Source organism: Bos grunniens, chromosome 1 (genome assembly GCF_055505025.1).
Source record: "Bos grunniens cultivar Pamir isolate PY7600 chromosome 1, Bosgru_T2T1.0, whole genome shotgun sequence".
Classification (NCBI taxonomy): Eukaryota; Metazoa; Chordata; class Mammalia; order Artiodactyla; family Bovidae; genus Bos; species Bos grunniens.
In genome coordinates this window covers 57214771-57490793 of record NC_141165.1, presented here as the reverse complement: position 1 = coordinate 57490793, position 276023 = coordinate 57214771, and the positions used below count along the sequence as shown (strand labels likewise).

General features: G+C 37.9%; 1 protein-coding gene across 12 annotated transcripts; it reads left to right on the top strand.

The window, feature by feature from the left end:
• The first annotated feature begins 33340 nt into the window (after positions 1 to 33340).
• On the top strand, positions 33341 to 158779 carry ZBBX (zinc finger B-box domain containing). Of its 12 annotated transcripts, none has more exons than XM_086317983.1 (21): positions 33341 to 33740; positions 35829 to 35934; positions 43134 to 43218; positions 48120 to 48233; positions 49665 to 49755; positions 56956 to 57004; positions 57885 to 57994; positions 65725 to 65820; positions 91553 to 91711; positions 97841 to 98015; positions 113241 to 113361; positions 119885 to 119994; positions 120346 to 120446; positions 123105 to 123184; positions 125438 to 125577; positions 134077 to 134384; positions 138194 to 138347; positions 139086 to 139202; positions 146553 to 146810; positions 156600 to 156738; positions 158501 to 158779. In XM_086317983.1, the coding sequence occupies exons 2-21, from the start codon at positions 35886 to 35888 to the stop codon at positions 158625 to 158627; spliced, it is 2583 nt and encodes an 860-aa protein (XP_086174109.1). In that variant the 5' UTR covers positions 33341 to 33740; positions 35829 to 35885; the 3' UTR covers positions 158628 to 158779. The 12 variants fall into 12 exon arrangements, with proteins under 12 accessions (XP_086174109.1, XP_086174104.1, XP_086174167.1 ...); XM_086317978.1 differs by having other exon boundaries at positions 123102 to 123184; XM_086317990.1 differs by having other exon boundaries at positions 33358 to 33740; positions 43105 to 43218.
• Positions 158780 to 276023: the final 117244 nt, after the last annotated feature.

Genomic DNA, 276023 nt, shown 5'->3' with positions numbered 1-276023 from the left:
AAATTAGCAGAAGGAAATAAATCAGAAAGATCAGAGCAGAAATAAATGAAAAAGAAATGAAAGAAATAGTAGTAAAGATTAATAAAACTAAAAGCTGATTCTTTGAGAAGATAAACAAAATTGACAAACCTTTAGCCAGACTCAAGAAAAAAAGAGAGAAGAATCAAATCAGCAAAATTAGAAATGAAAAAGGAGAGGTTACAATAGACGATGCAGAAATACAAAGGTGTATGAGACTAATATGAACAACTATATGGCAACAAAATGGATAACCTGGAAGAAATGAACAGATTCTTAGAAAAGTTCAATCTTCCAAGACTGAACCAGGAAGAAATAGAAATTATGAACAACCCAATTACAAGCACTGAAAATAAAGCTGTGATAAAAAATCTCCCAAAAAACAAAAGCCCAGGACCAGATGGCTTCACAGGAGAATTCTATGAAACATTTAGAGAAGAGCAAAGGCCTATCCTTCTGAAACTCTTCCAAAAAATTTCAGAGGGAGAAGAACTTCCAAACTCATTCTACAAGGCCACCATCACCCTAATACCAAAACCAGACAAAGACAACACAAAAAAAGAAAATTACAGGCCAATATCACTGATAAACATAGATACAAAAATCCTCAACAAAATTTTAGCAGACAGAATTCAACAACACCTCAAAAAGCTCATACACCATGATCAAGTTGGATTTATTCCAGGGATGCCAGGATTCTTTTATATATGCAAATCAATCAATGTGATACACCATATTAACAAATTGAAAGATAAAAAAACATATGATAATCTCAATAGATGCAGATAAAGTCTTTGACAGAATTAAGTATCCATTTATGATTAAAACTCTTCAAAAAATGGGCATTGAATGAACCCACCTCAACATAGTAAAGGCTGTATATGATAAGCCTACAGCAAACATTATTCTCAGTGGTGAAAAACTGAAAGCATCCCCCCTAAGATCAGGAACAATACAAGGGTGTCCACTTTCACCACTATTATTTAACATAGTTTTGGAAGTCCTAGCTACAGCAATCAGAGAAGAAAAAGAAATAAAAGGAATCCAGATCAGAAAAGAAGACGTAAAGCTCTCACTGTTTGCAGATGACATGACACTGTACATAGAAAACCTTAAAGATGGTATCAGAAAATTACTAGAGCTAATCAGTGAATTTAGCAAAGTTGCAGGATACGAAATCAATACACAGAAATCACTTGCATTTCTATATACTAACAATGAATAATCAGAAAGAAAAATTAAGGAATCAATCTCATTCACCATTGCAACAAAAAGAATTAAATATTTAGGAATAAACTTACTTAAGGAGACAAAAGAACTGTACACAGAAAATTATAAGACACTGATGAAAGAAGTCAAAGATGACATAAACAGATGGAGAAATATTCCATGTTCTTGGGTAGGAAGAATCAATATTGTGAAAATGACTATACTACAAAACACAATATACAGATTCAATGAGATCCCTATCAAATTACCAATGGTAATTTTCACAGAACTAGAAAAAAAAAATTAAAAATTCATACGGAATACAAAAGACCCTGAATAGCCAAAGCAGTTTTGAGAAAGAAGAATGGAGCTGGAGGAATCAACTTTCAAGACTTCAGATCATCCTACAAAGCTACAGTCATCAAGACAGTATGGTACTGGCACAAAAACAGAAATATAGACCAATGGTACAAGACAGAAAGCCCAAAAATAAACCTATGGACCTATGGGTGTCTTATTTTTGACAAAGGAGGCAAGAATATACAATGGGGCAAAGACAGCCTCCTCAATAAATGGTTCTGGGAAAACTGGACAGCTACATGTAAAAGAATGAAATTAGAACACTTTGTAACACCATGCACAAAGATAAACCCAAAATGGATTAAAGACCTAAACATAAGACCAGAAATTATAAAACTCTTAAAGGCAAACATAGGCAGACACTCAATGACATAAATCAAAGCAAGATCCTCTATGACCCACCTCCTAGAGTAATGGAAATAAAAACAAAATTAAACAAGTGGGGTCTGATTAAACTTAAATGCTTTTGCACAGCAAAGGAAACTATAAGCAAGGTAAAAGATAACCCTCAGAATAGGAGAAAATAATAGCAAATGAAACAACTGGCAAAGGATTAATTTCTAAAATATACAAGCAGCTCATACAACTCAATACCAGAAAAACAAACAACCCAATCAAAAAGTGGGAAAAAGACATAAACAGACATTTCTCCAAAGACATGTAGAGGGCTAACAAACACATGAAAAGATGCTCAACATCTCTCATTGTTAGAGAAATGCAAATCAAAACTACAATGAGATATTACCTCACCCCAGTCATAATGGCCCTTATCAAAAAGTCCACAAACAATAAACACTGGAGAGGGTATGGAGAAAAGGGAACACTCTTACACTGTTGGTGGGAATGTAAATTGATATAGCCACTATGGAAGACAGTATGGAGATTCCTTAACAAAGTAGGAATAAAAGCATCATATGACTCGCAATCCCACTCCTAGGCATATACCCCGAGGAAACCAAAATTGAAAAAGACACATGTACCCCATTATTCACTGTAGCACTATTTACAACAGCTAGAACATGGAGTCAACCTAGATGTCCATCAACAGATGAATGGATAAAGAAGTTGTGGTACATGTACACAATGAAATATTACTCAGCCATAAAAAGGAATGCATTTGAGTCAGTTCTAAGGGGGTGGATGAACCTAGAGACTATGAAGTAAGTCAGAAAGAGAAAGAGAAAATATTGCATACTAATGCATATATATGGAATCTGGAAAAATGGTATTGAAGAATTTATTTGCAGGGCAGCAATGGAGAAACATAAATAATAGAGAATAGACTTATGGACATGGGGAAGGGGGAGGAGAGGGTGAGGTGGAGAGAGTAACATGGAAACTTATATTACCATATGTAAGATAGCTAGTCAATGGGAATTTTCTGTATGTCTCAGAAAACCCAAACAGGGGCTCTGTATCAACCTAGAGGGGTGGGATAGGAAGGGAGATGGGAGGGAGGTTAAAAAAGGAGGGGATATATGTATACCTATGGCTGATTTATGTTGAGGTTTGACAGAAAACAACAAAATTCTGTAAATCAATTATCCTTCAATTAAAAAATAAATTAAAAAAAGCAAAATACATGGGTGTGTATTTCTTCCCCTGAGGAAATATAAAATCATTAAAATTGTTTTGTAGAGAACACACATTAAGAGAAAAGCAAGACTAATCTTTGTCTACTCAGTGTTTGCAGAGTTCTTTACAGAGTAAATTAGAAATTCAAGTAATATTTAGTCAAGGCTCTTTGGCTACAGAAACTCACCATATTGAAACAGGAAAGAGGATTTAGGAATATTTTGATTACCAAGGGAGAAACTGTAACCAACTCACAGGAACGATGAGAACCCAGACGTAACCAACGTCTTGTTCAGAGTGTTATTAAATTATCATCCTTCTTTTTGAAACACCAGTTTCTCATCTTTGCTTTTCTTTGGGATCCTGATAAATTCATTTGTCTCTGTAAGTCAGCTTTTTTGCTGCTTCATGCATACAGTTAAGTATATAGTAAGTTCCCACATAAGTTTCCATATTCACAAGCCAACCTACCAGCAGAGGCTGGTTAGCATCATTAAATTTCAGTTCCAGATTATTTCAGTTTGCAATAATCTGATTAGCCCTATTTGGGTTTTGTGTTCAGTCCTGATTAAGATAGTTATTGTCTACAGATATTTAGGGGCTAACATTCCTGAAGGAATGTAAATTAGGTCTCAGAGAAGAGACTTGAGAGCTGGACAAACACTGCCTTTCACTCTAAGTAAGAGAGATGTAATTATATTCTACAGATTTCTACTTATAACTAAGTAACTTAATTACCCTCCTCAGAGTCTCAGCCAATCATGAAACCAACTGCATAATCACTGCAGCTTTAGTAACTAGCATAATCACTTTTTTTTTCTTTAAACATCATTGTAGGTAACTGTTTTGGTGTAAGGTCCCTGGACAGTTCTCTTTATGAAGCTTGGGGCTCCCTAAGCAATTGCTATGTTATAATGAACTTTCCCTCTTTGGGCACCAGACTCTCACCTAAACTAATCAAAATCTATGTATAAATGGGGGCTGATGCAACCTGAGAAAATAACTGTGGATATCTTTAAGTCTGAAATGGACTCCTGCAGTTGACTTTAAGCATTGGGATCCATGTTTAAAGTATTCTGTTCAGAATGTTCTTTGCCAGAATGCCTCATCACTGCTGGTGATGTTAGAACTACACCCAATTGCAGTCATAAAACGGAAGGGCTAAACGCCACTCCTCCCGTACAGCCTGACTCAATGGGACATGCACCATTTGATCCGACACACAACTGTGGACTTCTTCTAGAATAGCCAGAAAAGCTATTAGGAATGCTGTCCATTCCCTTTCAATCCTGCCTAGAGTATGCTGAGAAAATTTAACTTCCATCTCTCTTTCTTGACTACGCACTTTTATTCCTCTAGTTAAAGGGAGCAATTGGGAGTGGTATTCAAGGTTGCCTGTCTTATCAGTACGGTCTTATAAGTCTCTATGTGAGTACCCACTGAATTAAAGGGGAAAAAAAAATTCTATAGCTCTACACTTGGGACTAGAAAGTCATATCTTAATTAGACTAATTTAGTACTGAGGGCAATATGACATATGCTGCAGTGATAGTTCTTTTTATAAACAATTCTTTTAAAATTCTCATTTCCAAAAAAAAAAATAAATAAAATAAAATTCTCATTTCCAATGCATATCATAGGTATGCCCAAAATTATTTCTTCCTAGTTTTTCACCAGTCTTGGGGATCTGATTTGGTGTGATCAATCCCCATGCCAATGTATAATGTAACTCAAATTGACATGCTTAAGAGGGTCCTTTCCCATATGTTAAGATCAAGTGGTTGTATCAGGAAAGAGGACCAGAACCCAACTTACAAATCTCCTGGTTGCTTACTGCTGCCCTAGATTGGGTATCACAATTAGATCCAGGCAAGAGAGTTACTGTCCCATGATATAAACCTACTCTGACCAAGGAGTTAAAAGTCTGCAAAACTAAAGGAATGAATCCATCCAGAGCTTGGAATCCTCTCATTTAGATCTTTTAGACCATGTTTTAGATACTCAAAATCCTAGAATTCACTTCCCAAACAGTCCCAAGCCTTCTTTCCAGGCTGGTGTCGGGCACTGCCGAGAATCTGTTCTCTCTAGGAATGGTTGCACAGCTAGAGAGACCATCTTGAGACCCAGGAAAGAGCCAAAAGACTGGTGTTCACAGGGTGGCAGATGGAGATTGGCTTTACAGGGTGGGATGGGTATGCAACCAGACTCCCCACAGAGTGAGGCAGAGGCAGGGTAGAAAGAAGAGAGTGTGTTACTTCCCTGGGGATGAGGGTCTGGCTCTCTTCTTACCACCATGTTTTGCTAAAGGAACCCAATTAATTCAAAAATTCAAATCTCCTTCCAGGTTACTATTAAAGTTTGTTTATTAAGCTAAGAGAATAGATTTACTTCCCTTAAAATTTTGGCTGGATTTACAACTTTTAAATACTTAGACATATTTGTATGTGGGTCTCCATTTGACTCTTCACAGGGACCTGAAAATATTAGCAGTCAGCATGCTCAGATTCTTAAGAGCTTCCAGACCAAGAAAATGCAAATGCTTTGTTAATATTTAAGCATTTCTATTTTGCCCTAACTGGATAGTATCCTTCTTACAGGCTGAGCTGGACAGAAAGAGACAAAAATGAAATCCTCTATGATAGGGCAGCTTCAACTGGACTCAGATCAGGTAACTTGTTTACATCTCTACCCACCCCATAGCTGTGTATCAGCCCTTTAAATTCAATCTTCAAAAGCAGAAGAAGGTGAACCTAAACTCAGATGATAAGAGTGTCTGCCTACAATGCGGGAGACCCGGGTTCGATCCCTGGGTTGGGAAGATCCCCTGGAGAAGGAAATGGCAACCCACTCCAGTACTCTTGCCTTGAAAATCCCATGGACGGAGGAGCCATGAAAGGATGCTACAGTCCCTGGGGTCGCAAAGAATCGGACATGACTGAGCCACTTCACTTTCAAAGAAGGTTGAAAGAGAAAGGGATCAGTATAAGATTCAGAGAACAGCAGACTAAAACCATTCTGTATCTTGAAATATATTTTCTCTATATACACCTCTCTCTGATTTCTTTGTGAAAAGGCACTGAAATTTGCCATCAAGGTATTATTTGTCTCTCTTGGGCATATATTAAGTCAAGAAATTGCAGGTTGAGTATATTCTTCTATGACTGATTTTGCTCTTATGATCAAGCCCAGAATAAAAATCACTTTCAAAAGTTGTGATTTGGCAACCAAATCACTTGGCAGACCAAACATACAACTGAAGCTAAGATCATTGTGTAGAGCAGACTAAGAAATGCTCTCATGTGGTATCCTTTAGAGAATAATGCTGAAATGAGGTCCATATCTGCTCAGGTGTGCCCTAACTCATTCAAACACAGCCTTCCATGAGGGACCAGAGAAAGCCAGGATTGCTTTAATACAGCATCCAAACAGCAGCATGAACGCTAAAGATTCAAATTTCCTATTATATTTTATCTGGTAAATTTCACAGTATTTATTTTCAGTTTTTTTTTCACAATTTAATTTCACAGTATTTTTTATTAAGCCTATAGGTATCTCGCCATTCATGTTATTTTATGACACCTAATATTAAAGCTTTAAGCCAACTTTTTCAGTCTCCACTTTCACTCTCATCAAGAGGCTTTTGAGTTCCTCTTCACTTTCTGCCATAAGGGTGGTGTCATCTGCATATCTGAGGTTATTGATATTTCTCCTGGCAATCTTGATTCCAGCTTGTGCTTCTTCCAGCCCAGCGTTTCTCATGATGCACTCTGCATATAAGTTAAATAAGCAGGATGACAATATACAGCCTTGACGTGCTCCTTTTCCTATTTGGAACCAGTCTGTTGTTCCATGTCCAGTTCTAACTGTTGCTTCCTGACCTGCATATAGGTTTCTCAAGAGGCAGGTCCGGTGGTCTGGTATTCCCATCTCTTTCAGAATTTCCCACAGTTTATTGTGATCCACACAGTCAAAGGCTTTGGCATCGCTTCATGGGAAATAGATGGAGAAACAGTGGAAACAGTGTCAGACTTTATTTTTTGGGGCTCCAAAATCACTGCAGATGGTGACTGCAGCCATGAAATTAAAACATGCTTACTCCTTGGAAGGAAAGTTATGACCAACCTAGATAGCATATTCAAAAGCAGAGATATTACTTTGCCAACAAAGGTCCGTCTAGTCAAGGCTATGGTTTTTCCTGTGGTCATGTATGGATGTGAGAGTTGGACTGTGAAGAAGGCTGAACACCGAAGAATTGATGCTTTTGAACTGTGGTGTTGGAGAAGACTCCTGAGAGTCCCTTGGACAGCAAGGAGATCCAACCAGTTCATTCTGAAGGAGATCAGCCCTGGGATTTCTTTGGAAGGAATGATGCTAAAGCTGAAACTCCAGTACTTTGGCCACCTCATGCGAAGAGTTGACTCATTGGAAAAGACTCTGATGCTGGGAGGGACTGGGGGCAGGAGGAGAAGGGGACGACAGAGGATGAGATGGCTGGATGGCATCACTGACTCGATGGATGTGAGTCTGAGTGAACTCCGGGAGTTGGTGATGGACAGGGAGGCCTGGCGTGCTGCGATTCATGGGGTCTCAAAGAGTCAGACACGACTGAGTGACTGAACTGAACTGAACTGAATACTAAAGCACAGTTCAGAGGCCAATAAAGTTAGCAATGTCAATATTACTCACTGATGATCTCCTGATGAACTGCCACATTCTCTGGCAGGTCAAAATGTGGATATATTAGCCATATGGTTTGTTTTCCGGCTTGATAGTATATACATCAATGCAGCAATATTAGTGCTCATAAAGCCTAACCTTTGCAGGGCTCACTCTGTGTGTAAGTAGGTTAGATGGCTGCAAACCTTTCCTATTCCTAATATTGTAAAACACCAACTCCGAACGTGCCATTGCACTGAAACCAGTGCTAAATGTTAGAACTAGATAGACATGGTTTTTCCCTTTGAATCATTAGTGCTAGGAGAGTAGCAGATGTGTCTGACTTGCTACGGTGTGGGAAATTCTTATAACAGAGCTGCTCCTTGTCATTAAGTAACTAGGTCTCTGGACCACCTGTGTTAAAAATGCAAATGCAAATGAAACTCACTGGTCTATTAACATCTGTATTAGTTAAGTAAAGGCTTAATAGCTATAAAATATAGTAGGTACCAAATACAAGGACTTTAAAAGATCTGCCATTTCCTAGGAAAAGTCTTCATCTCCACAATACAAGCTGAATTGCAGACAAGTGCGTATTCTGGCTGGGGGCAAGCGAAAAGAGCAGATGTCTAGGGCAGGCAATTTTCCTTTAAACTAATGAGGTAGAAATTGCACTTATCACTTCCATGCATATTCCATTGATGCTAAGTAAGTCACATCCCAGCTGCAAAGGAGTCTGTTAAAGCAGTGGTCTAGCTAGGTAACCACATACTCAGTTTGAACCCTGTTACTGTGGAACTGACTTTTTGTGGCCCCATGGACTGTAGCCCAACAGGCTCCTCTGTCCTTGGGATTTTGCAGGCAAGAATACTTGAGTGGGTTGCCATGCCCTCCTCCAGGGTATCTTTCCAACGCAGGGATTGAACCCGTGTCTCTTGTGTCTCCTGTACTGGCAGGTGGACTCTTTACCAGAAAAGGAGAGTAGATTTTGATAGAGCAGCAGCAGTATCCACCACAGAATCATTCGGAACATTTTTGGTATAGTTAATTCAATAAAGCAGCTATTGCTTTAGTGAAATCTTGAAAGTATAGGACATACAGCCAGAATATTCGTAATGGGAAGACAGTGAATAAGCCCTCCGCAGGCTAGTTGGGCCTGATTGTGAGTTGGGTATGAGGAGGCAATTGCAGTTGCCTGAAATAAGTTTAGGGGAGAATATAGTAGCAAAGATAAATTTGGAGGCACTAGGAGGAATCACCTTGGGGCACAGTGGAGATGTTACACTGAGCTGGTAGGACAAGGTCAGGATCTTTCCAGAGCTGTCTGAAAGCATATCAGTAGTTATAACACATGGATAGGGACTTCCTGGTTGTCCAGTAGCTAAGACTCCCTGCTCCCAATGAAGGAGGCCCAGGTTCAAGCCCGGGTGAAGAAACTAGATCCGGCATGCCACAACTAAGAGCTGGTGCAGTTGAATAAATGAATATTTTTAAAAAGCATGGATACAAATAATAAAAAGCTTGTATATTATTTTCACAAACCTTATTGAACCCGTATTTGCCTCAATGATTGGAAAAGTTATATAGGTACAGACATCACCTTTGGGCATTCCTTCTATATGAAAATATTTTAGCATTAATTTGAAGATGCTCTGGAAAAGGAAATGGCTACTCACTCCAATATGCTTGCCTGGAGAATTCCATGGACAGAGGAGCCTGGCAGGCTACAGTCCATGGTTTGCAGAGAGTAGGACATGACTGAGCGACTATCACTTCCACTTTCCTTAGAAAAATTCATTTTAAAATAATGCATTACACTTGGAGAGATGTAATATTCTTTCTTTCTGGTATCATTATTTGGATTTTGTTAGAGAAATTAAAAAAATAGAGGGTAGTGTATTTACACTTACGCATTTGAAGTTTTTGAAATGCTGGATGCTGCTGGGATTCTGTGGTTATGTGATGATCTGGCGCCACCCAGCAGACCAATTGAACATTGATTCAGTGGACACTTAGGGCAGAGTGGAGTGAGCAGGCAGAAGGCACTCCTAGTGGTGGACAGGGTGGTAGAGCTTCGAGCTTCGAAAGCAACAGCCTGTCGGTCCTTCCTGTTCTCGTTCCTGTCAGTGGGCAGAGAGGCCATTCAGGAATTACTAGGAGAAAAGTGATTACTTGAGTTAGATTATTATTTTTCAAATACTAAGTCCTACCCACAAAATTAAAACTTTTCCAACTTGCGTAATTCCTTACCTTCTTTGCAGAAATAATGTTAGTGTTTAGGTCTTGGTTGCCACTCCTCAAAGTCCTTTCTTCTCTCTTCTTCCTTCTTGGAGATCAAAGTAGAAAAACTGAGAGAGCTCCCTGATTTGCAGTGAAATCTGAAGTGTAAGACCTTTCCTAGATATATCCTTGGTGCTCACATCGAGGGTTATTTTAAGGAGAAACATCATATGAAGGGGTTTATAATTTAGATTTCTCCTAATGTTTACATCTTTTCTACATACCCTTTCAATCTCATGAGCTCCCTGGAAAGTGTTTCCATTGTATGAAGATGTGTTAAACTTGTTCACTGTTGGGAAGAATGTAAGTTGACTTTTGCCCAAATTGCCTTTGAATGTTTATTGATATTCTTCCTATAAATGTACGCTTTTCCTCAACACTTCACACAGAAGAGCTGCTTATTAAAGCCTATTATCAAGGGCTAATTATATCTGAAGATGTCACTTAGGTTGAAAATCAACATAACATAAAGGGAGATATGATAATCTCTTTTCCAGTTGGGAAGACTCTATTGGTTGCTTAAGTGGGAGAAAGTGACTACTACATCTTTCTCATCATACACTTTTTAATTGTTGGTGACAATGACTCACTCAAATGTCTTCTTCAATTACTAATTTCAAGTCAGGAGTTCCCATTCTGTTTAAAAGTCAAGCTCCCAGAAAGAACAGATACTAACTCTTTCTTCACCTTCATCTTTCATTCAGTCTGCCATTCAGTGCCATGAGGTTTCCATCTCACCACTTCATGAAAGTATTCTATTAGAGTTCAGGAGTGATCTTCTATTCCCCAAATGATTGAATGTGCTTTAGTTTTCATTCTCTTGCAACATTTAGTTCCCTTGGACACTATCCTCATCTCAAATTAATCTCTCTCCTTGTTTTTTTTTTTTTTGTGACAAACTTTTTCTGGTCATCATTTCATTCTTTCCTTTTTTTTTTTTTTCTTTTTTTTGCCTTTTTAAAAGAAATCAACAGGAACATAGAATGCCAAAGAGATTGTGTCAAGTGGATTCCTAATTAGTGTATTATTGTTGTTGTTGTTGTTATTTTGGTCACACCATGCAGCAAGTGGGGCATGGGAGCTTAGTTCCCTGACTAGGGATTGAGCCCAGGCCCCTTGCAATGGAAATGCAGAGTCTTAACTATTGGAACACCATGTAAGTCCTTCTTTCTTTCCTTCTTAGTCTCCATCTGAGGGTCATTATCCTTTCTACCTTTTTTTAATGACAGAAATGAAGAGTTCTGCCACTTCTTTTTCTCATTGAGCTTTTTTGACAATTCCAATGAATTCAAGCGCTGCAACTGTCTCTAACTGGACCTCTTCCCTGTTCTCCAAACACATAATTGGAACTCTGTAAATGACAATTATTGTCATTTATAGTATTAACAAAATATTTGTGAAGAAGTATTCACAAGATGCTTACTAGATGAATGACTAATGAATGAGTGAATGAATGAACAATAGCTGTAGTGCTTCAGTTAAATTTTCAACAGCTTTAGCTTTAACTTGGATTATCTCTATAAATTACCTTTTCTTGTATCTGAGATTTGTTCATTCTCATCAGTTTAACAATGGCTCTTAATACAAGGTTTTGAATGTAGCCACACTGACCTATGACAATACCCTGAATATTTAAGAACAATATGTTTCTGGTGTCTCACATGTCCTCAGTTTTTGCTAAAAGGTTGTAAATATCAGATATCTAAAACTAAACTTTAATGTACTATCATAATTATTTAGATAAAAAGAGAAGGATTTACAGTAAATACCAACCAACAGCAATTATAAACATTCATTAAGTTTTTATATAATTGATCTAGACATATTGCATAATAAATTCACTAGATATAGAAAATATTTCTTAGCTAATACAACATACATAGCGCTATTTATGGCCTGTAATTTTCAATTTTGTAAAAATCCAGACAATATTTTTCTGTAGAACTGGGGATTTTTATTTTCCACAGTAAAAGCATGTTATTGACTATGTTATCGAGTCCTTCAGAGAATCTTATCCTTTTTATGTTTGTCTTAGACTGACAATAGTCTATCTGACATTTCGAGATAAAATCAGTTTGCATTTCACAGTTATAGTCAAGTTATCCCTTTTTGCTATGATAAAATATTGAAAAGGAAAAAAAAAGCAAAACAAAACCTCTTAAGGCATCCTGACACATCTACACATTTCTGAAACATAAGCAAAATGAAGAATTTGAGAGCCTACAAATCAATTTTCTGTTGTAGAGATTATCTGTTATCTTGCTTGATTGAACAGCTCTATGGCTGAACAAGAATTAGATCTCATTCATTTTTTTTCATCTTCTTAGAGCACATTCATGCAACAAGGTGCCAGGATGAAATGGGCCCACTCACAATCATGTGGATTTTTCTCTTATACAACAGGACACCACTGTTGTAGGAAGGGGGACCTCTTCCAGGGCCCGAAACTGGGCTCTTGTCTAACACTCAGAAATGAACTGTCCGAGGAGACACAAGTGCTGACAAAGCAAGAGATTTTATTGGGAAAGGGCACCTGGGTGGAGAGCAGTAGGGAAAGGGAACCCAGGAGAACAGCTCTGCCAAGTGGCTCCAAGTCTCAGGTTTTATGGTGATGGGATTAGTTTCTGGGTTGTCTCTGGCCAATCATAATGTCTCAGAGTCCTTCCTGGTGGCGCATGCATCACTCAGCCAAGATGCTATTGAGAGGGATTCTGGGAGGTGGATGGACACATGGTATCTCCTTTTGACCTTTCCCAAATTCTTCTGGTTAGTGGTGGCTTATTAGTTCCGTATTCCTAATCAGGACCTCCCGTGGTAAAACAATTCATGTGAATGGTTACTAGAGAGCCTGGCCAGTGGCGGTGGTTTCAGTCAGTGTGCTTCCTCTAACACCACCAGTCCAAATGTGCTTTGTTTCTTTTCTCCCTAACCTTGTTGCTAGATTGTCCTCATCTGAAATTTGCAATTTGCTGAGTTTAAATTCATTCTCATTTTACATGCAAACACAACCTTCTTTTTTTGCCACTGAGTTTCAGTTTAGTATTTAGAAAACCATATAAGATTTTTCCTCCCAAATGCTGCTGATTCAGCAGGGCATTTTTCCTTTTGAAAGGCAAAACCATTTCAAGTGAAAGTTCTCCTAAAGATGATTTGTTTTTTCTTAGCCTTATAAGTTTTGTCATGGTCTGCATTTCTCTTGGCATAAAAGGCTCCCTTCTGCCTTTCCCCTTTATTTATTGTCTGCTGTACTAACAATAGTTTTCTTGGAAGCAGAGAAATTTCTTACCTTCTGACTTCTTGCTGGTCAACACAACTCTTTACTTTGACATGTTACATTGGGAATGAAATATTAATATATGAGACTAGGTACTGTTTCAAGGAAGACAAAGTAAGGAAATAACACGTATCTAATAATTTTCTCTTGACCTGGAAAAGGAAAACTCTGTGTGTGTGTGTATGATGTGTGTGTGTGTGTCTGTGTGCATGTGTGTATGTTAGAATGGGAAAGGGAGTAGTTTAACATGTCCATGAGTCATCCATACAGCATACTAGAGGTGACTGGTGTATCTTTGCAGACCTAGGGCAGAGCTCTTCCTCAGTCAAATGAAACTTGGCAATTCAATTGGTGGCTTGAAGGGAAAAAAATGAAAAATGCCAAGAAATTGAAATGAGGGAAGACAAGTGAGATGTAGAGGAAGTTCATGGAAAGGGGCCAGATTTCTACCAGCAAGAATCTCTGTGCTTAAAAAATATCTCATCAATTTTGCAGGCAAGTAGCTGAGTTCCTCATGTTTATAAATGAGATACTCAAGGATTTAATGATTTCAAAAAAAAAAAAAAGGTAAGCAGTGTTATGTTTACCATATGAGACTAGAGCACATAGCCTTCCTTCCGGTCTTTCCTCTTCAGTAACAACAACCAAATCTGACACTGTGATATTTTATTTAAGTCTTGCAAAAAGCAGAGACAATTGGTGATAGTTGAAATTCTCTGAGGTCATTTTGCTATATTTCAGTCTTCTTTACCCTTTGCTCTTTGAAAAAAAAACGACAAAAAAGATTGCTAATGTTATTTTTCCAATTAAAGTGTTCATTTGCAAAATCCTAAAGACTTTAGTGTATCATCATCATTGTGTTCATTTTGAAAGGACTTTGCCATTTGCACACTCTCAATCATAAATCATAAATATTTATAACATGTCCAGGCATTCATAACTAGTTTCAACAAGATGTGCGTGCGTGCATGCTAAGTCGCTTCAATCCTGTCTGAATCTTTGTAACCCTATGGACTGTAACCCACCAGGCTCCTCCGTCAATGGGATTCTCCAGGCAAGAATACTGGAGTGGGTTGCTGTCCTCCAGGGGATCTTCCTGACTCAGGATAGAACCCATGCCTTTTATGTCTTTTGCATCAGCAAGTAGGTTCTTTATCACTAGAGCCACCTGAGAAGCCCCTTCAACAAGACAAAGCAAAACAAAATAAGTTGCTAATTCTTAAAATAGGTCAAATCTGTGCATAAAATATAACAAGAATCTCTAGGTTTGTGAATCTCAATTTTGCCTACTTATTTGAAATTGTGTATGGGTCCATTTGGATATCAGTTTGACATATAAATAAATAAACACACATGCATATGAATGTGTATACACATATATAAGATATTTCTTTGCTATACAAATAAAATACATTTCAAATGTGATCGAATTAAGATTTTTATGGAACATTTTTTTGTAAGTCATGAAGTCATGTCTGACTTTTTGTGACGCCACAGACTTTAGCCCACCAGGCTCCACTGTCCATGGGATTTCTCAGGCAAAAGTACTGGAGCGGGTAGCCATTTTCCTTCTCCAGGGTATTATCCTGGCCCAGGGATAGAATCCTCATCTCTTGCATTGGCAGGCGGATTCTTACAACTGAGCCACCAAGGAAGCCCATGGAATTTCCTAATAGCATATCTTTTCAAATGTTGGTGAATGGTCAATCTGCATCAGAATTATCTAGTTAAGGGCTTCTTAAGCTGTGTGCCATGGGATCTTTTTCCCCTTAATCTGTAGAGGACTGACATTTTTGTTCTATGATCTGCACAATGAAACAAGTCCACTAACCATGGAGATTAGGTGTTGCAGCAGTGTCAAATGGTTCAGAAAACTTCTAGTCCTGTTCTCTCATTACCTTCTTTCTCCCAGGACTGAACAAATAGTTTTTCTAGTTCATACTGGTTCTTTGAGTCACACTGAATAAACAGGCTTGTGAAGGTCCTAATTAGTGAGGACTTCATGGGATGGGCTTAAAGGATTGACATTGTTAACAAGTCCCCAGGTGATACAAACGCGCTCTAAAATTTAAGTATTATTGCCTTCAGATAAATCTAAGTATTGTCATTGCTTTTAATCACAAACCCAGGGAACCTAATAGCAATTATAGTACTTCATAGAGCAAAAGAATTTGTATGTAGTAGGGAATTTGCTCCACAACCAAGCACATGTTCTCTCAACCACAGTCGTATTAGCTCTCTGATAGTCAGTGTCCAAGCACTGCACTTATCTTGTATCATCTGAAGACCCCCATTTTTTCTATTAGACACATTTGGTCTTCTTTTTTTTTTCACTTTCTTGGATTTCAAAGTATTGCATCAGATGATTCATCTCTCCATCTGCATTTCTTTTACTTATTTTTCCATGCTAACTACGTACATTATTCTGGCTCTAAGTTTGCCTGGTGGCTCAGTGGTAAAGAATTCACCTGTCAATGCAGGAGACATGGGTTCAGTTCTTAGGTCAGGAAGATCCCCTGGAGAAGGAAATGGCAACCTACTCTAGTATTCTTGCCTGGAGAATTCCATGGACTGAGGAGCCTGGTGGCCTATATAGTCCATGGGGTCGCAAAAAAATCAGCCATGACTTTCAACCTTATCTCTGTTGTATATTTTGACACATACTTTCTCCCTCAGTGATTTTATCCATCGTGGTGACTTCCTTCTATCCCCTCTATATGAACAATCCTAGTTTCTCCAATTATAATTCTGTGTGTGTTCTTTCCATTACTCCAGTATAAGATTATCATTCTTCAAGCTCTTTTTTCTTTCTCATTTGTCCACATTACTTTGAACAAAGATGTCCAGCACATAGCATCAGTGTGTGTCATTAAAACACTCACCGAATATAGTGCCTGCTACTGTTTTATGTATACGACCTTGTCTTCCTGACTCTGTTGACTGAAAGACCAATAATAGAATATATTACACTTTGAAATGGTAAAGGATGTTGTCTCAGTGATACTTAACATTGTCTAGGAGTTTGGAAAAAAGTCACTTTGAAACAGTTTCCCAGGGTTCTTTGTTTTCTGATCATAACAATGAACAATATCCTTGTATTTATTACAGAATATAGATCCTGCAGTCTATAGGTCTTCAGGAGATTCTGATTCAGTAGATCTGATGTGGGACCAGGAAACTTTAACAAACACCCCAGGAAACACACATGTAAGGTGTCTTTCATTCAAATGGTCTATAATTCTACTGTAGACACCTGGACCATAAGGAATATATCTTTAATGGCTGTATCAGAGTTAACATTTTACTGAGAATAGAAAGGATATTCAGTATTGATTTAATTATTCATTGGTGAGCATTTTGACAGATTCCCGGCCTTCAATTCATATGCATAGCTTACATGCCATAGGTTACACAGTTTATGCCAGTGTTCTTTTAGATGTATTGCCAAAAAAAATTATTGTGATTTTCAAAACATTTCACAGTTTACAAAGTATTTTTATTATTTGCTCTGTTGAGAACTTCATCCCAACCAGATGAAGTTGTTAAAGCACTATTACTGATATTTTACAAATGTGAGACTTAAGGATGTCAAGAACCGGCCCCTTTTACACTCAGCTACTATATCCAAAATCCAAATTTGAATTCAGATCTTAGGATTCTTTACTCTATGATCTGTGGTGCCAGGCTGCTAACACTAGTAATCCTGTCTATACTTACTGTACACCCAGCAAAAGAAAATTCACAGCCTTATTCCTGCATAAAAAGACCAGTATTACGGGTGAAACAAGCTAGGACCAAAATCGATAACAATTACATACAAAATGTGAGAACAAAAGAAGAATATTCAAGAACATTTTTTTTCCTAAGAAAGAATTTTAGCAATTTCTAATTAACCAAAGAAAATACCTATCCAGAATAATCTGCAAATTCCTGTATCTCATCATTTTCCCACTATAGTCTTAGCCTTCATTCTTCTAAATGGCAAGGGAAGGTTGGGGAAGTGAACCCTAGGGAGTAAGTGAGAAAATCTTAGGTCTTCTTTCAGAGGGTGAATCAATTGGAATTGAAAGGATAATTGAATCAGAAGCTAGTTTTAATACCTCTTTATTTCCTCCTGTGGCTCAAGACTGAAACTAACTGACGGCCGGGTCCCCATCTTCTTTGACCTTCCCTCAGGGCGATGCTTTCACATGTGGTCCCTGGACCATTGCAGGTACTTGTAAAATTCTTGAGGTCCACCTCTTATCCATTAAATCAGAATTTCCAGGACTGGGTCCTTGATATTTATGCACACTTGAGTCTGAAATTCTGCCACAGAGAGATTAACCTGCTTTTGTATGCAGGTACAAAACTTTTTGACAGCTAGTTCCCCAGGGAGGAATCAAACTTGTGGCAACTTTTTGTAGCACGTATTAGAATGGATGAACATTAATGAAGCCTTGTTTGTTTAATGCACGTAGCGTTTTGTCTCAGAGGAGTTGAAATATCAGACGTTTACCTGGCTTTTTTGATGGCAGAAAAAACGAGTTTGAGAGGTAAAAAGACAGAGCAGCATTTTTTCCTTCACTAAGCCAACTGTTATTTTCTATTTAATCTCATTAATCTGCCTATTTCTTGGAAAATAAGCAACTATATTCTTTGACAGGATTATTAAATTTGAAATTGTATGCTACTTGTATTAGATACAATCAGAAAAGAGAATAGTGCATAAACAAATACTTCCCAAACAATTTCCAGTAGGAATAAAATATTTTTGTCTTCAAATAGTAAATATTGCTTAGTCACAAGCTATATAAAAGTGGAGAAAATGTAAAAAAGATAAAATTGAGAAATATTTTAAAATGTTAAGCTATGGTACAACTCCACCCAATGGATTTCTGTTGAATTTCACTTGGGCCGAGAAATACAATATATATTACATGCCATTTGAATTTATATTTGATCACAAATATTTGATCATAATTATGTGAAAATTAAATGATTAATGATATGGATAGAGAAAGGGCTGGAAAAAATACATCCAGATATAAATAGCTTTTGATAAGTGTGGAAAATTTGGAGTGAATATATTTTCTATTTAAAAATAATGTTTCTACACTTTTCACCTATCTGCTTATATCTATGTATCTATATGTAAACCTAATGGCGAAAAATGTTGATAACATTAAGTGGAAGAAAGAAACATTTTACAAAGTGCTAACGGGCAGGTTTTAGGACCCATCATCCACATGATAAAAAGGTTATACTGTTTAGATCTTACATCATGTTTTTAATTGGTTGTGACTTGTAATTTAATAGTTCAATAAAAACAGAAGTGAGATAATTGCATTTTACTTCCACCTTTTCCATTAATTTGGTTTGCTCTTATAGGCCAATAATTTAATATCTCTACTTCAGTTTCCTCTTCAGTGAAATGAGGACAACCACATTAGATTTTCTTTTTTTTAACTTTAGCATGAAGAATTAATTGAGGCAATGGCTGGAGAGAATTGAAAGTGTATGAAGAAAATATTCATTAATATTCTGCAAGGTAGTATCATTACTTTATTTCTTAAACCATTATGGAAATACTGTCAATCTGATATTCTTGAAAACTAAACCGAAATAAATAATGCTAAAAAAACCCAAGGTTGTGATAAAATCAATAAAAATGAATAAAATGAGTGACAATGGAGATTTGTTTAACTGAGCACAAGAAAGAATTGGATAAATTAACTGCATGAATCAGTTAAGACTTAAGCTGCTAAAAATAAACTCAAATGTAGTGGCTTAAATAAGAAAGAAGGTAAATAATTCTTCCTTTTATGTAAGAGTCTGTTTGGAGATGAGTATTTAGATTGGCGACTCACTCACATTCCATTGGTAAGAATTTAGTCATACAGCCATACCTAGCTTTTAGAGAGGCTGGGAAATGTAATTCCTAAGTAGTTTACTGTATTACCAGGGAAAAAAGGGTAAAATAATTTTTTGTTTTGCTTTAAGTTAACATGCATTCTGCTAATGATGATTATATTTAGCTTAGGCTCTGAAAGCAGTTTGTGAAATCGCTGCATCACCAGATAGAAACCACATCTTATACTTACTCTCTAGGGTATCTCATCTCATCCCTTGCTTTAAATTCCATCCATATGTTGATGATTCCCAAAATTTATATTTCCAGCTTTGATTATTGCTGAAAATATACTAGAGTGTTACAGGGAATAGCTTACTCATCCATCCACTTGAATGTCAAATCAGATAATGGCACCAATATCCATCCAAAATCTAGAAGCCAGATTAGATTTTTCCCCATTTACATGAAGACAATCTCTGAGTTTCCACCCTCACTTTCTTCTATTTGTAATAAAACCCTGGGTTTTAGATGGACACCTGGTCTCCCAGCTACCGACTATATTTCCAGCTTCCCTTGCAGCCAGGTGTGGTCACATGACCAAGCGCTGTTTAAAGGGATATAGACGGAAGCCAAGCAATTTCCAGGTCATGTCCATAAAACAAGTGGTGGTAAACTGAGTTGTCATACTTGTACATAAATATTTATAGAAACTTTATTGTAAGAGATAAAAATCTAGATACAATCAAATGTTCATTAAAAGGTGAGTGTATAAAAAATTGTGGTATATCTATCAAGCGAAATGATTCTCAGCAACAAAAGGGAACAAACTGCTAATAAACACATCAACACACAAAAGTGTCGAAAACATGCTGAGTGGAAGAAGTTTAACACAAAAACGTGCAAACTTTATACCTTTAGTAAATTCAAGAATAGAAAAAATTATTCCACAATGGAAGACAGCAGATCAGTGGCTGTTTGAAAGTATTAACTGCAGAGGCAAACAGGAGCTTTGGGAAAATGATATATATTTTCTGTATAATGATTTTAGTGGTAGTTATGTCAATACATTTATCAAAACTCATGTATTTTTGATGTAAACTTAAAATATGTGTATTTTATTGTACTGTGTGTGTGTGTGTGTGTGCACGCATGTGCTCAGTTGCTTAGTCATGTCTGGTTCTTTGCAACCCTATAGACTGTAGCCCACCAGGGTTCTCTGTCCATGGAATTTTTCAGGCAAGAATACCGGAGTGGGTTACCGTTTCCTATTCTAGGGGATCTTCTTGACCCAGGGATTGAACCCACTTTTCTGGTGTCTCCTATATTGGCAGGCAGATAGATCCTTTACCACTGGGAAGACCACTATGTATATATATATGCTGTTAAGTCGCTTCAGTTGTGTCCGACTCTGTACAACCCCATAGACAGCAGCCCACCAGGCCCCGCCGTCCCTGGGATTCTCCAGGCAAGAACACTGGAGTGGGTTGCCATTTTGTCCTCCAATGCATGAAAGTAAAAAGTCAAAGTGAAGTCGCTCAGTTGTGTCCGACTCTTAGCTACCCTATGGACTGCAGCCTACGAGGCTCCTCCGTCCGTGGGATTTTCCAGGCAAGAGTACTGGAGTGGGTTGCCATTGCCTTCTCTGATATATATATACCAAAGGTATATGTATATATATATATATATATATATATATATATATAGTGGTAGCTCAACTGGTAAAGAATCCGTCTGCAATGCAGGAAACCCTGGTTCATTTCTTGAGTTGGGAAGATTCACTGGAGAACAGATAGACTACCCACTCTAGTATTCCTGGGCTTCCCTGGTGGCTCAAATGGTAAAGAATCCACCTGCAATGTGGGAGACCTGGCTTTGATCCCTGGGTTGGGAATACCCTGGAGGAGGGTATGGCAACTCGTTCCAGTATTTTTGCCTGCAGAATCCCCATGGACAGAGGAGCCTGGTGGGCTACAGTGTATGGGGTCACAAAGAATTGGACATGACTGGGCAACTAAGCCAGATATATATGTGTGTGTGTATATATATATATATATATATATATAGACACAGCACTATATGTGTATATACATGTATATATATTGATAAATTTGGGTGAAAGAAAAATGACCTTGTTTAGAGACCAAATGGTAACAATTAAAAATCAATCATGTTGAAAAGAAGTACTTCACAGAACTAGAAAAACAAATGGCTATTAAAAAATGTTTAAACTTATTATGAAGTAAATGAAAATTTAAGATTTGCAAATTTATGCTTTTATCATATCAACTGCTACAAAAACAAACAGAAGATTCTGATATCTGGTCTGATGAGCTTCTTTTGGCAAGAAGTTTGGAAGTCACCATTCAATCCTAACAACAAGTAAAAAGCTGAGAAAGTGAAAAATCAACAGTGCTTCTTAGATCCATAAGAGAAATGAGGTCACAGGGCAAGCCACTGCCCCCCAGATTACAGAGACCTATCAGCAAATACAGAGAATCACAACTTTCTGGACCAGAAACATCCTGGGGAACCAGTGCCAGGGTCAGGAAATCAGAACCGTGATTGAAGAATTGCAAGAGGTGCAGTGTAGACAACTCAGAAAAGTAAAAACTCCAGAGGGACCCAGTCATTGGAGGGACCCCACACTTTTGTGTGTTTTAACTTCTGAAATGTTACCAGGTTCTCATAGTGAATATTGGAGGAAAACCCCTCATGCTTTTGGCAAGGGGAGGGGAAAAGTTATGTTAAAATATAGCAGAGCTTTCAGTTCTTCTTCAGAAGATCTACCCTTAGGAACAATTATTTAATCAGAGTCTAACCTGCTGGGATTTTTGCAGAGTCTAACTGACCTGGGGGAAGGGCAATACTCAGCTCCAGATGACTGGTCATTCTGACCCAGCTGAAGGGGAGGTAGAGCAACTGAGAAGCGTATGGGAAGTTAACAGTCCAGAGTGTTAAAGTATGCGAGGCAAAACTGGAAAAACTGAAAGCAGATATATATATAAGTTGATTATTATGGTTGGAGGCTTCAACACTCCTCTATCTGAAATGGACAAGTTCAAGAGGCAAAAAAATCAGTAAGGACAGACTGAATTCATCAACATCATCAGTCAGCTGGATATAAAGGACATCAGTAGACTGCTTCATACAACAAGGGCAGAATACACATTCTTCTAAAGCACACACGGATTTTCACCAAGATAGACCACATTCTAGGCCATAAAATACACATTAATACATTTAAAATAATAGAAATCATACAGTGTCTGCTCTCAAACCATAAAGAAGCTAAATTAGAAATCGATAATGGGATGATTGCTGGAAAATCTTCAAATACTTGAATTAACACACTCTAAATAATACATAGGTCAAAGAAGGAATATAAGCAAAATGAAAACATATATTTTGAACCAAATGAAAAATTAGACATAATTTATCAATAATTGTGGGATGCAGTGAATGCAGTGTTTAGGAGGGAAATTTCCAGCATTCAATGTATACATTGGAAGAATGTAATACTTCTATGATCTAAAATCAATTATCTAAGTTTCTACCTTAGGAATCTAAAGAAAAAAATAAGGCAAAATTAAATCCAAAGTAAGCAGAAGAAAAGAAATGATAAGAATTAAAACAGAAATCAATAAAATTGAAAATGGGAAATCAACAGAGAAACTAAGTGGAACAAATAGCTGGTTCTTTGAAATGATCAATAAAATCAACGTCTCTGTCTAGTCTACCTAAGGAAAAATGAGAGAACATCTCTATGTCCACAGATTTGATAACCTAGAGGAAATGGACCAGTTTCTTGAAAGACAAAATTTGCCAACACACACATAGTAGACTATCTGAATAGGCCTATACCTGTTAAACAAAGAGCCAATAATTAATAAACTTTCAAAACTGAAAGCAACAAGTTTCACTGGTGAGTTCCACCATACATTTAAGGAAGAAATTATACCGGTCTTGTACAATTTCTTTCAGAAGAGCAGCAGAGGCACTACTCTAATTCATTTTATGAGGCTAACATTACTCTAATAAAAAACCAGAAAAGGACAATTTAGGAAAAGAAAACTATCAACTAATATCTCATGATATAAATGTAAAAATTCCATCTTTGGATCCATAAATATTGGAGATCATCCTTTTTCCTCAACCTCTAATTAATTCCAAGTCCACTAATGGATTTGTCATATGGATATTTGATCCTTATTTTCATTTTAATTCTGCTATCTTGTCCTAGGCCAGTAATATCTGCCCGAACCAGGGTCTCCTGCATTGCAGGACGATTCTTTACCAACTGAGCTATCAGCAAAGCCCGACTATGGCTACTGCCTCTTAATTAGTCTCTCCTTTGCCAGACTTGTATGACCGTCATTTCTTTTATCCCATTCCTACTTCTCCTAAGTTCCTTTCAAGTTTCAATAAGGCTGTCATTTTCAGATTCTCGAAACTTACCATGGGCTTCCCTGATGGCTCATTGGGTAAAGAATTCACCCTTCAAGGCAGGAGACTCAGGAGATGTGGGCTCAATCCCTGGGTCAGGAAGATCCCCTGGATGAGGAAATGGCAACCCACTCCAGTATTCTTGCATGAAAAATCCCATGGACAGAGGAGCCTTGCAGGCTGTAGTCCAAAGAGTTGCAAAGAGTCAAACACAACTGGACAGCAGAACAGCAAACGTAGCACACTCTAACTCATCATGGGGAAGTTTGCATGTTGTTTTTTTTCCTACCCACAACATGCCCTAATTTCGTGCACTCCCTTGATCAAACCTGGAGTTCCTACTCAACATCTGGGTCAAACCAAAATCATTTAGGCTAAGAAATCTTTCTTGAACTTTCAACTGTTGGGTTAATTTCCTTCCTCTGTGCTTCTAGAGTATTATGTTCTCACACAGTTTTAGTAGTTAATATTCTGAGTTTCTTGTCTGTATCTCCTGTCTTTTCTGCAATGGCAGAACACAATTTATCCTGCTCATCCTTGTAGCCATTATTTATCCAAGTAACTGGGACAAAATACGTTCTCAAGAAGTATTTGGTTGATGTCTACACCTTCATGAAAGCTAGCTACATTATATACATATGGTTTTTTGAATCAGTGCAAAGATGGATAATACATAGGTCATGTTAACTCACAGTGGGCATAAGAATGGTAAGTCTAGTTTGTTCTACAGTGGAGAGAGTTGGGACAACTCCTTCAGGATGTTTTGGGAGCAACTTCTGCAAAAGGTAAGGCTGTTATAAAATGTTTCACAAAATCCAATGAAAAATCTGCCCTTGGGGATCAGAGCTATAGAATAAAGTTGATGAAAGAAAATTACTGTTAGACATCTCATGTCAAACAAACCTAATAACTCTTGTTTTGTGCCTCCCAGCTTGAGCGCATAAGAGAAAAAATGCAAATTTTCCAAATGAAGTAGAACTAACAGTGCATAAATCTCAAGAAGACAGTAGGATACACTTATTAAAACTTGGCAAGGATCAAAATGAATGTCGTTTTCTCAGAAATGCTAGCTTTTTTTCTTTTTAAGATTAGCTTTTTCCTAAAGCTACATCAATTATAAATAACTGTCTGCTACAAAACTAGCACTGCTAAACTTAAAGAAAATAAACTAAGAAATTAAACTGATTAAAAAATAAAAGGTTTTTATCCTTTTTTGATAGAATGGCTTCAAAATATGCCAAATGACCTTCCTAACTTTGTATATGTAGGAATATTAATTTAAAATTAAGAGAGACATGGATTAATGTTCAAGCATTGTTTAAAATAATTCCCTGGGAATCTAACTTTGGACTTACCTTATAAAAGAAGTAGGGGCTTCCCTGGTGGCTCATGTGGTAAAGAATCTGCCTGCAATGTAGGACACCGTGGGTCAATCCTTGGGTTGGAAAGATCTCTTGGAGAAGGGAATGGCTACGCATTCCAGTATTCTTGCCTGGAGAATTCCACGGACAGAGAAGACTGGTGGGCTCCAGTCCACAGCATCACAAAGAGTCAGACACAATTGAGTGCCTGGTAACTTTAGTCCTACAATTCTAACAGTCATTTTCGTCAAGAATTTTTTTTTTTTCTGCACAACTGAAACTAAGCTATGCCAGTTTAACTAATAAAGGGGAATTTAAGATTATTAGAGTGTATCATGGAACCCAAAGGCTAGAATGTAGCTAGTTCTCAGGAAAGGGAACACTTCTATAAAATTCCCTGCTTTCTTTCTTTTTAAAATTACTTTTGTTTTTTTCCATTTTTTTTTTCTTTCTGTTGTCCACATGGCAGAATATTGCTAACCCAAGAATCACTCTCTCAGTCTCAAATCTACATTCTCACAAGAAAGAATCTTGTTTGAATTTATTTATATATTTACGGACTCAGTCCACTAGATAATTACCAGCGTGGCCTGGATTGTGCAGAAAAACTCAAAAGCTCACAAATTGTTGCCAGGCAAAGGGAGGGAAATGAGGGGCAAATTATTGGTATCAGTCAGTCAGTCTTTCCCATTCTGTTGTTTTCCTCTATTTCTTTGCCTTGATCACTGAGGAAGGCTTTCTTATCTCTCCTTGTTATTCTTTGGAACTCTCCATTCAGATGCTTATATCTTTCCTTTTCTCCTTTGCTTTTTGCCTCTCTTCTTATACTTTATTGTTATTGTTTTTCAGTTGCTAAGTTGTGTCTGACTTTTTGTGACCCCATGGACTGCAGCACGCCGGGCTTCCCTGTCCTTCCCTATTTCCTGGAATATGATCAAACTCATGAAAGAGTGGTGATGCCAGCCAACCATCTCATGCTTTGTCTTCCCCTTCTCCTCTTGTCCTCAGTCTTTCCCAGTATCATGGTTGTTTCCAATGATTTGGCTTTTCACATCAGGTGGCCAAACTGTGGGAGCTTCAGCTTTGCCATCAGTCCTTCCAATGCATATTCAGGGTTGATTTCCTTTAGGATTAACTGGCTTTTCTCCTTGCAGTTCAAAGGACTCTCAAGCGTCTTCCATAACACCAAAGTTCAAAAGCATCAATTCTTTGGCACTCAGTCTTCTTTATGATCCAACTCTTACATCCATACACTACTACTGGAAAAACAACAGCTTTGACTAATACTGATGTTTGTTGGCAGCAAAGAGATATCTCTGTTTTTCAATATAGTATCTAGGTTTGCCATAGCTTTTCTTCCAAGGAGCGAGCATCAATCTTTAGATGGAACCAAAAAATACTAACTTCATATTAAATTGGAAGGTGCAGAAAAAACAAAATAAAATAATTTTTTGTTCAAATGGAGTTTTTTTCCTAGAAACCTCATCACCTGAATTCTCTCTTTGCCTACTCTGAACTTGTTTACCTAAGCTGAGTGTAGGTGTATTTATATTGGCAACACGTTTCAGGGACCAATGGCAATTCTTTTTTTACCACTTATTTTAGTGCGTGCTTCTCAATGGTAAATATATGAATGACACTGAGGATAACTGAGAATCACATTAATACATTCATGCATCGTGTCATGTTCATTTGTGAGGACCTTGCAATGAACACTGCAAGATAAAAAGGCCAAGTATTGGTTTCATATCCATCTATTTTAGGTATGTTGGATGAATATCTCTATCAAATCCAGCTCCTCCATAGTTTTTTGAAGGCTCCTGGGACGTTTTCAACTCCTCCTTTAGCTGTGGCTACTCTCTATATGTTGATGGCATGATCAGACACTCTAATATACACGATCCATCACTTTCCCTACAACTCGACTTAATTTTACTTTTGAGATAACAATCGGAAACAATAAAAATATTTCCGATCGCAAACTCAAAATTAAAAACTTGAAAAGTGAACTCATTTCTGTGCCATCTCTGTGGTCCTCATTCTGTAAACTGTTCCCTATTTGACATCCACATTTCTTCAGTCTTCAGATCCTGCTGGAATTTATGAAATCCCCTTGAATCTCTTTCCTTTGGCCTGTGCCCTCTGCATCGATTTATTCCAGACTCATCATTTCTATCTTAGACTAATATAACCATACTTTAAATATGTCTTTTTGTCTCCATTTTATCCTTTGGCTCTATTTGCATCTTAGCATGCTGAGATGATTATTTTCTGTTAAAAAAAAAAAAAATTTGTAGTTTCCACTGTGAACAGTGTAATGTCTGAGGTGTTTTTAAATTTGACTCTAGCACAGCTTTTTATCTTATCTCCCTGCCATGTATATTATGTCTGGACCAACCAGAACTTCTGGCTATGCCACACATGTCTCTCTCCCATACTTTGTGAATATAGTACTTGCTACATTACATATTAATTATTTGTGATCTCTTACTTTCCTCAATAGACAATGGGTTCCTCAAAGGCAGAGATACAGCCTTTGTTCCTTTTTGTATCCACTTTTAGGCAGTGTCCACAATAGAGCAGGTGTTGAATAAATGCTGGTTGAAAACGACATGCCCATTGAAAAAGCTTATATATTTATTTTTCAACTGGGAAAGGACTACACATTGAAGGAAGCAGGAATTTATCATATGCCCTACACTTGTGAAACATCAGTAATCATTGCCTGTGTTATGGAAATTTATTTGCTGAAGAATTCTATGTCATGGGTGACCACCGGAAATTACAATGCTGAGAAAAATTACAAAAAGGACAATGTCACACCTTAACTATAAGTTTCTTCTCTTTCCTTTTTAAGTTTAGTCCGTAAGATATATCTAAATACATTTATATCATACTAATTTATGTTTTTAAAAAATCTTTTTGTAATTTTATGTTGCCTCTAAAGCTTGGCTATCCTTGACAATTTGAAAAATCCCATACATATGTAATAGGATGTTATATCCACTGTCTGCCTAGGCATGAGAAAAGTAGATGTTCCATTTCAAAGTAAAGCTAAATTTCAGGACTTGTAAAAAGGAGATGATAGAAAATCTGTTTTATAATCCTGATTTGATTATCCACTTCTGCCTGTAATAAACTTTGGGGAACCAAGAGTGGAGTGGATATTGAAAGAGGACTTTTGATAAGTTTCTGCTCTGTCATGTGTCCCATCTCCCTTCAGAAGAGGAAAGCTTGGTATCCACTATCAAAATATAATTTCAGAAATTAAGAACATGATGGTCTATAAATATATTAATAGAATTTACATGTTTATTTAATTCATAAAGGAAGGAACCACCAGGATGGTTAAATTGGTTCAAAAACCTAATGCAAATGATGTAAAAATTGTAGATGGAAAAAAAACCTACCAGTTAATATATTACTTCACAGAATCAGAGCTTTATGACTAGTAAACGATAATCACACAAAGGAACATTTTCCTAGAGGATAAGATAACCTTTGAGTGGGCTTTTGGAGTGTATCTGAAATGACATGTAGTTATTCCTTTAAATGATTTCCAAGCTTCAGACAGTGTCTATTAACTGTCCCTGACCATCATTTCAAGCCTGGTAAGATGTACATCAGTGGGTCCGTGCAGTTGGGGACACAGTGGGCTGGTTTTGTATTCCATCTGAGGAGTCAAAAGTACAATTGCTAGGCCAGCAGGTTGCTGGTGTTTGAGGCAAAGAGAGATGACCATGCTGGCTGTCCTGCATTCCCACAGTGTGGAAGGGAAAGTATGAAAGAGCATTTTCTGTAGGTCGGACATGGAACATGCAAAAATGTAAGAGAAAGTAGGTCATTTAAAATTCTCTCCAGGAGAACCACTGAGACCCTGCAGAGAGAAACAAAAAATGATTAGTTGATGCTTAGGGGTTCAGTAAGCAAAGGTCTAAGAATGCATGGTGTGCATCCAGAGCAAGGCAGGTAAGAGGTCCTCAGTGGATGTGGGGGGGCTGTGGATGTGGTCTCTGGGGAATGATATACTTTCAACACCTGTGAGGCTCACACCAGGCAAGGCAGGACATTTTTGTTTTAACCCTCACCCTTTCCTGTGATCCTAATGTAGGCAATCAGTCAGACTAAAACATGAATGGATGATGCAGAATGGAAACCCAAGCTTTTCTTAAAGGTTCTGCGACTCCAGGCTTTCCTGCATTCAGGAGGTCCAACCACTGTGAAAAGAAAAGCCTTAGTGCTAAGTCACATGTGGAGTTTTGACAATTATGTGCGGTTGAACCTTTTTATTACTCACCTAAGAGCTTCCTCAGCGATCAATGCAAAGAAATAGAGGAAAACAACAGATTGGGAAAGACTACAGATCTCCTCAAGAAAATTAGAGATACCAAGGGAACATTTCATGCAAAGATGGGCTCGATAAAGGATAGAAATGGTATGGACCTAACAGAAGCAGAAGATATTAAGAAGAGGTAGCAAGAATACACAGAAGAACTGTGCAAAAAAGATCTTCATGACCAAGATAATCAGGATGGTGTGATCACTCACCTAGAGCCAGACATCCTGGAATGTGAAGTCAAGTGGGCCTTAGAAAGCATCACTACGAACAAAGCTAGTGGAAGTGATAGAATTTCAGTTGAGCTATTTCAAATCCTGAAAGATGATGCTGTGAAAGTGCTGCACTCAATATGCCAGCAAATTTGGAAAACTCAGCAGTGGCCACAGGACTGGAAAAGGTCAGTTTTCATTCCAGTCCCAAAGAAAGGCAATGCCAAAGAATGCTCAAACTACACACAATTGCACTCATCTCACACACTGGTAAAGTAATGCTCAAAATTCTCCAAGCCAGACTTCAGCAATACATGAACCGCGAACTTCCAGATGTTCAAGCTGGTTTTAGAAAACGCAAAGGAACCAGAGATCAAACATCCTCTGGATCATGGAAAAAGCAAGAGAGTTCCAGAAAAACATCTATTTTTGCTTTGTTAATTATGCCAAAGCCTTTGACTATGTGGATCCCAATAAACTGTGGAAAATTCTGAAGCAGATGGGAATACCAGGCCACCTGACCTGCCTCTTGAGAAACCTATATGCAGGTCAGGAAGCAACAGTTAGAACTGGACATGGAACAACAGACTGGTTCCAAATAGGAAAAGGAGTACGTCAAGGCTGTATATTGTCATCCTGCTTATTTAACTTGTATGCAGAGTACATCATGAGAAACTCTTGGCTGGAAGAAGCACAAGCTGGAATCAAGACTGCCGGGAGAAATATCAATAACCTCAGATATGCAGATGGCACCACCCTTATGGCAGAAAATGAAGAGGAACTCAAAAGCCTCTTGATGAAAGTGAAAGTGGAGAGTGAAAAAGTTGGCTTAAAGCTCAACATTCAGAAAACAAAGATCATGGCATCTGGTCCCATCACTCCATGGGAAATAGATGGGGAAACAGTGGAAACAGTGTCAGACTATTTTTGGGTGCTCCAAAATCACTGCAGATGGTGATTGCAGCCATGACATTAAAAGACGCTTACTCCTTGGAAGAAAAGTTATGACCAACCTAGACAGCATATTGAAAAGCAGAGACATTACTTTGCTAACAAAGGTCTGTCTAGTTAAGGCTATGGTTTTTCCAGTGATCATGTATGGATGTGAGAGTTGGACTGTGAAGAAAGCTGAACACTGAAGAATTGATGCTTTTGAACTGAGGTGTTGGAGAAGACTCTTGAGTGTCCCTTGGACTGCAAGGAGATCCAACCAGTCCATCCTAAAGGAGATCAGCCCTGGGATTTCTTTGGAAGGAATGATGTTAAAGCTGAAACTCCAGTACTTTGGCCACCTCATGCGAAGTGTTGATTCATTGGAAAAGATTCCGATGCTGGGAGGATTGGGGGCAGGAGGAGAAGGGGACGACAGAGGATGAGATGGCTGGATGGCATCACCGACTCGATGGACGTGAGTTTGAGTGAACTCTGGGAGTTGGTGATGGACAGGGAGCCTGGCGTGCTGCGATTCATGGGGTCGCAAAGAGTCGGACACGACTGAGCGACTGAATTGAACTGAAGAGCTTTTATTACCTGTGAGGGACTAGGAAGTCCTGAGAACCACCACAGCTTTCCTCCAGATAGTGCCAACCAAGTGCAAAATAAGGTTACTTGGTGAGTTGGGCTTGCTTAACGAAAGTTATGTGTTTGTGTGGTTTGTGTGTGTGTGTGTGTGTGTGTGAGAGAGAGAGAGAGAGAGAATGAATGTGTCTTTTTGAGCATGACCTTGCAGTTAGTTTTTGAAATCAGTTAAGTCTGTGCTCTCAATTTCTTCACAGTTAATTTTTATCTTTTTAAATTGACTATCTCCAGTTCAGAAAACTTGCATTCAGATCTTGTCTTCAGATTAGCACAATAAAGCATGGATTTGCCAAAATCCTCAGGAATACCATTCCCTCCATTGATATAGACGTGGCAACCTATTTGCAGAATAGTGTGTCAGTGTTGCCGGTATGTCAGTTAAATGTACTCTGCTTCAGCAGAAAGGATATTCTCTCTCTAGAGGTGTTACTCCTTTTACATGTTCAGTTTGTCACGAATCATGTTTTGAAAGACAAGCACATCCTTTTTTTCACTTTACTATGTAACTTGGCATGGGATTGTTTTTTGGCTCTGTTTTGTTTTGCATAAGTGTGCATGAACTAAGATCTTTTCCTAAATATAAGTACGATAATGTCCATCTAAAGTTTTTGAAAAGTGCCAGGATAATTTATACAATATTTTTATGAGTTTAATTTTCTATTGCTCCAGTCAATATGTTGCAAAAACTCATTTTTGAAGTAAAATCAGTGCTGTACAGAAGTGATTAGCATTTTTACACAACAGACTGCTCTAGATTGAGTTGGAATTGAAGTTTGTTTACTGCCCCCTCTGTCTGGAATGCTTCTTGCCTTGGCTGCCGCATGTCTTCCTCTATTATTCAGAGACTTCTCTGATAATCTAATCTAATTTGAACTCTTATTTCCTATTTTTTGATCATTATTCTTAAAAGCCCCTGACCACTAATTATATGTTTATTTATTGTCAAATAAAGTATACATTTGACAACAGGAGGGGCTATGTTTTCTTCACAGCAGTATTTTCAAAACATGGAACAATGTTTTCAGGACCTGGAACTCAAGAAATATTTGTTGAATAAATAAATGGATGAATGGATGAATGAATGAAGAGAAGAATGCTGGAAATAACTTCCTGGCAGTTCAAAGAGCACAGCTGCCTGAAAAATACAGTCCTGCACAAGAAACTTCTAGTAGTATTACACATTCACTTGAAATTTGTCATTGCACTAGATTTAAAGGAAGGACTTGGTGAATTTATACCATGAGCACTAAGATAACCACCATAGCTGCAAAATCACCACTATTTTTCAGCCATTTAGTATCTACTGTGGTTTAGTGCTAAAAACTTAACATACATTGTTTCATTCAATCTTTCATGTTACATGATATGTGGGCTAAACCAATAATTACCTTATGTAACCAGTTAAACTGGGCCTTACAACTCACTCAAGGTCCCACAGCAGGTGAGTTATGGCAGGACCAGGACTCAAACTCAGCTCTGCCCTTATTTCTAAGCCCAGTCATAGCCGCATGGCTATCATTGTCCTTTCTCATCTATGCTGGTTATAATCTTATACAGTTGAATCTACCAGGTGAAAACATTTGATGTGTTCTTAAATAGGTATTGACAGGCACATTAATGTGGAAAGCAGTGGTGCAAGAGTTAGTATCTCAGCTATTGCTTAGCAGTTGAGATTATTAGTCCAGTAATAAGATTCAGTGTGGAGTCTTAGCTTAGACATTTTTTAGACTGACTGCAGAACAAACCCCTAATGGTTCAGACAAAAGAGTCTGCCTGCAATGCAGGAGACCTGAGTTCAATCCCTGGGTTGGGAAGATCCCTGGAGGAGGGCATGGCAACTCACTCCAGTATTCTTGTCAGGAGAATCCCCATAGACAGAGGAGCCTGGGGAGTTAAATCGTCCATGGGGTCGCAAAGAGTCGGACATGACTGAGACTAAGCTCAGCTCAGCAGAACAAACCAGATATCCTACTTGCAGCGTAAGTAAAAACAGAGATTAAAAACTACAGCCTATTTAGGAATCCAAAAATAAGTTCACTACAGGTGACTCTCTGGAAGGGAAAAGTTGAGAAGTGTGAGTAGATTGTGAGAGAAACGTCTCTCTCAACTCTTACACCCCCGCCCCCCATGTGTCGTATATTTGATATAAGGAAAAGAGCGTTTTAGGCTTGTCAAAGACTTAGATTCTAGTTCTGACTGCCTATTGTGACCTTTGGTAAGCCACTGAACAGTATGTATGTGAGAGTTCTGAACTGCTTGGGTTAATTCTTCGTGGGTCTGCCATTTGCTAGCTCTGTAATTTTGTGTTGCTATTCAAACTTTCTAGAATATAGCAGGGGCTCAGTAAGTGTTAGCCAACTGTTACCCACTCGGGCACAAAGCTTCCAGCACCCGCCCTTTCCCTTTTCTCTTTCTCTTCCGCTCTCTCCTTCTTCCTCCCATTCTAAAGGGCTCCCTTACTCCCTCTGCGGGCCGACCGCCACAGTACCAAGCCTTCTGGTTGCTATGGGTACCGAGGTAACGCGGTAACCAAGGAGACCAAGGCGGAAGCTCTGGGCTGCTGGCTGCGGCTTGCTAGAGTGACGCCGACGTCTAGGGGCTCCAGGTGGGTCGGCTGGTTGCGGTGGCGGCGGGCGGTGGGCTTCGCAGTCGGCTTAGCGGGCAGCGCGCTGGGTGTGGGTGGTGCAGGAGCGGGTGGGACAGCAGGAAAGGAGACTGGACTCCGGGGGAAGCTGGGGGTGCAGGTCCAGCAGGTGTTAGTTGAACACCTGCCGTGTGTCTTACACTGGGCCAGGCACGCGGGCTGCAGGAAGTGGCTTGACTTCCGGAGTTGAGCGTCTTTTCTCCAAACAAAAGACTTTACAGGCAATGATGCTATTGGATTCATGAACGAGGGTGAACCCCAGATAGTGAAACGTGGGGCTTCTTCACATCACTTGTACCCTTTCTATAACGCAGACTTTTGGAAAGAAGTCTTTGAATCTTGAAAAATTTGGTGCCCTGACAAATCATTTTCACGCCCCTTTTGTAACCTTCCTTCTTCCCAGGCAGCCACATGCAGGCACTTCATTCTTAGAAGTCAACTCTTCCCAAGTAAAGATCTTGGTGAGGGGTGCCAGATTCCTGAGAAATCTGAAGCTGTGGAAGTTTTTTCTTCCTCGTCAGCGTTAGAGGAGCTCAGATAAATATTTCACTTACGTGTGTTTATATATGGAGGTAGCAAGACGTTAAAAAAGTACAAAGTTAGCTACCCAGGATTAGAACTATGCTAACTGTATGTTTATGGAAGATGAAACACATACACACACACACACACACACACACACACACACACACACACACACACACACACACACACCCCTACCTCTACTTCCCTCTAGCACCTTGCCTAGAGTCTGCTAGAGGTCTGTCCTGACCTCCCATAGTATTGCCAGTTGTGTCACAAATTAATTATTTGAAAGAATCTCAGTCCTTTGTTTATTTCCTTCAAATCACTAATACTTCCCACAATTACTTGCTTTTAAATTTTTTCCTACCTCCATCAGAGTGTAAGTTTAATGAGGGTTAGTACTATCCTTGCCTGGTTCACTTTGTTCCTCAGTGCTTTACCTGGTATATGACACATGGAAAAAAGAAAACAAAATGGGTGTATTTGGTTTAATTTTTTTTTCCGTTGGGTAGATTGTTCATTGAATTTAAAGCAGTGGGAAAAAATTAAATACTAAAAACTAGCACATTATTGGAGAAGGCGATGGCACTCCACTCCAGTACTCTTGCCTGGAAATCCAATGGATGGAGGAGCCTGGTGGGCTGCAGTCCATGGGGTCGCTAGGAGTTGGACACGACTGAGCGACTTCATTTTCACTTTTCACTTTCACGCATTGGAGAAGGAAATGGCAACCCATTCCAGTGTTCTTGCCTGGAGAATCCCAGGGACAGGGGAGCCTGGTGGGCTGCCGTCTATGGGGTCGAACAGAGTCGGACACGACTGAAGAGACTTAGCAGCAGCAGCAGCAGCAGCACGTTATTACTGATAGTACACTGTGTGTGGGCACTGTACTAATTGCTGGGGATTCAAAATTCAATGGTAGGTCTGCCTTCAAATATTTGGGATACTTGGGGAAATAACCTTTATATAAGCAAAGCAGAAAATAAATAAATAAAAACACATGACAGCATATAGTAGCAAATGAGTATAATACACATTATTACACATGTTCTTACAGGAGAGAATCTCATTTCTAATGGAAGAAACCTTCATGATAGAGGTGGCCTTTGAACTGGGCACTGACAAAATAAAAGTTGGTGAGCTGAGAAAGTGGAAAATAAGGCATAAGGCTTAGGAAGATTGGAATGCATAATGCAGGATCTTAACTACTAAGCAGAGTAGCTAGGTATTTTTCCCCTGTGTTTAGGGGGAACCATTTAGAGACTAAATACATGGGAGCAATTTGTTATGCACTAGGGTTTCAGTGGTGTCTAAATAAATTGCTGTAAAATTTAGAAAATAGTTTTGGTCAAACAGTTCTTTTTATGACAGGTTAAGTGTACAACAGTGGGAAAAATCTGAATGATATAGATTAGTTATTTTAAGTTGTAGATTTTAAATCCAAAGAGGATCTAACAGGACTGAGAATAAAATCATAATTTCTGGTTTGTCACCAATCTTTGATGGGTGCCTTAATTTTTCCAGGCCTGAAAGATGTTCACAAGAGAACACCTTGGATAACAGTGGCATGTATGAGAACGGATGGGAGAAATAGACTATCAATATATAAAAGGACTTAAGTTTCTAAAAGGTATGGTTTATAAATTTAGAACTTATTATATGTAATCACATAAAGTTTTAGTTGATATAGAGGTAATAGTAATTATATATTACTTTATTATTATGCCTTTCAAATGACTTTTTAAGCTCCAGAAGAGTTTAAGTCTGACCCAGAGGCTCATTATGTTAAAAATAGACTTGAAATCAGAGCAGCTATGAATAAAGCAGAGTCTTGCTGCTCCCCTCACTTACTTCTCAAGGTAGTTTCTAAGACTACCCCTTTCCCTGAACCCTGAACTCTCTGAAGCCCTTTAGGAGCTCACAGCTTTATAGCCATGAATCAAAGACCTTTTGTTTGATATTCTGCAAATTAGGGACGAGGAGGCCCACAGCATCTTACAATGGATAAACAAAGAGGCTCAGACCCCTCTCACACAAAGGTCCCTTGAGTGTAAACTTGGTATCTTTTAATATTATCATTTTTATTTTATTGAAAGAAATATATTAAAATGTAGTTCATTTACAGTGTTGTGTTGATTTTCAGGTATACAGCAAAATAATTCAGATATATATATATATATATATATATATATATGCTGTTTTTTAGATTCTTTCCATTATAGGTTATTACAAGATATTGAGTATAGTTCTCTGTGCTATGCAGTAGGTCCTTGTTGGTCATCTATTTTGTATATAGTAGTCTGTATATTTTATCCTTTCTCCTACCCTTTCCCTTTTGGTAACCATAAGTTTGTTTTCTATGTCTGTGGGTCTCTTTCTGTTTTGTAAGTAAGTTCATTTGTATCATTTTTTTAGATTCCACATATAAGTGATATCATATGATATTTGTCTTTATTTTCCCCTGGTGGTTCAGACAGTAAAAATTCTGCCTGCAAAGCAAGAGATCCAGGTTCGTTCCCTGGGTCAGGAAGATTACCCCGGAGAAGGGAATTGCTACCCACTCCAGTATTCTTGCCTGAAGAATTCTATGGATGGAGGAGCCTGGTGGGCTACAGTCCATGGGGTCGCAAAGAGTTACACACTACTGAGCAACTAACACTTTTAGTACTTCACTTAGTATTATAACCTCTAGGTCCATTTCATTCATTTTTTATGGGTAGTAACATCCCATTGTCATTTTCACAGGACTACTTTTCAGTTTTAGTTAGAAATTATTTTAAAAGCGTATCTTACCCCTTGATGTAAAGCTGAACTTTTTCAGTTTTTTGTAAATGAACCTGCACATAGAAGGTAAAAAGTGGGTGACTTAGGTACCATTTAGTGCTGTGAGGGAGTGCTTAATTATCTTAATTGGCTGAAATATTGAATGCAGCCATGATATTAATCCCTGGTTTACTTTCAGGGCCTATGGTAGGAGAAAATGACATGTGCTTATTTTGTAGGCCACTCACAAGCACAAGATATTATGCTATGGATCATATGTTTATAGTCCTTTCTTTAGCTTTTAAAAAAGATGTTAATTTTAAAATATTATATATAGCATAATATTATATTTTAATATTAAAATATATTGCATATGTAATACATATGCATTTAAAATAAGGATCATATCAGACAGATAAAATATTACCTTTTTTATTAATTTAAGCAGTTTTAATTAAATTCATTTTCATTTAACATTTCTTGCTTGGGTCTTTAATTTCTTAGTACAATGGTAAACATTTTAATCTATTCAAAATAGCTTGCTTATTAGACCCCTTTAGTATGTGTTAATGGAGAAGGCGATGGCACCCCACTCTAGTACTCTTGCCTGGAAAATCCCACGGATGGAGGAGCCTGGTAGGCTGCAGTCTACCGGGTCACTAAGAGTTGGACACGACTGAGCGACTTCACTTTCACGCATTGGAGAAGGAAATGGCAACCCACTCCAGTGTTCTTGCCTGGAGAATCCCAGGGACGGGGGAGCCTGGTGGGCTGCCATCTATGGGGTCACACAGAGTCTGACATGACTGAAGCGACTTAGCAGCAGCAGTATGTGCTAAAGCAAGGAAAAATCCTTATTTATTGACTTTTAAATCTTCAAGTCTAAGATTATCTGGATGGTTAGAAGAATCAACTAACCTTAGAAAAGATAAGTTTTCCATTACATGAAAACAGTGGTTTCCCAAATAGCGCATTCTGCCAATGGTGTGATGGTAAATTGTCTTTGCCTAGGGCAACTTTTGAATACTTTGAATTTCCATTAGTAAATTTCTTGTTTCCATTTTGTGATGGCAGGCCTCGATCTTTGGATTGCTTTCCCAAAGTGGGAACTTATGAAAAAGGATGATTTAGAACATCATAGGCTGGGGGGTTCCCTTTTCTCCACACCCTCTCCAGAATACATTGTTTGTAGATGATTTTGATGATGGCCATTCTGACTGGTGTGAGGTGATACCTTCACCGTTATAGCTTTGATTTACATTTCTCTAATAATGAGCATTATTAATCATCTTTTCATGTGTTTATTGGCCATCTGTCTATTGGTGAGAATGTCAACTGATGCAGTCATTATGGAAAACAGTATGGAGATTCCATAAAAAACTAGGAATAAATCTACCATATGACCCAGGAATTCCTCTACTGGGCATATACCCTGAGAAAACCACAATTCTAAAAGACACATGTACCCCAGTGTTCATTGGAGCAATATTTACAATAGTCAGCACATAGAAGCAACCTAGATGTTCATGAGAGATGAATGGATAAAGAAGTTATGATGCTTTTATACAATGGAGTGTTAGCCATAAAAAGGAAAGAGTTTGAGTCAGTTGTAATGAGGTAGATGAGCCTAGAGCCTCTTATACAGAGTGAAGTTAGAAAAACAAGTATCATATGATAACACATATATATGGAAGCTAGAAACATGGTACTGATGAACCTAGCAGAGAACAGACTTGTGGACACAACAGAGAAGGTGAGGGTGGGATGAACTAAGAAAGTAGTATTGAGATACATACACTGTCATGTGTAAAATAGTGGGAAGTTGCTAAATAACACAGGGAGCCCAGCCTGGTGCTCTGTGATGACCTAGAGGGGTAGAATGGGGAGAGGCTCAGGAGGCTCAGGAGGGAAGGGACATATACATATAATTATGACAAATTTGCATTGTTAGATGACCCAAATCAACGCAACACTGTTAATTGACTTTTCACCAATTAAAGAATAAAATGAGAAACAAAAACAAACAAAATACATGAGCCATTCTGGGTCATATTGTGTATTTGTATCCGGGGGAGAACAAAGTTGAGGACAGAAAAATGATGCAGTCTAGTAAATCAGGGAATGAGAAAACTTTCCAAGCAACTACTGAACTTTTGCTATTCAGTTATAAGAAAAAAAAAAAATCAAAGGACGTATGGAATTATGAGGTTTGCATAATAGTTTATCTGTATTTCCCTGGTTCCATTAGGAGACTAAAGTTTTGTGCTTTGGTAGTCTTCCTACTCGTGTTGTTATATCCTTATTGTCCAAAGAAAGGTGACTAATTCTCTGTTGGTTTTAGGAAAGGAAATAGGCAGAACAGCATGACTCACAATTATAATTTTCCTTTTTTCTTCATGCAAGAAAATTGACTCATGTGTGTGACTTGATAAAACCTTTAATTGAGAAGAAGCCTTACTAATTGCATTCAGTGAAGCAAAATGCCCACTGAATAAGACTATTTATTGGTTAAGTAACATTATCAGCAGAGCTGTAAATCTGAATTATCTCACCCTAATGAAATTTACAGATTTTTCTTTCATTCATTTCAGTCTTCATGTATCCATTCAGCTTTATGCATAATGTACATACACATATAAAATTGTATTGTATGTATCAATGCATAAATGAAACTAAGTCAATTTAAGTTATTGTAATTAATCAGACATATTAATTTGGGGCATTCTTTTTTTTTTTAATGATAATGATAATGATTACATTATGGAACTTTTCATGGAAAACTTACAGTAGACTGAGGATCTGGCAGTTGGGTTTCTGATAAAAATCAAAAAGGGATACATAGACTATGTTACTCTATGTTCTAGAATTTTTTAAAAGGTATCTTTTGTAGCCTCTGTTTGATAGAAATGAGACGAAAAGTTTTACCTACAAAGAAAGGATAGGAGCAAACCAAATTTGGTTTTTCATTCCTGTGATTTCTTTAGTTCTCTTTGACACTGATTTCAGCTTTGAAAGACAGGACTGGGTGGTGGAGAAATGAGTCTGAGTTTGATGTCTCTCCTAGTACTTTCTCCTTTCAAAATGTCCCACGGTGTTGTCTTTATTTGTGTGATTTTTCCCTTTGATTGTGAGTTCTTTGAGGGAAGAAGCCATGTCTTATTTACCATTGTGACTTCAGGACTCGCAATATGCATCAGAAAGGAGCAGCTGAATAACTGTTGATTGAAGGCACAAATAAACCTAGTCTTATTATATAGCCATTATGTTACTTACAATGTAAAATTATTTTGTATAATTCCGTTTTGGAATTCTCTTCAAAGAATAAATTCCTTCAGAATTTTTCCAAAGTAGTAAAAATCTATCCTTCCAGGCTTGATTTGATTTCTGGAAGCAAGTAACTTGAAACTAGATTTGAGTGAACAGAACAGTTGCTCCTGCTGGACAGTATAATTTTTAGTTTTGAATGAAGAATAGCAAAGTAGATTTGTGTGTTTGTGGACTCAGCAGACAGTCTCAGAAGAGACATTCCAAAAATGTTTTATCAGTGGTTGCATCATTGAAATTATAAAATAATCCCCCAGAGATTTGATTCATTCGATTGTGTGGACAATAGATTTACACTTAATTATTCCTATTTTGTTATACTTGATAGTGTATTTACTCAGGGTTGGGAAGATCCCCTGGAGAAGGGAAAGGCTACCCACTCCAGTATTCTGGCTTGGGAAATTCCATGGACTGTATAGTCCATGGGGTCACAAAGAGTCGGACGTGACTGAGCGACTTTCACTTCACTCATTCTGATGTCGTCTCTCCTGAGTCTTTGAGCAAAGCTTCCAGATTTATTTCCTCTTCTTCCTTATAAAATTTTCATACTGAATTAAGTAAGTCAGACAAAGAAATATCGTATAACATCCTTTATACGTGGAATCTAAAAAGAAATGATACAAATGAACTTACGAAATGGAAAGAGACCTACAGACTTGCAGAACTAACTTATGGTTTCAGGGTTGGGGAACAGATGGGAGAAAGGGATAGTTGGGGAGTTTGAGATGGATATATACACACTGCTGTGTTTAAAATGGATAACCAACAAGGATCTACTGTATAGCACATGGAGCTCTGTTCAATGTTGTGTGGTGGCCTGGATGGGATGGGAGTTTGGGGGAGAATGGTTACACGTATATATGTGGCTAGGTCCCTTCGCTGTTCACCTGAGGGTGTCACAACATTATTTGTTAATCAGCTATTGAAGAAAGTGAAGGAAGTGAAGTTGCTCAGTCGTGTCCGACTCTTTGCGACCTCATGGACTGTAGCCTGCCAGGCTTCTACATCCATGGGATTCTCCAGGCAAGAATACTGGAGTGGGTTGCCATTTCCTTCTCCAGGGGATCTTCCCGACCCAGGGATTGAACCCAGGTCTCCCGCCTTGGGCGCAGATGCTTTACTTCAGTACAAAATAGAAAGTTAAAAAAAAAAAGTTTTGTAAGGAACTCTCATTAGCTACATTCTGTATTCTGCTTTCCAAATGCTTTTTAGGCACTTAAGTCACCCATACTGGGCCTCAGCCTACATTTCCAAATTTACACCTTCTTTCCCCTCTCCATTCAAGAGCTGCTTTCCCCCCCCGCAGTGAGGAAAGTTCATCCAGTCCACATGTTCATATATTAGCCTCCTTTCACATTAAAGCTCCAGGTTAAACGCTAGCTAGCTTGAATTCTCTTCTTTGGCTCCCTTCTTATATCTGTAAATTTTATAGCCTCTGTAATTCCTACCTTGTTTTATGGTGTTTATATATAGGTCTTTTGTGCCCTGTTTGACTCTACACTATGGGAGCCAGAAAGCAGATCTTCTCCTTGAGTCCTTCATATCTCTCAGTTTAGTGCTGTGCGTATAATAGAGCCTTAATAAATATTTGTAGGGGTTATGGCACATATATAAAATGATGGTATCAGATAGTTTGAGTCTTTATACTATGGACTCCATGATATTGCCTCTTATATTTAAAAGTGTCTGAACTTTGAAAGTTTTTATTCATATAAAAATCTAATAATTGTGCATATGCTGTGATTAGTTTCTCAGTTGTGCCCAACTCTTTTGCAACCCCATGGACTGCAGCCCGCCAGGTGCCTCTGTCCTTGGGGATTCTCCAGGCAAGAATACTGGAGTGGATTGCCATGCCCTCTTCCAGGGGATCTTCCCAACCCAGGGATCGAACCCAGGTCTCCCGCATTGTGGGCGGATTCTTTACCAACTGAGCCACCAGGGAAGCCCAATAGTTGTGCATGCGATTCAGTAATTCAGCGTTACAGACTAAATGATTCTAGAACCTTGAATAACTTGGATACTCAGGAAATAGGGTGTTCTGAATAACTTAATTTTCTGATTAACTTGAGTTAGGCAAAAAATCTTTTTTTGTTTCATTTCTTGTTGAAAAATTCTTTCTCAATATGCTAATTTCTGATGGTAGCAGAGTATTGTTACAGTTTTTTGATAAATGAGATTATTACACTGCCTTAGGGTAATTACTGCATACCTTAATTCTTATTTTACATTAACATACATATATATATATATATATATATATATATATATATATGAAGTTTTTGAGCTTGAATTGTGTTTCTAAGGTTCTTTTCACTATATTTAGCTCTGGATTTTATTTTTGGCTGGGAACAAATATCTGATATATATTTTTGTAATCTTAATCATAGAAAGAGTCAGAATATGTGCTTTTTTTGTTTTAATGATTTTATTCTTCACTTTCAGTTGAATGTTTCCACAGTCTTGTGCTATGTAATTTTTGGTAAAATTTTTGTTCCATCAGATATGTTATAGCTATAGCTATATTAGTATGTAGTTATTTGTATAACTTATATATAGCATATATAATAATTTCTTGTTGCTTAACCTTTGATTTGACCTCTTCTCTCAAAATTATTTCTGGTTTAAAATTTTTCCTGAATTATATGTAGTTTCAAATCTTTAATGTAATCATTTTACCTCTGAAGTAATTCTTTTGCCTTTGTTACTTTTTCAGAAGTTTTCACAAATCACAATAATTTTTAGGTAATACTAAGAAAATCATGAACACCAAAGATTTTGTGGTTCTTCCATGGGGAAAACCTGGAAATTCTGTAAAGCTAAAATATAAGTAAGTGCATATATGTTTATTACTTAAGTAGAAGAAGTTGCAAAAGTTTCTATGTATTATAATTTAAATACTTTTCATGTGAAGCTGTTAGAGTTGAAGTAAAATTTTGTGAATTCTCATCTCCATTTTCTTCACATTGCTGTATTTTTATAAGAGAATAGATTTGAAAGATTATAAATCTATCATGGTTTAAAATGAGACTAAAAATATTTATGGCACAAGAATCTATGCGAATTGGGACCATCAACTATTGAAGCAATTTAACAGAAAGTTACTAATTTTACTAACACTTATTCAAAATTATAAAAGAATCACCCTGAAGAACTGAAAGCAATTGAAATTGAGAGAGACTGTCAAGGTGAGAAACCTTTAAACGGGGAAAAGAAATCACTAACTAAGCTGAGTTCCCTGCACTCTACAGCAACTTCCCTCCCATTAGCTATTTTACACATGGTTCAGTTCAGTTCAGTTCAGTCGCTCAGTCGTGTCCGACTCTTTGCGACCCCATGAATCGCAGCGCGCCAGGCCTCCCTGTCTATCACCAACTCCTGGAGTTCACTCAAACTCATGTCCATCAAGTCAGTGATGCCATCCAGTCATCTCATCCTCTGTCATCCCCTTCTCCTCCTGCCCCCAATCCTTCCCAGCATCAGAGTCTTTTCCAATGAGTCAACTCTTCGCATGAGGTGGCCAAAGTAATGGAGTTTCAGCTTCAGCATCATTCCTTCCAAAGAACACCCAGGGCTGATCTCCTTCAGAATGGACTGGTTGGATCTCCTTGCAGTCCAAGAGACTCTCAAGAGTCTTCTCCAACACCACAGTTCAAAAGCATCAATTCTTTGGCGATCAGCCTTCTTCACAGTTCAACTCTCACATCCATACATGACCACAGGAAAAACCATAGCCTTGACTAGACGGACCTTTGTTGGTAAAGTAATGTCTCTGCTTTTTCATATGCTATCTAGGTTGGTCATAACTTTCCTTCCAAGGTGTAAGCGTCTTTTAATTTCATGGCTGCAGTCACCATCTGCAGTGATTTTGGAGCCCCCCAAAATAAAGTCTGACACTGTTTCCACTGTTTCCCCATCTATTTCCCATGAAGTGATGGGGCCAGATGCCATGATCTTTGTTTTCTGAATGTTGAGCTCTAAGCCAACTTTTTCACTCTCCTCTTTCACTTTCATCAAGAGGCTTTTTAGTTCCTCTTCACTTTCTGCCATAAGGGTGGTGTTATCTGCATATCTGAGGTTATTGATATTTTTCCCTGCAGTCTTGATTCCAGCTTGTGCTTCTTCCAGCCCAGCATTTCTCATGATGTACTCTGCATATAAGTTAAATAAGCAGGGTGACAATATACAGCCTTGATGTACTCCTTTTCCTATTTGGAACCAGTCTGCTGTTCCATGTCCAGTTCTAACTGTTGCCTCCTTACCTGCATATAGGTTTCTCAAGAGGCAGGTCAGGTAACGTAATGTATCTATTTCAGTGCTACTCTCTCAGTGAGTATGCCTATGGCTGATTCATGTTGATGTATGGCAGAAACCAACATAACATTGTAAAGCAATTATCCTCTCATTAAAAAGAAATAAATTTTAAAAAAATTATAAAAAAATATATCAATGACTACCCTTGCACTTTTCAATGTTAAAGGACATTACTTTGAGTCAGTTCTCCTAGGAAGGGTACCTTCTGTCCTAGATTGCCTGGAAGATGCATTCAGCCTGAACCAAGCAATTCTGGGTATTGTGGGAATTTCAGGACTTGTAGGGGTACCAAAACGTTCAATGTACTCTTTCCCTTTGAGGTCATCTAGAATCACTGGAAATTTCCAAGGCCTTTGTCTCAAATATTATTCAGAACCAGCCAGCATGGGCTAGGGGCAGAGTATTGATATTTTAATTTTAGTTTCTGAGTTCCTTGATCCAGATCAATAGTACTGTGGTTACTTAGTGTCTTCAGAACTTTCCTAACTGTCACTTCACCTTTGAGACATTGTGTGTAAAAGCGTTGTGTCAACTGGAAGATGTTGTATGGCATTATCATTATTAGGTTTATTAGCTTTTGGTAGGGAATGGAGCTATCTAATTGCTAGTATTGCCAATTTTCCTTTTTTCAATGCAAAAGAAATGGGCCGTGCATTTTGGTGATATGTTTTAAGTCTGTGTGTATTTACCTTTAAACATTCATTCAACGTTTGTTAAGTACACATATTCTACACACTGTGCTAAGGAATGATGGATACAAAAGAAAGAAGTCACAGTCTTTGCCCTCAGGTAGCTTGTGGAGGATGCGAATATATAAAATTGTATCTACAGAGTCATATGAAACATGGTGTGATATTAAAGCACAGGCAGTTATGAGAATATAGCCCAAACTGCTAGGGCAGAGGTGAGGAGGTCTTGTCTGAAAGATGCAGTTACTTGGGTGGTTACTGGGTGAAATGTGTGCAAAGGCACACAGACACGTAGTCTGGGGACTTTCAGGCATAGCCAGTTCGCTAAGATTTATAGAAAAGAATTGGAGAGAATTGCAAGTCACCTAGTTAATAAATTAATTTGTATGCCACACTAAGGAGTTTAGGATTTGTCTTGGAGATGAGGGGGAGTCACTGTTCCCTGGCCTGTATGTCTCCTTGATTCATCCATGATTCACAACCTATAGAAACTAGGCTTGGATCCCCCATTCTAAGGTCATTGCTCTGGAGTTTCTTTTCTTGCTCTTTCCTTGTTCCAAGTTTTTTTTATTTTTGTTTGTTTGTTTGACATTGTCTTCACAGGTGTCTTAATATTGTCTGACATGTTAGAGTTCTCCAACTCCTGTCTCTGTTTCCCAGCCTCCACACAGTTTTAGTGCGTTGTTTCTGCCTCTCAGATTTGCTGTGTTGACATGGTCTCTGTAGGATCAACTTCAGGGTCTGCTCTTCTGGGTCTGCTGTCTCCAGGAGGAATCTTCTATCTTGTTTCAGATCCACAGAAGCCCACAGAATCAATTTGACCACTTGGTCAGGAGGCTAGTTCCTTTTTTACCACAGTGAGATTTTCCAAAACATTAAGATTTTGTAAGCAAATAAGTGATACAGTCACATTTGTGCTTTTTGAACTCTTTCTCTGGAGGCCATGTGGAAAGTGTTGTAAGCCACTGAGACTTTGGGCCAATAATTCTGAACTGTGCCCACAGCCTACCCAAGAGTGACCTCATTCAGGAAACAGCTCCTAGGGTTAGCTCAGGTTTCTTCCTTTTCCCTTCCCTGATCGGTCTTTAGGTCCAGTTAATTCTGTTTCCTTATAGTTCTCGAATGTTGCCATTTTTGTCCCCACTGTCTCCATCTAGTCAGACCAGCACAATATTAATAGTCTCTTAACTGGCTTCCTTACTCAGCTTTGCACCCTCTAATTAATATTCCATGTGAAGAAGGCTGAGCCCCGAAGAATCGATGCTTTTGAACTGTGGTGTTGGAGAAGACTCTTGAGAGTCCCTTGGACTGCAAGGAGATCCAACCAGTCCACTCTGAAGGAGATCAGCCCTGGGATTTCTTTGGAAGGAATGATGCTAAAGCTGAAACTCCAGTACTTTGGCCACCTCATGCGAAGAGTTGACTCATTGGAAAAGACTCTGATGCTGGGAGGGATTGGGGGCAGGAGGAGAAGGGGACGACAGAGGATGAGATGGCTGGATGGCATCACTGACTCGATGGACGTGAGTCTGAGTGAACTCCGGGAGTTGGTGATGGACAGGGAGGCCTGGTGTGCTGCAGTTCATGGGGTCGCAAAGAGATGGACACGACTGAGCGACTGAACTGAACTGAGCTGAACTTTCCATTTATCTCCCTGGACTTGGGGTCATATCTTTGACTCACTTGCTCTTTGGTGACTGATGGCTACCTCTGAATTATTTCCCTTTCTTATCGTCTTTATTTTTATTTTGGCTCCTTGCCATAGCACACATACCCAAGTGGCCCACATCGCTTAATGATAGTAAAGCACCAATGAAATAATGAAAAGATTTAAACTCATGACAGATAATGAAAGCTAGAGAACTAGGTTGCTTTACTTCTACAAAACAGAGAGAGTGAGTGACTAATGCTGACAAGAGAACAGAGTTGTAAGACAAAGGAAATCAAGCTGTCAAAAGCTTGGTGAGACTCAGACATTATTACAGAATCTTCTGTACAGGAATCTGTTAGGGGGCTCTGCTCTATCCTCAGAAAGTTTTCTTTTTGTTGCTTTCCTTTGTGGAAACAATCAGTGGTGCTTGCCTCAGTTTCCATTTATCCCTTTGATGGCTCCTCAACCAAAACTCTTAACAGGCGCTTTTTTCCTAATAGGCCCCAAGCAAACTCTTCTCTCTTTCTTTCTTTTGTATTGTACATGCATGGCATAAAGGTAGAAATTTATTGAAGTTTTCCAAGATGATTTATTTAGCAAAAATATGTATTCTGCCTATACAGAATAGTTATTTTAAACACTGTGATTCAAACTACTTGAATCCTTTGAAGGCAGTATGAAAATTAGAAAATGATTTTTAGTTTATTTTCTATTTGTGTGTCATGGATATTTGTGCATATATAAAGACATAGCTCATTCATAAAGTGAATATAATTTGAAACTTCTAGCAATGTTTTATGAAAAACAAAAGTCCAAGATTTGAAGTTGTACCTTGCTTGAGGAGAATATTAATTGATGGCAAATGCTAGCTTTAAAAACTGTATTTCAAAGACAAAAAAGGAAGTAGTTAAAATATGCTATCACATATTTATTACTCCTAATTTTAATTAAATTTTTTATTAAGGACAAATAGGACTATAAAATTATTTTGCCTTTTTTCTTTTTTTGGGAAGGGTTTGTTTGTTTACCTCAAATGAAATTTTACATTTAAATCATCTGCACTTAAATCTTGTTCAGAAATGCTCAAGAACTGAGAATGGAGAAAGTACAACTAGAGTTGGAGAACCAAGAGATGGAAAAAAAACTACAAGAGTTCCAATTAACAAGGAACAAAGAAAAGGAAGAACGAGGGTAGGTGACACTTTAAAAGAATTTTAGAGAAATAAACTGGTCTCCTCATTATAAGCTGAGGTCCTTATGTCAAGAACTGTTTTATGTTTATGTCAAGAACTTCCAGTTCTTCCCTGGTGACTCAGACAGTAAAGAATCTACCTGTAATGCAGGAAAGCCGGTTTCGATCCCTGGGTCAGGAAAATCCCCTGGAGAAGGGAATGGCAACCGACTCCAATATTCTTGCCTGGAGAATTCCATGGAGAGGAGCCTGGCAAGCTACAGTCCCTGGGGCAGCAAAGAGTCAAACATGACTGGGCAGCTAACACGTTCACATCTAATAAGCAGAGCGTTGGCTTTTTTTTTTTTTTTTAAGAAAAACTATTTTTATATTGGAGAGCATTGGTTTAATCAAAGATGTTTCAATGAGGTACATCATCCCAGGTGACAAAGTTTATTGTGTGTCTTGGTGTTCTTATCCTAATGATCCAATGGCCAGTTCTCTCTTTTTTATTGTTGTTTTGGGGGTTTTGTTTTCTCTTGTCTTTTTATTGTTTTGTAAACTTCACTGCTTTGGACTTAGTTTGGGCTCCTCAGCGGACTATGAATATATCTGTGAAATGGAGTTCCTGAAATTAGCCCCCAGGAGTGGTTTCCATTAGTGGAGGAACCTTTTCTAGGTGTTTTCAAAAATGTTCTAAGGCTTGACTGGGTTTTCAGAATACTAAAATGCTTTTCTAAGGTCACATAGATAGTAAATGTCGTAGTCCGAATGAGAACCTGCCACTCACTGGTCAGGAAGATGAAAGTTCGGTTTTCCAGTCTTGGTTTTATTATTTATTAACTCTGTGATCTTGAGCAACTTTTTTTCTCATTATTGTTTAAAATGGGACTTGAGGTCCCTGCTCTGTTGACTTCAGAGGATTTTGTGAGGCTCAAATGAAAGTGCTTTGAAACTATAAAATGAAACCTTTTGCCTTCTTAGCAATCTCTGTTACCTTTCACTGTGGGAACTAATTTGAAGTCTTAATAAGGCATTCATCACGTAGTCGATCTGCTGAATTTGGGTCATATTGCTTTGTTTCGTTTTTCTCTTTACATTTGTGAACACTTAGCTTTTAAAACTACATGGCAATCTGTAAAATTTCTTATAAATCAGTAAAACTATCTTTAGTCATTGTAAATGTCTTTAAAAATGAAATTCTTCATCTGTGTTTGGACATTTCACTTTTATTCATTTCTTTTCAAATCTTCCAAGTATAGTAGAGTTATATATTAGAATTACTGAGGCTATTGTGGCATTATTGATATTTCATTTTCATTTTGTGGTGGTCTGTTACATGTTAACAACTGAATTTCCATTTCCTGAAACAGGGAAAATATATTTGTTTTCATTAAAAGGAGAAATGTATTTAGTAATTACATTTTGTCTTCCGTTGATATATATTGAAGGTCAAGTGGATACCATTGGAAATCTGGACAAGTAGGCAAATTGGGTAATCAATCATACACAATGTCACAAAATAAAGGAAATGTTATTAAGGTAAGAGAACACTATTTGAGTCTCAAGCAGTTTGCTAAGAATATATAAATTATTTTTTAAGATCTTGCTTTCCCTTCCATACTTAAGAACCTACAATTCTTATTTTTAAAAGCTTTACATATTATTGGATTTTGATTAAATTTTATGGGTTAATATGCAACTTTCACTGTTCAGATATGTTTTTGGTTTTCATCTGCACATTGAATTTTAAAAATTCACCTTCAGTTGAATTTTTCTAAATTCAGTTTCTCCTTTCAGTTCGGTTCTGGTTTTCAAGTATGGGAAGCAGAACAACATAGTTCTGTATTAAAGTGAAAGTGAGGTTATTTGATATAACAAATGACAGACTTTTTCTGCCTTTTTATTGTATCACATTTATTTAATATGTTCATGTTCTGCTTGAATAATAAATATTCTTAAGTTGTTGATTCCATGTGTGAAGATACCCGAGGGAAAACTGCTTTAAAATTTCCCAGCTATAGAATTTCTTTATCTTTACTATGTATTGTAAAATATACCATTATATTTAAGGTTAAAAGAATAGGAGTATCCTTATGTAATGAAAACTGTTTTGCTTCTCTATTCTTTAGTACAAGATCCGTGACTTTGTAAGTTTTAACTTATATAGCTTTTTCCTTTTTATATACCTATCATTAAACTTTCATTGGACCAGTTGGCATCTACAAATATCTTATTTGGCACTTCTAGCCTTTTTGGCTTTGAAAAAGCTTTTTATTCTTTACTGTCTTTCTCTTACTGAGATATGTGACTTTAATTTTTGAGTTAAAAGTTTTATAATCCACTTTGCATTTTTCATTATCTTTCTGAGACATTGTTCCAGGCTTTAGATGTTGTTGTAAATATATTAAAAGTGCTGACTCTTTGTGATTATTGATTTATTTATTCAATAGCATTTATAAGTTCCTTCTTTGTCTCATAGTGAATTGTCCTTGTTCTCAAGGAGATCCTTATGTAATGTAGAAGACAAGGCACATATGAAAATATCTACAGGAAAAGTCACTATGTAATTTTTGCCATTTAGTGTATGAATCCTTTGTGCTTGGGAAATAATAGTTTACCTCTAAAATATGTGAGAGTGTGCTAGATATATTTGTTAGGAAAATTGATGAATAAGTCATAATGCCAGTTCCCATAAACCTCATAATTGAGTAGGAGGGTGAAAGCCTGGGGTAGGGTGGGGAGGCACAGAAGGTGGGAGATAAAGGAAGATTGGACAGGATGGGAGGAGGACTGAAAACCAGACTCTGAGTCTTGACTTTTTTCACTGGGTGAATGGAATTCCCTAAGAGTTTTGAAGGCAAGTTTAAGGTAATGATGTGTACTGGCTGATCTTCTCAACATCCAGTGCATTTGGAGTTTGTAAGTAGAGTAGAGAGCAAGTGATATTCACATTCTTTTGATCATGTACCATATCAATAAAGAATTCATTTTGAGAATGAACTTGCTATCCACAATTTTTTATTTGCTTATAGATATAATCTATTTATATGCATACTAATTTACTAATATGTCATGTGCATTGTAAAACAAAATATGGACATTAATCAGGGATGATATAAATATGAAGAGATGTTTCTTTTTCTCTCTTTGGTCTTCTCCTGAGCTCCCTCAGGCATGCATGTATGCTACTTTTACCACTGGTACAGAGACAGAGAGACTACTTACAAGACTATTAAAAGGTCCGATGAGAAGAGTTTGAATTAGAATGTAGCGAAAGAAATATAAAGGAAACATGGAACCAAACACAGTGAGAAAGGAAAGGAGAAGTAAAATATATAAGTGATATTCCAGAATGAATTGCCTAGGAGATAGAATAAATGATGGAGCTGGAGAAAAATTTCTGGTGTTTACATTTAGGCTTCTTCCTTCCTTCCCCCTTTTTCTTTTCCCAGACCTATTGAGGTCTGGTTGGCTAATAAAATTATATTTAAAGAGTACAACATGATGGTTTAATATACATATACATTGTGAATGGATTTCCCCCACTGAGTTAATTAACATATCCACATTTGCTTTAGTTTTTATAAGAACATTTAAGTTCTACTTGTAACAAATTTCAAAGACTTAGAGTTTTGTTTATACTCTAATGTGCTGGCTGAAGCTGAGAGAGTAAATGTGCCACCTAAGAATTTATAAAAAAGGAGAAGAAGGGTGTGAAGGATAAAGGGCAGGTATGAAGGATAAAGCTCAGAAAATATGGAGGCAAATAAAACTTTAATATTTGCTCACTACCTGTTTTTTACCAACCAACAGTGCTTATCCTGTTTTATCTCTTTGAGTGCTTATATCACTCTTCAGAGACAGTTGCTCTTTTTTACAGTTCCACAGATGAAGTAATTTAACACCGAAAGTTGAATAACTTGCTCATGTCAAAGGTCAGGGCCAAGATTTGGAATGCAGGTTTTCAGGTGGCTAGTTTGGCATCCCACTCCAGTACTCTTGCCTGGAAAATCCCACGGACAGAGGAGCCTGGTAGGCTGCAGTCCATGGGGTCACTAGGAGTCAGACACGACTGAGCGACTTCACTTTGACTTTCCACTTTCATGCATTGGAGGAGGAAATGGCAACTCACTCCAGTGTTCTTGCCTGGAGAATCCCAGGGACGGGGGAGCCTTGTGGGCTGCCGTCTATGGGATCGCACAGAGTCAGACATGACTGAAGTGACTTAGCAGCAGCAGCAGTTCTAAGATAATTTGCCAGTCCTCTAGCGAAAGGAGCCTGAGAAGAGAAAGAATGGGAGAAATAGAGTCAAAGTAATGTAATGTAATTTCATAGGAGATAAAAGTCAAAGAGAACATCTTTAGAAAAAAATGGAGAAGTCAGCTTTGACTGATGTATTTGTAATGAAAAAAGTTGAATATAGTTTTATTCCAATGTTTTTCAGCTGGGGGCAATTTTGTCCCCCAGGAGACACTTGGCAATATCTGGACATATATTTTGCTATCACCACTGAGAGGGATATTTTTGGCTAATGGTGTGTAGTGGCTACAAGTCAGGAGTACTGCTGAACATTAGACAATGAGCTGGGCAGCCCTCATAACAGAGAATTATTTGGCCTAAAATAGTGGTACCAAGGTCACAGAATCCTGTGCTAGACAATATAGATTAAAATCCTGACTCATGTAATTAGTTCTGTGATTTTAGACAAAAATTTAACCTTTTTAGACAAAAATCTAACCTGTAACCTTTCTTGGTCTTATGTTACCATGTTTGTAAACATGTGTAACAGTACTTGCTGACTACTTCACAGAGTTTCAAGCAGTGCATGAGATAATATGTGTGAAACCAATGTAACATGAACTGAAAATCATGTTAAAATGGTTATTTACGGAGAATGAGAATTTTTAAAAACACTACATTTGATTTGATGGTTGGGTTGTCATCAGATGTAAGAATTTATTTCAAGTTGTTGAAAAAGAAAGACAGGTGGAAATGAGTAAAGGCTAAAGTTTCAGTGAACATGAGAGCAGAGGGCGACCTGTCAAGGGTTTAAGAGGCTCAAGGAAATACTTTATTATGTGGGAGACGATGGAGCCAGTTTGTAGCTGAGGGATACGTTGACTAGTGGAGGAAACACTGAAGATTAAATCAGAGAGGTGTCAGTTGCTTGGGGCTTTGAAGAGGTGGCTCCTTGAGGAGGGCTTGACCAAAGGAAAGAAGGCACATTTCCTTGAGACAGGAAAGATGGAAAACGGGTGATAGTAATGGTACATTTTTTAGAGGTTGCTTTTGACAGGCAGTTGGAGAAGGCAATGGCACCCCACTCCAGTACTCTTGCCTGGAAAATCCCATGGATGGAGGAGCCTGGTGGGCTACATTCCATGGGGTCACCAAGAGTCGGGCACGACTTCATTTTCACTTTCACTTTTCACTTTCATGCATTGGAGAGGGAAATGGCAACCCACTCCAGTGTTCTTGCCTGGACAATCCCAGGGACGGCGGAGCCTGGTGGGCTGCCGTCTATAGGGTCGCACAGGGTCGGACACGACTGAAACGACTTAGCTAGCAGCAGCAGCAGCAGCAGCAGTTTGACAGGCAGTGAGGCAGGAAGCTGCGGAAAAAGTCTTTTATAGGAAAACCTCAACCTTCTTAGTAAATTTGAAGGCAAGATCAACTGTTCATATTAAGGAAGGGAAATGGGGGTGAATTTGAGTTATTGGGAATGGAGAAGATCTGGAGTTGCCACTGTGGGAATTACGTTTGAGGTTTAGTAGCAAATGAGCAAATAGGTTGCTGAAGAGCCATAGGAGCCCAGTAGGCTTGTTCAGCCTGGATTTGTAGAGGACCCAGTAACTTAATGGGGCTGCCCTGGTGGCTAACATAGTAAAGAATCTGCCACCTGTGTGGGAGATCCAGGTTCAATCCCTGGGTCAGGAAGATCCCCTGGAGAAATGAATGGCAACCCACTCCAGTACTCTTGCCTAGAGAATTCCATGGACAGAGGAACCTGACAGGCTACAGTCTAAGGGGTCACAAAGAGTCGGATACAACTGAGCAACTGACACTTTCAGTTGCTATTATTTCATCACAGTGATAGGTAGTTATGGGATGTTTAAAAGGGAGGAGGTAAGGAGATTGTGGTTAGCGCTCAAAGAAAGTCTGGGATTTTGAAGGTGTGGCCATTCAGCTTGCTGCTTAGGTCCAAGGTTTGGTCATAATGGTCAGGGGGCTGAAGAGGCACTTTAAATATGCATAGCAGTCAGCGTGTAGGAGGGTTTTCAGCATCAGGATGTTAGGTGAACACAGACATTGAGTCTCCAAGACCATCACCTTAGAGAAGTGATGGAGAGAAATACTGAGCATACTGCTGAGGTTCAGGTGGAAGAGGATTCTGGGTACTGGTGAAGGCAGTGAGTGGATGGTGGGAACTTCAGTAGAGGCAACTTGGCTGAACGATGAGAGCAGAGCAGTGTTCTGGAAGCAGCACCGAGGAGCAAACAGGTAGAACATTTTCCTTCTTTCTGGGTGAGTGCAAGGGAATAGAAATGTAGCTAGTCCCTCTGGAGAGTCCTGTGGAGAAGGTTGTGTGTGAGAAAGGTGGGTCCAGTTACTGTGACCTGTTGGAAGAGATATGTTAAGGAAAGGTTTAAGGCATAATACAGTTAAATGACTAGTTAATAAGGGTTTCATGGAAGGGTGGGGCATCCTGGATGGAAGGAAAAGTAGTGGAGAATGGCAAAGGTTAAATAGCTAATTGAATTAAGAATGAGACTTTTGGAAAAAGTGGCTTGTAGAAGGCGCGAGGACCCAGCATGGCAGTTTTAGGACATTAGTGGCAGTTTGCAGGCATTTGTGAATGCTAGGGAGGCGGATGAAGACAGCATAGTCTGACCCCAATGGCCCAGAGGATATGTCTGAGCCGCTAAGCTGTCCTGGCCCCTGATGGGACCCCTTTAGCATCTCTTGGTGGAGGCATAAGTTGGCTAATGAGGTATATAGCTTCAGTATATTGAATTCCTGATGTTTTATGTATATACACATATATATCCTGGATGTATACATAAAACATCAGGAATTCAGGATATATCCATATATATATATGGATATATGTATATGTGTGTGTGTATGTGTTCTCAGTCATGTGAGCATTGAGTCCTGTGAGCATATAGTCCATGGGGATCACTGTTTGTGACCCCCATGGACTGTAGTCCACCAGGCTCCTCTCTCCATGGAATTTTCCAAGCAAGAATACTGAAGTGGGTTGCCATTTGCTACTCCAGGGGATCTTCCTGACCCGGGGACTAACCCATGTCTCATGTACCTCCTGCATTGGCAGGCAGATTTCCACTTTGCTACCTGGTAAGCTTTTGGAGTAGGGTTGGACCAGGGATACACACACACACGCATGAACAGCATGTGTTTGCGTGTGTGTGTGTGTGTGTGTGTGTGTGTGTGTCCCTGGTCCAGCCCTACTCCACCCTCATCTTTTTCCCCAATAGATAAAAATCAGACTTAGGAGGAAATTCTATTTACCTAAAAATAGCAAGCTAGCAGTTTGTTCATTGAAATATTGTATGCAGTTTGATTCATTTGAAGTAAATATGGCTGTATTCACAGAGCTGAAAAATATTCACAATAACAAGAACAAGTTACAATATGTCCCTAATAATGGGTTCATTCAGCTTTAGTATGTCCATTCTGCCCAGGTAGCCTATAACCACATTTCAGTATATCATTAAGGTAATAATATTGCAGAATTTGGTTATGAAAAATGGGATTAAATTATCTGTAACTTGTATAACACTGCCAGTTTACAAATAAAAGTGTTATTCACATTAAAAATGATTATTTCAATTCTATTTGCTAGTCTGTTGTGTTTGGTACATAGCATCTGAGCAGCTCTTTAAAGAATGTGAGAAAACAAATGCTCTTCTGAAGCAAAACCACTGGATTTACTGAGAATAATTAGGCCTAAATTTTCAAAGATAACTGCAGTGGTACAAGCTGTAGACATAGAGGCAACCATTGTTCTCATATTCTCATGTGTGAATTGGGCAATTGAGCATGGAAATTGAAAATTGAAAATAAGGCATGAATCGACAGTGTGTGTGTAAGTGTGCACCATGCTCTGTGAATGTCTTTGTACTTCAGGTGTTGGTTTTAATAAGACCGAAGCAGGTACTTGCAATCGGCAAGTCTGTTTCATTTCTTAAAATCTGAAGATCCAAGGATTTAGGGAAAGTCTGGGATAACAAATAATATATTTGAAAAAGGCTATGTCTATGATGCTTAAATGCATAGTTTTCTAAATTGGGCAAATACAGATAATAATGTTAGCATTTTACAGTTTTGTGAGCAGAATAGCTCAGTCAGAATTCAGTTTAGATTCAGTCTACACAAATATTAGACTTTGTGTGTTTCAGAAAGATCAGAGATGGAAAAGGCATACTGAGCCTTTATAATATTTAAAAGCTAGTGCTTTCCTAAAATCATTTCATAGAGATGTGTAACTTTTGTTTAAAGATAATTTATGACTTTTTTTTCTGAAAATATATTTTCCTTTTGTGAATTTTCTCTTGATTTAATATATATTTGCAGTAAAGATGATCTATTATATTATTCTTTGAAAATGTTTGTTTTGTTCAAGATGCAGCAAAATGTTATGGCTTTATAGTATTTTTGTTAGTCACTTAAGCTTTGAATTATACCTGAAAAATAGTATCTATTTTGTTAATACAGTTTTCTGCTGGAAAAGTGAAATTAAAATTACTGAAGGAGCAGCTTCAAGGTAAACAGTTTACACTGTATTATTAGGTATTATAGATATAATTATTTTTTAACCTTTGACTTACATAGAAAGTTGAACTTCTAAGACTATTCATGCAGTATAATGACTCTAAACCCCAAAATGTTGACTCTTTATCTGTGATATTCAAAATATATTTTATCTGTGTTTTGGGGAAGGGCACTTATTTTATATCAAAAATCAACTTATGATATGACTATAATAATAGTATTTTTGAAAGATGAAGACTTACATAGCATTGCTCCTTAAACTTTATTAATATAATATCTTAAACAGGAAGAAAATCCTAGCAGTATAAAATTATAAACTGAAATTTTACTCTAGGAAATTAAAAGAACATTGAAAATTGCTTTTTAAAAGGAATTTAAAAATAGCAAAAACAAAATTTGAATTTATGGTAATTCTAAAAGAAATGAGATTTCTAATATAGAGGATAAACATTTAACTTGAATAATTAAGATAATTTGATAGAATATGTTCTAGAAATACATATAACATTTATTGTAGACGTTGTTCTGTATTGGCTTCAGTTTCATCCAGAAATGGGACAGAACGCTATAGGAATTCTATCCAAAGCACAGTTTTTAGCATTCTGTAATTTTATGTGTCTAGTTCGATTGAGCTTACAGCAGAATGTGTATGGGTGGCTGTTTGTGGCCCCTGGTCACAGGGGGTGGGAGGGAGACTGTGGGCTCGCCAGTACTGGGGAGATTAAACTTGGCTACATGCCATTCTTATTGGGCACCTGATATGTATACACTATTTGAGAATATAGAAATGTTCATAATTTCCTTACTTCATCAATCAGAAAACTGAACATTGTATTTTAATGTGATTGGTCTTTGTTTATTTTTCCTTTCAGGACCAGTGAAACAACCACTAAATTATAAAATGGCAAATTCTTCTGAAAGTGACAAACCCAAGATAAAAGGGAAGGTTTGCGGGCAGTGTGAGAACAAAGCTGCTCTGCTAGTACGTACACTGGGATAAAATCTTGGAGCAGAACTCTCACATGGGCTCATACACTTGTCCCGGCTTAAGCTGCTTTGGTAGCCACGCACTTTTCCTTCATGACCCTTGCTAAGAGTGAATTGTGCAGGCTGCTGGGAAAGGCCAGTGCTAAATGATGCGCTGAGTCTCAGCTCCTCATTCCTGTTTAAGAACATGACCTAATTCTTGTCTCTCTCCCTTGATCAAGCCTATCAGCACACAAATATGCTGCATTATTTCCCAAACCAAAGAAGAAATTCTTCTTTGATCCCCAGATCTGCTCTTGCATCCCTTTCAGTAACACTTCTGAAGAGTTGTCTGCACTTACTATCATTGTATTCTCTCCTCCCATTCTTTTTTTTTTTTTAAATTAAGTTATAATTTACCTACTGTGAAATGGGCAGATCATAAATGTATATGTCCCCATCAAGAAAATATAATACCCCAGAAGGTTCCTTTGTACCTTTTCCAATTAATTCCCTTTACAAAACCAACTACAATTTTGATTTTTAGCAGCATACCTTTAGTGGTGCTAAATTTATTCTTGGAATTTATATAAATGGAATGATACAGTATATTTTTTCTGTGTAAGGCTTTGTTGGGTTTTTTTGTATTCTTGACCCCTGAGTTTTTGGAGTGCCACAGGGCTTAGTCCACAACCTCTTCTGTAGTCTATTTATGTGGTTCTTTAGTCATTTAGTCATGTTTGACTCTTTAGCGACCTAGTCCATGGGACTTTCCAAGCTAGAATATTACAGTGGGTTGCCATTTCCTTCTCCAGGGGATCTTCCTGACTCAGAGATCGAACTTGTGTCTCCTGCATTGACAGCCAGATTCTTTACTACTGAGCCAGCAGGGAAGCCAGTCTATTTGTACTTACTGTTTGAATAGTTTCATCTACTTTCTTGGCTTTAAAGACCATCTCTATTTTGATGGTTCCCAAACTTATTAGCACATCTCTAATTAATATTTCCCCCCTGAACTTTCAACTCAGATACTTGGATGGCTAACAAAAATCACTAATTTAACATGTTCAAAATTCAACTCTTCAGATCTCCCCAACAAATTTTTTCCTTACCAAGGTCTCATATCAATTAAGGTCAATTCAAACTACAGCCTTTTATAAAACAGAAACAGCTGAGTTGTACTATCTAGTTCTGTGAAGCTGCCTCATTCATCAGTGCAACATTTATCACTCTTTCAGTTCAGTTCAGTTCAGTCTCAGTCATGTCCGACTCTGCGACCCCTTGAATCGCAGCACGCCAGGCCTCCCTGTCCATCACCAACTCCTGGAGTTCACTGAGACTCACGTCCATCAAGTCAGTGATGCCATCCAGCCATCTCATCCTCTGTCGTCCCCTTCTCCTCCTGCCCCCAATCCCTCCCAGCATCAGAGTCTTTTCTAGTGAGTCAACTCTTCGCATGAGGTGGCCAAAGTACTGGAGTAGTGTATGTTTATTTTCTGTTTACCTATGATGTAAACTTCATGAGCGCATGGACTTTAGTTTTCTTCACTGCTCCACCACCTAGAATTATGCCTGCCATTTATTAGGTACTCAGCCCATACTTGTTGAATGTGTTTATTTCTTTAGGGCTTCCCCAATGGCTCAAAGGGTAAAGAATACACTTGTAATTCAGAAGACATAGGAGACGTGGGTTCAGTCCCTGGGTTGGAAAGATCCCCGGAGGAGGAAATGGCAATACATTCCAGTATTTTTGCCTGAAAAATTCCATGGACAGAGGAGCCTGGCAGGCTCCACAAAGAGCCATGGGCCCACAAAGAGTTGGACACAATTGAATGACTAAGCACAACACACAAGCATACACATTTCTTTAAAACGTTTCTGTTATTGAAAACCTTGTTATCATTGAAGCTAACTGAAAGAAAGATATCCAATATCTTTTGCAATTAAAATATCACACACACTTTGGAAGCAGTTTTTTCTCCAAAGAATGTAATGGTTATAACTAATATTTGTGGGTTACTATAACTAATATTTATTATATTTTCAGAGAATTTAGCTGTAATCACTTCTGATTTAAGATTGTATTACTGGCCTTATTTCATGGCAATTTTAACTGAACTCAGATTTAGAATTCTTTCTAGTAAAGAGCTAATAATACTAAGTGTAAAACCCTGGCTCTTGGTATAATGCTGTTACTATTATATAATACTTCTTTTCTTCTTACTGATGTAATGGTGGACAACAATTTGAGGAATTTTAGAAAGTTATACCTACCCAGAAATGTTTAGAAAATATAAGCAAGTGCTTATTCCTGAAGCTTGAGATATGAAAGCTAAAAGGGACTTAAGGGCAGAACTGAATTGTTTGAATCCACTGTTCATGATCTGAAAATCATTTGGCATAGGAGCTATGAGTCAATATTTCTTATGACTCCTTTTCTATGTTGAACAGTGTATAAATACCATGGAATTTGAAAAAAAATGGCACATGTAGATAAGACTTGACTTGGAAATAAAAACTGTTTTTCCAGGGAGAAGGAAAAACAAGCAAAGGACATTCCAGACAGTATAAATGGCACCTGCTTTGGCTGGAAAGCGGAGAGTGACAGTATACAGTGATTACAAAGCTGATCTGCCTGAAAACTGTTGTAAATAGAAGCCAGGATTTAGGCTCTAACTTAAGAAAGGATATTGTTTGATTTTAAATGAAAATAACATCCCATCATGCTTTTTAAAGCACAATGCTATTTAAAAAAAAAAATTTCAAGCTTGGCAAATGTAATGAACTCTGTAGTGTTGAATTCTAAGGTTACCTTGTGTTCTTAGCTTCTATCATTCTAGATGGTCATGCTGATTGGATAATCAGAGTCAACCTCTCTGTATCTTATGGCATGACCTTCATCAGGGAAGATTGTATAGGGATGGGAGGTAGGGATTAAGAGCTTGCCTTTTGGAGGTTGGCATTTCAACTTTACCTGTTGTTAGCTCTGTGACCTTTAGCAAATGACTTAATTCTTTTATATTTCTGTTTTCTCATTTGTAAAATGGGATAAAACGGATAACAGTAGTCTAGACCTCAGAGTTATTGAAGATAATGGTTAATGCATGTGAAGTATATAGCATTGTGCCTAGCACATTAAGAGAAGGTAGTAAATTGTATGCCTTTTTTTTTTTGGCACATTTTATATATTTGTCTTCATATATATTGGTAGTAAAAATAAACTACTCAATTTGCAGATTTCTTATTTTGAAAATAAATTCCAGAGGCTTTTGGCTGTTTCTTTATGGCAAAAGGGAAATGGATAGTTGAAAATTACTTATTTGGCAAATGTGGATAATTTAATTAAACTCAGATTCTGAAGTCATAGCATAACTGACCCAGCCTTGATCAAATTAAAAAGTGGTATGCTAGAACTGCACTTGGGTATTCCATCATTGACGAATCATCTGTGGTGGAATGAAGTCCTTATCTGTGTTTTTGCCAGCTATACAAACTGCCTAAAAAGATTTTCCAGTTGTTGGTCATTTTCCCACATTTTTAAATCCATTGTGGACTTAAATTCATTATTTTAAATCCATTTTTTAAAATCCAAATATGCTTGTATAACAAAATATATAAGCTTGCTATGTGACTCCAGCTTTGATCTTCCAGTACAATATCCCTTTGGTTACTTTCATTAAAAATCTATTGTTAGCAAATATTTGGCCTAGAATTATATGCTCAAGGCTTCCCTTGTGGCTCAGATGGTAAAGAGTCTGCCTGCAATGCAGGAGACCCAGGTTTGATCCCTGAGTTGGGAATATCCCCAGAGAAGGATATGGCAACCCACTCCAGTACTCTTGCCTAGAAAATCCCATGGATGGAGGAGGCTGGCAGGCTACAGTCCATGGGGTTGCAAAGAGCTGGACATGACTGAGCAACTTCACTTTCACTATATGCTCAGACTGACAGTCGTCTATTGTAAAAATGGTGCCCAATATTTACGAGACATTCATTAAAATATCAGCTGGTATGTTGTAGAATACATTTTGAAACCATTAATACAATACTACTTCCATATGTGTATGTGAAATTTTATAGCTTTTAATTTGGTACTTAAAAATTATAGATTTAGTTGTATCTTCATTTATTTGAGACTATAGCTCTTGAAACAAGAATTGACAGGCTAGAACCATTTCCTGTACCAGGGATAGTACTTATTTTTCTTCCACTAAAATTATAAATCCAATTTTGTGTAGCTATAATCACACTTGACAAATGCACTTGAATTTTGATAAATACTAGACCATGCCATCATTTGACATATTGAATTTATTTTATTGCAGATTTTATCAAGGTTTTCCCATAAATGATTAGTACTGCAATCAATGGTCAATGATTAATCATTAGTAATGTGGGTATGGGTAAGAGTTTAAGTTTTGAGTCAGACCCTAGGGTTGAAATCCTGGCCACTAGCTGTATGATTGGACAAATTCTCAAACATTATGTTCCTTTGTTGCCTCATCTTCACAATGGAGGTACAATGGTCATGACAACCTTATGGGGTTCTTGTTAGAATTAAATGAGATGGAACACATGAAGCCCTTAGAACAATGAGTAAGTGCTCCCCAAATGCTGTGAATATTGTTATTTGATTTGACTCTTCCTTTTTAGTTTCATTTTAGTTACAAAAAATTAGTTACTCTTTTAACATTTTTTGGGTAGTTTTCCTAACCATTTCATGTTTAATAAACATGGCTACATTATTGTAGGTAACTGCATCATCATATGGGAATTTGCAATACAATTTTTAAAAATTAATGGACTCCTTTTGAGTTTTATTTTACTTATTTTTCATTGAGATATAGTTGATTTACAATGTTGTGTTAGTTTCAGGTATACAGCAAAGTGATTCAGTTAAATATATATATATATATATATATATATATATATCTCAGATCAGTTGCTCAGTCGTGTCCGACTCTTTGCGACCCCATGAATCGCAGCACACCAGGCCTCCCTGTCCATCACCAACTCCCGGAGTTCACCCAGACTCACGTCCACTGAGTCAGTGATGCCATCCAGCCATCTCATCCTCTGTCGTCCCCTTCTCCTCTTGCCCCCAATCCCTCCCAGCATCAGAGTCTTTTCCAATGAGTCAACTCTTCGCATGAGGTGGCCAAAGTACTGGAGTTTCAGCTTTAGCATCATTCCTTCCAAAGAAATCCCAGGGCTGATCTCCTTCAGAATGGACTGGTTGGATCTCCTTGCAGTCCAAGGGACTCTCAAGAGTCTTCTCCAACACCACAGTTCAAAAGCATCAGTTCTTTGGCGCTCAGCCTTCTTCACAGTCCAACTCTCACATCCATACATGACCACAGGAAAAACCATAGCCTTGACTAGATGAACCTTTGTTGGCAAAGTAATGTCTCTGCTTTTGAATATGCTGTCTAGGGTGGTCATAACTTTCCTTCCAACGAGTAAGCGTCTTTTAATTTCATGGCTGCAGTCACCATCTGCAGTGATTTTGGAGCCGAGAAAAATAAAGTCTGACACTGTTTCCACTGTTTCCCCATCTATTTGCCATGAAGTGATGGGACCGGATGCCACGATCTTCATTTTCTGAATGTTGAGCTTTAAGCCAACTTTTTCACTCTCCACTTTCACTTTCATCAAGAGGCTTTTGAGTTCCTCTTCACTTTCTGCCATAAGGGTGGTGTCATCTGTATATCTGAGGTTATTAATATTTCTCCTGGCAATCTTGATTCCAGCTTGTGTTTCTTCCAGTCCAGCATTTCTCATGATGTACTCTGCATATAAGTTAAATAAACAGGGTGACAATATACAGCCTTGATGAACTCCTTTTCCTATTTGGAACCAGTCTGTTGTTTCATGTCCAGTTCTAACTGTTGCTTCCTGACCTGCATTTAGGTTTCTCAAGAGGCAGATCAGGTGATCTGGTATTCCCATCTCTTTCAGAATTTTCCACAGTTTATTGTGATCCACACAGTCAAAGGCTTTGGCATAGTCAATAAAGCAGAAATAGATGCTTTTCTGGAACTCTCTTGCTTTTTGCATTATCCAGCGGATGTTGGCAATTTGATCTCTGGTTCCTCTACCTTTTCTAAAACCAGCTTGAACATCAGGAAGTTCACAGTTCACATATTGCTGAAGCCTGGCTTGGAGAATTTTGAGCATTACTGTACTAGCTTGTGAGATGAGTGCAATTGTGCGGTAGTTTGAGCATTCTTTGGCATTGCCTTTCTTTGGGATTGGAATGAAAACTCACCTTTTCCAGTCATATATGTGTGTGTGTGTATATATATATATATTTTTTCAGATTCTTTCCCTTTATAGGTTATTAAAAATACTGAGTATAATTTTCTGTCTATACAGTAGCTCCTTGTTGGCTATCTATTTTATATATGGCAGTGTGTATCTGTTAGTACCAAGCTCCTAATTTAACCTCTCACCTTCTTCTAAGTTTAGTCTACTTTTTTTCATCCGTACACTCTAACCCCTTTTTACTCACTGTGTGGTCTGTATCCAACAGCTGGTGGACATCACCTGGGAGCTTGGTAGAATGCAGGATCTCAATCCCATTCAGACTTCCCAAACCAGAGTGTGCACTGTAGCTAATTCCCAGGAGATTCATATACATGGTGCAGTTTGAGAAGCATCATTGCTGAATTGCACATCAGGCTACCGCTGAACCGAACGAGGCAGAAGACCCTGATCTGTCACTCCCCAGTCTGCTCCAGCTGCTTTATGCTTATTGTACCCTAATACAATGAGAGAAGAAGGAGGGGAGAAGATTGGTGGGCATCCTAAAGGGGGAGGAAATGAAAGAAAGCTGACGGGAATGTGAGCTTCTTGACACAGGCTTCCTGACTATCTCCAAGTCTCATGCTTTCTCATTTGTGCTGTCAGTTATTCCCAACCTAGGCCAAACTCAAGGAAATGAGGGCTATTAGCCATTTGCACTGTTTTTTATCATACTGTAAGAGGTGTCGGGGTGCCTGTACATCTACACAGTAGTAATTACTCTTGCAGTAAAAATTTCATTTTCTTTCTTCACTTTCACCCTTGCTCAGCACCATCACAAGTAGAAGTATATCACATTTCCGACTTGTCCACAAATTTAAAAACTTACATTTTAACAGCATATAGCATTTGCTAGACAAATACACATTTGTGCATAATCATTTCGTCAGGCATAAGCATTGCTGACATGTTTTTTCTTATACTTTTTTTTTTTTCCTTTGAGGAATCTTCTAAGTATGCTTTTAAAAATCACATTTTGAGAATCACCAGTGAAGCAGTGCCATTCAAAGAAGTCTGTGGGGATTTTTGGAGACGAATTATATATGCATCCTTTGAAACAAATTATGTCATGTAAATCCATACAGAAAGATAAAAGAACTCATAATGAAATAGTTTTGACTCAGAGATAACACTTAATTTTTACCAGGTTAAGAAATTTGATCTGAGGTTGCTGGGTTTTAAAAATTGTACATATGTACATGCAACTAGCACTGAAGCCTACTTGCAGCTGTTACATTTATTTTGTCATGAGAATAGTTAAAGTTTTCAAGTTAATTTTTCTCAGTTACATCTTAACTGGCACAAATGTTGTCCTATTTCCTTGGAATTCTCAATTTCTTGGTGTGTAATTGGAGAAATAAAGATGAGAGCAATGAGTTCTTTACACATATGTTTTCTCAAAGTCATATTTTATGAGACTATGATTTTTCAATATTTTTTAAGGTATGCCTTGAATGTGGAGAAGATTATTGTTCAGGATGCTTTGCTAAAATCCACCAGAAGGGGGCACTAAAACTCCATAGAACAACTCTTTTGCAGGTATGACATCTTAAAATGCTCTACTTGTAGTGTGTTTATAAAATGTTTCACCAGGAAGACATTTAAGACCTGTTTAATTATCTAGAATTTAGGATGATTTGCATTAATTTCTAAAATTCTATTATGTACACTCTTTACATGTAACTTAAAATTACTTGACAATGGTAATCTGGATTTTATTTTGCTGTTTAAACTGTTCTTTAATATAGCTCCTGAAACACTTAGCTTGATTAGAATTTTTACATTAGGCATTCTAACTGTGAACTTGACATTTAAAACTTAGACAATATTTTTTTCTATTGTGGTTTCAAATGAACACATGATTTAAATATTATTTTTATCTAGTTTATAAATAGAAATCTCTTGCTTTCTTCTCATGTTTATTTAAAAAAAAGTCTTTTATTTGTCTTCCTTCATTGTTGTTTAAATAAGTTTATTTCTCATGTTTCTACTTTTCCTCCTACATATCACCAGCGTTTATTATCCTCGTGTAATCTCTTTTTTTTTTAATGCTTAAACTCAAACCCTGTCAGATGGCTTTAAGTTTCTAATACTTAAACAATAAATATGGCTAAATATAGACTTAACATTTTATGCCAGATACATTTGATGATGCACTGGTTTGTCAGATTTCACTTATTGTACAGAGTCAGTGCGAGGCAGTGACCCTGTAAGATGAGTACTACTAGGATCCTGCTCCTAAGGACCTGGAGGTAAAAGTGAGAACCCAGGACCTTGGGGTTAAGGGATTTAATATTATCCTGTATATTTTATGATTGTCTATATTTGGAAACATCACTGGTAGACTTCAATCATTACATGTTATTCAACATATATAAATATCAGTAGCTCTCACAGAGGCTGAAGACCTGAGTCATAATGGGCACAAAACATAACACTGACCTTCCTTTTATCAGTATTTACCAAAGTCAGTTACTTACTTACTTTTGAGTTTAGAGCCTTCTGGCAGAAGTGATGGAGGGAAAACAAAAAGCCACTGTCTATTCCCCTGCCTCAGGAAGTATCATACCACTGGACAGTTATAGGAAATTAAAATGAATGTACATAAAAGTGAGTGTAATAGTTAATAGATAAATCATATAGAATTTAACTAAAGGCAGTCCACTGTGAGGGTAAGGAGTATAATCACCCCACTGTGAATTCACATTAGAATTTTCCATTCAGCGATTTATTCAGCATGTTTTCCTAATTGTCGGTCAGTAAATTTAGGCACTGTGCTAGCTGTACGAAGTATCAGTTCACTTCAGTTCAGTCCCCAGTCGTGTCCAACTCTTTGTGACCCTATGGACTGAAACCTGCCAGGCTCGTCTGTTCATGGGATTTTTCAGGCAAGAATACTGGACTGGGTTGCATTTTTCTCCTCCAGGGAATCTTCCTGACCCAGGAATCAAACCCCCATCTTGTCTCTGTGTCTCCTGCATTGGCAGGCAGATTCTTTACCACTAGCGCCACCTGGGAAGCCTTTCTTGCCTTTAATCAATTGTCCCATTGACTATCTGTCATTTTCTTACTTTTTCTCTACACTGTTTAGTTCTTTGATTTTTTATTTCCATCATTCTTCCCTGTGCATTAAGGTAATGTTTTTGATGCTGTTATATGTTGACCTGATGGTCATTGTTAAGCAGTGAGTATATATCTCTTTCTGCTTGGTGGTTTAGTCATATTAATCAGCCATAGAGTTTTTAGTTCTTTACCATCTTTGGTAAAAGTCATGAGACTCTTTTTGGTCATCTGTAATTCACATGCTATCGTACATCAACTGTATCTTAATTTAAAAATATACATATTGTGGAAACAAAAAGAAGTAATGAGATTTTTTTCATTGACTGTTGAATTCATACCTAATCTGAGAATATATCTGAATATTAAGCAATACTATATGAAAAGCGAGCATTCTAGGCTAATGGCTGCTGTACTTTATATTATTTAACCTATGTTGGCATTTAAGAATGACCTGTTTTGAGTGTTGTAAACCATTTCAACCCCAGCCTACAGATCAGTGAGTCTTTACAAAATTCACAGTCAGTAGGGACCATTTTGTTCTGGCCTATCTTGTTTCATTTAAGAGATAAATCCCTAAAAAATATCGAAGGCAAACTATTACCATTTCCATGTTGAATAAAATAATTTCAAAGGGTCTGTCTTTTGATTTATGATTGATTTATACTTAGAAGTGATTTCAGCACAAGTTTATTTATTTTTTACCTTCTCCAAACCTATGTGAAATAGTTAATTATCTGCAAAATAATGTGTAAATGCATAGAGTTACTGAGGATGAAAATTCTACTTCTATATTTAGAATAAATTTTCAACAATAAAGGTTGAAATTAAAGATTTTTTCCACTGGGAAAGCCTCACATTGGTGAAAAATAAGGTCTTAATATATCAGGAATTTGTATTTCCTTTTAACAACAAAAGATCAAGCAGAAGAGAACAAGGTTAATTAGAAATAAAGGAAAATAGGGGGCAAAACAGATGAAAGGCATTCCATTTTGAACTATGACATGCACAAAGGGAGGCTGGATTGAGGAAATCATTACTATACTCTGGTATGTATATTTTAAAAATTGGAATGGAGATTTTCTTAACTGGAGGAGAAACCTTGGGAAGAGAGTTGGTTAGTAATGAGACAAGAGATAATTGAAGTAGAATTTCCATGTTTTCTAGTATGAAGCATTTATGTTCATCCTTTTTATCTACAAGATAAGGTATACCTATATAAATATGGATTATAAGTGGGAATATTTGTTCGTTTGAACATACTTACAGGAGAATAGTTACCAGGAAGAACCTCAGTTGTCATCAGAATACTATATGTTTTCTGACTTAGTGGTAGAGTGTTTTCTTTCGTTTGACAATGACCAGTATCAGCTTTTAGATTCACACTATCATTATTTGTTAATGTTTAGAATAATACAGTATTTTTCGACCATAGCTAGTCATTTAGATAATAACATGGTTACTTACTTGATGATCTTAAGGTACCAATTTTAAATGCTATGTGCAGACATACTGTAGATGCTATGTTGTGACACCCAGATCCTCCTCTTTAGAACTGAGAAACTCACTTCCCTAACCTCCTGGAATGCTGTCTACAGGTAGATCATAGCAGAGTTTCTTCCCAGGAATTGTCTTTGCCTAAAGAGAACTGCTGAGCTTCTCTTGTGGCTCAACTTGTAAAGAATCCACCTTCGATGAGGGAGACCTGGGTTTGATCCCTGGCTTGGGAAGATCCTCTGGAGGAGGGAAAGGCTACCCACTCCAGTATTCTGGCCTGGAGAATTCCATAGACTGTATAGTCCTTGGGGTCTCCAAGAGTTGGACACGACTGAGCGACTTTCACACAAAGAGAACCGCCACCTCCAAGTTTACACTCCATTTCTGGAGGCAGCCCATCCTCTGGTTAAATATCTGGTCTAGGTTAGGGCACAAATTCTCAGAAACCCATTGCCTCAATTGAGGACAACTCAGATGGACTATTACAGCTCCTCTTTGGGGGCTGACAATTGCATCAAATTCAGCTTTCCTCTTTGCCCAGTTCTGCTATCTTCACTCTCCCACAGCCCACAGGTATTATTCTCAGAGCACACCCCAGTAGAAGTCAGGCAGGCAAATCTCAGAATTTGTTTCTTGGTGAACCGGAAATGTGACAGTATGTAATGTAGAGTCAGATTATAGATGATTGTTGGCCAATTTTAGAATGTATTGAAATTTTTGAAGGGCAATATATCACATCTCCTTCACTTTCCAGATTCTAAACCACTTGAGAAATAGGTATTAGAGTCAGAACGTATAAATCAAAATATCAGTTCTATTGTTGATACAATCAGAATTAGTGGTTGTAGCACAGGTGTTCGGATAAATTCAGCTTACTGATGCTTCCTGAAATTTAGCTTTTTGTCCCTTCTCCCAGCCCTCATATTTTAGACATTTCCCTTTGGCAGGGCAGGCTCAGTCTCTAAGTCCTACTCTTTGTGACTCCATGGACTGTAGCCCACCTGGCTCTTGTGTCCATGGGATTCTTCAGGCAACATTACTGGAGTGGGTTGCCATTTCCTCCTCCAGGGGATCTTCTCCACCCAGGGATCGAACCTACGTCTCTATTGGCAGCTGGATTCTTTACCACTGTGCCACCAGGGAAGGTGGCATCGCTGGATTCACCCAGAAAAAGCCCTTAGTGGAGATCTAGATTGGAAAACATCTTTCTCAGGGCAGGCAGCCCTTGGAGAAACCAGGATAGGCAGAGGTGAGCATGCTCTCTTTTTCTTCCCAAAGTCTCACAGACAAGAATAGAAATAGAAGGATGGGGAGTACATGTTCCCTCAAATTAAAGTCCAGGTAATGTCAATATCTTGACATTATATAGCAATATATACATTTGTTATTTATGACTATAGTTAGCACTATACAAAAGAAAAAAAATAAAATATTTAGAATATATATATAAAAAACTGACTATTAGCTCAGTTTTTCTTTTCTTTCTTAAATATGAATAATTCCATATAATTTTGAACTTCTGTCAAAGGATTTTTTAAACTGTTTTCCTATTGACCATTTTCTCCTCTATATCTTCTGTTAAATTTCAGATCTTCTAAGGAGAGGAACTATTTCTATCTTGTTCATCATTATATTCTTAGTGCTTAACATCATAGCTGGCATGTAAAAATCACATTTTTGAATGAATGAAAGAAAACATGAATAAATCCTAATGGATACAATCAAGCTCATGAAATAATTTAAGACTACATTTTAAGTGGCACAGTTTCTTTTTCTCTGAATTTTGAAAACCAAAAATTGCATAATTAATTACATGGTACGTTAGTAAGTTATGTTGGTGAAGGGTTAAGAAAAGCCTTTCCTCTTGTGTCTGAGATTTGACTTTTAGTTACCTTTCTAGCTCTTCCCCCCACCCTATCCCCCGGGAAACAGATAAAAATCTTAATATCAACTATGTTTCTAGACCATATATTCATAGAATGACTCTGGGTTGGCGGATTGCCTCTAACAGGAGGGCTGTAGTTATTAATACCTGAGGTAAGCCACAGCTCTCCCAGTGCAGTGTGGGAAGCTCTGTTACCGAAGCCCCTGTGGGGCTTCAGAACCGTCAGAATGGGAGGTCTGTCCCTCACCTCTCTGAGTGATACTTCTGTGTGAGCTATTGCAAGACTCCCACCAAAAAATAACAGCTGATGCCATCTCATGGGCAAACTGTTGTTCCTGTCCTTAACCTTCTGAGCAGACTGTTGCCAAGAGTGGTTTAATGACAACCTGGTGAGTCTGAAAGTTTAATTTACTCAGGTAGACTCCAGGAAGGATGGTCAATTAAGTCTTTGATTAACTGAAATTTCAGAAAACGGAATGATGCTATACCCAAAAGATAAATAAAGGACACATATATAGACATCACTGACAAGAATTTTTTTTTAAAGTTTTTGTTAAGATGTAACTCACATACTCTACAACTCCATGTGAAGTTTGCGATTCAATGGATTTTAGTATATTCATGGATGTGTGGTCTTTGATGACTAGCTGCTCTTTAGGTTCTATCTGTGTTGTGGCATGTATTAGTGCTTCACTTATTTATGGCCAAATAACATTCCATTGTATGGATATACCACATTTTGTTTAAAATTAATTTTATTTTATTTTTAAACTTTACATAATTGTATTAGTTTTGTTTATCCATTCATCATTTGATGGACATGTAGCTATTTCCACCTTTTGGCCATTATGAATAATGCTGCTGTGAATATTTATGCACAGGTTTTTATGGGGATATGTTTTAATTTCTCATTGCTATCTCTCTAGTATGGAATTTCTTGGTTGTAAGATAACTCTAATCTTTAATTGAGGAATGGCCAGAGAGTGACTGCTCCATTTTATACTCCTATCAACAGAGTATGGAGGTTCTGATTTCTCTATGCCCTAGCCAACACTTACATCTGCCTTTTGATTCTAGTAGCCTAATGGGCATGAAGTAGTATCTCACTGTGGTTTTCATTTGCATTTCCCCCAATTACTAATTATGTTGAACATCTTTTCATGTGCGATGGCACCCTACTCCAGTACTCTTGCCTGGAAAACCCCATGGACGGAGGAGCCTGGAAGGCTGCAGTCCATGGGGTCTCGAAGAGTCGGACACAACTAAGCGACTTCACTTTCACTTTTCACTTTCATGCATTGGAGAAGGAAATGGCAACCCACTCCAGTGTTCTTGCCTGGAGAATCCCAGGGACAGGGAAGTCTGGTGGGCTGCCGTCTATGGGGTCGCACAGAGTCAGACACAACTGAAGTGACAGCAGCAGCAGCAGCAGCAGCAGCAGCATGGCCATTTTATATCTTCCTTGGAGAAATGTTGATAAGGATTTTGTGAAGACAGTTTCAGAATACAGGGCATGTTTTAAATATGGGTACATTTTAATACCCTCTACCTCAGTGAAGTTGTATCTGTGATGATGATGTTTTTAGATGCCATACTAAGAAAAGCAAGAGAAAGGGAAGAGACTAAATTTGAAAGGGGTGTGAAAAGTGAGAGTAAGACTTCTGCTATCACCAGTGAAGAATTGGAAGAACATGAGTGGTTCAGAGAGTATATTACAGAATAAAGTGACAGAGTAACAGATGCAGCAGAGAACAAAGAAGCAGTGCAAGGGTTTAATGCCGTGATGGCCCAAAGCCATCTCAAAGGGAAATGAGGGTGTTTCTATAATATTTAGGCTAAAAGAAGATAAAACTCATATATGCAAGCTCAGGAACTTACAAAAATATTGGGAGGATCAGATTAAATGACAACAAATATGAAAGTATCCTGTTCATAGGAGGTGCTCCATACATTCAGTTTTATTAGTCAGGATATAGTATTTAAAGAAATTCAATGTTAATTGTTAGAGCATCCAAATTTAGAACCTAGGAAACAAGGTATGTTAATGCTAATGAGTCAAAAGAGGGATAGTTTGAGGGACATTTTCAAAAGTATTAGAGTAATATATATCTTGGAAGACTTTTGTGGAAATACAGTGAGGTAAAATTTTAGAGAAATACAGACTTCCTCCATATCCAAACAGAGAATAATTAATCTCAATAATTAGAGGGGGCGGTAAAGAGCATTAATCTGAGAACCCATGACTTACCAATAGAATGTGACAAAGGTGGAGGGGTTTTGCAAACATAATTATGGTTCCAGATAAGTTGTTGTTGAGTTATAAAAAGAGAGCTGATTTTGGATGGACCTGACTTGGTCAGATGAAAGCCCTTAAAAGGGAAACTAAGGCCGTTCCTAAGTCAGAGAGCTCCTCTTGTTGGCCTTGAAGAGTAACTTGCCCTGGAGTGAGAGGGTCTGGGAGAGGCCTCTCCCAGTGACAAAGTATGAGCAGCCTCTAGGAGCTGACAGTAGCCAGCCAGAAAATGGAACTTCAGTTCTGTAGCCTCAGGAACTGAATTTTGCCAACAACCTTGTAAGCTCAGAAGAGAACCCTAGACTCAGGAAGGAATGTGTCCTGGCCCACACCTTGACTGCTCTCTTCTGAGACCCTGAGCAGAGCATGTAGTTAAGCTGGACTTAGACTCTGACCCATGGAACCCATGAGATAATAAATGTGTGTTGTTTTTAAAAAATCATTAGTCTAATCATATGTCTGAACCTTTAGCCAATCACAATGATGCTGATTATTTGAGGAGTCTTTATAATTTGCAAGTACTACTTATATTGTCTTAGTTTTTTCATGGAGTCTGATAAATTTTACAATAATTTTTTAATTTTTACTCTATTTTATGTTCATTTGTATTTATAAGATAAAAATCATCAGTTGTGAGGTAACAGTATTACTATGTATAATAAAACAAGTGGACAATTATTGATTGTTATTTATTGGTGAGTTTATTCTGATATGCCTAAGTGTGTTAGTTGCTAGGTCATGTCTGACTCCTTGCGACCCCATGGACTGTAGTATGCCTAAAAATCTGTTTTTCAAAGTATTGCATATTAAATCACTTTTTCTTCATGTATCTCAAATATGCATAATTGCTGAAAGCAGCTAAGTCATCTGGATGCATTGTACACGTAATATTAGTTGAAAACAATAGTACTTGCTAAGATAATTAATATAGTGCATAATTATATGGCATTGAAACTGCAAATAGAAAGCAGATTGCAGGTGTGACTTTCCTACGTTGTTTTCTTGTTGCTATTCTGGCTCTTTTAAGATTGCTCTCTAAATAGAATTTTTAATGTTGCAATAAAATTTGAAAGGCTGAGATCACATTTTGTTATTTTTTTTTAAGTGTCAAGTGATTTAAAATTTTTGAAAATATATTATCTTTTGTGCTATTACGTTTATATGCTATATTGTCTTATTTTTAAATAGTTTAACTGCATTTAGTATTTTATTTCATTATTCTCACACTTTATTATAGTACTAAATATTGAGTCCAGATTACTTTTATTTGACATTTACTGTCTACTGAATAGTAAATTGCATTTATAATCAGAGGCGTGTATCCAGGTGCTTGCTTATTTTTTATTATGTCTTTATGTGTCAAGGAGGAATAATAATACATAAATCTGATTAATAAAACCTATAGTTTCCATTAGACCTTTAGAGGAAAGGAAAATCTAAGGGTTCTTTAAGTTCTGCTTAAAGTTATACCGAAAGAGTGCTAGAATAAGCAATAAACTTCAGTCACATGAATGTCACACTTTCAGGATTTGATTCCTATCTAGCTTGCACTAAGTAGTTCTTTATACCACTGACATTTTTGTACTACTCATGCAAATTCCATATCTGTTTTTAGAAATATGATGAGCAGTGGATTTGAAACATGATTCTGTTGTGAGTCCCTCTGCTGCAGTTTTCTTTCATCCTACAAATAATTTACTTTTCTCCTACATATATTTCTACATATATTTATATGGGGACTTTTATTCAAACTCTGTTCTTCTTTCTGGTGTCTGCTAAATGGAAATTCCTTTCCTTGTTTCTTTACCTTTTAGCTGGCCTGAAGTTGACCCTTTTCTCTCTTTCTTTTGATCCTAACAGTAGATGAAAACTTTGCTCAAGCCATTTATTTAGGTATCTTTTATTTCAAGTTTCATAGAAAATTCAGAATTGACCCTATGGCAAAGCCTATTTTTAGGAGAAGACTCTTGAGAGTCCCTTGGACTTCAAGGAGATCCAACCAGTCCATTCTGAAGGAGATCAGCCCTGGGATTTCTTTGGAAGGAATGATGCTAAAGCTGAAACTCCAGTACTTTGAACACCTCATGCAAAGAGTTGACTCATTGGAAAAGACTCTGATGCTGGGAGGGATTGGGGGCAGGAGGAGAAGGGGACGACAGAGGATGAGATGACTGGATGGCATCACTGACTCGATGGACATGAGTCCGAGTGAACTTCGGGAGTTGGTGATGGACAGGGAGGCCTGGTGTGCTATGATTCATGGGGTCGCAAAGAGTCAGACACGACTGAGCGACTGAACTGCACTAAACTGAAGACTACCTGTAAAGATGGATTCATTAAAATAACAGTTTTCCCTAAGAAAAGAGTATATATTTTAATTGAAAAGACTGGGAGATAAATTTCATCTTGATCTTGGAAAAACAGCAACAGGGTCTTTGTTCCCTGCCCAGGAATTGAATCTGGGTAACCTGAATGAAAATTCGGAATCTTGGCCACTAGACCACGACGGGCTAGAGGCTGGAAGCAAAGTTCCCCTGGCTCTTCTTGCCCTGTTTGAAAAACGAATTTCTCAAGGAGGCAAAAACTGTAAAAACAGGCACAAAGTTTATTACTAGAGACACAGCACAACATGGGGGGAGCTCACAGAGAAAGACTGTTTATTTAGGACAGAAGCAAGGCAGAAATAACACCACAGGAGAGAAAGGCTGTGGGCATCTTTCCTAATGAGGAGAAGTGTAGTAAAGAAGCAGTTAGATCATTGATACAGGGCAGTTCTTCTGGGTCTTTGCTTACCTTTGGCCAGTTATCTGCATTCTCTTCTCACATCTGACCTGCTCTAGGACATGCCCCAACATGAAAAAGTGAAAGTGAAAATGTTAGTCACTCAGTTGTGTCTGACTCTTTGTGATCCCATGGACTGTAACCTACCAGGCTCCTCTGTCCCACAGGATTCTCCAGGCAAGAATACTGGAGTGGGTTGCCATTCCCTTCTCCAGGGATCTTCCCAACTCAGGGATCTTCCCAACTCAGGGATCAAACTCCGGTCTCCCACATTGCAGGAAGATTCTTAGGACACTCCCCAACATGAGTGCGTGTCTTTTTGCCAACATGGATTCCAGCATAGAGGGTAGTGGAGGTTTGACAGCACCTATTATGGGTTGGTGCCTCCTCCCTTTTGACCCCCAAGGAACCTTTCTACACAGATGCAGTCCAGGAGGTCTCTTTGACCTCAGGAGTGGTTGTCTTATCTCTTTACTTCAGCAGCTCGCAGCTCCTGTCAGTAACTTGGTCCTTAAAGTGTCTAGCAAAATCAAAGCTCCAATTTTCCTCTGTTTGACAAACAGCAGCTGTCTAGCCCAGGGGCCCATTTACCATCTACCTCAAACTTTTTCATTCCTGTTTAATGGTTAGGATGTTCATAATTATGCATTTTTTATAAATAATTTTTACTTTGCAAAGATATTTTTACTAGGTGGAAATTTAATGGGCTTGTTGCATCTTATTATTGATACATGATAATTTGAGAAAATTTATCTGCTTGATGTGGTTAGTAGTCCTTCTTTTTTACGTAGCTCCTGACTCAGGTTTAGTCTGGTTTGATAGTGTTGATTTTAGATAACAGGATCCTTATACTATCATGATGCACTGTATTTAATGTAATATATAAATATAAATATGCTAGCCACATTAATCTGTGGAGGAGATTTCTTTGGGTAAATATACCTTGAGCAAATATTTTGATGATTTTTAATAAAAAGTATATTTTACTCTAAAGCATAATTCTTCAGTGTACATGTATTACTGCCATAACACAATATATGATTTCTTTTTTTTATTATTTTATTTTTAAACTTTACATAATTGTATTAGTTTTGCCAAATATCAAAATGAATCCGCCACAGGTATACATGTGTTCCCCATCCTGAACCCTCCTCCCTCCTCCCTCCCCATACCCTCCCTCTGGGTCATCCCAGTGCACCAGCCCCAAGCATCCAGTATCGTGCATCGAACCTGGACTGGCATCTCGTTTCATACATGATATTTTACATGTTTCAATGCCATTCTCCCAAATCTTCCCACCCTCTCTCTCTCCCACAGAGTCCATAAGACTGTTCTATACATCAGTGTCTCTTTTCCTGTCTCGTACACAGGGTTATTGTTACCATCTTTCTAAATTCCATATATATGCGTTAGTATACTGTATTTATGTTTTTCCTTCTGGCTTACTTCACTCTGTATAATAGGCTCCAGTTTCATCCACCTCATTAGGACTAATTCAAATGTATTCTTTTTAATGGCTGAGTAATACTCCATTGTGTATATGTACCATAGCTTTCTTATCCATTCATCTGCTGATGGACATCTAGGTTGCTTCCATGTCCTGGCTATTATAAACAGTGCTGCAATGAACATTGGGGTACACGTGTCTCTTTCCCTTCTGGTTTCCTCAGTGTGTATGCCCAGCAATGGGATTGCTAGATCATAAGGCAGTTCTATTTCCAGTTTTTTAAGGAATCTCCACACTGTTTTCCATAGTGGCTGAACTAGTTTGCATTCCCACCAACAGTGTAAGAGGGTTCCCTTTTCTCCACACCCTCTCCAGCATTTATTACTTGTTGACTTTGGATCGCAGCCATTCTGACTGGCATGAAATGGTACCTCATAGTGGTTTTGATTTGCATTTCTCTGATAATGAGTGATGTTGAGCATCTTTTCATGTGTTTGTTAGCCATCTGTATGTCTTCTTTGGAGAAATGTCTATTTAGTTCTTTGGCCCATTTTTTTGCCATTCTGGATAATCCCCTACCTAACAGGGCTCCACATATAATTAGATTTAGGGAAAGGCCATTCAAATTCTATGAGACTTTGTAATCAAAGCCCTAACAAAAACAGTAAACTCTCCGTATAAAACCACTGATGCATGGACCTTGAGGACTTTTGCTTCTTTTTCTGTGATACAGGTCCTGGTAGCAATTCACATCTAATGTCATCATTTTGCTTAAATGAAAACTCTGAATCAAACTGTTGTCTCCTTTATTAATCCATTATTTAAAATCAGAGAGTATCTTTATAACATCTTTACCTGATCAATTGTGTCTGACTCTTTGCTACACCATGGACTGTAGCCTGCATGGAATTCTCCAGGCAAGAATACCAGAGTGGGTTGCAATTCCCTTCTTCAGCGAATCTTCCTGACCCAGGGATCAAACCCAGGTCTTCCTGCATTTCGGGCAGATTCTTTAATGTCTGAAAGTGAAAGTGAAATGAAAGTCGCTCAGTCTTGTCTGACTCTTTGCGACACCATGGTCCAAACAGTCCATGGAATTCTCCAGGCCGGAATACTAGAGTGGGGAGCCTTTCCCTTCTCCAGGGGATCTTCCCAACCCAATGATCGAACCCAGGTCTCCCGACTGCAGGTGGATTCTTTGCCAGTTGAGCCACAAGGGAAGCTCATTTCAGAAGATACTGTCTGAAAGTATCTTTATAACTTCTTTATCTGCACTCACATTCTTTCCAGATAGCTTAACTTAGTGGAATGTATGGTCATTAAAGTCATTAAAATAGTCTATATTCCCACTGTGGGGGGAGGTATTTTTATAGATTTTCAGCTTTTTCCTAAGGTCTTTATATATTGTTTAGATTTTGGCTTTAATTGTGAGACAGCTTGCCCCTGATTACTTCAAAACAGTAATGTTGCTGGAAAGGAAAACTTAAGAATCAATACAACTCCACAGTTATATTGACATCATTCCCCTATTTACCAATTGCATATGAGGTAATTCACATCAAAGAAACCAGAACAGACTGTACTTTTGAAAAATATTCTCAATGTGGGAGAAACATGTTTTCTCAAAAAGTAAGGCCAATAAAACCAATATGCATACACATATTCCCTTAAAAAATTCCATTAGTGCATAATTGGATCTTCCTGAAGTGATTTTTATAATTAAAAGCTATCTGAATTCCAACTGTGTTCAACAATCCTTGTAACCAGTGAATCCATAATGTTTTATTGGGTTCTGTGCATTTGGAACATGTGTTTTCCCCCTGTGTTTCTGCATATGTGTATACTTCTGTCTCTACCTCTATTTTTTGCTTCTATTGTGCTGTACTCAGTTGCTCATTCGTGTCTGACTCTTCTGACTCCCTGGACTGTAGCCTGCCAGACTTTTCTGTCCATGGAATTTTCCAGGCAAGAATACTGGAGTGGGTTGCCATACCCTCCTCCAGGGGATCTTCCTGATGCAGGGATCGAACCCGCCTCTCTTGCATCTCCTGCACTGGCAGGCAGATTCTTTACCTCTGCGCCACCTAGAATACAAATGACATAACATCTCTTCTGCAGCTATTAGAGTTTTCGTTTTTAATACAAGGCTGTGGTTGCAGTAAATCTCTTCTAAAATTTTGGAACTGGAAAATCAATGAAAGTTAGCACCATGAAAAGAGAAATTTGAACATTTTTTTTCAAACTTAGAAAGTAACATAGATCGAAACCATGTGTGAAATTCATTGACCTGGAACTTCTGGATCATATAAAGAGGCCTGGCTATGTCAACATGATCATTAATATTTATTGCTGGAGAGATGATGCTGGTAGTTAGAGTTCTGAAGCACTGACACTACATAAAGTATATCATTTTTCTAACTAAACTAAAACTTTTACTCTTGTACCTTAACTTCTATAAGGTGCCATCCATTCTAAAATGCTGTAAAATATCAGCCCTCTTTACTTTGATTAATGATACATTGTCAGAGTGATGAATTCTTCTAGAGTGTAATTTGAAAGATAATATCATTCTCGGGAGAAAAAAAAAGTTCAAGTAAGAATTTAGAACAGTTACCAGATGAAATCCTTACCATCATGGAGTGTAGCGAAGGATGTGGGGGAATCTGGAAATGCTGGCAGTAAATCACATTCTTTGGCTTTAGTTTAAGCTTCCATCTTAAAGTGAGATATATGATTTACTATGTGTCCTGAAGGCTGTTTTAGTCTGATTTTTTTTTAACATTTTTAGTATGTGGAGAAGTTGCACAGATAAATTTATTCAATTTCAGTCTCCTCTGCCTCCTGTTGCTACCTATTAGTACTACTGTAGGTAAATTTTCATATTTAAAAGATGGAAATACAATTATCTTTGAGTTTTAAAATGTGAAAAGACCTTAATAGATATCTGATAGCATTATGACACTTGATATTATAGTTATCTATTTTAAATATTTTATAATAGTAACCTTTACATTCTTATTCATTGGTTACTTATTACATAAAATGATAGTTGTCATGTTGTTAAATGGAAGATAATGTGTTTTGTGTTGCAAATCTAGATATATCCTTGTAAGCAGAGACAAAAGGCTGCAGGATATATGTGTGTTCTCAGTTGCTCAGTTGTGTCCAACTCTTTGAGGCCCTATGGGTTGTAGCCTGCCAGGTTTCTCTGACCATGGGTTTCTCCAGCCAAAAATACTAGAGTGGGTTGTCATTTCCTTCTCTAGCAGATCTTCTCAACCCAGGGATCAAACCCAGGTCTCCTACATTGCAGGTGGATTCTTTACCACTGAGGCAGTCAGTGATGCTCTCAATGATTGCAAAACCCCCAAACACCTCCCATGTTTCCAAATCTCCTTGCCTCAGTTGGGAAGCACTGGTCTTTGTATTAGTTAGGTCTCTTTACACTAGCTTGGGCAGAAAAGAATTTTTTCTTGTTGCTAATGACCTCACAGATGTCTTATTATGTGGGAGTAGGGGTGATGTAGCTGAGTCATGATAAGAACCAAAGCTGATATTTTAAACTGCTGAAGGCTCAGGCAAACTCCTTCTTCCACCTTTATGATTTTTTCTTGTGTGTCTTCTCTAACTTTTAATTGTAATTAGCAAATTACAAAGATACATAATTGAGGATCAGTGACAGGGAGAACAATGTTGCTTTCTTGATTTTTAGATCTAAATCTTGATGAGCTCAACCTGGTGCTCATTTCTTGTCCAATGAACCATGGCCCAGAAGGCAGAAATATGTTGAGTGATTGTAACCTCCTTGCTGGGACTGGTGATGATGAGCACTGCTATGGGTCAGGAAGAAATTGTGATAGAAGGGGACATGACAAGAGATTGAGCATTCACCCTAACGCAAATCTCTGATGTAGTCAGCCTAGTGAAAAAAGAAGCTTCCTGTCTGTTGATTTATTTTTTAGTCCAAATTCCATTTATTGAAATTTAATTTACAAGCTATGAAATTCACATTGTAATGCACAGTTTAATGGTTTTTAAAGTAAATTTACAGGTCTGTGTAATAATCACCACAATTGAGTTTTAGAAAATTTCCATCACACCAAAAATTTCCTCGTCTTTTTTTTGCAACCAACTCTTGCTACCACTTCTTGTCCCTGGCAACCACTGGTCTGTTTTTTGTTGCTTTAGATTTGTCTTTACTATAAATTTCATAGAAATGGAATCATTCCTATGCAGTCTTTTGTGTCTGATTTCTTTCACTTAGCATAAGATTTCCGAGGTTCTTTTGCAGGGTAACGTGTTCATTGTAATGGTTTATTGCATTCTGACTCTGAATGATATTCCATTGTATGGATGTATCATATTTTCTTACTGCAGTCATCAATTGAGGGGCATAGATATTTTAAAGACTTTTGGCTGTTAGAATAACGATGATAGGGATATTTGTGTACAGGTCTTTGCACAGACTTGTATTTTTATTGCTCTTGTATAGATACCTAGGAGTGGAATAGTTGAGTTCCAAGGTTAGTATTTGTTAACTTTTCAAGAAACTACCAAAAGAACAGAATACAGGTATTTCCTTCTCTGTTTTCTAAAAGTGTTTTTTATTGGATTGGTTTAATTTCTTAACTGTTGGATAGAATTTGCAGGGCAAGCAACCTGAGTCTGGGCTTTTTTAAATGGGAAAATTTAAATTGCTAATTCAATTTCTTTACCATATTATTCTATTTTTTTTCCTTGAGTCAGTTTTGGTAATTTATTTCTTTCATTGAATTTGTCCATTCAATGTAAGTTGTCCAGTTGTTGGCATAAATATTTCAAATTCTATTATAATCTGGAAATTAGTGTAGGTCTATAGGAATGTTTCTTATATCATTATAGATTTGTTAATTGATATTTCACTCTGCCCCCCACCCCACCCCTTGGTCAGTTTAATAAAGGTTTACAAATTTTTATAAATTTATATTCAACATTGATGTTGGAGAAGATAAATTTATCTCCAACTGTGGTGTTGGAGAAGACCCTTGAGAGTCCCTTGGACTGCAAGGAGATCCAATCAGTCAATCCTAAAGGAATTCAGTCTTGAATATTCATTGGAAGGACTGATGCTGAAGTTGAAGCTTCAGTACTTTGGCCATCTGATGCGAAGAACTGACTCATTGGAAAAGACCCTGATGCCAGAAAAGATTGAAGGCAGGAGGAGAAGGGGATGACAGAGGATGAAATGATTGGATGTTATCACTGACTTGATGGACATGAGTTTGAGCAAACTCTGAGAGTTGGCGGTGGACAGGAAAGCGTGGCATGCTGCAGTCTATGGGATTGCAAAGAGTTGGACACAACTGAGTGACTGAATTGAACTGATAAAATTTTAAGTCTTTCCAATTTTAGTTGCATTGATTTTTTGCAATTGTTCTTATTTCATCGATTCTGCTCTGATCCTTATTTTCTGAATTCTACCTCCTTTTGGACTTTTTTCTTTTCTTTTTCAGCCTTCTTGAAGTGAAGCTTGGATTGTTGATTTTAGATCTTTATTGCTTTCCCAAAAGCTGTAACTTTCACTCTAAGCACTGCTTTTCCTGCATACCATACATTCTGATATGTTGTGCTTTTATTTCCAGTCAATTTTCTAATTTTCCTTGTAATTTATTTTTCATCCAGAGTTTATTTAGAAATAGGTTGTTCAGCTTCTAAGTATTTTATGATTTCCCCAAGTTATTTATTCCTGATTTATATTTGTTTGTTGAGATCAGTGAACATACTTTCTATTTCAATTCTTAATGAATTATTAATACTTATTTTATGTGGAGCATATGTTTGTCTTGAAAAATGTGTCACATGATCTTGAAAAGAATTTGTGATCTGATGTTGTAAGGTTGAGGGTTCTTTAAATGTCACTTAGGTCAAGTTACTTGAGATTATTAAAGTTTTCTAAGTACTGATTCTCTGCCTAGCTGTTTCATAAATTTATGAAAAGGAGGTATTGAAATTTCTAATGAAACAGCTCAGCAGAAAATCAGCAAGTCCATAGTGTTAATTACAGTGTTAATAATGTTGCTATATATGATTTTATGCTTTCAAAAGAAAGACAATAAAAGACAAAAAAATTAATGCATCTTTTCCATTTACTCATATATTTATGCTTCTGGGTTGCTGTCTTTCTTCTGGTAGATTTAATACCTTTCAGTCTTAAAACCTTTCTTTAGTATTTCTTGTCAGGCTGATATGCTAGAAATGAATGATCCTTTTACTTTATCTATTGAGGAATGTCTTTATTTTTGCCTTCATTTTTAAAGGACAGTTTTCTGAATGTAAAATTATCTTTGGCAGTTTTTTTTTTTTTTTTCCTTTGGCAGTTTTTCCTTTCAGGACTTCATATCATTCTACTACCTTCTGGGTCTCCATTTTTTCAGATATGAAATCAGCTTGTTATTCATATTGATGCACCCTTATATGTAATGAGTCCCTTTTCTCTTGTTCCTTTCAAGTTTTTCTGTTTGTCCTTGGCTTTCATAATTTGATTATGGTATGTCTTGGTGTAGATCTCTTATGTTTGTCTTTCTTGAAGCTTGTTGAGCTTTGTAGATTTTTTGCAGTAATAGTTTTTCATCAAATAAGAGAAGTTTGGGGCCCTCATTTCTTCTTATTTTTTAATGCTCATTTCTTTTCCTCTGATATTTCCACTAAATGTATGTTGGATGCTTGATGCTGTCCCATAAGTCTCAAAAGCTGTGTTCATTTTCTTTTCAATTTAGGTGATTGATCTTGTTTGGTCTTCAATTTAATTGAGTTTTTCATTTCAAATCTATTGTTAGTTTATATAGGTCATACTCAAGAATTTTCTTTTTGTGTGTGATTTCCATTTTTAAGTCAGCCCTTGTATAGCTCTCATTTCCAGGTTTATCCCATGTAATGTTTACCTATCCACTCCTCATCCCAACTGGAACCAAAACCTCAGGTTGTTGGAGCCATAGGTTTTCCTCATTCATTTATAACCAAATGTTCTAGTTCACTGATAATGCCAATGTAACTTCAAGACTCTCTCCTCCACTGGAAGCAGGCACACTCCCTGTTCGCAAGGCCAGTCTTGACTTAGGAATAGACAAACCTGGGAAGGAACATTTAAGATAGGAGCAACCCCATGCAAGTAAGCCTTACACTTCGGAAAATTCAGAGTAGTTTTTTAATTTTTTTAAATAAATATTTATCAGTTTGTTCACTTTTGGTTGATTTCAAGAGTTCTGAAATAGTTTTTTTAAACAAATTTATCCAGTTTAGTATTTGTTTTGTGGTTGTAGAATTATGTACTGACTTCTTCTTTATTCCATAGCCAGAGATCTATTGAATTTGGCAGGAATTCTATTCTCTGGATATTTGAATTATATTTCTTATTTACAGAAAAATGGTTTGCTATTGTGATCTATAAAAAGACAGCAGTCATTTGAATGTCCTGTTTTATGCCATCCCTTCTGCTAAGTGTTTTTCATATAAGATATGTATTCACAACAGCTATCCTAGGTAGAGACTGTCTTCATTTTACAGTGCAAACATTTAGGCTTAGAGAGGTAAATAATTTGCCCTTTTCTGGTGTTATTAAAAGTGCCACTGATTTTACCTGTATTGACTTTGAGTCAGGTTGCTTGAGTATAGAAATGAATGTTCAAATGGAATTTTTAGTCATTTTTATCTCAGTGAGTCAGTTAAATTAGACTCAACCACCATTTCTCAAGTATTTGTCAGCATCAAATGATGTCCTAGTTGCAAAGCATGAAGGACAGGGCAGCAGAGATATTACATGGTCCCCTCTCTCAAGGAATCAAGGGATTCATCATCACAAAAGAGAAGATAGATATTTTCAAATAACTGTAACACAATTGACTGATAAGTGTTCTTACACAGTGATTGTCAAACCTAATGTATGTTCAAATTACAGATTAAACTGTAGATTTTGATTCAGTGAGTCTGAGTAGGGCATGAGATTTCATATTTTTAGCAGGTTTTCAGATGATAGTGATACTGCTGATATATAGATCACAGAGTAAACAGCAAAACTCTAGCATAGATGTAAGCTGGGAGTTATTAGAGCACACAGAATTCATGGGTTTTTAAAAAAATTTGCTGTGGTTAGTTGAGGAAGAAAACTTCATCTCTGAATGATAAATAGTTTGCTCTTGGAGTGATGTCACCATCATGGTAGCAAAAATCCACAACAAAGTATTAGCAAACCAAATATAATGCATTAAAAGGATCATGCAAAATGATGAGCTGGGATTTATTCCAGGCTTGCAAAAATGATTCAACATTTTCAAATCAACCAACATGATACAACACAGTAACAAAATGAGGGATAAAAATCAAATAATCATCTCAGTAGACACAGATAAAGCACCCAACAATATTCAACATCCATTTTATGTTAAAAAATATTTAATAAAATGGTGAAGTGGGAAATGGGTACCCACTCCAGTGTTCTTGCCTGGGAAAATCCCATAGACAGAGGAACCTGGCAAGCTATAGTCCACGGAGTCTCAAAGAGTCAGACGTGACTTAGTGACTAAACAACAACAACAAGTAATATACTTCAACATAATAAAGGCCATATATGACACATCCACAGCTAACACCACATTCAATGTTGTTCGATCACTCAGTCGTGTCCAACTCTTTGCGACCCCATGGACTGTGGCATGCCAGGCTTCCCTGTCTTTCACCATCTCCCGGAGCTTCCTCAAACTCATGTCCATTGAGTCAGTGATGCCATCCAGCCATCTCATCCTCTGTTGTTCCCTTCTCCTTTTGCCTTCAATCTTTTCCAGCATCAGGGTCTTTTGCAGTGAGTTGGCTCTTAACGTCAGGGGTGTGTGTGTGTGTGTGTGTGTGTGTGTGTGTGTTAAATTGCTTCAGTCATGCCAGGCTCTTTGTGACTCTATGAACTGTAAGCCCACCTATGGGGCTCCTCTGTCCATGGGATTCTTCAGGGAAGAATACTGGAGTGGGTTGCCTTGCCCTCCTCCAGGAGATCTCCCTGACCCAAGGATTGAACTCGGGTCTCTTAACGTCTCCTGAACTGGCAGGCAGGTTCTTTACCACTACTGCCACCTGTAAAGCCCTTTTCACATCAGGTAGCCAAAGTATTGGAGCTTCAGCTTCAGCAGCAGTCCTTCCAATGATATTTAGTGTTGATTTCCTTTAGGATTTACTGGTTTGATTTCCTTGATGCCAAGGGACTCTCAAGAGTCTTCTCCAACACCACATTTTAAAGCATCAATTCTTTGGCGCTCAGCCGAAGAATTTCATACTCAATGATAAAAACCTAAAAGCGACCCCTCTAAGATCAGAAACAAGACAAGGATGGCCACTCTTACTACTCTTATTTAATACGGTATTGGAAGTCCTAGTCAGAGCAATTAGGTAAGAAGAAGAAATAAAAGACGTCTAAATTGGAAAGAAAGACATTAAGCTGTCACTATTTGAGGATGACATGATTTTATTCAGAGGAAACCCTAAAGACCTCACTGAAAAGCTATTAGAATAGTAAACAGAAAACATGCAGTAAATTTGCTATCAGTATAAAAAAGTTGTGTTTCTATACACTAACAACAAAATTAAAGAGAGAAATTAAGGAAACAATTCATTTACCATTGTAAGAACAGCAAGAAATACCTGTTGCTGTGAAGTTGCTCAGTCGTGTCCGACTCTTTGTGACCCCAGGGACTGTAGCCTGCCAGACTCCTCCTTCTGTGGGATTTTCCAGGCAAGAATACTGGAGTGGGTTGCCATTTCCTTCTCCAATTTAACCAAGGAAATGAAAAACCTGTGTATGAAAATTATGAAGATCTTGTTGAAAAAAATTGAAGAAGACACACCCCAAAATTGGAAAGGTATTCTGCACTCATTGGAAGAATTAACATTATTAAAAATAACATACATATGATATATTTTTCACATAGCTAGGAACTTTGAAGTATTATGGTGAATTTCCAAACTTAATGATTCTGTTAAATTTTTCACCTCTTTAGGAGATAGATAGTTTAGGTTTGTTCTATAATTCTGCTTTTATAGAATATTTTTAACTTTGTTGCTAAAAATCTTGTGCTTTTTCCCAAAGTCCACATTACCTTTCAACTCTCCTCTCCCCTGCAATATGTAGGTGAAATGAGCAAAAGGAGTATGTCTGTTCCTCTCTTCATTATGCTTGTGCTTGGTCAAACATGGAAATAAATAAGTACAATAAAGAAAAAACAAAACCTCAGTCTCACACCTCCCACTCCATCCCACCCCTCTAGTTTGTCACAGAGTACTGGTTTGAGCTCCCTGAGTCAATTATCCAAATAAATAAATTGAAAAAAAAAAAAAGAAACCAAACACGCACATTGAGTTCTAACCACTGGGATGCTAGGGGATTCATCAGTTTTTGTAAATAAAATTTTATTGTAACACAGCCACAAGATAAAAAAAAAAGCCCAAATTCAACCTAATCTCCACACAAGTGATTGTATATATGTATATTATATATGAAAGTTGTTAGAGTAAATCCTAAGAGTTTTCATCATAAAGAAATTTTTTTTCCTATTTCTTTAATTTTATATCTACATGACATGATGGATGTTCACCGAACTTATTGTGGTAATCGTTTCATGATGTGTGTAGTTTTGTTTAATGGAAGGAACAATGTTCATATCTATTATTAGAGATACAATTTAATAATTTAAGTTTCAGGAAACCAAAAATAAAGCACATTTTCTGTGTAAGGTGGTCTCCCCTGATAGTTCAGCTGAAAAGGAATCTGCCGGCAATGCAGGAGACCCTGGTTCAATTCCTAGGTCAAGAAGATCCACTGGAGAAGGGATAGGCTACCCACTCCAGTATTCTTGGGCTTCTCTGGTGGCTCAGCTGGTAAAGAATCTGTCTGCAATGTGGGAGACCTGGGTTGGGAAGATCTCTGGGTTGGGGAGATCCCTGGGTTGGGAAGATCCCTGGTTGGAAAAATGCCCTGGAGAAGGGAAGGGCCCCATGTATAGTCCATGGGGTTGGAAAGAGTAGGACACAACTAAGCAATGTTCACTTTCACTTTTTCTGTGTAAGGTAAGACATTGTGGGAAAGAAAATTCACATTGGTATTTTGTTTATATTGAATTAACAGAATTTTAAGATGTTTAGATGTAGGGTTCCAATGTTTCAGCTATTCATGACATTTACTTTATCTTTTAGCAGCAAATTTAACTGAAAAATAAAATTATTTTTTGGCCATTTTGTGATCTCTTAATATGTTACCTAAAAATATTATAAAGATTGTTGAATTATTGTTAGCAAGATTCATTTTAAGACAGGAATAATCTTTGTTCTGTGTTACTTAAATATATATGCTTGAATGATAATTCTGTCTTGGTAATTTTATATAAAATTAATACTATTGCTTTCTGATATTTTAAAGAATATAAGGTATAAACTATAAATTTTAACCACTTTTGAAATAAATAATATTTTTTTATAGGGAATTTAAAATTAGGTTAAGTTGGATTACTTTGCTTAAAAAGATATTTTTAAAATACAGGTGTTTCTGGAAAAATGAAACATCACCATTGGCTTAATTTCCTTTTTCTTTTTTTTGATAAATCAATGTTATTCAGGTTTAATTTATGAACCACAAAATGCACCCATTACTTCTGTGTTCACATTGTTTAAAAATTGTAACATATAAACAATATAAAATGTTACCATCTTAACCATTTTTAAGTGTACAGTTCAGCAGTGATCAGTATGTTCATATCATTATGTAAAATGCACTCTTTTGAAGTATGGAATTTAATTAGTTCTGTGTTTGTCAATACACTTGTGTAACCTTCAGTATAAATTAATACACAGTCTTTCTATCACTCCCCCCAAATTTTCCTTTGTGCCTGTTTATGATCTTCACTAACTGCAAACCAAGTAATAGCATCAAGAAGGCAACAGGTCCTGGCAAGGATTTGGTGTAAATGGAACCATTGTACACTGCTAGTGGGAATGTAGATTGGTTCAACTACTATGGAAAATAATATGAGGTTTTCTCAAAATATTAAAAATAGATCTACCGTTCAATTAGACCGTTCTACCCCTGAATATATACCCAAAGAAAATTAAAAGAGGGTTTTGAAGAAGTAGGTACAAGCCTATGTGGCATCACTCACAATATGGAAACAACCTAAATGCCAGTCAGTGGGTGAATGGATAAAAATGTTGTGGTTTATATACACAATGAAGTATCCTGCAGCCATGAGAAAGAGGGATTATCCTTTGGCCACTGTGACAACATGGATGGACCTTGAACAGTTTACGCTGATATATGTCAGACAGAGACAGAAAAATACTGTATGATATCCCCTATGTGTAGAATCACAAAAGTCAAACTCATAAAAAACAGTGAGTAAGGTGTTGTTTACGAGGGTATAGTAGAGTGGGAGGATGAGTAGTGTTGTTTAAGGTACAAGCTCATAACAAGCAGTGAATAAGCCATGGAGATCTAATGCACAGTATAGTCAATATAGACAACAATTGTGTATTATAAATATGAATTTATTTTAAAAAATGAGGACTGCTTAAGTCTATAAAGGCTTTTTGATAATCCTTGGGAAAATTTAGAGCTGGTGTCATAGGTCTGTATATGGCCAGTAATATGTGTGCATAGGTCATATTAGTCATTTTTCATAGATAAATTTATTCAGTGTGAAATAACACTGGTTAATTTGATGTTCACTGATTTATTCCAAAGCCAGATTGCAATGAATCTTAATAAATTTACAAAAGGTCATAACTGGAAAGTGTCAATGTAGTCTTAGCTATTTAAATAGGTAACTAGATGAAAATTTTAGAATAGGGATATTTCCATGGGAGAGTATAAAATAACCATTTCTGATCCCTGCTGAAGTTTGCTTCTGTGTTGAGAACATTTGTTTAAGAAGCAAGACCTATTCCTTGTGTACCTAATACCAGGTTTTCAGCAAGTCTCTGAAGGGTTTGCGTCTTCCCTCGAGAGTTTATCTGGTTCAAGCTCAGATGCGATCCAGACTCCTGCAGTGTCCTTGGGCAAATCAGGGTTATTGCAGCTAGAAAGCCCTTCAGAAAATAGGACCTTCCTGGGATTTGCCTGTTTTATTCTTCCAGCCATGTGAAGGCATTTGACAAGGTCTTTGAATTCTTTTTTTCCCCCTTGTTATTTATTTTAATTCTGTAGCTCTCTCTGTCCCCTGCAACGCCTTATTTTTATGTTATTTTGCTCTATTACTATTTGCCAGGCACTGTAGTAACTGTACAGAGACTTAAGAAGACATGATGTTTTTTCTTCTGTGAACTTTTATGGTATAGATAGACATCAAAAAATGATTCAAAATCAATATTTGTGTGGGGTTGTAAAGATCTCAGAATAAGAAGAGGATACAAAGAATGGACACTTCATGCAGCTAGGGGAGGAAGGCAAAGAGGGGTTCCTGAAGCTGTGGGAGTAACCTGGGGTGAATCTAGAAGGGGAGGTAGGGGTCTGCCAGGCAAAGGAGGTAATAAAGGAGGGAGGGCCTTCCTGGTATCTTATGAGCAAAGGCATGACAAAAAGAACTTGGAATTTGATAGGGCACTTCCTGATGTGCACTTTGAGTAGTTAATACTTTCTAAAGATGTTTTATCACGAAGAAAATACTCATTACTGCTTACTCAGACTCCCTCTACATCAACTATATTTAGTTCTTTAGCCATGATGTGCACAAAATAGCTCATCTATCTATTTGGGGTCGATATAATGGAAAGGCTATGAGTTATTAGTGGAGAAGGAAATGGCAACCCACTCCAGTATTCTTGCATGGAGAATCCCAGGGACGGGGGAGCCTGGTGGGCTGCCATCTCTGGGGTCGCACAGAATCGGACACGACTGAAGCAACTTAGTAGTAGTAGTAGTATGAGTTATTAGAATTATACACACCTGGGGTCACTTCCCAGCTCTGCCACCCACTCACCATGTAACCACGATCAAGTTATTTAAACCCTCAAAACTTTATCATTAAAACAATGATAAAAATAGTTAACACTTTACAGTTGAGTTGAGGATTAAAAGATATGTTTTTAAGATACTTAAGATAATGTGAGCTCAAACTAGGCATTCAGTAGATGGCAACTGTCACTATTATATGGCTGATATAAATAGCAATTTATATTTTTAAACATTGAACAAAATGCATTGAATTTTGCTAGTCATAGAATAATGAAAACATGATTTAATATATATAAATTACTTAGGCTGACAATGGGCTTTTTATTCCTATCTTCTTTTTTTCTATAGGCAAAATCGCAATTATTATCCAATGTATTGGATGCTGCCCATCGGTTTATAAAGGAAGTTAATCCAGATGAACCCAAATGGGAGAATTGTTCTACAAAAGAGATTAGTAAAAGCCAGCAGAAAACCAAGTCTCCTATTCTGCAGGGGAGCAGCTCTCAGGTAAATGGAGAAAAATACAGTAGACATTTTCTGTCATACCTGATCATGGAAACTGTCATTCACATACTAGAGGTTTAGAGTTTTAAAGATTATTTGATCACATTATTGTTTAGTATGAATTTGTTTTCTTATTAATCAAAAGCATTTTTACTGTAAAATCCTTTTGAGGAGATTGCTTTGATTTCACCGGCTGCTGGTTTTTTGAGGAATGATCTTTTGACTATATTGCTTTCCAGGCATTTTCACCACATCCGGAAATGAATATTTGAGAGAAACATAAGAAAATAACACAATGCAATATGGCAATTTTATTTTAATCAGAATCTCAGGGAGACTAAAAGTACAAAACCTTTCCAAGTGTTTTAAGTGACAGGCAATTTCACAGTTATTTAAAATCAGATTTATAACAAATTTTATGGTTATTCAAATTGATTACTGATCCTAGATAAGCTTATATCTACTCATGTCGGTATTTTAATAATAGACTTGTATTGATTCTTTAGCAGGAAACAAATTTCCTCAAATTTTGATCCTTGTAATAATCCTCATTCTTTTAGACGTCACTCACCTTTTCACATGGGCTTTCCTGATAGCTCAGATGGTAAGGAATCTGCCTGCAATGCAGGAGACCCAGGGTTCAATCCCTGGGTCAGGAAGATCCCCAGGGAAAGGTAATGGCAACCCACTCCAGTATTCTTGCCTGAAAAATTCCACGGACACAGAAGCCTGGTGGCCTAGAGTCCATGGGAACACAGAGTCAGACATGACTGAGTGAATAACACTTTCACTTTCACCTTTTCAGTGTAGTTCAGAAATAGTGACTTGACAAAAAGTCACACACACACAGCTTGTTACTTTATGACAGAGTCAGGCTTGAACTTCAGTCTGCTGAGTTTCAAACCCTTGCTCAGAGAACATAAAAGAAAACTATCTGGGTTAGTAGGGTCCCTTTACAGCAGAGAAACTATACTTGAGTTGTCTAGAAAGAGTAGCATTCTGGTGGGGATTTTGCTAGTAGACCTGCCAAGAGTGCTTGTGAAGAATCATTGAATGAGTTACAGCCTTATGATTAGAATAATAATATGCTGAGGACCCGGAGAAGGCAATAGCACCCCACTCCAGTAGGCTTGCCTGGAAAATCCCATAGACGGAGGAACCTGGTGGGCTGCAGTCCACGGGGTCGCTAGGAGTCAGACACGACTGAGCGACTTCACTTTCACTTTTCACTTTCATGCATTGGAGAAGGAAATGGCAACCCACTCCAGTGTTCTTGCCTGGAGAATCCCAGGGACAGGGGAGCCTGGTGGGCTGCCGTCTATGGGGTCGCACAGAGTTGGACACGACTGAAGCGACTTAGCAGCAGCATGCTGAGGACCAACCATGTGCCAAACACGGTTCTATGTATTTTATGTGTATTATCTCTTTTTTTATCCTTTTTAAATTGTTTCTTTTTCTCAAATGAGAAAATTATGTCAAAATATAGTTTTTAAATTGCCCAAGATATCATTGATTGTGGAACTTCAGTTTCAACTCAGACCTTATAACTCCAAATTACCTGTTTTTAATCACTACCCAGAGGCTGAGATTTTAAGGGTTTCGCCTTCATGCTTGTCATTTTATCTAACTTATCCTACCAATAAAAATAGTAATAAATCAATATCCTCACATTTATTAAATATTATATGCTAGGCATTGAGCTTAATCCTTTAGTTTCTTTATCTTATCCAATAATGACAATAACCCTATAAGTTTTGCATTATTATTATCTCATTTAACAGATGAGAAAGTCAGAGAGGATTTAAGTTACTAGCTGTACTAGAAAGCTATAGGGCTTACTCCTTTGTCTGAGCTTTTAATCCCTAAATTAAATGCTGCCTCTTGTCCCCATCAGTAACTGTGTCTGCTCTATAGACCCTCCACCTCTGGTCTTAACCTAGAAACTATTAATTCAGTGGTTTCATCCAGGAGTGCACAGTAGAATCAACTGGAGAAACATTAGGGAAACACCTGTGACTGAGTTCAGCATCTCTGTGGGTGGTCCAGTCATGTGCTTTTAACACCTGCTTATTCTGTTGAGTACTCCTGGTTGGGCATTATTCCTGCTGTCAACCTGTATACAGTGCATACATTAAGAAGTACCCCTGTAGTATGCTTGGTACTCCTCTGTGCTCAAGAGCAGAGTTTTTCCAACTGCAATAAACATCACAAGTACTGCGTGAGCTTTTTGAAAATGTGTACTCCTGTCTTGCCACTCAAATTTGGATTTTTTTACATTTAGGTTAGGGCCCAGGAATCTGATTTTTTATTTATTTACTTTTTAGGACTAAATGTTTTATTTTTTTTTAAACTTTAAACTTTATTTTGTATTGAGATATAGGCAGTTAATAATGTTGTGGTAGTTTCTGATGAACAGTGAAGGGACTCAACCATTCATATACACGTATCCATTCTCCCCCAAACTCCCCTGCCATCCAGGCTGGCACATAACATTGAGCAGAGTTCTATGTGCTATAAAAAAAGGTCCTTGCTGGTTAACCATCTTGAATATAAGTGTATACATGACCTTCTCAAAGTCCCTAAGTATCCCTTCCCCCTGCCCCGGACAACCATAAGTTCATTTCCTAAGTCTATGAGTCTCTTTCTGTTTTGTAAGTAAGTTCATTTGTATCACTTCTTTTTAGTTCCACATATGAGGGATGTCATATGATATTTCTCCTTCTCTGTCTGACTTATTTCACTCAGTATGACACTCTCTAGGTCCATCCATGTTGTTGCAAATGGCATTATTTCACTCTTTGTAACGGCTAATAAGGAATCTGATTTTTAATTGGCTTACCCAGCAACTTGAATGCCTGGAAGAATCAAGATAGTGGATTCAAGCCAGTGGATATCCTTGGAAGGGAGTGCAGTTCATGAGAGCTTTCATTTTAGACTGAAACCTGAGCTTGAAATACTGACTCTGGTTTTCTTACAGCTTATAGTTTTATAACATTGGGCGATTTACTTAGCTTTCCTTTCCTTTTCTGGAAAGTGGGGATATTAAAACATATTTTGCAGTGGTATATTTGGCCTAGAGGGGCCACATATGACAGCTGAAACATTTAAGAGTGAATATACCATCCTCTGGCTTTTTCCTGTCCTGTCACTGCTGTGTGGAAACCAAGTATTCCATAGGCATAGCTGTGAAATGCAAATGTCTTATATCTCTTATTCACTGCTTGAAAGGGAGCTGCCCTGGAGAGCTTCTGTAATCATTGGAACACTCAACTCATTTTGTATAAAGCACTGAGTTTTTAGTACTTCTTCATGAGTGTAGTGTGCACGCGCACACACACACACACACACTGCTTACTACTGAATACCTGTAAATACCTTCTCACATACTTCTAAGGCTCAGTATTTCCAAGCTAAATTCATCACCTCTTCTCCCAACCTGTAGATATTACTGTTGGTGACAGCTCTCTTCAAGCTTTTCAAACTGGCAAGAACAGTTATTTTCTATAATCATTTATCTTCTTCCTTTGTACTTCCAATCAGTTACCATATCTTAAAACCATCCGAAAACCCTTGAGTATTTGGTCACTTCTATTCTTACTGCTCTTCCAGATAGTAAAATTAACAATTTCTTAAAGAGCAAAAGGTTTATAAAGTGAAAAGGGCATTTAATTCTCTCCTAAGTTAATATTATTTTCAATTTTGTAGGTATGCATTAACAGAAATACTAATATGTTGTATGCTGCTATGCAAACGGACTTTTTACTCTTAACAATATACTATTGTTATTCATATAAGTATATCCCACAGCCTTCTCATTCTATATGAAAGTGAAAGCTGCTCAGTCCTGTCCCACCCTTTGTGAGACTTTTTGCAAAGCCCTGGATTGTGGCCCTCCAGGCACTTCTGTTCATGGAATTCTCCAGGCAAGAATATTGGAGTAGGTAGCCATTCCCTTCAGGGAATCTTCCTGACCCAGGGATTGAACCCAGGTCTCCTACATTGCAGGCAGATTCTTTATTGTCTGAGCCACCACGGAAGCCCAGGAATACTGGAGTGAGTAGCCTATCCCTTCTCGAGGGGATCTTCCAGACCCAGGAATAGAACCGGGGTCTCCTGCATTGCAGGTGGATTCTTTACCAGCTGAAATACTCCATTTATTAGATATGAGATAACTTTTTAAGCTGTTTTCTGTTGCTCAGTATTTACACTGTTTCAATCTTTTGCAAGTATGAACTATAGTATAAAGAATAATTTTGAAAAATATTGTTTTGTATATGTATGTGTGTGTGTGATAAAATCCTAAAATTCCTAGGTGAAGAGGGTTATGTGTTTGTAATGCTGATACTGACAAATGGATGTGGATTTTAATTGGTTTCCTTGCATTTGAACTCACTATTCTCCAATTTCTTTCTCTCCCACACTACTGTGTGGGATTCTACAGTAGCTTTGCATTTCCAATATACTTAAGTGTAATTTTCTCTGGATAGTGGGGGGATCCTTCACAATCTGCCTCTGTTCATCTTTCTACCCTTAATATTTTCTCATATCTCACTTTTTGCTCTGTGAATTTCCCTGGTGGCCCAGATGGTAAAGAATCTGCCTGCAATGCAGGAGACCCAGGTTCAATCCATGGGTTGGGAAGTTCCCCTGGAGAAAGGAATGGCTACCCACTCTAATAGTCTACCCACTCTATCATTCTTTTGCTCTAGAATACTGCCCTTGCCACTTTTTGCCCATGGGATTCTTGTTTCTCTGAGTTAAATTTTTGTTCTTTGCTTCTGTTTCTATTGTGGATTTAGTAACCTGTGTTTCATGGCAATGACTAGCATAGTGTTTGTAGGTTCCAGACGGTTTTTGTTTATGTTGAATTTTATATATGCACATATTTAACAATCTTCTCTCAATTGTTCTCTAACAATGTGCCTATTTATTTTGCAAATAAGTGCTGAACATAGTGGATTCTACTGTTGTATCTAGAAGGTACACATGGAGCTTTAGCAATTTGATCAGTGTAGGTAATCCACACTTTATAATTCAGAACTGTTGTGGAACTTATTTTGCTTTAGTTCCCCAATTTTGCTGTTTTCTCTGATTCACTGGATAACTGCCAAGCCATACCTTCATTTTCTTTTGTGTATTCACAGTAAATCTATATTTTGTACTGCATTCTCCTTTCTCTCCAGCATTATACTGAAAAGCAGACAATGTTTCATATACATTAATTGATATGTCCATTCATTCAACTGACTTTTAATGAGCACCTGCTTTGTGCCAGTTACTGCTCTTGGCCCTGAAGAAACAGTCAACATTCTTGATCCCATTACATTCTAATGGGGAGAGATCAGCAGTAAACACACATGTAGAGTAAATTCACATGGATGTAAATTACTGGGAGAAAAATAAAACAGATAAGGGATCTGAAAGTGGGGGAAATGACTTTGTTTTTATGTCATCAGTAAGGTCATTGCTTATTCTCTGAGCAGGTGACATTGATCCAAGACTGAATGAAATGAGTGGAATGACTGTATGAAAATATGGAGAAGGATCATTTCAGGCATTAGCTACAGCTAGTATGAGGCCCTCGAGTGGATATGCTTGATGGGTTCCTAGAATTGCAAGAAGAGAAGTTTGGCTGGAACACGGTGAATGAAGGGGAGAACTGGAGGAAGTGGAGTGAAAGGCAGGGGAAGACAAGCTTGTGTACAACCTTGTAAGTCCTGGTAGGAACTGAGGGTTTCAGTCTTGGAGGGTTTGGAGCAGAGGAACCATCTCAGATTTACATGGTAATGAAACTGCTCTTTCTGCTGTGGGGAGGTTGCAGGGAGCAGGAGATTGGAGAAGTAGGGTTAAATGCAAGGCTGTCACTGCTTTCCAGAGAAAACCCTCATGAATAACATAGTGACAAATCCTCAATCCTGTAGGCTTTAGGTTTAATATTTCCAAAGATACCATATATAACTGTCTGTAGAGTTTTAAAGAAATCAGAAAAGCACATAAATAAGTACAAATAAAAAAACATTTGAAGTAAAAAAAAATGTGTGATTTCACAATGCTCAATAATTAGTGTTACCTGTATTTTAAGATACAGAACATTTGGTAAAGCACACTTAGATATACTTTTAATTGGTTTAGGTAGAAGATCCAACAACAAAAAAAGAAGAATGTGCGAATCCAAGAGACAAGCCCTTGAGCGAAGTGCCTTTCAATGAAGAAGCTTCTGCCCAATCCTTTCAGAAAGTTTTAAGTCAGTGGAGAACTGGACATCATGATGACAAAGAGACACAGAACTTACATGCAGCAAAATCAGGTACAGTTTTTTTTTTTTTTTTTTTAAATAAAGTGAATGCTGTGATGTATGTCGGAGAGTGTTTTGCCTATGTTCTCCTCTAGGAGTTTTATAGTTTCTGGTCTTACATTTAGATCTTTAATCCATTTTGAGTTTATTTTTGTGTATGGTGTTAGAAAGTGTTCTAGTTTCATTCTTTTACAAGTGGTTGACCAGTTTTCCCAGCACCACTTGTTAAAGAGATTGTCTTTAATCCATTGTATATTCTTGCCTCCTTTGTCAAAGATAAGGTGTCCATAGGTGCATGGATTTATTTCTGGGCTTTCTATTTTGTTCCATTGATCTATATTTCTGTCTTTGTGCCAGTACCATACTATCTTGATGACTGTGGCTTTGTAGTAGACCCTGAAGTCAGGCAGGTTGATTCCTCCAGTTCCATTCTTCTTTCTCAAGATTGCTTTGGCTATTCAAGGTTTTTTGTATTTCCATACAAATTGTAAAATTATTTGTTCTAGCTCTGTGAAGAATACTGTTGGTAGCTTGATAGGGATTGCATTGAATCTATAAATTGCTTTGGGTAGTATACTCATTTTCACTATATTGATTCTTCCAATCATGAACATGGTATATTTCTCCATCTATTAGTGTCCTCTTTGATTTCTTTCACCAGTGTTTTATAGTTTTCTATATATAGGTCTTTAGTTTCTTTAGGTAGATATATTCCTAAGTATTTTATTCTTTTCATTGCAATGGTGAATGGAATTGTTTCCTTAATTTCTCTTTCTATTTTCTCATTATTAATGTATAGGAATGCAAGGGATTTCTGTGTGTTGATTTTATATCCTGCAACTTTACTATATTCATTGATTAGTTCTAGTAATACATCACAGCAGGATTCTCTATGACCTACCTCCCAGAATATTGGAAATAAAAGCAAAAATAAACAAATGGGACCTAATTAAACTTAAAAGCTTCTTCTGCACAACAAAGGAAACTCTAAGCAAGGTGAAAAGACAGCCTTCAGAATGGGAGAAAATAATAGCATTTGAAGCAACTGACAAACAACTAATCTCAAAACTATACAAGCAACTCCTGCAGCTCAACTCCAGAAAAATAAATGACCCAATAAAAAAATGGACCAAAGAACTAAATAGACATTTCTCCAAAGAAGACATACAGATGGCTAACAAACACATGAAAAGATGCTCAACATCACTCATTATCAGAGAAATGCAAATCAAAACCACTATGAGGTACCATTTCACGCCAGTCAGAATGGCTGTGATCCAAAAGTCTACAAGCAATAAATGCTGGAGAGGGTGTGGAGAAAAGGGAACACTCTTACACTGTTGGTGGGAAGGCAAACTAGTACAGCCACTATGGAGAACAGTGTGGAGATTCCTTAAAAAACTGGAAATAGAACTGCCTTATGATCCAGCAATCCCATTGCTGGGCATACACACTGAGGAAACCATAATTGAAAGAGACACGTGTACCCAATGTTCATTGCAGCACTGTTTATAATAGCCCGGACATGGCAGCCACCTAGATGTCCATCAGCAGATGAATAGATAAGAAAGCAGTGGTACATATACACAATGGAGTATTACTCAACCATTAAAAAGAATACATTTGAATCAGTTCTAATGAGGTGGATGAAACTGGAGCCTATTATACAGAGTGAAGTAAGCCAGAAAGAAAAACACCAATACAGTATACTAACACATATATAATGGAATTTAGAAAGATGGTAACAATAACCCTGTATATGAGACAGCAAAAGAGATGCTGATGTATAGAACAGTCTTGTGAACTTTGTGGGAGAGGGAGAGGGTGGGAAGATTTGGGCGAATGGCATTGAAACATGAATAATATCATATATGAAATGAGTCGCCAGTCCAGGTTTGATGAACGATACTGGATGCTTGGGGCTGGTGCACTGGGACGACTCAGAGGGATGGTATGGGGAGGGAGGAGGAAGGAGGGTTCAGGATGGGGAACACGTGTAAACCTGTGGCGGATTCATGTTGATATATGGCAAAACCAATACAATATTGTAAAGTTAAAAAAAAAATCACATCTGCAAAAAAAAATAAATAAAGTGAATGCTTTAAAATAAAACTGATTTTATCTCCATTCTCTGTGAATATAAATGCAGTGTTCAGAAGCTATTAACATTGGGATAATAGTTTGATATAACTCTTCAAGTAGTCACACAGTAGTCACTGTGTGACCATTGGTTTAGTGGTTTAATATTTATAGAACCCTGAGTGGGCTTCTTTGCCTTTTCATAAGTGTTTTTTACTTATGGCAGAAATCCAAGAACAAAAGAGCCTCTTGATGAAAGTGAAGGAGGGGAGTGAAAAAGTTGGCTTAAAACTCAAAAAACTAAAACATTCAGAAAACTAAGATCATGGCATCTGGTCTCATCACTTCATGGCAAATAGGGAAACAATGGAAACAGTGGCAGACTTTATTTTTCTGGGCTCCAAAATCACTGCAGATGGTGACTGCAGCCATGAAATTAAAAGACGCTTCTTGGGGAAAAAAGCTATGACCAACTTAGACAGCAAATTAAAAAGCAGAGACATTACTTTGCCAACAAAGTTCTGTCTAGTCAAAGCTTTGGTCTTTCCAGTAGTCATGTATGGATGTGAGAGTTGGACTATAAAGAAAGCTGAGTGCCAAAGAATTGATGTTTTTGAAATGTGGAGTTGGAGAAGACTCTTGAGAGTCCCTTGGACTGCAGGGAGATCCAATCAGTCAATCCCAAAGGAAATTAGTCCTGAACATTCATTGGAAGGACTGATGCTGAAGCTGAAACTCCAATACTTTAGCCACCTGATGCGAAGAACTGACTCACTCGAAAAGACCCTGATGCTGGGAAAGATTGAAGGCAGGAGGAGAAGGGGACGACAGAGGATGAGATGGTTGGATGGCATCACAGACTAGATGGACATGAGTTTGAGTAAGCTCTGGGAGTTGGTGATGGGCAGGGAGGCCTGGCGTGCTGCAGTTCATGGGGTCTCCAAGAGTCGGACACGACTGAGTGACTGAACGGAACTGAATTGAATGGGCCTTGGGGATATATTTGCCTTTGTTTCCTGCATAAATTCAGACTGTCAAGTGAATAGAGAATTGGATTCTTTCAGCTCCTCCTGTTCTAGCAGAAAGTTTTTGTTAGAACAACTGTTCCTTTATTGAACTGTAATTACAACATATAAAACAAGAGGATCTATGAGACAGTAAAGTAAATAACTTTTTTTTATATGTGTCTTGAGAAATATATTTCAAGGACTGCTGTGAAGTTCAGGGGGATAATTAATTTTTCTTGTTTTTCTTTCTTTTTGAAGAAATATTTCTTGTTTTTATTTTTCCTTGGTTATTTTTACAACCATATTCTAGACACTGAAGACCTGGATGACTGAAGTGTGCAGAGTCTTTGCCTTGTTTGCCAGGTTCTTTTGAGGGAAATTATACTTTTAGAGTATTTAATTTATTAATTTTATTACTCAGAATCTTTTTGAGCTTTCCAACTGCTTTTCATTAAGGACAAAATGCTAGATAATAAATTTAAATCATGTAGCTTAGTTGAAAGTGTTTAATTTTGTGGTTTCTATTTTCATTCTTTTTTCCAATGAGGGAACTCTCCTGTTTACTGCTCTTTTGAAACATAGTTTAATTCCTAATGTCAAATATCATGCACCTTCTTCACAATTAGAATTTGATTTTCTTCTTAATGATGTTCTTTCTTTCAAATATATTCCCTATGTTGTTCATGATACATCAATTTTGTTAATATTTCCAAGATTTTGTTTGAATACCCTGTTTTAGTATGTACCCCAGTATTACTCTCAATGACTCTTATTTTATGTGCCCTTTTTTTGTGTTTTCACATTTTTATTTATTTTTTTACTCTTCTACTTTGAAAGGGACTAAGTCTTCTATAGAAATACCTTTATGATTGGTGCACTTTGAAGACATAGTATTTAAAAAATGATAGAAGAACTGATGTGTTGTAGCTTTCCTCTATAGGCTAAAGATTGCAGATGGAGATACTTAGATGGAATTGACTGCCTAATTTCAAAGGAATCATAGCAACCTGGAATGGTAGAGGCCAGAAGTTGGTATATAATTATCAAAGTTTTAGTGAAAAAATTACCAAAATAAGGGGTAAGGAAGACTAGTAATTGATTGTTTCAGTTCACAGAGATCTGTGATACTAATTGGGGTACATAGGAATGAAAAAGTTTTGTATACTCTCCTGTTTTTTTCTGAGTAGAAAATTTCTATCTGATGCAGAGACCCATCTTAAGCTACTGTATTGGGAATTCAGAGTTTTTATAAAGTTCCCAGCCCTAAGCCAGGCCACAGATCTGAGGCCCCTTGAGATAGATGCTAGGTCCTTTTGCAAAGTTTTGTAGTGTAGCCACAGGGTATACGATGCATCTTCCTCTATAATTTCACTACAGAATTTACAGCTATTTACCAGGAAAGTAAAAGTGTGAAAGTGAAAGTGTTAGTTGCTCAGTTATGTTCGACTCTTTGGACTGTAGCCTGCCAGGCTCCTCTATCCATGGAGTTCTCCAGGCAAGAATACTGGAATGGATAGCCATTACCTTCTTCAGGGGATCTTCCTGACCCAGGGATTGAACCCTGGTCTCCTGCATTGCAGGCAGATTCTTTACTGTGTGAGCCACCAGGGACACCACCAGAATAAACATGCAGTGAGGAAAGACAATGCCCAAACTTCCAGAGGGTTTATTAGACCCTGGGTCTGAACTGACAGTTATCTCTGGAGACCCTTAGTACCATCATAATCCACCAGTCAGTGTTAGAGATTTATAGAAGTAGAGTGATAGATGGAGTCTTGTCTTTATTCTGTCTTGTCCACGGGCCAGTGGGACCATTATGTGGTTATTTTCCCAGTCTTGATTATATAATGGGAATGGATATACTTAGTAACATTAATAATGCCTATATTGATGGTCTGACCTGTGGCATGGCGATTGTTATGGTTGTACATAAGTAGAAGACCCTAGAACTGTCTTCCTTCTTTGTCAGTGTGCATGCTAAAATACCATGCTGGAAGCAAAACCAGGGGGTTGCAGTTTCTGGGAATTGCAAAGATTAATGGCAACATCAAAGACTTGAAAGATGCAGGAATACTGCTTTTTATTATGATGGTTTAGTCGCCAAGTTGTGTCTGACTCTTGGCGACCCCGTGGACTGTAGCCTGCCAGGCTTCTCTGTCCAGAAGAATTTCCAGGCAAGGATACTGGAGTGGGTTGCCACATCCTTCTCCAGGGGATTTTCCCACCCAGGGATTGAACCTGGGTCTCTTGCATTGTAGGTGGATTCTTTACCAGCTGAGCTAGCAGGGAAGCACATTTCCATTTAACTTGTGTATTTGGTACAAAAGCCAATGATCTTAGAAAATGACTGCAAGTTAGAGTAAACTTGATCAGATGACGACGATACAGGTCATAGTTGCTTTACTGGATGCAGCATCTTTACTGGAGAAAACCAACACATTCTCTATGGTTGGAGGAGAGACAGCTACTAACCTAACCCAGCGGCTAATTTTTCTATAATTTTCTATATCCATCACTTTAAATATTTTAAGCTTTGAGGTCCACTCATAAGGGTCATACAACTCTGCCATTGTAACATGAAAGACAATATATTAAGAAATGAGTGTGACTGTTTTTGAATAGAATCTTGTCTTTGAAGCAAATTTGAATTTTATGTAATTTTCACATGTTGCAATATATTATCTTTGTTTTGACTTTTTTCAACCATTAAAATATGTAGAAACTACTCTTACCTTGAAAGCCATACAGAAATGGTGGACCACATTTGGTGCAAAGGTTATAGTTTGCTGCTCCAATATCAAATATTATTCTTTTCTATTTCTATCAATAAATATAATCAGAAATAGTTTGATATCATATGGTAGATGTTATGGTATACATTCACAATCTTGCTCCAGACCTCCATTAATTCTCCAGCTTTCTAGCATTATATAGTCCCAAAGAACCTTGATTGTCTTGCTATTACACAGAAGATAATGCTTGATTATTAGATTGATGTCATGATGCTAAGTGGATTTGGTGAACAGGAAGTATCTGTTACAGAATGATTATATTGGACCCTTTCCATCATGGGCAGTAATTTGTTCTCACAGAAAGAAGCTATGTATTTCAGAAAAAGATTTGCCTTCTCTTCCTGTAGTGTGTCTGCCAGCAGAAGCTTTATTTTGTCACCATGGTATCTCACACAATGAGTGTCTGAGAGCAAGACACTCATTTTGTTATGAAAGAGGTATAGAAATAGGCTCATACCCATGAAATTCACTCATCTTACCATGTGCAGCACTATCCAGCAGGCTTGATAGTTTTATAGAACAGCCTGTATGGGTTCACTATGGGTTCCAGTTGAGAAACAACATCTTGTGAGTTTGGGGTGCTTTTCCTTCAGGGTACCGTGCATTACATGAAACTCTAGCAGAACCTCCAGTAACAGGAAGCTGAGACTACCCCTTGCCATTGAGGGCTCATCACACTGAATTAATAGTCAGCAAGTGTCACTGTACTGACCATGTTGTTTCAGCACAAGCATGAAGGAACGCTTGGATTGTTATCATACAGTCAAGAAAAGATAGACTTTATCTGCAAACAAATCAGCAGCAAACTTAATTGTTTTCCTGTGTTCAGTAATAATGTTCATTGGAAAAAAAATGTGGTAGCCCAGTGAAAAGAAGGGTATGGTCTTGAATCTCTGGCAATGAAGATTTGAGACACTCCACCAGCTAAAAGGTATCAGCAGATAGTAAGGTGAACATTGAATAGGTGGTGAAAGAAGGAAGCTATGGTAATCAAATCAAGGCAGGATTCAGTTGTTATTGTTTAGTTGCTAAGTCATGTCTGACTCTTTTATGACCCCATGGATTGTAGCCTGCCAGGCTCCTCTGTCCATGGGATTTCCCAGACAAGAACACTGGAGTGAGTACCATGTCCTTCTTCATGGGATCTTCCCAACACAGGGACTGAACCTGAGTCTCCTGCATTGCAGGTTGATTCTTTACAACTGAGCCAAAACCAGCTACAAAATGAAGAATTATGGCAGCTATGTTTTATGTTGAGTAATTATTTTTTTCCCCTGTTTTTCCTCCATACTAATATGACACATACTGCTGGTATCTAACATTTAAATTTAGTTGGAATTGTCACTACATTGAAATCTCGTGGCTCAGCTAGTAAAGAATCCACCTGCAATGTGGTAGACCTGGGTTCAATCCCTGCATTGCGAAGATCCCCTGGACAAGGGAACAGTTACCCACTTCAGTATTCTGCCATGGAGAAGTCCATGAACCATATTGTCCATGGGCTCACAAAGAGTCAGACATGACTAAGTGGCTTTCACCATGATACCCAGTGAAAACTTTGTATTTTCTATGTGCTTCATACTACAGAACTTTGTGTTTTCTATGTGCTTCAGACACGACTCAGGTTTTTTGTTGTTTTGTTTGCTTTTTTTGCTGGTGGTAAAGAATCCACCTACCGATACTAGAGACGCGAGACACGGGTTCTATCCCTGGAGTAAGAGGTGGCAACCCACTCCAGTATTCTTGACTGAAAAATACCATGGACAGAGGAGGCTGGTGGGCTACAGTCCATGGGGTCTCAAAGAGTCAGACACGACTGAGCACACTACTGCTCTTCCTTGCTTTCTGCAGAGAAACAGACATACAAATGGAGGTTTAGATGCAAACTAAGTAGACTGTCTCTCTGGATTCATTTTCTCTTATTTTTACCTGATTCTATGCCTCTTAAATTGAAGAAAGTAGGGAAAACCACTAGACCATTCAGGTATGACCTAAATCAAATCCCTTATGATTTGTACAGTGGAAGTGAGAAATAGATTTAAGGGCCTAGATCTGATAGAGTGCCTGATGAACTATGGACTGAGGTTCATGACATAGTACAGGAGACAGGGATCAAGACCATCTCCATGGAAAAGAAATGCAAAAAAGCAAAATGGCTGTCTGGGGAGGCCTAACAAATAGCTGTGAAGAGAAGAGAAGCAAAAAGCAAAGGAGAAAAGGAAAGATATAAGCATCTGAATGCAGAGTTCCAAAGAATAGCAAGAGATAAGAAAGCCTTCCTCAGCAATCAATGCAAAGAAATACAGGAAAACAACAGAATGGGAAAGACTAGAGATCTCTTCAAGAAAATTAGAGATACCAAAGAAATACTTCATGCAAAGATGAGCTCAATAAAGGACAGAAATGGTATGGACCTAACAGAAGCAGAAGATACTAAGAAGAGGTGACAAGAATACATAGAAGAGCTGTACAAAAAAGATCTTCACGACCCAGATAATCACAATGGTATGATCACTGACCTAGAGCCAGACATCCTGGAATGTGAAGTCAAGTGGGCCTTAGAAAGCATCACTATGAACAAAGCTAGTGGAGGTGATGGAATTCCAGTTGAGCTATTCCAAATCCTGAAAGATGATGCTGTGAAACTGCTGCACTCAATATGCCAGCAAATTTGGAAAACTCAGCAGTGGCCACAGGACTGGAAAAGGTCAGTTTTCATTCCAATCCCAAAGAAAGGCAATGCCCAAGAATGCTCAAACTACTGCACAATTGCACTCATCTCACATGCCAGTAGTGTAATGCTCAAAATTCTCCAACCCAGGCTTCAGCAATACGTGAACCGTGAACCTCCAAATGTTCAAGCTGGTTTTAGAAAAGGCAGAGGAACCAGAGATCAAATTGCCAACATCTGCTGGAACATGGAAAAAGCAAGACAGTTCCAGAAAAACATCTATTTCTGCTTTATTGACTATGCCAAAGCCTTTGACTGTGTGGATCACAATAAACTGTGGAAAATTCTGAAAGAGATGGGAATACCAGGCCACCTGACCTGCCTCTTGAGAAACCTATATGCAGATCAGGAAGCAACAGTTAGAACTGGACATGGAACAATAGACTGGTTCCAAATAGGACAAAGAGTATGTCAAGGCTGTATATTGTCACCCTGCTTATTTAACTTCGATGCAGAGTACATCATGAGAAACGCTGGGCTGGAAGAAGCACAAGCTAGAATCAAGATTGCCAGGAGAAATATCAATATCCTCAGATATGCAGATGACACCACCCTTATGGCAGAAGTGAAGAGGAACTAAAAAGCCTCCCGATGAAAGTGAAAAAGGAGAGTGAAAAAGTTGACTTAAAGCTCAACATTCAGAAAACGAAGGTCATGGCATCTGGTCCCATCATTTCATGGGAAATAGATGGGGAACAGTGGAAACAGTGGCAAACTTTATTTTTTAGGGCTCCAAAATCACTGCAGATGGTGACTGCAGCCATGAAATTAAAAGATGCTTACTCCTTGGAAGGAAAGTTATGACCAACCTAGATAGCATATTCAAAAGCAGAGACATTACTTTGCCAACAAAGGTCCGTCTAGTCAAGGCTATGGTTTTCCCAGTGGTCATGTATGGATGTGAGAGTTGGATTGTGAAGAAAGCTGAGCGCTGAAGAATTGATGCTTTTGAACTGTGGTGTTGGAGAAGACTCTTGAGAGTCCCTTGGACTGCAAGGAGATCCGACCAGTCCATCCGGAAGGAGATCAGCCCTGGGTGTTCTTTGGAAGGAATGATGCTGAAGCTGAAACTCCAGTACTTTGGCCACCTCATGTGAAGAGTTGACTCATTGGAAAAGACCCTGATGCTGGGAGGGATTGGGTGCAGGAGGAGAAGGGGAGGACAGAGGTTGAGATGGCTGGATGGCATCACTGACTCGATGGACGTGAGTCTGAGTGAACTCTGGGAGTTGGTGATGGACAGGGAGGCCTGGTGTGCTGCGATTCATGGGGTTGCAAAGAGTCGGACACTACTGAGCGACTGAACTGAACTGAACTGAACTGATGCCTCTAGAGGCTGACTCTAGAGACTGCATCGCATAGCTCCCTTGTTCTCTGGCTTCTAGTTGGGTTTGGCTAATTGGAGACACCAGCAAAACATTGAAGGTGAGAAGAAAAGGGAGAGGTATCACTCTCCCTCTCTTTGTTGATGTACTCAGATTTTGCAGTCACTGCATTGTCCGCCTATGTTATTAGCAACACTCAGATTACCTTTTGTTCACAATTATTGCTTTCCATAACTACTTACAACACTTTGTCCTCTCAAGCCTAAGGTTGGTAACAGCTTTCCACTATTTTTGGCCTCTGAGTGCTTCAACATCACTTGTTTGCTCAGCTCTACTCCCTGATTATAAGTTAGTTCCTTCATTTGGCCTTCTTCTAATTACCCCTTTGAGTTTTCTCTTTCCTGTTAGGACTTTGACTTATACTAATGATCAAAAAAAGGATTTCTAAGAAGCCAAGGTTCAAGTTGAGGTCTAGAAAATGAGTTGAAACGTAGAGACAGATTAACATGTGCAAAGCACTCCATGATGGAGAGTTCCATATTGTGTTAATGCAACTGAAGGGAGACGTGTATGGCTGGATCTTAGAGAACAAGGAAAACTGTTGTAGCACAATAAGCTAGAGAGGAATCACAGTGTGGTTGTTGTGGAGAAATCATCAAGATGAGAACTTCTGTTGATAAAATATGTGATTATTTTGCCTCAAAGTATTATAAATATTACTGTTTTTGTGTATGTATATTGTATGTATACATTTATAAATATTTTCCTTTTTCTAAGATAGTAGATAAAAAGAATATTTATAAAATTTATATACTTTATAGAGAAAAACAATGCAATAAGAACCTCTTCTCGCCCTCTTCCCTCCCTTTAAGAGATTATCACTAGGTTGGATTTTGTACTTCTCATTCCCTTAATTTCCTGTGGTTTATTGCATGTATGCTTCTCTAAACAATATATTGTTAAACTAGCATGTATTTAAACATGGTGGCAGAAAGTGAAGAGGAACTAAAAAGCCTCTTGATGAAAGTGAAAAAGGAGACTGAAAAAGTTGGCTTAAAGCTCAACATTCAGAAAACTAAGATCATGGCATCCGGTCCCATCACTTCATGGCAAATAGATGGGAAACAGTGGAAACAGTGTCAGACTTTATTTTGGGGGGATCCAAAATCACTGCAGATGGTGACTGCAGCCATGAAATTAAAAGATGCTTACTCCTTGGAAGGAAAGTTATGACCAACCTAGACAGCATATTCAAAAGCAGAGACATTACTTTGCCAACAAAGGTCCATCTAGTCAAGGCTATGGTTTTCCTGTGGTCATATATGGATATGAGAGTTGGACTGTGAAGAAAGCTGAGCGCTGAAGAATTGATGCTTTTGAACTCTGGTGTTGGAGAAGACTCTTGAGAGTTCCTTGGACTGCAAGGAGATCCAACCAGTCCATCCGGAAGGAGATCAGTCCTGGGTGTTCATTGGAAGGACTGATGCTGAAGCTGAAACTCCAGTACTTTGGCTACCTCATGTGAAGAGTTGACTCATTGGAAAAGACTCTGATGTTGGAAGGGATTGGGGGCAGGAGGAGAAGGGGATGACAGAGGATGAGATGGCTGGATGGCATCACTGACTCGATGCACAGGAGTTTGGGTGAAGTCCAGGAGTTGGTGATGGACAGGGAGGCCTGGCGTGCTGCAATTCATGGGGTTGCAAAGAGTCGGACATGACTGAGTGACTTAACTGAACTGAACTGATGGGCTTCCCTAGTGACTCAGCAGGAAGGAATCTGCTTGCAATGCAGGAGACAAAGGAGACACTATTCAGTTCCTGGGTCTGGAAGATATTGCTGAGGAGGAAATGGCAACCCACTCCAGTATTTTTGCCTGAAAAATTCCATGGACAGAGGAGCCTGGTGGGCTACAGTACAAAGGGATACAAAGAGCCGGACACGGCTGAGTGACTGAGCACACACACAAACACTGTGTAAATGGAAAGCTGTATATTATTCTTTTACAACTGGTTTAATATTTTCAAGATTATTTACTGAGATTTACCCATAAAGATGTGCATAGCTGTATTTCATTCATGTCACTGCTTAACAGGTCTCTGCTTATACCACTGTTTACCTGTTTAAACATTGACGATTGTCTGGGTTGATTCCCATTTGGGAGAGGAAAGAGGTTGAAGTATTTACTCTCCCTCTTCATGTGCTGAGATTTTTGCCGTGACTGCATTCTCTGCTTATGTTAGAAAGCAACACTCAGATGACCTTTCATCCACAGCCATTGCTTTCAGTTATTCTTACAAAGTTTTCCTACATTGTTCTCTCAAGTCTAGAGTTGGTAACAGCTTTTCATAATTTTTACTTTCTGAATCCTTCAACATCACTTGTACCCTTAACCCTACCCAGCAAACACTGCTGTTAAGAATATTGTTACCCAGGTCTCCTAGCTCTCATATGCACACTTTTCTGGGTTCTATTCCTAGGAGTAAAATAGCTGGATTATGGGGGTATCCATGTCTTCACTTCTACTAGGTAAACTTGAATTATTTACCAATGTATTAGTACTCCCTCTTGCAGTGTATAAATAGTCTGGCTGCTTCCCATTATCACCAACACAAATTGGCAGCTTAAAAAAAAATTGCTGGCCTGATACAGATGAAATTGTATATATAATTTGTGTACCTCACTACACATGACATTGTGTTTTCCCATGTATCTTGGTCATTAGCTTTGAATTTTCAAGTTTCCTAGTTATTTGTGTTATTGATTATGTTTTAGTGAACTCCAAAATCTCATTTCCTTCAGTGTGAAAGGCAAGTACTTATAATGACCTAGAAGGTTCACTAATATTACGGCTTCCCTGATGACTCAGTGGGTACAGAATCTGTCTGCAGTGCAGAAAACCCGGGTTTGATCCTTGAGTCGGGAAGATCCCCTGGAGAAGGGAATGGCTACCCACTCAAGTATTCTTGCCCAAAGAGTTCCATGGACAGAGAAGTCTAGCAGGCTACAGTCCAAAGGGTTGCAAAGAGTTGGACACAACCGAACAAATAAACACACACACAACTGGCCTCTTGGTTGTTCCTTAAACACTTTGGGCAAATTTGTATCTTAAGGCTTTTAAAAGTGTTGTCTATTAAGCAAAGTACCTATCATTCCTTCAGTATAAACAATGGAACATCTCACACTAAAGGTAGCCAGGGAACCATTAAACAAGGGAGCAAACCAAAACCTAAGTTACAGAGCTTGCATGGCATTGTTCAGGGAGGCATGCCTCATAAATCCATGTGTTCTAGATTTGTTTTCTATAAGCAACTTCAAAGATTATCCTGCTTAATGCATTACATAGCTAAAGACTCTTTCTAGAAAATATCATTAATCCATTTGCCAGAAAGTCTGCTGCTACTGCTAAGTCGCTTCAGTTGTGTCCGACTCCGTGCGACCCCATAGACAGCAGCCCACCAGGCTCTGCTGTCCCTGAGATTCTCCAGGCAAGAACACTGGAGTGGGTTGCCATTTCCTTCTCCAATGCATGAAAGTGAAAAGTGCCAGAAGGTCTAGTTAGCATATTCACAATCAAGTTAACCCAGGCCACCTGCCATCTTATTTCCTGGGAATGTGCCATTCTTGATGGGAGGAGAGTGGGGCACAGGCCAGCTGCTTCATCTCCTTCCTCCTCATCACCCTCCTAAACTTGGGGATTATCGCTCAAGTCAGTGGCTTGACTTGGCCAGAAAAAAAAAAAAGTCCTCATTGTTTTACTTTCAGCTTTCCTGTTGGAATTTTTTTTTTTTTTCCTCATGAAAAGGAGGACTCACAGTGGAGGGCTTTTCTTTCTCCTATGACTTGTTCTCCTTGACTCCTGCTCTTTTAGTTTATGTATCCTGGTGGTGCTTCTCAGTTGTTCAGTTGTGCCCGACTATTTGCGACCCCATGGACTGCAGCATGCCAGGCTTCCCTGTCTTTCACTGTCTCCTGGAGTTTGCTCACATTCATGTCCATTGAGTCAGTGATGCCATCCAATCATCTTATCCTCTGTCGTCCCCTTCTCCTCCTGCCTTCAATGTTTCCCAGCATCAGGGTCTTTTCCAATGAGTCGTCTCTTCGTATAAGGTGACGACTTTATAGCTTTAAGTATTGGAGCTTTAAGTATTGGAGACTTTAAGCTCTAAGTATTGGAGCTTTAGTTTCAGCATCAATCCTTCCAATGAATATTCAGGACTGATTTCCTTTAGCATTGACTGGTTTGATCTTGCAGTCCAAGGGACTCTCGGGTCTTCTCCAATACCACAGTTCAAAAGCATCAATTCTTTGGTGCTCAGCCTTCTTTATCAGACAGGACTGAGTGACTTTCACTTTCACTTTTCAGTGACTTTCACTTTCTCAGCCTTTATGGTCCAACTCTCACATCTGTACATAACTACAGGAAAAACCATAGCATTGACTATACAGAGCTTTGTTGGCAAAGTACACCTTCTAATTGCTTTATTCAGCACTCTTCTATACTGTGGGAAGAACGGGAGTAAATGACACATTCTTTTGGTTTATTTTCATAGTTGGCATTTGGCTGTTTCTAAAAGCTATTTATTAAAACCTGCAGTATGCACTTTGGATTATTCTCTAGTTTCAGTCTATGAAAGAATAATTGTTTCCCTCTTTACTGCTTCTCTATTTTCTCCAAGATTTTTCCTGCTATTATGGTCAGTTTGGAGAAGGGTCTAATATTTAGGAGGGTGGAGAGATGAGAAAATCTGGATTTACACTGCTCTTGTTTTTTTTTTTTTCCCAGAAATCTCCATCAGTTTTAAATATGTCTGAATGGTGCTTTTAATTTAGTAGTACTTCAGAAACATCCTAAGCATCTGGAAGTAAATTGCCATGTAGATATAAATTCATGAGGACAGTTGTCTCCTCCAGGTGCCATTCTGAGTTATTTATTTTCTATTTCCCATAATGTGTAAATATTATTGTCAGTGGCTGTAATACATGCCTTTCTGTGTGTATGCCTTTATAGAATATATAATGAATCTATGTGTTTTTATCTTTGTTGTGTAAAATAATTAGCTGCTTTAAAAACATTCTGAATCATAAGACTTCTTTCCCAAGAAATTATTGAAGAAAACTATAAAAATATAATACATCACTAATATTTGGCATTTTTACAGCATTTAAGCCTAGAACTATTGATTGTATAGACAAATATCAAGGCACCTTTGCCTCAAAAATGATGAGCTCTGTATCTTGAGAGATATGGTAATTTGTATCCTAGGTTATATTAATTATGCATATTATGTTTTTTTTTTAAGATTCATTGGAAGAATGTGAAGTACAAACTAATCTGAAAATTTGGACAGAACCACTTACTATTGAATTTAAGGAAGATAGTCTATCCTACATGGAAAAATTATGGCTTAAAAAACATAGAAGGTATTTTCTGATTTTTTTTTTTTTGCATTATCAATAAGAAATGTAAAAGCTATTTCTGTTTCTTTCTTGTGTGACATGCTTTTTTTTGTAGCAGTGTTATTTATGTACTTTACATCTGTGTAAATAATTTTAAAGCAATATTAAGTCCCTGTGAAGCTTCTACCATACTGATAAGAATTTTAATTCAATTTATGTATATAATGCATGATTGATTTAGGGTCTGTCTAAGTGAAAATATGTATGTGGGGAAAAAAAGGCACAACTACAGTACATAGTTTTTAAAAAATAGCAAAAATAATGCAATACATGAAAGCTTACTTTGAAAGGTGATTTTTGAGGCTATACTCTTCAGAAACTTTGAAAGTACTTTTAAGTTAACCAGACTTTTAATTTTATAGTTTTATTAATAGTATTCAAATGTATTTTATTCAAAAACTGTATCATTAACTGCACCATTTCATAAATTTTTCGAAAGTTAAACTATTAAATATCAAACCAAAACGATTGGGTACATGTTGGAGTCGTTCATAATTTTACCATGATATAAGAACCATAGCGGGAGGTACCTTTAAAGGCCAGGAGCTTGGTTTGCCCTGTAGCAGTGAGACTCACACTTGCCTGTGAGTCAGCTAGAGACTATGGCAAAGCATAGATTCTTCTTCAGTAGGTATGGGCCAAGCCTGAGATCTTGCATTTCTGAATTTCTAACAGCTCCAATGTGATATTATTATGGATAATGCTAGTCTCTGAACCGCATTTTGGCATGTAAGGTGTTAGAAAACATGTCTGGAATATACCAGAAGAGTGGTTTTCAAACTCTTGTTTCACTTCCAGTAATGCAAAACCATCTCCTGAGATGGCTCCCTCCATCTTTGGAACATTCTGCCTGCTATAATATCTCCTAGTGAACTGTCACTTTTTTCTGATTAGTTGCTAAACTTGGGCCCAATTCTGCCAGTTAAACCAGTTCAGTTCAGTTCAGTCACTCACTCGTATCTGACTCTTTGTGACCCCATGAATTGCAGCACGCCAGGCCTCCCTGTCCATCACCAACTCCCAGAGTTCACTCAAACTCACGTCCATCGAGTCGGTGATGCCATCCAGCCATCTCATTCTCTGTCATCCCCTTCTCCTCCTGCCCCCAATCCCTCCCAGCATCAGAGTCTTTTCCAATGAGTCAACTCTTCACATGAGGTGGCCAAAGTACTGGAGTTTCAGCTTTAGCATCATTCCTTCCAAAGAAATCCCAGGGCTGATCTCCTTCAGAATGGACTGGTTGGATCTCCTTGCAGTCCAAGGGACTCTCAAGAGTCTTCTCCAATACCACAGTTCAAAAGCATCAATTCTTAAGTGCTCAGCTTTCTTCACAGTCCAACTCTTACATCCATACATGACCACTGGAAAAACCATAGCCTTGACCTTTGTTGGCAAAGTAATGTCTCTGCTTTTGAATATACTATCTTGGTTGGTCATAACTTTCCTTCCAAGGAGTAAGCATCTTTTAATTTCATGGCTGCAATCACCATCTGCCGTGATTTTGGAGCCCCCAAAAAATAAAGTCTGACACTGTTTCCACTGTTTCCCCATCTATTTCCCATGAAGTGATGGGACCAGATGCCATGATCTTCTTTTTCTGAATGTTGAGCTTTAAGCCAACTTTTTCAGTCTCCTTTTTCACTTTCATCAAGAGGCTTTTTAGTTCCTCTTCACTTTCTGCCGTAAGGGTGGTGTCATCTGCATGTCTGACGTTATTGATATTTCTCCCGGCACTCTTGATTCCAGCTTGTGCTTCTTCCAGCCCAGCGTTTCTCATGATGTACTTTGCATAGAAGTTAAATAAGCAGGGTGACAATATACAGTACAGACCAAATTGACTTTCTCCTCTTAATGATATCCTTTCCTATTTTAAAATCATATTTAAAATTCACATCATATTTCAAATCATATTTAAATTCATATTTTAAAAATCAGTCTTCATGCCTTTTTTGAAGCTTTTATTTGACAGATTACCATATCCCTTCAACTGTTTTTCATGGATATATTCCTTTTCTTTCAATTTTTTTATTTTGAAATAAGGCATGCAATTAAGAGTTACAAAGCAGTATGAAGAATTTCTACATATCATCCATTCAGCATTCCCTAATGGCAACATCTTATATAATCACAGCATATATCAATACCAAAAAATTAACACTGGTACAATATGAATCACTAAACTACACACTTTATTTGAATTTCAGCAGTTTTTCACTAACATCCTTATTCTGTTTCAGGAGTCAATTTAGGGTCTCAGAGTGCAGTTTTGTCCTATCTCCTTCTCCATTGCAACTCCTTGCTCTTTCCTTGTCTTGCATGATATGGACATGAGTACTTGTCAGGTGTTTCATAGAATATACTCACTGTGGGTCTGGCTCCTGTTTTTTCATAATAAGATTGAGGTTATACATTTTGAGGAAGAATGAGAGAGGAGGTGCCTTTCTTACTGCATGATATCACATGACTGTACTGTCGGTAGATCTCATCACCAGATTGTTAACCTTGAACACATAGTTGACGTGGTGCTCACCAATATTCTCTGCTATAAAATCACTCTTGCCTTAATACGAATGTCGTGGTCTGTTCATGCTATTAGAATAGCATAGACTGGGTGGCTTATAAAGATGTTTGTTTTTCACAGTTCTTAAGGCTGGGAAGTCCAAGATCAAAGTGCCAGCAGACTTGGTGACTGGGTTGTCTTCTCACTGTGTCCTCAAAGGGCAGAAGGGGTGAGAGGTCTCTCTTGGGTTTCTTTTATAAGGGCACTAATCCCATTCATGAGGCATCTACTGTCTTGAACAAGTCGCCCCCCAAATGCTCACCACCTAGTACCATCACCATGGAGGTTAGAGTTTCAATGTACAAATTTTGTGGGGACACAGACATTCAGAACAGAGCTTTCTGCTCTTGGCCTTCCACAGTTTATGACCTTCCCATTTAAAGAATATTTTCATTCTGTCCCAATAGACTCCAACGTCTTAAGTCGTCTCACTGTCACCTCAAAATTCTACTCTTAATTCTAAAATCTTATCTAAATATCATCTGAATCAGATGCGGGTGAGATTCAATGCATGATTCATTCTGAGATAGATTTCTCTCTAACTGTGAATCTGTGTAATCAAATATGTTCTGTGCTTCTGAGATACAATGGTGGGACAAGCATAGGATAGATATTCCTATTCCAAAGGGAGAAATTGGGAATAAAAAAGGAACAAGTCCTGAGCAAGTCTGAAACCTAACAAGACAATGCTGTTAGACCTTAACTCTTGAGAATTTTCCTTTGTCAGTGCTCTGCTGTCCAGGCCCACTGGGTGGAAAGCCCTCTTCTGGACACACTGAGGCAGTAGTGCTGCCTTGAGCCTGGTGTGGCAAGGGCTGGGCCCCCAAGGTTCCGGGTGGCTCTATCTGTTTTGCCATCCCCATGATTTTGGGTGGCCCCATTCCTCTGATGACTCTGAGATGGGTCACATGGTTGTGATTCCCCTGACCTGGAATTATGATTGTTCTAGTCTGGGATCATAAGGGCAGCCTTACCCTCAGGGTTTTACTGGACATTACTGCATTGGAGATTCTGTGTTATGGGAAGGATTTTTTATTATTTAGTTGTTAAGTTGTGTCTAATTCTGTTGTGACCCCATGGACTGTAGCCTGCCAGGCTTCCCTGTTCATGGGATTTCCCAGGCAAGAACGCTGGAGTGAGTTGCCATTTCCTTCTCCAGGGGATTTTCCTGACCCAGGGATTGGATCGAGCCCACATCTCCTGCATTGGTAGTTGAATTATCTACTGGTGAGCCACCTGGGAAACCCAATGGGAGGGATAGCCTTGATAATTTCTGAAATAACTTCAGGACCACTCTTCCATTTTCTTGGGTAATAGCTCAAGTCTTCTGTTTAGATGAGTGAGTGATCTCCCTGTTAGATGATCCTTTGGACATATACTGGTACTTCCTGTTATACCTTTTAAAATTAATATTTTCATTTCCTTCAAATAAATATCCAGAAGTGGAATAAGTAAATCATATGGTAGTTCTATTCTGTTTTCCATAGCAGGTGCACTGTTTTTCATTCCCACCAACAGGGTATAAGTTTCTTATTTCTCCTTGTCTTCTCCAGCATTTGTTATTTTCTATTCTTAATGACAATAGCCATTCTAGCAGGTGATATCTCATTGAGATGGTATCTCATTGTGGTTTCAATTTGTGTTTCCCTGATGATCAGTGATGTTGAGCAACTTTTCATATATCTGTTGGCCATCAGTGTGTCTTGTTTGCAAAAATGTCTATTCAGATTCTCTGCCTATTTTAAATTGGGTTGTTTGTTTGTTTTTTTGATTGTTGAGTTGTATGAGTCATTTGTGTACTTTCAATGTCAATTCCTTATTAAATATATGATTTACAGATATCTTTTTTCATTTGATAGGTTGTCTTTTCATTTTCATTTCGTCAATGTTTCCTTTGCTGTGCAGAAACTTTTTAGCTTGATGAAGTCCCACTGGTGTAGTTTTCCTTTTTTTCTAGTGGATCTTTTAAATGCTAGGAAAGTTTCATGAAAGGGATCATACAATTTGTATTTACAGTATTTTAAGGATGGATATTATCAATTAGTTGGTATTTCTACTCCAATCCCCCTATTTTAATTATATCTGCTTCTCAGGTCTAGCTGATCATCAGAAGTATGGGGGCAAGTGAAAATGCTGATTTCTCTACCCAACCTCAGACAAATCAGTGTTTTTAAGGATCGTCTGAGGCAAACCTAAAAATCAATGTTTTTAAGGATTGTCTGAGGCTTTGCATTTAAAAAAAGATTTTCTCTGGTGATTCTGAGGCTAACAGGCCTGTAGTGATACACAGAATAAATTTAGAACACTCATTTCAAGAATGGTTTGGTCAGTTTAGTTTCCCCAATGAACTGGTCAATGCTGGGTATACATTTGTTTAAGTTTTAAAAAAAGGAAAATCTGGTGAGGTAATCCTATTTTAAAGCGTATGTCGTCTTTTATTTATGTGGCATGATCTTTTAACAAAGCAGTGGTGCTAAGGTCTTAATATCCAGAGTGCAGACTTAGTTTGTTCACTAGCTAGTTGTTTGTTCATGGGCAAATCACTTTAATTCTCTTGGTCCACATTTTCTCACCTGCAAAACACTAAGTTTGAAATAGATCTAAGGGGCCCCTTCAGCTCCAGTACTCTATTATCTGGACTGTACAAGGCTTTGGTTCAGAGTTTTGCCCCTAAAAGTTGATGTTTTAACTTCATGAAGGAGTATATAGATATTAATACATGTATGTGTATCAATAATTGAATTTTTATAAAGTATTTTCACATAAAACTGGAAAGAGGTTTCCAGTGGCCAGATACCAGTTTGTCTTTGACCTTTACTGTCTAATATTTTCCATCACTTAATTAAATTGTGGATGTAACATGACATGCTCTTCAAATCTGGATAATATATAAATATTTTGGAGTGTACTGACATATACATTGCATATATTGCGAAAATTCACAGTCACAATTTGCCAGGAGATCATTAAATTTTTGGTGTCTTTGCAAATTGTGAGAGAGGCAATATAGCAAAATGATTAAAAACATGGGCTTGGGGAGGCAGACTGCTTGGATTCAAATTCTCTTTGCTGCATTTACTCACTGAATGACTTTGAACAACTTGGTTAATTTCTTTGTGCTTCAGTTTTCTCACCAAATTAAGATAATAATAATGCCTATTTAGTATTCCTATTAAGATTCAGTACCCCAAATGGTTTAGAACATAGCTTGGAACATTTTTTTTTTTAAATATTGATGTTACCTGTGGATATTATTAAGAAAGCCCTGACTTTTATATGTGGAACTCCACAAGCATTATATAATCTAGAAGAGATGTGCAGCTACTTACTTTCTCAGTTAAAACGTGACTCCCTTCCCCACTGCTTTGGAATATCCTTTGGGATCAAATGCACAAAACCTCTAAAGATTCCCATGCTTCATTGCCTTGTATGTGAGACAGGCCACATCAGACCTCCTTGTTAATTAGGTGAAAGATGCTTCAGCCACAGCACCTCATGTTCATAGAGTGGAAACCTGTTTTATCACCCTGTCGGCTTGGTGGACGTTTAGAAAAATATCTTCAGTTCCCTGTGTGAGATGCAGCACACCTTTGTAAATTAGCTTTTTGAACAGCGTGATGTTTCATGGACTCCATGTGTTTTTTGCAAGAACACTGAATTCTATCATAACTTTGATTTTCATCCTAAACAGAAAAACAGTAGGATATGCAATTAAAAATCTTGTGTGATGTTAATTTGATTTACAAAATTGTTTTAGTAGACTAAGATTATGTTATGCAGTTATACATTTCTTCTGTAAATTAGAGGTATAGCTATATTTTCCTTATTAATTTTGTAGACTCATTTGTTTGTGAAATAAATTAAGATCTCATCCAAAGAAATTTTAGATAATGTACTTTAGGCTTTTAATTGCTTTTTGTTTTGTAGAACTCCACTGGAGCAACTTCAAAACATGCTACCAGACACCTTCATACCTCAGAGTAAAACCACTAGTGAGGCACAATGTTCTCAGAATGAAAATGATGAAGATAGTGATGGTAAGTTCAGCCTCGATGAGATATTTTTGAATTTACTGTATCAACTTATATACACTGAGCATTAATCAGCATCTTCTTTTGGTTTCCTTTACTGTATCATTCTCACTACACTGTACACTATTTCTAGATCAGAATGACACACACTCTCCTTCTTATTCTCTAGATGTAGCTTCTTTTATTTTAAATAGCTTCATTTAAAAGTTGAATGCTAAATAATTTACTTGAGCTGGGAAAATTGAGAGTATTTATACCTTTGAGTGGCTGCACTTCCATTGTTGCCTATGTTATTTGAAGATGAATTACCAGGTAAGCTATACTCTGGATGATATTATTTTTAATCTTATTTTCTAGTTGAAGATATCAAGATACAACCCCCAGCTCTTTTTCTGCCAATAGAAAAATTAAACATAGAGAGACCTGAACCATCTCTAAAAATAGTTGAACTGGATGATGTAAGTGCATAATGACCACTCATATTACTTAACAGAGAGGAAATTCACAACACATAAATTATATGTACTTACCAACTACATATTTATTTTTAGCAAGATAATCTTTCATAATTAAGCATAGTTTAATAGTATAAATTTACAAGTGTTTTAACTTAAATATGCTGGTAGGAATACAGCAGACTATTATTTTAATGTAAACAGTAAATTTGTGAGCTAAATTTATATTGTGTCATAGTATGGGAGATAAGAAGATATTTTAATCTTCTAACTTATAGAGATAGTGTTTAGTGTTTATTTTATTGAGTGGTCAAAAGGTTTGTTCCCAGAAGAACTTTTTGACCAACCCAGTATTTAGTTTTCTACGTTATCATGCTTTTAAACAAAGATTATTCTCATTATATGATATTTATTTAATAAAATTTTTATTCATTTAGTTTGTTGAATGTCATTTAATACTTTTTATTTAAAGGGAAAAGAGTTTTAAGATTTAATGGATTTAGTATAATAATAACTTGAATATAAGCCTCTGGAAAACACCAAGTAAAATCAGCTGGAGCCAGAGTAAGTCATAGCTCCAGCTCCAGGATGAAAGCATTTCTGACTTTCTCATCCTCTAGTAACAGAATATACCCACTGTCCTCAATATTGCTCTTTCTATGGTTGTCATAGTGAAGAAATACAATAGAGGAAGTACTTTTTGACATACTACTTTCTTCTTTAGGTTAATAGCTTCTGCAGTGTGCATGTGTGTGTGTGTATGCCTAGCAACATATTTATTTCTGCTTTGGATAAATTGAAGATTCTGAACAAATTAACACGTCAGATAAGATCAGATCAGATCAGTCGCTCAGTCGTGTCCGGCTCTTTGAGACCCCATGAATCGCAGCACGCCAGGCCTCCCTGTCCATCACCAACTCCCAGAGTTCACTCGGACTCACGTCCATCGAGTCAGTGATGCCATCCAGCCATCTCATCCTCTGTCATCCCCTTCGCCTCCTGTCCCCAATCCCTTCCAGCATCAGAGTCTTTTTCCAATGAGTCAACTATTCACATGAGGTGGCCAAAGTACTGGAGTTTCAGCTTTAGCATTATTCCTTCCAAAGAAATCCCAGGGCTGATCTCCTTCAGAATGGACTGGTTGGATCTCCTTGCAGTCCAAGGGACTCTCAAGAGTCTTCTCCAACACCACACTTCAAAAGCATCAATTCTTAGGTGCTCAGCCTTCTTCACAGTCCAACTCTTACATCCATACATGACCACAGGAAAACCATAGCCTTGACTAGACGGACCTTTGTTGGCAAAGTAATGTCTCTGCTTTTGAATATGCTATCTAGGTTGGTCATAACTTTCCTTCCAAGGAGTAAGTATCTTTTAATTTCATGGCTGCAGTCACCATCTGTAGTGATTTTGGAGCCCAGAAAAATAAAGTCTGACACTGTTTCCACTGTTTCCCCATCTATCTCCCATGAAGTGGTGGGACCAGATGCCATGATCTTCGTTTTCTGAATGTTGAGCTTTAAGCCAACTTTTTCAGTCTCCTCTTTCACTTTCATCAAGAGGCTTTTGAGTTCCTCTTCACTTTCTGCCATAAGGGTGGTGTCATCTGCATATCTGAGGTTATTGATATGTCTCCCGGAAATCTTGATTCCAGTTTGTGTTTCTTCCAGTCCAGCGTTTCTCATGATGTACTCTGCATATAAGTTAAATAAGCAGGGTGACAATATACAGCCTTGACATACTCCTTTTCCTATTTGGAACCAGTCTATTGTTCCATGTCCAGTTCTAACTGTTGCTTCCTGACCTGTATACAGATTTCTCAAGAGGCAGATCAGGTGGTCTGGTATTCCCATCTCTTGAAGAATTTTCCACAGTTTATTGTGATCCACACAGTCAAAGGCTTTGGCATAGTCAATCAAGCAGGAATAGATGCTTTTCTGGAACTCTCTTGCTTTTTCCATGAACCAGCGGATGTTGGCAATTTGATCTCTGGTTCCTCTGCCTTTTCTAAAACCAGCTTGATCATCAGGAAGTTCACGGTTCACATATTGCTGAAGCCTGGCTTGGAGAACATACATGCATGTATATTTGTGGCTGCTCTTCATTAAATTGTTGCTACATAGAGTAAGCTTATGACATGCTGGTCAGAAAACTAAAAACATCTACTTGGCACTGAGGGCTTCCCTGGTGGCTCAGTGGTAAAGAATCTGTCTGCAATGCAAGAGACCTGTGTTTGATCCCTGGTTGGAAAGATCCCCTGGAGAAGGAAATAGCAATCCACTCCAGTATTCTTGCCTGGGAAATCCCATGGACAGAGGAGCCTGAACTCCATGAGGTTGCAAAGAGTCAGATACAGCTGAATGACTAACACTCGCACTTCACTTGGCGCTTTGTAGTTACAAAATAAAATCTAAGTTGTTATGTTTGGCTTTGGATATGATAGTAGTCATGATAAGATGAACTATACAGCAAAAGCCCTCAACAATTATCTGTTGAATTTGTTTAGTTCTCTTGGAATTCATGTTCTATGGCATATAGTCAGTGAGTTTATGACATTTTTTGTGAGAATAAAAATTCTCTAAATGCTGTGAATAAGTTAGCTGGTTAATGTATCATAAATTAACTGAACATACTAATATTATACAACATCCATTTAAGAAGACTTATGAAGTGGAATTTGAAGAACCAGGAAATGCCGTGCCTTATAAAGTTGAGTTAGCAGATGCAGACAGTTCACAAAGGTAAGATATTTCTAATTCACTTTTGATGCTTATTAAACACTCACAAAAAATTTCCTATCTTTTGAGAAGTTCACAACATAAAAAGCATATGAATTTAATGTTAGAATATATTTTACTTAAGCCATCTTTAAATTTGGGTACAGTATTACTGGGCTTTCCTGGTGGCTCAGTGGTAAAGAATCTGTCTGCAGTGCAGGAGATGCTGGAGACACAGTTTCAAGCTCTGGGTCGGGAAGATCTCCTGCAGAAGGAAATGGCAACCCACTCCACTATTGTTGCTTGGGAAATTCCATGGACAGAAGAGCCTGGAGGGCTATAGTTCATGGGGTTGCAGAGAGTCAGACGTGACTGAGCATAGCACACAATATTACTAATATTTATCAGCACTCAATAATTAGAAAATTATCTATAATCATATGTTTATGCTTTACCTAACATCTGGATTATTTAATAGATGCTTCAGAATTTAGGAATTGTCATTATTTGAAGTGACAGATACTCTTTGGATTTTGATTACTTCAGTTTGTTATGAACCCTAAATAAAAATGTATACTAATGATTAGGTTGAGAGACAAAAAAAAGCCTCCAAACTATAGATTACTTCTTAGGTAGATTTTACTGTGTGATAAATAAATGAATTATAATGATTCAGGTTGTAACTTTAAAAAAAATTTGTCATTTTGAATGAAAAATAATATCTTGCTGTATCTACTAGTAATATATAAATTATTCCAAGTCCTCTCTGCTGTTGAAACCTTGGCTAGGATTTCAGGTGTTTTGACTGCAAAGTATTAAGTTGGGTAAACAGCAGAATGAAGCTTCTATTAGGTAGCCCTTACACCGATTCTTTGTTTATATGTTCAGATCACCTTAGGCCCCTGTCAGTATTTTGGAACAGCAGTGGGCCTAAGTGATGCCCTTGGGCCTGAAAGTATTCTGGCCTGGAGAATTTCATAGACACAGGAGCCTGGCAGGCTACAGTCCATGGGGTCGCAAAGAGTTGAACAGGACTGAGCAACTTTCACTTTCACTTTGGACACATAGACCCAGATATCTAGCAGCAAATGTGCTTTTGGCAGGAGACAACCAGATTCTGGTCAGTAGGTAAGAGGTTTATACTTATACGCACTACTGTAAACCAAGGAAGTACAGCATTTCTACTCTCTAATTTGATTCTTTTATATATTTTATCACAAGCCTTTCCCTTGACCTCCATGTTAGAAAAGGCAGAGAGAGTTACTGATTATGGTTTGGCAATAGTTTTGCATATTGGATTTGGAGGTGCCCATAGAGCTTCTTTTCTAGAAAAATCATAAAGGATCATATGTGACACAAAAGAACCTTTTTGGTCAAGCATAATCCATGAGTTTTTATGGTGGTACTATGTAGAGCTTGCAGCTTCCCTGGTGGGCTCAGCAGTAATGAATCAGACTGCAATGCAGAAGATCACCTGCCAAACAGGAAATGCCGCTTCCCTCTCTGGGTGGGGTAGATCACCTAGTGAAGGAAATGGCAACTCACTCCAGTATTCTCACATGGAAAATCCAATGGACAGAGGAGCCTGGCAGTTACATTCCATGGGGTCACAAAGAGTCAGACACGAATTAGTGACTAACCCACCCACTACCATGTAGAGCTTACATAATATCAAGTATTATTAAATTCAACTCATAGAAAGTGTTGTTCAATTTTAACTATGCTTGTATATGGTAATCATCATTAAAATTGAGATATAAATACCACATAAGGCTTTTGAACCCATATAGTCATGATGAACAAATAAAAAGTTTATTTAAGCAATAAAATCTTATTTTCATCAGCTTGATGAAATTGAAAGATATCTCTTCATTTTTAGAAGAAAGACCATATGAAATTAAACTTACTTTAGACTATTTTTTAAAAAAGAAACTTTCAATGAAAAATTTGCAGCTAAATCAGGTTTGTTCCAGTTGCCTATTTCTTTTAAATTCATAATACTGTTAAGGTACTTGCTGTTTTAGAATGCATCTACAGTATGTTGAAACAAGTATTAAATTAATGTGAATAACCTTATTTCCTTAAGGTTTTACTATATTTAGTTTAATAAGCTGAGTTTTAAATTTTATTTATAATTTATTTTTATTTATTTATAATTTAAATTAATTTATAATAATAAGTAAATTACTATATTTATTTCAATAAGCTGAGTGTTTTAACATTTTTATGTATAATTTCTTTCAACTATATTCTCTTGTTTGTCCCTAAACATGAAAGTCACACATTTCGTGATTATCAGAATGCTTTTCTGTATGAAAATGACATCCATCAACATCATGTATTTACCAACAGAAAATCTGACCTCTTCCACCTTCATCTGAATAACAACTCTTTTTTTTGTAAAGACAACTCAAAAGGTAACTTTTTTCATTTTTGCTTAATATTATTAACAGTGAATATTAGTAATTTAATAAAATCAATAGGTATTGCAGGTTATATAAAGCTTTGCCTATTTTGCTGTTCATTTTAAACCCAGAAAATTTGATACTCAGAACATTGGTTGAAAATATGTAACTTTCTATCAAATATTCTTTTTAGTTAATGGATAATGGTATTTGTATTAAGAGAAAAAAACAGCCAAATATAAAACTACTCTGAAAGTTATACCTGAGCTATCATTTAAAAGTTTACATGGCTGGGCTCTTTGGACAGAAGTCTGATTGGCATGCTTTACTTTGTTCTCCCTTGCACTATTTCTTTTCCTAAAATATTTGAGTTGTAGAGTTTCACATAAGTGATAAAACCAAACCAATACAAATCATCTCTTTATATAGCTACATTGTTATTACTAGTACCCTGGGGATCTATAGATTAGAATACTGTGTACTAATGTCTGGTTTTAATTTCCAGATGCTGAGATCATTTTAAAGACAGTCATAGCAAAGTATCCTGGCCTGGGAGTCAGAATTTGTTTTCATTTCTGCCTTAAATCATTGTGTGACCTTGAACATACCACTTCCTTTCTTAATCTCATTTACCAAAACTAAAATATAGGAATTAGATGATTTCTAATCTGCTTTTATCTATTTAGGATTTTATTTTATCTACTTAGATTTTCAGAAAAACCAATAAATATTTCTTATGTGAAGAATTTGAGAGAGACCAGAGATCATTACTTAAAATAACTCATAGTAAAACTGATGATTACCTTTTCATTGGGTAGCAGATGGTAGAGAACAGTGATTTAAGGTAATCCTGCTGATTTTAACATCTTTGGCTACTAAGCTTCTAAATCATATGACCATGAACTATATCCATATGGGAATTTAGGCCTTTGCAGGGCTCCAAGTCTAGGCCATAAGCTGTTTTTAACCTTCCTGGAGCATGGTGTTACAACTGTGTTTGGGAAAATGCTAAATACAAATGGCCATTAAGTGTTACTTTAAAGATTCTTGATTTATTTAAATAGACTTTATTTTTTAAAGCTGTTTCAGGTTCATAGGAAAATTCAGCAGGAAGTACAGAGTTTCCATATACTCTCAGCCTCCACAAACTCATAGCTTCTTCTACTACCAGCATCCCAAACCAGAGTAGTACCTTTGTTATGTATCATTTTTACTGAGAGTCCCCAGGTTACATTAAGGTTCTCTCTTGGTGGTGTACATTCTGTGGGTTTGGACAAATGTATAATGACTTGTAACCAACATTATAGAATAATATAAGGTTTATAAAAACTTTGTATAAAATTTGTATAAACTTTGCCATAAAAATCCTCTGTGCTGTGCCTTTTCACACAACACTCCTTCCTAACCCTTAGCAACCACAGATCTCTTTACTCTCCAGTTTTGCCTTTTCGAGATGGTTATAGCTGAAATCATACAAGTCTTTTCAGATTGACTTCTTTTACTTAATAAAATGCATTTAAAGGTGTCCCCATGTGTTTTTGTGGCTTGATGGCTCACTTATTTTTATTGCTGAATAGGATTCCATTGTCTGGATGTACCACAACTTATTTATATGTTAACTTATTAAAGGACATCTTGGTTGTGTTCAAGTTTTGGTGATTGTGAATAAAACTGCTACAAACATCCATATGTGAGTTTTTGTTTAGACATAAGTTTTTAACTTATTTAGGTAAATAACAAGGAGCACAGTTGTTGGATCATGTGGTGAGAAATATATTTAATTTTGTAAGAAACCACCAAACTCTCTTTCAAATTGACTTTACCACTTTTCATTGTCACCAACAATTAGTGAGTCTTACTGTTCTTCACATTCTTGCCAGTATTTGGAATGCTCAGAGTTTTGGATTTTTGTGATCCTAATAATTATATGTTTTTTTTCAGTCTGTCTACCCTCTGATGGAGAAGGATAAGAGGCGTATGGAAGCTTCTTGATGGGAGAGACTGACTGAGAGGGAAACGGTCTTGCTCTGATGGGCAGGGCCATGCTCAGTTCAGTTGCTCAGTCATGTCCGACTCTTTGTGACCCCATGGACTGCAGCACTCCAGGCCTCCCTGTCCATCAACAACTCCCGGAGTTTAGTCGAACTCATATCCATTGAGTCGGTGATGCCATCCAGTATCTCAGCCTCTGTAGTGCCCTTCTCCTCCTGCCTTCAAATCTTTCCCAGCATCAGGGTCTCTTCAAATGAGTCAGTTCTTCACATCAGGTGGCAAAGGTATTGAAGTTTCAGCTTCAGCATCTGTACTTCCAATGGATATTCAGGACTGATTTCCTTTAGGATGGACTGGTTGGATCTCCTTGCAGTCCAAGGGACTCTCAAGAGTCTTCTCCAACACCACAGTTCAAAGGCATCAATTCTTCAGCACTCAGCTTTCTTTATACTTCAACTATCACATCCACACAGGACTACTGGGAAAACTATGGCTTTGACTAGATAGATCTTTATTGGCAAAGTAATGTCTCTGATTTTTAATATACTGTCTAGGTTGGTCATAACTTTTCTTCCAAGGAGTAAGTGTCTTTTAATGTTTTGGGAGCCCCCCAAAATAAAGTCTGTCACTGTTTCCACTGTTTCCCCATCTATTTGCCATGAAGTGATGGGACCAGATGCCATGATATTAGTTTTCTGAATGTTGAGCTTTAAGCCAACTTTTTCACTCTCTTTTTCACTTTCATCAAGAGGCTCTTTAGTTCTTTTTCACTTTCTGCCATAAAGAGGGTGTCATCTGCATATCTAAGGTTATTGATATTTCTCCTGGCAATCTTGATTCCAGCTTGTGCTTCATCTAGCCCAGAATTTCTCATGATGTACTCTGCATATAAGTTAAATAAGCACGGTGACAATATACAGCCTTGACATACTCCTTTTCCTATTTGGAACCAGTTTGTTGTTCCATGTCCAGTTCTAACTGTTGCTTCCTAACCTGCATACAGATTTCTCAAGAGGCAAGTCAGGTGGTCTGGTATTCCCATCTCTTTCATAATTTTCCACAGTTTATTGTGATCCACACAGTCAAAGGCTTTGGCATAGTCAATAAAGCAAAAATAGATATTTTTCTGGAACTCTTTTGCTTTTTTGATGATCCAGCGGATGTTGGCAGTTTGATCTCTGGTTCCTCTGCCTTTTCTAAATTCAACTTGAACATCTGTAAGTTCATGGTTCATGTGTTGTTGAAGCCTGGCTTGGAGAATTTTGAGCATTACTTTACTGGCATGTGAGATGAGTGCAATTGTGCGGTAGTTTGAGCATTCTTTGGCATTGCCTTTCTTTGGGATTGGAAGTAAAACTGACCTTTTCCAGTCCTGTGGCCACTGCTGAGTTTTCCAAATTTGCTGGCATAATGAGTGGAGCACTTTCACAGCATCATCTTTTAGGATTTGAAATAGCTCAACTGGAACTCCATCATCTCCACTAGCTTTGTTCATAGTGGTGCTTCCTAAGGCCCACTTGGCTTCACATTACAGGATGTCTGGCTCTAGGTGAGTGAGATGATACCACCCTAATGTCAGAAAGTGAAGAAGAACTAAAGAGCCTCTTGATGAAAATAAAACAGGAGAGTGAAAAAGTTGACTTAAAACTCAACATTCAGAAAACGAAGATCATGGTATTTGGTTCTATCACTTCATGGCAAATAGATGAGGAAACAGTGAAAATAGTGACAGACTTTATTTTTTTGGACTCCAAAATCACTGCAGATGGTGACTGCAGCTATGAAATTAAAAGACACTTACTCCTTGGAAGAAAAGTCATGACCAAACTAGACAGCATATTAAAAAGCAGAGACATTACTTTGCCAACAATGGTCCATCTAGTGAAAGCTATATTTTTCCAGTAGTCATGTATGGATGTGAGAGTTGGACTATAAAGAAAGCTGAGCACTGAAGAATTGTTGCTTTTGAACTGTGGTGTTAGAGAAGAGTCTTGAGAATCCCTTGGACTCCAAGGAGGTCCAACCAGTCCATCTAAAGGAAATCAGTCCTGAGTATCCATTGGAAGTACTGATGCTGAAGCTGAAACTCCAATACTTTTGCCACCTGATGCGAAGAACTGACTGATTTGAAAAGACCCTGATGCTGGGAAAGACTGAAGGGAGAAGGAGAAGGGGATGACAGAGGATGAGATAGTTGGATGGTATCACCGACCTATTGGACATGAGTTTAAGTAAACTCTGGGAGTTGTTGATGGACAGGGAGGCCTGGCATGCTACAGTCCATGGGGTCACAAAGAGTCGGACACGACTGAGCCACTGAACAGAACTGAATTGAATAACTGTGTAGTGGTATCTCATTTTAATTTGAAATTCTGTAGTGACATATATTGTTGAACATCTTTTCGTATGCTTATTTGCCAAATATGTCATCTGTGTTATCTTTTAAGGTTTTTGGCCCATTTTTTAATCGGATTGTCTATTCTTTTACTTTGAAAGTTTAGAGTTCTTTTGCATATTTTAGATTGCAGTATTTTATGTATGTGTTTTGCAAAAACTTTCTCCAAATATGTGGATTATCTCCTCACTCTCATAGCAGTATCTTTCATAGAACAGAAAATTTTCATTTTAATGAAATTGAGCTTATAAATTATTTCTTTCGTGCATCCTGTCTTTTGTGTTGTATCTTAAAATGTCATTAGAATAACCAAGATCTTCTGAATTTTCCCCTATCACTTTGCAGTGTTATAGTTTTGCATTCTAATGCTACTGCTACTGCTAAGTCACTTCAGTCGTGTCCGACTCTGTGCGACACCAGAGACAGCAGCCCACCAGGCTCCCACGTCCCTGGGATTCTCCAGGCAAGAACACTGGAGTGGGTTGCCATTTCCTTCTCCAATGCATGAAAGTGAAAAGTGAAAGTGAAGTCACTCAGTCCTATCCGACTCTTAGCGACCCCATGGACTGCAGCCCACCAGGCTCCTCCGCCCATGGGATTTTCCAGACAAGAATTCTGGAGTGGGGTGCCATTGCCTAGTTTTATTATTCCTTTGTGTTAACTTTTATGAAGAGTATGGTCTGTGTCTGGATTTATTTTGAGGCATATGCATATTCACATGTTCCAACACCACTTGTTGGAAAGACTATATTTTCTCCATTGTACTGCCTTTACTCTTTTGTTAAAGATCAGTTGATTATATTTATGTGGATCTATTTATGGATTCTCCTTTTCATTCCACTAATCTGTTTTTATACTTTTGCTCGTATCACTTTGTCTTGATTACTGTGTTGTTTATTTGCTAAGTCGTGTCTGACTCTTTTTTAACCCCATGGACTGTAGCCTGCCAGGCTCCTCTGTGCATGGGATTTCCCAGGCAAGAATATTTTAGTGGGTTGCCATTTCCTTTCCGGAGTATCATCCTGATCCAGATATCAAACCTGCATCTCCTGCATTGGCAGGCAGATTTTTTACCACTGAGTCACTAGTGAAACCCTTTGCTTAGTATAACTGTATGATAATTTTTTCAGTTGTGTAGTGTCAGTCCTTTGACTTTGTTCTTTTCCTATATTTTGTTGCCTGTTCTGGGTCTTTTGTCTCTGCATATAAACTTTAAAACCAATTTGTCAATATATACAAATAGCTTGTTGCGACTTTGATTGGGATTATATTGAATCCATAGATGAAATTGGGAAGAAGTGACATCTTGACAAATTGAGTCTTCTTATCTATGAATGTGAACTAGTGTGAAAAAAATACTTATTTAATTTTTTGTATTTCTTTCATCCAGTTTATTTTTTTCATCCAGTTTTCCTTATATAGGTCTTTTTTGTATTTTTTTTTTAGATTTATACCTGAGTATTTCAATTTCATGTGCTAATGTAAATGGTACTGTGTTATTAATTTTTAATTTCACTTGTTCATGTTAGTGTGTAGGAAAGCAAATGCCTTTTGTAAGCTCAACTTGTATCTTCAACCTTGCAATAAGCACTTATTAATTCCAGGAGTTTTTTTGTTGTTGTTGTTAGTTCTTTTGGATTTTGTACCTAGACATTCTTGTAATCTATGAACAAAATCAGGTTTATGTCTTCCTTTTCGGTCTGCATACCTTTTATTTCCTTTTCTTATCTTATTGAATTAGCTATGACTTCCAGTACAGTGTTGAAAAGGAGTGGTAAGAATGGAGATCTTTGTTTTGTTCCTGATATTTGAGATAAAGTTTTTTTTTTTTTTTTTTTTGCGAGAAACTGAAACCCAATTTAATATAATTTAACTACAATAAGAACACAATAGGACACAGAAAATACCAGAGACCAATGATTTCCTCATAGGTAATTTTACATAAATTACATTAAAAGAATTGTTTTAGGAGTCCAGGGAAGAAAATTTTGCTTTACATGAAAACTATTGATTCATTTTCTTTTTTTTTAACTCTAATTTTTATTTATTTATTTAAATTTTATTTTACTTTTAAACTTTACAAATTGTATTAGTTTTGCCAAATATCAAAATGAATCTGCCACAGGCACACATGTGTTCCCCATCCTGAACCCTCCTCCCTCCCTCCTCCCCATACCATCCCCCTGGGTCATCCCAGTGCACTAGCCCCAAGCATCCAGTATCATGCATCGAACCTGGACTGGCAACTCGTTTCATACATGATATTCTACATGTTTCAATGCCATTCTCCCAAATCTTCCCACCCTCTCCCTCTGCAACAGAGTCCATAAGACTGTTCTATACATCAGTGTCTCTTTTGCTGTCTCGCACACAGGGTCACTGTTGGCATCTTTCTAAATTCCATATATATGTGTTAGTATACTGTATTGGTGTTATTATTAAGTATTTTGTTAACTGTGGTTTTTTTTGTAGGTAGTCTTTATTAAGTTGAGAAAGTTTCCCTTTATTTTTAGTTTGCTAAGGATTTTTATTATGAATGAGTGTTGGATTTTGTCGAATGCTTTTTCTGCATCTGTTGATATGATCCTCTGATTTTTCTTCTTTAGCCTCTTGATATGACAGGTTAGAATAATTGATTTTTGAATGTTGAACCCAGACAACTATTTTTTATGACTTAACAGGGCTTCTAACGAATAGACTAAATTAAATCATATCTGTACTTTCTGCATCACATAGTATGCATTATTAAAATGTTGTGTTCTCACTTTTCCAGCAGCAGTAAATCCCTATAATGGAATTTTACAATCTAGCAAAAATACTGTAGAGGTTAGTTGTAGACATTTACACTTAGGAAATGACATCTCCTTCCACACACAAAAAAAGAAAAAAACCTAGATTCAGATAATTTATTTTCAAGCTTATTAGGAAAGTACAGCATTTTCATAAAAGTTTTATTACATTGAATAGGTTTCATAAAGGTTTTCTATAAAATATTTTTCTGACATACAACTTATTACATTTCTCACAGTACTTATGCAATTTAGAGGTGATAATTGAAAATGGAAGTTCTAAATAGTATGTGCAATTGCTGAGTTATATAAACATTTGATTGCAGCAATGGGCTGTAAGACAGAGTTTATTTCATGGAAGACTATTTTAGTTTATAGCTTCTACTATTTTACACAGTCTATTTATACAGATAAGATATGCATATTGGAAAGAGAATATGGGCTAATCAAAGGAAGCTATATTTAGTTTGGATAAATATGTGTATGTGGTAATGAAAGCAATATGGTGTAAATTTTTTTTTAAAGAATTTTATTCTTAAGAAAATCTAGACTAAAGTTTCATAATCCTAGTTTCACATTATAATCACCTGGAGAACTTGGTGGGGGAGAGGGGGAAAGAAACAAACAAGCAAAATGTTTGATTCCTACAGTCAGTGTTTGATTTAATTGGTTTGGGGTCAGGCCCATACACTGACAGTTTTAAAGAGTAACATCAGACAACTCCATTGTGCATCCAGGTTGAAAACCAGTGATCTACCCCAAATGATTTATTTAAAGCAGACATAATGAGGTGGGTGATTAATATAATCTAGCTCATCTTGTAGCTTTCCAGAGGCAGGTGTCTCGGCACAAACATTCTCTGTGCCCCTAACTGCTGCAGTTCTTTCATCTGGCAGACTTCCCATGGTCCTCTCCTCATCACTACTTATGCTAAGCAAAAGAGGTAAAATGTGGAAAGTAAGGTTTTCTCTGCATTGTTTCTCATAAATTATTGATATAAAACTTGAGTGGGACAGAGGGTAGAAAAGTAGAAATTGAACCTCAGGCTGAAATGGAAACTTGTGTCAATTTCAAGATTGCATCATAAAGTAAAACCTTGTCTCCCTCCGTTTGTCTAAATCATTTAAGTCTGAATATATAGGTAAATTAGGATTGTCATTTATGAGCATAAGCTGTATAAAAGTCTTTAAAAGTGAGGACTCAGTAAAGAAAATTGATTTTAAAAATAGTGTTTAATGATAAATATTTATACCACAGAAGTGTTGGTGAACAGTTTAATCCATTTATTTATTTATAATTATTTACTTAACTTTTGTAAATATGTGTTTTCAACAGCAGGAACTTCACACGCAGATTTTGATACCTTTGTGGATCCTGACACATACTCTCCTGCTATTGAAAAATTAGAGGAAAACATTTATTTTGAGAGAAATTTGAAAGAGGAAAGCATAGATATAGAAAGTAATAAAAAGCATGAAGATTCCCATATACCTCTTGAGAGCAAGGATTCTTTGCCAAGTACAGATTTAGAAAAGCCCTGCATTAAGGAGAAATTATCTGAAGAGGACAAGAAATCCTTGGAATTCAGCAACCTGCATGAGAGGCCAAACTTTGAAGATTCTAAAACTACAGAGTCACCACTGGTAAATATCTATTATCTTTACTGTATTAAAATTTTATAATTATCATCATAAAAAATTTATATTGACACAGAATATTCTTAAATGTTACTTCCTATTGAATTTAAAATGTACAACTTTGTAGTCGAAGAGTAACTCGTATGGGAAAGAATGTAAATGATTTATAGAAGAAATTCTAATATGGTAAATGCCATTATAACAAATGACTTTCTATGACAAATAATTTAAGGCCCACCTCATGCACCATAGTACGAGTGCTGTTACTTTCCTAAATGAAATTCATTATTAGGAATAATTTAGTATAATAAATCCTCTCTAGCTTTCTACTCTATAGTCACTGGTTAAAATGAAAAAAAAATTGCAGTTTTGTAGATAAAACTAGTTTTGTGGCTTAATGTAAACATAATATTTAAAAGGTAATTCTTCAGGAATATAGCTAATAAAGAAATAGGATATAGTTTTGTTTCTTCTTAGAGGAAAAAGATAAAGTAGTTCATTATTGAATTACTGCCAAATTTAAAAACTATATTTGAATCTCTGTTCTATGTACTAAAATCTTAAGTGATTATAATTATTAATAAGTTATTTAAAATTTGGACAAATTAAATGTTAAATTCTTTGGAAATTGGGCAAGTCAAATATTTTAACAAGATTTTAAAGTCATTTGCAATGAATTGCCATGGTACTTAAACTGAAGATAGGATCAAAGAGTTACAGAATGAGTATTGAGCTGCTGCTACTTCTGCTCAGGGGATTGAATTTCTATACCTACTTAGTGATAGGCCTTGTTCCTTTTCAAAGTGAGAAATTAGAACTGAGACCTCTGCAGAAACCTTAGATCCCTAGAAGTCTGCTCTGTCTCTGAAGGAATACACAAGGAGACATACTCACAGGTACAGGATGAAAGGAAACTACTTTCTGCAGGGGATCAGGCCTAAGTCAATAAATACCTTATCTGAAAAATGGAAATCTTAGGCTTTCATCTAGTTTCAGTTTAGAGTTTGACTGTACATTTCTTGGAATCTGAAAGTTCCAAGTAAGAAATGTTGGAATCTGCAACACTGATGTTGACCTGTGTCTACTGATGCCCTGATATATCTGACAAAAGTAAACCTCAGCCCCTGGTAGAAAGACATTCCCACAATTTAGCCAATAATCAGTTCAGTTCGGTTCAGTTCAGTCTCTCAGTCGTGTCTGACTCTTAGCTAATAATAGATTCCCCCAAATCAACCTCCACTTCAGCTGAACTTCTCCCCTTTCCAACAAAGAAAACAATTGATCATGGAATGAATTTCAGCAAATAGAACAAATAAGAACTCTGATTTTCCAGTTTCCAAAGGGCATCGTGCCTAGAGCTAAGTGACACACACACTGTGTGCTGTGTTATACAGAGAAATTTTGGATACACTCAGATGTAATTATAGTAAATAACTTACATTGTAATAGTGTATGTCAACTTCAACACAATAATACAATTAATTCATTGAAGGCAAAAGGCGAAGGGAGGTGGCAGAGGATAAGATGGTTAGATGACATCCCTGACTCAATGGACATGAATTTGAGCAGATATCAGGAGATGGTGAAGGACAGGGAAGCCTGGCATGCTGTAGTCCCTGGGGTCACAAAGAGTCAAACACTACTTAGTGACTGAACAACAACAGCAATTAATGTTACATATAAAGACTAACATATATACTGTAGTATAGATACCTGAAGCAAGTCTTTTAAATTACTACTATTGTGTGATAAAGTTATATTATCTGTTGTACACATCTATAGAAAACATTTCATTATTAAAATTGAAATGTTAAAAAACTACTACTAATTTTGATCCCTTATACTACTGTTGTAAAAAGAAAAGTGGTAAATGATTGCATCATAGAGCACAATGCTTTACACTTAGTTGTAGAATCTACTTTCCTTTCATCCCAAATGACTACGCATGAACTTTTTACTTTCCTCCGGCCCTAGGAGAAACAATTCCCTGAGCGGAAACTGTTTAGAAATCTGCTGTGATCCTGTAGAAAATTCATTAGTGAGCAGTAGGGGCAGATTTTAGCAGTGGCATTCCTTCAGAGTTTGAGACAGTACATTTAGCACTTCAGTCTCCAGAAACTGAGTTCTTCATAAAAGTACGGAATTGTAGTTAGTTGCAGAGCAGCAGCAGTGAGGTGGAGACACGTGCAAGGAAGAGTATGAACTAATCAGGACCTCTTGGTTTTAAATGTGGAACTACCAGTTGTTAACTAGATGAGATTGGGCAAACAAACAAATTCACTCTCATTGTTCTCTGTTAACCTAAGCTTTAAAAAAAATTTCCGTATTTTCAAATGTCTGATCCAGATATGAGCTCCATCAGAAGGGCTTCTGTGGATTGGCGATCAGTGTCTGGGAGAGCCGCTGCAGATGTCATGAGTAGGGACTTGGACTTGCCTTTGAAGGAAGTGCTCTATTGGTCCCTAGCTTCAATTTGTAATGGTTTCTCATTTATATGACTTATCCATTTGAATGGAGTTATAATAATTTTAACTGTGTGATTAGCACCTTGAAACAGACTGCGTTTGGGCATTATTTAGATACATGAAGGAACTGTTAAATGCTGATGGCGACTCTAATGGCATTTTAAGCCTATCTAGAGCTCTCACTGGGTTTCCCCAGTTGCTTAGTGGTGGATTCCACCTGCAATACAGGAGATGCAGGAACACAGGTTCAATTCCTGGGTCCGGAAAATCCTCTGGAGGAGGCCGTGGCAACCCACTCCAATATTCTTGCTGGGAAAATCCCATGGACAGAGGAGCCTGGAAGGCTACAGTCTGTGGGATTGCAAAGCATAGGACACAACTTAATAACAGCACAGCACAGCAGCACAGCCTTCTCACTGGTACATCTCTAATGTTTTCTACCAGATTCATGTACTTGATAGGCTTCCCAGGTGGCTCAGAGGGTAAAGCATCTGCCTGCAGTGCGGGAGACGGGGGTTCGATCCCTGGGTCGGGAAGATCCCCTGGAGAAGGAAATGGCACCCCACTCCAGTACTCTTGCCTGGAAAATCCCATAGACTGAGAAGCCTGGTAGGCTACAGTCCATGGTGTCGCAAAGAGTGGGACACAACTGAGCGACTTCACTTCACTTTACTTCATGTACTTTATAAATCTCATTTATATTCTTCCCTAGGATGAAAGCATATCAAAATAAGAGTTCACACAGTAGTAGAGGAAGCCTAGGCTTCAAATCAATGAGATCTATATATAGAATCTAGGTCTGCTAGTTTTTTAGCTGTATAAAGTTCACAAATCACTTAGCTCACTCTTGACTCAGTTTCCCCTTGATTATTTTCTTCATAGTGAATGTTTTGTTAACTTGGATTTTCTCTGTGACCAAGATCAGATCAGATTTGTTTCCATCCAGTATTTTGCTTTCATCTTTGAATTTATTTTACATATAGTCAAAGACACTAATCAAAAGCATAGCATATGAGAAAGACTCTATTTTCCAGAGTAATTTATGTGCAAAGACACTGAGGGAAGAAAATAAGGAAAGAAAAGATAAAACTTAATTTTTATTTTAAATGAGTTTCAATCCTCCTTAGATTTAATGGCAACTTTCAGATCATTACCATAATTGTGGTTTATACATTTTTCCAAGCTTACTCTGTATAAATGTTGTGTAACAATTTGTCTCCACAACTAGAACCTAAACTTGATGTGGGCAAAATCCATGCTAAAAACATAGTGGGTGCTCAATGAGTGATTTGCTACTTTGTGTGGATAAGATAAAATAAACTTAATTTTGTTGAATATTTTGTTTCCTAGTTGTTACAAGAAATAGCCCTCAGGAGTAAGCCCATAACTGAACAATATCAAGGACTTGAAAGATTCTTTGTTTTTGATAAAAATGAAAGACTCAACTTACTTCCTTCTCATAGCTTAGAATGCAGCTCCTCCAATACTAGGATTACAATTGCAGGTAAATTCAGACATAAAATCAGATGGCCTGTGGACCGAGCTAACAACTTTCTGACATGTTTTAAAAAACAGTTTGTCAACATCTTAGGCAATACTGAGTAATTCTGTTTACCAAATGTAATTGTTTTCTTATTTTATAGCTGAAATTATTGACCCTATGAGAGTTACCAAATATTAATATTTATATTTAAGGCAACTGTCAGAAAACATGGCTATAATGAGACTGAGAGAGATTATTTTTAGATATTAGAAGTGTGACCCTTAATCAACTAATAGTACATCTTCAAATCACTTGATTAACTGTTAAGTGTTACAATTCTTAGATGCCATCTTAAAAGCAAATCTTAAAATCTTAGGATTGTGGAAATTCACAGACATAGCCATCATTTCCTTTAAAACTCAGGTCTTGGTATCATGTGCTGTCTTAGATTTCTTATGTATTCAAATATATTTTTTCACATGCATACTATTATATTTTATGTTCTATTGCATGTATATTTTAAAAAATATTTATTTCTGTTCACACTTGTACGTGTGTATTTGTGCAACCTCCTTGCTGTTTATAATTCACTTTTATTGTATAATTATGAGATTTTTATCTTTCATAATATACACCTCACTGTCATAAATGTTTTCTCTTTAGCTAAATATTATCCAGTAAGACAATATATAATGAATCAACAACTTGAATGTCTCTTCTTTTTCAACTTTATGTAATTTTATCATTTTACCATTTTAGGAGACAGAGAATGGATCCCAGACCATAGTGTAAGTGCATATGCTGATAACACAGTTGCCTTAGGTGTTCTGAAGTTTGCCCAGAAAACATCAGCAAGGAGAACACAGCAAAAGACTGGTAAGATTGACTGTAAGGCTGCTGTGCCATATTGTAGCTCAGTATGTTTATTAGTTTATCTCTTAGTACTTTACTAGGCGCCTGAAGATTAATTTTGTCAGTTATTTAATTTAAACTTATTCATTTAAACTGTCCTGGACTTTTCTTCCAAAGCCAAAAAACCAAGAATAGTCATTACTCCTCTCAAAAACATAAATTTTACAGTCTTAGCTATTTTCTGCCACAATGTACTAGAGAATGATATTTTTAAAATGTAGCTCAGGATAAGGCATATATATTTTGAACAACCCTTATAAAATACACACTGAGTTTCATTACACTTTCAAGAAACAGTATATTTATACTAGATTTTGTTTTCTCCTCTACTTGATTCAAATTATGATCACACAAAGCCATGAGATTGCTGTTTGCTGCTGTGGTTAAGACACTGCTGGTTTAAATCTAATGCTTAATATGTTGGCCCTGAAATCTTGATTTCAGTCTATTAATTCTATTTTCTAGCCAAAATAATTTTGAGATTTTCTATATGATAACTTTTGACATATTGAATGGTCATTGCAGTATTTTTCCAGTAAGTGCATGCAGAGAACTTTAACATCATTAAAATCAGTAGTGTTACTGGTTATTGTTATCTGAAAGTACCTGATAAAGTAGGTTTGCTTTGTGCTCAATTTCATATGAAGTTGCAGTTGATGACTAATGAATTAAGACAATTCAACATGCACGGTGAGTATGACGACACTGTGCTGGGTCCTGGGGAAAAGAGTTGCCTGAGTCATGTTCCTTGATCTTGGGAGCTCATGATTCAGGAGAAACATTTGACAGAGGGGACTGTTTGACTTCATCTGAAGGCCAACTTCAAGCCAGAAATTTAATTACGTATGATTTGTCCATATATGTAAGATTTATATTTCTCTCTTGCCTTAAATCCTATGATTAAAACAACTTGGCCAGCTTAGATTCTTTCCATATGCATTTATGTTGAGAAACTGTCAGATTTTAATAGTTTTTTTTTTTTTTTTAGTGGAAAATCCATTCATGTATGATAAATTTTTTTTTGGTTCTATAATTAGATATATCAAAGGCTGGGGCAGCTTTAAAAATCCTGGCTGCTTCCTTCTGAGGCAGTCAAAGGAACTTTTTAAAGTCACCATAGATTGATAAAAACAAATTCTCATGTATGCCATGAGAATTTGTTACTTGGGCAAATCTTTATAAGTAAGTAGCCAAATGCCTTGAAGTATCCATTTGCCGTGATCTGTTGAAGTCAATAATTTGCTATAAAAAACATTAGAAGGAGCACCTACTTGAGGCATGGTGATATAAAATAAGCCACCTTCCCAGAAGCCTGAGAGCTTACAGTCCAGTTCAGAGGCTCTCAAATGTCAGTGTGAGTGTAATCACCTGGGAAACGGATGTGGCATTCCTAGATCTTACCGTTAGAAATTTTGGGTCGTTAAGCTGAGATAAGGTTCAGGGATTTGCATTTATTTTATCAATGATTCCACTTCATGCCAACGTATAGTCCAAAAATCATACTTTGAGAAAACTGCTGTATAGATATGTTGACTATGTTGACTGACATAGTCAGTCACTACGTCGCATCTGACTCTTTGCCACCCCGCAGTCTGTAGCACGCCAGGCTCCCCTGTCCTTCACTATTTCCCAGAGTTTGCTCAAACTCATGTCCAACCATCTCATCCTCTGTTGCCCTCTTCTCCTCTTGCCTTCAATCCTTTCCAGCATCAGAGTCTTTTCCAATGAGTCTTCTCTTTGCACTGGGTGGCTAAAGCATTGGAGCTTCAGCTTCAGTCCTTCCAATGAATATTCAGAACTGATTTCCTTTAGGATTGACTGGTTGGATCTCCTTGCAGTCCAAGGGACTCTCGAGTCTTCGAGAGAGTTCAAAGACTTCGAACTTGGAGAATTCGAAAGCATCAATTCTTTGACACTCAGCCTTCTTTTTGGTCCAACTCTCACATCTATATGTGACTACTGGAAAAACCATAGTCTTGAAAATACATAAATTATACCATATGTAATAAAAGGTCTATAAAAAACATGAATAACATGCTTCTGGAGACTGATAGGTAGCTAATAATAGTACATATGATCAGTTATAATAGAGGTTGATGCATGTGCAGTTTTTAGGAATGGAAGTGGTAAAATAATTGCTTTGCCATTGAAACCTATCTGTATGCATGATTTTAGATGGTAGGTGAGATTTCAGCCAAATCTTAAAGAATTGTTAAGACTTCCCAGTTAGAGGTAGAAGGAGATAACTATAGAGATAGTGACCTGAAATAAAAATGAAAATTTCCTGACTATGCCACTAGTTACGGAAATCTTATATTCTGAGTTGGTGCCAGTATATAAATGAATTACTCTTTCTGTAAGACTTTAAATTTGTGAATGTAAAAACATGATAGCTATGAAATACATGTGTGTTTTGCAGCAAGTCCATTGATTCTGCCCACCCACTGCCAAACCTATGTTCCCCTACCCCAGCTTCCTCTCTCTGTAATCTGAGGAAATTATAGATTAACCCTGATCACAGTTATACTATAAATATAACAAAATAAATTGTCCTTGGCATTAGTTCAAGAATAATATGCTATAATTACTAATAAGACCAGCAAAATATTGGGATGATAATGTAAAATAGTGGTTTGGGTTATCTTAATGGGTATAAGAATGTCAATAAAGATATAAAAAATACTAATCACTCACTGAATAGACTTTAATACAATAGTAATTATTACTGTTCTAAATAAAACATTAGAATTGGATGAAATATAAGCAGAATAACTTGCTTTTTGCAGAGTGTTTCAATAGTAAATAACATTCTGACCAGAGGACTCAATATATTTTCCCCTGGATAAAGGTCACAAAATATATTTGTCTTATAATATTCTTGCTCCACTGTGTAAATTACTGAGAATTCATACATTAGAAAATGTATTTTCTAAGTGCTCCTGAAACATTTATGGAAATATTATTTACATTGCCAGTGATGGCGTAAATTATTTCCAAAAGGTTACTTCCAAAAGATTATGTTTATAACCTACAAACTTGGTTTATAAAAAAGAAAAAAATATAGGATGATCCCTTTACTCATGGCATTTTTCATTTGTGCCTGTCTTAACCATGTCTCTAATCTTAACCCTAACAATAATATTAATAATCTTATATAGGAAACATTAAAGGAAATGACATATTCATCTAAATGAACAAAATAAATAAAACCAGGACCAAACTGAAGCCTCTCTGTCTTTCTATGGCTTATGTGCATTAAATTACACTTTTGAGTAAGAAAAATAGTCTCTTTCTTTGCTGTAGATGGGTTTGATAAAGGACAGAAATGGTATGGACCTAACAGAAGCAGAAGATATTAAGAAGAGATGGCAAGAATACACAGAAGAACTGTACAAAAAAGATCTACATGACCAAGATAATCACGATGGTGTGATCACTCACCTAGAGCCAGACATCCTGGAATGTGAAATCAAGTGGGCCTTAGAAAGCATCACTACGAACAAAGCTAGTGGAGGTGATGGAATTCCAGTTGAGCATCATCCTGAAAGATGATGCTGTGAAAGTGCTGCACTCATTATGCCAGCAAATCTGGAAAACTCAGCAGTGGCCACAGGACTGGAAAAGGTCAGTTTTCCTTCCAATCCAAAAGAAAGGCAATGCCAAAGAATGCTCAAACTACTGCAGAATTGCACTCATCTCACACGCTAGTAAAGTAATGCTCAAAATTCTCCAAGCCAGGCTTCAGCAATATGTGAACCGTGAACTTCCTGATGTTCAAGCTGGTTTTAGAAAAGGCAGAGGAACCAGAGATCAAATTGCCAACATCTCCTGGATCATGGAAAAGGCAAGAGAGTTCCAGAAAAACATCTATTTCTGCTTTATTGACTATGCCAAAGCCTTTGACTGTGTGGATCCCAATAAACTGTGGAAAATTCTGAAAGAGATGGGAATACCAGACCACCTGACCTGCCTCTTGAGAAATTTGTATGCAGGTCAGGAAGCAACAGAACTGGACATGAAACAACAGACTGGTTCCAAATAGGACAAGGAGTTTCTCAAGGCTGTATATTGTCACCCTGCTTATTTAACTTATATGCAGAGTACATCATGAGAAACACTGGGCTGGAAGAAACACAAGCTGGAATCAAGATTGCCAGGAGAAATATCAATAACCTCAGATATGCAGATGACACCACCCTTATGGCCGAAAGTGAAGAGGAACTCAAAAGCCTCTTGATGAAAGTGAAAGAGGAGAGTGAAAAAGTTGGTTTAAAGCTCAACATTCAGAAAACGAAGATCATGGCATCCGGTTCCATCACTTCATGGGAGATAGATGGGGAAACAGTGGAAACAGTGTCAGACTTTATTTTTTGGGGTTCCAAAATACTGCAGATGGTGACTGCAGCCATGAAATTAAAAGACACTTACTCGTTGGAAGGAAAGTTATGACCAACCTAGATAGCATATTCAAAAGCAGAGACATTACTTTGCCAACAAAGGTCCGACTAGTCAAGGCTATGGTTTTTCCTGTGGTCATGTATGGATGTGAGAGTTGGACTTTGAAGAAGGCTGAGCACTGAAGAATTGATGCTTTTGAACTGTGGTGTTGGAGAAGACTCTTGAGAGTCCCTTGGACTGCAAGGAGATCCAACCAGTCCATCCTAAAAGAGATAAGTCCTGGGTGTTCTTTGGAAGGAATGATGCTAAAGCTGAAACTCCAGTACTTTGGCCACCTCATGCGAAGAGTTGACTCATTGGAAAAGACTCTGATGCTGGGAGGGATTGGGGGCAGGAGGAGAAGGGGACAACAGAGGATGAGATGGCTGGATGGCATCACTGACTCGTTGGATGTGAGTCTGGGTGAAGTCCAGGAGTTGGTGATGGACAGGGAGGCCTGGTGTGCTGCGATTCATGGGGTTGCAAAGAGTTGGACACGACTGAGCGACTGAACTGAACTGAAGCATATCTGACCCACAGCTGTGTACTTTTTTTTCTCAGTTGAGATCTTAACCTCTAATACTGTGGCAGCCAGATGTTGTTATAAGAGTTCAGCAAATGTTCGTAATCTCCTGAATTTTCTGAAGGGCATATATATATTATGTTAAAATTTTTTCATCTCATATTTCTCTGTGTTGGCAGAAGTCCAGTTCTTCTTAATAACATCTTTCATTTGTTTTATTTTAACGAGATCTAAATTCCTTTAAATTGTGATTGAGATGTAGCACAGTAAGATAGAAGGTGTGGTTTTCTCCATAGATCTAGAAGTTTCTATTTTTATAGCTGAATTACTGTATTACTGTTTATAGCTTAATTATATACTCTCTCTCCTATACTTCTACCATTACTGTTTCTACTGCTGGTTCACTTATAAAAATGGCAGATTTGTTATTCTTGATGGCTTTAAATAAAATATTGATTCCTTACAAGTAAAATAATTCCAAATTCTAGTCATTAAAATAAATCTTAGAGATATTTACTTTTTTAAAAATACATAGGCACATTTTTGTTAGTTGTTTTTCTTTACAATTATCTGAGTGCAAATAGATGCAAAAAGATTAGACTTAATTTATTTACAATTTCATTTCAACAAAAATTGTTTTCAAACTTGATTTCTAAGACATGTATTAAAATTGGTACCCTTTGGGACTTACCTTAGTTAGATTTAATTGCTTAAATAATTACATACTGCATTAGGATTCTTCTTAGGGTACTTAGCTACCTTCAAAGTAGATCTTAAAAAAAAAGACAAACTCAATAATCATTGACTGTTTATTACATAACAATTGCCTGTAGCCACTCTTCTGAATTTTACACTTTTCTAGAAGTCAATAGAGTGGGCATAATGTTGTATGACATATATTCAGTCAAATAATAATTTTAATGATAATGGCCATAGCACTTCTTTAAAGAATCCAACATTTTACACAAAGGCAATTTGTATTAAGGGAATACAAGATTATCTTATAAATTATTTATATTTAATATACATGTATTTATCTAAATCAAAACAATGATTCACTATATTAAAAATACACCTGTGCTATGAATATATAAATTTGTGCCTTTAATATTCCCTTCAGTTCAGTTCAGTCGCTCAGTCATGTCCGACTCCTTGCGACCCCATGAATTTCAGCACGCCAGGCCTCCCTGTCCATCACCAACTCCAGGAATTCACTCAAATTCATGTCCATCGAGTCGGTGATGCCATCCAGCCATCTCATCCTCTGTCGTCCCCTTCTCCTCCTGCCCCTAATCCCTCCCAGCATCAGAGTCTTTTCCAATGAGTTAACTCTTCGCATGAGGTGGCCAAAGTATTGGAGTTTCAGGTTTAGCATCATTCCTTCCAAAGAATACCCAGGACTGATCTCTTTTAGGATGGACTGGTTGGATCTCCTTGCAGTCCAAGGGACTCTCAAGAGTCTTCTCCAACACCACAGTTCAAAAGCATCAATTCTTTGGCGCTCAGCTTTCTTCACAGTCATTCCCTTGGCCTTTATTAAAGAATCTTGTGAGCAATACCAAATGATATATATAGTTATGTTTTGTTAGTATAAATTTTGAAGGGATTTTTTTTTCCTACTATGAAAGAACCACACATATTGAAGAAACCAACTAAGTCAGCCTTTGAAATAGATCAAGACAAAATGGTGACTACCCTCGTGAAACAAAGTACTAACCTGACTCAGATCTCTGCTTCTGGAATTTTTCCACTGAAGTGCCCTATAAAGCAGCTGAGAGTGAACTCATATTTAGGAAAATTAGAAATGTACTTTCAATTTTCTTTAAATCCTTTGTTTTTCCAAAAGATTTTGCATACTGGTCTATTTTGTTTCCATATCTGCTTTAATAGATGAATGTACACACCATCAAATAAAATGGGATCATTAGGAAGTGGTACATGTTTATCCTGTGGGGTTTTTTCTCTTACAAGGCACAGTGCAATATTGTCCTAGAATTTAAGAAACACAGCACAGTGGTTGGCCATGGAGTAGATGATAAGATTGGTATGTTGAATTGTTCTGGAATTGACTGGGCTTACAGATTTTTGTTTTACTTAATATTGAAATTAGCTTACCTTTCTCTGAATGTAGACAAAATAAGGGAAGAATAACCCAAAGTGTTCTTTATAACACAAAGAAGGTAATTTAGGATTCACAAATGGAAGTAAAGCAAAATACATGATAATCTAAAGTTCATTTTCTCATAAATTCTGTTGCATGAATTTAACTGAGTTCAGGAGGCTAGTATTCTGTATCTTTTAAAGCATTCATTCAGAATTTTAAAAATGGTTGATTAATTTATTTTTTATTTTAGGCCAGATATCACAGAGACCTTCAACAGCAAATTTACCACTTTCCAACTCTGTGAAAAGACGTTCCAGCTGCTTTTCTTCTTCTCATCCCCGGTCAAGAAGTGCAGTTGCTCAGTCACTCTCTAAAGCTGCTTCTGAAATTTCAGAAATTGAATATATTGACGATACTGACCATGATGAGCCTTTCTTAGATGACACTGATGATCAGCAGACCTTAGACAGTTTGGAAAAAGAATTAAATGAGCTGAGAAATCTTGCAGGTAATGCTATTTTTTTTTTTCACCATAAACAGTATTTACTTTGCCTTCTGCCTGATTCTCCATGTCATGCTCCAAGCAAACAAACTTTTCCCTTTTCCTCTTTAAACCATCAACCTTTGTGTTTGTTTTCTTGACTCTCCTCTGATGTCACCCTGAAAATGTTATAGAACTTGTGTGTGCCCAGCCATATCAGAGATTATCCCCTTAGCTCATATAATTCACAGTTAAGTGGTCTTAAGGTCCTTCATGTGGACAGAAAAAAAATTTTTTTTCTCCTTCCTACAAGCTCACTGAGTGACTAATCTCTTATAAGAACCACTGCCCAATATTGTTGGAGACAAGAGCTATTCCATCTGATCTTTTGAAGCAGTATTTCTCAAGTTTCAGTGTGTACATAAATCCCCCAGGGGTGTTGTTATAATGCAGGTGTATGTCCGGGGTGGGATGCAAGATTCTGCGTTTTTACTAAGATGTCCCAATTTTGAGCCTTTTATTTTCATTCATTTCTAGAAGTTTTGATTGTGGCATTCTTGTCTGTTTTATCTTTAGAGTCCATTGGCAAGTTAGATTAATTTAGCAATTTTTTTCCCTCTGCACTTAGTAGGCATTTCTCCATTGTCTTCCGTCCCTGGATAATGTGCTAGTTAGTACTTTGGCACAGTTTCTCCATTTAACTTTTGTTTGGTTGAATTTAATTGTCAATTTTTTTTCCCACTGGTAGAGCTTGCGGTAGCTCTATTAACTGAATCCTGTCATGTTGGAGAATGCCTGCTACCTTTGTATTTGAATGGCAAATTGACTGTGGGTATTCTCCTTGTGTCTGGGCTTCCCAGGTGGCTCAGTGGTAAAGAATCTGCCTACCAATCAAGAGACATGGGTTTGATCCTTGGGTCAGGAAGATCCCTTGGAGAAGGAAATGGCAACCCATTCCAGTTTCTTGCCTGGGAAAGCCCAAGGACAGAGGAGCCTGACAGGCTACAGTCCATGGGGTCACAAAAGAGTTGGACATGACTGAGTGATTAAACAACAATAAAATCTCCTTGGGTCATTTTTCTCTTAAACTTTGTACGCACTGATTCATCCTTTCCTGGATCTGAATTCTGCTGTAAAGTAGTTCAAGGTTTCTCATTTTTACTTCACTCTCTTTTGCATGTGACATGCTTCTTTCTTGATTGGATATTTGGAGAATTTTTTTTCTTAATATTTGAAATTATTGGACCAGGATTGTATTTCAGTATCAGTAATTCAGCATTTCTTAAAGCACAGAAGTTCCTCTTTGTTTTCAGAGAAATTTTCTTCTGTCATATATTTGAGTTGCTATTCTGTTCCATTTGGCTTTTTGCTGCTGAGAAACCTGTTTTGTTTATGTTGGATCTTTTTACGATGTTTACTTATGTTTCTTCAACTGTTTTAAGCTGCTTTTATTTTGCTTTTTATTTACTGTGATTATCTCAAGTTTGTCTCTTATATCAGCATTGCAATTTTCAGCTGGTTATAGGCCATTCTTTATGGATTGACCCAGTAAATTACCTCTTTACAGGCATTCTTTTTTTTTTTTTTGTAATTTTTACTTTGATGTAATTTAAACTTAGAGAACTGCAAGAATGCAAGAATAGTACAAGGAACTTCCATACACATTTCACCCATTTCATGACCTGTTTGTCTTACCTCATTTGAATGTATGTACACACACACACACACAAATACAACTCTTTTTCTGAACCATTTGAGAGAATGTTACAAGATTCATGCCCCTTTTCCAAAAATATATTTTAGTGTATTTCCTACAAGCAACAGCTTTTTCTTGTGTAACCATAGTACAGTGATCAAAATCAAGAAATTAAACATTAATACATTGTAATTCTCTAACCTTCAGTACATATCTAATTTTTTAAAATTGTCTCAGTGATGTTCATTATAGCATGTTTTTTTCTGGTGCAAGGTCCAATCCAGGAACAAGTTTGCTTTTCCTTTTTGACGTCTGACATGTTGCTGTTTGATCTTTTAGGTTAGTTTTATTCTTTTTAAAAATGTCATTCTTATTATTTATTCTGTAACCAAAGGACTTATGAGGGAATTTTCATAGGGTCTTGATCTGTTATCTACCAGATTGCTCTTTCACATAATCGTTTTTTGTGTGCAGTGGATTCTTGGATTCCAGTTGGTTTGCTGTCATTTCCTCACGTCTTACTTGTTCACATGTGTTGTGAGTGGCTTTGCTCATATCTTCTGTCTTTTCTGATACAGTGAGACTGCATTCCTCTAAAATCTACTCTCTCCTCTCTGCTTGTGCTAGATGTGTCAGTCTTCTCTATGGAGCTACTGTTTGTGAGTTGGCTATTGACTCTTTTCTGTATCCCGCTGGCTCAAAGGCACAGGGAGAATAGATGAAGGATTGAAGAGTTCAGCTTCCTTTATTGGAGGATCTGGGCTCTCTTGTCTTTTTCTGGATTTTATTGAATGCCAAACTTCATTGGACCTGATTTGAAGTGTGTTTTGTCTCTGTTGGGACACCTGCGGGTGTGTGATTTTCTTGCCTCCACTAAGATATTATGGTGGATGTTCAGGGCTTAAAAATATTTTCAACATTTTCTCCTTGCTTTCCCCTTACCCACTGCTTTTCCCAATTTCTTGTGGTACTGGTTAGACTTGTGAGCCCTTTAGATACCTCTCCTTTTCCTGTCACTAGTTTGTGTGCACACTGAGTGGGAAGGAGAAAGGGTGTGGACAGAGTAGGCCCCCAGCTGTACCTTAATGAACCTTCTGTTTATTCCTTTGTTGTCCCTTATCAAGGTTTATGTGAATTTGTATCTCTTCCTTTGGTTCCATTTATGATTTTATTTTATTTTTAATTTTTCTCCCTTTCCTATTCACTTCATTAGGGATTGGGGAAGAAGAAATTGTGATTCATCTTTACCTATCACTCACTTGCCTGACTCTGCTTTACTAAAAATCAAATATAAATATGCTTGGAGGTAATTCTCATGTCAAAAGTCATTTCTAGGGACTTCCCTGGAGGTTCAGTGGTTAAAACTTTGCCTTCCAATGGCAGAGGGTATAGGGTTCAATCCTGGCTGGGGAGCTAAGATCCAACATGCCTAGTGGCCAAAAAACAAAACAAAACCAGAAATGATATTGTAACGAATTTAATAAAGGCTTTTAAAAAATGGGTCACATAAAAATACCTTTAAAAAATTAATTCTAAAATGAAGCATATCAGATCTGAACTAGATCAAAAGGATAGTACTACAATTTTTAATCAGAAGATGAAGGTTGTCTTATTTGGTAAATTGGTCAATTTCATTATTTACAAATGAAATACTTTACAAACATACTTGTTTGTCTCTAACCTCTCAGCTTTTTTATTTCGTTTATCAGGTTTTCCTTATGTGCTTCACCTTTCCCCTGTCACTCATTTCCTCATACACCCACACCAGTATTTTCACCCAAACACATATCTTTTCATACATTAAAAGCAAGTACACACTACATAGCCTGTGAACTACCAGAGCTTTTTCATGGGTCAGGAGCAGAATGTAATCACTTACACACAGTTCACTGAAGAATGGCTCTCTTTCTATTTGGGAAGATTGGCCTTGGATGAATGCACAACTTTGGAGACATTCACCTGGAGCTGAGGAAAGAAGAGGACTGCACATCAGCTAAATTGTCCCAACAGTCAGGGAGGTGACAGCTGCGGTGGTGCAATCAGGCTTTATTCTAGAAAATTCATTGATTCTGCACAGTCTTTTATATTCTGTTCAGCATCAATGGGTAGAAAAATTCCACCCACATGTCACTACTCATGGTGAGTTCTGAAACAACTCTCAATGAAGTCTGGTCTCACACAGATACAGCTACACAACTGTACTCATACAAATGTAAATGGGTGTGCATTCCCATGAAAGCTGCCTTTTTTGTAAGCAACAAACCTTATGACTAATTTTATGTCAGCTCTAGGATACCTCCACTCCCTCCAAGTTCTAGGAAAAGAGCCCTGCCAAAGAATCTGGAGAAGAGGACAGGAAATAATTACATTGAGTAGTGTTTCTCCTTTGACTCCAATTGCTGAAGCTGACAATAGAGTCATTTCATAAGGAGACAGGCCAGTGGGAGCTGAGGATATGTGTGTGTGTGTATGCAGGCTGAATCAGGAAACAAAGAGCAGCAAAGCAGGGTGGTTGAGAGCCAGGCTCTAGGGCCAGGGGTTTGGCTCTGAAGTGTGGAGCTACGAATTCCCAGCTTTGTGACAACAGACAAATTATTATACTTTCTTAATCTCTCTCTGTATCAGTTTCCATGTATGAAAGATGAGTATGAGAATAGGCCCTATCATAAATTGTTCAGTGATTGAATTTGAGTATATATTAAATACTATATTTATAAAAATTTTGCACATACACACACACCTACACTTTACCATTGAAGTGCTTAGCACATAGTCTGTGCTGAAAACACTGTTAAATTATATAAGAAACCAGTGGGCAGTGCTTTTGACGTATAGTAAGCTAAGGTGCTCTTGGCAAGTCCAACTTTTAGTCAAAAGCATATAAACTCTGTTTCTATTCTAGAACCATGTTTTCTTCTGGGCCACTTTGAGAATTATAGTTAGCTCTAGTTCATGCTGTATAATTATTCCTCCACAAGTACCTTTGTAAATAACACTAAATTCTACTTATGCTTTAGTATCTCAGTCATGTCCGACCCTTTATGACCCTTTGGACTGTGGTCTGCCAGGCTCCTCTGTCCATGGTATTCTCCAGGCAAGAATACTGGAGTGGTTGCCATTTCCTCTTCCAGGGGACCTTCCAGACCCAGGTATCAAACCTGTATCTCCTGTGTCTTCTGCATTGCAAGTGGATTCTTTACCATTGAGCCATTACCAAGGCATTTTTTGTCAGTTTTTGGATATTGTTATAGCCTGAATGGAGAAGACAATGGCAACCCACTTCAGTACTCTTGCCTGGAGAATCCCATGGACGGAGGACCCTGGTGGGCTACAGTCCATGGGGTCGTGAAGAGTCAGACACGACTGAGCGACTTCACTTTCACTTTTCATTTTCATGCACTGGAGAAGGAAATGGCAACCCACTCCAGTATTCTTGCCTGGAGAATCCCAGGGATGGAGGAGCCTGGTGGGCTGCCGTCTATGGGATCGCACAGAGTTGGACACGACTGAAGCGACTTAGCAGCAGCAGCAGCATAGCCTGAATAATTTGGAAATATCAGAAGATTTGCATTATGAGAAAATATCAGTAATCAAATGCAATAAAACATTCACTTCTTCAGTGATTAAAAATTATTGTTTGGGGCCTTCTCTGGTGGTTCAGTGGCTAAGACTATGTTCCCAGTGCAGGGGGCACAGCTTCAGTCCTTGCTCAAGGAACTGAAATCCCACATGCCACACTATGCAGCTAAAAAGAAAAGCCTTATTTGTTTTAAACTCATTCATACTTGTTGTTTGAGTTTTTGTGGTCCTTAAATTCCTTTGGCAATCCTATGCTTGTACGAGTCTGCAGGTACTCAGCTGAGTAATTAAAGACAGAGAACTTTTTCTTAAATAAGAAAGAATAAAAATCTACCTGATACTAGTACGAACTACAGTATGAAGTAAAATAGTGAGGCAGTGGTTTCCTGAGTAATTAGAAGGTTGATCATCAAGTAAGATATTAAACTGTAAAATGGCTAGTCAGAATTATAGTCAGCTAATTAACTAGATAACCCTTGTAAAGACAGTCAGGTGAAATTGAATTAGAATGGCAATTTTTTTTTGCTTTAGAGTATCTTGGAATTTTAGGAAAAAAAATTGGGTGACATATAAAAGTGAAAGTCAACATATTAAAAACATTCTGATGTGGGAATATGAAGCCATTCAATGAGTCGTAATAATCACTGTTTGTTCTTATATGAACTGTTGCTCCATTTGATCTTCATAGCTATCCTGTTGGTAGATGGGTGAGGAAGTGATACTTTTTGGTCTCCCCTGTGTGGCTATAGTAACTGAGACTCTGGATGGTGCAGCGACTGCCTCCCTTGGGTGCCCAGAGGCACCCATGCACAAACCCAGGCAGATCTGCCCCACGTTCCTTTGTCTGACCACCAGACCTGTGTGCCACTTAAATAATTTGAGATCTTTCCTTCAGATCACTACTGTGGTCACTTGAGAGGCAGAGGGTGTTGGGCAGAGTGAAGGCAAAGGAAAGAAGGGTTGAAGGATAAATGAGGCAAGACAGTGGAGGAGGGGAAACAGGCTGGTGGATTGGGCGTGGGCTCACAGGTTACAGGGGGAGGGTCCTTATGGTCATATCTCCCGAATATTGGGATGTGTTTTGTATGTGTATCTAATCCTTTAGAAGTGGTGCTTGTTTTTGTTGTTGGTGGTGAATTATTTACTGGGAAATTGCCTGTATACTTTGTTTCTGTTCCTTGAAAGGGATTAACCTGTCATTGGGTCCTTCCTTTCCTCTTTACTTCATTTCTTTATTCATGTGTGTTTATTTCCCTGTAGAATAAAGTTTAAGTGACCCGAGTTTTAGAAATACACTGTGGAACTTTGTATATAGTCAATGTTCCCTCTTTGCCATTCTTTATTATTGCATTTAAGAGATTCTTCAGTGATCAAAGAACATACACATATCCCATTTATTCCAGGGATAGGAAAGATTTAACTTCAATCCACTCTCAACAATCAGCTGGTTTGACAGTTATAAAGTAAAATCTCCAATGGAAATATCAATGCAATCTTCCCTGGTCCCAAATGAGAAAAATCAGAACACTTGGGTTTTTGTATGGTTGACCTTTTAGGTTTTAACACTAACCTGCAGTAGGGTTTTTGTTAAAGTTTTATTTTTTTCTGCCTTGAAAGTCAAGTGATGTCACCTCTGCTCCTGTTAACTGAAATTAAATAACTCTTCCTATTAATTCTGAAATAAAATTTTGAGACTGAATAATTATACAAAAATAGTCCCATTCTGTTTGTATAATTTGAATTAGGTCAGTATTCATTCAGTTAGGACTTGAAAGACTAATAGAGGCTTGAAAGACTAACCTCTCCTAGTGGGATTCCTTAGATCTAAGCATCACTATTGGGTTAGCAGTGTGGTTCTACCAGTTCCAAATCCTGAGCTGACTACTTTCCCACAGGTAACATTCTTTTTCATGTGGTATGTAAAAGGATCTTGTATACCTGTTTTATTCACCTTGTGGGGTGGGGGGGGGGGGAACACCACCTTGTGGAGAAGATAATAGCCTAATGCTAAATAATTAGATTCTGGAACATAGTGATTTATGACTGTGGTGAGCTGAAAGAGCTTAGGTTGAGTTCCAGGTCTTCTACTTGTAGTTGTGTGAACAAGTTATCAGTCCCTAGTGGGCCCTCAATTTCTTAATCTCCAATAAGTGGGATGGGACAAAAATTTTCACTAAGGAATCTTTTGTTTTTCTCAGAAGTAATCTTATAGAGAATTCCCAAATATAAACGAGACCAATGAAAGCTGTCTTGCTTGCTTTGGGGTGGTGGGAGCAGAAGCCTCAACCTTCAGCCTGCAGGATTTCTCCACATATTGTCATTGTGAATGTTCTGGACTTTGAAGGACACTTACAGTTGTAAATGTATGGATGTCTATCTTCAGTTCAGTCGCTCAGTCGTGTCCGACTCTTTGCGACCCCATGGACTGCAGCACGCCAGGTCTCCCTGTCCATCGCCAACTCCCAGAGCTCACTCAAACTCATGTCCATTGAGTTGGTGATGCCATCCAACCATCTCATCCTATGTGGTCTCCTTCTCCTTCTGCCTTCAATCTTTCCCATCATCAGGGTCTTTTCAAATGAGTTAGTTCTTCACATCAGGTGGCCAGAGTATTGGAGTTTCAGCTTCAGCATCAGTCCTTCCAGCACTGACTTACTTTAGGATGGACTGGTTGGATCTCCTTGCAGTCCAAGGGACTCTCAAGAGTCTTTTCCAACACCACAGTTCAAAAGCAGCAATTCTTTGGTGCTCAGCTTTCTTTATAGTCCAACTCTCACATCCATACATGACTACTGGAAAAACCATAGCTTTGACTAGACAGACCTTTGTTGACAAAGTAATGTCTCTGCTTTTTAATATGCTGTCTATGTTTGTCATAACTTTTCTTCCAAGGAGTAAGCATCTTTTTATTTCATGGCTGCAGTCATGTGATTTTGGAGCCCAAGAAAATAGAGTCTGTTACTGTTCCTACTGTTTCCCTATCTATTTGCCATGAAGTGATGGGACCAGATGCCATGATCTTAGTTATCTTGCAGGAAGGATATTCTTAGTTCATTTTTATAGGGGAATCTCTGCTTTCTCACAAACTTCAAGTTAATACTAACCACCCCCAATTATCTTCAGTCAGGGATTTAATACATGCAGTCTGGTGTTTGGTCCTTCTGATCCTGTCACTTTCATTAAAGTGAAGGGAGGAATGCGTGCTAAGTCTGACTCTTTGAGACCCTGTGGACCGTAGCTGGCCAGGCTCTTCTGTCCAAAGGTTTCTCCAGGCAAGAGTACTGGAGTGGGTTGCCATGCCCTCCTCTAGGAGATATTCCCCACCTTGGGATTGAACTCCCCTCTCTTACATCTCCTGCATTGGCAGGTGGGTCCTTTCCCACTCACACCACCTGGGTAACACCAGGAATAACAGCCAGTAATTTTTATAGTTTTAAAAGTCACCATAGCATAACCTCATGTAGAAGGTAGATGTCTCTGACAACATTATGTCTAATGTAGTAATCATATTTACTTCTATACTTGATATTTTGGTAGTTCATGTAAGGAAGGTGTTGCTTACACATTTGCTTATTGAACTTGAACTACCTGTCCTTACTCAGGCTGAATTGGGAGAAGGCAATGGCAACCCACTCCAGTACTCTTGCCTGGAAAATCCCATGGCCGGAGGAGCCTGGTAGGCTGTGGTCCATGGGGTCACTAAGAGTTGGACACAACTAAGCATCTTCACTTTCAGTTTTCACTTTCATGCATTGGAGAAGAAAATGGCAACCCACTCCAGTGTTTTTGCCTGGAGAATCCTAGGGATGGAGGAGTCTGGTGGGCTGCCGTCTCTGGGGTTGCACAGAGTTGGACACGACTGAAACGACTTAGCAGCAGCAGCAGAAGGCTGAATCACAGGCCACCTTCAGGAAAAAGAAGATTTAAGGCTTTTCCCCTTTCATATACACATGCTTATTATCTACCCAAATAAAGCAAGGCAGTCTAAAAGAAAGAGTAGCTTTTCCAAAACTAACCTTTGCCTGAGACTGTGTGGGGGCAAACCTTTTATTTCTTAGAAGACAAAAAGATATAATAAAATGTTTAACATTCAGGCAAGTTGAGGAGTTGCACAATATTGTAAGTTTAAAAAAGATTGCTTGTATTTCCTTGGAACTTTGTAAATTTTCAGAGCATTTGTCACTTAAGTATAGTGTATGTTAAAAATCAATGTGGCTAGGCAAAAGAAGTCAGACTGCTGTTTAGTTGCTAAGTCGTGTCCAACTCCTTTGAGACCACATATACTGTAGCCCACCAGGCTCCTCTGTCCAAGGAATTTTCCAGGCAAGAATACTGGAGTGTGTTGTCATTTCCTACTCCAGGGATTAAACCCCAGTCTCTTGCATCTCCTGCATTGCAGGCAGATTCTTTACCACTGAGCCACCTGGGAAGCCCCTATCCTTGTACTGCTTGAAGTTTACTGAGTAAACTTTCAGCACCATATGCTCTGTATCTGTTTCTTGAATTTATGTGTTGACAATGCATGAAATAAAATATTTCAGATCCTTCAGAAAAACTTTACAGCCTAACCTCAGAAGAGTTACCAGCCTTCAACAACCATTTGCTGAATATAAGTCAGACTACCCTAGATTTCCTTAAGACCTCATGTGCGAGGGGTCTCTGTGGATTTGAGGAACAGAGGTAGGTTAAATATGGTGCTTATATGTACAAAGAGTGCATCATAAAATTTTTGACAACCCCCAACTAGTTACCTTTACTACATAAATAAAGATTGTCCTCATGTGTGTACTTATATGGCTATTCTTTATAAAATGTTTAAGTGCTTTGCTAACCTAATATCAGGATTTAGTGAAAGGCTTATGAAGTGGTTGCTTTAATGTGAAGAGATAATTCTCTGCTGCACAATGTGTGTCAGGAAAATGAAAAGACATTTGGAATTTAATAATCCTTCACTATTTCTTCTTATATTGAAAAACAGTTGCCTTACTTGCCTTCATTAACTTATTGAATTTCAATATTTTGCATTCATAGACTCTTACTCAATGTGAATAAAGTTTTTAGAATAGAATATTGAGAAGTCTCCTTCTTGAAATCAAGTCTAGATTGTTAATGATATCATTTTAATCTATATGACTTCATTCTTCCCTTACACAGGATAAGAGCATTTAGAGATGGTGATCAGTTTATAAGGAACATTGGTAAAACTAATAAATCTTCAGAAAAGTAGTCTATCATGTCAAGGTGTTATGGTCATACTAGAATTCCCTGAAAAAGGAAGAGTGGTTCTTCTAAACAGACTGAGAAAAACGTAAAATAAAATCCCCTTGAATTGTAAATTCTTTTGACTTGCTGAAGTCTAATATTGTAGTAAAAAGAAATCAAGAGTTCATATTCTGTCTTTCTAAAGGAGAAAATCATCTATCTGTGGTCCAAGGATTTTTCCATTTCTAACACCACTTACATTTCTTTTTTTAAAGAGATCAGTATAAAGTTGCTATTTTTTTCCCTAAAAATAAACCAAAGTTACCAAACCAACTTCATAAAAAGAAGGACATTTAGGACTAAATATAAGGGGATTATATTAATAGAATAAAGCACAGTTATTTAAAATTAAAAATTTCCTGAAAAAGTTATTACCTTGTCCTTCTTTTCTCTATTTAGACCAGTGAAAGGTTTTTTTTTTGCTTTCGTTTTTAATCACATTTAAGATCTGAACTGGACCACAGATAAGAGCTTACAAAATGCTGGTTTAACCTGTTTGGGGCATAAAATCCAAAGACGAGTTCTATCCATCACAGGGTGAAATATTTTATATTATTTAATAGTGTATATGGGCTGAAATTTTTAATAACTTGGACCAAAATATCTGAACTATGCGGACTCCTCTCTGTGCCCCCATGCTACTACTTACCCCTAGCCTCAGACAGCAACACACTAGAGTTTCCATGAGTTCCTTTTCACCATAAGATGCAACAAAGTAAAAGAACTACATAGTTGCTGTCATTAATTTTGACTTTGGCATATCTAGACTGGCTATCCACATGGTCCTAAGTGATTTATCTGGCAGCTTATTCACTGGGATTCTGTTAAACAACCAGCGTAATGATACAGGTTCTTAACAAGAACCTGGAGGCTCTGCAAGTTTCTGAAGTATTCCTCTGAGGTATCATCAATGAAAGATGCAGCCAGAGACCATGAAATCTTCTCTCCTTGGTTCCACTGTGGCTTTATCTCTTGAGAGAGGGAGAATGATGAGAAGAATGGAGGCTTGGTTTATTGGGCACATTGAGAATTATGGTCTCAGTCTGAAACAGCACCACCCCCCTGCCCAATGTCTGTCTGCCTCCAGTTACTTCAGTGTGTGTAGTATTGATCAGAAGATAAATGAAGAGTTGAAACCTGGTTCTGTATATTGTGTATTGACCTTTCAATGTATTTCCAGCTCTTCTGAAAAGGATACTGGAATCCAGTCTTTGCTGACAGTTTCTGAAAGCAGTACGGATGAGGAGGAAGAAGATTTTCTTGACAAGCAACATGTCATTACACTCCCGTGGTCAAAGAGTACCTAGTGATCATTCATTACTTTTTCCATTTTGTACCCAGAGTAAAGCAAACCTGAAAAAAGTTATCAAATGATTACCTGTGCGGGTGATAGAGATTTTTGATTATTGTCTCTGATATTTCAAGGTTTACAGACTAATAAAAATTAGTGAAATTATAAGTTTAAGGGCTTTTTCTTCCAAATTGCAGATTATATTAGTAACATTCAATGAAAATTTTAAAATAAGTTGTAACTGTGTCTCTAAGAACTTATCAGAAGGTAGTACTGTTGCATGTAGGGGGACCCCTTCCAGGGCCCAAACTGGGCTCTTGTCTAACACTCAGAAATGAATTGTCCTAGGAGACACATGTGCTGACAAAGCAAGAGATTTTATTGGGAAAGGGCACCCGGGTGGAGAGCAGTAGGGTAAGGGAACCCAAGAGAACTGATCTGCCTTGCAGTCTCTGGCTTGCAGTCTCGGGTTTTATGGTGATGGGATTAGTTTCCGGGTGGTCTTTGGCCAATCATTCTAATTCAGAGTCTTTCCTGGTGGCACACGCATTGCTCAGCCAAGATGGATGCTAACGAGAGGGATTCTGGAAAGTGGATGGACACGTGGTGTCTCCTTTCAACCTTTCCCGAACCCTTCCGGTTGGTGGTGGCTTATTAGTTCCGTATTCCTTTTCAGAATCTCCTGTCATAAAACAACTCATGCAAATAGTTACTATGGTGCCTGGTCAGGGTGGGCGGTTTCAATCTGTGTACTTCCCCTAACAGTACATGATTATCTTTTTAAAATTAATTTATTTTTATTGAAGTATAGTTGATGTACAGTATTATATAAGCTAGTACATGCTTCGGAGAAGGCGATGGCACCCCACTCCAGTACTCTTGCCTGGAAAATCCCATGGACGGAAGAACCTGGTAGGCTGCAGTCCATGGAGTTGCAAAGAGTCGGACACGACTGAGTGACTTTCCTTTCACTTTTCACTTTCATGCATTGGAGAAGGAAATGGCAACCCACTCCAGTGTTCTTGCCTGGAGAATCCTAGGGACAGGGGAGCCTGGTGGGCTGCTGTCTATGGGGTCACACAGAGTCGGACACGACTGAAGTGACTTAGCAGCAGTAGCAGTAACAGTACATGCTTATCTTTAAAATAATGTTTAATTGTTACATTATGTTTTAAATAATTGTGTCACCAATGTACATTTGATGGCCTAGTTATACTTGGCAGTATCACTGAGACTGGAATCCATTTTTTACTTTGATTAGTTTTTTTCTTCTTGTTGGGGTTTTTGACATTTACAGGTGTTTTGGTAGCATCAAAAGTTGTTGCTAGAAGAGAAAAAGAGGACCTGAAATAAAATGAACATGATACTTGCCATTTTCTGTTATGGTAAAACAGTGGAAAAATCCCTTAATTATCTAATTTTAGGATGGCCAGTGTGATGGTTCATTTTATGTAGCAACTTGGCCAGGCTAAAGTACTCAGATATTGGCTACACTTTATTTTAGATCTTTCTATAAAGGTATTTTTCAGGTGAGATTAACATTTAAATCAACAGACTTTGAGTAAAGCAGATTACTCTCCATAGTAGACCGAGGTCCTCTAAGGAAGAGAGAATTCTGTCTTCAGACTACCTTCAGGTGAAGCTAAAACATCAGCCCTTCCCTGGTCCCAAGCCTGTAGATTTTGAATTTGCTAGCCATCACAACTGGTTCTGTTCCTATGGAGAAGTACAAATTGTGTTTCCCTGACTAGTACAAACACAGTCAGTATGGAGGATTGTTGTGGTAGGTTAAAAAAACACCCAAAACTACATTTCAAAGTGTTTTGCTAGTCCTAAGTGGTAGTGGACCCTGGGGTTGGTTTGTATTCAAGGTTTCACATAATTTTATAATGCAAGAGCTTCAAAAGGGACAGTAGATGAAAGGAGAATAGTTTTATGGATGTCACTTTGCAATGTCTTTGGACAATTTCTCCTTAAAGCATTTGTTGACTTACCAGAGAAACATCCCTACAGCTTGGCATAACCATTATGTCATCACCACAGCATAGACATATCTCAGGATTCAAACTCTTTTTAATCTGGATAGTATTCTAAGATTCTAAATTCTGAGATTCTGGGTAGACCCCATATAGACTGATGGTTGCTTAGTGTAAATCTATCTTTAATACTTTTTTCATGGCATCAATAAATTGTACTGGCATTCGCACACACCATCTACTTACAGGGTAGAAAAGGACGATATAGAGATCTAACAGCATTTCCATGTCTTTTAGCATACAAATGCCACTTATAAAAAGTGACTTACGTAAGTGAACATGAAGTAACCAGGAAAGCCAATCATACTATCAGAATATAATTTTTCAAAAGAAATAACTTTAAGAATGTGAGTCCTCAGCATTGTTATTGTTCTCTTAGCACTTCTTCCACCACAATCCCAGAGAGAGACAATAGCGAGTCAGCCTTGAATCTTTATCATTTGTGTCAAAAGCCCTTGTGGTGTCTTACCCTGAGGCTGAATTTTAGTATCTGTAGTTTAGTATCTGTAGGGGATTTCCTCTTCACCTGTTCAGATAGGAAGAGTTGCTATTTTTCTTTTCAGTGTGTCTGCTCAGGTTTAAAGTTTCTCGGCTTTTCTTCTCCTCCTTTGCTCTAAGACATCTTCCTCTCCCTTTTAATGAAAAAGAAAATTGTTTCTCTGGGTGCAATTTGTAAAACTCTTTTTTTTTTTCTCGGACGAAATGGTAGGAGATGTTATCCTATTCTCATTAGGAAAGTAGGCCCACTACTTTTCCTTCTGTGTATTCAGTCATGGCTTGAATCTTTTATTAACTAGCTCAGAAGGAGATTTTATAATATTCTATTACTTTTTATAATGTAAGAATTTTGAAGTAAAAATTAAGATGATAATTAGTTGTCATTGGTGTGTTTCTGGCCAGAATTTGAAATAAGGAATGAACCATTGATTTTGTCATTTGACTCTCAATATAACATTGAAATTAAAAATGAGGGTCCTCTGGGGCAGAGCAGACCCCCTTCTGCCTTTATTTGCTTCCCATAACCACATATTTAGAAAAGTTCCTAATTCATTCGTCATTAGTCTAATGAGGAAATAAAAAACTAAATAAGATTAGAACCATTGCCTGAAGCAACTTCAGTGCGTTCTCTCATCTGGGAGATCAAGCTTAAAATCGTTGTTAAAGGCATGAGCCTAGTTCTCACTGTGGAATTGAGAGAGTTACAGACATTCTAGAAGAATCACAACCATATTCCCAATTCTGGAATTAGTACAGTGTGCCTCTAGAAACTCCTGGACAAGTGATAACATGATTTTACATGCATATTAGGATTTAGCAATTTGTATTCAGACTTGCCTCTGGTGTACAGCCAGAGTAAATCCTGTAATTTTACAATTCTGGCAATACACATGATAGAAACAAAATTAAATTATAGTTGATAATTTAATATGTCTTTTGATACTTGTTGAAGTCATCCGTATTTGGTGCACTCTGAATGAGTCACACAATGCAGGCCAGTGGCGCACCCCACGCTTAAGACCACTTCATTCTGTGTTTATACAGGAGGGGCAAGACAATTTTTTCTGGAACAGATGAAATACACAATGGCTCCATCTCTATAATAAGGCACTGAAATATTTTAAATAATGCCTTGATTCAGAAAAACCAGTCCTCTTTGTCCCTATGATTCAGTTGTTGGAAAGATCTTGAGCAATGCTTATCTCATCTTGACTTTGGGCACATGCCATTTTCTCATCTCCAAGGTCTCAAAATGTACCTTCTCAAGAGACTCTTAACTTCTATCTAAATTAATTCCCATTATTCATTTTATTCCTTCTTATAGTATCCTACTTTTTCCTCTGTAGCACTGATAACTTTTAATCTATTTGTGTGTTTTTTTTAATGTATATCTCTCAACTAGATGATACAGTTCAACAGACCATGGAGTTTACCTATTTTGTTCACCACTCTTAAGTTTAGCCCCTATCTTATGCCTGGCTGAGATTGAGTGGTCATTAGTAATGAATGAATGAATGAAAGGAAAAATGTGCAGGATCCAATTGATAAGCTGCCTCAATCCCTAACTTTTCCCAAGGAAAGACAGCATAGTATATATAGTGGGAGAAACACAGCTTATCAGGTTACACTGTTTACTAGATGGCAGATCACTTAGTTGAATGTGATCCTTTCTGAATTGGAGAAAAAGATACTGACTGGCTTGACTTAGCTCAAAAGATGGTGTGAGTATAAAATGTATTGAGTGCAGAAACCCTTTGGGAACTAGAAAGTGCTGTGCCATGCTAATTATCATAATTTCTCATGTGTTTACCCTACGATCATTGAATATACAGACAAATTAACGGGTGGATTAATTAGTGAATTAGGACCAAGTTGACATAAATGATCTATGAAAATCACTCAGTATCAAAAATGAAGACTGCATGAGTGAGTTGGACAATTAGATTGAATATTGTATAAAGCTGGCATTAATGTTGAAATCTAAATATCTAAATTTAATTAAAAATATTTCTGAAACATTATTCTCTGTGTTTATAGATTTCTTCTATCATGTGTAAATTCAGAGTTTTTAAATATTAAAATTTCACTGGTACTTTATAAACACTGTGCATCATACTTCCAGAAAAGGAGAAATTTTGAAAACATACTATTTATACCTCCCCAAATCTGTTTTTATAGAGCATTCTGTTTCATCATAATTTTCATCCATGGTTATTTATTACTAGCCATATTTGCATGAAAACAATCTTTATTTCCTCAGAGTTCATCTGTGCCTGTAGTTTATCCCCCACCTAAAGTCATAATTCTTTGTTAGTGACACCCTGATTGTTTGCTGGGTAAATGATTATGATGTTGCAAACAGGATTATGGCTTTAGCTGGGGAATAACCAGCAGGCATAAAGGAACTTTAAGGAAATAAAGATCCTCCTCTTTTAATGCAAATGTCTTTCATAGTTAAGGAAAAGGAGAGAATGTTCTTAATGTTCTCCATGAGGTAACAGTTATGTTTAAAATGAAAAGATTTAATTGATTGATGGGATTATCTTCTGCTTCTTTTTTTCTTTTCAGATACATATACAGTACAATAACATTTATGGAAATGTAGGTGTGAAAGGGCTCTTTTTATGCCCTTATTTCTGCCAGAAGGAAGCAATAGGTGAATTGTTTTCTATTCAGAAACAAATACACATTATTCTACATATAAATGCTTAGTAAAGTTTCTAGGAGGGAAATGTATTTCATCCCTATTTATAATTAACTGAACCTTATATATTCTAAATAACTCTGAAAGAGATGTTTTAAGGTAAGTTTTGCTATAATTTTGGGTTAGTTAGGTAATTGTCATACTTTTATCAGATAAGGTTTTGTCCTTGTTTATTCAAACGACCAGAGTTCTTTGACAGCTTCTATACTAAAAAAATGAAAACTGCAAGTGGAAGCATGAGACAAACAGATGCACATTTTAGTTTTCAAAAGTAATCATCACATCTTTCTCCTCTGACCTTTGTGCCATAGCTCTGGAAGAATATCTTGTAAGGTAGACTACTGAATCTGTTAGGATTTTGTTTAACTTTATACTACAGGAAACATCAAAGAACAGTGGAATAACATGGTATTTACTTCCTTGTATGTAAAGTCTGGGATTAGGCAGTCGAGTTCATCAGGGAGATACATCTTGCTGGGTTGTTTCTATCCTCAAGGTCCCCTCATCCTAGGAGATGCAATTTTTAGCCATCACCAGCTGAGTTTGAGGCAACTAGAAGTAGGGCAGTGGGAGAGCAAAATAGGCGCTTCCTCAATGAGGCAGCTTTCTTGAAATTAGTCTCTCTGGAAATCTCACACAATATCTCATCGCTTATATCTCATTGGCCAGAACTTAGCCATGTCTAGATGCAAGGGAGCTTAGAAATGTAGCTGCTTAAGTGGTTGTGTTGCTGCTCAGAATAAAACTGGGGTTGTGTCACTGGGGAAGATGGGGAGAGCAGATACTAAGGCAACTGGCCTCTCTGTCACAGAATGCTATTCTCATCCTTGATCCATAGCTTCATGCTCTCAGAATATATGGATTTTGACATTAATGTGATTTGAAAATACATGATAGAAACCAACCTTTTGGGATTTAAATCACTCAAATTTAAGAGACACAGACTTAAATCATTCAATTTCTTATAGAAACCGTACTTCTTTTTTTAGTCTGAAAGACATACTGGAGTTATACAAACAGAGACGTCATCATTATTCAGCTTCAAGTTTTCACCTTAGGACTTCTTGAAACACATTCTACATCTCTTTAAAGTTCAGTCTTTGGGCTGGTGCCCAAATCCAATCTGCTTTGGCAAAGACTCAGTGCACTCTGTTAAAAATACTGTGATAGGAAATATTTGTCTCAAATGAATGTTCCAATAGTAAGCTATTTTGAAACCTATGATGGAAATTTTCATAAGAATACACAGAGAACAAATATAAAATAATTTCTTCTTAGAGGACTGTTGAATATTTGTACAGTGGAGCCAGAGATTACAGATGCTCTCAGAGATAAATCCTCAAGGTTATGTTCCCATAGTGCACTGCTGAAATCCTTTAGAATACATATAAAATGAGAGAGTAATTGCTTTCAAACTGAGTTCTGGGGACTCTTAGTGTTTCTTGATCTGGTTGGGGAATATAAGTGGGACTGAGTTGCCCAACAAAAGCATCTATAGTTGGATGTTTTTTATATGAAGGGGTTCTTTGTAAGACTAAAGAAAGAATTCTGTGAGAAAATTTAGAGATCATTGGTCTAGTGTCTGGGAAGATCTCTAAACACCCTTTCAGGCTGGTATTCTGGGATTTATGTTGTCACGGAATATTAGATGTTAAGACACATGACTGGATTTATATGTCTTTGGTTTAAGACTAGACTCTAGAGAACTATGGAGGGAAGACAGTTTCTCCTGCTCAATTTACTGGAAGGATGCAAACATTGGAGAAGGAAATGGCAACCCACTCCAATATTCTTGCCTGGATTATTCCATGGACAAGAGGACCTGGCAGCCTCCAGTCTGTGGGGTCGCCAAAGAGTTGGACACAACTTAGTGACTAAACAACAATCCAAACATTATCCAACCTTAGTCAGCTGCCTGTATTGCTAACTGACTTCTAGTTAAAATTTTTTTCTTCATACACAAAAGCCCACTCAAAATACTGAAAGTAAAATGGGCTTATTTAATGAGAAGTGGAATTGTGTGGAAATCCAAGAACAGGAATTGTAGAAGAGTTGACCTCACAGGGACTTAGGCTTGGACTTGAGACAGTTCTCTTTCCACATAGTTGTGGACACCCATGGGTCCCTGATTTGAGGCGGGGAGGGGGATGGTGGGGAGGGGGGCGCACATTAGCTTTGTTTCTCCCTACTGATTGGCTTCTTACTTTTATTTATCCTTTCTGCTTATGCCCAAGGATTTACTTTATTAATTACAGACCTCTCACTCTTCTCACAGCCTCCCTCAGCCCTATTCAGACAGCTAACAGTTTCAGTCTTTTGAGTTGGATTTTCAGTTCTAAATCTAGAGAGAGAAGCTAGATTGGTCCGGTTTATATTTTCAAACCAGGTAATGTGATAGCCTAAGGAGGGCCCTGGGCTGGGTCAGGCTCAAACAATTATTTCCAGACCTTGGAGAGGGAGTGGAGAAAGGGAAGGACAACTTGTTATAAAACAAGGACTCTGCACTCAACAGGCCCAGGGCAATGATTTAAGGCTGTTTTGAAAAGGGAAGTGAGTCTGGTATGCCACAGACCTCCCTGAAAGGCCCTCAGGGAAGGAACGCAAAGTCAAAGAGAGGAGGTTTGTAGGACAGTTGTAAAAATATGAGAGTGGGTGTGAGGAGAGGGACAGTAAAGAGGGGAAATGAGGGGGCTGGTGGCAGGTCAGGACCCTGATGTATGGGAACAGTGCAGGCGGTACCTGGTCTCAGACAGCAGCAACCTGCCGTTCAGGGGCTCTTCCTAGACCTCCTCCAGGGCATGTTCCCAAACATGACCAGAGTATAAATATTACTCTATTCTGGAAGAACAAGTGCTGAAAATGAGTAATCTGGACCTTTGGTCTAAGTTTTTTTCCCTGATGTCCTCATCACAACACTTTTTCATTTCCAGGACTGATCTTCTTGACAACTATGAAGTGAAATTTCACACCGAATCCTCCTTGGGGCACAGTATTCTCTGGAGGCCCCAGTGGACTCTCAACAGCAATGTTACAAATGTGGCAGGTGCCTCTCCTTGGCCTGCCTGCCATCCAGAGCCAGATGAGTCTGACAGCCTGTCTCACACAGAGTCCCCTTTATTGGTTTTTGAAATAGTCCCATTTTGTTCTTTATAGAGGAGGAATGAAACCTCAACCAGATGCTTGTGATTGAAATAAGGGATAATGATGATATGTCTCCTCCTGTTATCAGATAAATACCAAGGTGAAAATGAGCCGTTTAGCCACAAACAAACATCGCACTAGGGGTAAATGGTTTATTTTCCAAGTTTGAAACAATCATACTTTGACAGCATCACTCTCAAGATTTTAGGTTTATTATAACATCATTAAAAACACATTTATTTGGTATTAGTGGAACATAGTTCATTGCACTGTTACATAAAAGATAGATTTGACATTAAGCTAGTTAAAAGGTCTCAATTTAATTTTTCATATTTCTAAAAATATTTTCTGACTCACTGAGACTCTTTAAATGAATAAAATTTTATTTTTCTATAAATAAGATTGATAGATTATAATTGTACCAAATGGTCAATTTTTTATTGTATGGTATCTTCTGTTCTAGAAATAGAAACGCTTCAGTTTCTCAACTAGATTTAGAGAAATTATTCAGCTTGATTCTACAACACCAGTGAAGGTAAATGGTACTTCAGAAGAAGTGTTTTTGCATTTTCTTAATGGAATCCCAACTGTACAAAATTTAAATTGAACTTAAGCTATTTTTTTTCCCCCTGGAATGAATACCCATTTCAATACTCACCATGGATTTAGTAGGAGATTTGTTAATAAAGCGGCTTCCCTGATAGCTCAGTTGGTAAAGAAACCAACTGCAATGCAGGAGACCCCGTTCAATTCCTATGTCAGGAAGATCTGCTGGAGAAGGGATAGGCTACTCACTCCAGTATTCTTGGGCTTCCCTGTGGCTCAGCTGGTAAGAAATCTGCCCGGAATGCGAGAGACCTGGGTTGATCCCTGGGTTGGGAAGATACCCTGGAGAAGGGAAAGGCTACTCACTCCAGTATTCTGGCCTGTGAGATTGCAAAGAGTTGGAGGACTCCGCGACTTTCACTTTGTTAATAATGGAGATAGAATTCCTATCTCTTGTTCAATTCAAAAAGTTCCTTTTAGAGAGGGGACAGTATATTGTTATGACTTCCATTGAAAAAGAGACTTCTTTGAACCCATATCCTCATGAGCCATTCCCCTCATAATCACTTTTGCTCCCTCTATAGTAAATTTCTCAAAAGCGGTATCAATGCCTCACCTCCTGTGTTCTCTTTGACCTATGAAATTAGGCTTTTGTTCTCGCCACCTAATCATAGTGTTCTTGTCAATAACAACCTTCATTTCTCTCAGAGCTCACCTTAGCCTCTCAGCATCATTTGATGTGGTTGACTCCTCCATCCTCTTTGAAACTGTTCTTTACATTATCACTGGGGACACCACAGTCTCATGAGTTTTTTTTTTTTTTAATCTTAGTGACTGTGCCTTTATAGTGTTGTCTGAAATTCCTTTTACTTTTCTCAGCATCTGAATATCATGGATATTCCCTGAAATATCAGGGAAAAATCTGTGGCCTCCTAGATCTATATTTTTTAAAAGCGATCCTTTCCATTCTGAAATACATAATTTCACCTTAAAAATCATCCCTTAACTCCGAATTAGGATATTGGCAGATCCAAAAGAGAACTGTTGATTTTTCTTTGCAAACTGGCTCCCTCTTCAACTCTTATTTTTCAGTGACAGCACTGTTCACCTAATTGCTCAAGCTAAAGACACTAGGAGTCACCTTTGAATTTTCCTTTTCTTTTCAGGCATTAACCCATTCTACAGTAACTTCTGTTAATTCTGTCTTGAAATATGCCCTGAAAATTTCCCATCCAACTACCTCCTCCATCACTCCCACCCAATCCACTCCTCTCGCACTGGACCCAATAGGGCCAATAGCTTGACTTCAAAAATGAAAATTAGATCACATTGTCTCCTCAGCTCAAGCCCCTCCTTGCATTACAGTTAGAACTAAAGTCAAAGTTTTGCAATGTCCACCAAAGCTTCATAAAATCAGGCGCATGCCTCACTCTACAGCCTCATGGCTTACCCTTCCTAGAGCTGCCTGTGCTCTGAGCTGTTATTTAAACTCAAGAAGGTTCTAGCTTTAGGACCACTATACTTACTCTTCCATCTGTAACACTGCCCCCCCACCTCCCCTAGATCCTTGCAAAGTTTCCCCTTTCAGTTCAGATCTCATCTCAATTATCAGTCGGAGTAGTTAGTTTCTGCTGCTGCTGCTTAGTCCCTCAGTCTTGTCTGACTCTCTACGGCCCCATGGACTGTAGCCCACTAGGCTTCTCAGTCCATGGAATTTTCCAGGCAAGAATAGTGGAGTGGGTTGTCATTTCCTACTCTAGAGGATCTTGCCAACCCAGAAACTGAACCTGTATTTCATATCTCCTAGATTGGCAGGTGGTTTCTTTACCACTAGTGCCTCCTGGGAAGCCCAGAGAAATTTCACTGGTTTCTTTATATAAAGGAGCCACATATGTCTTCACTCTACCCTCTTATATACCAAACATTTTTCCTACTATTATACAGAAAGCATTGATTCACCTTTTTATTGACATTCTCAGAATGTAAGTTCCCTGAAAGCTGTCTCATTCATAACTGTGTCACCAGTGTGTGTCTGGCACAGAGAACATTAGTTGGTTAATATCATCATTAGTGAATACTGATTGAATTAAAGATTTTTAGATCTGTAGATAGGTGTTGAGAAGAAATTTTCTATGGCAACTTTCTAACATACATTGAGCATCATAATGTAAACATTTTCATTGCCTTACAAGGATACCTGGTAAGTACTACCAATATTCCCTATTTTGCATATGAAAAAATAGACTTTCAGGATGATTAAATAATGTGCCCTAGGCTACTGAGCTAGTAAGTGAGGGTGTTGGATTGGAAATATAGGTCTTCCCATTCTGGGAGTCTATACTTGCCAATGTGTACAATACTTCCTTTCTACTTTTTTTCCACTTTGCTGCTGCTAAGTCACTTCAGTCGTGTCCGACTCTGTACGACCCCATAGACGGCTTTTTCCACTTTAGTGAACTTTTAAAAGAGAGTTTACTATTGATTTATGGAACAGACCTTAATTTCAGGTGCTGGGATTGGATTTTTTCATAGTAAAATATTTGAATGTAGCTTTATTATAGTTTAATTCTTTAAAATGTGTATTCTTGAAAAACAACAACAACAACAACAAAATCTCCTCAATTGCCTTCAATAGATCTTGGCTGAATAAAATATCAATAGCAAAATTTAGATGTTTGGAAATATTTATACTCTTGGCATCACAGCGGTCATTTTTCTCCTAAAGGTTGTGTATGTAGTTTTGTCAGTGGTAAAAGGTGGTTGGCAGGGGAGCTAAAGCTAGTGTCTGGCTTTTTTTGTCCTTGGCTGTAGGCTCAGGTACTACTTGTATCATCAGATTTCCTAGTATTCCTGACCACAAAACAATTCTGTGAGGCACCTCATTTATATCAGTAGTCAGTATTAGCCACTTAATAAACATTTTTGACAATCCATTATGTGCTAGGCCCTGAAGTAGGCTCTGGGGCTAAATGAATAAAGTATGAATCCTGCCTCAAGGAATCTGTGGTCTGATCCAGAGAATAGACACATGAATAATTGCACTAATGAATGTAGATTGACCTCACCTCTCTGAGATTTGTGTTAAGGACGTCTTCACAGATGAAGTGATCTTCAATTTGGGTCTTGAGAATGATTTAGATGTTGTCATCTCAGCCAAGACAGTTGGGTGGAGGTTGAAAACTTTCTTGGTAAAATTTATGTGACAGAAATATTCCTCCTAGAGAGGGCATCAGTTGCCTTTTGGGGTTTCTCATTAATAAGTTCAGTAATTATCATTTAGTTATGTATTCAGATAATTTATAGCTTGAAGATGGAAGATTCTGCATTTCCATGTACTAAGTTTATCTTAAGTTTTGACATCAGGTATCAGTATATTCTATAAGCCCTAGGGATTTGATATTCTGCTCTAAAGGAACAGGAAACAATAGAATCTATTTTCCAATTTATACATTAAGTACTGATGACAGTATGGAAAAAGAGCAAGGGAGACCTTCACTTATACACGAGGACAAGATGAAGGCAGTCATACATGGCAGCATGGCTTGAATATGTCACATAGCAGAACATTAAGGCACTGAATTGTCTTCTTGTATTACCAGAAAAACAGACATCACCAGGGAACTCTAGCAAAATGGGCAATGGAGTCCTGAGCTGTCTCCCTTTTTTTTTTTTTTTAATTTTATGGAAGATGGGAAGCAGCATCTGTACTATTTGTTGTAATATTTATTCCCTGCACTGTCATATGCAACTTAGATTCAACACATGAAAATATTTTATGTCAATATGTTTGAAACTCTGCTCCATGGAGCACTGGTAGTTCTAAGAAGACCTCTCCGGGTGGAGGACGTATGGACAGGGTTGCAACCCTTACCTGAGTTTCAGTGCAAATACTCGACTTCTGTCTTTTCCCTGTCACTAACAAAGTATAAGATTTTTCTCCACTGAAGATTTCTCATCTAAAATATTTAAACAATACTGTTCTAAGTGCTCTCTGATGAGAAAGGAGCCCTTATGACTGCTGTTCTAATTCAGTGGAATAGTACCCTGTACATGCTTAGAGTAGCATAATGCACAAATCCCTAAGATGGACTGCTGAGCACCTTGTTTTGGAAAAACTCAGTTTGACTCAGAAGCTGAGTCATTGTTCTAATGATGTACTTTTATCAATTGAAGAAGCACCTTAACTCTGTAGCCTCTGGTTCTACCAAAAGGAGTTTAAGCAATAACCTCTTAATGTGTAAAGAGACTCTACAGCCTATTTTTATTCACTTCTAGTTGTAAGAAGCTGAAGAAATAAGAGAGATTTTTAAAAGTCTTTTCATTTAAGTGATATCCAATATCAGAGGGTTTTTTTTTTTCTTTCTTTCTTTTTTTTTTTTCTTTTCTACTTTTAGAATCTTTGAAAGCGTTTTGGAAATACACCTGAAGATACTGGAAGCATCCAGGACCTAGACCAAAATCATATTTCCTCTGTGGGACAGGCACTGGAGCTCAGGGAAGGTACCTTATCCATCTATAGGCAAAAAGAATGAGCCAGTCTTACACAGACACACGGGAAATAAAAGGCAGGAACAAATAGCTGAGCTCCTGCTGACCCCTGGTATTTAGGACAGTAAATGGAGTAAGATGAAGGCAGAACGACAGCAAGAGAAGATCCAGGATGTTGAACAGATCATCAGAACACAGGGCTCAGCAGCAATGGGATACATGGAGGCTTGATCAGAGAATTAGATGGAGTGCATTTCTTACCTTGAGGTCTCTGGAATATGGTAGAAGGGGTCCCTGAAGCAGCTCCAGGGAGTCTGTGAATCCTATGAAATTGTAAACTTGCACACGTTTGTACTCTGGAAAGAGTCCATGGTGTTCTTCAGAGTTTTAAAGTAATCTATAGTGTCCTCTTTGATTTCTTTCACCAGTGTTTTATAGTTTTCTATATATAGGTCTTTAGTTTCTTTAGGTAGATATATTCCTAAGTATTTTATTCTTTTCATTGCAATGGTGAATGGAATTGTTTCCTTAATTTCTCTTTCGATTTTCTCATTATTAGTGTATAGGAATGCAAGGGATTTCTGTGTGTTGATTTTATATCCTGCAACTTTACTATATTCATTGATTAGCTCTAGTAATTTTCTGGTGGAGTCTTCAGAATGGCTGTGATCCAAAAGTCTACAAGCAATAAATGCTGGAGAGGATGTGGAGAAAAGGGAACCCTCTTACACTGTTGGTGGGAATGCAAACTAGTACAGCCACTATGGAGAACAGTGTGGAGATTCCTTAAAAAACTGGAAATAGAACTGCCTTATGACCCAGCAATCCCACTGCTGGGCATACACACCAAGGAAACTAGAATTGAAAGAGACACGTGTACCCCAATGTTCATCGCAGTACTGTTTATAATAGCCAGGACATGGAAGCAACCTAGATGTCCATCAGCAGATGAATGGATAAAGCTGTGGTACATACACACAATGGAGTATTACTCAGCCATTAAAAAGAATACATTTGAATCAGTTCTAATGAGGTGGATGAAACTGGAGCCTATTATACAGAGTGAAGTAAGCCAGAAAGAAAAACACCAATACAGTATACTAACGCATATATTTGGAATTTAGAAAGATGGTAACGATAACCCTGCATGTGAGACAGCAAAAGAGACACAGATGTATAGAACAGTCTTTTGGACTCTGTGGGAGAGGGAGTGAGGGGATGATTTGGGAGAATGGCATTAAAACATGTATAATATCATATAAGAAATGAACCACCAGTCCAGGTTCGATGCAGGATACAGGAAGCTTGGGGCTGGTGCACTGGGACAATCCAGAGGGATGGTATGGGGAGAGAGGTGTGAGGGGGTTCAGGATTGGGAACACGTGTATACCCGTGGTGGATTCATGTTGATGTATGGCAAAACCAATATAATATTGTAAAGTAAAAAAATAAAAATAAAAACAATAAAAGTAATCTATATATGAAAACATTTCACAATTTCTGGATGGTCCCCAAGGGTAGATTGGATTAAGGTGAAGGTAGACTTGATGATGAAGTGTCTGAATAACAATCTGCTTCTTAAAGAAGGATGGAGAAGGACTTATAATGTGTGTAGAAGTCAGCCTACCAAAAAGGTTAGCTGGCCCTTGCTATGAGAGAGAGAGAGGAAATTAGGCAAAGTGTAACTGTCTTTCCTGAAGGTTCTCCCTCTAGCCAGAGTTAGGGAAATTAACAAAGAGTGCCACTCCCAGCTCATCAGGGGAGATCTGAATGGTTCCTCCTTTCCAGTATGCAGCATCTACAGTAACACAGGACTTAAGTTCTCTTCTGTGGTCATCAAATGCTTATTTAGTTCCTACAATATATTTGACCCTGTGTAGGCATATAATGGATTTTAGCTCTCGTGAAACTTATATTCTAGTAGAATAGATAAGATAATAAGTAATTATATAGATTGTTGTTAGAGATATAAAAGAAATAAGCAGAGTGCTGACACTGTTAATTTGGACAGACTGAGTTACGCAGCAATAGCAACTGCTGCTGCTGCTGCTGCTAAGTCGCTTCAGTTGTGTCCGACTCTGTGCGACCCCATAGACAGCAGCCAACCAGGCTCCTCCATCCATGGGATTTTCCAGGCAGGAGTACTGGAATGGGGTGCCATTGCCTTCTCCGCAGCAATAGCAAACAAACATCCAAAATGAGTGGCTAGTTCACTGAGGCTTTACACGGTCATTTGAAGAGCAGGCTGATGATATTGCTTGCATCTGGGACATTATCAGTTAATATAGCATAGGGAAAGAGAATGAGGTAACCAGACCCTGCTTCTTTAAACTTTTAATCAGAAGTGACACGTCACCTCCATACATATTTCTTTGGCTGAAGAAAGATAAAGAGTGAAGATCATTCATCATCATCTGGTCACTCAGTCATGTCTGACTCTTTGCAGTCCTCCAGGCTTCTCTGTCCATGGGATTTCCTAGGCAAGAATACTAGAGTAGGTTGCCATTTCCTTCTTCAGGGGATCTTCCCGACCCAGGAATTGAACCTGGGTCTCCCATACTGCAGGCAGATTCTTTACCATCTGAGCCACTAGGGAAGCCCCCTATAATTATATATTTATGTATTTGATCTATTATATGTTTAATCTATACTATAAAATTTCCCGAATATATATTTTTGGTTGGGGTTAAAACCATCTAGCTACTTACAGTGATTTTTAACTTTTATAAACTATGAAATTAGACTGATTTGAAATTCACACCATTTTGTGGTTTGATATCATTCTGTGATTTGATATTACTCAAAAGTGATGCCCATCATATCTGCAGAACAGCAAGGCCTTTAAGTATGCCAGTTGATACAAAATATATTGAATTAAACAAATGTAAATTAATTTGCTTATGAGAAATCTGAAAATAATATAGTGAATGTCTTCAATTGATTGGCATTGGAATGTGATAGTTGGTTAATTCAGAGGCTTACTGGGTGACCAATCTAGCCCTGAGGTGGAGATAATGGACTGCTAATTGCATGCATTTGAGTCTGTTAATTTCCTGTTTCCCACCCGCTTTGTTCCCTCCTTTTGGCATGTCTGCCAAAGCAGATCAACCTGAGTTGCTGGATAAGGGTAAAGAGCTTAAGGCATTAAAATCTCCAGCCATTTCCCTCTCATATACTGCTAAATTTTTTTTTTTTTTAGTTCTTCATAAAAGAAACATTGGAACAATTAGCTATCATAGCAAAATCTTTCTCTTTTAATGCCACATAGTTTACATGGAGCCCTTAGTAATGAGGACATACAAATTGGATCACGGGAATAACTAAGAACACATTTAGCAAGAAAAACAGAAGTTATGAAGTCTCAAGGGCTGTAAATACTTGAACTTGGACCAAGAAAAACATAAAATAGTGATTTAAAGGCAGACCTCTTGCCTGAATTTTCAAGTTGACCAATAGGTTATAAGGGGCATTTGGTCATTAATCATACTTCTGACAGAGGAGAAAGAGTGTTAATAGAAAGTTAAGAGCGAGGATTGACCTGAAAGATCAGCTTAACCCAAACCAACGATTTTATAATGGAAACTTGAAGACCAGAAAGGTTAAGTAACTTGCCCAAAGTCATAGAGCAAGTTAGAATCAGAGCTGGAACTAAATTTTAATTCTGGATTCTTATACAAAATCTCTTCCAGAATTTATGACTTATGATTTCCTAGCATATTTCTCCCAGGAAAAATCCGTTTGGTTTTTACTCCTTTACTGAAAAAAACTTTTTTATTGAGGACCTACTGTGTTTGGAAGTATGAATCAATACGCTCTTGACTTCAAGAGGCTTACATACGAGGAAGGTTGGGAGGATAGTATAGAGTAATGGTGAACTCAAGCAGAATGCCAGGTATGAGTGTGGAGTGAGAAGTCTAAGGGGAAGGCTGTATTAGGGGTGGAGAGTTAGTTTAACGATAAGTAGATGATTGTTAGGTTAAGGAAAAAGGAAGTGGGACCTACTCTGGATGACAAGCACCTTCGTGTAAGATTTCAAAAGGTGTCCTCTTTGAGAAGTTACAGCCCAGTGGGCACATAGCTTGAATAATGAATAGAGGACTGGGTTTCAGCCCCAATTGCTCCCTGTGCCTAACTTCTTATGTCAGGCACAGTCACCACAGCATAAGCAGAAGGATATTCCATGCTGAGAGATCATACTAGGAAAAACTATATGACCTTTCATCTGTGAGGGCATTATTAATTTAAAAGAAATAGGAAAAATCCTACACCTTTCTCCTAGTCTTTCTCTTCCTAACTCTAACTCTCTGATCTGTCTAAATGCCAGAGAATGATATTTTGTATTGCTTATAATATACCTTAATTTACATAAATTAATATTCTGGGCTGTAAAAGTGTACTTATTACAAGTTTTGAATCTTGGCTCTACCAATTACTTATTAGCTATGTGAAATAGGGCAAGTTCAGTTCAGTTCATTCTTTCAGTCATGTTCGAAATTTTGTGAACTCATAGACTGCAGCACGCCAGGCTTCCCTGTCCATCACCACTTCTAGAGCTTGCTCAAACTCATGTCTGTTGAGTCGGTGATACCATCCAACCATCTCATCCTCTGTCATCCCCTTCTCCTCCCACCTTCAATCTTTCCCAGGATCAGGGTCTTTTCCAATGAGTCAGTTCTTCCAATCAGGTGGCCAAACTATTGGAGCAAGTTATTTTTGTCCCATAAAATGCAGACAAAGCATGCAGTAAGATTCTTCTGCAATTTTTGTGAGTGTGTAAAGAATAATAATATCTAGTGTGTGCATTTTCAGTCATGTCCGACTCTTTGTGATCCCCTCAGACTGTAGCCCACCAGGCTTTTCTGTCCATGGAATTTTCTAGGCAAGAATACTGGAGTAGGTTGCCATTTTCTCTTCCAGGGGATCTTCCCGACCCAGGAATGGAACCCACATCTCCTACATTTCCTGCATTGGCAAGTAGATTCTTTACTACTGAGTCACCTGGGAATCCCAATAATATCCAGAGTGCTTCTCAAAGTGCTTGGTATAGAGGATGTGTGCTAATAAGACACTTCAGTTGTGTCTGACTTTTTGTGACTCTATGGACTGTAGCCCACCAGGGTCTTCTCTCCATGCAATTTTCCAGGCAGGAATACTGGAGTCAATTACCATGCCCTCCTCCACAGGATCTTCCTGACCCAGGGATCCAACCCACATTTCTTAGGTCTCTTGCATTTGGACAAGTGGATTCTTTATTACTAGCACCAACTGGCATATAGTAAATTGTGCATAATGTTAAGTATTAACATTACATTTGATTGATATAATGATTCTGTAAAGTCAGCAGAAGTACATGAATATTCCGTTTAACACATGATCCACATATCACTCAAGCTCTCACACCCAATTAATATCTTTATAAGATTGATCATGGGTTGTAGAAGCTCAGCACCCTTCTAACAAGTTGTTTGTGGTCTTCATGGCTTGCACTGTCATGGTTGCCTTGTCTCCTCACTCTACTCTTGAAGAGGACTCACTCTCACTGAGTCACCCCTTCTTCTGCATCCGCTACTATTTACCATCAACTATCAGTATAATGTAACTATATTACTTTTCAGTGTAATAGAACTTCTTCTGAAATTTGAAAAATTTGGTGAGTGATCAAATTGGACCTTATACTACTGCACAATTATACTCATCTCACATGCTAGCAAAGTAATGCTCAAAATTCTCCAAGCTAGACTTCAGCAATACGTGAACCATGAACTTCCAGATGTTCAAGCTGGATTTAGAAAAGGCAGAGGAACCAGAGATCAAATTGCCAGCATCTGCTGGATCATCAAAAAAGCAAGAGAGTTCCAGAAAAACACCTATTTCTGCTTTATTGACTATGCCAAAACCTTTGACTTTATTTTTTGGGCTCCAAAATCACTGCAGATGGTGATTGCAGCCATGAAATGAAAAGATGCTTACTCCTTGGAAGGAAAGTTATGACCAACCTAGATAGCATATTGAAAAGCAGAGACATTACTTTGTCAACAAAGGTCCATCTAGTCAAGGCTATGGTTTTTCCAGTAGTCATGTATGGATATGAGAGTTGGACTGTGAAGAAAGCTGAGTGCTGAAAAATTGATGCTTTTGAACTGTGGTGTTGGAGAAGACTCTTGAGAGTCCCTTGGACTGCAAGGAGATCCAACCAGTCCACCCTAAAGGAGATCAGTCCTGGGTGTTCACTGTAAGGACTGATGTTGAAGCTGAAACCCCAATAATTTTGCCACCTGATGCGAAGAGCTGACTCATTTGAAAAGACCCTGATGCTGGGCAAGATTGAAAGCAGGAGGAGAAGAAGATGACAGAGGATGACATGGTTGGATGGCATCATTGACTCAATGGACATGAGTTTGGGTAAACTCTGGGAGTTGGTGATGGACCTAATGTGCTGCAGTCTGTGGGGTCACAAAGTGTTTGACATGACTGAGCTACTGAACTGAACTGAACTAAACAGCCCTTCTCCCTCTGCATCTGCTACTATTTACCATCAACTATCAGTATAGTATAACTATATTACTCTTTAGTGTAATAGAACTTCCTCTGAAATTTGAAAAATTTGATAAGTGATCAACTTGGACCTTATACAGCTAACAGCTTAAAATTTATATTAACCACTTCTCCTGCCTTGTTGCAGAAATTTCCAGTGCTGTGACATCATATATTATGTCCCAGACTCTTACTCTTGCTATCTTGCTGTCATATCTCTTTCTTTCCTTCTATTTCCTCCTTCAGAGAAGGCAATGGCACCCCACTCCAGTACTCTTGCCTTGAAAATCCCATGGATGGAGGAGCCTGGTAGGCTGCAGTCCGTGGGGTTGCTAAGAGTCAGACACAACTGAGCGACTTCACTTTCACTTTTCATTTTCATGCCTTGGAGAAGGAAATGGCAACCACTCCAGTATTCTTGCCTGGAGAATCCCAGGGACGAGGGAGCCTGGTGGGCTGCCGTCCATGGGGTCACACAGAGTAGGACACGACTGAAGGGACTTAGCAGCAGCAGCAGCAGCAGCAGCAGCAGCAGCAGCATTACCTCCTTGATTTTTATTCCTCTTTGCACTCTCCCTTCAAAATTAAGAATGAAATTTTCATTTTCTCATGTGAAGAAACAACTAAGACTTATTTATTTATTTATTTATTTATTTTGGTCTTGGCTCCTATTCTCAGAACCCTATCTCTATCCCAAGTATCTTATCATAGACCTTTTCTAAATAAAGACAATTCTCTTTCTGGACCTAGACCAGCTGTTAAGAAAATTGATTTTTTTCTTTTGTGCTACCACCACACGAGGAGACTGAAGCACAAAAAATTATATGGATTGATGAAAGTTACCTGTATGCTATTTAGCAGAAGAAGGACTTGAGCTGAATTGGTTTGACTTAAATCCAGTACATTTTCTGTTGTCTTCTTATTTAAGAAATATCTGTGAGATACTTCAATGTCTTGTCTTTTGACATATTTATTGAGTATATGTTCAGTTGAAGGCACTATGCTAGGTATTAAAAGTTTTAAAGATGAATAAGATTTAATCTGTGCTCTCAAAGTACTTAAAAATATACTGTGGGCAACAGAATTCTTTACAGGTTACAAAGGAAATGGCCTTGCATTAACTAGACTAGTTTTGCTCTTTCCAATATTACTTCTTGGGTGACTAAGATTTTTGCTGAAGCAATAGTTTATAGTTTTAAAAAAAGAAAAGGAAAAGAAATAAAAGAAAAAAAAGATAATCATGTATGTAGACAGATTAGTGTAGAAGTTCTTTGGCTCACCATTATAATACTTTCTTAAGCAGATGCTCTGATATTTCATGACTAATAATTTGATTCCTTTCTCTTTAAATTACCATGTATTGTTTTAAAGTTTAGAAGAATGTAAGGTGAAAATAAAATTAACCTCATTTACCTTACTTATTAATTTCTGTTAATTTTTGTCATATTTCCATTTAGTTTTGTCATAACATATACCTATACATATAGCCAGAGGAGAATCTTTCTGCATATAATTGGTGTAATAGACTAAATTATGTTCCTTCAAAATTCACATGCTGAAGTCACAAACCCCAGTATCTCAGTATGTGACCTTATTTGGAGACAAAGTCTTTAAAGAGGTGATTAAGGTAAAATGAGGCTCTTAGGATGTGGTCCTATGACCGTGTCCTTAAAAGCAGAAGAAGACACAGGAGCAAGCATAGGTAGGAAAAAGCCCATGTTGGGAGGTAGCCATCTGCCAGCCCAGGAGAATGGCCTCAGGAGAAACCGAGTGCCAATATCTTTATCTTGGACTTCTAGTCTCTAAAGCAGTAAGAAAATTAATTTCTGTTGTTTTTCATGGCAGCCCTCACAGATGAACTCAATTGGTATCATGTCTTTTCCACAACTAATATTAAATCATGGGTGTTTTGCCATGTCAATAAAAATTCATGATGAACTAATACGCCACTAAAGGGAAACATCATAATATAGTTAACTGTTCCCTATTGTTGGATAGTCAGCTTTTGTTCCTGTTTGCTAAGGAACTCTCAAAGTTCAGAATTAATGAAACTATGGGTCCCTTAAGGTGATCCAAATGGGACATTATTTGGGTGATTTTCTGTCCGTTTATTTAAACTAAGAATGGTAAAATAGGCATTCCACTTTCTACTACAAACAATGTTGTTTGATTATAGAGCCATCTCATTATTGCTGAAACAGTTCAAGGTCTGTCATGTGAACCTCCATACTCAGGGTGTTAATGACTATTAAGACTTGATATGAAATGAAATTTTGCAGAATCAGTTTTCATATTTTCTTTTTAAACCCTTCATTTCTCAGCTTTTATTGTGATTTGAATTTCTTCAAAATGATAAAGAGGATTACCAACAGCTTACATTTTCAGATTTTATCTTTGGATTTTTTAATCTAACAGCTTTGCTTTCAAATAGAATTTCAAGAACTGTTACTTGATCATATTGATTAGTTCAGCTTACTAAGTTGCTTTAAAACCAAACCACAGAGATATTACATCCTAATAAAGGTTGCATATCTCCAATAGCTGCTTCTCAGCTGTTTACCCCACATCCTGATAATACTTCTCACAAATCAGAATCGAAGAGAACAATTGCCCATTCTCTGCCCTGTTGCAGTATTTCATGCGGACAAGCTTTTCCTGAAAAGTTTGAAACGTCATAGCATGATAGGAAGGCCACTAGACTGTTAGTCACAGTTGTGCATTAAGTTCAACCCTGCTTCTCTCACTGAGAAGCTGTGTGGCCTTGATATCTCTAGGGACATCCTTAAACCACATACTGATTACCTGGATGGTAAAGGTAGTGCTTACAGTAGGCTCGGTCTCTCCCCTCCCATCACAACTGTTAGCGACCAAATGCGACTGAGGAAGCACAGGTGCTTCACAAATCACAAATGTTAGTTATCATTATCTCCTCATATGTCAATGACCTACATTGACCTTTACAAATAGAGAATACAGTGTTCATGTGTGCATACTAAGTCCTTTCTTACAAAGAGAGAATACAGTGTGTGTGCATGCATACTAAGTCCTGTCCACTCTATGCGACCCTAGGGATTGTAGCCCACCATGCTCCTCTGTCCATGGGACTCTCCAGGCAAGAGTACTGGAGTGGGTTGCCATGCCCTTCTCCAGGGGATCATCCCAACGAAGGGATCAAACCTGCTTCTCTTATGACTCTTCCACTGGCAGGGAGTTCTTTACCATTAGCGCCGCCTGGGAAGCCCAGCACAATGTGCTTGATATTTAAAATTGGAGGCCTTCCTAAAATAAAGAGAACAAAACCTTTCCTTGTTAAAGACTCTAAGCATTTTTCATGCTATCAGGGAACAACTCTCTGGAAGTTCATGTTCCTATCTGGAGAGTTGCATATTTTTCCTGTTTTGATGAGTTTTTTTTTTTTTTTAAATTATAAACTATTTGAAATGCAGAGACACAACAAGCAACAGACTGCATTTCTTAGAGTTTGACTCACATTGTTATTTTTAGTTATTTAAACTTATTTTTAGACAATTTTGTTGTTGGTTAGTATGAAAACTTAGCTATACCCTTTATTTTAGTGCAATTTTTACCTCATGAGCTCCTGGTTCATTTATATTGGTAATCTAAAATAAATTATCAATCAGTATAGGTTTGTTCCTGTTTAGAATTGAGGATGTCCAGTCTTCATTTAATGTCACTAATTGGAAACCATCCGTAATGGAGTACAAATTATTTCAGGATGGAAAATATTCTTTGACTTTTCAACTGTTTAATGAGAAGTAACATTTTTTACTCATGAGAAGATTTTTTTTCTTTTTAGTATTTGTGAAAGGAAGGAAAAGGGACTTGTATTAATGAAAATTTTTCCTGGCGATAAAATTCTCTATTCAGACCACTGAGTAGATCTAAAAATAACTTCTGCTTTGGAAATACGCAATAGTGTTCCCATTTCAATCTACTTTTACCAAACCCAACCCTATTCTACCATAGTGACCTTGAACAGATATGAGAACCAAATATAAATTTAGGTTGTGTTTGAGTTATTGCACAGTAGGGTCTAAATTGTACACTGTGATTCTTGTGGAGGTTTTTAAAAAATTAAACCATTCTGGGCCTGCTAAATCAGCACCCTTTGGGATGAACTATAGACATTCAGAACATGGGACTCCTGATAGACAGTAAAGTTAGAAACCACTGAATTACGTGACTCATCCTTAAATGGGCTAATGATGCCTTCCTTTGGTCAAGTTCTTCTTTCTACCTAGAACATATCATCCTTTCCATCTTCTAAGGCCCAATTCAAAAGCCACCTTTCCATGAAATCAGACCCGAACCTTCCAGAATGGGAGGGATACCAATGATTTCACGTTCCTTCCACTTTGTTCATACATCTTTGGTGGTACATATTCTGTCTTGCAGCAGTTACAGGAGAGGTCTTTCTCATCACTCTAACTAATGTAGGTTCTCTGGGGCAAGGAGCACACCTTACTTCTCTTCTTCTAGCATCTGACTGAAGGTCCATACTCATTTTTCACGTTATCCTTATATATTGTGAATAATTCAATAAATATTCATTAACACAAATTCATCAATACTTCAGACTTCAGGAGAAATTGGGGCAAAAGAGGAAGAAGGTTACTTATGCAATTATTTAGATAAAGTGGATGATAATTAAAGTAAAACTGAGTTTTTTTTCAAAAGGACTGTGGAAATGAGGTGATAATGAAGATCCTGAGTAGCCTCTAGGAATAATTTTTCCAGATAAAAATTAGAGCATCCAATTAAATTTTAATTTCAAGTAGGCAGGTGATTTTTAGTATGAGTATTCTCCTTGTAATATTTTGGGACAATACTCATTGTTCATCTGAAAGTCAAATTTAACTGGGCCTTCCCAAGTGGTGCTAGTGGTAAAGAACCCACCTGCCAATGCAGGAGATGTAAGATGTTTGGGTTTGACCCCTGAATTGGGAAGATCCCTCAACTGGGAAGATCCCTTGGAGGAGGGCATGGCAGCCCACACCAGTATTCATGCCTGGAGAATCCCATGGACAGAGGAGCCTGGCTGGCTACAGTCCATTGGGTTGCAGAGTTGGACATGACTGAAGTGACTTAGCACACATGCACTGAGTTAAACTGTGAGTCCCCAAAATGTGTGCCACCTGGAACCTGTGAGTGTGATCTTGTTTGTAAATAGGGTCTTTGCATTGTAATCAAGTTAAGATGAAGTTCTATTGGATGATGGTGGACCTTAAATTCAATCACAAATGTTTTTATAAGGAAACACAGACACAGAGGGAAGAAGGCCAAGTGTAGATGGAGGCAGAGATGGGAATGATGATACTTCTACAAGCTAAGTAACGCTGAAGAGTACTGGCAACCACTAGGAGCTGAAGAATCAAGACGGGATCCTTCCCCTGCAGAGCCTACAGAGACAGCCTGGCCCTGCTGACATGGTGATTTTAAGCTTCTAGTCTCCTAACTGGGAAACAATACATTTTTGTTGTTTGAAGGTGCCCAGTTTTCGGCACTTTGTTATGACTCTTGAGAAAATGAATACACTGCGTGTCCAGCATTTGTATTTGCCGAATCTGGTAACCCTGTGGAGGATCTCTTCAGCCTCCTAAGAATATTCATCGATCATATTACCAGGCACCTCACAATGGTAGGGTGTGTTGTGGCTATAGCTCTATATTCACAAAACATCTCTAATAGGCCATAGTTTCAGTGGAAATTTGATTATTGGAAAAGATGAATTTTTGAAGGATTCTAACACTAAACAAAAATCCACTGGTTTTGTCCATAATTATGTGCATATAACAAAATCTTTTAGAAATTTTACTGTTAGCACTCCTCAACTCACTGTATGATGAATAGAATATGAGAGGCATGATGAAAGAATATGTTTCTATGTGTGATTCCCTAGGTCAAAGGGCATAGCAGAGGGCATTAGTGGTCCACCTCTCATCCTCTTTGCCTACCCAGACAGTCATCTGCAAACAATTCCCATACAGCCTGATGGTTTCCTGAGTTCTTCTGCCTGAAAGTATTCTCTGAATGCTATAGTTAGCCTACTTGGCAACATAAGGCCAGATGCAAGGAAGTTCATGCCCATGAAGTGACCTTCTATCAATAAAAGGTGAGAGTTGGTGGGTAAATCTTCCAGCTTCATCAGTTCTCAGTGGTACAATCATGAAACCTGTCTTATAGTCTCTCAAATGGTCCCGAATGTATTTGGGGCCAAGTTGCCCACAGAGGTAAACTGCTTATCAGCTCACACTTCATTGGCTTCCCCTGTTTCCCTGTCCTACTTCTCTCGAAATTACATACCAATTTGTGTCTAAAACTTTACTTCTGTTTTTTTTTTTTTTTTTGGTTGGTTGTTTTCTTTCTCTTTCTGCTTTTAGAAAACTTCAAATAAAAACTAAGTGAATGCTCATTTTAAAAATTTTATGTTTAAAAATAGATACTGTTAAATTGCATTCCAGAAAGATTAAATCTGCATGCACTCCTACTATATGGCCTTTACTTCATTTAAAAAAAAAAACAAAACAAATTAAAGGCTTGCCCAAACTTCTCAATCCTGTGTGACAAAGATAACCCTTGGCTGCCTGATAAGTGTGGGGTGCTTTTGAAGGTACATTATGCCATTAATGAGTCCAGAAGCTGAAATTTTAATGAATTGCTCAAAAAGCCTAAGTCAAAAACTGGTTAGCTTTTGCCCAGTGGTTTTTAAAGCTTTGTGTCTCCATTCTGATCTGATAAGTATTTCCTCTATCATTTGGCTGGAAACCTGACACAATTTTAAATGGGACCTTTTAGACAAGACCCTTTCCATTTAATCTTTCAACTCTTAAAACATAACCTCACTATTTTATGGCTTCCATTTTTAAGCTTTTCTCTTTAGAAATAGTCACAGGATCTATGCTAACAAAATTTTAATTGACCTTTAAAAAAGCTATGCCACCTTCAAATATAAATAGGTGAAAGTACTGTTAATTTTCTTGTCATAACCATACTAATACATTTCAAGGGTGTTATAAATAAGTAACTTTTACATTTTAATTTTAGATACTCATGTGCTGTGATGATAAAATAGGAAAGGAAAAGGAGGTTTCCTTTTAATCTAAAGGTTATTATTAACCTAAAGGTTAACTTTAGGTTAATAATGCCCTTATATGAACTCTACCCACATTCATTGCCATATGTAAAAAATACAGCAAACAAAAAGAGGACAGTATAGGAATGATTCTAAGAAATTATTTCAGTAAGTGGAGATAGACAATCCAGACATTCCTATTCAAATGACTAAGATGTCTAGAAAAGGGTTATTATATTTCTTTCTCTCTTGGGTCTTGGATAATTCTCAAACAAAATGATAGAAAAATAAATGTCAATCTTCTAGAAGAGATCCTTCAAATGACTCTTTTTTTTTTATCAAGCAATGAATCCTGGAAATAATTCCTTCAAGGTTGATTAATGAGATTTTTCTAAAATAGCCTATAGGTACCTATACACACTGAGCTGCAAGACTTGTGTCATGAACACAGACATTTACCTTGGTCCAGCTCCAGCAGTTCTGGAGAATGAGAAAAGATTAAGTGTTAGTCTCTCAGTTATGCCTGACTCTTTGCGACCCCATGGACTGTAGCCCACCAGGCTCCTCTGTCCATGAGATTTTCCAGGCAAGAATACTGGATTGGGTTGCCATTTCCTTCTCCAGGAGAATGAGAAAAGATTAACTCTAATAAAAAAGACAATGACAAGGAGTAAAGAGATAAACATCTAGATGTTTATGTTTGTGTTTTTGTGTGGTATGCACAACTGCCTTTATTTATATATATGCTATAAAGCCAGTTCAGTCTAGGTACAGATGATTGAGGGAAACATTGAGATATCATTTGACTAGTTATTCGGTTGGACCAATTAGGGTAACTGAACAAAGAATGATATGTTGCGAGATGGAGAGATGATCATTTTTATTGGTTATTTCATCCAACAGTGTACCTTGCCTTTGTAGACTGCTTTAGATAAATGAGCCTTGATGGTGATAGCTTAGGTAAGATTTCTTATGTTAAAAATGTCTTTATTTTAATTGTGGTAAAAGCAGTTCTATTACAAATAATGTGTAGAAAACCATAGCATGTTTATAAGAATCAAGAATTATTTTTGTTTGTTTTAAGATATCAGATTTGTGGTTACCAGAAGTGGGGATGGGGAATGGGAGAATTGGATGAAGGTGGTCAAAGATGGGAACTTCCAGTTATAAAATTAGTACATACTGGAGATAGAATGTACAACATGATGACTACAGTTAACATTCAGTTCAGTTCAGTCACTCAGTCATATCCGACTCTTTGCAACCCCATTACCTGCAGCATGTCAGGCCTCCCTATCCATCACCAACTCCCGGAGTTCACCCAAACCCATTACCATTGAGTCGATGATGCCATCCAACCATCTCATCCTCTGTCATCCCCTTCTCCTCCTGCCCTCAATCTTTCCCAGCATCAGGGTCTTTTCCAATGAGTCAGTCCTTTGCATCAGGTGGCCAAAGTATTGGAGTTTCAGCTTCAACATCAGTCCTTCCAATGAACACCCAAGACTGATCTCCCTTAGGATGCACTGGTTGGATCTCCTTGCAGTCCAAGGGACTCTCATGAGTCTTTTCCAACACCAGAGTTCAAAAGCATCAATTCTTCAGCACTCAGCTTTCTTCACAGTCCAACTTTCACATCCATACATGACCACTGGAAAAACCATAGCCTTGACTAGAAGGACATTTGTTGGCAAAGTAATGTCTCTGCTTTTGAATATGCTATCTAGGTTGGTCATAACTTTACTTCCAAGGTGTAAGCATCTTTCAATTTCATGGCTGCAATCACCCTTTGCAGTGATTTTGGAGCCCAGAAAAATAAAGTCAGCCACTGTTTCCACTATTTCCCCATCTATTTGCCAGGAAGTGATGGGACCAGATGCCATGATCTTCGTTTTCTGAATGTTGAACTTTGAGCCAACTTTTTCACTCTCCTATTTCACTTTCATCAGGAGGCTCTTTAGTTCTTCTTCACTTTCTGCCATAAGGGTGGTGTCATCTGCATATCTGAGGTTATTGATATTTCTCCTGGCAATCTTGATTCTAGCTTGTGCTTCCTCCAGCCCAGCATTTCTCTTGATATACTCTGCATATAAGTTACATAAGCAGGATGACAATATACAGCCTTGACGAACTCCTTTTCCTATTTGGAACCAGTCTGTTGCTGCATGTCCAGTTCTAACTGTTGTTTCCTGACCTGCATACAGGTTCTCAAGAGGCAGGTCAGGTGGTCTGGTATTCCCATCTCTTTCAGAATTTTCCACAGTTTATTGGGATCCGCACAGTCAAAGGCTTTGGCATAGTCAATAAAGCAGAAATAGATGTTTTTCTGGAACTCTCTTGCTTTTTCCATGATCCAGTGGATGCTGGCAATTTGATCTCTGGTTCCTCTACCTTTTCTAAAACCAGCTTGAACATCTGGAAGTTCATAGTTCACATATTGCTGAAGCCTGGCTTGGAGAATTTTAAGCGTTACTTTACTAACGTGTGAGATGAGTGCAGTTGTGCGGTAGTTTGAGCATTCTTTGGCATTGCCTTTCTTTGGGATTGGAATGAAAACTGACCTTTTCCAGTCCTGTGGCCACTGCCAAGTTTTCCATATTTGCTTGCATATTGAGTGCAACACTTTCACAGCATCATCTTTCAGGATTTGAAATAGCTCAACTGGAATTCTATCACCTCCACTAGCTTTGTTCATAGTGATACTTCCTTAGGCCCACTTGACTTCATATTCCAGGATGTCTGGCTCTAGGTGAGTGATCACACCATTGTGATTATCTGAGTCGTGAAGATCTTTTTCGTGCAGTTCTTCTGTGTATTCTTGCCACTTCTTCTTAATATCTTCTGCTTCTGTTAGGTCCCCACCATTTCTGTCCTTTATTGAGCCCATCTTTGCATGAAATGTTCCCTTTTAACATTAAATGTTAATGTAGTTAACATTACTGTATGATATATTTGAAAGTTGCTAAGCGAGTAGATCCTAAAATTCCTCATCAAAAGGAAAATCTTTCTTTTTTTTAATCTACATAAGATGATGGATGTTAACTAAACTTATTGTGTTAATCATTTTATGGTATATATGTCAGTCATTATGCTGTCCTTAAATGAGCTTGCAAAGAGTTGGACACGACTGAGCAACTAATGGGGTCAGGGTAAATGTAGAGTGCTATATGTCAATTATTAATACAGCACAATAAAAGCCAAAAGAAAAAATTCAAGTAAAAATGAGGTAAAAACTAAATTTAAAGAAAGGTGGAAAACAAATTTAAGCTAACTAGAATGTTTCTAAAACAAAAAAACGTAATTAATCATAATTAAATATATTAGTATTTCCCTATCCATGTATTTAAAAATTAACCCTTTCATGGATATGGCTGAGATAAACTAGAAAATAGCAGTTCATATAAAAACAGCAAAAGCTCAAGTGATATTACTTGAGTCCCCTGTTTAACATGTGACTGTGAAAGAAAACAATGCCATAAAAAAGGAGATTTTTGGAGAGGTCTAAGGTGGCAGCAAAAGAAGATCCTGTACTCCCTTCCTTCCACAGATACACTGAATCTACACATATACACAGTAGTTTTTCCTAAAGGAGACCTGAGGACTGATTGAACAGCTTCTGAACATAGAGGGACTCCAAAGAAATGTGCAGGAAAGATGGAGACGTGGTATCCACAGGAAGCCCACCCCTGACATAGTGTCCTGCAGTAAGTAGAAAGGGAATCACTGAGGAGTCTAAGTGAAACTTGCCTGCCGTGGGACACAGTGAAAAAGCATCAGTTGTTAGGGCACCTAGACTAAATGGAAAGGAAATTCAATTAGCAAAATGCTTGGGCAACTCCCAGGACTCTCTCCAAGGTTGGAGGCACTAGGCAAGCACCATTGTTTGCGTACCCTTAGGATGGACCCCATCCTGTGCCCAACCCAGGTCCTGCCAGCCGGCCAAACTGACATAGGTGTAGCAGTCCTTGCACTTCCTCTGGTCACACACACTCTAGCTCAAGTCATCTGGTACACACAGTCTACACAAGGGATGCTTACAAGTAAGTGCACACCTGTAAGCCTGGGAGAGGTAGCTGTTTCACCCAATTCATAGCAACTATTCAGAAAGTGTAACAAAATGAAAAAATAAAAGAATGCGTTCCAAACAAAAGAACAAAATAAAACTCCAAGAAAAAAAATCCAAATGAAATAGACATAATTTACTTAATAAGGAGCTCATAGCAATGGTCAGAAAGAGGCTCAGCAAACTTGGCAGAAGAACGAATGAACTCCATTTCTTCAGCAGAGTTAGAAACTGTAAGAAAGAGCCAATCAGAGCTGAAGAGTACAATAACGACATGATGGAGGTCATTGAGAAGAATGTATAGCAGCCATAGTAACTTTAACAAGTGGGTGGGAAATGATTGAAAAGTGGCTTTTGTGGTTTCAGACATATCACAGGCTTTGTAGTGTACATGTATCCTTTTTTACTGATTGCATACACTGTGGAAATCCAAACGATTTAGAGAGAGTGAAACTCCTGAACTTAAATGTTAAGTGAAGTCTTGGGTTTATGTGATGCCAGATGGTGTAAACTCTTGTGACAGCTCTTGATTAGTTTATATTGGAAACTGCTGCTTTAAATTCTTTGGAATGTAGCGATAGCTTGAGGCTTTCTGTAGGCCATTATAAACATCAGATTTGATGCATTTTAAGGATGCCATTGCAGCTTCAATTTTTACAGCATGCGTGACTATTTTTTCTCTAAGAAATCCCCAAAATATTATTGTCATAGCAGATGGTGTGACTCTACAATGTAAGAATTACTACATATACCAGGAAGAAAATTAGTTTTATTAAATTTCAGTCTGATTAATACTGATGGTGATTAAATGTATACTTTCAACAGGGCCAGGCAACTTGAATTTCTATGTAAAATATTACTTGGCAAAAGATTAGTTTGGCCTGTGTTTTGTTTTCACATTATTAAGAACATTCATGATTATTTTGAGGATTCTTCATATTATTTTATGCTAGATAAGAAGGAAGGCTCTCAGTTTATAATTACTCAAAAGCAGATTGACTAACACCAATCTCTTGTTGCCAAGTTCTGTATCAATTTGAATTATTAACCTAAGAGTTAATAATGAATTTGCATTCAGTGACATGGATCAACTGTATTCCTAATAGAATTCTTTTCTCATTGGGAAAATTGTGCTATATTAGGAGAAATAAATACTAGGGGGAAAAGAGTTGTCAAGTTGTTCTGAAGCTTAGGAAAATATTCTCTAGTTCCTCCCAAGATTACACAATTTCAGGCAGAATCAAAGACAAAAGAGGAAAGCCATCTACCTAAGAATCATTGACCTCACATAACAATCATTATCTGGGACTTTAATGGTAAATTTTGGGAATCTGGTACTGCGTATCCTTGTGAGATAGATTAAAAATAGGTGCAAACTATTTGTCACAAAAACTTTCCATTGAGTGATTGACTACATTTCCCCTTAGAATATGGCAGGAATGGTGGTGTGCTAGTTCTAGGTCAAAACTTTATGAAGATTGGACATTTCTGTTTCTTAATCTTAGAATTTCACTCTTAAGACACTCCTTAAGCTCTGAACCCCACCCTGAGAACTCAGCTTATGGAAAGAAGCTCTGGTTAATAGGCCAGGCGAGCTGTGAGTTGATGACCATGGGATGAACCATCTCAACAGTCCAGTCTAAGCAAGTTTTCCTAGGACTAGAAACCAGCTCACACTGCCTGGCATAGAAGAATCACTCAGTTAAGCAGAATTAACCCACAGAAATGTGAAAGATAAAATGGTTATTGTTCTAAGCCATGAAAAAAGAAAAAAAAGGAAGCTATACAATTTAAAAAGCTGAGAGAATCATGACTGTCACCAATCCAGTAAAAGAACATATTTAGTGACTACTTGGTAATCTCCAAAATTTATTTTTTTACACTATTTGGCATATACTATAATTGCCTCTTCATCTAACAGTGCTTTTTTAAAAATAAGGTTTTCAATATTGAGAAGTAAATTTATTATAGCTTAGTTAATCAAAATGTGTTTATTATCACTTTCACATCTCATTATTGGTAGTCCTACATTTGTAACTTCTATAATTGCTTGCACTGGGGTTTCTTGTCCAGGAAAAACCCTCAGGGAACTTCAGGCCTTCACTTTTCCCTAGAATGACCTCTGATTCTACAATTGGCCCAGCTCAACTAGTTCCTTGTAGCTGATAACTCTCTGAACACCATCACCTCCCCATCTTGGGTCATCCTTTAGGGGGAACGCTGCCATGGGACAAACAGCATCTAATTTCACATTCTATTCTTTGGGGCCAAAGTTCGAATATAGTTACTTAAAGAGGTCACAGGGGCAGGTTGTTGCTGGGGACTGTTACCTTTAAGGATTTGTCACTTTTGAGCCACCATATTTATCTTGGCAGCCACTGTTTTCAGGACAATTCTGGGAGCTGTCTAATACTTAAACTCTGTTACTCTGCTTTCAAGCTGAGCCAAGCCTTCATGAAGACCTGTAGCTAATCCAGAAAGCCCCAGTAGACTGCATTGGGATGTTCTGAAGTTCACTTCAAAGGCTGACCAGCTCACAGGCATTCTCCTTTCAGTGTTCTGCACACCCACCCCCAGATCTTTATAGTGTGAATTTCAGTGAATATTTCTGTTTCAGAGAAGTGATAACAACTGACAAGTTGATAATCTCACAGCTGCACAAAACCTGTAGCAATAAAACCATGTACACTATTTGCAGTTTTTAAAACAAACTATATGATTTACCTCATTCTATCTTCAGAATCCTGTGAGAAGTTTATTACTAACTCCAATTTATTGATAATGAAACTGTGGTTTCAGTTGGTCAGAATTGCTTAAATTTCAAATGATACAACTGTAATTAAAACAAAAATGTTTATGGTTCCAAAGACAATGAAATTTTTCCCTGTACTATCTAGACATTATGCATACTATCCCAGAAATTTGTACATGAAATGGCAAGGTAAATGAGTAAGAATATTCATTGTGTACATTTTATGGTAAAAAATAGTAGACTAGAAAACTAAACATCTATCAATAAGGTTTTTTAATTAAATTAAAGCACATGCTCATGAGATTCTATAATATTATCAAAATGTAAGGTGAGTCTCTATGGACCTAATCAAATATTTAGTGAAAAAGGCAATTACAGATTATTGTGCAAAATAAGGAAATATCTGTTAAAGGTATACATCTGCTATAATGGACACATGTCATTATACATTTGCCTAAATTCTTAGCATATACTAGAATGAACTCTAATGTAAATCATGGACTCTGGGGTACAAGGGAACTCTCTGTACCTTCTACAATTTTTCTGTGAACCTAAAACTGCTCTAAAATATAAAGTCTTTGCTTAAAAGTATTTTAAATATCTATATATATCTTCATATATTTATATCTTTATATATATGTATAAAATGGACAATATTCTGGAAAGATTTGTACCTGTTTATTGGTATTTCTCTGGGATATAGAGGGGGATTTGGTATGACATTTGCTTATTCAGTTCAGTTCAATCGCTCAGTCGTGTCCGACTCTTTGCGACCCCATGAATTGCAGCACACCAGGCCTCCCTGTCCATCACCAACTCCCGGATTCACTCAAACTCACGTCGTCCATTAGTGTATATTAAAACTGTGGTCACATAATAGTTGATTTTTATGTTTTTTTAATGTTTTATTGTTTTGAAACTTTTGAAGAGTATGGCCCATTCCTCCTGGGCTTGTTGACAGCTTTCAATTTGGAAAGTTGAACTAGGGTGAGCATAAAGAAGAGTCTCTAGGTGTCAACATGGAGAGAATTTTTTTTAAAGTGGCTGCATTGTGTTCAGATCACAAGAATCTGTTTTCTCTTCTAAAACCTGATGCCTTTCTCTGACTTCCAGTCTTCTGGAATAATGTAATCAGAGACTGTAGGGGACAGGAATTTTGCCATGGCACAAATTGACATCTTAATTGGATTCACAACATGACATTGGCCTATCAGATTATGAAATGTGAAAGTGTTAGTCACTCAGTTCAGTTTGACTCTTTGTGATACTATGGACTGTAGCCTGCCAGGCTTCTCTGTTCATGGAATTCTTCAGGCAAGAATACAGGAGTGGGTTGCCATGCCCTTTTCCAGGGGATCTTCCGGAACAAGAAATTGAAGCCAGGCCTCCCACATTGCAGGCAGATTCTTTATTGTTTGAATCACCAGAGTATGCTAGATCAAACTTAACTCTAAGAAACAGACATTTAAAATACCTTATAATCTCCCCAATTGTAATATTCCAAGTTTGCTCCCATTCTTCAATACATCTCTCAATCCAAAAATGTAACAAACACCATCATAAGATTGAGAGAATCACATTTGTCCAGCAGATCCTTAATTTGTCCCTTCAAATTTCAAGGGGTTCCTCAACAACTTTTTGGGGGTCTTTTGTCAAAAATCAGCTGCCCTGACCTTATATGCCAGATAGCAAGAAGCACACTCATGTCACCCTTTCCACTACTGTCTTTTTTAACTTGGAGACACTAACATGGGCCGTGGCAGTGAAGGCACCAAGTCCTAACCACTGGACTGCCAGAGAATTCCCAAGAATCACTCTTGTTTATACAGGGATTCTAACTCAAACAGCCAGACAGTAAATGAGTGAAGGAAAGCCATCCTGTAGATGAAAGGTTAAAGCCATCTGGTCTTCCGTCAGCTGAAGGATGAGGAAATATTTTGTATTCTTAATATCTCATTGTAAATATTAGATGTATGTCTGACTCAGTATCATAATAATGAACATTTAAAGTTACTTTATGGATCTTTTTTTCTTGTGCTGATCACATTTATAACATTTATTTATCCTTTAAGATTTTGATGTACTCACACTACCATGTGTAAAACAGATAGCTAGTGGGAACCTACTGCATAGCACAGGGAGCTCAACCTGGTGCTCTGTGGTGACCTAGATGCGTGGGATGAGGAGAAGGGGAGGGAGGTCTTAGAGGGAGGGCTATAGGTATCCATACAGCTGATTTACTTCATGGAGCAGCAGAGACGAACACAACATTATAAAGCAACTATACTTCAATTAAAAAAAAACAAAAGGGTTTAGTTTAGGCATCACAGTTAACCAAAGAGGTTAGTGGTGCTCTTAATAACAATTTCCTTGTACATAACTCCCTTTCAAGGACTTTCACACTGTTTTACTCCTTCTCTCTCTCCATGCTGTCTTCTCCAATGACTTATGAAATCTTTTAAAAATACATATTTTATAATATTTACCTGTTTATTTCTAACTCTCAGATGGATCAGAAGCATTAGATACTCAATAAGTGTTTTGATAAATGAACAAACTAAATCTTCCTCAATACCACCCTACTTTCTTGTGTCAAAAAGCTCTTTGCTCTCTTCCCACATGTTTTTCCTCCAAATAATTGATTTTAAGGTAGGTAGTTTCACTTATCCCAAAGAGTTTAACCATACTGTCTTTAACCTCATGCATATTTTTTTTTCTTTACTATAATCCCAAATTGTCTTCTTTATATTTGAGGTAATATATGGAACATATGTCATTCTGGAGATCCCTGGGATTCTCTCATGCTAGTTTTCTATTTTGAGACAACCTACCAGTTATTATAATATTGAAATATATTATTGATATTAACTGTTTTTTATAAGTTCCTGTTTTGTTATTCAATGCAAGAAATTGAAATCATAAATCATTTGCAAATTTTCATAAATACTGGTAAATGAAATACTAGTCAGTTTTATGCAGAATTCCAATATTCATTTGTATCCTTTGCCACTTCAGATGGTAATATCCTTTAGTATATATTTTTCAATATTAGTCTGCTGCAGACTTGGTGTTTGTTGGGCTCATTTCAACTTATTATTCAAATGCAAATTGGAACTGCCGAATTTTACATGACTTATAGCTAATATTCCAAATAATGTTTGCTTTCATTTTACTAAGCAGCAGCACAAGGGGATTTAGTGTGACAATGGAACACAAAGCTCCATCATTCACAGTCAAAGAGAGATGTTTGATTCTGGCCTCTCTGAAAACCTTCACTGCCAGTCACCAATTATCATTTTCCAACTTGTCAGGATTATTCCAGCTTTGCTCTGATGCATACACCATCCTCCTGCATTTAGCAGAATTGGCTCTGAGTAATCCAGATGGGCCACCAATATCCAGGAACTATTCATTCTTCTGGGATTGGGGTGGGAGAAGATGTTTTCATGTAGTATAATCCTCACATGGGACCAGAAATCTGAGTGAAAATTTGCTACTCCTTTTCAAAGACAGCTTTCTCACTCTTGCCATGATTCTGCCAGAAATGTACTTTTTTACATTTGCCATCTCACTTGGCAAACAAAAGTGTCTTTCTGAATAAGAGTGGTATCGTATATAGTATTGTGACAAGAGAGGGGCAGTTAAAAAACAAAACAAAACTGCATTTTTCGTCTAGTAGAAAACCTCCCCTACTTTAGCTCCTTTTCACTTCTACAAAATAAACAATCAAAACCCCAAAAGACCAATACCTTGAGAGAGGTCACTTTTTGCTGAACAGAAATGTAGTATTCTAGTTAGAAGATAATACTTCATTCTCATGCTACAATAAAAAATACATTTTAAGTAGGTAAATATTTCAAAGGCAGTGGGGGGTGAGGGGGATGTGGCATCCCAATTCCTGTAATGAAAAGAAAACTCAAATCAGCAACATATGATAAGCTAGAGGAAGTTTTGTGACTATGGCAACTTTGTCAAAGGGACTTTACTCCTCTATCTGTATCAGTGATATATTTGAAGGTAGGTACTCTTTTTGATTCTTCAGTTCCAAATTGTCTGCTTCATTTTATTGATATTGTTGGCTGAGAAAGCCTTTTGTATGTATTTCACTGATAGAATGAAAATTTACTGGGATCAGTAATTTAGATTACATCTGTGCTTCTGTTTGTAACTGTTCCTCTGCAGCAGAGGAAAGTAGCAATATAGTTGTAGCTATGTAATAGAAACATGGCATTCAAGGCAAGAGGACTCAAGAGAGAACAAGGACCACATAACTTTCCCAGGTGGCTCAGCTGTAAAGAATCCACCTACTAAAGCAGGAGATGCAAGAGAAGAAGGTTAGATCCCTGAATTGGGAAGATTCCTTGGAGTAGGAAACGGCAAGCCAATGCAGTATTCTTGCCTGGAAAATTCCATGGACAGAGGAGTCTGGCAGGCTACAGTGCATGGGGTCGCAAAAGTTAAGACATGACTGAGCTCACACACGTACAACTTTAAGTGTTAGGGATAATCTCAGAAAGACTTCTCCCAGGCCTGCCTGCAAGATGATTGGTTCTTGTTTATAACTTTATTTCCTTTCTTTCAACAAATATTTTTTGAGCATCCAGTATATGACAGCGTTATGCAGGTAACTGATGACCCCTATCTTCATTTTATTTAGTAGAATTTCCCAGTGTAATTTGGCAAGAATCCAGAAGTGAACATTTAGGGAAAGACTACTGATTCATGGCAAAACTGCTATGCTTATATATTAAAAATGTATATGAACAAAGAACATGGATAAATTATACCTCAAATAGATAAAAATTTGAAACAACTTTTGAAATAATGTAATCAGTAATACACAAGAAAAATGAAAATTAAAGCAAAATACTCCATTTCATATATATTAAGTTAAAAATGCTATATATAAATAGATGCTATATAAAAATGTTTTATGTAATATGTAATGTTATCTATACATAGAAAACATTTATATATACCAATGAGTATGAGCAATTCTAAAATTGTTCCAGTTTCCATTGTGAAGGAGAAAATAAGTAAAAATCTTTTTATGAGAAATGAGCAACACTCATGAAGAAAAATTAAGGGCACATTGATATAATTCCATGCACTGAAATTTACCCTGTGTGGAAAAATCAAAAGAAAAGTTGGTTATGTGGATCAAGATGTTCAATGGATTTTTGCTTATAATACTAAAAAAAAATTTAATGCAGCCCAAATGTCTATTACTAAGGGAAGGTTAAGTCAATTATATTTTAACTAGATAGAACAATGTGCAGATGGAAAATGATGATTGCAAATATGTTTGACTTGAAAAATGCTTATTTCTATGTAGGAAAAGCAGAATAAATGTTGAATTCAGTTAAAGAATTCTAGTATACATAGATGATACATGGAAAAATGAAAGAATGTGACACCCTGGGATGGCAATATTTTGGATGATCTTAAAGAATGTTCTGATTGTAATTTTAATGTTTTTACAGACTTCATAATGGGATCAAACTTTATGATCACAACCAATATTGAGTATTCAAGGAAAATTAGTGTGGCTTCTTTTGTTTGCTCCATTTTCTTTACTGAACATAAAGTTTACATATAACAAAATCTACCCTTACAGAAAACAGCTCAGAAAATTAAAAAAAAAAATGAGTTGTGTAACCACAATCACAGTGAAGATAGGAAATAAAGTACAGAAAAAATTCTATACCCCCAAATTCTATCCTGCCCCTAGAATCAACCCCGCTCCCATGCTGAGCTTTGGTTTGTTATTTCCCATAGTTTTGCTTCTAAAAGGATGATATGTAGGTAGAATTATAGAATATGTAGTTTTTTTGAGTCTGGCTTATTTTACTCAGCATAACACATCTGTGACTTTAAAATGGTATTGTGTGTATTGGTAGCTTTTCCTTCTTGCTGCTTATTGATTTCTCATTGTATAAATGTACCACTGTAATTTTATCCATTCCTTAGAGGAGGGACATTTGGGTTGGATGTAATTTAAGGGCGATCACACATAAAGTTGCTACATAAACATGTATTTATAGGTTTCCTTTCTGTATTCTAATAATTTTGACATATTATTAAATTAACATGTATTTATAAGAAATAATACAGATAAATCTTGAGTTGCTAATAGTGACATTTGCAAAACTATAATATAACAGCACGACCAGTATATTAACAATGACTTGGGGTCCTATTTAAAACTTCTGTTTTAATAGGTAATTAACCTGTTGTGTTTAGCATATAAGTCCTGGCCTATTGCGGGCTGTGTTTCCAAAGCATCATTAAAAGTGCTTATTTCACATCTTTATATCTTTTTTGGTGAAATTTCTATTTGAATCTTTTATCCATTTTTTTTTTAACTTTACAATATTGTATTGGTTTTGCTATATATCAACATGAATCCACCACAGGTACACACGTGTTCCCCATCTGAACCCTCCTCCCTCCTCTCTCCCTGTACCATCCCTCTGAGTCGTCCCAGTGCACCAGCCCCAAGCATCTAGTATCGTGCATCAAACCTGGACTGGCGACTCGTTTCATATATGATACTATACATGTTTCAATGCCATTCTCCCAAATCATCCCACCTTCTCCCTCTCCCACAGAGTCCAAAAGACTGTTCTATACATCAGTGTCTCTTTTGCTGTCTCATATACAGGGTTATTGTTACCATCTTTCTAAATTCCATATATATGTGTTAGTATACTGTATTGGTGTTTTTCTTTCTGGCTTACTCCACTCTGTATAATAAATGGAGAGATCACAACAGACAACACAGAAATACAAAGGATCATAAGAGACTACTATCAGCAATTATATGCCAATAAAATGGACAACTTGGAAGAAATGGACAAATTCTGAGAAAAGTACAACTTTCCAAAACTCGACCAGGAAGAAATAAAAAATCTTAACAGACCCATCACAAGCACGGAAATTGAAACTGTAATCAGAAATCTTCCAGCAAACAAAAGCCCAGGTCCAGACGGCTTCACAGCTGAATTCTACCAAAAATTTAGAGAAGAGCTAACACCTATCCTACTCAAACTCTTCCAGAAAACTGCAGAGGAAGGTAAACTTCCAAACTCATTCTATGAGGCCACCATCACCCTAATATCAAAACCTGACAAAGATGCCACAAAAAAAGAAAACTACAGGCCAATATCACTGATGAACATAGATGCAAAAATCCTTAACAAAATTCTAGCAATCAGAATCCAACAACACATTAAAAAGATCATACACCATGACCAAGTGGGCTTTATCCCAGGGATGCAAGGATTCTTCAATATCCACAAATCAATGTAATACATCACATTAACAAATTAAAAAATAAAAACTATATGATTATCTCAATAGATGCAGAGAAAGCCTTTGACAAAATTCAACATCCATTTATGATAAAAACCTCTCCAGAAAGCAGGAATAGAAGGAACATACCTCAACATAATAAAAGCTATATATGACAAACCCACAGCAAACATTTTCCTCAATGGTGAAAAATTGAAAGCATTTCCTCTAAAGTCAGGAACAAGACAAGGGTGCCCACTTTCACCATTACTATTCAACATAGTTTTGGAAGTTTTGACCACAGCAATCAGAGCAGAAAAAGAAATAAAAGGAATCCAAATTGGAAAAGAAGAAGTAAAACTCTCACTGTTTGCAGATGACACGATCTTCTACATAGAAAACCCTAAAGACTCCACCAGAAAATTACTAGAACTAAACAATGAATATAGTAAAGTTGCAGGATATAAAATCAACACACAGAAATCCCTTGCGTTCCTATACACTAATAATGAGAAAATAGAGAAATTAGAAGAGAATATAGAATAGAAAGAGAATAAAGAGAAAATAGAAATAGAAAGGAAACAATTCCATTCACCACTGGAACGAAAAGAATAAAATACTTAGGAATATATCTACCTAAAGAAACTAAAGACCTATATACAGAAAACTATAAAACACCGGTCAAAGAAATCAAAGAGGACACTAATAAATGCAGAAATATACCATGTTCATGGATTGGAAGAATCAATATTGAAAATGAGTATACTACCCATTTTGTTTTTTATTATTGACTTTTAAGAGTTCTTAATCTATTTGGGATATAAGCCCTTTATCAGTTTTTATCAGTGGTTTACAAACATTTTCTCTGGTTTATGTCTTGTCTTTTTATTTGCTTAATCTTGTTTCGAAAAGAAAACATTTTAAAGTTAGAGGAAGTTAAATTTATCAACCTATTCTTTAATGCAGAAAAGGCAATGGCACCCCACTCCAGTACTCTTGCCTGGAAAATCCCATGGATGGAGAAGCCTGGAAGGCTGCAGTCCATGGGGTCGCTAAGAGTTGGATACGACTGAGCGACTTCACTTTGACTTTTCACTTTCATGCATTGGAGAAGGAAATGGCAACCCACTCCAAGTGTTCTTGCCTGGAGAATCCCAGGGACGGGGGAACCTGGTAGGCTGCCATCTATGGGGTCGCACAGAGTCGGACACGACTGAAGTGACTTAGCATAGCATATTCTTTAATGAGTCATTCTATAATCAATTTTTATTTAATTTTCATATAAGGTAAGTTGCTTTTGAATTGTGGTGCTAGAGAAGATTTTTAACACTTTCTTGGACTGCAAGGAGATCAAACTAGTTAATCCTAAAGGAATTCAACCTTGAATATTCATTGGAAGTACTGATGCTGAAGCTTCAATACTTGGACCCCCTGAGATGAAGAGCAGACTCATTATAACAGACTCTGATGCTGGGAAAGATTAAGGGCAGAAGGAGGAGGTGGTAACAGAGAATGAGACGGTTAGATAGCTTCACTGACTCAATGGACATGAATTTAAGTGAGCTCCAGGGATAATGGAGGACAGGGAAGCCTAGTGTGCTGCAGTAATGGGGTCACAAAGAGTTGGACACAACTTAGCAACTTAATTACAACCACAAAGTTGCTTAAAATGAAGGCTCTTCATTGTTTCACTTATGGATATGCAATTTTTCCAGCTCCATTTATTGAAAAAAATGATTCTTTCTCCATTGAATTTTCTTGCATATTTACTGATAATTGAACATATATGTGTAAATCTATTTCTGTTTCTGAAATCTCCGGTTCCATTGGTCTATAGGCTTATCTTTATTTTTAAACTTTTTATTTTGTACTGGGGTAAAGCCAATTAACAAACAATGTTGTAATAATTTCAGGTGAACAGTGAAAGGACTTGGCCATACATATATATGTGTCTATTCTCCCCCAGACTCCCCTCCCATCCAGGCTGCCACACAACACTGAGCAGTTTCATGTGCTATACAGTCCTTCTTGGTTATCTATTTTAAATATATCAGTGTGTACATACCCAATCTCCCTAATTATCCCTTCCCCATTCTTGTCCCCAGCAACCATAATGTCATTCTCAAAGTCTGTGAGTCTGTTTCTATTTTGTAAGTAAGTTTATTTGTATCATTTCTTTTTAGATTCCACATAGGAGAGATGTCATATGATACTTCTCCTCTGTCTGACTCCACTCAGTATGACTCTCTGTAGGTCCATCCACGTTGTTGCAAATGGCATTATTTCATTTTTTATGGCTGAGTAATATCCCACTGTATAAATGTACCACAACTTTTTTTAATCATAGGTTTACCTTTATTTCCAAACTATCCAAAACTAACCAAAACTATCCTGGAAGTTGTTACACATTTTTCAATAATTGAAATGTCAAACTTTGTTTGGTTTGTTTGTTTTAAATCATCTTGTCAGTTTCTAAAAAAAATGCCTATTGAGATATTAGATATCTAATGGTTGTCCAAGGACACAGAGCCCTAGTGTTAGAAGATTATTTTTTTGTTCCCTTTTCCCAGCTGTAGTGGTTCTTTAACAGTACTTTAAAGGCAAAATGCTTTACTGTCCTAAACCCAGATGTCTAAGTCCTTTACATAGATGAGTCTGGAGAAGGATTTTGTGCTTTTTGTACAACACTCCCTAACACCTTCACCTGGAAGGAGGTTTGCTAAGGTCTTTATCATTCCTACATAGTCTTTCTTGTGAGAAAATTTTGTCTTTGAAGATTATTCATGAGCCGATGCGAATTCACCTTGTATCTGTGGCTTCAGGGATTCTGTACTCTCATTCCTGTCCACAACTGGCCTTTAGCTATTTTACCTGAATTCTTCTTACCATTCTCACTGGCAACAGACAGATTGTCCCCTGGGTAAACAAGTGCTCTATCCCCCCAAATTCTACCCTGCCCCTGAGAATCAACCACTACTCCCATGCTCAGATTTTGATTTTATTATTCTTGGAGTCAACTTTTCTCCTTGGATTTCAGGTCAGTGTTTTGTTCTGAGACCTCAGCTCTCTGATGGGTTCAAGAAAGATGTAGATTTGTTGATTATCTGGTATTTTTGTTTATTTCTGTTATAATAGAGGAAGCAATACTCTTTAGCTTTCTGTATTTTAAACACAAGTTGTAAATCTCTCCAATTTGTTCAAATAGGAAAAGGAGTACATCAAGGCTGTATATTGTCACCCTGCTTATTTAACTTCTATGCAGAGTACATCATGAGAAACGCTGGGCTGGAAGAAGCACAAGCTGGAATCAAGATTGCTGGGAGAAATGTCAATAACCTCAGATATGCAGATGACACCACCCTTATGGCAGAAGGTGAAGAGGAACTCAAAAGCCTCTTGATGAAAGTGAAAGAAGAGAGTGAAAAAGTTGGCTTAAAGCTCAACATTCAGAAAACGAAGATCATGGCATCTGGTCCCATCACTTCATGGGAAATAGATGGGGAAACAGTGGAAACAGTGTCAGACTTTATTTTTGGGGGCTCCAAAATCATGGCAGATGGTGACTGCAGCCATGAAATTAAAAGATGCTTACTCCTTGGAAGAAAAGTTATGACCAACCTAACTAGCATATTTAAAAGCAGAGACATTACTTTGCCAACAAAGGTCTGTCTAGTAAAGGCTATGGTTTTTCCTGTGGTCATGTATGAATGTGAGAATTGGACTGTGAAGAAGGCTGAGCGCCGAAGAATTGATGCTTTTGAACTGTGGTGTTGGAGAAGACTCTTGAGTCCTTTGGACTGCAAGGAGATCCAACCAATCCATTCTGAAGGAGATCAGCCCTGGGATTTCTTTGGAAGGAATGATGCTAAAGCTGAAACTCCAGTACTTTGGCCACCTCATGCGAAGAGTTGACTCATTGGAAGAGACTCTGATGCTGGGAGGGATTGGTGGCAGGAGGAGAAGGGGACAACAGAGGATGAGATGGCTGGTTGGCATCACTGACTCGATGGATGTGAGTTTGAGTGAACTCCGGAGTTGGTGATGGATAGGGAGGCCTGGCATGCTGCAATTCGTGGGGTCACAAAGAGTCAGACACGACTGAGCGACTGAACTGAACTGAACTGATGGCAAAATATTTGAGTAGAATTTCAACTTTCACTTGAATATGATTTTTGGATTAACCTGTCTGGCCAAACTGACTTGAATCATGGACAAAGTTATGTTGTTGTTGTTGCTTAGTTTCTAAGTCCTGTCTTACTTTTTTGCGACCTCATAGACTGCATGCCAGGTTCCTCTGTCCATTGGATTTCCCAGGCAAGAATATTGGAGTGGATTGCCATTTTCCTCTCCAGGGAATCTTCTTGACCCAGGGATTGAACTCATATTTCCTGAACTGGCAGGTGGATTCTTTACTACTGAGCCACCAGGGAAGTCTGGACAAAGTCATAGCCACGCACAATTTATCCATAGCTTTATAATACTCATGGCAAGAATGAGTCATAGCTTTAGTTGCTTTGGTTGGTTGTACATAAACATATGGTCAAAGTGAAACTACCTATAGATAGGGATAGAGGGTACTACCACAAGGAATTACTGGTTGAGAAACTACTGTCTACTTTATATTCTATATGCTAACATTTTGCATACATTAGGTCTAATTGTCCGCAACACCACTTTCAGGAAAAGGTTATGGTCCACTGTCTAAAGGTGAGCAAATTCAATCTAAGGAAGGTTACATTTTTATTACTGTTATTTTTTGGCCACACTGTGAAGCATGAGAGACCTTAGTTCCCTGACCAGGGATCGAACCGTGCGCCCTACAGTGGAAGCTCAGAGTTTTGACCGCTGGGCGACCAGGGAAGTCCCTAAGGAAGATTAAGCTATATCCTCAGGTACCAGAAGCAGTAAGAAGCAGGGTCCTAATTTGACTGTAAGTTTAGCTCCAAAACAAGTCTTTATCTTTTTCTTCCTCTTTAACATTCATGTAACCTTAGATTTCACTGTATGATCATACATTTTTGACACTTGGAAGGGCCTTTGGATTTTAATATCTTTGGTGAGATTTAAAACAAAACAAACAACAACAAATAAACAAAGTTGCGATTTGGTCTTCCCTAACCTAAGGATTCCAAAAGTGAGCAGTGACGGTTAGAGTGCTGATTATTTTTTGTTCATAATAAGGTTTTATTTTTCAGCATAATGTTTACCTCAGGCAGCTCTTGACCTATTTTCCAGATTGAAATTGATTTTAATCCTTAATTTTCAATCTGTTGAAATGTGATAGGAGATTTAATGTAGATTTGGTGATTTTATCAGTTTAAAGTAAGTACATAGGCATGCTTTTAGTGAATCAGAGTGAGTTTGCCATGAACTTAATAAATATTAAGTTGGTTAATATTTGTTCGAACTGTATAGTTCTTTACTAGTTCATTCCTTGGCTTAATTTGTTGTTGTAAATTGTATTTTTTAGAGCCCCACTTCACCCTAATTATATATTTTTGGTTCTATAAAACTGATTTCTTCTTCCTTGGGCACAATTTTTAATCTCTCAAAGTTTTAAGTATTTGCTACAGTTTGGCTGAGAAAGGTTTGAGATATAGTTTTATTTTGCTTCTGCTAATTATAAAGTCTCACAGGAATCAGGCTTCTCTTTAATTAAAAGGAGATAGTATTCCAACAGGCTATCATTTGCAACAACAAAGCCCTTCTGAAAAATGACTTTTGGCAAGTAAATGCAAATATATCTTTTGGGTAATTACCTATCTTGTTCCATATTGAAAGCTTTGTGTTGCAAAAATTAAGTAAAACATCAAGAAATGTTCAGGTATATTGCTTCAGAGATAATATAGGAAATGAGGTCAGGAAAATCATCTGAATATAGACGTATAAAAAACATAAATGAGCATCTTTTTAAGATTCTGAGTAAATGTGAATGCAATAAACTATTTTCTAGGTTTCATCTTTGCTAAAGGCTTTTCTTTATGAGTGACACTTTCTGGAAAATATGCTGTACAATTGATCAAACCTAATGTAAAGGTAATTGTTGCACATTACTTTGGTAATTCTCAAGAAGTGCATTTCTGACTATTTAAAAGACAGTTATGATGTACAAGACTTCAATATACAACCTTGTTTGCAAGTAAAATTCACTTTTAATACAAATTAAAATTATCCTAATTATTTTAGATAAAAATCACCAACTTCAATTTTATATGCTGAATGAAATGTGTCTTTTTGAAAGTCAAATAACTTTACTCACTTTGCATTTTGAATGCTGAGTTTTCTTCACCTGAAAGATATTTGGTTTTATAATTTTAAAGATGTTGACCATATTTAGATGATTTTTGTGAAATTTATTGAGTATACCATTCTAGCTATTTATACCGATAAATCATCATACTATTCATTACATTCTTGGGCTTCAGGAAGAAAAAAACAACAAAAAGTAAAGAGTCCATAAAGCAAAAACATTCTGAATTTTAAGGTATATTGATATTCTTATTATTTACCACCAATAGGTCTATTCAGTTTTCATTCCAATCCCAAAGAAAGACAATGCCAAAGACTGCTCAAAATACCGCACAATGGCACTCATCTCACATGCTAGTAAAGTAATGCTCAAAATTCTCTAACAAGGCTTTAGCAATATGTGAACCGTGAACTTCCTGATGTTCAAGCTGGTTTTAGAAAAGGTAGAGGAACCAGAGATCAAATTGCCAACATCCACTGGATCATGGAAAAAGCAAGAGAGTTCCAGAAAAGCATCTATTTCTGCTTTATTGACTATGCCAAAGCCTTTGACTGTGTGGATCCCAATAAACTGTGGAAAATTCTGAAAGAGATGGGAATACCAGACCACCTGATCTGCCTCTTGAGAAATTTGTATGCAGGTCAGGAAGCAACAGTTAGAACTGGACATGGAACAACAGACTGGTTCCAAATAGGAAAAGGAGTTCGTCAAGGCTGTATATTGTCACCCTGCTTATTTAACTTCTATGAAGAGTACATCATGAGAAACGCTGGACTGGAAGAAACACAAGCTGGAATCAAGATTTCCGGGAGAAATATCAATAACCTCAGATATGTAGATGACACCACCGTTATGGCAGAAAGTGAAGAGGAACTCAAAAGCCTCTTGATGAAAGTGAAAGTGGAGAGTGAAAAAGTTGGCTTAAAGCTCAATATTCAGAAAACGAAGATCATGGCATCTGGTCCCATCACTTCATGGGAAATAGATGGGGAAACAGTGTCAGACTTTATTTTTCTGGGCTCCAAAATCAGTACAGATGGTGACTGCAGCCATGAAATTAAAAGACGCTTACTCCTTGGAAGGAAAGTTATGACCAACCTAGATAGCATATTCAAAAGCAGAGACATTACTTTGCCAACAAAGGTTCAAGCCTTAGTCAAGGCTATGGTTTTTCCAGTGGTCATGTATGGATGTGAGAGTTGGACTGTGAAGAAGGCTGAGCACCGAAGAATTGATGCTTTTGAACTGTGGTGTTGGAGAAGACTCTTGAGAGTCCCTTGGACTGCAAGGAGATCCAACCAGTCCACTCTGAAGGAGATCAGCCCTGGGATTTCTTTGGAAGGAATGATGCTAAAGCTGAAACTCCAGTACTTCGGCCACCTCATGCGAAGAGTTGTCTCATTGGAAAAGACTCTGATGCTGGGAGGGATTGGGGGCAAGAGGAGAAGGGGAGGACAGAGGATGAGATGGCTGGATGGCATCACTGACTCGTTGGACGTGAGTCTGAGTGAACTCCGGGAGTTGGTGATGGACAGGGAGGCCTGGTGTGCTGCAATTCATCGGGTCGCAAAGAGTCAGACATGACTGAGCGACTGATCTGATCTGATCTGATCTGAATGAGAGTAATCACCCTCAAAGGAGAAGTTGGAAGATTATTCTAGTTTGGGATTTCATCCAAAATATATGACTTTATTCAGAATTGATTTTATTTAAAAACAGAGAGACTTCTCTTGTGGTCCAGTGGTTAAGACTCTGTCTTCCAATGCAGGGGACACACGTTTAATCCCTGTCAGGGAACTAAGATCCAGCATTCCACAGGGAAACTACGCCCATGTGCTACAACTAGAGAGAAGTCCAAAACCTAATGCAGTCAAAAACAAATAAATATTTAAAAATTAAAAATTGAATAAATAAGATTATCTTATGCATTTTAAGTGACATTGTAAATGATAATGACTAGGGGTTCTTGATGATGACTATAAGATGGCAACTAAAAAAACCACATTAAAGCATTTCCACTTGGTTGATAAAGGCGTAAGAATGTGTGGGTACTTGTGTGTGTGTATATGTCTGTGTGAGTCATGTGTTTCAGCCACTCTGATAAGAGTCTGTCTGCTGACTCTTTCAAGAGCTGGGTTTCATTTTTTAAGAAAAGAGCATGCGGATTTGTGCATACTTCCCTTAATTAAGTGACTGCATTTCAATAGGGAAGTTAAACATACCTGATTTCACACACTCTTTTTTATAGGTGGTTTAACATAGGAGTTATATAAACCTCCCCAAGATTTGGTTGATTTCAAAATATGGCTATTCTAACGAAAAAACAAATAGACTTTCTGATGACTTTGTGTCCTCTATCTCTGAAATTGTAGACAGTAACACTCTTGTTAGCTCGCCCAGCTCAAAAGTATCTGGCTAAATAAGTCCGTTTCCAGTATTTCCAGTATCTGGATCTCAGCTTATTGAAAGCTCACTCCAAAATGTAAGATGTACTTTTAGTGAACATCACTCTGCATGCAGAATCCCATGATGACTTTTTAAAAATGGCAATATATATCCATTTTTTATGAAGTTATGCATTTTCTATTTGGAGATTTCATTTTTCCTAGTTATGTTGATGGTGATTCTTTTTAAATTAGATTTTTACTATGTCATGTCTTATATTTTGGTTTTAAACAAATTTGAACTTATTTTTGCATATGATGTGAGAAAGTGTTCTAATTTATTGATTTACAGTTAGCTGACCAGCTTTCCCTGGACTGCTTGCTCAAGAGACTGCCTTTTTGTGTATTCTTGCCTCCTTTATCATAGATTAATTGACCATAGATGTGTGGGTGTATTTCTGGACCCTCTATTCTGGTCCAGTGATCTATATGTCTGTTTCTGTGCCAATATCATGCTGCTTTGATACTGCAGCTTTATAGTATTGTCTGAAGTCTGGAAGGGTTGTGGTTTCAGTTTTGCTCTTTTTCCTCAGAATTGCTTTGGCAATTTTGGGTCTTCTGTAATTTCATATAATTAAGATTCATTTATTCTAGTTCTGTGGAAAATGTCATGGATATTTTGATAGGGATCATACTAAATCTGTAGATTGGCTTAAGAAGATGTGGTATATCTATGCAAAGAAATATAACTCAGCCATACAAAGAATAAAATATTGCCATTTGTAACAACATGGATAATCTGACATGAATTATCATACTAAGTGAAGTAAATCAGAGAAATACAACTACCATATTATATCACTTGTATATAGAATATAAAAAATGTTACAAATTAACCTATATACAAAATAGAAATAGGAGGTGAGGAATGATAAATTAGGAGTATGGTATTAACAGAAGCAAACTACTGAACATAAAATAGACAAGCAACAAAGATTTATCATATAGAATAGGGAACTCTATTCAATATCTTGTAACAAACTATAATGGAAAATAATCTGAAAATATATGGATATAAACATATATGTATATATATAAAACTGAAAAAAAAAACTACTAATGTAATTAAAGGGTATTAATCCTTAAAACCTGGGATTTTGGGGCTCCAAAATCACTGCATATGGTGACTGCAGCCATGAAATTAAAAGACGCTTCCTTCTTGGAAGAAAAGTTATGACCACCTAGATAGCATATTAAAAAGCAGAAGCATTACTTTGCCAACAAATGTCCACCTAGTCAAAGCTATGGTTTTTCTGGTGGTCGTGTATGGATGAGAGGTGGACTATAAAGAAAACTGAGAGCCGAAGAATTGATGCTTTTGAACTGTAGTGTTGGAGAAGACTCTTGAGAATCCCTTGGACTGCAAGGAGATCCAACCAGTCCATCCTTAAGGAAATCAGTCCAGAATATTCACTGGAAGGACTGATGCTGAAGCTGAAACTCTAATACTTTGGCCACCTGATGCGAAGAGCTGACTAATGAGAAAGGACTCTGATGCTGGGAAAGACTGAAGGCAGGAGGCTAAGGCGATGACAGAGGATGAGATTTTGGATGGCATCACTGACTCGATGGACATTAGTTTGAGTAAACTCCGGGAGTTGGTGATGGACAGGGAAGCCTGGTGTGCTGTAATCCATGGGTTCACAAAGAGTCGGACATGACTAAGTAACTGAACCGAACTGAACTGAATCCTTAAAAAACTCAAGCCCTTTGTCATTGGCTAGCTGTTGATTACTGTTAATGTCTGAGAGACAGATATATTCTCTTTTAGCAAAAGCTCGTCAAATGTCATAAAGTACATATAAGAAATCAAATGACAATTTACAGCTGATAGATAAGGCATATAACAATATTATCTTATCTAATTTTAGAGATGATAAAAAGGTATAAACATAATATTTTAGATGAGATGATAGTGCAGCATGAAGAAACTATTCAATAGTCTTAGGAGTTTGATAAAGTGAAAGAAAGTGAGTCAACATAATGGCCTGTGCTTACTGCTTAGTAAATAAGCTAGATGTTGAGGTTTTATAAATAAGTCTCTCCATCTGCCTTTCTATTGTCACTAAGGCTGGAACCCTATGAAGCATCTCTGCAGGTTTAGTTATAGTGGATAATGTAAAACTCGGTGGGCTGGTCATTAGTACATGTAAAATGGACCAATTTTAAAAAGACCTTTATAAATTACTATGGTATAATCACTATCTAGCTCCTAAATCCATCTTCCCAGGGATGTGAATTGGAAATAATGATGAGTTTCACATAGTGAGGAGCCTTAGTAGATAATGGTGACAGGAAAGAATTGGCTGAGCATGTGGAGAAATAACAGAATCTGGGAATATGGTACTGAATCTTAAAGATGAGACTCTAAAATAATAATTAAAAATGTTCCTGTGAGGATGTGCTTGACATCTCAGGGCATAATAATAGTACATTTTGATTGGTTTATTTAGAAATTTACATAGGAAGACTTTATAAATTTCTTATTTCCAAATGACATTTATAACTGTGAAAAATGATTTTTTTCTCTACCCTGAATGTGACATTACTACTATTCTGAGTGGCTTAGTAAACAAGGTATAAAATTTTGTTCCATGACTGCATATAAGTGAAAGTCATTCAGTCATGTCCGACTTTTTGCAACCCCAAGGACTATATAGTCCATGGAATTCTCCAGGCCAGAATACTGGAGTGGGTAGCTGGTCCCTTCAGCATATAACATGCTGTTTTTTTTTTTTTTTTTAATGCTAGATAACCTGTTTTCAAGTTTTGGATTTTGGTTCTTTAAAAATAAGGTCATCAGAAATAGACCCGCAGACACAGAAAACAACCTTTATGATTACCAAAGGGTAAAGGAAGGAAGGATAATTTAGAAATTTGGAATTATCAGATACACACTGTGCATGCGTGCCTGCTAAGTCACTTCAGTCATTTCTGATTCTTTGTGACTCTGTGGAGTGTACATCCTCTGTCCATGGGATTCTCCAGGCAAGAATATTGGAACAGGTTGCCCTGCCCTCCTCCAGGGGATCTTCCTGACCCAGGTATCGAACCCTCATCCCCTGTGTCTCCTGCATTGCGGGCGTATTCTTTACTGCTGAGCCACCAGGCAAGCCCCAGATATATACTGCTGCTGCTAAGTCGCTTCAGTCGTGTCCGACTCTGTGCGATCCCATGAACGGCAGCCTACCAGGCTTCTCCATCCTTGGGATTCTCCAGGCAAGAACACTGGAGTGAGTTGCCATTTCCTTCTCCAATGCATAAAAGTGGAAAGCGAAAGTGAAGTCGCTCAGTCGTGTCCGACTCTTAGCGACCCCATGGACTGTAGCCTACCAGGCTTCTCCATCCATGGGATTTTCCAGGCAACAGTACTGGAGTGGGGTGCCATTGCCTTCTCCCAGATATATACTACTATATGTAAAATAGGTAACCAACAAGGACCTACTGTGTAGCACAGGGAACTATACTTAATGTTTTGTAATAATCTATGAGGGAAAAGAATCTGAAAAAGAATTTATTTATATACATTATATATATGCCCATATAAAAATGCATATATATGTATGTATTTGGATCACTTTATTGTATGCTGAAACTAACACAATGCTATAAATCAAGTATACTTCAATTTTAAAAATTGAAAAAAAAAAAAAGAAAACCAAAATCGCACTCTTCTAATAGTGCTAAATGACTGCTTCTCCTATGTGGATTAGTGGATTTATGGAGATACTTGGACAATCTAGAATGGCATAAATTCTAGAGGCTTTCAGTTCACATGGTGTCATCACAGGGCCATTTTATCCTGCATGGCTGACTCGTGAAGAGGTGGAGGTTCTGCTTGATGTTACTAACCCAGTTAATGTGGAAAAATAACCTCTCCCTCTCTTCTGCTTGGCCTTCAGTACTTCCATGAAAGCATATGATTCTTGGGGTCATTTTACAGCTATGAGTGGAAAATTTAAAATAATCATAGAGATCTGGTGAAGTTCCCCATCCTGAAAGTGCCTACCATGGGCTATCTTGTTATACTGGAATTTGTTTATGCAAGTAGTCTGTGGCTTTCTAGCTAAATACATCTTAAATGATAGAATCTTTTTTGTTCAGTATGGTCCTATATCCTCACTGTATTAGGGTTCTCTACAGATAAAGACCAATAAGATATATAAGTAGAGATATATGGAAAGATATTTATTCTGAGGAATGGGTTTCCCAGATGGTGCTAGTGGTAAAGAACCTGCCTGGCAGTGCAGGAGAGTCTTGGGTTTGACCCTTGGGTCGGGAAGATTCCCTGGAGGAGAGCATGACAACCCACTTCAGTATTCTTGCCTGGAGAATCCCATGGACAGAGGAGCCTGGTGGGCTACAGTCCATAAGGTTGCAGAAAGTTGGACATGACTGTTGTGACTTAACACACACACAATTGTGGAGGCTGAGAAGTCCCACCATTTGCTGTCTGCAGGCTCCAGGAAAGCTGGCATTGTAGCTCTAGTCCAGACCCGAGGGCCTGAGAACCAAGGAGCCCAATGGTGTACATTCCATCTGAGTCCAATGGCCTGGGAACCAAGAACACTGATATTTGAGAGCAGGGTGTTCTAGCTCAAGCAGAGTGCAAAATTGCCCTTTCTCTGCTTGTTCTTTCTATTCAGACCCTAGACGGATGGGATGAAGCCCAATTGCACTGAATAGGATCTTTTCTACTTAGTCTAATAATTCAAATACTGAGTTCTTTTGGAAACACCCTCACAGATACACCAAGAAATATCAATAATATTTTACCACCTCTCTGGGCAACCCTTAGCCTGGTAAAATTGACATGCAAAATTAACTTCCACATTGATTATTCTACTTTAGAGTCACACTGGTTATTAATTTTGCTAATGAAATGTGGAACTCCAAATTGAAGATTATATCCTCGACAGGATGACCAGTGCTGCTTGAGAGAATCTTTCTGTTTTTGCCAGTGCTCTAAAAAATTAAATTAGCATTCTAGGTAATTCCAATAAGCTGTTTGCTTTGATGTGGTTATTAGTAACAAATAAACAAACATAAAAATTACATTCCATAAAAACAAAATAAAACAACAAAACATTTTGCATCCACTGTGAGGCCAGACATTTGCCTTCTTATGTATTGTTTAAAATAAAAGCACAACACTTGAATAATTCTCTCTGAAATAATTCAAATAAAGGTAAACTGAATACAAAAGAAAGGGTCTTTTTATTTCCATTGCTCAAACATGCATCCCACTCAAGAAATAACTATGGCAAATTCTTTTGGAATTTTTTCAAAGCATTTATTTTTATTAATTATTATTTACATGGTATGTATTTTTTGCAACTTTTTATTTTTTACTTTCAATATATATTGATAAGTTTTTCCTATTGATGATTGCCACTTATAGATCTAGACATATTTTTAACTGCTGCCAACATTCCATGACACAAGAATGTTTCAAAATACATTTAACTACTTCATTATTAATAGGTATTTCAGCATTTTCTAATTTTTGTTATTACAGTGAAATACTGAACAATGCTATCCATTTTCTTTATGTACCTGAATGGGTATTTTTTGTAATAGATAAGTTTAAAAATAATTGAGTTAAAGAATTTGTGCTTTTAAATGTTGAATATTGTATCAGTCATAGTTCAGAAGAAGGAAAACACAAATACCACAAGCATTATGAAAATAAAGGGTTCATTATAGTGATTATAGCTTATATAAATGTAGGTTGAAATTTTTGTTATTCAGGAAAACGAATTTTGTTAGCAATGTGTACAGTTAATGTGATGGATGGCATATATAGGAATAATTAAATGACCTTGCAAAATGGATCTAGGACTTTGATATTTTAAATTTGGAAAATTTATGAAGAATATATATCTATATATCACAATGGCTAACTATGGCTCAAAGATCAATTTTGGACAAAAAATTATATAAAAATATATTGGATGGATTAATCATGAACAAAGGCATGGAACCTGGAATGTAGTGGAGGTAACGAGGAATTAAAAATTATTCCACTTTGGATGAAGCATTGATCATTTGGATGCAAACAGTAGAATATAAAGCCGAAGATGAGCTCATATCATGAAAGACAAGACAGAAGGCTAGTTCTGTTTTCAGGCATAAGAAACAGAGGTAGAGAAGCGTAGCAGTAATGGAAATGCAAAGACTAGAGCCAATGTGAGATCGTAGAGGTCAAAGCTCCACAGTTTAGCTTGTGAAAAGAGTCAGAATGTGAAAGAAGAATCACATTTTTCTGTACATCTGTTGATGCAAATCTGCCTTAGCCAATAGTGGTTACCCTGTAAGTGAGCATCTTAAAACATTACAAACCATTGCCTTCTGTTTATAAGTCTGCAGGCGCTATTGAAATAGTTGAGCAGAAACCAAATGAGAAATAAGGGTTAAGAACTTTATCTGCTGTCCAGACATCTGTACCCTCAGCAAGCTGTCAGAGGAAATGCTGCTTTGGAAGCCAAAGTCACCCAGAGGGCTAATCAGCTTAAACACATGACAAAAGTCATAGACAATTCCAAAGTGCTAACGACGTTAACTAATAGTGCTGCCTGCCAAGGAGTTGCACATCACTGCCAAAAGAAAAGACATGGTTCCCTCTGCTGAGCTCTTGGAATTCTTTTTTTTTTTTAATTCCCTGCCCCCTGCCCTTTTCAATTATACTTGGAGAAGATAGTAGTAGAGAGGAACTTATGAACACTCCATCTGGTGAGAAAACTGAGATCACAAAGTTTGGCTGGTTTGGGTGCCAAAGAAAAGTGGTTTAAATGCAAGTCAATGAGTGTTTGGGGATAGAGTGCTGCTTCACGAATGTTTTTGCAGCCCCGGCTCACTTCTTAGGTTAGCCTTCTTTTCCATGGCTGGCAGTGTGAGGAATTAATGATCGCTCGGAATTATTTAAGGATCACTCTGCTCTCTGACTTTCAGTCTCTCTGATCATACGACAATAAAGGTCTTGTGTGGCTGGATTTCCCTCTTACTTTTCTCTATCAGGTTCCAGTGTGAAACTGCTAAAGAGCAAGCATGAATTGAAGTGTGTGTGAGTCATTACTGTGGAACTGTTATTCCCTTGTCTTCTTGTCAGCCTGTTCACCAGAGTCCCTGGTTAAATTTTACTTCATTTCCTACACTTCTAAACTGACAGGAACAATGAAGTAATGGCACTATAATCTTGATTTTTCTGAACATGACATTTTGTGTTGGTAACTTTATTAGTTACTCTGTTTGAGACACTTTCTATTTGGGGTATCTGTGTGGTTCATCTTATATCTTTGTTCTTTTGTGAACTCTCAGGGTGGCCATTTGAAAACTTTAAAATGTGGTCTTGAGAGATCTTTCTATCCTCTTTAATTTAAACTCAACTTAAGGTTAGTCTTTATTTTTACATAGATTTGTAGATCATATTTCTGGTTTATGGTTCAAATATGTATTTTTCCACTTGCTAATAGAACATAGTCAAGAATGGTATTATAATGTGCATTGTGGTCTTGTACACACCACTCATTTATTCTCTTCTGTTTATTTAACAAGTACTCATTGAGTAACATGTGTTGTGCACTGTTCTAAGCACTTGAGATTCAACGACAAACAAAACAGACCCCAAATGGGCCTATCTTTCTGGGATCCTAGTTCCTATGGAGAGAGAGATGGTAAGTGAATATAATACTGGTTGTAAGTGCTGTGAAAAGGGTGCAGTGAATGCCAAGAGAAGGTAGAGAGGGATGGTGATTTTAACAGGTGGTCAGAGAAGGTCTCACTTAGAAAATTGTATTTGAGCAAAAACCTTAAGGAATTGAAAGATCAAACCATGTGATCACCATCTAAGAACATTTCAATCTGAAGAAACAGAAAATTTGAGGGTCCTGAGGAGGGACAGTGTGTTTAGAGGACCACAGAAAGGTGACTGTAGCTCTGTGAAAGGAAGGAGGGAAGGAGAAGATGAAATTGGGGGTGGGGAGTAGAAGGTGTGGAGAAGACAGGATAGAGCTTCAGAGAACATTGTAAGGACTTCGGTTTTTATTCTGAGGGAGAAGACTTTGGAGATATTTGTGCCAGAGAAGTGATAGGATCAGAGTTATGTTTCAAAGGGTCATTTTGGCTGCTCAGATTTGCAATGGTAAAGCAGGAAGAACAATTAGAACTCTGTGCCCTCATTCTAACATGAGACCTCCTCTGAATTCACAACTTTCAGATCAGATCAGATCAGATCAGTTGCTCAGTCATGTCTGACTCTTTGCGACCCGATGAATTGCAGCATGCCAGGCCTCCCTGTCCATCATCAACTCCCGGAGTTCACTCAGACTCATGTCCATCAAGTCGGTGATGCCATCCAGCCATCTCATCCTCTGTCGTCCCCTTCTCCTCTTGCCCCCAATCCCTCCCAGCATCAGAGTCTTTTCCAATGAGTCAACTCTTCGCATGAGGTGGCCAAAGTACTGGAGTTTCAGCTTTAGCATCATTCCTTCCAAAGAAATCCCAGGGCTGGCCTCCTTCAGAATGGACTGGCTGGATCTCCTTGCAGTCCAAGGGACTCTCAAGAGTCTTCTCCAACACCACAGTTCAAAGGCATCAATTCTTCAGCACTCAGCCTTCTTCACAGTCCAACTCTCACATTCATACATGACCACAGGAAAAACCATAGCCTTGACTAGATGAACCTTTGTTGGCAAAGTAATGTCTCTGCTTTTGAATATGCTATCTAGGTTGGTCATAACTTTACTTCCAAGGAGTAAGCGTCTTTTAATTTCATGGCTGCAGTCACCATCTGCAGTGATTTTGGAGCCCAGAAAAATAAAGTCTGACACTGTTTCCACTGTTTCCCCATCTATTTTCCATGAAGTGATGGGACCAGATGCCATGATCTTCGTTTTCTGAATGTTGAGCTTTAAGCCAACTTTTTCACTCTCCTCTTTCACTTTCATCAAGAGGCTTTTGAGTTCCTCTTCACTTTCTGCCATAAGGGTGGTGTCATCTGCATATCTGAGGTTATTGATATTTCTCCTGGCAACCTTGATTCCAGCTTGTGTTTCTTCCAGTCCAGCGTTTCTCATGATGTACTCTGCATATAAGTTAAATAAGCAGGGTGACAATATACAGCCTTGATGAACTCCTTGTCCTATTTGGAACCAGTCTGTTGCTCCATGTCCAGTTCTAACTGTTGCTTCCTGAACTGCATACAGATTTCTCAAGAGGCAGATCAGGTGGTCTGGTATTCCCATCTCTTTCAGAATTTTCCACAGTTTATTGGGATCCACACAGTCAAAGGCTTTGGCATAGTCAATCAAGCAGAAATAGATGCTTTTCTGGAACTCTCTTGCTTTTTCCATGAACCAGCGGATGTTGGCAATTTGATCTCTGGTTCCTCTGCCTTTTCTAAAACCAGCTTGAACATCAGGAAGTTCACGGTTCACATATTGCTGAAGCCTGGCTTGGAGAATTTTGAGTATTACTTTACTAGTGTGTGAGATGAGTGCAATTGTGTGGTAGTTTGAGCATTCTTTGGCATTGCCTTTCTTGGGGATTGGAATGAAAACTGACCTTTTCCAGTCCTGTGGCCACTGCTGAGTTTTCCAAATTTGCTGGCATATTGAGTGTAGCACTTTCACAGCATCATCTTTCAGAATTTGGAATAGCTCAACTGAAATTCCATCACCTCCACTAGCTTTGTTCATAGTGATGCTTTCTAACTTTAGTCTGGCTCTAATATTTTTGGAAGTGTCATAGAATTTGCATGTATATTTTACTCAAAAGAGAGAAGAGAAGAGCAATTGAGGACTTGAAATCAGAAAGCCAGTTTTGATCATAATTCCACCTTGGGCAAGTATCTAACTTCTCTGAGTCTGCATTCCTCTGGTAGCATTTCCTTTCTACATTATGGAGATGAATGACGCTAGTGGTAAAGAGCCTATCTGCCAATGCAGGAGACTTTAGAGATGTGGGTTCGATCCCTGGGTTGGGAAGATCCTCCAGAGGAGGGCATGGCAACCCACTCCAGTATTCTTGCCTGGAGAATTCCATGGACAGAGAAGCCTGGCAGGCAATAATCCTTAGCGTCACAAATAGACAGACATGACTGAAGTGACTTAGCACAAATGTGACAACACATGTAAAGGTATTTGTATGGTGAATGCAAATAATAGGCATTCATTAAATGTTGTCTATTATTAGTACTTGTTATTTTATTATTACATTTTCATACCATTTAGAAAAGAATGCATAATATTACATCCTTGATAGTTATTGAAGAGGTAATCATGAGCCCCCATTTCAACCAATTATGTAAATAGTGCAGTGTTCCCTTAAGGACACAAAGGAATATCCGTGGAAATTTCAAGAGTAGGATACTTATCTGTCAGCTGGTGGCCATACATCATTCTTAAAGCTCTGATTCTGCTTGAAAACAGACTGATACCCCAGATTAGCCTTACAAAGCCATTTTACCTTCTCACTGAGAGTGGATAATAAGCTGAGTAAAGTGCCTCAGAACATCAGTTTCATTCTTCCTGCTCTCTAAGCTTGGGGATGCATGCAGAAAAGCATGCGCTTAAGGAAAAAAATGGTCATAGCACTGGTCATAGCAAACACCCTCTTCCAACAACACAAGAGAAGACTCTACACATGGACATCGCCAGAGGGTCAAGATTGAAAACAGATTGATTATATTCTTTGCAGCCAAAGATGGAGAATCTCTGTACAGTCAGCAAAAACAAGACTGGGAGCTGACTGTGGCTCAGATCATGAACCCCTTATTGCCAAATTCACACTTAAATTGAAGAAAGTGGGGAAAACCACTAGACCATTCAGGTATGACCTAAATCAAATCCCTTATGATTATACAGTGGAAGTGAGAAATAGATTTAAGGGATGAGATCTGATAGACAGAGTGCCAGGTGAATTCTGGCCAGAGGTTCGTGACATTGTACAAGAGACAGGCATCAAGACCATCCCCAAGAAAAAAAAATTCAAGAAAGCAAAATGGCTGTCTGAGGAGGCCTTACAAATAGCTGTGAAAAGAAGGGAAGTGAAAAGCAAAGGAGAAAAGGAAAGATATACCCATTTGAATGCAGAGTTACAAAGAAAAGCAAGGAGAGATAAGAAAGCCTTCCTCAATGATCAATGCAAAGAAATAGAAGAAAACAATAGATTAGGAAAGACTAGAGATCTTGTCAAGAAAATCAGAGATACCAAGGGAACATTTCATGCAAAGATGGGCTCAATAAAGGACAGAAATGGTATGGAACTAACAGAAGCTGAAGATATTAAGAAGAGGTGGCAACAATACACAGAACTATACAAAAAGTCTCTTCATGACCCAGATAATCACAATGGTGTGATTACTCACTGAGAGCCAGACATCCTGGAATGTGAAGTCGAGTGGGCTTTAGGAAGTATCACTATGAACAAAGCTAGTGGAGGTGATGGAATTCTAGCTGAGCTAATTCAAATCCTAAAAGATGATGCTGTGAAAATGCTACACTCAATATGCCAGCAAATTTGGAAAACTCAGCAGTGGCCACAGGACTGGAAAAGGTCAGTTTTCATTCCAATTCCAAAGAAAAGCAATGCCAAAGAATGCTCAAACTACCTCACAGTTGCACTCATCTCACACGCTTGTAAAGTAATGCTCAAAATTCTCCAAGCCAGGCTTAAGCAATACGTGAATGGTGAACTTCCAGATGTTCAAGCTGGTTTTAGAAAAGGCAGAGGAACCAGAGATCAAACATCCTCTGGATCATCGAAAAAGCAAGAGAGTTCCAGAAAAACATCTATTTTTGCTTTATTGACTATGTCAAAGCCTTTGACCTTGCAGATCCCAATAAACTGTGGAAAATTCTGAAAGAGATGGGAATACCAGACCACCTGACCTGCCTCTTGAGAAACCTATATGCAGGTCAGGAAGCAACAGTTAGAACTGGACATGAAACAACGACTGGTTCCAAATAGGGAAAGGAGTATGTCAAGGCTGTATATTGTCACCCTGCTTATTTAACTTATATGCAGAGTACATCATGAGAAACGCTGGGCTGGAGGAAGCACAAGCTGGAATCAAGATTGCTGGGAGAAATATCAATAACCTCAGATATGCAGATGACACCACCCTCAGATATGCAGAAAGTGAAGAAGAACTAAAGAGCCTCTTGATGAAAGTGAAAGAGGAGAGTGAAAAAGTTGGCTTAAAGCTCAACATTCAGAAAACTAAGATCATGGTATGTGGTCCCATCACTTCATGGCAGATAGATGGGGAAACAGTGGAAACAGTGGCTGACTTTATTTTTTGGGGTCCAAAATCACTGCAGATGGTGATTGCAGCCATGAAATTAAAAGACGCTACTCCTTGGAAGGAAAGTTATGCCCAACCTAGACAGCATATTCAAGAGCAGAGACATTACTTTGCCAACAAAGGTCCATCTAGTTAAGGCTATGGTTTTTCCAGTGGTTATGTATCGATGTGAGATTTGGACTATAAAGGAAGCTGAGCACAGAAGAATTGACGCTTTTGAACTGTGGTGTTGGAGAAGACTCTTGATAGTCGGTTGGACTGCAAGGAGATCCAACCAGTCCATTCTAAAGGAAATCAATCCTGGGTGTTCATTGGAAGGACTAATGTTGAAGCTGAAACTCCAATACTTTTGCCACCTGATGCGAAGAGCTGACTCATTTGAAAAGACCCTGATGTTGGGAAGGGTTGAGGGCAGGAGGAGAAGGGGACGACAGAGGATTTGATGTTTAGATGGCATCACCGACTCAACAGACATGAGTCTGAGTCAACTCCTGGGGTTGTTGATGGACAGGGAGGCCTGGCGTGCTGCAGTTCATGGGGTTGCAAAAAGTCGGACATGATTGAGTGACTGAACTGAACTCAACTGAACTGAGGGAGAAAGCATTTTTGTATATATTGACATGCCTTAAATGTTTGACTATTTAAGATCCATTCCAGCCTGAGAACATTTGGGAGAGATAATGCTTAATTCAAATGCTACAATTTTAAAGCAAGATGAAAGAGAGAAATGAATATATTAGAATAATACAGACACAATTTTAAAGGCCTGGAACTATTAGGAAAATTAGGTAATATGATTCTGCCATTCCAATGTGTGGATTTAGAGGAGGTAGACAGACAATAGATTCCTTGGAAAAGGAAGAAGAAGCTCATAGTGTTTATATCTAGTGCATGCTCCAGATACTGCTAGTGGTAAAGAATCTGCCTGCCAGTGCAAGAGATGTAAGAGACTCAGGTTCGATCCTCGGGCATTGAAGATCCCCTGGAGGAAGGCATGGCAACACTTCAGTATTCTTGCCTAGCGAATCCCCATAGACAGAGGAGCCTAGCAGGCTGCAGTCTATAGGGTCTCAAAGAGTTGGACATGACTGAAGTGACTTAGCATGCACTTATGCACTAGCTCGATATACTTATGTTAAAGGGCTTCCCTGATGGCTCAGTTGGTAAAAAAACTCTGCAATGCAGGAGACCCAGGTTTGATCCCTGAGTCAGGAAGATCCCCTGGAGAAGGAAATGGCAACCACTCCAGTATTGCCTAGGGAATCCTACGGACAGAGGAAACTGGTGGGCTATAGTCCATGGAGTTACAAAAAAGTTGGACATGACTTAGCGACTAAAGCAAACCAAACAGCTACTAGAAACATCCAGGGCTTTTAAAATATTTGTGAGAATTATTTTCATGAGGTCTTCAGAGCTCATTTGGTTGAGAGCAGTAATTTGTGGGATGCCCAGTTGGAGAACTAGGACTGCATTCTCTTTCAGAGTTGGGTTTGGCACTAGAAAGTTAAGAGGCTAAAGTCTTAGAAAAAAAGCAGGGGACCATTTTTCCTTTTACAAGTCTAGCTTAGGTCAGAGGCTCTGTGGGAGAAAGATTTGAGCATACAACCTTATGTCTTTAATTATTCTAAGCCTTTTCAAAAGCTTTTTTATTTTTATTTATTTATGGATGCTCTGTGCTGGCACATGGGATCTTACTTCCTGGAACAGGGCTGGAACCTGCACCCCCTGCAGTAGAATGCACAGTCTTTAACCAGGGAAATCCTGAAACTATTTAGATTTTATTCTCTCATCACATTACTTTCAGTTGCATAATAGTACTTTCACCCATTTTATAGATGTTGAACAGGTCTCAAGGTGCTAAAGATTCTGCTGAGATCTGAGTGAGGTAGTAATAAAACTGGGTCTTAAACTTGGACCCTCTTCCAACAAGATCCTGTAGTTTCTTCTTTTTTGAAGGATATATTTGCTGGTCATTTTTTAGTGGTAGATTATATATTGCAGTCTTTCAAACAGGATGTTTACTTACCAAAAAAAGCCACGTTGCTGAATATTAAAACTGCTAACTTGGATATGTGGTGTGGCAGATGCTCTAAAATGATGATTATCATGACTGCAATCCTTAGTCAAAAGTGAAACTTTATGAATGGCAGGGCTGTAGTCATCCATATTTAAAAATAGAATTAGTAAAACAATATCTATATAGAAAGAAGTCTCATGGTCCACTGCTTGTAAGGAGAATTCTTGGACTTTATTACTGGACCAGACTCTATCTTGATATAAGACCTTTAACTTCACACTTGACTGACTTGTACCTCTGTCAATCCAGATGGAAAAATGGGGAAAAAGCCAGAAATCACTGAAAACCAGATGCTGCATCTGAGCTGTGATTTCCTAAGTAAATGAATTACAAAACATTGCAGAAAAAAAGTATGCTTTTGAAATATCTTGGTGAGACTCAGTCTTGTCCCATATTTAAAAAATTAAATTTAAATTAAAACACACACACACACACACACACATATATATGTATATATGAGAGAGGTTATAAATCTTATATGGCAATAATTTGAACAAAATGGCATTGCAACTCAGAAACGAAGTGATTTTTTCATTGTTCATGAGCTCCTTAGTGAGACAAGTGTTTAACGTTTGCTTTTGGGGAGAAGGGTTAATCTGTACTGCCAGAAATTGCCTTTGTGGAGATATTTAGCATGTGCTAACATATATAGAGGGTGGCTGGTGGCTGGTGGCCTGGTGGCTCAGAAGGTAAAGAATCCTCCTGCAATGAGGGATTCTTGGGTTTGATCCCTGAGTTGGGAAGATCCCCTGGAGGAGGGCATGGCAACCCACTCCAGTATTCTTGCTTGGAGAATTCCCATGGATAGAGGAGCCTGGCGGGCTACAGTCTATGAGGTTGCAAAGAGTTGGACATGACTGAGCAACTAAGTACAAATGTATATAGAAAATAATAATTAAGGTAATAATAAAACAATAATTAAGGTATTTAACACGAATTAATCATTAAGAAGTGTATTTCCTAATAAGGAAAAAATGAGCCAATCATGTTCAGAAGAAAAAGGAAACCTATTATTTCCAACAATAGAACTTTAAGAGAATTTTGCACTTTCAGGTCACACAGAGGATAAGGACAAATACAACTCCAGAGTAGAAAAGTCTGTCATCAACATGTGACCTTAAAATCCAGCTGCTCTTATCATTCTCATAAGTACAATGTGAACACTGGAATATCTAGTAGATGCAATTAGAAGAAAATTGTTGGATGCCATGGAAATTCAATCCACTTGTGTTCCAGGCCTAGAAGTGTGCTGACCGTGAAAGGCCAGATTGGACAAAAATAGTAATACCACCTACAGTTTGAATTACATGATGACAACCAGAGATTCTGTGAGGAAAAAAGCAGGAGAAAATTTTGTCCTCAGGGCAGCCACATTTGGCTGAGTTCCAGTGGGAACTGATGTGGAAATGGGAAGCTGATAAGGGCTCAGGAATATTTTCAGAGTTCCTGAGAGATCGTAATATACTAGTTTATAGTAACATGCTATAGAAATTCTAAAATCACAAAACACAATTCTTTTTGACTTGTATTCTCTTTTTGTGTGAACTAATCTCCTTCAAGACACAGTTCTCCCTGCATCTACCCTGTCTGATATCTAAGTTATATTCTTCAAGTTAAATTTTGAAAATGAAAATCTGATATGTCATTCCCCTGCTTGCCATAGGGTAAGTTGAACTCTATTACCATGGCTTCTGAAGCCTGGTCTGGTCTCCTCTTACCTTCTCCATTCTCATCTATGACTAGACTGTCCCAGCTGCTTCCTCTTACCTTTCAACCACTCTGAGTTCCCCATCCATCTTCCTCAATTTCCCTTAGCCTCTTTCCTTCACTGGGCAGCACTTTATTCTCTGCTCTTGCACAGCACAAGGTGAAGGCTTCTTCTAGCCTCTTGAAAAGGGTCAATCTCTTTTCACAAAATCTCTTACAACACTTGGAAGTACTTGTCATAGATGTAAACTGAAATTCATTTGCCTGATTTAAGTAATAGATTTAGATTTAAGCCTCCTCTAGATTCTGTTTCTTTGAGAATTTTGTCTTTGCTACCTACTCAGTGTTAGTCAAAAAATGTATGAATGAATACAACCATATGTAATATGATATGCTTGAATAAAATGCAAATAGGTAATAGAACTGTAATTATACAAGTCAGTCAATAAACATGATTTGGGGAGAATCTCTTTCTGAATAATTCTATTTTCCAGTTGATATATGGTTAATTACCTAGCACAAAGGAGGAAGCTAAATTGTTTGCTTATCAGTCAAAATCTATAGGCAGTGTTAGAGCACTGCTTTAGAAAACCCCTTTCTCCCTTCAAGTGCTTTATGTATGTGTAGTGATAAGATTGCAGCCCATTTTCATCTTCTTTCCAGACTGTGTTATATAGTAAAAATAGAAAATGCTTCATGCTTGCTGTTATGTCTTGTGGGAATTGTATTACATCTAAAACATACATGACAGTTCAGACACCAACTGTGCAAGACATATAATATACCTTCTCTGAATGGAAGATGTTGTTTGTTGCTTGAATGTATATATATCCCTCCATTCTTAGTAGTGTAGTCCCTCGGCTGTGTTCGACTCTTTGAGACCCCACAGACTGTAGCCCACCAGGCTCCTCTGTCAACAGAATTCTTTAGGCAAGAATACTGGAGTGGATTGCCATTTCCTTCCCCAGCGGATCTTCCCGAACCAGGGATTGAACCTGGGTCTCCCGCATTGCTGGCAAATTCTTCACTGTCTGAGCCACAGGCTAAATGAAATGTGGGGTCCCTTGGTTACAGAGAGCAGATGACACTGACTTTCTCCCTGTGCCTTGCCTTACTTTCAAAGCAAAAACGTCACCAGTGGTAACCAGAGTCCCGACCTCCTTGGAAAGCTAGAAGTTATTTAGAAGGCTCTTTTACCTCAGCTTATGTGATCCTAAACCCTTGTAGCCAACCTAGTCTGAAGAATGAATGGATACTAAACTTACCTAATAATTATTTTTCTCCTGCCTTTTATAAAGGAGTGTATCTGTTGAGAAAACTCTTGGGATCCTGACAGCCATAATGAAATTCATTTTCAAAGGATGCACTGCCCTTCTTACCCAAGAACTTCTCTCTTCAATGGTCTTTATCAAAGAACCCATCAGCCAGCTGTCCTGTTCCAAGAATTCTTCCTTGTCAATAAGCCTGTCCTTTGCTTTATGTATGATCTTTACATAAGTGGGTCTCCTAGACAAATCCTTAGGTCTTGCATGTGTTCCTGCTCCATTAAATTCTAAGTGTGTACCTCACAATGGTGGTTAATGGAGAGAGGAGCATGGTGTGGTAATAAGACCACATTTCTGAGTTGACCATCAGAAGTCCTGGGTTCCAGTTCTGGCTGTGGGAAATTCACTGGATAAAGGACTTATTTTGGTTCCTGACACACAGTAAGAGATGAATTATCATCAGCTAACATAAGTATCACATTATTGGTCTATAAAATCGCCAACTTTGTTTCAATGACTAAAATGCTGTGCTGTTCCGTTGCTAAGTCGTGTCAGACTCTTTTGCAACCCCATGGACTGTAGCACACCCTGTGGAGAGTAAGTGAATTGTGCCAGCTACTGACAGCTAGAGAATTTGTAGATTACTATCACATGGAAAACAGAAGGGAACAGCCTTCAGTCAGTTCAAGGTGACTTTGAAAATCAGTGAAATGAATAAGAGAAAATTATTTTGCCCATTCTGCTGCTGCTAAGTCGCTTTAGTCGTGTCCGACTCTGTGCGACCCCATAGACGGCAGCCCACCAGACTCCTCTGTCCCTGGGATTCTCTAGGCAAGAATACTGGAGTGGGTTGCCATTTTGCCCATAGACAAATTAAATTAGGTGACATAATTTAATCTGGGGTTAAGTATCAGCATAAGAGAGCTATAAACAAATTTAGTAACTATATATAGTTACTAGTTGTATACAACCTGTGCATCTTCTGTCACAGGTTTTTATAGCCACAGTGACCAGGCATTTGTATTCCTTATGCTTGGGTCTTCAACACTGGGGCTGCAGACTGGTACCTTCTGTCAGATCAGTGGCAGCATTAGATTAGAAATAAAGTGCATAATAAATGTAATGCACTTGGACCATCCCCCCTCCGCAATCCCAATTCATAGAAAAATTGTCTTTCATGAAATCAGTGCCTGAGCGCTAAGTCGCTTTAGTCATGTCTGACTCTGCGACCAAATTTACTATAGTCCACCAGGCTCCTCTGTCCATGTGATCCTCCAGACAAGAATACTAGCATTGCCATGCCCTCTTCAGGAGATCTTCCCAACCCAGGGATTGAACCTGCATCTCCTGTGGCTCCTGCATTGCAGGTGGATTCTTTACCCCTGAGCCACAGGGGAAGGCCCCCCATGAAATCAGTCCCTGGTGCCAAAAAGGCTGGGGGTAGCTTCCTTATGAGACAGCCTAGTCCCCTTGCATGTTCCAGGCACCCTGGTCATCTTTAAATTACTCAAAGGTATAGATCCCCTTTTATGCCTTTCCGCAAACAAATCTCCCCTGCCAGGAAAGTCTCTCTTCTACTCACAATCATTCTCCCTACCTAATTAAACCCTACTTAATCTTTCAAATCTCAGCAAAAAATGTCACTTTCCCTAGAAAGCCTTCTCAAATGACCTCAGACAAAATCAGGTCCTCTCCCTCTGGGTTTACAACTCCATATAATTTTCCTTCACAGCAATCACTTTAAAATGGACACCTGATGATCATTTTATCACAGTCTATTTTCTACTCCTCTGGGTAAGACAGAGAGTTCCATTAAGGCAGGGCCCCTGTTTGTCACACTCATCTGTTCATCCAAGGATGCCTACCACACAGGGCTGGTGGATAAATTGTACTGCATATGTATGTGCTGGGTGAATGAGTTTCAGAATTCAAGCTAATAATATTTGAGTAACTTAATATACGGTCCCATCACTTCATGGCAAATAAATAGGGAAACAGTGGCAGACTTTATTTTTTTGGGCTCCAAAATCACTGCGGATGGTGACTGCAGCCATGAAATGAAAAGACACTTGCTCCTTGGAAGAAAACCTATGACCAACCTATACAGCGTATTAAAAAGCAGAGACATTACTTTGCCAACAAAGGTCTGTCTAGTCAAAGCTATGGTTTTTCCAGTAGTCATGTATGGATGTGCAAGTTGGACTATAAAGAAAGCTAAGCACTGACGAATTGATGCTTTTGAACTGTGGTGTTGGAGAAGACTCTTGAGAGTCCCTTGGACTGCAAGGAGATCCAACCAGTCCATCCTAAAAGAGATCAGTCCTGGGTGTTCATTGGAAGGACTGGCGTTGAAGCTGAAACTCCAATACTTTGGCCACCTGATGTGAAGAGCTGACTCAATAGAAAACCCCCTGATGCTGGGAAAGATTGAAGGCAGGAGGAGAAGGGGATGACAGAGGATAAGATGGTTGGATGGCATCACCGACTCAGTGGACATGAGTTTAAGTAAGCTCCGGGGTTTGGTGATAGACAGGGAGGCCTGGCGTGCTACAGTCCGTGGGGTAACATCAGCGACTGAACTGAACTGAACTTAATACACTAGTGTTTTTGTATAACTACACACTGTCACATAGTACTTTCATATTTCAATTCTCAAATTGAAGAACAGCTAAGTGAAGTCAGAGGCCACAACCATTCCATAAACCAAATAGGGATGCTCTTGAAGTTCAGCAGGGCTTCCCAGGTGGTGCTAGCAGTAAAGAACCCAACCTGCCAATACAGGTAGACCTAAGAGAATTGATGCTTTTGAACTGTGGTGTTGGAGAAGACTCTTGAGATTCCCTTGGACTGCAAGGAGATCCAACCAGTCCATTCTGAAGGAGATCAGCCCTGGGATTTCTTTGGAAGGAATGATGCTAAAGCTGAAACTGCAGCACTTTGGCCACCTCATGTGAAGAGTTGACTCATTGGAAGAGACTCTGATGCTGGGAGGGATTGGGGGCAGGAGGAGAAGGGGACTACAGAGGATGAGATGGCTGGATGGTATCACTGACTCGATGGACGTGAGTGTGGGTGAACTCTGGGAGTTGGTGATGGACAGGGAGGCCTGGCGTGCTGCGATTCATGGGGTCACAAAGAGTCGGACACGACTGAGCGACTGAACTGAACTGAACTGAAGAGACATCGGTTTGATCCCTGGGTGGGGAAGATCCCCTGGAGGAGGGCACGGCAATCCACTCCAGTATTTTTGCCTAGAGAATCCCACGGGCAGAGGAGACTGGTGGTCTACAGTCCATGGGGTCTCACAGAATCTGGCATGACTAAAATGACTTTGCATGCACTCATGTACAGGAATTCAGCAATGGGTTTCCATACAATGTGTATTAGTGGTAACTTGCATTGGCTTTTATGTCATTCAAAACTCTTGTGTTTTGAATATCTATGAAATATCAAAAAAATGGATTTTAGGATCATAACTGAGAAGCTCACAGAGGGATTTGCTGACTTTGTCTGATGAAACAACAATGTATAGGGCAGAGGTGAGAGGACACTCCGATCCCCCCAAGTCATTTCATATTGCTGACTTAGGCAGCCCCCAGCAGACAGAAGCCTGCTTGTCAGAGCCCGGCTGCTGTGGCCCAAACCAGGATTGGGGTAGAGCTCACAAAACAGGCCTTTGACTGGAGAAATGCATGGGAAGGCAGTTCAGAGAAGAGAGCCCCCAAGACTTCCTGAGGAAACAAAATCTAAGTAAAAGCCAGGAGGCAGGATCTGTCATAAACTAGAAAGAGGAGGTTCAAGTATCTCGAACCAGGGTGCCAGAGGCGATAGAAATGAGAAAATAAGGGGTCTAAATAGACAGTGTGGAAAGGGCAGGCACAAGTAGGTTTTGGAGTTTGTAAATTTAAAATGTTGATTTCACTTGTTTCCTTGGGTCATATCTGTTGGATTTGCCTAGCTCCTGACCTGTCACACACTTGTGCGAAGCATGGGCTCAGAGGATCCTAGTCTTGTCATGTCCTAGAGCCCATTTTCTGAGTTATATGTGATGGCCACTGAAAAAAGAGAAGTTGAATAACACAGATAATTCCTAATTTCTGCATGATTTACCAGATCCTATCTCACAGGTATAAACCTTGCTTAGAATCTCAGATCCTATCTCACAGGTATAAACCTTGCTTAGAATCTCAGATTGGATTTATTATCTAGTGCTCTTTGAAAAAGAAGTTATATAAAGTCACTCCAAACAGGTTTTAAATTTTATAGTGAATAGGGAAGTAGATCAATTGTCATAGAATCAGAATCTTAGTAACTGATGTGAAGTTAATGTTCCTTTAATAAACATTAGGTAGTGAAATACATACTGTTACGTAACAGGTCCAATATAACAGTCTCCTCTTGAATCTATCTGAAACATCAACATTTATCATAAATGATAAATTTGTGCTTCATTCTCATTAACAATTTCTCTGGGACTGCACTGGGATCTTTGCTATGACCAGTGCTAAATGTGAGAGAAGCAGCCCAGTAAAAGATTACTTCTTCTGTATCGTGCAGAATGCTCCAGAAGAGTTATGGGAATGAGCACAGTGCCTCTTAGATGAAGGGAGGATTAAGGGATTTCTTAAAAGAAGGAGCCTCTCACATACTGAATCCTGTACTTTCAAAATGTGTGATGCCAGGGGCAGAAAAGGAAGGGTGTTGCTTTTGATGAAGCAATATCCTCTCTAATAAACATCAATTCTGTGCATGTAAAATAATAAAACAGTAGGAATGATACCTGTTTCTAAGAATTAAAGCTGTTCCTGCAAAGCTAAACACAAAATACAAAACTAATGCCTATTGTGGAGGAAAAAGGTTTCTTCTGCCTACTTATCAACTATATATCATCTATCCAATCAAGCATTCTCTCTCTCTCTAGTCATTTATGTCTAGCTATCTTTCAAACAGGCTTTCCAGGTGGCTCAGTAGTAAAGAATCCACCTGCCAAGCAGAAGACTCAGGTTCGATCCCTGGGTCAGGAGGATCCCCTGCAAAAGGGGATGGCAACCCACTCCAGTATTCTTGCCTGGGAAATCCCATGGACAGAGGAGCCTGGAGAGCTACAGTCCATGAGGTTGCAAGAGTCAGACATGACTTAGATACTAAGCAAAAATATCTTTCAGACAAATCTCTATTGAACATCACCGTTCCAAGGATTAATTTCCATGTTTGTGAATATGGCATTTCTACTTTCCTTTGTACCTTTTCCTGTGAACACAGAGCATGGTACATAGCAGGTGTTTGGTAAGTGTTGTTTGTAATAATTTAATTTGTTTTCTTGAACTGAAATTATTTTCTTTCTCAAATGACCCCTCAACACTAGTCAGACTCCTTACTACTTCATCAATCACTACCATACCATGCACTTACATTCTCTCCCAAACAAAACATCGTGATGATGATAATGGTTGTGATAATGATGATGACAATGGCAATGTCACAATACCCTTTCCTCTTGATCTGATTTGTAAGGGAAGTACAGTTAGTGAGAAAGTATTCATGACACAGGATCTCTGAAAGATTCTTTCCCACTAATACAAAGCTTCTGCTGTATTGCTTTGCATAACTTTACCACCTCTTAGAAGTTACACTGAGATCTGTCACTGTGGGCTATGTTGAGGCTCTGTAAGAAAGGGAACTGTTTCAATAGGCTCCACTCAAAGTGACATTTTTCTCTTGAACATCGCTGCTGTGGTAGTGACCCTGGCAAAAAAAAGAGAATTATTTTCTTTTGTGTTCTTTTTAATGAGGTGTAGGTGGAATAACTTATGGAGACTAGAACACAGGAATTAAGATCTTTTTCCTCTCGATCAATCTTTGTAGTCAGAGAAGGTAGATATTTGGTGAATGAGAAATTTAAGAAGTTCTCACTAATAATTTATTTGATATGAGATTGATACTTATATTGTCCCTGCTCTTACCCTACATCTAAGCACAAAAACTTGCTCAAATTATTTTTAAGTGGACAGGAAATTAAAAAAGAATTATGTAGTAATGGATTGCAAAATGTATGATGAAGCATTGTGAAAGAAGCTCTGAAGACAAGTGATTATTTATGCATGTGTGTGTGTGTGTGTGTTGCTTAGTCATGTTGGACTCTTTGTGACCCCCATGGACTGTAGCCTGCCAAAATCCTCTATCCCTGGAATTTTCCCAGCATAAATACTGGAATAGGTTGCCATTTCCTCCTCCAAGGGATTTTCCCCACCTAGATATTGAACCAGCATCTCCTGCATTGCCAGGAGGATTCTTTACCACTGAGCCACCTGGAATCCGTGGTTATTTACACTTGACTATAAATGCTGATCTTCTAAAAATTCAAGTATCCACTGATGCTCAAGAAGGAAATAATTACTTTTATTTGGAATTAACATGACTAACTTTGCTTGGAAAATTCTATTCCCTAGATTTTTCAAGAAGCACAAGTTGTAAGCTTCTATAAATTAGGCCTTCTGATATTTTTAGGGTCTTTATAAAAAAGATTTTTGTGTTGAAACCATTAAATTTGTTTCTTAAATCTGGGAGTTTTAATGTACTTTATGTTAGAGTACTTTAAAAAAAAAACAACACGAAAGCTCTCTCCTTTCAATTTTTCTTTACTCCTTTCTGTAGATGTCACTGTAGTATAGGAAAAAGAAATAGCACTTTTCTTCTGAAAATATATGAATTCCATATGCAAATAAAAGAAAGTAGTGATTTGATTTATTATGCTAGGGTTGTCATATCAACAATAAGGTTTCCAAGCAACTAGCAGAATAAATTATTTTATGGATGTATTTGCTTAGCCTCATAAAATGGACCAAATGGAAGATACTTTTTTTTCCACCTGTGATTATGTGGTAATTAAAAAATGTCATTATAAAGAAATTATGCATTAAATTCACATTATTAAGGAGAGTTCAAAATGAATCATGTGAATGCAATCAATGCCAAAAGACTTAATGAAGATTTGCTGCTTACAAGGAAGCATTGTTGGCTTATGTTTATCTATTTTCAATAATTGGTTTCTAGTGTCTGTAACCATGATTTGTATAAAGTTGTTCTGAATTTACTCTTCAAAGAGTCTAACATATGCAGCCTTGACTCATTCAGTGTGCCCTTTAAATACCCCTTAGAATGACCTGCTCACAGAACCCTGAGCTCCTTCTACTAGACAGAGTTAGAATCCTGTACATATGCAAACAGCCTGTGTCAGTTCTTTGAAAGACTTCCAAAAAGTTACTTGAACATACTAGAAAATGAACCATCACTCGGGGGAATGTTAGAAACTTGTTAGACATTCACGATCTGTATTCCCCAAACATCCTTGTGCAGTTTAAACATTTTCATTGCTATTTTTGAGTTTGCTTAGGGATCTACTTGAAAAAAGCTTGGCCTCTATGTGATAGATCTGGTCTTCCTCCAACCTCTTAACTTTTATTAAAATTTTATCCAAAATTTTTGATTTGTTCAAATTGCTGATGTTATTGGGCTTGCCAGCCGGCACTAGTGGTAAAAAATCTGCCTGCCAATGCAGGTGATGCCAGAGATGCAGGTTTGATCCCTGGGTCAGGAATATTCCTTGGAGGAGGAAATGTCAACCCACTCCAGTATTCTTCCCTGGAGAATCCCAAAGACAAAGGAGCCTGGTGGGCTACAGTCTATGGGGTCTCAAATGAGTCATATATGACTGAGCATGCCTACACACACACCACCCATGGGAAAACAAACAAAAAAAGACATACCAAACTTCTCAGCTTAGGCAAGGGAAGCAAAAATCTGCCATGCTATCGGTCCCAGGATATGGTATTTTATATTTGTATCCACCTACTGTAGATGCCTACTCCTTGGAAGGAAAGTTATGACTAACCTAGATAGCATATTGAAAAGCAGAGATATTACTTTGCCAACAAAGGTCTTTCTAGTCCAGGCTATGGTTTTTCCAGTGGTCATGTATGGATGTGAGAGTTGGACTGTGAAGAAAGCTGAGTGCCAAAGAATTGATGCTTTTGAACTGTGGTGTTGGAGAAGATTCTTGGGAGTCCCTTGCACTGCAAGGAGATCCAACCAGTCCATTCTGAAGGAGATCAGCCCTGGGATTTCTTTGGAAGGAATGATGCTAAAGCTGAAACTCCAGTACTTTGGCCACCTCATGCGAAGAGTTGACTCATTGGAAAAGACTCTGATGCTGGGAGGGACTGGGGGCAGGAAGAGAAGGGGAGGACAGAGGATGAGATGGTTGGATGGCATCACCGACTCAATGGACATGAGTTTGAGTGAACTCCGGGAGTTGGTGATGGACAGGGAGGCCTGGTGTGCTGCGATTCATGGGGTCACAAAGAGTCGGACACGACTGAGCGACTGAACTGAACAGCAGATGCATTTGTTGATAGAGAAAATTATTACTGCTCATAGAAAGCACACCATATCCTTTGATTTACCAAGAATGGGTTTCCTTTCCCTTTGTTTGGATTCCTTGGGAAATATTATTCTTTTAAAACCTCATATATAGCCAAAGAATTGGGAGGGAAAAGAAAAAACTTATACTGAAAAATTACTAAGTAAACCACAGCATTCAACTGGACTTTTTTATTTGAAACGTTTGAGGAAAATATAGCTCTAATTCAGATGCATCTACTCCATTATTACCCACATCTTTCATACTCTTATAGACATTTCAGAGACTCAGCAAGTGGAAGGAAAATATTTCTCCCTTCAAATGACATTGTCCTAATATTATTAAGCTTGCAACACGTTTGCCAAGTAGTGCTGCTTCAGTCCAACTTTAGACTACGGGTGTTTTCTTCCTTTTTATTTTGCTGTACTCAAGACACCATTGCTTCAGAAGAAAGGAAAATCAATTTTGAGATTCAAGACAGTGTTACATATACCCAGACATTACAATAAACAGCCTTCTGTACTGTGCTTGTTTTCTTGTTACCTGTCAATGCTCTGCTTCATTGCATCTGTATCTTATTTTCAATAGCATGCTCTTAGGCAAATTTTCCCTATTATCTTTCTGGAGAAGTCAATCTATGTTCATCTTCTCCTGTCACAAAAAACAAACGCACAAATTTTCAAAGAAACTTACTCAGTCTAGTCCTTTTTTTCCCTTTACTTTTTCTATAGAATTTTTGTTTGTAAAACCATGCCTTTGATTTCTTAATTGAACTCACAAGTGGCTGCATGTGCTTTCCCAGAAACAGACAACCTGGGGCTATAATTATTTCTGTGAAATAGGTGAGAGATTGTAAAGTGCAGAGGGAAAGTTTCCCTCTTTTTCTTTTTTTTTTCCGGTATGATTTCCTTCGAGTCTTGGGGAAAAGCCATCATGATCAATGCTTGTCAAACTTGAGTGTAAGGAACAGTCACCTGGGGACCTTATTACAAGGTAAGCTCTGGTTCTGAGAGTCTCTGGAGGGTGGGGGCCTGAGTGTCTCTGCTTCTAAACAGCTTCCGGGTAATGCCCATGGTGCCGATTTACAGAGTGCACGTCGTGTAGCTGCATCCTGGAACACTCCTGTCCTTCAGGTGAAGAAGCTGAAGCCTAACAGCTGAACAGATGTACCAAATGTCATTTCTTGGTCTGTTACTTGATCTGCTTAGAATTTTAGTGTCCCCAAACAAAAAAAGATGTATTTTCCTATGCAGGTTGCCTGAGGAAATGGATGCCAACTTGCCTGTCCTGGGAACCCTTTCTTTTTCCCTTCTCTGTATCTGTGGTTTAGGATTCTTTCCTCAGCATGAATGTTTCCATGTTTAGTCATCAATAGAATTAACATAGAAGAAAACCAAATTATAATATATTTGGAAATCAGTGGTATCATTTCTTTTAATCTGAGAGACAGAGGTTTGGGAAAAATAAACAAATTTATCTTCAAGTAATCAAGAACCACTTGATAGCAAAGGCAGAAATATTTTAACACTAAGACTTTATCATTATGTTTTAGTATAAGATTTTTTATTTTTAATATGAGCTTTCCAATAGTAAAATAAGTGCAATAAAATATTTGAAATAAAACACTGATGGTGAAGCAATTAATTTTCTTTGATGATTCATTATTTTATCAAGGAAAAAACAGTAATTTAAAGGCATGGATATTGCTCTGGGTGTCAATTAAAAGAAACCTTGCCTTTTTGAAAAAATAAACTGAACTGAAAAGAATCTGCTTTTGACCCTCCTTCCATCTCTAATATTTTCTGCTCTGATTACTTAGGCAAAGCTTTTTTATTCTTATGTTCTTCAATGAGTACCCCCTTTAGAATGTTATGGTTGGTCAATAGGACAGTTTTTTCAGATGAAGTGAAAATTCCCATTTTGGCTCTGTTTCATTGGTTACATTGGAACTTTGCACCCAGGGAAATTGGTAGTCTGCATATGTCCATTTATCAGTTATTAACATACAATTGCAGTTCTAAAAATGGAAAATAATAAGATATTACCATTGCCAAGGTAAATAATTTGTCATAGTGAATAAAAATTCATGCACCTAGATCCTGTGGGACCGTGAGCAAAGATGGACGAAAAAGAGGATTTTGGTCAGTGGAAACCAAGACCTCAAGGTAAATACTATGAATGGAGTGCAATTCAAAGTTGAGTTGACAGCCTAGCAACAGTGCTAAAGCAGGGAAGTAGGGAACAGGATAACAGAGAAAACTCAAAAATAGGGCCTGTTTGAGCCTCCAACAGATTATGTTGAAACCTGCTTATTTAGCATTACAAATGAATGGCTTCCCAAGGTGGAGCTCAGGTCTTGACTTGAATATCAACTAGATCAGAAAGTGTCCCCTAACTGTATAAAAATTGTGTGTATATGTGTGGTTTGCCTTGGAGAAATCTATAATTTTCAATAGATCCTTAAAGGGACTCATGACTATCAGAAATGAAGTTCTAAAGCTTTATAGTAAAATATATTAACTCACAGCACGTGGTGAAGAAACTCTCCTTGGCCTCAGATGCATTTAAACTCCATGTTTTATATTATTCATCTATGCAAAGAATGCAGACAGACATATCTTCTTTTACAAAGGTAAGTTTTACTTTGTGTCTGAGGCCATGGGCCTTTTCTATTTAACTTAAGATAAGCCAGGTCAACTTTTAAGAAACTTTATTTAAAAATGTTTTCTGCAGAAACTGTGGAAGTGTGAATTTTAGAAATGTAGAGACAATTAATTACTATTATGACCAAGTTCTATGAATATGAGACATTTTACTTTTTGTCCTTGTAAATTTACTGCAGTCAAGAAGGAAAGCTTTTTTTAATTCATATATAGTATTAACATAGAAAAATTAAAGCAGAGTAAAATATGATATTGAATAGTCTTTTCTAATTATAATTAATTATCTTGATTTACTTGAATAATTTAATTGCAAAAATATAGAGCTCTTTCTCAATCGTAATAGTTCTTTTTCTGGACAATCTGCTCCATGGTTTCTGTTTCTTTTTGCCTGGTTCAACCCAGTACAGTCCATTTTTAGACAATAGACAAAGAAAAAGTGCCCATCTGCCTAAGAAATCCTTTTGTACACTGGTGAATAAATGTCAACATGAAATATATTTACTCTTTCTGAAAAATGTCAATGCACATTATGTTAATTATCTTTACGTTTGATTGGATGTTTTTTGTAGACTCAGGTCATGGTTGCTGTGTGGAGTGTTTGCCTACTGATAAAACATGATTTTTGGTGCCTATTGTTTCATTGCAGTGGATTTTATAGTAATCATTGACAAATTACATCATGTCTGACAGGACAGATGATCTTCAAGACACTCAAGAGGACACTATTATGTCTTTTTGTAATATCAGAAGTTTTCTACTTGTGGAAGTTGGACAGAAAGAAACAGAAGATTATGGAAAGTCACATATTGAAATCTTTGCACAGAATAATGGAAAGATACAATGACTGCTAGATTACCCAGATTTTATGGATAACAATATTTCTAAGGGATTAAGGAATATGTAACATTTATATTTAAAACATGTCTTTGCATTATGTACTCAATTTGTGCTAGATTTTTTCTGTTGAGCCATAGAGATTCAAGGAAATTGATTTTTCTGTTTCTCGAAAGCAACAGAACAATGAACAGTTATACATAATCACTTTATCTCTATTCATCCCACCATAGCATTTAATACTAGTCAGCTTAGAGTCAGTAATCAGAAATATAAGTTTATTCTTGGAAAAATCTAATTACCTATCATTTCTAGGATCATGTTTAGTGTTTGTGTTAAATGTTTTTTCTAAAGAGACAAAATAAAATGTCATAGTTAATAACAGCTTTCCTGGAAACACATGCAGTAGTACTAGATACAAAGGTAGAGTATTTGAAAGATTATCTGCCTGTATGGGGTCAATACAGTGATATCCTTCTGTATGTTTTCATAGATAACAATGGGAGAGACATGTTACTCACAACAACAGAAGTGAAGACACCTTTAGAACATTCCTGCTATGTTTCATCAGATATAACACCAAATTTTATCATTTAAAAGCGAATCCCTATTTAATGGACAAATATGGCCACAGGATCAAGTCTATTTTGATCATTTCACTAAGACAATTCTTTATTTTAGGGGCAGTAAAAATTGAACATCTTTATTTGAACATTTCATCCGGACAATAAAGGGTTTTTGTTTCTCTAGGAATTCTCTGTAGATTAAAATACCACACCAAATTCTGCTTATATAGTAGAGTGCTTCTAATCTGTTGTTGAACACCTCTGAGATCAAAGGTTCTTTTTTTTTTCTATTTTAAAATAAGAAGATTAAATTCCTTTATTGCCCCAAAGTGCTACAAAACTATAAATGTCAACTGAAAGTAATGGTAATTTTTAGAAATATTACCAAGGAAAAATTTAAAATCAATGTTTTTAAAATGCCTATATTCCCTTATAAATTCATTGAAAGATGCAGAAAATAAAACATTAGAGAAATTGTTGTCTTTCCAAAAATATTTTTTTTCTAGGTAGAAAGAATTTTCTATGAAGTAATTGTGATGTTTAAGTTATTCTAAAATTCTTTTTATGATCTTGACTTATTTAAAAGTCTGATTTAAAATTTTGGTAGGATAGGTAATGTCATGGCTGTTTGAACCAGAAGTGTTCCTCGCACATATTCTGTTGTAGCAATAGTTCTGAGAGGAATTCATGTCCTGATATTGCTAGTAGGTTATCAAAGCTCGGAGAGGTTAAGGGACCGCCCATGGTCGTTTAAGGGGCTTCCCTGGTGGCTCTGATGGTAAAGATTCTACCTGCAATGCGGGAGACCTGAGTTCGATCCCTAAGTTGGGAATATCCCCTTGAGAAGGGAATGGCCACCCACTCCAGTACTCTTGCCTGGAGAATCCCATGGAGAGAGGAGCCTGGTAGCCTACAGTCCATGGAGTTGCAGAGTCAGACATGACTTAGTAACTAAACTACAACAACATGGTCACTTTAAATGAAGGTAAGGAAAGAGAGAATTTCGGCTGCCTGATTTGATGTTCCACCTGTCAGCCAGACTGTTTCTCATAATGAATAATTTATTCCCATTAAGAAGTAAGAGCAGACAGTTTGTATAAATGTTGAGAAAAGGAACTGAAGAACCCAATAATAACATTCTTAATTCAAATACTTAAGTTACATGTATTTGATAAGAACATGACTGAGCAGCAGCTCTGTTTGGAGAGGAAGACTATCCTTAACTGACTGAAGAGGAGTGCAACTATAAATGTTGTTACTTTCTGCAACTGAATATGTAGTCCTGGTTTGGTAGTAAACAGTCAGTCTTTGAGAAGATGTATGCAAATATTACAGAGACATAACAGTCAGGTACAAAGACTTTAAAATTATGATAGAACTGATATACGCCAAATTGTACACATTTGAATTACGGAATTTAAGATGTTTTGAATTGTGTATACCTCATAAAACCATCATGATAATAAGGGTAGTAAACACATTGATCATCACCAAAAGTTTCCCATGCTCCTTTATAATCCTTGCCTCCTCCTGCTCTGTCAACTAGGCAGCTGCTGGTCTGCTCTCTATCATTAAAAAGTAGCTTGCACTTTCTAGAATATCAAATAAATGGAATAATAGAGTATGTGTTCCTTTTTCCCTTTTAAAAATTTAGCATAGTTATATGAGATTCATTTACATTGGAGGTATGGATAGTTCATCACTTTTTATTTTTGAGTAGTATTTCATTATATGCTGCTAAGTCACTTCAGTCGTGTCCGACTCTGTGTGACCCCATAGACGGCAGCCCACCAGGCTCCCCTGTCCCTGGGATTCTCCCGGCAAGAACACTGGAGTGGGTTGCCATTTCCTTCTCCAATGCATGAAAATGAAAAATGAAAGTCAAGTCGCTCAGTCGTATCCGACTCTTCGTGATCCCATGGACTGCAGCCTACCAGGCTCCTCTGTCCATGGGATTTTCCAGGCAAGAGTACTGGAGTGGGGTGATTCCATTGTATAGATACACCATAATTTGTTTTTTCATTCATCTATTAATATTAACTGGCATTTAGGTCATTTCCAGTTTGGGATGTTTTACTAATAAAGTTTCTGTAAACATTTGTGTATAAGTCTATGTATGAACATAGGATTGCCTTTCTCTTAGGTAAATAAATACCCTAGAAGAGAGCTAGCTGGGTCATGAAGTTTAATTTTGTTAAGAAAGTGCCAAGCAGTTGTGTCAATGTACATTCTCAGGAGTAACAGTGCATGAGTATTTCATTTGCTTCACAGACTAGCCAGTGTTGTATATATATTTAACTTTATTTATTTTTGGCTGTGCTGGGTCTAAGCTGTGCGGGCTTTTCTCTAGTTGCAATGGGTAGGGGCTACTCTCTAGTTGTGATGTGCGGTCTTCTCCTTGCAGAGGCTCATCTTGCTGGGAAGCACAGGCTCTAAGAGTGGGGGCCCGGTAGTTACAGCTCCCAGCCTCTAGAACACAGCCTCAATAGTTGCGGTGCATGGGCTTAGTTGCTCTGAGGTGTGTGGGATCTTGTCGGATCAGGGATAGAACCGGTGTCTGCTGCATTGGCAGGCAGATTCTTGACCTCTGAGCCAATAGGAAAACCCATCAGAGTTTTTAATGGAAATATGTAGAGAAATCCATAATAGGTATATAGTGATGTTTCTATATGGTTTTAATTTGCCTTTCCCTAATAACTAATGATTTTGAACATTTTTATATGCATATTTGTCATCAGTATATGATGACTCAGATGGTAAAGAATCTGCCTGCAGTGCTGGAGACCCAGGGCCAATCCCTGGGTTGGGAAGATCCTCTGGAGAAGGGAATGGCAACCTAGTCCAGTATTCTCACTTGGAGAATCCCATGGACAGAGGAACATCCAAGGGGTCACAAAGAGTTGGACATGACTAAGTGACTCACACATACACACACACACACACATACTTTCTTTGGTGAGTTGTTTAACTTTTTTGGGGTCATTTTTTTTTGTTGTTGTTAAATTAGTTTGTCTTTTGTTAGTATTGAGTTCTAAAACTTCTTTATATACTCTAGAAACAAACCAACTTTTAGAATTGTTTCCCTTTCTGTGAGAATCAAGTCTCTTACCAGTGTCTTTTGAAGAGCAGAAATTTAAAAATTTTTTGGTAGTACTATTTAACAATTATTTTCTTTTAGGTATTGTGTTTGTTGTATCTAACCCAAACTCACAAGAGTTTTATCTTATATTTTCTTTGGAAGTTATGCAATTTTGTTTCTTATTTTGGATTATGGTCAGTTTTAAGTTAATTTTTTTTAATGTGAGGTGAGAAATGACTCAAAGTAATTTTTTAGCATGTGTAGATACAATTATTCCAGCACCATTTGTTAAAAAGGAAAAAAAGAGATCTGTCCTTCACTGAATTGTCTTTATTGGTCAGAAATTGGTTGATTGCACATGTTCAAGCCTATTTCTAGACACTATTTTTTCCTTTGATATATTGGATGCCAAACATCTATCTAAAGATAGTACTTCTTGATTTTTTATTGGGATTATAATAATATAGTTGACTTGGGAAAAATTGACTCTAATATTTATTATATTAATGTAATTAATCTTGACATTGACATTGAGATATACCCTCAGAACAGGTATATAGAAATGCAGGTAAATTTTGTATATTGATCTTGCATCTGGAAGCAAGAAGCCCAGTGACACTTGCTAAATAAGTATTACTGAACTAACTTACTAGTTTGAGTAGCATTTTGGGGTCTTCCTGCATGTGTGAGTACTCAGTGACCTCAGTCATTTACGACTGTTTGTGACCCCATGGACTGTAGCCCGCCAAGTCTCCTCTGTCCATGGGATTCTCCAGGCAAGAATATTGGAGTGGGTTGCCATGCTCTCCTCCAGAGGATCTTCCTGACCCAGGAAGTGAACTTCCTTTCCTGTGTCTCCTGCATTGCAGGCAGATTATTCACCACTGAGTCACTGGGGAAGCTCTGCATATTGTGGTAGTTTTTATCAAATTTTCCACATACATAATCATGTTGTATATGAATAAAGACATTTTGAATTCTGTCTTTATTACATAATAGGGTCTTATATTTTTATTTCTTCCCCTATTATACTGACTAGACACCCTAGTACAATGTTGACTAGAAGTGTGATAGCAAGAATCTTTACTTCCTAATTTTAGGGGGAAAGTTTTCAGTCTGTCATCAAGTGTAATGTCAGTATTAGGTTGATCACAGATGCCTTCTAAATATCAGACTGAGAAAGTTTTCTTCTATACCTAGCTTTCTGACTGTTTTTAACAGGAATGGATGCTAGGTTTTGTCAAGCACGCTTTCTAGTGGTAGGTTTCGGATTTATGGAATACGTCTTTAACCTATCACAAACCACCTTGGAGTGATACACCATTTCACATGTAATGTAAGAACTGTATTTTGCTTCCCAGGGTGGTTGTAATAATGCCATAAACTGTGTGACTTTAAACAAGAGAAATTTCTTCTTTCACAGTTCTAGCGGTTATAAGTTCAAAATCAAGTTGTCAGCAGGGCCATTTTCCTTCTGAGACTCTGGGTACAATTTTTCCTTGCCTGTCCTTGGCTTCCGGTGGTGGTTGCCAATCTTTCATGTTCCTTGCTTATAGCTGTCTCACTCCAATTTCTGCTTCTGTTGTCACATGTGTCTGTTCTGCTTGCTTATCTGTGAGGCCCTTCTCCTCTTCTTGTGAAGGCAAAAGTCATATTAGATTAAGATCCCACTTACCTGACTTATTTCAGTATGATTTCATCCTAACTAATTAAATGTGTAACCACCTTATTTCCAAACATGTTCATATTCTGATCCAGGAAGAACATGAAAATTTGAAGGACACTATCCAATCCAATACAAGAAACTATGAAGAGGGTACTTCCATTTCTTTCCTCTAGAACTATATAGGGCTATTGTTTATATACTGGTAGCTCTCAGTACATAAAGATAGCAACTGTCTTACTCTTGGTACCTCCCCTGCTGACCAGTCCCTGCCTTGCCCACAGCCTACTCACCCTACTGATATTTCCTGTTAATCACAGAACCTAATAGGTAAAAGCTTACATACTTGCCCCAAGCTCCAGCTAGTGATTGTTCTCATCTTTACACTAGAACTATTTCTACTGTGATAGTGTGTCAAAGAGGTGTGCCTATCTGCTGGTTTTCCTGGTAATTGATGAGCCAACCTGATGTTAACTCCCTCTGTAACTAGTAACCTTCCCTCCCCATCATACTGTCACATCCTGCCAGTCATCTGCATTGTGGGGTGTATTAGAAAAGATCCTGATGCTGGAAAAGATTGAGGACAGGAGGAGAAGGGAGAGACAGGGGATAAGACGGTTGGACGGCATCATCAACTCAAATGGACATGAGTTTGAGCAAACTCCAGGAGACAGTGAAGGACAGGGAAGCCTGGCATGCTGCAGTATATGGGATCACAAAGAGTTGGACATGACTTAGCAACTGAAAAACAACAACAATATACATACACATATGTACTATATATAAGCTCTTTGTTACTTATATGTATTGCAAATGTTTTCTCCACTCTGTGGTTTAACATTTTCTCTTTCTTAAAAATAGTGCTTTTAGGTGAACAGATATTCTGACAAGGTAATTTAATTATCAGTTTTTCCTATTATAGTTAATGATAATGAAAAAAGATATTCTTACCTATTTTGAGTTCATGAAAATATTCTTCTCTGCTACTTTCTGGAAGATTTAATGTTTGTTAGAGTAAAAATCCACCTGGAATTAATTTTTGAGCATGTATGACAGTAGGAATCAATTTTATTTTTTTCCTTTTATATATGGATGTATAGAATTTTTTTAAAAAGATCATTTTTTTGTCATTTCCTTTTCAGTCAAGCCTTTTCTTTGTCATTTATCAACCATCTATATATGGGAAGGGAGAAAGGGAAAAATATACCTAACTAAATGCAGAGTTCCAGAGAATAGCAAAGAGAGATAAGAAGGCCTTCTTAAATGAACAATGCGAAGAAATAGAGGAAAACAATGGAATGGGAAAGATGAGAGATCTCTTCAAGTAAATTGGAGATATCAAGAAAATATTTCATGCAAAGATGGGCACAATAAAGGAAAGAAAATGTAACAACCTAACAGAAACAGAAGGAGAAGGCAATGGCAACCCACTCCAGTACTCTTGCCTGAAAAGTCCCAGGGATGGAGAAGCCTGGTAGGCTACAGTCCATGGGGTCTCAAAGAGTCAGACACGACTGAGCAGCTTCACTTTCACTTTTCACTTTAATGCACTGGAGAAGGAAATGGCAACCCACTCCAGTGTTCTTGCCTGGAGAATCCCAGGGATGGGGGAGCCTGGTGGGCTGCTTGTCTATGGGGTCGCACAGAGTCGGACATGACTGAAGTGACTTAGTAGCAGCAGCAGCAACGGAAACAGAAAATATTAAGGAGATGTGACAAGAATACACAGAAGAACTATACAGAAAAAAGGTCTTAACTACCTGGATAACCACAACCATGTGATCACACACTTAGAGACAGATATCCTGGAGTGTGAAGTCGAGTGGGCCTTAGGAAGCATTATGACAAACAGAGCTAGTGGAAGTGAGGGAATTCCAGCTGAGCTATTTCAAATATTAAAATATGATGCTGTTAAAGTGCTGCACTCAATTTGCCAGCAAATTTGGAAAATACAGCAGTGGCCACAAGACTAGAATAGGTCAGTTTTCATTCCAATCCCAAAGAGGGGCAATGCTAAAGAATGATAAAACTATGGTACCATTGTGCTCATTTCACATGCTAGAAAGATTATGATCAAAATTCTTCAACAGGTTTTTGCAGTGCATGGAATGAGAATGTCCAGATTTACAAGCTGAGTTTAGAAAAGGCAGAGGAAACAGAGATCAAATTGCCAACATTCATTGAGTCATGGAGAAAGCAAAAATTCCAGAAAAACTTCTACCTCTGCTTCATTGTCTATGCTAAAGCCTTTGTCTGTGTGAATCACAACAAATTGTAGAAAATTCTTAAAGAGATAGGTGTACTAGACCACCTTACCTGCCTCCTGAGAAACCTGTACGCAGGTCAGGAAGAACAGTTAGAGCTGGACATGGAACAATGGGCTGGTTCAAAATTGGGAAAAGAGTACATCAAGGCCGTATATTGTTACCCAGCTTATTGAACTTGTATGCAGAGTATATCATGTGAAATGCTGGGCTGGATGAATCTCAAGCTGGGATCAAGATTGCCAGAAGAAATATCAGCAACCTCAGATATGTAGATGACATCACCCTTATGGCAGAAAATGAAGAGGAACTATGGAATCTCTTGATAAGGGTGAAAGAGGAGACTGAAAAAGCTGGCTTGAAAACATTCAGTAAACTAAGATCATTGCATCTGGTCCCATCACTTCATGACAAATAGAAGGGGAAAAAGTAGAAACAGTGAAGATTTTTTGGGGGGGAGGTCTCCAAAATCCCTTCAGACAATGACAGCAGCCTTGAAATTAAAAGATGCTTGTTCCTTATAAGGAAAGCTATGACAAAACTAAACATCACTTTAAAAAACAAAGGCATTACATTTTCTGCAAAGGTCCATATTGTCAAAGCCATGGTTTTTCCAGTAGTCATGTACAGATGTAAGAACTGGACCATAAAGAAATCTGAGCACAAAAGAATTGATGCTTTTGAACTGTGGTGTTGAAGAAGACTCTTGAGAGTTCCTTGGACAGCAAGGAGATCAAATAAGTCAATCCTAAAGAATATCAACCCTGAATATTCATTGGAAGGACTGATGCTGAAACTGAAGCTCCTCTACTTTGGCCACCTGATCCCAAGAGCTGACTTATTGGAAAAGATCCTGATGCTGGGAAAGATTGAAGACAGGAGAAGTGGTTGACAGAGCATGAGATTAGTGGATGGCATCACAGACTAAATCAATGTGAGTCTGAGCAAATGCCAGGAGATAGTGAAGGACAGGGAAGCCTGGTGTGCTGCAGTCCTCTGGGTTGCAAAGAGTTGGACACAACTTGGCAACTGAACAACAACAAATATGTATATGTCAGTTGTTGAACCTACTTTTTGTTTCACAGGCTTATTTATCTATTTTGCAACAATGCCACACATATTGCTTTAGATTTATAATCAATCTTGATATCTGGTAAAGTCCTCTGTTTCTTCTTAATGTTAATGGCTTACAACCAAATTGTTACCTTTTGCAGAAGCATCGCATTGATTGTATAGCACTTGTTAACTAAGCGATAGCATTTAAACTCATATTGAAAATGTTTTTTTCTTCTTAAAATATTTTTCTAAACTTCTGAAGGTTAATCTTTGTTTCTTTTCTCACCAAGAATATATCAATAAAATTCTTGAACATTGAAGATTGAAAAATTATCTATTTTTGTCCCATGTTGCTCATGGCATATTATAAGTAATTAATCTTCTCAACAATTTTTACTTTAGCAATTGCTATTAGCATAATTTCTTATTAGAATATTCATAAGAAATATCTATTTATTCAAGTACCTTTTATGGATTTAAAAATCCATTATTTCAAAAGTAAATGGACTCTAAATTCTTAATCTTTGGCAGTAAGTTATGTAGTAGGAAGATAACTAAATCTTTTAGATGACTGCCAATTAGCATAAGAGTAGTAACAATAGCGATCTGTGCACCCTCATGCAAACAAGGCCATACACAGGTTTATAAGTTCACATTAATATGTGGAAGTTGCTTAGAGACAAGCTTTGGTGACTGTTTTCTCAGTCTCTGACATATTCCAGTGGACTCATAATAAATCCTAGTTGTGAGGAAAAGGAGTGCCACATGTCTGAGAAAAATAAATGGAGGTGATGCCAAGTCATCATACATCCTCCAACTCTGCCTCATAGTCTCTGCTCACTGTCTTGTGGGTGAATTCACATACAGAAAGAGGAAAAATTGAATAAAGACATATCTGGGAAGTTCCAAAACAGAACTGTCTAAAAGATAAGAAAGTCTGGAATGTATGTGGTTTAGTGGCCAAGTCATGTCCAACTCTTTTCTCCTGCATTTCAGGAGAATTCTTTACCACAGAGCCACCAGGGAAGCCCTCTGGAATGTGTGTGTGCAGGTGTGCATACAAGCATGTGTGCTAAGTTGCTTCAGTTGTGTCCAACTTTTTGAGACCCCGTGGACTGTAACCTGCCAGGCTTCCCTGTCGATGGGATTCTCCAGGCAAGAATACTGGAGTGGGTTGCCATTTCCTACTCTAGGAGAATCCTCCCGACCCAGGGATAGAACCTGGGTCTTATGTTTCCTGCATTGGCAAGCGGATTCTTTACCGCTAGTGCCAATACTAAATAGTAAATCAAGACTATTGTCAATGAATGAAAAGATTTTAAGTATGTCTTTTCACAAAAATGGAGCTGCCTGTTAAGACATTCCTAAGCTATAAACTGCCCTGTAGTGGCTTTCTTATTCCTTCAAGATTTTGTGTGTATGTGTGTGTGTGTGTGTGTGTGTCGCAAAGAGTCAGACACGACTGAGCAACTGAACTGAACTGAACCACACTTAAAGAATTTCCCCAGGAAAATAAAGGGAACATATAGGCATTGAAAGGGAAAAATAGAATGCCGTTTGTTCTCACTATAATTTCATAACAAAAATGATATTTTAATAGCAAAAACACAGGACAGAGATAATTTCAAATTATAATTCTTGAACCCAATTTTTATAAAACTTACACAAATATGAAATTATCAATTATTCTTCTTCTGCCACATATTAATAAAAACTTAGTTGTAGACCAGCTTTCATCTATATAACAACATCTGGGAACTGATGCCTTAGGGAAAAATCTTTGCATTTGGTGGCAGCCTTTGTACAAAACTCTTCTGCCTTTTGGTAAATTTAGACTGTCTGCTAAGTCAGTGATATGTTCAAAATGCTTGAGTATTCTTAACTCAAACAAATTATAACGTATTTATTCAATGTTAGTTCTGTGCTACCTGGTAGAAATAAAAAACAAGATATGGATTCTGCTCACAAGGAATGCCAACTTTTAGTTGGGAGTTTGCAGCAGAGTCCCACACATATGTTCTTGGCACCACCATTCTGTTCTTTGCAGGCTCAACTTCCAATGGAAGCTACTGAAACCTGCCCTATTTGCATGACTAGCAGAAAAGGCCAACTAATAAAAGTCTTCAACCTATCACCCCTTACCAGGGGCATTTGTGTTTAGTAGCTCAGTCCTATCCGACTCTTTGTGACCCCATGGACTGTAGCCCACCAGGCTCCTCTGTCCTTGGAATTCTCCAGGCAAGAATACTGGAGTGGATTGCCATGCCCTTCTCCAAGGGATCTTCCCAACCCAGGGATTGAACCTGGGTCTCCCACATTGCAGGCAGACTCTTTACCGTCTGAGCCACCAGGAAAGACCACCAGGGGCATTTAGTAATTAAATATCTGGACTTCTTTGCTCACTGATGATGGCACCCTACTCCAGTACTCTTGCCTGGAAAATCCCATGGATGGAGGAGCCTGGTAGGCTGCAGTCCATGGGGTTGCTAAGAGTTGGACAGGACTGAGCGACTTCACTTTCACTTTTCACTTTCATGCATTGGAGAAGGAAATGGCAACCCACTCCAGTGTTCTTGCCTGGAGAATCCCAGGGACGGGGAGCCTGGTGGGCTGCCGTCTATGGGGTTGCACAGAGTCGGACACGACTGAAGCGACTTAGCATTAGCAGCAGCAGCAGCTCACTGATGAAGTGAACTCTAAGGTTTGTATTTTACACCTTTTCCTGGATCCCCCAAGGACCCATTTCAGTTTTCTGTGGTGGCAACTTTCTGATTTACACATCTTTTACTTTTCTGGATTCTTTCCCCTGTCTCAGCACTGCTCCTGAGGACTACTGTTTTCTGATATTTCCTCTCTAAGAAACTACTTCTGCTTGAAACCTTGTCTCAGAATCTGATTTTGGGAGAATTTGAATAAGACAAAGTTGCTACGAATTATGCTGTAAATTAGAAACAAAATAGTAGAAACAATAAAACAACTCATTCAAATAGTACTTGGTTAGATTAATATTAAAATTGCAAAAAATAATTGACAACAAGAGACTTCAGCATTATCATTTAATAGCTGTGTGACTGGGCAAGTCAATGATATATATTTTTCTGAACCTTTTTTTTCCCATGTCTTTGTTTTCCTTTGTAATTATTGTTATTATATTTTGTTTGTTAAGAATACAACATGAGATTTACCCCCTTAACAAATTTATACATAATGATACAGTATTGTTAACTATAGGCACAATGTTGTACAGCAGATTTCTGGAATTCATTCATCTTTCATGACTGAAACTATATTTTTTGAATAGCAACTGTCCTTTCCCCTTCCTTACAGCTCTCACTGACTGCCACTCTATTCTCTATTCCTGTTTTACTATTTTAAATTTCTCATACAAGTAGGATCATGCATTATTTATTCTTCTGTATCTGACTTATTTCACTTATTATGATGTCCTATGGATTCATCCATGTTGTTGTATGTAGCAGGGTTTTTTTTTAAGCTGAATAATATTCCAATGTGATTATGCACCACATTTTCTTTAACCATTCACTCCACGGTGAACACTTAAATTTCCATGCCTTGGCTACTGTGAGTAATGCTGCTGTGAACGAGAGTGCATATATATCTCTTTGAGATACTTATCTTAGTTCATTTGAATGTATGCCCAGGAATGAGATTGCTGGATCTCACAGTTTCATCATTTTACATTCCCATCAACAGTCTACAAGCATTCCAATTTTGCCATATCTTCATCAACAATTGTTATTTTTTTCCTCACTTGTACATAAGAATAACAACTTTTTCTTGACATTGTGATTTATAATGTTATATACCTTATTATCATGCAAAGCACCAACGCATTAGAAAAGACCCTGATGCTGGGAAAGACTGAAGGCAAAAAGAGAAGAAGGTGGCTGAGGATGAGATGGTTAGATATCATCACTGATTCAATGGACATGAATTTGAGCACACTCCTGGGGATAGTGAGGGACAGGGAAGCCTAGCATGCTGCAGTCTGTGGGACTGCAAAGAATTGGACACGATTTAGTGACTGAACAACAATATATGTATATTTGGTTATTGTCTCTGTTTCTGGTGCAGAGCTCCTAAAAGGCTTAGTACTTCCTGTGTTAAGAGCAATAAAGTTGACTTTTGTTATGTTAATGAATTGACCAGGAAAGCACCTAAGGAAGCAAGCTGGTTGCCAATGGAAACACCCTTGAATAGAATGTTGGAACTTTCAGTGCCTGGTTACTCCTCCTCAGGGGTAAAGAACAAGCCTACAATGCAGGAGATGCAGGAGATGCAGGAAACATGAGTTTGATCCCTGGGTTGGGAAGCTCCTCTGGAGGAGGAAATGACAACCCATTCCAGTATTCTTGCCTGGGAAAATCCCATGGACAGAGGACATAGGTTTACAGAGTCTGACTTGACTGAATGACTGAGCCTGCAATGGCAAGCCACTCCAGCACTCTTGCCTAGAAAATCCCATGGACGGAGGAGGCGGTAGGCTGCAGTCCATGGGGTCGCTAAGAGTCGGACACGACTGAGCGACTTCACTTTCACTTTTCACTTTCATGCATTGGAGAAGGAAATGGCAACCCACTCCAGTGTTCTTCCCTGGAGAATCCCAGGGATGGGGGAGCCTGGTGGGCTGCCATCTATGGGGTCGCACAGAGTCAGACACGACTGAAGTGACTTAGCAGCAGCAGCAGCAGCACATGGATACAGGAAGACTTGGTGATTGAATCATTGGCCAATTATTTCATCAGTTGTCCCTGTGTATAAAGAAGTTTCTGGAAAAACCCAAGAGGAGGACATTTAGAGAGCTTCCAAACCAGAGTGCTTCCTTGTGTCACTGTGCCAGGCCCCAAACCCTAAGAGCACAGACGCACCTTTGTTCAGAACCTCACCTTCTGTATTGCTATCTCTGCATCTGGCTGTTGATTTATACTTTCTACAATAAACAGTGAATATAGTGAGTAAACTGGTTTCCTGAATTCTAGGAGCTGTTTTAGCAAATGAATTAAACCAAGGACAGGGTCATTGGGACTTTCAATCTATAGCTACACAAGTGAACACTGGACTTGCAGTGGGTGGCTAAAGTGTGTGTGTGTGGTGGTGGTGGTGGTGGTGGGGGCAGTCTTACAGGACTGAGCCCTAAACTGAGATATCTGATGTTATCCCTGAGTACACAATGTCAGAATTGAGTAAAATTGTAAGATACTCAACTTGGTGTTAGAAAATTGCTTTGTGATGTAGGGAAAACCCACACACACTGGAATTGGTGACAAAAATTTTACTTTCTTAATAATTGTTAGGCACAGATAGGACAATACATATGAATATATTTGTATAAGTAATTGACCAATATAAGCTATTAATATTTTCCATGTCACTTTACACTTATTTTATAACAAGGTATTCATGAAAAATATTATGAAATAAGGTATGTTAAAGAAATATCAAATGATATAAAAGTGTATAAATTATTAATTAAAATTTTTTCTTTGCTGTGCCCTGCATGGGATCTTAGTTCCCAGATCAGGGGCTGCATCCATGACCCCTGCAGTCGAAGCTCGGCGTCTTAACTACTGAACATCCAGGGAAGTTCCTAGAAGTGTATGAATTAAAATGACCTCACTCTCCACTTTCCCACTCAAGTCCTTTTCCCCAGTGCCCAGAGCAACCATTGAGGATTTCTGAATTTGGTTTTTCTAATGATTATCATTAATTTGATACTATGTGTCGTGCTCAGTTGCTTCAGTTGTGTACGACTCCTTGTGACCCTGTGGACTGTAGCCTGCCAGGCTCCTCTATCCATGAGTTTTCCCAGGCAAGAATACTGGAGTGGGTTGCCATGCTTGCCTCTAGGGGATCTTCTTGACCCCAGGAATCAAACCTGAGTCTCCCACATTAACCAACTGTGATCAATTCTATTGACTCCTCACCCTGATGTATAAGAAATTTGGTATCATTATTATGTCCTGCTGTTGTTGCTCAGTCACTCAGTAGTGTCTGACTCTTGGGACCCCATGGATTGCAGCACACCAGGCTTCTCTGTCCTTCACTACATAATTTTTAACAGTTATATTTTTATTTAGGTTTTTTTTTGATGGTTGTTTACCTGAACTTTCTTAGATCTATGCTTCTTGACTTAGCAAATTTAGGCAGTATTTATTGACTTTTGTTTTGAAACAAGGAAATTAGCACATCTGCCTTTCTTTCTGCCTCCTCTGCTTCTCATTTTTGTTTCTGTTATATTATTATTTTTACAAGGTCAGAGTTGAAGACAGTACATTCTGTTCTGTAACTCTAATTCATTATCCTATCCTTTGTCAATTTGTAGATTCTAAAAACAGAAAACCCCAATACCTTGTTTGCAATTTATGATTACATAAATACAACACTGTAGTAGAACAGTCAGAACAACACCTAAGAAAATAAATTCTTGTGTTACTAATTCTTTTTCTTCAAAATAATATTCTAAGCGTTTTTCTTTTTTTATGATTTCACTTTATGCATTTGTTTATTTTTGGCTGTGCTGGGTCTTGTTGTTCCATGGGCTTTTCTCTAGTTGTGGCGAGCAGGGGCTGCTCTTCATGGCCCTGTGAGGGCTTCTCATTGCAGTGGCTTCTCACGTTGCACAGCATGGCTCTAGGGCTCACAAGCTTCAGTAGTTGTAGTTCCTGGGCTCTAGAGTACAGGCTCAATAGTTGTGGCACACAGGCTGAGTTGTTCTGAGTCATGTGAAATCTTCCCAAACCAAGGATCAAACCTGTGTCTCCTGCGTTGGCAGGCGGATTCTTTACCACTGAGCCACCAAGGAAGCCCTCTAAACTATTTTCTAATAGAATCTGTTGATCAGGAAAAACATTTCAAAGAAATGAAACTTTCTGCAGTTCTTCAGGATCATACTGCCACTGATTTTTATGCCTTTATATTGTACCTATTTCTAGATTCCTTATTCTTATCCTGGAACATCTCTTTGAATAATTTATTGCTATAGGGGATTTTAGGATTATTTTACATGCCTGTAAACACCTTTGTATGTATCTGATAATTTCCCTGGTATAGATTTCTAGTGATATAAGATGATTTATGTATCATTTTGAATGTTATTTTGGGGATATACAATAAAGTCAGTTAATTTTTTTTTTTTTTAATTTTTTTTGTACTTTGAATTGTGAAATTTTACCTGAAAATTTCCTGGTATGATTTTGTTCTTACTGTTGTTTTCCTCATTTAGTCTGCCTGGTACTAGGCAAGCTAATCAGGAGAAGGAAATGGCAACCCACTCCAGTATTCTTGCCTGGAGAATCCCTTGGACCAAGGAGCCTGGTGGGCTGTCATCTATGGGGTCACACAGAGTCAGACATGACTGAAGCAACTTAGCAGCAGCAGCAGCAGGTAAGCTAATAAATCTGAATACTTGAGCCATTTTTTGGCTCTGGACATTTAAAAAAATTATTTAATTAACATTATTAAATATTTACTTATTTCTCATTATAGATTAAACTTTTGCTGCATGCTGGGGTTAGAGACAGAAGCTGAGGTAAAATGACACCTGGAAAAACATCCCTGGACTTTGATACCAAGTAAGGATTCAAGATATGCATACCAAATTTTCAAATAGGTAAAAAAGTAATAGTTTGGGGAGTGGGGAGATGGAATAAAGTAATTCTCTTCTTTAATAATTTTTTTATTTTATATATAATGTCCTTTTGAAAACGTTATGCTTTTGTGAATAGAACATTATCTCTAATATCTTTAAGTCCATTAAACTAAGATTCATGAGAATCTTCTTGAATCTTCTTCTGCTCCCTAAATTAGCATTGCTTCCTTCAGTATCATGAATTGTATTGTTTATTCATCTTGATCTTTGACTAACCTGATACGGATTTTTTTTAAAGTCTGGTGATCTCTTTTGGGTCTGTTATGATGAATTAATTTGAGATTTTCCTGTGGACCATGATGATTTGTTTCTCTATTGGGTCTTTCCACCAAATGCGAGGGGAATTGTAGGCTTGGTGTGAGTGAATGGGTAGATTTTTCTGAAGGATACATGGAAGAAGAGCGGACTGGTAGCTGTTGTTTATTCCCAGGTGGTAAAATAGCTAGACTTTTTTTTGGTCTTGTTTACGCCTAGAAACATCATCTGTTTCTGCTGCATCAGTTTTTTCACTGCTTGTATTTTGGATACAGAAAGAGCTTCATTGAAATTTCCTTATTTTACAGGTCAGGAAAAAGTGCTAGAAATGGAATGATTTGCATAAACTCAGAGGATAAATGGTGGCAAAGATGAGTTAAATTAAATAATTTAGAATTCCTGATTATAAATCCTAATATTTCCCATAATCTCAAGACTTCAACTCCATTTGGGAAGTATATGTTTTCATTCATATATAATCTTCTAGGGAAGCTTGACAATAGCAGAATTATTACTCCAATGTCAGTTAGGTATTCAAAGCTATTTAAGAAGTGAAACTGTCTGTATAGGATAGGGAGATGTTAAAATGTATTTGACCTAAGAGGCTGAATGTCTATGTTGTTCTTGAACAATTTTTTATCGGTCTGAGAAGTCCCAGGGAGAAACATATAGACAGAGTATAAGTCTATTTTGAACAGTTATTCAAAAATAAAACATTTGGTAAGGATAGTAACCTTCTGAAAGGCATTGTATATCAGCATCCTCAAAATCTGAAGAAAATTGGGAAGAGAGAGCTCAGAAAAGCAACAATATCTATATGAACACTGAATAGATATACAAACTGAATAGATAGAAGAGGGAATTTCTACTATGTGTTAAATGCATTTTATACCTTATGCCAAGTTATACCATCTTCAGGCAGCCTTATGTAATCTTCACCTCAAAGAACTTCAAAGAGAACAATCTGATGACCTTTCCACTGCTCATCCCGTCTTCTTACATGCAGGTGATACTAATTTGCTATTTGGTATGCTGAAGTTTTAAAAAGAGTTTGGGGAATAAGGAAATTTCTGTTTGTCTTTGAAAATAAAACTAATTCAGGGTAGTCCTGCAAACTGTAAAATGATGCTCTTTGTAGACATTGTGAAAAATGCCTCTAATACCATGAGAGAATAAAATCTACTAGTTTTCAAGAAATTTAATTCACTTCTCAAGTTAATTCTTTATCTATATTTAACTTAAAAGTAAGGAAGGTAGTTAAATTAAAATTAACTTTTAGCATGCTAGAAGTAGTTCCTGCTAATGAGATGTATAGAGAAAGAGTCAGAGACTTTTGGTGAGCCAATTGGGTCCGAAAAGTGTCTCCCAAAGTAACAGGATCAAAAAACAAACAAACAAAAAACTATTTTGTTTAAGTATTCTAAAGGGACTGATTTATAAACTAGAAGATGAAATTATTATTGTAATGAGAGATACAGCTTAGAAGATTACCAACATTTGGCATTTGCAAAGAAAATCTCCCTTCTGTTGGGGCAGTATACTCAGGACTCCTTGAGTCTGTGAGTTCAGATGGACAAATTTCGAGTTAGGATTTTTTGAAAGGAATATTTCTCTCAAACTACAGTACCTGAAAAATTATTCTTTATGCTAGCAGTATTATAATTAATAACAATTTTCTTTTGCAATCAGCTCCCTTTTTCACATGGAGAAAGTAACATGAAGGAACTTCTTAAATGTTTAATAATTACACTAAGTGAAGGAAAGAAATTTAAAAAGCTCAAATCTTTTCTTTCTTTTTTTTTTTTTGTTGCCTCTAAATTCTTTGGCTGTGATTACCCAATTGTTTCACAATGTTATGATATGCTTGAGCAGAATAGAACTTTATTTCCTTTAGTTACTTTCCAGTCACCTTTTTGTTGTGTTGTTTTTGTTTCTGGTTTGAGACTACAGAGACAGTCTGATCCCAGAAGCAGTGTGTTGAGCTTGGATTCAGAGCGCTTGGATTCAAATCCCCTTTGGATTTCTTGCTAATTGCCTATGTCTCATTTTTCCCTCATCTGCAAACCAGAGATAAGGCAAAGGAGCCTGTGGTGAAATGGGATAACATATGTAAAAACAAGTGGCATTACTCCTGGCACATAATGGGTATTCAGTAAAGTGCTGATTGAATCCGAGTTCATGCTGATCACCTTTACAGGATGTGGGAAACATCCTATTTCATTTTGAATGTATTTAAGAAAACTTCATCAATTCACTATCTCAAATGGAACACACATTCATAACTTCTCAGTTCCTTAGACAGTGTTACCTATGTAGATGTCTAAGTTCAAGTCTATGTTGAATATTTTTTACTTCAGTTTTATAGCGCAATATTTTCTGCCTCTGTCCCTAAATTATAGGTATGTCTTCTTTTAGAGCTTATTGTGTGTTCTAGACACGTTGTATACTGGTTAAGAGTTCATTCTGCTCACGTCTTCCTATGTCACCATTCAGTAACTTCATGTTAAGAGCTTGAAATCAGTCATGCTGAGAATATTCACAACATGGCAATTAGCAAACACAAGTCAAGATTTCAGGCTGATGAAAGTTTTGTCATCTTGTATCTGCTTCGTGGTACCTTAATCATGGCAGAGAAAGAAAAACCGGGAGGTTGTGTGTTACTTTTCTATGCATTAACTTCCATTCACAGCCATTGTCCAGAATTAAGTAAATAGCTGAGCTTAAATGCAAGAGAGCAAGGGAATAATGAGGATTACATGATATGTTTTGTGAGCACCATAGTTTATGCCATGGATAGTGCTTAAATGTTAAATTTAATAACTGTTAATTCTCAGTTATAGATTCTGTTACTTTTGAGAAAATAATTTTGCTAATAATCAATAATGCTTATTCTGATGCAGTAAAATTATCTTTATTCCAACTTATAGCTATTCTTGGATGAAGTTGGCTGGTCAAACACCCAGAACTGATGAGGTAGGTCTACTGGGATGATGTTTTTCAGAGGACCTGGGAGCCCTGTGAGAAAGAACTTATCCTATGGGAAGAAGAAATGAATCTACAAGTTTGGCCAAATATAGAAATCTTTGATCCCAAATAAGTAACTTTCAGAGAAGAACATGGAGCTTGTTCCTCAGGTATGATTGTCATCTCAGGTCTACCTGTACTCATGTTTATATTTGCAGGAAGGAGGAAGAAGAATAAATAAAAGCCAATAAATGCTATTTTGTGTCTAAAATGTATAAGATATTGGAGCACAAACTATGATGCCTTAGATTACTGATAAGGGAGTACAATGAAGAACAAGAGAAGAGAATTTTACCCACTTTCCCCAATACATCTGCAATAATTCTTAACCTTTGGTAAAAGTAATATACTGATGTTAGAATAATATACATACAGATATATTTAGAAACACATTCAGCATATGGATTCTAGCAGTCCATGTGGTCCCATGTGATATGTCCCTGTTAACATTCTCATGGAGTGAGCAGTGACAACACAGGGGCACTGGTGTCTGGTAGAGGTGATAATCTTAGTGGAATTAACTGTAAGAAGGAGATAAGTAGAACATGACTGGAGAGTGATGCACAGCAAGTGAGAGTATTACCACAGGAGTGAACCATTAGCTAGTAGCAAGTAGCACTACCCAAGATGGAGTGATACCTTTTTAAAACTGCAGAGCCAGTTGAAGTCTCTACTGTAGGCATTGCTTTGAGTAGTGAGTTTGTAGAAGAAATAGAACCTGTATTGTTGTAGGGCTTCCCAGGTGGTACAGTGGTAAAGAATCTGCCTGCCACAAATGGATAAGGAAGTTGTGGTACATATAAACAATGGAATATTACTCAGCTATATAAAAATAACACATTTGAGTCAGTTTCAATGAGGTGGACAAAACTGGAGCCTATTATACAGAGTGAAGTAAGTCAGAAAGAGAAACACCATAACAGTATATTAACGCATATATATGGAATTTAGAAAGAAAAATTAAAAGACGCTTGCTCTTTGAAAGGAAAGTTATGTCCAACCTAGATAGCATATTCAAAAGCAGAGACATTACTTTGCCAACAAATGTCCGGCTAGTCAAGGCTATGGTTTTTCCTGTGGTCATGTATGGATGTGAGAGTTGGACTGTGAAGAAGGCTGAGCGCTGAAGAATTGATGCTTTTGAACTGTGGTGTTGGAGAAGACTCTTAAGAGTTCCCTGGACTTCAAGGAGAACCAGTCCATTCTGAAGGAGATCAGCCCTGGGATTTCTCTGGAAGGAATGATGCTAAAGCTGAAACTCCAGTACTTTGGCCACCTCATGCAAAGGGTTGACTCACTGGAAAAGACTCTGATGCTGGGAGAAATTGGGGGCAGGAGGAGAAGGGGATGACAGAGGATGAGATGGCTGGATGGCATCACTGACTCGATGGACGAGAGTCTGAGTGAACTACGGGAGTTGGTGATGGACAGGGAAGCCTGGCGTGCTGCGATTCATGGGGTCCCAAAGTGTCGGACATGACTGAGCGACTGAACTGACTGATGGAATTTAGAAAGATGGTAATGATGACCCTATATGTAAGACAGCAAGAAACACAAATGTAAAGGACAGACTTTTGGACTATGTGGGAGAAGGCAAGGGTGGGACTATATGAGAGAATAGCATTGAAACATGTATATTACCATATGTAAAATAGATGACCAGTGCAAGTTTGATTCATGAAGCAGGGCACTCAAAGCTGATACTCTGGGACAAGCCAGAGGAATGGGGTGGGGAGGGAGAGTGGAGGGAGTTTCAGGATGGGGGGACACATATACACCTGTGACTGATTTATGTCAATGTATGGCAAACACCACCACAATACTGTAAAGTAATTACCCTCCAATTAAAATAAATAAATTAAGTTTTAAAAAAAGCAGATAAAGCACATATTGTTAATACAAACTGCAATGATAAAATGAGCACAAAGTTGCTAAGATGTAAAGCACAGGAATTTGATAATGTCAAATGAGCCACTTAGTAGAACAACAATGCCTATATATGATTTAGAAATGTAGATGATTAATCATCTCTTTTCCTTTACAAAATTGCTAAGTCTTCTTCTGTGACATTTGATTAAAATAAATTATTTTTGTCTGCACACACACACATACACACACAAAGACTCTGCCTGCCAATGCAAGAGATGCAGGAGATGTGGGTTCAGTCCCTGGGTTGGGAAGATCCCGTGGAGTAGGAAATCATAATCTATTCCAGTATTCTTGTCTGGAAAATCTCATGTGTTGGGAGCCGCATTAAGCATTACTGACAAAATGGAGGCATGGCCCCAGACCCCTCTCCTCATTCCGCAGGCACGGCCCTGGGATGAAGGAGTTAGGCCTTGTAATTCTGACTTGTCTTTTCCTCTCCTCGGCTGAGTTGACTGAAAAGGAATATTAAGGTGCTTATTGTTCTTGAGAGGAGCATGAGAAGGCACAAAGCCTTCTGCAGCTGTGCTCAGAAAATAATTCATAAAGTTAATCATTGACATTTGTTCAAGGACTTTTACAAAAGAGTGTTCCAGGATGAGCACATAGGCTGTAGCTTGAGGCCATGGGAGGGATTGCTATCTGAAGCCTATTTGTGAGGAGAATGTTTATGGCAAAGGAGTTTACTGAATTTAGGGCTTAGAAATAATTAAAACAGTTAGAAGTTAAAGATTTAAGGAATGTTGTAAAGTTAGCATATTTTACTATAGCTTATAGAAGTTAGGAATTTTTAGAGATACTATAGCTAGAAGCCTTTTTAAGAGACAGTGAGCTCAGGATGTTAGGGGCAAACAGGATTTAGGAAGATAAGTAGTAAACTGAGGAATGCAGCATGAGTTACAACGTGATCACAAGTTAACTATAGGACACATTAGAGGAGGTAGGTAATAGATGATAAGGCTGATTCGGAGAGAATCACTGAAACAGGAACTCTGTTTGAAGAGCAACAATGATTTGTGGAGATAATAAATCTGGGACAGGAGGAACTGAAAATGTCAAACCTCTGGCCTAATGTTTTTGTAAAAGTATAAAAGAGAATCTTAAACTTGAAATAAACAGGCAGTCCAAAATAAAACTGAGAGGCTGCCTCATTGCCAACACTGTTCATCTCTTCAGGTTGAATCCCTGGCTGCTGGAGCTGGACTCCGGCACTCATGGACAGAGGGGCCTGGTGGGCTACAGTCCATGGGGTTGCAGAGAGTTGGAGATGACAGACAGACAGATATTATTATGAGTTTTCAACTGTTTCACCAAAAATGAAATTTGAATGGGAAACTCTAGAAGATCTGTGGTACCAACCTTATAGAAATAAATGAGTTAATAGATATGCAAAAGGCTTATATAAATGCCTGGCACATAGTCAATGCTACATAAGTGTTAGTTGCTATATTATTACTGTTATATTTCCTGTACCAAAATCATCTTATTCCTATGTATTTTAAAATTAAACAGCATTCTGTTTAGAAGTAAAATAAAAACAGAATGAATAAGGTTTTGGAGTTTAGGGCACCATGGATGTTCATGAATGATTACTAGTAATAAGGAAATTAGTATAGAGAAGTAATGCTAAGTTCATTTTTTCTGCATGGAAGTGTACAGTAGAAAATAAGGATATACATTTTACATTTCAGTTCTTTAAGTCTAACTTTATACCTTATCTATATGAGAGTTAGATTCCTACAAAATTTCAAGCTGTAATTAATTTATACATTGGAGAAGAATTTAGAAAATACAGACATTACCCTTCCCCATAATGATGAGGAGGAAGACAGTACAAGGCACATGCCATTAGATACTGAGCATGGGATGATGCATGGGAGCTTATGTCAATCGTCTTGAATAAATAATGCTCTTAAATATAGTGCCTACTTTCCCCACAGATGTTACTAGAACAAGGAAATTTTGAAAGCATTTGCCTTTAAGTAAGGCATTTCTGCTTCTTTGGAATATATTTCTAATATTAAGTCATTAATGGTGCAGCATGATGCAATTGCATTTTCATACATTTTGCAATGTATGAAAGGTGGTGTGACCATAAAAACAAAAGAAAATATCATCTAGGTCTTTTTTTGTGTGTGTGGTAATAAGCATGTCCTATCACGTCTGAAGGATAAAACTGGCTTTTGACTATAATGCTTACCCACCGCAGAATGCCATGATTTATAAATTTTAAAGCAATCTTGGAAAGAGAGCGTATTGAAAATAGAAAATTAAAAGCAGAAACTTAAACTCAGAAGAGATAAAAAAGTAGGAAAAACTTGAAAATGTAATAAGAATACAAAGGTAAGTGGTAAAATAACAGAAAATCAGGCAATATCATCCTGCCATTGAATGTTAATTTGCCAGATTTATTCACATTATACAAGTTCAAAGTAAAGATGAAATGGGTAATGAAGAGGGGTTGTTCCCTTTTCTTGTCTTTCCCATAACGTCCCTGGGGATGATATGAACATTCTCATATATTAAGCTAGGAACTTAAAGTACAAAACTAATGAGGAATGACTTTTCTTTCATATTTCAATTTGATATGAAATAAAATCATGCATTAGTATGCATGGACTTTCATGGAATATACTTACAACAGTTTTTTTTTAAGGTGTTATTCAATTGTATATCCACATTCCTAACTCTAGAACAGTTTATCTAGTTGGAATTATTTACTTGGACAGGAGGAAGAAGGTGAGAAATCTTGCATGTATGATCTAACATTTTTTTTTTTTTAAATGACCTAGTCCTTTGTTTTGGTCTTTTGTATTGATACACACAAAGATGACTCTTATAGCTGGCTGCTTATAACAGAGACTGTGGAGGGAGTCTTTCACTGTCTGCTGAGTTCAGCTATTCTGGGTAATTGGAGGGAGCTGTGGCTGTCTCATCCTGACCCTTTAGAATCACCGAACCAGCATAAATGCCAATATGTCACTTCCAGTGGGAAAGGAAGGAATAACTCTGAGACCTTCTGTTATACATACAGGGAGCAGATAGGCACACAGGAGACTGAGGTGGCTGACTTCTGGTTAATTTTCTCTCATTGGCCTAGAAAGGGAGCACTCAGGTGTATCTCCTGAGAAATGCCAGTCCAAATCAGACTGGTGCCAACCCAATTAAAGAAACTGGTGTTTTCCCCTGAGGAAGAGATGTAGGGGAAAATGAGAAGCAGGTTCCTTGAATTTATTTGGTGGTTATAGTGTTGATTTCAAATGCCTTGGCTTGCTAATTTGCATACCCTCTCTTCAGGAGTTCACACTCTTGTTTCTTCCCTCTTTGCCTTCCTTTCTCCCTCTAACCATGCAAAAAATTTAGCTGGATCTATGGTAGAAATGGAGGAGGAAATGGCAACCCACTCCAGTGTTCTTGCCTGGAGAATCCCAGGGATGGTGGGGCCTGGTGGGCTGCCGTCTATGGGCTTGCACAGAGTCGGACACGACTGAAGTGACTTCGCAGCAGCAGCAGCAGCGTGGTAGAAAAGGGCAAACCAACTACATAAACACAGAAAAGCAAAGGGAATGATTCCCTCCAGAAGTTCAGTCTTTATAAGAAGATACAGGTTGGTTAGAAATATGCTGGTTAAACTCCTTGGGGGGTTGTGTAGGTTGAGAATTATAGGTCAAGGGAGCAGCCTGTGCAAAAGCACAGAGACACATGCTTCCTTGTTATATCACATGTATTGAACATCAGTTCAGTTCAGTTCAGTCACTCATCATGTCCGACTCTTTGTGACCCCATGAATTGCAGCAAGCCTGGCCTCCCTGTCCATCACCAACTCCTGGAGTTCACCCAAACTCATGTCCATTGAGTCAGAGATGCCATCCAATGATCTTATCCTCCGTCATCCCCTTCTCCTCCTGTCCCCAGTCCCTCCCAGCATCAGGGTCTTTTCCAATGAGTCAACTCTTTGCATGAGGTGGCCAAAGTATTGGAGTTTCAGCTTTCGCATCAGTTCTTCCAATTAACACCCAGTACTGATCTCCTTTAGAATGCACTGGTTGGATCTCTTTGCAGTCCAAGGGACTCTCAAGAGTCTTCTCCAACACCACAGTTCAAAAGCATCAATTCTTTGGCGCTCAGCTTTCTTGACAGTCTAATTCTCACATCCATACATGACCTCTGGAAAAACCATAGCCTTGACTAGACGGACTGGAAAAGTAATGTCTCTGCTTTTGTATACGCTATCTAGGTTGGTAGATAGATTCTCCTTCCAAGGAATAAGCGTCTTTTAATTTCATGGCTGCAGTCACCATCTGCAGTGATTTTGGAACCCCAAAACATAAAGTCTGACACTGTTTCCACTGTTTCCCCATCTATTTCCCATGAAGTGATGGGACCAGATGCCATGATCTTCGTTTTCTGAATGTTGAGCTTTAAGTCAACTTTTTCACTCTCCTCTTTCACTTTCATCAGGAGGCTTTTTAGTTCCTCTTCACTTTCTGCCATAAGGGTGGTGTCATCTGCATATCTGAGGTTATTGATATTTCTCCCGGCAATCTTGATTCCAGCTTGTGCTTCTTCCAGCCCAGCATTTCTCATGATGTACTCTGCATAGAAGTTAAATAAGCAGGGTGACAATATGCAGCCTTGACATACTCCTTTTCCTATTTGGACCCAGTCTGTTGTTCCATGTCCAGTTCTAACGGTTGCTTCCTGATCTCCATATAGGTTTCTCAAGAGGCAGGTTAGGTGGTCTGGTATGCCCATCTCTTTCAGAATTTTCCACAGTTTATTGTGATCCACACAGTCAAAGGCTTTGGCATAGTCAATAAAGCAGAAATAGATGTTTTTCTGAAACTCTCTTGCTTTTTCGATGATCCAGCAGATGTTGGCAATTTGATCTCTGGTTCCTCTGCCTTTTCTAAAACCAGCTTGAACATCTGGAAATTCATGGTTCACGTATTGCCGAAGCCTGGTTTGGAGAATTTTGAGTATTACTTTACTAACGTGTGAGATGAGTGCAATTAAGCAGTAGTTTGAGCATTCTTTGCCATTGCCTTTCTTTGGGATTGGAAGGAAAACTGACCTTTTCCAGTCCTGTGGCCACTGCTGACTTTTCCAAGTTTGCTGGCATATTGAGTGCAGCACTTTCACAGCATCATCTTCTAGGATTTGAAATAGCTCAACTGGAATTTCATCACCTCCACTAGCTTTGTTCATAGTGATGCTTTCTAAGGCCCACTTGACTTCACATTCCAGGATGTCTGGCTCTAAGTGAGTGATCACACCATCATGGTTATCTTGGACGTGAAGATCTTTTTTGTATAGTTCTTCTGTGTATTCTTGCCACCTCTTCTTAATATCTTCTGCTTCTGTTAGGTCCATACCATTTCTGTCCTTTATCAAGCCCATCTTTGCATGAAATTTTCCCTTGGTATCTCTAATTTTCTTGAAGAGATCTCTAGTCTTTCCCATTCTGTTGTTTTCCCCTATTTCTTTACATTGATCAGTCAGGAAGGCTTTCTTATCTCTTCTTGCTATTCTTTGGAACTCTGCATTCAGATGTTTATATCTTTCCTTTTCTCCTTTGCTTTTTGCTTCTCTTCTTTTCACAGCTATTTGTAAGGCCTCCCCAGACAGCCATTTTGCTTTTTTGCATTTCTTTTCCATGGGGATGGTCTTGATCCCTGTCTCCTGTGTAATGTCATGAATCTCCATCCATAGTTCATCAGGCACTCTATCTATCAGATCTAGTTCCTTAAATCTATTTCTCACTTTCGCTGTATAATCATAAGGAATTTGATTTAGGTCATACCTGAATGGTCTAGTGGTTTTCCCTACTTTCTTCAGTTTAAGTCTCAATTTGGCAATAAAGAGTTCATGATCTGAGCCACAGTCAGCTCCAGTCTTGTTTTTGCTGACTGTATAGAGCTTCTCTGTTTTTGGCTGCAAAGAATATAATCAATCTGATTTTGGTGTTGACCATCTGGTGATGTTAATATGTAGAGTCTTCTCTTGTGTTGTTGGAAAGCAGTGTTTGCTATGACCAGTGCGTTCTCTTGGCAAAACTCTATTAGTCTTTGCCTTGCTTCTTTCTGTATTCCAAGGCCAAATTTGCCTGTTACTCCAGGTGTTTCTTGACTTCCTACTTTGCATGCTAAAAGTTGAGATTTTATCTGATCTCATCTCCCTACAAGAAGGAGTAAGTTATACTTCTAAAGTGGAACATTGAGAAGTATATCGATTCCAAGGGTGAGTTCAAATTCTAGATGGCTCCATAGATTAAAAATAACAATAATATAATCTCATGGTAAATCTAGATGTGCATGGGGCCAAAAGTGAAGTCCAACCAGGAGTCCTAGACCTGGATATCATGTAGGCAGAAATTGAGAGAAGAAGAGAAGAGATAAAGGGAGAACATCTGGGATTTCTGAACCTCTCCCTGTCCAGTTGCCATCTTCTACCCTTCTCAGACTGTCCGCTGCTGGGTCTACTGCCCAGAATGTTTTTCCCCCTATTCTCTGTTAACTTTTACTTGCTTTTTCATGTTTTTTAATTTTATTATTGGAGTATAATAGCTTTACAATGCTCTGTTGTTTTCTGCTATACAACAGCATGAATCAGCTACATTGTTGTTCAGTCGCTCAGTCATGTCTGACTCTTGCGACCCCATGGACTTCAGCACACCAGGCTTCCTTGTCCTTTACCATCACCCGGAGCTTGGTCAAACTCATCTCTGTTGAATCAGAAATGCCATCCTACCGTCTCATCTTCTGTCGTTCCCTTCTCGTCCTGCCTTCAATCTTTCCCAGCATCGGGGTCTTTTCTAATGAGTCAGCTCTTTGCATCAGATGATCAAAGTATTGGAGCCTCAGCTTAAGCATCAGTCCTTCCAATGAATATTCAGGACTGATTTCCTTTAGGATTGACTGGTTTGATCTCCTTGCAGTCCAAGGGACTCTCAAGAGTCTTCTCCAACACCACAGTTCAAAAGCATCAATTCTTCAGTGCTCCACTTTTCTTATGGTCCAAATCTCACATCCATACTGACTACTGGAAAAACCATAGCTTTGACTAGATGGACCTTTATTGGCCAAGTAAAGTCTCTGATTTTTAATATGCTGTCTAGGTTTTTTATAACTTTTCTTCTAAGGAACAAACATCTTTTAATTTCATGGCTGCAGTCACCATCTGTAGTGATTTGGGAGCCCAAGAAAATAAAGTCTGTCACTGTTTCCATTGTCTTCCCATTTATTTGTGATGAAGTGATGGGACTGGGTGCCATGATCTTCATTTTTTGAATGTTGAGTTTCAAGCCAGCTTTTTCACTCTCCTCTTTCACCTTCATCAAGAAGCTATTCAGTTCCTCTTCACTTTCTGCTATAAGGGTGGTGTCACCTGCATATCTGAGGTTATTGATATTTTTCCCAGAAATCTTGATTCCAGCTCATGCTTCATCCAGCCCAATATTTCACATGATGTACTCCGCATATAAGTTAAATAAGCAGGGTGACAATATATAGCCTTAACGTTCTTCTTTCCCAGTTTGGTACCAGTTCATTGTTCCATGTCCAGTTCTAACTGTTGCTTCTTGACCTGCACACAGATTTCTCAGGAGGCACGTAAGGTGGTCTGGTATTCCCATCTCTTTCAGAATTTTCCACAGTTTGTTGTGATCCACATGGTCAAAGGCTTTAGCATAGTCAGTAAAGCAGAGGTAGATATTTTTCTGGAATTCTCTTGCTTTTTCTATGATCCAGTGTGTGTTGGCAATTTGATCTCTGGTTCCTCTACCTTTTCTAAATCCAGCTTGAGTATGTGGAATTTCTTGGGTCATGTACTGTTATAGTCTGGCTTAGTTAATTTTGAGCATTTCTTTGCTAGCATGTGAAATGAGTGCAATTGTGCAGCAGTTTAAATATTCTTTAGTACTGCCTTTCTTTGGGACTGAAATGAAAACTGATCTTTTTCAGTCCCATGGCCACCAGTGAGTTTTCCATATTTGCTGGCATACTGAGTATAGCACTTTAACAGTATCATCTTTTAGGATTTTAAATTGCTCAGCTGGAATTCTGTCATCTCCATTAGCTTTGTTCATAGTGATGCTTCTTAAGGGCCACTTGACTTTGTACTCCAGGATGTCTAGCTCTAGGTAAGTTATCACACCATCATGGTTATCTGGGTCATAAAGAGCTTTTTTGTATAGTTCTTCTGTGTATTCTTGCCATCTCTTCTTAATATCTTCTGCTTCTGTTAGGTCCATACCATTTCTATCCTTTATTCTGCCCTTCTTTGCATGAAATGTTCCCTTGGTATCTCTAACTTTCTTGAAAAGATCTCTAGTCTTTCCCATTCCATTGTTTTCCTCTATTTCTTTGCATTGTTCACTTAGGAAGGCTTTCTTTCTTTTTTTTTTAATTTTATTTATTTTTTATTTTATTATTATTATCATTATTTTTTTACTTTACAATATTGTATTGGTTTTGCCATACATCAACATGCATCCACCACGGGTGTACCCATGTTCCCCACCCTGAACCCCTCTCCCACCTCCCTCTTTCTTATCTCTCCCTTGCTCTTCTTTGGAACTCTGCATTCAGATGGGTATATCTTTCCTTTTCTCCTTTGCCTTTAGCTTCTCTTTTTTTCCTCAGCTAATTGTAAGGTCTCCTCAGACAACCATTTTGCTTTTTTGCATTTCTTTTTCTTGGGGATGGTCTTGATCACTGCCTCTTGTACAGTGTCATGAGCCTCCCTCTGTAGTTCTTCAGACAGTCTGTCTATTAGATCTAATCACTTGAATCTATATGTATACATATATCCCTTCTCTCTTGAGCCTCCCTTCCATTTCCCCACCCTCCAATCCCACCCGTCTATGTCATCACAGAATGCTGAGCTGAACACCCTGTGTTATACAGCAACTTCTCACTAGCTATCTATTTCACACATAGTAAGGTATATATGTCAATCCTACTCTCCCAATTTGTTTCACCCTCCCCTTTCCCCACTGTGTCCACATATCTATTCTCTACATCTGCATCTCTATTCATGTCTTGCAAATAAGTTCTTGTGTACCAGTTTTCCAGATTGTATATATATGTGTGTTAATGTATGATATTTGTTTATCTCTTTCTGACTTTCTTCACTCTGTATGACACTCTCTGTTCACATTTAAGGAGATGCTTTCCCTCAAATCCTTCTCACAGTGAGGCCCCTGAGTTAGGATGCTGAAGGCCTGAACCATGAAATTTGGATAAAGAACTGGTAGGTTTTAAGTTAGCTTAGGAGGTAGAATGGACAAAGTCATGGCTACTTTCACTTGATGAATGAAAGGCCAGGCTGGCTAAGTAATTTGTGGGGCCCAGTGCTAAACAGAATGACAGGCTTCTTTGTTTACAAATGATGAAGTTCTAAAGGTGAGACTGAAGCATTTGATCAGATGTGAGGCCCTTCAATGAACAAGGACCAGTGTACCTGCACAGATCACATACTCCTGAAGCTAGCCCTGAGGAAGGAAGGGAGAACTTGGAGAGGAGGGTTATTTTTTGCACACGGGGTGAGTTGTGATAGTTGTTTATGACACTTTGATCAGATGATGTCCACTGGGCATATCTGCCTATAAAATAATCTGTTTTTATTTTCTTCATTACCTATCTGCTCCCTCTTAGGTCCAACAATCCACATTCCCTAGAAACTTTTATATTTTAGGATGGAACAAAATTTTAAACCAAAAGAATAATTGAATCTGCTTAAAAGTAAAAAAAGAGAAAGCTTTGTCTCCACCTGGATTATAAGGTATATTGTGCTAAACACCGGGAAGGAAAGAATCCAGTTGACTATTTAAGTGCACTGAAAATAGTGACTGATTTCCAAGCTGAATCCTGGAGACTTGAAAGCGATAATAATCTTCCAAAGGTACCTTATTTATTGACCTTCCCACCTCAGAGGTTTTTATTTATTTTTTACTTTATATTCCTTGTGGTTGACTTCCTTTTAGTAAGCCATTTATTTCCCTAACAGTCTTAATGGTGTTTGTTTCTGGAATTACATGAAAGTCAATTATGAGGGCTACAATTTAAAACCATCCCACGCAACCCAGCTTCCTAGTTTTTGACATGGGTCTTTGTGGAAAAAAAGGTGACTGATTTTTAGCTATTGTGTTCAGTCTGTTGAAAGATGACACGGATGATGGTGCTGCTGACTGCTCTCCCATGACTCATAGATGGAGTTGCCTAGTAACTAACCCAAAATAACATCGCTGATGCACATCAAACCTGAGAAGCATGGGCTGCTGTGACACCTTTACAAAGGTGTCTCAGTCAGCAGCTAACTTTACTTCTCATTCATGGTTTTAATTTGGAAATTCTGTGGCCTTTGGTCAGTGATCCATAGAGTGAATAAGAACTTCTGGGTATATAACATCAAATCTAGTGGCTTTCTCTTTTTTTCTTTACTGACAGTGGTATATAGGCTTCTTTGAAGGTTTATTCCAATCATGAAAGATATGGGGGTCAGTTCAAACTAAATAGAGTAATAAACCAGCTCAGTCTTCAAAGTAGATCACACTTTTCTGGGATTTGTAATCTGTTTGAGTTGCTTTCTATTTTTATTTTTTAAATATCAGAATTAAGATATACTCTTGCTTCATAATTAAAATTTAAAAGCCCCCTTGTTATATGTTCTTCCAAAAACATATGTATATATTTTAGTGCAATTAATTTTAATTGTTAAATTCAGTCATTTTTACCTTGCGTAACTGAAGGCTTGAATGTCAACTATAAAAAGAATGATAACAAAAATGCAGATATGTGTGTATACATATATATTTACATATACATTCACATTGTGGAATTCAGTAAAGGATAAAACGAAATGAAGATGGAGAAAAGTTCATTGGATTTGCAACTTAGGTCAGCAATGGTGATGTCTGTCTAAACGGTCTCAATGAGCTTTGTCTGTACAGACTCTGATGGGGACTGAGGGGTAGAAGCTATGTATTGTTAAGGAAATATAGGTGTTATTGTGGATGCTATTTTTAGAATAGGTTGAAAAGTAAAAGAAGTATCTCTTGTCCTGACTGAAAAATTTGAGAATATCATGTCAACTCTTATCTAAGTGCTTTTCAAAATCTGCACACTCATTTTGCTTCTCTAAACTTGCTTGCTGCAGTTTATTGCACTTCTTATCATTACTACCTATCTTTATGCAGAGACTAAGGGTGTCTCTTTCTCCTAAAGCACTTACTGACTTCATTTCTTATTTGTGGAGGAATGTGTGTTTGTTGGGGAGGGGACTTTCTTCATTCACATTGTCTTTCACACAATCAGTTAGAGACAATTCTCTGCCTTTTGGGTTTGTAGGTATGCTTGGCTTAAGATATGTGAATGGTAGTGCATGCTCATGCACCTGCAACCCCATGGACTGTGGCCCGCCAGGCTCCTCTGTCCCTGGGACTTCCCCAAACAACAATACTGGAGTAGGTTGTCATTTCCTTCTTCAGGGGATCTTTCCGACCCAAGGATGGAACCTTCGTCTCTTGCATTGGCAGGTAAATTCCGTACCATTGAGCTACTAGGGAAGCCCTATGAATGGTAGTGAAAGTAGTGAAGTCGCTTAGTCGTGTCCAGCTCTTTGAGACCCCAGCTCTTTGAGTAGCCTGCCAGGCTCCTCCATCCATGGGATTTTCCAGGCAAGAGTACTGGGGTGGGTTGCCATTTCCTTCTCCAGGGGGTCTTCCCGACCCAGGGATCGAACCTGGGTCTCCCACATTGCAGGCAGACTTTTTACCGTCTGAGCCACAAAGGAAGCCAAAATAAATTAGACCTCATACTGCTGTTTGTGTGCTTCCAGCAGCATGGAGCCTTTCACCTAAAACATAAAGAGCCAGGTTGGAGAACAGTTCAGCTTCTCTCTTTAAGGTAACAGCTGCTGCTGCTGCTGCTAAGTCGCTTCAGTCTTGTCCGACTCTGTGCGACTTCTTTCCCAACTGCCTATGTCTCAATAGAGAAGGGTGTTGTAGTTGGCAGGATGGTAGTAATTCTATCTAAATCCTAACTGCATTTTTTTCAAAGGTGTAAAAATAAATAATTATCAAAATATCACAGTTATTTATACATTTTCAGATAGTATTTCAGCATGGAAAATAAATTAAGAAGAAACTAAATTTTAATCTATTTCTGTAATTTAAATGTAATATCAACTATTGTAGAAAATTTCTATAGACAGCAATAATGAGATATGTGATCTTAATGGGATTAACCAAAAGGGACAAGGACAGTTGACTTTCTCCAGCACTCTTTGAAAGTTCGAGTTTCCTTTCTACATTACGGAAATCCTGAGAAATGAGGAAATCTGAAAATATATGTTGTTAAAAATCTACCTCCTGAAGCCAGCACAACTGGTTATGAACAAACTGTTTCTTCAATTTTCACTTTAATTTTCTTAATGTTTGTGTTGGAAATTGTGATCAGGCTGTACAGGACTTCAGAATGATCATCTTTAGCATTTATCCCCATTTTCAATTTAGGGTTTGGCTCTCATTAATATTATGCTAGGAACACTTTTAAATCACAATAACTATTAAAGTAAGGATGTTCTACCTCTTACGAGGTTGTAGCTGCTAGAATGCTCTACCCAGAAGATACTTTGGCACCTAGGTGCCCATTCTTTCAGCTGCTGCTAGTATTGACAGCTGATGACTCAAAGCTAAGTGCTTTACTAGAAATTGCATTACTAGAAGGAAGCTGCTTCACCCAGGTCATGTGTCTCCCCAGGGGCAGTCAATATTCAATGACTTGACCATGTTGAGGCACAAAAACTTGACCCCTCACCTCCATTATGGAAAACTTCTAAGGCAATTTTAGCTTCAAAACTTACTGTAAAGGATTGGCCACGGTTCTGATGCAACAGCTTCACAGTTTGACCACTTGCTCTGCCTGATTCATCCTTCACAGGTATTATTTCCCCATTCCTGGTGACTTCTGCATGAAAATCTTAGTGTCACAATATATTGTCAACTCTTTTCACACTATTCATTTGAAGAATCTGCCTGCAAATCAGGAGACCGGGGTTTGAATCTTGCGTCGGGAAGATACCCCAGAGAAGGAAATGGCAACTCACACCAGTATTCTTGCCTGGGAAATCCCATGGACAGAGAAGTCTGGCAGGCTACAGTCCATGTGGTTGCAAGAGTCAAACACGACTCAGCTAAACCACCACCACCACCAGCAGCAGAAACATTAAAAAAAAATTTTTTTTTTCTGCTTTGAAGGGTCAGACAGAGTTATTTTCTAACAAAGGAAGACGAGTAAGATGGCTGATAATTCCCATGTGACTACTCTGGTACTTGGCCCAGTGGCACTTGGGGGAGGGGCAATGTTAATTTAATAACTACTACACTTTGCTACTTAAAAGTCTATTTCCTTTAACAGTGTAGATGCAGCTGTGGGGTGAGCTGGGGTGATGTGTGTTCAGCGAACTTGTTTATGCTATTGGGCAGTCTGAGCTCCCGTCCTGGCTTCTGAGGCTGGTGTGGGCACCACTCAGCTCCCACCAGCCCAGATGTGACCATCCATTCAGAGTGGTTTGGGGGCCCCAGAGCCTTCGCTCCTGTTGGTTTATTCCTGACAGCCTACAAAGCCTCACACTGCCCTCAGTTTTCCCCCTTTATTTCTTTTGAAGGACCAATTTTTTCACGGTACTTGTCCTGATTGTTTTCATAGTGTTCAAATCTGTATTTTTGTATGTAGAGGGAAATAATTTTCTCAACACTAATCGCTAATAAATATTGAATTGTCATGAAGGAGTTCTTGTTTAATAAACGGACGTGTAAAAAAAAAAAAAGAGTGACATTTCCCTCAAGCCACGGGGCCCAGAAGAGTTCTCTGACACTTCTGAAATATTTTAAAGAGGAAGTAACAGAATATGATTTTAGAAAAATTATTGTGGCCACTAAAGGAATGAGGGATAAGGGAAATACAGAGGTATCAGTTCAGAGGCTGCTTTTGCTCATGTGAGAAATGGTGGCAGTAGAAAGACAGTGGATGTAGTAGTGCCTAGCCACTTTACCGAGCCATGTGGGAGAGACAACCACTGCACTTAGCTGGTGGTAGGATGTGACATGTGAAGGGGAGAGAGGGATTAGAGAGGAATGAGAGATTTCCAAATGTGTTGGCTGGCTGAGTGAATGGCTATGTTTTTCACCGGATTAGGATAACTAGAGGGGAAGGGAAGTAGGCTATAGAGGAAAGATAAATCAAGCTTTAGACCAACTGAATTTCAACAAAATGTACTTAGAATAGAGTGATGTCAGATGAGGGAGGAGAGGCTACTTTGACTTGGATATTAGAAACAGCAAAGTGTTTTGTACATTTTCTTTTGGTAAAAAATAAGTAGTATTAGTTAGACTTGATATAGTCAGATACCTTTCCTACCTTTATCTTTCTTTGTCCCCACTGTCTATGGTTCTCAAACTTGTTCTCTTCACACTAAACAACTCAGATGGGAGCTTTATTTGAGCATGTGCATCAATTTACCACAGCAAAAATGATTCTGGTCTGAAATGGGTCCCCTAAAAAGCATTGGGAAGACTGGTTATCTGGTTGCTGACAGTCACTTTCAATAGCATAACAAATTTCAGTTCCAAATAGAAAATGAAGCAGCAAGAAAGTTAGGGTATATTGACTGTCCTGCCTCAAAAAAAATATTATTTAGTCATGCCTTAAATTCTCTTTATTTTACTAAGGGAAACACTGAACAAGATTCTTTTTCTCTCATTTAAATTATAAATCTCTATATAATTCTTTTATAGTATATTACATGTATATTATAAATTCATATATATACATATATATGTATTTTATAACTTCACTTCTGAGAAGCCCCAGTAGATCAAGAGATAAAGAATTTGCTTGCAATTCAGGAGATGTAGGAGACACAGGTTTGATCCCTGAGTCAGGAAGATCCCCTGGAGAAGGAAATGACAACCCACTCCAGTATTCTTGCCTGTAAAATGCCATGGACAGAAGAGCCTGGTAGACTACAGTCCATAGGGTTGCAAAGTCAGACACAATTGAGTTTGCACAGGCATACCAGTAACAATTTCATATCTATCCACTTGACAAATATGGGCAATGTAATCATTCCTTCCTCATTTTGTAACCTGTCATATAAGTACAGAATAAATTACAAGAAAAAAAATTTTGGGGGGCAAATATCATACTTTAAAGGCATATACAAAGGGAAAGTTTATAGAATATGGATTACACAAGTAGAGACTTGTGTATCTGCCCTAACTGTGCTCTACTCAACTTCTGAAACTCAGAAGGACTTCCTTCCTTATTTCATAAAAGCAAGTCCTACATGCCCTGATAATGAAATGAGTCAGTTACTTTGGTATTTATAAATGAACTGTCAGCATATGAGTGCACCCTTCATTGGGATGGACTCAGGAATTCCTCTCTTGCCAACTTTTCACACTAGAAAGATCATACCAATAATTAAAACAGTTTGCTTTGGATGAGACAACCTGCACATCACTATTAGTGCATGCAAAGACAATAAGAATGTAGTTAAAATAATCAGTTTTACCATATTAGATACATTTCTCCAAAAGAGCTTAGACCAGATCATCCAGACATTACGTATTTTGATCATTTCTGCTTTGGATCATCTGTCATTTGTGTATGTTGACTTGTGATTTTTCTTTTGTCCTTTTAAAAGTACAAATAGACTCTGTGCTGCTGCTGCTGCTGCTGCTAAGTCGCTTCAGTTGTGTCCGACTCTGTGCGACCCCATAGATGGCAGCCCACCAGGCCCCACCATCCCTGGGATTCTTCAGGCAAGAACACTGGAGTGGGTTGCCATTTCCTTCTCCAATGCATGAAAGTGAAAAGTGAAAGTGAAGTCACCCAGTCGTGTCTGACTCTTAGCCGACCCCATGGACTGCAGCCTACCAGGCTCCTCCATCCATGGGATTTTCCAGGCAAGAGTACTGGAGTGGAGTGCCATTGCCTTCTCCGAGACTCTGTAAGTGCTTGAAAATATTAAAAATCAAGGAGTAACAAAAAAATAGTCTTCGTTTCTCTATGAGTCATATACTTTAAGTGTAATGATGAAAATGTGGCCTGAATAAGCTTGCTATAGACTGATGCCATCTGCTCACCTGTGGCTGTCTGTTTCATGGCACAATGCCTACTTGCAGAGGCATGCTGGAGCTGTAGAACATGACATACTCCTACCTGCACCTACTCCTCCACTGCCCTTCTGTTCTCAGAAATATTTATTTATGCAGAATTAGGAGTAACTGGGAATAACATCAAAAGAAAAAAAAAAAACTCTGTTACTTGTAATTATTCATCGTCTCAGCCTCTCTAGAATTCATTTTTCTGCAGAAGCATTATAAATCCCACTGGATCATATGTCAGAAAAGAAGAAAAATTTCTACCTATGGAGGGCTGAAGTATCACTTTAGTTTTAGATGAAGAAACATGAAGTAATTTCACTCCAGCCCTTTCAAAAGTTTCATGTATGACTTCTTTCAATTTTGACCTACTACCAGGGTAAAACCCATATCCATTTCATTAAAAGTCATGAGGGTTTATTTACTTTGAGTTTTTGATGAAAAGTAAAATAAATGTCAAAGTGTAATTAAAAGTGACTTTTTCAAGAGTGGGTTCTTAGTGCCATCAAAGGAACTTCTGTTAGATGGAGAACTGTTTCATCTTCCTGAGTCCTGGACCCTACTGCTGGACATCGAAGCCAGCAGTCCCCAGCTGTTTTGACACCGAGGACTGATTTTGTTGAAGGTAATT

Coding starts and splice junctions, on each gene's coding strand:
- ZBBX (XM_086317978.1), top strand. CDS start 35,886: ATGGGAGAAATAGACTATCAATATATAAAAGGACTTAAGTTTCTAAAA. Junction 43,219..48,119: donor TCTGTAAAGCTAAAATATAA/GTAAGTGCATAT, acceptor AATCTTGTTCAG/AAATGCTCAAGAACTGAGAA. Junction 65,821..91,552: donor ATAGAACAACTCTTTTGCAG/GTATGACATCTT, acceptor TTTTTTCTATAG/GCAAAATCGCAATTATTATC.